This window comes from Mesoplodon mirus (genome assembly GCF_964341445.2).
Source record: "Mesoplodon mirus genome assembly, chromosome: 13".
Taxonomy (NCBI): domain Eukaryota; kingdom Metazoa; phylum Chordata; class Mammalia; order Artiodactyla; family Ziphiidae; genus Mesoplodon; species Mesoplodon mirus.
The window spans coordinates 18,084,453-18,334,726 of NC_138989.1; the positions used below are offsets into that span (position 1 = coordinate 18,084,453).

A 250,274-nucleotide genomic window follows, 5' to 3' on the forward strand; every position below is an offset into this window, starting at 1 on the left:
TTCTGTTGGAAGCAGCCTGACTTGGCTTAGACACCAAGGGAGGAGAGCCACCAAAAGCTCTGACCTGCAGTGGACTGCGACCTGAGCACGAGATGAGCCTTTGCTGTGTCCAGCGACTGGGATTCTCTGGGGTTCCTGCCTTGGCCGTTAGCCACAATGAGCTCCCACTGTCCCCTGTCCCGTGTGAGCAGCTAAGGTGGTTCTGTTGAGCACACCTCTAGCTTTAGAGCTTGTGCAGGGAGAGGTGCCACCCCAAGTCCAAGTCCCACCCTGGGTGGTGGGGTGGAGGAACGGGACAGGTTTTTTTGGTATACAAGTGACCACCCACAACTGGGCCTGCTCTTCCTTACTGGCAAGATCAGGAGGGAAAAGGATGATTCCTGCAGGAGCTGACCTTCTTCCCCTGGTTCTTTCTTTGGTCTCACCTGTCCAGGTGTTTAGCATGGGGCCCAGCATACGGCAGATGCTCAGTCAAGACCGGCCATCATGATGACGAAGCTGCAACCAAGTCTCCTGGCAAGGGCTGAAGAGGCTGTTGCTTTTTGGCACAAGTTTGGAGGTCATCAGGCATTTATAAAGAAAAAGTTTATTTTCATCACAAGAAGCACACAGACTATACACAGTACACACCAACAGAAGTAAAAAAAAAAAAGTGCATTATGCATCTTCTACTGCAAATTCACAGTACAAAAGATACTGCCTTTTAAATATATAATATAAAAAAAACAAGAAGAAAAACAATATAATAAAAAAAAATCATTGATATCATAACGCAACACACTGGAACCCACTGGTGGCTTCTGAAAACCAAAGGGCAGCCCATCTTGTGGAGCTCCTGATGGCGGTCTGTACCTGCATTTTGTTGCAAAGAGCTCAGGACACCAGCAGAGAGGAAAACAGGGGGGCCTAGGTGGTAATAAAAACTCTACTGAACAGGAGTACAGTTGCGTGATGGGGGGAGCAGGGGAGGGGCTGGGCTGCGGTCCAGGGCGAGCCTGGACCGCACCACCCCCCGGCTGGCCAGCAAACCAATCCCGTTCTTTCCTCGCTTACTACGGACCGGGCTGTGGCTGAAACCGTGCCTGCCTTGCCAGCAGAAACCGCCAGTGCCGTTTCTAGCAACACTCCTGGCCTGGCTGCGGGCAGGTGCGAGAAGCCACACAACAGACCAGCACAAGTACGGGGCAGGCAAGCTCCAGCACTAAAACGCCAACCACCACTGACGAGGCAAAGTATCCAATCACAGAAGGCGAGAGCTTAACGGTTGCCCATAAATACACAGTATTTGTAAACTATTATTAAGGCACTCGATTGTAAAACAATAATTACAGTGTCAGGAAGGAGGGAGGGAGGGAGCGGCCATCTCCGTGAGCAGCGCGGCCGACAGAAAGGACAGCAGAGGACCGGGGGTCTGGTTCTAAGACTCCTGCTAAGAGACCGACATAAGCCGGGGCTGCAGCACCCACTGCAAGACAAAGACGAGGTGGTCAAATCCACACCCACCAAGGGCAGCACCGCACGGCGTTGCTCCAGACCGTTCAGGGTGACCTGCTTCATAGCTCTGGTGACACAGTGTGCGTGTACGTGAGGGAGGAGGGATGCACGTGATGCTCTGATTCAAGTGATAGATAGATTCAAATATATATATTTGTGCAGAGTGAACTCATACACATGCGTATTCAACTGCAGAGCAGACAATAAAAAGACCAAGTAGCTGAGCACGGGGGTCCATAAGTACCTTCATTTGGCATGCCGCGTCGGGGAGACACTGGGGGTGCGACAGTAGACGGTGACCCTGCACCACGCTGTCCCAATGTCACAAATCTCCTGCCCGCCTGGCTCCCCTGCCGGAGGTGAAGGGGCGGCCGTCACTGTGCCGGCCGCGTGGGTGCGGGGAAGCCCTGCCGGGTGGCAAGCCAGACCAGGGTTCTGGGAAATGTGTTCTGGCACCAAGCGTTTCCAGCCAACAGACAGCAAGTCGCTCTTCGGACACCTTGGGTGAGGTTACTCACATGCTCTCGACTAAATGACAGCATTTCCTCTCACCGGGGAGCAGGGGCCCCAGGGGAGCAGGGGATCCATCAGCCTCCTGGGATGGCACCTGTGCACAGTGCCGACGTACAGGGTTGTCCTGACGATGTTAATTCTATGGCCTCTTTGGCTCCATCCCAGGCATCCTCTGGGCTTATCCAGGAGGGAAAAGGCTTTAGAAAGGGCTGGAATGTTTTTTAGCTGGAGAGGGTGGGATGGAGCGGAAGGGAGCTGGACAGAGTAACCTGCTCGCCTGATGGACCGGGTGCCTCCACCCAGCAGAGAGCTGTCTGGCAGCCGAGAGGTTGGCACTGGTGCCTGCACTGAGACCAAAGAGGCAGGGGAGACTGGGGGCGAGAACCTTGTTCTCAAGAAGTTCATGGAATGATGCACATTGCTCCAAGGCCCTGAAGTAACTACAAGACAAAGACATGGAAATCGGCAAGGTCAAGTCCCGATCAGAGGGCAGCACGGTTTCCCCTCTCTCTGTGACCACTCCTCCTCTTCGACTCAACAAAACTTGATGAGAAGACCTCCCTGTATCAATGCAAGAAGAAGACCTAGAGGAGTTCACTCTAATTTTGGCATGCCATGTGAGTGAGAGTGCGAGTGAGGGAAAGGTGAGGTGGAAGAGGAAATGCAGCTGAATTCACAGGGTATTGAGCTGATGTAGAAAGTTTTTGTTCTCGCCTAGTTCGACAAAGGCATTCCACGAAGATGGCGGTCACCAAAATCAATGACTTTCACCGCGTAAACCACTGCTGCCTACATTCGGAATTTCCCCCATCTGCTAAGCTTACAGATGAAGCACTGGTCAAGATGTGGCACAGCTTATGGTGTAAGCTTTCTTTTCAGAGACCGGTATGAATCTGTCTTTGCCAAGGTGCCTCCAAGCCTGGTAGGATGCTCTTGTCTTGTTAGTACAACATTTAAAATAGCAATGTGCCACATGTTTGTGCGCCACTGATCTGGGTCTCAGAGAAAAACCTTCACCCTCTTCTCTAGGCTACAGTGTCATCCATCAAGAATGCTTCATTTTGCTCTGATGATGGGCACCTGGGCCCTGGTCTGTTTAGCTACTGATAGACTAGCTCCTGACAACGAACGGTGACTCTGCCAAAAGCCAAAGACCCACCAGTATTCGTAATCCTCCTCCCACCCTTTAACTGGATAAGAAAAACTATGGCTTTCAAAATTAAGGTCTTCAAAAATATGTAACACCCAGGCATGGTTAAAAAACCAACATAAGCCTGGCATCATCAAATCTAAAGGATTATTTTGACACAAAAGTTGATCCACCACATGAAATTTAATTTGGCAAAACACTGAACCTGATATATTTTTTTGAGACTGTGCTCTTGTTGGCTGAGAGAGAGGAGGAAACCCAACTGAGTTTTCCAGAATAAGTGGATAATCACCTTTTAAGCTGATTTCAGTTGACAGTGGTGGAAAACCAATTCCGATAAGGTAAAATAACGTATACTTTAATAAAAAAAAATAAGGCCAGGGAGAAAAAGTTTCCGGAGAGAGGGTTTTTGCAAAAACTCTACCCACTAGTTGAAATACGGACTAGCCTTCTTCCTGAAGAACCTGCCTGGGCTATTCTTGGGGGCCCAGTTCTGACCAACGTAAGATGGCAACTCATTTACCCACGTTTGGAATTTAGCTGGCCCTTGAAGGATTTCTAGTTTCGCTGGCCAGGGCTTGGCAAAGGTTTTCTATAAAGAGCCTGATCGCAAGGTAGCTAGCTTAGGTTTTGCAGGCTACATGGTCTCTGTCGCCTATTTGTTAATTTTTTGATAATCCCTTAAAACTGTAAAAAAAAAAATGTTAGCTCTTGGGGCCGTACACTATGGTTTGCTGACCCCTGAATTAAACGTAACCGACCTCTTCTCTCTCTCCAAAAAATTTTAACATCCTGTCTTGCCGGACAACATCAGAGGACTCCCTCCACTCAAGATCCTTAGAGGGACTACTCCCAGAGCCACTCAGGACCACGTGCTGTCCTGCCCACTGGGAAGAGCCGCAGAGAAACAGGAAGCAGCGTTCTCACCGCAGGAAGGGGCGACTGTAAACATCTGCCAAGGCTTCCACCAGTCCCACTTCTCAGAGAAGCTGCTGCTAAGTTGTTCCTTGAGAGTGACTGAGCGTTCCTCACTGCTGAAATCTCCTTTTCCTCCCCAAACATAAGTACATGTGACCTAATGAACCTGAGTGCTGGGGCTCCTGACGGGGTGACCCACATCTCAGAATCCCCGGCCCCGCCAGACACTACGAACCACAACACGACCGCATTGGGTTCCGCAGCAGATAAGACTCAATGATACTTTGTGGGTCCTTCTCTCCAGATGGGGGACAACTGAAGACTGACCTTTAGCAACAACTGAGGACCCCACACACATTTCCCCCCACCTCACCCCAGGGCTGGCCAGACACACGTCACTCAGCTGTGACAACACGCCAGGACAGGCAAGTCAACTGCTCAGAGGACCTCCACTCACCCTGGAGTTGGTCTGACAACAGCATTCATGCCTTCGTGTCACTTTAACTAGCAGTGTTTGGTGCAGGCACCTTAAAAGTCTTAATACTTTTTGGGGTCCTGACAACCACACAACAAAAAGTTCTCTTTTGGAAAAATCTTTTCTGACACAGCATTTTTCCCTGGAATGAACCTTGGTCATTATTGGAGTTTAAAAATAAAAAGCAGAGCAGGATCAGAGGTAGGACTTCTACTGCCATCCACGAGTTTCCCCAGAAGGGCCTGAATGAGCTAGGACACGTGCCATGGTGGCGATGCCAATGCCACAGCTATTCTTTTGCAGGTTGCGCCGGAGGATTTTTTGTTTTTTGGCTGTGTTGGGTCTTCATTGCTGTGCACGGGCTTCTCTAGTTGTGGCGAGCAGGGGCTGCTCTTCACTGCGGTGTGCGGGCTTCTCATTGTCATGGCTTCTCTTGTTGCAGAGCGTGAGCTCTAGAGCGCAGGCTCGGTAGTTGTGGCGCACAGGCCTAGTTGCTCTGCAGCATGTGGGATCTTCCCGGGCCAGGGCTCGAACCCGTGTTCCCTGCATTGGCAGGTGGATTCTTAACCACTGCACCACCAGGGAAGCCCTGTGCCAGAGGATTTTTGATGTGTGTGCATTGCTGTATAAATGCTCTTCTTAACACCCGAGAAGCACCTGAAACACCTCATTTGGAGTCAGAGTCTACTGGTCAACAGCTGCTGGTTCTCCCAGGCCACAAAACCAATGCTCCCCTTTCTTCTTGTGCTGTATGTTAGGTATTGTTGTTTCTTCTCCCCTTTGCCGCAAGAGGGGAGGAAAAGTAAGGATAACGCCAATTGTTTAAAGGAAATCAAGACAGAAGGGGCGGACCGAAATCCACAGTGAAACTAAAGGAGGGATCACAGAAGTCCAAACGCAGCCAAAGGCGGGTCAGCTTTTGCTCATCCACGAAGGGCTTTTCAAGTTTTCCGGGGCAGATTTCCCTGATGGTTTAGAGGTTGCAGCTGGGTTCCTGGGGGCCACTGGGGGCTCATGCAAGAAGGAAGACTCGCTCAACCTGGCATCCTGGGAGTCAGCCACGGTGGACACGTCGGCCTCACTGGACAGGTCCTCCGTTGAGAGGTTGAGGCTCCCGAGCTTGGCGAGGGAGTGAGAGCGCTTGAGCGGGGACGAGACCGTGAGGCCCGCCAGCCGGAGCCGGGTCTCGATCTCCTGCGTGCGCTGCTTCACCAGCCCGGGCTTCCCGCGGACGCTGTGAATGCTGTCGCTGCTCGAGCTCCGGGTCAGGTTGGAGCTCATGGAGGATGAGGTCGGGGTGTAGCAGATGGTCTTCAGGAAGTCTTTTGAGAAGTGACTGGCGTGGTCTGGGCGGCAGAGGAAGAGTGGGGGGCTCTTCAGTGGGGCTCCTTCTGACGGAGGGGGGCCAGCCTCGGGCTTCTCCTCGCCCTGGGCTTGGCCAGGCAGAGCCAGGTCCTGGTTCTCCTCGGGGATGCTGGCCTCCAGCCTGCTGGTGGGGCCATCCTTGCAGGGGGCCGCCAGGTCGGCCGGCGTGCCCTTCAGCCTTTCTAGTTCTTTGGTGTGCTTGCGGACCAAGCCCGCCTTCTGCAGCTGGATGATGGATTCCTGGTGCTGCATCAAGTAGCTGTTGGCTGTCGGTTTCTCGGCTTCTTTACTGAACAGGAGCCGCAGGTCCTTGGCCGGCTTCGGATCTTTCTTGGGCGGCGCGTCGTCCTTCGCTACTTCCACGTTGGGGGCGTTCTTAACACAGTGAGAATTCTTCAAAAGGAGGGACTTTGGTAGGACTTTGTGAGTGTCTCTGGAAGGTTCCAAAAGGCTGGCTGGTAGATCTGGGGCAGCCCCGGCCCCAGGGCCACTAATGTCTGGCCTCCTCGAGCCTGCTGGTGGTAGGAAGGGGGGAATGTCGGTTGGGCCAGAGGACAGTTTCTCTGAAGCTCGGGACCTGCTGGCCACATGGGCCACGGGGGAAGACGTGAGGTGAGGCAGGAAGGTGGGCTGGGTGCAGATGGCGGGAGCACCGGGGTTCTTGCATCGCTCCCCAAAGGCCTCGGGAATCCCGCTGGCTGCAGGGTACATGCAGTCGGCGCAGGATCTGTAGGAAGGCTTCACTTTGTTAAGGATCCCAAAGATCGCATCATGCTGAAAGGGACAAGAACATCGTGAGGGCGCGACCCAAGCCGAAGCCCGAAAAATACAAGGAGGGCAGGAGGAGGGGCTGGGGCAGGCACTGGGCTGGCAGTGCTCTCACTTCAGCTGGGGCTGGGATAGAACCCTCTCAGAACCCATATGACCGTGACTAATGCAGGTTAGGGATGGGTTAGAGACACTGAATCGAACTTCCCGGAAGCTAGGAGCCCACAGTCCTGGGCAAACCTTCGGCCACCTGGCCAGGAGCAGGGCCTCCAAGGGCCTCCCTTCTCAACTCTGCCTCCGCCACTTGCACCAAATGACCCTTTCCAGCGCTCTGGTGTCGCCTGGAAACCAGAGTGACTTCGCCTCACCCTTTCCCCTCAAGGCCTCGGGAGAATTAGTGAAATAACATTTCTGGCACAGTAACTGTGTCTCCCTTTCAGAAAGGGTCTGGAGTCTGCAGCCTGAAGACAGAACCCTTCCTGTCTGGCACGACAGAGCATGGCTCCAAGGAACCACCATCTAACTGTGCTCTTCACAGAGAGGTGGCAAAGGGCAGAAACGGTTCGGGAGAGACTCTAATACAGACCCAAACACGGGTGCCCACGGCCCCAATGAGGGAGCCAGGCAGAGGTGGGTTTCATACACCAGGGGAAAGCACGTTTGCACCACTTCCCAAGAAACACCCTGCCTCTGGCCACTGGGGGTCTCCGTGAGCTCAACGTGGGCCTCTCCACCCCGCCCTCCTCCTGATGGGCAGGCCAAGCCCTCACTCCCTCACGCGCCCATCGAATGGCACCAGGGCTGCTCTTCTGGGCCGAGACCCAGCTGAGAACCGCAGGAGTGGAGGCAAGAGGGTGACTCTCTTCCCTCGCGAGTTGTTTCGCTGTGAGACTCCTGAGGCGGTTGAAAACCAAGCCTTCTTGGTAAAAGGTTTCTCCCTGCCCCTCTGTCGTTGTCAGGGACTCATACCATCCTGTGTGGCAGCCCGAGGTCCCCGCAAGCTAAGGAGTCAGGGTCCGGTCCAGTCCTGGAGGAGTCAAGGGGAAACCCAGCCCTGGTTCCTGGAGGCTTTCAAGGGGGCATGTGGAGAGCACCTGGTGGGGCAGGTAGGGGGCCGGGTCTCCTGCGGGACCCTATCCTGGTCAGGATTCCTGGGGCGGGTTTCCAGGTCGACCACTGGGGCTTGGTCACCCTTGTGGTGAGGCCCAAACACAGACATTTTCCTGAAGCTTTCACCAAAGTGTCTATATGTTTGTTTCTTCTAAAACCTTTAGAATCTAACCTTCTAAACTGGGGTGAAATCTACCACAGTGGGAGATCTGAGAGGACATTTCAGAGCTCATGGAGAGACAAGGGAGGAGGGAATTCATTCATCCAGCTCCTACTTAGGGAGCGCGCCTGTCCTGTGCCAGGCCTTGCACTGGGCGCAGGGGCTATGAGCAAGACAGTCCCCGCCCTCCGAGAGCCCTGTCTCTGGATGCTCCTAAGCTGTGCATTTCAGTCCCTGTCCCATCCTCTGAGCCACCCCCATCTCAGATGCCTGGCTTCCATCTCACCTCATCAGTCTGCCTGCAGACCACTGCCAGAGGGGCTTTGTCACCAACCACCTAACGCCCTCCCGTGCTTCCCAGCACCCTGGGAGGAAACACGCAGGGCCCTGCCATCATGGCCCGAGGCCCCGCGTGCCCAGCCACCTGTCCAACTGCGCCTCAGCCACTGCCCCTCAACCAGGTCAAGCTTTCCACCCTCAGGGGCCTGGGGCCCAGAAGATTCTCCTCCTGGCTCTCTGTGCAGCCAGCTCCGTCTCATCCCCTCCCCTCCCACCTTACCTGTGTCACCACACCAAGCACCACCTGTATGTTTTACATACAGGTGTTACATCCTTACATGTTTACCTCCCATCTCCCTGTAAGACCACGTGTGTTGAGCTACCTTACAGCTGTACCCCCTCACCAACCTGGCCCCGGAGTTAATAAACACAACTTGAACAAGTGAATGGATGCTTGTCTCTAGGTCCTATTCCCTAGATAATGTCACCCATCCACACTCTGGCCAGAAAAGGAAGGCTGGGTCCTTCGTTTATCTTCTTATCCAGGCTTCTCTCGTGGTCCCCATTCTACGACTCACAGCTACGTCATCCCGGACCAACCGAGGCACCGCTGTCCCAGACAGAGAGGTTTTATATCATCTATCTTGATGGGCACTCGCTCTTTAAGGGAAGATGAGCGGTGAGGGAAATTCGAGAGTAATTACTATTCAGTTTGGAATCTGGGTCCTGATTTGGAGTACGGGAGATTTCACTTCCCAGTTTTGTCTGCATTATAACGTGATGATGGCGAACTCTCTGTACAAGGGGATGCCTCTGTCTGCCTCCCCAGTGCTTCACTAGAGAATCACAGCTGGCCCGGGAGGTGGGTGGTCAGGCCGCGGGAAATGAAGCTTCCTGCCCCTGGGCCAGGGCGAGCCAGCAGCAGAGCGAGGGCAGAACCCAAGACCAGGCTAACAGAGGACGTCCCTCCACGAAACCAGCCTCCACGCGTGGGCCACTTGGAGGAGGAAAAAGGCTGGAGGAATTCTTGATTTTCTGAGCAAGTGCCAGGTTGAGGCAAAAGCCCTGTTGCAAATAACCCACCAAGTATGAGAGCTACAAGGGACTGCTGGAGTTAATTAAGCATTAGAGTTGGAGTTGCAAGACTAGATACTTGATGATGTCGGCTTCTTCAAGGTGGCAATGGTGTTATGGTTAGATTATAAACGGAAGCATTTGGGATGGAAACGACATCTGGGATTTGATTTGTTTCAGGATAATCCAGGGTATGGGAACGCGGATGGGGGTGAGATGAAAGGAAGAAAAGCCATACACTGGTAAAGGCTGAAGCTGGGTGATAAGTTATATGTTTTGTGGGTTTTTTTTTGGCCATGCCTTGTGGCATACGGGATCTTAATTCCCTGACCAGGGATCGAACCTGGGCCCCCTGCAGTGGAAGTGCGGAGTCCTAACCACCGGACCGCCAGGAAATTCCCATAAGTTATACCTTTTATGTTTTACGTAAAAAAAAAAGGAAAAAGACTTTGAAACGCTGCCTCAGATGTGAATGAGGCACCGGGGTGAAGAGGGCATGGGGATGATCACCATTCCCCAGGGGTCCCGGGTCCTCCATCATCCACCATCCCCATTGGCCTGTAGAATCGCGTGGAAAACCACCCACTGAGCTGGCAGAGGCAGCTGTTGGGGGGGCTGCCCCCGGGGCAGAAATGGCGTGCGTGCCGCCACCCCCTCGCGGCCCCAGGCCTACCTCGAAGTCGTCCGGGCAGCTCCTCTTGCTGTTGTTGTTATTTAGGTTTTCCCAGTTCAGCAGGTTATTGAGCTCGGTTACGGGCTGCCCCCACTTCCCTGCTCCCGGGGCCTCCTCCCTTTCCATCTCCTCCACCTGTGGCGATGAGCCACCCCGGGCGTGGGGGCTCCCAAACTCTAGTTTCTTCCTCACTTCCTTCTCACAGAGTCCAGGACCTTCTGGGGGGTGTCCGGCCGGCTTGGATGCCTCTGCCGGCTGAGCGGCTTCTTCCAGCAGAGCATCCCTCTCCAGATCCTCCAGGTGGACCCAGCTGCCTGTCTCGTCTCTGGGGCAGTGCAACAGGGGGTCTGAGAGTCGCCGGAGACAGCAGGGGAGAGCGGGTCCCCCGGGGGCCCCGCTGCCCGGGAACCCAGGCTCGGCGGTGGCATCCGGGCAGGGCGGCTGGGCTTCCGGGGTGCCGTCCAGGGTCTCCGGCAGGAAGTCCCCAGGCCCCGCTGGGTCATCCACAGGCTGCTGGCGCCACAGCTTGTTGTGCCGTTGTTTGCTGGGGGAAGGAAGGCAGAGGAAGGTCAGCAGACGCCAGTGCCCAAGGGTCCTGGGAGGAAGGGTGTGGAGAGCCAGCAAGGGGCAGTCCAAGGCTCGGGTGGACACCAGGGGCTCACCTGGGTAAAGCCTCTCTCGGTTCATTTATCCCCAAGAAATTCGAGAATGACGGAAATAGCCTTAGGACCCTAAGTCATCATGGCTCCCATACGTATGGCATCCCGCACGTATGATCCACGTGGGATCACGTAAACAACTTTGTCATGTGATGAGGATGTTGCAGACATGGGGAGGGGGTCTGGACCTGAAATCCTATCATGGTCCTAGTGTCCCAGCTCTCCTGGTGAACAGGGTCATGCCACGGATGTTCCGTCTCTGTTTCCCCATCTGTCAAATAAGAAACCCAATCCTCTCCTACTTATGTCGTAGGGAAATAACGCGGATCAAAGTAGAGAGTCGATAAAGACTTATACACACGTATAAACACGTAATGCACCTGAATAAAGCTGGGGAGATGCCAGAGAATTGGAAATACTTGTGTAGGTCAGAGAGATTACAGGTCAGTTTTTAAAATAAGTCTTCTAATGCTGTGTTATTACTTTTATGACACATTTTTTAAACATGAGGGTTAAAAAAAAAAAAAGAAGAAAGAGGCTCAGAGTGAAATCAGGCAAATGAGTCACATCCACTAACCTCAGAGGATCACCAACATCCCAGGGTTGTGACGGTTAAGAGGAGAAAGAAGTAAACATAAAAGGACATGCAAACTAAGGGTTTGTTCTTCAATGCGAGGGAGCAACACGGTCATTCATGGCCATCTGCTGTGTGTGCACGTTCCGGGCAAGGCCAAGAGGGCCCTCAGACGGGGCTATAATTCAAGGTCAGTGCTGTGCTGTTGTGAACCTGGCCCGGCAACCCCTGGTTAGCCTGCAAACCCCTGATGGCAGCAAGTGACTGAAGGGCTACCGGAGGCGAGAGCAGGATGTGCCCTTTCCTCCTCCCCACCGTCCCCCTCGGCCCTGCCTGAGCACCTGTCCAGCCGCTCTCTGGTTGACAGTGAAGGAGTCCAGAGATATCCGGAGCTGTTCTCCAGACCCGCCAGTTGCTTCCCCAAACATGGCCAAGAAACTGGTGGACTTAGCCTGTGGCCTCCTCACAACACCGGGCAGAAACCACCCAGGGAGGCCTTGAACAGACTGAACAGAAAAGGAACAGGGGGAAAGTGAGTCCCTAAGTCCAGCGATCCACCTGGGGTCACTGGGGGACCCCTCCATGGGGGCAGGATCACCTTGCATGGGAGCCCCAGAGGCTGACAGACCCGGGCATGCCCTCCAATCCCTGGGCCGCCCACTGGCTGTGTGACATGGGACACCTTAACCTCCAGCGTCAGTTCCTTACTACCCATAAATGGGGGACCCCCTGTCCTCTGCAGACCTTTTTCATGGTGGGGTGGGTGGGTGGAGAATTACAAAGGAGCTATGTCATCACTGACCATGAGCCGGATCTAGCGAAGCAGCTGCATGGTGCTCGTGGAAATTTTACAACGATCCTATCAGGGGGATTAGTTCTTAACTTGGAAGAGGAGACTGAGGCCGGGGGAAGATTGATGAGCTTGCCCTGAGCTACCAGCTCGTCAGCGGTGGGCCCGGGTCTGCCTCTGCAGTCCCTGGAGCTGCCCTGAAGTGAAGCCTGGCACGGGCTTGGCACAGAGCAGGTGCTCAGGAAACGGGGCAGCCCCGGGCCGAGACTCACACCGAGTCCTGCCTTGGATTAGAAGCCGTGACCTGCTCCCTCCAGCTGCAAAACAGCTTTACATGCGTGCCAACACAATAAGCACAGATCCCTCCTGGAAACCACTAATCAAACCCCAAACAATTGTTGTTTTTCTCAAACCAATTCCCCCCAACCCCAAGAGGCAGGATTTTGGCTGTGGAAGCCACTGCTGGGCCAAACGGGAGCACGGCTGGGATGTGGCCGGCAGCCCCGGCCGGCTGGGCGGCAGGGCTTCTGGAGCTCGGCTCTGCCAATTCTTCCCTGCAGACAGGCACCCACCTGGCGTCCAAGATGCCTTCATACTCAGACAGCTGCCTCATAAAGCCCGCGTTGGGCCGTGTGATGCTGCGTTTTTGCTTCACGTAGTTGTAGGCTTTCTCCAGGGGCCAGCCAAATTCCTTCATCGCGTAGGCTATGACCGTGGAAGCAGAGCGACTGACGCCCATTTTGCAATGTACCAGGCACTTGGAGTGGTTCCTCCTGCAGCCGCGGGGGTGGGGGGAGAGGGCAAAAGTTGATACAACTGCATTCTCTCAGGTCTGGCACAATGGATCTTTTTTTTTTTTTTTTCTGCGGTATGTAGGCCTCTCACTGTCGTGGCCTCTCCCGTTGCGGAGCACAGGCTCTGGACGCGCAGGCTCAGCGGCCATGGCTCACGGGCCCAGCCGCTCTGCAGCACGTGGGATCTTCCCGGACCGGGGCACGAACCCGCGTCCCCTGCATCGGCAGGCGGACTCTCAACCACTGCGCCACCAGGGAAGCCCCTGGATCTTTTTTTAAAACACTGAAGTTATCTCATTGCCCAAACCCTCCGAGGTCCTGATGTTTAGGCAGCAGACATCCACACACCCTCAGTAGGAGATAACTTCACTGCAAAATCAATTAGCATACAATGGGAAATCGAGATCAAGCTGGCCTGGCCTGGCCAAGTTTTGCAGAGAGAAAGCTCCCCATTTGGGCGCCTTCCCAGGTGGCTGGGATCTGCCGGGAGACCAGAGCCCCCTGGGCAGGAAGCAACCGGGCAGCGAAAGGGATATTTGCACAAGCTACTCACTCAGCTGCTAGAGCAGATGGAGACAGGGAGCAGGTTACTGTAGAGAAACAGGGTCAGTGAACTGAAAGCCACCGGGCCCCTGACAGAGAGAGTGCCTCGGCAGACAGGAGGGTCAAGGAGCCAGCGTGAGTCCGCAGCACTTGACTTGGCCACCAGAGAAAGAAGGCAAAGGGAACAGATGGGCCGATAGGCTTTTTGTAGGGAGACGGTACCAGCCCAGGAGAGGCTGATACAACAGACACGGCAAGGCCAGGAACACTGTTGCTCTAGCTTTCGCCTGCTCACAAAGGTGAGGGGCACCAGGCTGGGGAGGGCTGCACCTGTGCAAGCTTATTTGTACAGGAGGGAGCAGGCCGGCCAGCCTGCCGATTTACATTAGAAGCAGCACACGTGCTCGGTGAGGGCAGGCTCATTTCCTGTACCCCAGGCTTAAAGTTCATCCTCAAACCTCAGGGGGTTTTTTGGACTGCCAAAGTCTATCCCCCAGGAACCCAGGGGAACTAAGATTTGGTCCTACATCATGGAGCTTTGACTTGGGTGCAAAGCAGAAGAGGTTTCTCTTGATAGCATCTCAAAGAGTTGTCTCTTTCTGGTCCTGACTTCAGTGGACAGAGTGGTTCCACAGGAGAATAAGGTGAGGACAAAAGACACGTGACAGCAGTGACAGGCTCGGGGCAGTGGGGACCCCTGATGGTCCGTCCCATTCTACGTGAACAGGAGTCACACTAACTCAGGTGGAGGTGGGCCACAGCTCAGGGCATCTGCCCGAGTAGATTTCTGAGTAGATTTCTCCAGGGAAGCAGCCCCAAAGGTGCTCTGAGTCACGTACGATCCGCCCCACCCCCTCTCTCCTCTGGCTCTGTGACTCCCCATGCGTAGAGCTCCCAAGAGTGTCCGCTTGGTACAGGGCCCTTGCCTGCAGCCAGTGCTAATGACGAAACAGGGGTCAAATGTCACGGCAGGTGAAAGAGAATGAGCTCATTTGGGGACCCCTGGAGAAGATCAAGGACTCGGCCCTTTCAATGCTTGGGGTCCAGCACTCTAAAACCAGAGGCCCGGACTTCCCTGGTGGCGAAGTGGTTGAGAATCTGCCTGCCAATGCAGGGGACACGGGTTCAAGCCCTGGTCTGGGAAGATCCCACATGCTGCAGAGCAACTGGGCCTGTGAGCCACAGCTACTGAGCCTGCGCGTCTGGAGCCTGTGCTCCACAACAAGAGAGGCCGCGACAGTGAGAGGCCCGTGCACCGCGATGAAGAGTGGCCCCTGCTCGCCACAACTAGAGAAAGCCCTCGCACAGAAACGAAGACCCAACACAGCATAAATAAATAAATAAATAAATAAATAAAACCAGAGGCCCATCAGACATCACAGGCCCCTCCAGCCAGGAGGCAGCTATGTCTGGGGTCACCATTAATGTCTGCCCACCCCGCGGCTGCCGGTCAGCTTCTTCCCCAGCCTGGTTTCTCTGACTTCTCCGCCCACTTACTTTGCTTTGTTTATAAAATGGTACGCCTCGTTCCAGTGGGCGAGGAGGTCTGTGGTCTCTTCATCATAGACTCGGATGTTATGATACGCAAATAAGCCAGGGAAAAAATTATCTATTTCTCTAGTGACGTTTAAAATGTAGTCAACACTGCAATGAGAAAAAAAAAAAAAAGAACAAATAGGAGAATCAGAATGTGGATTGACAAAAACCAAAGTAACAACAAACTGAGCAGAGAAAAAATTAAATACACATTTATAAAGGGTCTGTGTTTTTATGGCAGGACTTCATAGTGGTGGTCTTTGGGTTTTTTGTTTTGGTATCTTCTAAATACCCTCTACATGATGAGAATACATTATATTTATGATAAAAAACAAATATCTGCCTAAAAAACTTATAAAAAGAAAGCTCCGCCCAAAGCATTGCTAAGCAACGTTAATTCTGGAAAGTAATCACACATATTACCTAAATACAGTTTTTAACTCCTTTAAAGTTTCAAAATTCGTAACCATTATGAGTATACAGAGGCTTTAAAAAAAAAAAACAACCGGGCTTCCCTGGTGGCGTAGTGGTTGAGAGTCCACCTGCCGATGCAGGGGACATGGGTTTGTGCCCCGGTCTGGGAAGATCCCACATGCCGCGGCGTGGCAGGGCCCGTGAGCCATGGCCGTTGAGCCTGCACATCTGGAGCCTGTGCTCAACGGGAGAGGCCACAACAGTGAGAGACCCGCGTACCGCAAAAAAACACAAACAAACAAAAAAACCCCAACGTCTCCACTTTTAAGTAGTTAAAAAGCTGAATATATCCATCCATTTTTTATATCCTTGGGAACTGCCTTAACTCCTTTTTGAAACAAGGCAGGCTGTAAATAAATAAATAGTTGGGAGGGTCTGCTAACCCAGCTAACTCAGGTTCTATAGTTCTCTAACCTTAATACTTACATTCCTGGAAGACCAACGTAATTTCAGGAGTTTGAAAACACCTCAAATAGATTTCAAAAGAGCATACTTATAAATGCTTTGGAAAAAAAAGAAAAACCTTTAAAATCATTTATTTATTCCCAGCAAGATAAAGCATACACAGCATCACCCTATACTTTAAGATCCCTTTCTCTTGAAAGAACACATCTTAACTAGTAGTTCTAAAGATATATTTTAAGATTTGTTTAGTCTTGACTTTTAAATGCAGTAATTCAAGAATGCCATCATGTCAGACCCACAGGATGGTGATTTTGTGGCTGTGTTGTTTTTTTAAAAAATGTCCAGACATCTGTTCTTGAAGGTCTAGGTTTAAGCATTTTTTATCCCTGCTGCCGAGTATTTCTCAGATTGAGACAGGCATGTGTTTCTGGCCAACGCTGAGCATTTAGCTGCAAGATTCCCACCAGGCTCAAAAGTACAACCACAGAGAGAACCAGGAGTGGTCCGGGGAGCAGGGCTGCTGACTGGCCCACCGGTAAGTGTGTCCACACTGGGGCTGTCAGCATCTCTGCAGGGCAGGGGGGAGGGGGGCGGCGCGTGGCCGCATCAGCATCCAGGCTGTCCTATACCATTTGAGGGTGATTTAGAATCATTCTCCCTGATACACATATTTCTAAACCCCAGTAAACTCTAAAACCCATGAATTATTCAGGAGGTGGCATTTTGAAGCACATCTGTTTAGCTATGCAAATCAGGCCGGCAGCTGCTTTGGAGATTGGGGTGGGCAATTCGAGGCAGGCAGGCAGGCAGCGCCCGGGCTCGGCTTCGAATGGACGGCTGAGCTGAGTGTTTCTAAGCTGCCTGGAAGGATGAGGGGAGACAAGGGGAGCAGACTCACCCTGAGCCCTGCAGTTCCTCCAGATTGGATGCATTCCATTCAGAGCCCTGGGGGACAGATCACACAAACCCCCGTGAGTGTCACACGTCAGCCTCAGAGCTGCTTACGGGATGTACGGTGTGCGCTAGCCCTGACGTTGATGGGTATCTCATGGGCCCCTGGACTCAGAGGCCGATAAGAAAGCTGACAGAAAGAGGCCGATATCAGAGCAGGTTCCCCGGGAGTTTGTGGCATTGTCAGGGAAAGGGGCTGGTCGAGGAGACCCTGCCCCCTCTCATCACTCCCTTTCCTAAGACTCCAGCAGGGTCCTGTCACCAGAGGCAGTGACCTCCGACCTCCCACGCAGGAGAGGGCGCTTTCACATACCACTGACTAGAGCAGGAATTGGTTTACCTTTTCTGGGAAGTATTTGGTAATATTAAAAAAGTTCCCACCCTCTGACCTAGAAATTCCACTTACAAAAAGCTACCCTAAGGAAACACCCAGAAATCACAGAGATATATGTACAAGGATATTTACGGTTATTTATAATAACAAAACAGCAGAAACCACCCAAAGGTCCGACAAGAAGAAATCATATGATGGAGCCGTTAAAATAAAGCATACTTTTGGAGGATATTTAATGACACAGGGAAATACCACATAATGAAAAAAAAAATTTTAAAGCAGGATACAAAACTATATAATCAAACAGTACAGTTCTTTCTTTTTCTTTTTCTTTCTTTTTTAAGAAGCTGTAAATGCATTAAAAAAAAAAAAAAAACCAGAAGATAGAAAAACAAACATACCAAAGTGTCAACAGTGACTGCCTCTGGATTTGTGAAATTGAGAATGCTTTTAAATTTTCTTTCTTCAACTTATATTTCCTAACTTTCTGTAACATGTTCTAACTTCATACTTTAAAAATGGGATTAAAAAAAAATACAAAACCCCCCATTTCTGAGCAGGCAAAGAACACGGAAGGGAAAAAACAAAGAAAAAAACATCACTTTGGTCTTAGGAAATGCAATCGACACAGAGTCACAAAGAGCAAAAGCACCCTCTTGGTCTCCCTATAAACTTCCTTTCCCAAGAGGGTGGACCACTCTAGATGCAGGGGCTGCAGGGGCCCCAACGGAGCTGGCAGCATGTGGGCACTAGCTGGATTTTCATATTGGAGGGAGAGGCTCAAACATAAAAATTCCTTTAGTATCTCTCATGGAAAAAGTGACATAAAGCACCAAACCACGCTGAAAAAATAACAAAAGCTCTGCTAAGCCTGTGAGCATCCTCTTGCCGTGATCACCACCTAGTGGACAGACGGGCCGAGGTGCCTTCGGTTCTGTGTCCACCAGGGAAAACCATCAACTTCCCAGAGAGGATTACAGCCGGGGCTGCTTTCAAGATTCAGGCTTCAAATCCACACATCTATACACATCTAAATATATATACATTAAACATGTATAGATCTATGTATATAGATCAATATATATATAAATACGCTAAATATATATTTAATACGTTAAATATGTATCATGACATACACATTTGGGGAACTACTGATTACTTCCTACAGGCAGAAAACACAGTCCGTCATGCCTTTGGCAGCAAGTACACGTCCTCAACTTTCCAAGGATGTGATTTCTGCTCTAACGATGGGTACCATTTTTGAGTGCCTACGGAAACTGCACTCAGTGCTTAAAATATGTACTAACTTAATCCTCATACTCATCCCCTGAGGTACAGGATGAGGGAAAGGAGAGGCCAAGAGACTTGCCCCCGGGCACCTGGCTGGTCAGGCTGGGGAGTGGGAACCTGCTGGGTGGGTTGGGTTCCATCGCACCGTGCTGCCTCACTAACTAGTAGCGTGCCTTCCTCTATAACCCCCTGACTGTGAAAACTTGCCAGCCGCCTTCTATGGAGACTTACAGCTTTAAGAAATCTGACTGAGGGGCGGAGTGGAGAGAGTGCTGTGCAGGCCCCGCCAGCCGTGTCAGCAAGGCCTGCTGCTTCCACGGGCTCTGGGAGCAGGGCAGGGGGCAGCTAGGGGACAAGTGGGGGGTGTGGGAGGGAGGCTGCGTTTCAGGCATTGGGTCTGTCTCCTCTGCTGTGTCTCATGTCTCGGGATGAGGAGGCATAATTCTGGGGTTAGGCGCGAGTGTTCCCTTTAGTAACTGGGGTTTTTTTAGTTCGCAGACCATCTGGAGGGGGTTTCTGTTAGTGACCGATGAAGGCGGAGGGTGGTGTGCATCTGAAAACGGTTGCCAGCTGACTACACCAGAGAGCTTTCAAACAACTCCCCGCAGCTCAGCTGGGAGCTGCGGCGCAAACATTTGGCTCTCGAGCAAACCCGTGGGCTGCAGGCCAGAGAAAGGGGTCAAGAGGGGAGTTCCCATAAAAGTCAGGACGGAGGCTCCAGGAACTCAAGTTTCTCCCCCTCTATGACTTGCTGCAAACTCCAAACAAATCAAGGTCTGATTTACGTTTCCCAAACCAGACCCTGCCATGCGCTGTGCCTCTTACGAGATAAAGATGGTCGAAGATGAGGGAGGGCTTGTCCATCTGTCCCAAGATAAGGAGCATCTCGTTGTCTATGAATTCCTTGAATTCTTTCAAGTTACAGTTCATCTGTTTCTCTAATTCATTACGGATCTGCGGAGTGGAAAATATTAGGAAAGGGGGTTTGTTTAAAAACAAAACAAAACAAAACAGTTTCTCCAAAGAAGTAATAAAGTCACAACATGAACTATGACTGTTTTCAAAAAAGTGTTTTGGGGCTTTTTTCAGAGTAAGCACATATGCATTTAGACACGCTGCACACACGCATGGGTGGTAGGAATGCAGGCTACTCGGCCTCAATGTGAATCTGACTAGGGGACGTTTATTATTTGAAAGAAGGCATTTGATTCCCTTGGGAGCTTTTCTACTGAGTTGAAAAAACTTATGCTTTTCCAGTTATCAAATCTATCACCGTGAAAACGTAAAATCAATTTCATCTTGCTTTGGAAGGTATCACGATAGGGTTTATTATGTATTAATTCATAAAAAGATTGTACATGACTTTTTTAAATGGCAATTTCAACTTATTAGATCTACTTAGTTTAAGCTGTTACTACAATTCGTTGCATTCCTTGGACAAAGAGCAACAGAAAAAAGAAAAAAGTAATCGAGAAAAACATTAAAAGGCAGTTTCATCTTGCTTTGGAAGGTATCACAATAGGATTTTTTTACATGCACTAATTAATAAAGAGATTGTATATGGCTTTTTAAAATGGCAACTTCCACCTCTTAGATCTACCCGACTTAGGCTGCGCTAGGGCAACAGGACACAGGGATGCCCATGACCTCCGGCCCACCCAGCAGGGAAGCGCTCTTACTTCCTTGGACGTCACGTTCTCCAGGTCCTGACTCATCATGATGCTCCGGAGTTTGGCTTTGATGAGACGCTCAGTCCTCTCCCCTTCAGTTGGCCTGGAGAGAAATCACATTCAGGAAAGCGCAGAGCCATGGGAAGCCACGGGAAGCCTGCGGTCGGCGTTCACAGAAACCCCAGCTGCTCCCGGGCTACACGGAACACGGCTTGGGCACGTTCTCAGTGAGAAGGGGAGAGGGACAGGGAAGTCGCCCAGGGGCCACCAGAGGGGACGGCAGACCAAGGGGGCAAACAGTGGTTGGGAAGCGGACTCGTCCTGCGGGTCTGGAGAGCCTCAGCCTCTCAGGGCCGGATGCTGGAACCGCCATGCGACATCCCCACGGCCCAGACCCCCCAGACTCTGCTGAGGACATCGCTGTGTCTTCAGGCAGCCCATGGCCCCAGCTGCATCCGGCTCCCGTTACCTCCTTACACGCTTACACAGAACCTGAATCGATGTGTTTCCCTGCAACTTCTACGCATCAGCCTGGTTCTAACCCTGGGGCCACACGGACCACAACAATCCTTCTTGTACGTCAAGCCCCTTCACATGTTCAAAGGCATGTATCCTAGCCAACGCTCTCGTACTTTCTTTGAGGCCTCATACAATGTGGCTCCCGGTCCTCCCCTCATTCGGGGGCCCCCCCTCCGTCCACAGCCCTCCTACGTGTGGTGTCCCCAAGGAACATGCTGCTCTGGGGAGGAGGGTGCTAAGCAGGAGAGGAGGGGAGAGCGGCTCCCTCCTCCTGGAACTAGAGCTGATGGAGCGCGGCCTCAGGCCACGCGGGGCAGCGCTGCCGCCTCAGAGCCGCCCGCCCTCGGCCTGCCTTTGTGCAGGTGTGTTTTGGGACCCAAGGAACCGGATGTCACAGTCATCACGCTCTTATAGGCAGAGGAAGAGAGCCTTTGGAAACCAAGACTTTGGACCTGAGGAGCAGGGACCAGAGCACCGGTACAGGGAAGCTGATGAACGTTATGGAGCTGCTCCCCAGAAATGCATTCACACCCGAATTTGTCTATCATTTTAAAAGGCGATGGGGGGGGGCGGTGGTCAGACCCTTCCCCAGCCAAAGACACCCACGGGCTGCAGGTCAGGAACCCCTGCGTGGGATGCTGGTTCTGGGAGACAATGGGGCTGTGACGTGTTCGGGGGGCAGGCTCGGGGGCGGGGACCGGGGCGGGGATGGAGGCTCCGCACTCGCACTCACTTGTCCGCGAACAGGGCGGGGGAGTCGGGCCTCGTGGACTCCAGGTCCTGCATGGCGTTCCACTCGTTGATGCAGCTCTGCTCGGAGCCAATGCAGCTCTCGTAGTAGGAGGCCCAGAGCAGCGCCACGCCCCCGGGGAAGTAGTTGTGCCTGCGTGCCACCTCGCAGGCCTTGTGGAGGACCTGCAGGGCAGACCTGGGGTGAGGAGGGGAAGAGGGTCAGGCCCGGGAGGCACGAGGGGAGCTGGGCTGGAGTCGCTCTTACATCTGAGATTACGAGGGGGACACATGGCCGCCAGGTACCACTGCGGGTCTCTGGGATACAGGCACCGACCCCAAGAGCAGAGATGGCGCCTGTCCCCATCCCCAACGAGGAAACAACAAAACTTTCCAACTCTCCCAATCAGGCAGGCTCCCAGGTCACTTTACATCCGCTAATGAACTCCCAGGAACTGAGATTCACTGCTGAGGCTGTGGTTACCTTGAATGTGGGAACCGCAATGCAGCCGAGCAGCTGGAAGGAAAGCATCCTCAACGTGCAGCAGAGATAAGTGACTGCATTCCCAGTCGCTTAATTTCTACCTCCCTCCCATCAATGTTATAATAGCTTAGATGCTTAGATTGCGTGAGGAAATGAGAAACTCACAAGAACTAACTGCAGAAGAAGTTGTGGGAGGCAGAGTCGGGCAGGAGAAACAGTCCTGAAAACGTATACATTGGTAACAGCCAATTTACTTATCCTTTTCTGACTTCTTTTTACAAAAAAATGGGCTGAGTATTTCTCAGTGAATGGGGTGACTCAGGTATCAGTGAAGGGTGGACGAGCGAGGCCTTGGATGGAGAAGTTATCAGAGAACCAACGGCTCAACAACAGCATAAAAACCACTGCAACCCACGTCACTTTCCCCAGTGGTCCACATCTGTCCTAGCTCTAGACTGGGGGAGGGAAGAAACTTGAGCTGAATATTTACGAAATTTTATTCTCATTCTGAAGTTTTGAAAAAACCCATGGGCCCGTTTTTTTACTCGCTCGTAGAGAAAGAGATAACAAATTATCCAGGGCCACAAAGGAACATCTGGGACGTCTAGAGAACGATGAGTTCATGATGTCCCCCCAAATGATCCTGAACTGACTGCAGGAACAGAAGACATAAAAACGAAGCAACGATGTTAGCGCGTGGCCCATGGGAGGATCCTGCATCACTCTCACTGTCCTGGAGAAAAGAGTAATTATTTTGAAACACTGGGCAGAATTCTTCTCATCAGAGGCCACCGGCTTTCTCCTAAGTCTTTTCCAGATTATATGAGAGACTGCCGTGTGGAGTCTGCTGTATGAGTGGTCTGTGCAGCCCTCCAAGGATGAGGAGGCTCTAGAATGTGTATCGGGTTCAGAGAAGGTCTGGAAGTTGAACGCAGTCTTCACCCACAGCTACCTCACCCCCCAATGCAGGTGTCCAGGGAGGCCCTACCCTGCCCTGGCCCCTGCCCCCTGCAGTAGGTATCCCACAGCCCGGCACCCACCCCTCAGTATAACATAGGACTCTGCTCTGGGTTTATGGCCACCTCCCTCAACAGACTTTAAACTCCAGGAGGACAGGAATTATGTCCGTTTTATGCCTCCACAGATGCTCAATGCCTAGCAGAGTGCTGTTGCCTTCATGGAGCAAACTGATCACCCTCGGTGTGCCAGGGACAAGGAACCAGTGAATTTATGCTAAAATGACATTTTGTCAGCAGGGACGGTAGAAACATAAAAACAAGGTACCTCCAACAACAAAAAGACCAAACAACCCAATTAAGAGCTGGCCAAAGGGCTTGCATAGACATTTCTTCAAAGAAGATATACAAAATGTATATCTTCTTCTTCCAAGAAGATATACAAAATATACATTTCTTCAAAGAAGATATATAATAAGCACATGAAAAGATGCTCAAGGCTAATTAATTAGGGAAATGCAAACCAAAATCATGAGATATCACTTCATACCCATAAGGATGGCTATTATGAAAAAAAAGCAAAGAATAACAAGTGTTGACTAGAATGTGGAGAAACTGGAACCCCTGTGCATTGCTGGTGGGAATGTAAAATGGTGCAGCTGCTACAGAAAACAGTCTGGTGGTCCCTCAAAAGGTTAGACACAAAATCACCACATGATCTAGAAATTCCAAAAGATCTGAAAGCAGGGACTCAATCAGATACTCTGTCCACCAATGTTCACAGCAGCTCTATTCATAGTCGCCAAAAGGTAGAAATAACCCAAATGTCCATCAGGAGATGAATGGATAAAAGTAGTACCATATAATAAATTTATTGTTCAGTCTTAAAAAGGAATGAAGTATTACAACACGGATGAATCCTGAAAGCATTATGCTAAGTAACAGAAGCCAGATACAAAAGGGCCAATACTGGATGATTCCACTTATATGAGGGACCTAGAATAGGCAAAGTCATAGAGAGAGAGTAGAATAGAGGCTACCAGGGGCTGGGGGAGGGGGCAATAGGGAATTACTGTTTAATAAGTACAGAGTTTCTGTTTGGAATGATGAAAAAGTTCTGGAAATGGATAGTCGTGATGGGTGTACAACATTGTGAATGTACTTAACATCACTGAATTGTGTCCTTAAAATGGTAAATTTTGTTATTGATACATATTTTTTGCCACACACACAAAATAAACATACCTAAATGTGCTTCTAAGTAGGTGCGGTTTTTTTTATTTGTGCTGTCAGCTAGGAAAATATTTCTAAGGAGTTAAAAGTCCCTAAAACCACACTTACCACATGGCCTGGACAGACACGGGCTTGAAGATGTGCATCCTTCCTGCCGTGCTGACGCTGAATCCACTGAGAATGAAAAACAAAGGACAGCGTGGTGAGAAGTCAGACCCTCCGACCACATCCCTGCCAGACGGCGGGGGGGGACAGCCTGTCGTGGACACCCTGAGGACAAGTGTGTCTCACGCTGTCTGATGAGGGACCACAGGCCACAGAGACAAGGGAAAAGCCAAAAGCAAAAAAAAAAAAAAAAAAAAGAGATAGGTTCTTAAATCCGGAAGACTGGCTTTTAACCCAGCAATACAAAGTGAGCCAAAAACTAAAAGCCCAGCAAAGCGTGTGAGGCAACAGCGGCACTGGACACCATCTCGCTTCACCTGCCTGCACTGTCCCACCCCACCCCCTACCACCTGTCCCCCACACTCCATCTGTGTTTTTGCGGCACTGGACACCATCTCGCTTCACCTGCCTGCACTGTCCCACCCCACCCCACCCCCTTCCTCCTGTCCCCCACACTCCATCTGTGTCTTTTATACTTGCATAAAAAATACATTAGTGGAAGACAAAAGTTTAAAAAGGAAAAAGGTAAACCATAAGCCCATGTCGTCAATAAATCTAATTTTTATCTTTCCCTCCCAGTTCTATCTAGAAGGCAACATAACTTTTACTGCTGGAATTCAAGTAGAGATAATTTCCTCTCCTGCTTCTTCCCACTCGTGACAGTACCTGAGTAGTTCCCCCCCAGAATCTGGACGGCCCCCTGGCCCTGGTCTACCTGCCCAGGCCCACCTGGATGAGTCCTCCTCTGCAGCCCCCCAAATGGCACCTGAAACACCGTTGCACCTGTTGCTTGTGTGTCTTCCCTGCAGCCCTCAAAGACTTAGAGCTCCTGCTGCATCATGTTCATCTGTGAACTTGCAGGGACCAGCCCATGGAGGGCACACAGCGAGTGTTCATTTAACAAATCAAGGCAAGTGAATGAATGTCTGTTCACTGCTGTTCTTGAACTTCACACAGCAGCAGATATCCCGTAAATGTTTCTGTTGGTACTTCGTGACCCAACCCCCTTACATCATGTCCCAAATGTACCCTGCCTTGTGTGGCTCATGGGAGGGCAATGTTATTTCTCCTGATGTGGTAAACATGTCACACGTGTGACTGTCGTTAATGATTATCCAACGATGCCCAAACTGACGCGTGTTTCAAAGTCTACAGTGAAAGAAGCCTCCTGAGAGATCTCCTTACCCGTCTCCGTCCAGGTGGATTTTCGTGTCGCTCCACAGTCGGAGAACCATCCCAATGGTACAGCTTTTACTACAGGGGAGGGAAGAGAAGACGCCTAGAGTTAGGGTCCACCTGCCTGCATGTGGTCTTCCCTCGCTGTGTCTCCACCCAGCCTGTCCAGCTCATGGGGGACCCACCACCTGCCCTGCGTCCAGCTGCCTAGGTGTGTATCTGGGAGAAGTTCTAAGACTGTCTGCAAGGACTGCTCACCCCTGAATTCCAGAAGATGTGGGTCTGGGATGGCCAGTGACCCCAGCTTAGAGACAGTCACAGGGAACTCTGACCCCAGCATTCTGGTGTGGCTGCAGCTCCATAAATGCCAGGTCTCAGCTGCGGCTCTCGGGGGCCAGGAGTAACCAGCTGACCACACGCCCACACTGCAGCAGGGCTGAAGCCGCTGATGGCTGGCACACGCCTGGCACAAGGCCACACACAGTCCGGGGGACACAGGCAGGTCGTGGCAGCCACCCCCAGCCTCCTGTCCTGGAGCGACAGGGGAGGGGAGAGTGCCAACACCATGACTGGAGTTCATTTTTGGACCTGTGTTTCTGTACCTTTTGTGCAGCTGCTGTTTTAAAAACTAGTTTAATCTGCTTTTGTTTTGCCCATCCTAACAGTGAAATGATACCTGACCACTTTAGAGCCTGGCGCCGCTGAGAAACACAGAGGAAAAGAAAGGGCTTTATCAGAGGGTCTCCTCGGATCACTATGAAAACTCTTCAGGCATTTGAAAGAGTCTGCTTGTGAGAAACAGCCGTCACTGCCAAGGGCAGCTCAGACATCTCCAGGGATCCTGTGCTGACATCTCTGCTACCGCCTAACAGCCCCCCAGGGAGCACGGTTACACACACACACACACACACACACACACACACGACTGTGCGCACAGGCAGCTCTGGGGTTCAAGGAACCCGCTCTCCCTCCAGAGCTTCGGCAGCCGCGGGGGATCTTTTCCACCCTCTGCTTCTGTATCTGTGGGGAAGGTAGTTTCAAGCCCTTTGGGTCAAAGTGGGCTAAGCCTTTTGTGTTGGGCAAATTCTCTGGTGCCACCCTGCAGTCCTACCCATTCTTTTTTTTTTTTAACATCTTTATTGGAGTATAACTGCTTTACAATGGTGTGTTAGTCTCTGCTGTATAACAAAGTGAATCAGCTGTATGTATACATACATCCCCATATCCCCTCCCTCTTGCGTCTCCCTCCCACCCTCCCTATCCCACCCCTCTAGGTGGTCACAGAGCACCGAGCTGATCTCCCTGTGCGATGCGGCTCCTTCCCACTAGCGATCTGTTTTACATTGGTCCTACCCATTCTTGATGGGTTAATGATATTTCCTTTGTACAGCCGCAAAATAAAATTGACACTGAGACTCAGAGCTCCCAGGGTTACTCAGCTGTGTCGCACTGGGGAGAGGCAAGAAGGGGGCCGCTGGGAGCCCAAGACAGACACGTAGAAAGCCCAGGCCGGAGGGTGCCCTGGGAGGGTGTGGGCAGACCCGGACTCTCGCCCGCTTTCAGCACAGACGACCCACACCAGGGACTGGAAATGAGGAGAGAAGACGGCACAGAGGAGCTACAAGGAGCACAGACTGGGGAGCTGCAGGCCCAGGGCCGGGGCGGGCGGAGACAGAACGGTGCTTAGGAGACCAGGGCAGCATCTGAACTGCCCTCCTCCGTTAAGTGCAGAGATGGGGAAGAGCCTGGTGAGAGCTACACACGGTGGGCAGAAGGCCACGGAAGACTTCCGCTCAGGGTCTCAACCTGGAGTCAAGAGCGTAGACCAGAGACTGGGACACGACTTAACAACTGTGCCAATTCCATCACGTCCCCTTATCTGTTATTGCTGTGAGTCTCCACTAGTCCTGTAGTGAATGACAGTAAGATTTGTACAGTGAAGGAGGGCCTGTGGGTTTATATATATGGGAAGTGGGGACAGGACACGTGGTCAGGGAAACTGGGTCTTTTTAGAGGAAGCACAGCCCTGAAGGATAAAACGGGTGAGTGGGGGTACCTCTAGGGGAAGGAAGCGGTCCCCGGTCCCCGGGGCCGGTGCAGCAGGGACAGAGAAGCCGGCGGGGCCTGCGCGGGGGCTGGAGGTGTAGGAAGGAGACAGGCCTATCCTTTACAGGCTGCAAAACACTAACAAGTGGAGGACGGTGTTCGTGCTCACAGCACCCACGGTGTTCCCGAATCTGAAACAAAATAACCCCAGATGGCCCCTGCAGGGCAGCTGCTCTGATCCCCAGAGGAATCATGTGTAGATGTGACTCCAAGGGAGAACCCATGAGCCCGCTGTGGCTGGCGTCATTCCCACGCTCTCTCCTGACACTGCACTTGGACTCCCTCTCCTTGGGGGGAGTCCTTTTGGGGGCACCTCATCTCTCTCTTTTTTTGAATAAGGAAACAAAATCTCATGGCAGGAATTTAGAAAAACAAATGTATCATGCTCTCAGCAGGCCAAAGGCTTCTGTAAGGACAAGGGCTTTGTTTTCAAGTTGGAGATGGATAAAAGCGCCCAGTTCTTGGCCCCTATGCCTGGGCGCGGGGGACGCTGCATCCGGCCCAACAACAGGAAGGTCCGTGTGGTTCCCGCTCACCCTCTGCAGCCCCTTGACCCATCTCCCCAACACAGAAGACCAGCACTGGCCTTGGAGTTGGCACCTGTGCTCGGGCTGTGCCACAGTCTGGGACAGTGGAGGGGACACTGGCCTGAGCGCAGAGTGTGCAGCAGAGGCGAGAGGACCCAGGGAACGGGGACACGCTGAGAACTGAGGCTGGTGCCCAGGAGGCAGAGGAGGGGCAGGGCGCTTCAGAGAGTGGGTGGGAATGAGCACGTGGGCCTGTGTGTAAAGAACAGTCTCAGGGTGCTCATGTGTCTAACCTTCGTCCATCTAGACTGTGAGCTCCAAGGGAGCAGAGGCCGGTCTCTCCCACCGCTGTAGCCCCTGAGCCTGGCAGGGCACCTGGCAGGACACCTGGCATACTGAAAGTGCGTGCGGACAAGGGCACGCACCGTGACGGTATGAACAGATTGGTGAAGAGGGGGCGCAGAGGACAATGAGTGGGTCTACACCACAGGTCTACAATAAAAACCCAATTCTGAGTCCCAGCTCTGTTCCTAGGATGGCCTTGGTGTAACCACTCCAGCCTCTTGGGCTTCTGACTCCTTGTTTGTAAAACGTGAGTTATAGGACCGCCTACCCCACGGAGCGAGACGCTTATGAAGCATCGGGTTAACTGCTCTGTGCTCTCTGACCAAAGCCACAGAGATGACCTGGATGGGGGCAGCCTCCTATGAGGCCCTGGTGGCTCGGGCTGAGACGATGGGCACATTCTCCAGGGATGCAGCTTTCAGCTCAGGGCCAGAGAGCGCTGCTGGGATGGATGACACACGGTGGGGGAAGTCCTGCCCCCACAGGCCCTAAGAAAGGCCGGCCAGCCATTCCGAGAACAAACATAACCGTAACACCGGTGAACGTCTCTTTGCCTCATGACCAAAAGGATGGAGCCCCGGCCATTTCTGAGGGCACCTGCCTGGGAGCATCCCGACCTGGAGCACGGAGCCCTCTGGTCTCCAAGGGGCTCCTCGGAGCTCACCCCTTAAGGCACGTCCTGACACAGATCCTTCCAGATCCAGACTTCCCCACCAGCCGAGGCCACGGGTGCCAGCTCGGACTCACGTCCCTAAGCGAGCTGCAGAAACTCACTCAGAGCTCCTATGTACTGGGAACGAGGCCATAAAGGAAATGGCTTCCCTTTTAGTTCATTTACTTGTGACAAGCAATGGAGTCCTGGTCACGAGTGTGGAATGAACCCCACACTTCCCCATCACTGGGCCCATCACCCCAGGTTCTGGCGATGGTTCCCTCCCTCGCTGAGCTTACAGGCTCTCTGAGGCCGAGAACCGTGCTTACTGTCGCTTCTCTGTTTTCCCGGGCTGAGTCTATTCCCTCATACACAGGAGAAGGCAAATGAATGGTTTGCTTAATGAACGAGAAAATTAATGAATCATGAATAAAGGGCATCTACTTTAATCCAGTTTTAACAAATTCAGGTTCTGCAATGATCTCACTCGCATTAACTTATCCTAGATGTAAGGAGAGTCGTGCACCTTCATTTCGCACACATAACAGGGTCTATGATACAACTAACTTGGCCTCCAGTTATTGGGAAATTCCAAACCTCTCCTCAAGCCTCTGATCCAGGACCCGTCAACAAGTACTTGGGAATCCACGGGATATTAATACTGCATAAGGCGCTCGATACAACGCCGATCAATCACATACTTCTGTATGGGATGGTCGGCCTGGAGGGCGCCTTCCTGATTTACCTGGCTGGCTCTTGCTTGTCCTGGGGTGTTCGCCACAGCCGTCACCTCCTTCAGGAAGCCCTCCTGGTTAAGGTGCCCTCCTCTAGGGCACCCCTGATAGGACCCAGGGTTAAATCTCTAAGCACACAGTGCAGACCCTGAGCTCTCTGAGAGCAGAGACTGGACCTAGCACAGCACTCGGCACACAAGAGCTAAAACCAGGGGCTCCACCATTCCCAGTGCCTCATCACCCCATCACCTACCATCACCGGCCCCCGTGGATGTGGGACCCTGAAAACCTTCTTCCATAAGCCACTCTTGCCCTCATCACAGAAAGGAGCCGCCGTCCATCAGACTCACCTTTCCTTACTGGAAAAGTCGACTCCCAGTAGGATACTCTCCTCCGTGTCCTGGCGCCCGCTGCTGTCCACCACCACCATGTAGCGGGCCCGCTCAGCCCAGGCGCTCTCCAAGCGCACGGCCTAGACAGGCAGAGATGCTCTTACTGGCCTGCCTTGCCAGATGGTCACCCGCTTCCTTCACCAAGCCAAGACCAAAGACTTTTGTTCCTACCTTTCCCCCGTGAGTTTAGGCATTTAGATGAAAACTCCTACGTCTCATTTATATCCCCAGCATGAGGGATGGTACCTGGCTCAGAGGAGACCCCCAAAGTTTGTTAAAGGGGTTAACACATAAATTCCAGCAAATGATGATTCCAGCTTAGCACAGACTGACCCAGAGACCTGACACCCCCTCTGTCTGAACCTCTGGGTACCGAGGAGCAGAGTGGGCTTTGGCCTTTGAGAACGGTTTGGGAGAACTTGCTCTGGTGTAAGAGCCCCCCCGCCCCAAGCCCCTGCTCGTCAATAAGTCCCTACAAACGTCACAATTAAAAATTAAAACTTGCCACTCGCGTCTCTTCTTACCAGCTTGATTCTATCTTCACAACGCAGAAGGTTGATCATTACTTGAAGGTGTTGAGGCAGGTCCCCTGTTGGACCAATGAAGAAAGTTTAAAAAAGGTCACCCACCGGGGCTTCCCTGGTGGCGCAGTGGTTGAGAGTCCGCCTGCTGATGCAGGGGACACGGGTTCGTGCCCCAGGCCGGGAAGATCCCACGTGCCGTGGAGCGGCTGGGCCCGTGAGCCATGGCCGCTGAGCCTGCGCGTCCAGAGCCTGTGCTCCGCAACGGGAGAGGCCACAACAGTAAGAGGCACGTGTACCACAAAAAAAATAAAATAAAATCTGAAAATGCAGACAAGCCTAGAGGAGAAATGTTATTAAATTCAGGCAAACATGACTTTGCGGTGGGGGTGGGGGGCAGCAGAAACTATAGACACAGCTGCAGACAGGGATTTGCTAAGGGTTGGTCTGAAGGAAAAAGGACTGGGGGTCATTTCCTGCTTTGAACTCCTACATTTTCCATGAGAGAGAGACATGACTTCTACAACCTGGAGGGGAAATGTTTAAGTGACTCCACAGCATGCAGGTATGTGCTGGGTACCCAGAGACATAATTTGATTAAACAGCAATGTCATTTTTTTCTTGCTAAAAATTATGTACTCGCTTTTTTGTACCTCCTTGGTTATTTAAAAGAGGCAGTAATGGGGCTTCCCTGGTGGCGCAGTGGTTGAGAGTCTGCCTGCCGATGCAGGGGACGCGGGTTCGTGCCCCAGTCCGGGAGGATCACACGTGCCGCGGAGAGGCTGGGCCCGTGAGCCATGGCGGCTGAGCCTGCGCGTCCGGAGCCTGTGCTCCGCAACGGGAGAGGCCACAGCAGTGAGAGGCCCGCGTGCCGCAAAAAAAAAAAAAAAAAAAGAGGCAGTAATCCAGAGTCAGCTTTTGAACATCTCTGAGCGGCCCCAGGGTTCCAGGGGTGCCTCTGGGCTATAGGGAGGGGAGGAAAGGTTCTCTGAGGCAGTGAGTCTCCACAGCTACGCAGGATCCACCTCACCAAAGAAGGGCTGTGTGTCCCAGGCACAGGGGCCCCCGTACCTAAGCTTCGTAACTAGCAAGTAGCAAGGTGGTTCTAGTACCACTTTTTTCCTTGCTTATGTATATTTCAAAAAAAAAAGTCTGCATGGGGTTCTTTCTGAAGAAATAGTTCATCTGTAAAGATGCTGATCTAGAAGAAAGTGCAGGGAGTAACTCATAGAAAATCCATATTCATTTCAACTTGTGCAACACCCTGAAGAAACAGAATTATCTTTTAAAAAAAAATTACCCTATAGATCACAATTAGAACCCCAGAGGGATCAATCCATTGGCTGGGTTCCTTTTGCAAAAGCGTCCTTTGAATTTTAGGGGAGGCTGACAAATGCTGTCCAAACGGTACTTCCTGCCTCAGAGAGGAATCAGGTCGTTGGAAACGTGCCCCCTCGTCTGTTCTCTTACAGGATCCCACAGTGGAAGACACCTTACACTGGCACCATGTCCTACGAGGGACGACTTGGAGGTAACGGTCCCTGTTCCCATCTTGTCCCCAACAGCGCCCTCACCTGTCGTGTCACCAGCGTGATCGGGATGGCACACAACCACCATGGCTGGTTCTGGGCCCACCTGGGCCCCCCACCCCCACCCCATGATCCACTCCGAATCGCAGCAGCACACAGACGAAAGCAGAAACCAACCCCTTGACTGATGAGTGGCTCAGTGAAAGGGACGTTTTCCACACAGCGGGACTGTCTGCTGAGATGTGTAATTGCTGACAGAGAAAAATCCCAACACCGGCCTGGTAGCCACACACAGTCTCTGTACGTTCAAGTGTTCAGTAAGCACTTGCAAAAAAAAAAAAGGCAGAGAATGTGAGCCTAAAGTATAGGTCAGCCCTGGAAAGAGTGAGTCTCAGCCTGACTGGACTGGCTGACATGAGCTGAATTACTTGATATGGACAGAGTTAACCCTCCACTGTACTCGGCTCGGCATGGGGGTTCGCTTAGGGGACCGTGGGTCGTCCAGGGGACTTGACGTGAAGTCTAGTCTGTGCCTGCCCCAGGGTCACCTACTGAGCATCTGTGGACAGTGGGCGCCCCCCTGCCTTTTGGAGTTCACCAGCCCTCCTAGACCCTAGGGCAGAAGAGCCAACACACTAGGCTTCCTTCCTACGCTCGTGTACATGCCAGAGATGTGCCAAGCAGCTGGACTTAGGGTTTTTACACGACGGTTTTGCAGTCACTTTCCCCAGGCTCACACACAGTACGAAAATATTCTTTGAATTAGAGGAAGGAGACATTTCATACTTGGGGAACAAAGCTGAGCACTGGCTTTGTTTGTTTACGGGTTATGGTTAAGACACGAAAAACAGTTACACTCTTAACAGGGCAGAACCGTTAGCAAATTCAAGAACGAAGCTTCTGTTTATAGTGGTATTGTACCAGCAGTCACCGTAGCAATAATTACAGCAATGGACGCTGAGCACCTAAGAGAAGCTAAGTCTGTTTACGTGTGTAAATTTTAAATTCCACGACGTCTGAGTTACCAATATTTGATGGCCGTTGTAAAGATTAGGAAACCGAGGCTTAGAAGTTGACTATGAATGTTCTGTACAGTTGTAGAACTGGGATCAGAAGCCAGGTCTGTCTGGCTCCAAAGCAAATATTCTTTCCATGAAACACACTGCCTCCTTGGGCAGGAAGATTGTTTCCTTAGCTTAAAACAGACCTAAATCTTGATTATAAATATCAGTATGTGAAAATATTGACTGAGCCTTCGTGTTTGCTATAAAATGCAAGATAGGAAATTCTAACCTAAGCACTCAGCTCCAAAATGAGGCTGGATGACTTGAGGTGAGACAAACAAGATGATCCAAGTGACAAAAAAAACTGGCCCCAACTGCTAGCTGCTTTGACCTGCCATTGTTCTGAAAGGCAGAGGCCTTTCCAGCTCCTACTCCGACACATGCTGCCCGTCCAAGAAGTCCCTGCAGAGGCTCCCCACCAGCTACAAAGATCCACTTGTATGCAGGTGTTTCCTGAATTCCTCTCTCCAAACTGCCTTCAGGTTCAGAGTCAAGTCACCTAAGAAAACCAGTCTTATTCCTTTGCAGGCATCTCTTATTTGCTTGCCTTTGGACCTCAATTAATACTCAGTTTGATCCCCACTTTATCACTTCTGTCTACTTCCAAAAAACCAAACCCACCATTAAAGAATAAAGACTTCCCACCCCAGTATATGCCCAAGGCTCGTAAAGAAGTTCCCCAAGTGAGAGTTTCCCAAAAGCTCAGAGAAATGACGGACTAGGCATCTAGGACCCCAGGGTGGTTAATTTCAAGGGGGACCACATCTGGCTATAAGGCGTTCTGGTGCATTTGTTAAAAAGTCACACTGTAACTTAAAATCTGCAGTTAACTGATACACTGAGTAGGAAATCTTTATATCCAAACAGAAAGCTGCTGACCTTCTTACGTAGACTCCGTGGTCAAAGGGTCACTGGCTCCCGGTGCCATCTGGAAAACGTGCGTGGCCTGCTCAAGAGCCTCTACCCGCACCTGTCATTACAAACCTGTGCTCCACTATTTCCCTGGCCTCGAAAGCCAGCAAAGTGCTCACCGCCAGTAATGGAGGGTTCCTCTGTTGCCCAGAAAATAAGTCCCAGGGTAAGAGCGTCAATTTAGAGCCATCACCTGCATGCTTGTGGGGATGCTGAAGACTCCGCTGGCCTTGAGGGCTGCTTCCCTGTTGTAAGAAGAGGGCTGCTCCTTTCACCATGAAAAAACTCTCACTTAAGCTGTGGGGGGAAAAACCAGAGCGCAGTTAGGCTGGAATTCACAGAGGAAAATGGGCAGAGACATGCTGCAGAGGAAAAGCTGGAGAGTGGCATGTAACATGCAAATGGGATAAAATAGCTCCTATAGTAATTTCACACCATACTCCCCCCAAACCTTTGCTACAAGCCTGCTGCTGGAGAGTTTATGTGATAAAATAATGCTTCAGCTAAAACACCCAAGGTTCTCCGTGGCCTCCTCCAGAGGTAGGAGTCCCTTCCTGCAGGATGCTGTAAAGGGACCACTCTGTAATACAACATCTTCTAAAAATAGAGACCAACTCTCTGATGAGCAGAGGGTGGTGCCCTTTTAATTTTTCGTACTCTTGCTGTTGATCTTTGCTTCTAACTCTCTGAACTTTTAACAACCTCACTGCTTCTTGGTGTCTTCCCTTTACAGAATACAAGGAAGATGAAATCACACTTTCACTATCTGTTTGCATCTTAAGAAAAGCGGGTAGCTATTGACCAGTTTAATTTAGTCAAGCTTGCTGTGTGGAAAACCTGTAGAAAAATCTCAAGTTGACCCAATGAATTTCTCAGCAGAATGAATCTTTGGTCTTTGTTATTTTAACAAAGCAATAACATTTATATTCAACATATAATTTTAAAAATTACAATAAAAAATTTCACTTTCACGATTTGGCTACCAAAACAAAATCTTTATCTTATGCAGAAATTAAGACTGTATAAACCAATGGACTGTATTAGCTGTTAATTACCACCAATTATTTAAAAATAACATCATCTCTGAAAACTACAAAAATTGTTTTTTTCTGTGGGGGGAGGGTTGTACCACCTATAATTATCTTCTCTTCCAAACTTACTCTGTTGAGCAAATATTAACTTTTATAAATTTTTTAATTTTCAAAGTAATATAAAATATGTACTATACTTTATAATGCAAAAACATTTCATGTTTATTAATTTTGTGAAAGAAGATCACAGTTAAATTATAGGGAACTATACAAATCATTCATTCTCTCTTCAGCAACCAATAAACAATTTGATTCGAAAAAAAAATCTCTAAGTAACAGGAGTGCTATTTTTTTTTAATAGAAAGCAAATCAATTCCTGACAGAAACACAAGGACATTTTCTGTAATATAAAACAGCAAAATCACCACTGCCCCAGACAGCTAATGTAAGTAGTTAAACATTCTCATCCTGGAATAAAAAACTCAGCTAAGTCTAAAATACAACCCTAGGAGCTAAGAAAACTCACCACATGGACTAGCATTTAAGTCAGCAGCTCCTGGAATTGAAAAATGATTATCTTCCATACTATGAAGTCCACAATAAAATCTGCTCATTTTTCTGGTTAAATTCTCACGCTAAAAATCATGACGGCTCAAATACCAAATATGAAGGTTTCAGTTCTGCCCCTCTTATCCGGGTCTTTGAGTTACGGACAACTGGGCTTTATCTCTTTCCTAAAGGCAACACTTTACATATGGACAGCACTTCTTCATCTACCATCACGCATGTACTGCCAAGTCATCGTTTCCACTCTGTGAGTCCCGTATCTGTGCGGCAAGTTTCAAGTGTTGAGGAGCCCAGGACTATAAATAATGGAAGGAAGGAGAAGCACCCTTTCTGTGAGTCTCACTTACCCACGGGAGACAAAAAGCTCTTTAGCATCCATTGGCCAACAGAAAATCCAGGTTGTCTAGTTTTAGCAAATTGCAGACCTACCCAACACTTTTCCACCCCTGAAACTTATCACCCACTCCTTCCTTAAAACCCTACAACTGAGTTTGTTTTCAGAACTATGCTGCTTTAGATAGACACGGATCACTTACTACCTATTCTCATCACTGTCTGAAAGACTCCAAAACGCATGAAACTTCAAACAACAATCAGTTCATCGAAGCAGCTGGGGGAAAAAAATCTTTGCAAGGCATCATCAACCTCTTTTTGTTCATGAGTTTAAAAAAAAAAAAAGGAAAAAAAAAAAATCCATACTGACCAGAAACCTGAGCCCTCTGGAAACAGCCAGCCATTGATGGTGACCTTTGCCTTGGAAATCATGGGCAAAAATTCCCCTTGGTTTCCCTTACATTTCCTTGGGGGGAAAAAAAAAAAAAGGAACAATGCAAAAGCATAGGCTGGTTTTATCCCGTGATCACTTACAAGGCCAGTTGTTCCTCAGTGTTCCTGAGGCCAATACAGAATCACAGCCTCCCAGCTACACGTGAAGTCAGGGGGCTGTGTGGATGGGGGCCCTGGAACACTCTGCTCCTGTCCTCCTCCCGAAATTAGTCACAGGCGTTTACTGTAAAGAGGAGATTTGAAGCTGCGGGGAAGCTCAGAGAACAACACAGCATCCCAAGCCCGTGAGATGGTCCTGCATCTGCAGAGACAGTAAGCAGATACAGCACGAGGAAAACCTCACTGGATGACTCTCGGAGGCGAGAGGCCACAGAGCACGGCAGTCATGGGACTTAGGAAAACGAGACACAGATATTCTTTATGACCCTGTTTCCCGTCTTCTGCTCTGAGCTCACTCTGGGCCCAGAGCCTCCTGCGCCCTGTGGGCGGCTGACGTGAACACTCTCTCCCAGCCAGGGGCCAGGGCTCTGATACGAGAGGCGCAGAACCCGATTCAATTCATCCTTCTCAAGACACCTCGCCGGGGAAGGAAGTCCTTTACGAAATCCATTTCGGGGTTGGGGGTGGGGGGCACTCGTACTTTACTAGGTTCTGGGGAGGAGGAAACAAACTCACAAACCACCCATCCCAACTATGGAGAAATCAGCCTTCTGCCCAAAGATGCTGGTGCCCTGAAGAGAGCGACTAAAGCTCCAGGAGGTCAGACCCAGGCAAACGAAATGGAAAAGTCCTGACGGGGGATTAAGAACCAGCCCCTGCCCTCCCTCCTTCATCCTCACCGCTTTTATCTCCACAATACAGATGTCTCAGACCCCGGTTTTAGGAGATGACACGGGCTCATAATTTCTGCAGGGCACTACAGGCAGACAGGATGCTCCAGAAAACCCCAGCCCTCAGAGCAGCAACAGCCAGTGTCATCCAGAAACCAAGACACGACAGGGGGGCGGGGTGGGTGGGCAGAAATCAGCGGTGGCGATACTTACTAACTTGGGCTGGAAACCTCTGAAGAGCAGAAGTAGGGAGCTGGCTGGCTGGAGGTGCAGACGTCAGTACAACAGAAAAGGTCCGGGACTGCCGTGGTCACATCGTGAACGGAACTGCCCCCAGCCCCTGCCTTTCCCGCCCTCCAGAGAAGGCTGAACGTCTGAAGAAGAGGCTGGATGGGGCCCTCCAGGAAAGCAGAGTCCCCGTCCAGATGGCGTTCCCACCCAGACGGCAAATGGCTCTGGTGGAACTCTCGTCCTTCCCTGATATTTGGGTTTAAAAAGGCCCTTGTCCCTGCACATCCTGATGAAAGAGGGCCATTCACAGGGAGCAAAACAGCTTAAGTTCCTCTAATCACTTTACTCCTACGGCTTCGCAGTGGGCCTCGGGAATGAGCAGCAGGGTGTGTGTATTAGAAACTGCGAGGAAAAACAGCTGGTGGCCCGGTAACCCGCCCCGAGCCATGAGGAACCCATCCTTGTTCAAACCGTCACATATCACCATCCATTCACCCAACAGTGACCGTGGGCAGCGGCCACAGTTAGTTACTGGGTGTTTTCACAAGCACCGTTTCGTTCTGGAAATCCTTCAGTCGTGCTAATCACTCCTGGAGGAGGCAAATCTGGGGTGTGGGGGACGGCATTCCAGGTAGAGGTCGGGAGGTGCTCTGAGAACCTCACACAAGGGGCGCAGGGCAGGCTGCAGTGGGAGGGCAGGTGTGGGTCCCGGAGGGTGTGGGCCAGGACCCCAAAACCCACCCAGCGGGAGCAGCTGGAAATAAAGTAAGCATGCAACCAACGATAGTGCAGGGCAGGATGGGATGAGTCCCCTGCAAAAGGAAACCTGTAGGGCTGGGAAAAGGAACTGTCTAAGTGCTGGGTTCTGGAACATTCTGTGAAGGAAGGGCACTGAGTAGACGTCTGGGAGGGCCTCCTCGGGAAGGCTCTCCCAGCTCCCAAATGATCGATTAATCCTCACACAAGAGGATTAAGTGAAACATACACTACGATTATGCTTATTTTGCAATTGAGGAAACTTCAGCTGCAGGAGCGTAATCTTTACAAGATGGGATGAGACCCACATCTCTCGGGCCCACGCCCACCTTCTTAACCCCTGGAACGCCCTCGCCCCTGCCCGTCCAGAGTGAGAATCAGAGAGGAGACCCTGCAGCCACCTCTGCCCTGCCTGCCCTGCCGGCCAAGCTCAGCATCACCAAGGAGTAAGGACAGGACCCATCCCCAGTCCTTCTTCCCAGCACGTGAATGCATCAGGTGCGGGAAAGATGCAGGGAAACATCCTCAGAAAGAGAAGATTGGGCATCAGCCCCCGGGGGACAAGCAGCAGGGCTGCCACCATCACAGTTATGGGACAGGACACATCATTTGGTCCTTCTGGACTGAATGGGGATCCTGGGGGGCTGGAGGGAGGGGAGCAGCACAGCCATGCTGGTCAAGAAGCTGCTTCTCAGCAAGAGCACCACCACTGCCCGAGCGCCCACCACGTGGCAGAGGCCACATGAGGCTCTCAGCTGTGCCACCCCGTCTAATTCCCAAGCTCTGTGGGGAAGGCCTTCTTTCCTCTCTGACAAATGAAGGAAGCCAGTCCAGCTCCTGAAAGCGTCCTAGGGAGAGCCTGGGCAACCTCATTTTCAACCAAGGCCCTTGGTGACTCTGGTGCACATGGAAGTTCTAAGAAAATACAAGGCACTGGTCTGGGAATCCATATTTCTGGGTTCTAATGCTTGGTCTATTATGGGTATGTTCTGATATTCACTTACAGGGCTCTCTGTTCATTCATTCAAATAGCCAAATATTTGCAGACTAAGGAGAACCATGCTAAGCCAAGCCTTAAGGGATGGGTCTATGTTTGGGCAGTTTGGAAGTGTGCCAGGCCACTTAGAAACATAATTCCTTGAAGAAGGGAAACATCAGGTGTAGAAACATCACACTACAGAATATGATACTAACGCTCCTAATTTCCAACTCTGGCCATACATCGGAAGAACCTATGAAACTTTTAAAACATATTCACATCCAGGCCTAAGGTCAGCCAATTCTAGTTCAGAAGGTCTGTGATGAGTCCTCAGCATCTGCTTTTTAAAAAGTCCCAGAAATTGTCCCGATGCACATCCAGGGCTAAGAACCCCTGAACTTAACAATAACAGAAGACACAGAGGAAACTGGCTCCCCTTGTGGCCTTCATAAGAGTACCTTACACACAGTAGGTACACGATAAATGTTTTTGCTGGTGGAAGATAACACCAATCAAAACGTGTGGTCCTCTCGGAAGATTAACACAATTAGGTGCAATGTAGGGAGGTCACACTAGGTCAAAAAAACAAAATAATACCCTCCTGGGAAGCAGCAAAACAGGTTAGCAGATAATTGCACGTGCTCTTCTTCCACCAATACTTTCAGACTCACAGGTGTTCCTGCCCTTGAAAGGCAGCCCTGCATTACAGTCATCTGAGATGACAATCATAACGAGGGATCAGACGTCTGATAAGCTCTGCTGTTGACAAAGCACTCTGGCTAATGTCAACCTATTTGGTCTTCATGAAGCTCTCCCATGCAGGCAGAGCAGGCATTATTATACTCATTTTATAGATGACGAAACAGGAAGTTATTAACCAGTTATGATTTTAGGATTTCTGATACTACCTCCTGCAAAAAAAAAAACCCCAGAGAAAATGAGCATAAAAGTATAGGCTCAAAAAGGGTAGAAATTAACACAACATTGTAACTCAACTATACTTCAAAAAAAAAGATTCAAATTGGACTGGTTGAAACGAACTGAACTATTGATACTTTTGCATGGATAGAATTAACCCTCGATCGCACTCAGCTCTGCCCAGCGATTACTGAGTAGACTGGTTTGTCCAGTGGACTTGACGATAATTCAAGAAAAAAATGGAATGCATATAAAGTAGTCACTACAGAAAAGGTGGTGCCCGTGAACACTCCCAAGAGGAGGTTCCATTAATTCCATCTAGGTTAAATACTGACTGTGCCTCTATCGTGCCTGGTGAGTGCTAAACCCTGGGGATTCAAAGTGAAACAGAAACGGTTTCTGCCCCGGAGCAACAGCACAGTCCAGTGGGTCAGACAGACGCAGGACAGTACCTGCAATGTAGCGCAGCAGGTCCCATGATGCAGGGATGTATAAGGTGCCATATATGCACACGCACGTGCACACACACACACACACACACTCAGGAGGGATGCCCAGCCCAGCCTGGAGGTCCAGGGAGATCTCCCTGAAACACCACCAAGCTGGGCCTCGAAGGACCTGTAAACAGGGACAAAGAGGGCAAGGAGCAGGAGAACAGGAAGATTCTGCTACACGTGCCCTCCAGTGAACAGGGGACGAGGATCTGGTCTCTGTGGTAAGAGGTTCCACTGAGAATTCATAAATGTCTATTCAGGTTTATACGTCAGTTCCTTATAAGTCTGGTTAGCATGAGTTGGTTTCTCAGAACTTGATCATCCCTGGGTGAACTAATATTCCAGTTTCAGAATGTGCAAAGCTAAGAATCAAACCCTGGGCGAGTGCTTGAGCCAGGAGTTCTCAGCACCCAAAGGCCTAGTAGCCACTCATCGAGGGTTATTTTAAGTAAGTCAACGATACCTCCAATCCGAATGGGGCTTCATAATTTACAGAGAGCTTGCCCCTACATTTCTTCACTTAATTCTTACAATGCCACTTTTCTGATGAAAGAACCAAAACAGAGAAGATAGACGACGTGTCTGCAGTCGTACGGCCCATAAGGGGCCGGACGAGGTTGACAGGCTCCAAGTTCGGGGCTCTTCCTGTAGAATCCCGCGGTCAGACAGCAGGACGGTGTGACCTGCAGCCACAGGAGCAGCAGGTAGAGCTGGATGGATGCAAGTCTACCTTAAAACCTCCTGGCGATGTTTTAGATGGATCCAGAACCCCCTTGCTACCAAAATGAAGTTTGCAAAGATGCAAAGGAGATGGAAGACTTGTACACGGAGTAAGGTAAGCAGCCTGCAGGTGGAGATGGAAAACTCTCTTCACTGTTCTCCCATGGGTGCCTCCCTCATTCTGAAGTCAAGTTCAAAAGTCACAAAGACCCCGGGCTGTGCTGAGGCCTTATTTTTATTTTGTCCTTTACGGGGCATTCAGCAAGGCCTTGTCCCATATGCCATTCTTCGGGGCCTAAGCAAACAACTCACCTGACACACTGATCAGCTAGAGCCCCCAAAAGCTCCCCTCCACACAGGATGCCGACAACAGGGAAACTCCAGCTCTGCAGGGCCTTATACTTAGGGAATGGGGTCACTGGCAAGAAATGCTGGCAGGGCTTGTTACAAATGTCTTTGCTGCTGGGGCATGTATTGTTTGGCTAGAAGGCGTAGGCTTCTCTCAGAGAGAAGGAATGTCCAGAAGTATTTTGGACAGTAAGAGACATTCTCTGCAGCCAGCTACACAGCACTCCTTCCTACCAATGGGTAGGAGCAAGCAGCTGAATATACCAACAAGCTCGCAAAATCGGGACTTCCCCCCCACCCCTCCCGGAAAAGTGAGACAGCAAATAACACACCTTGGATTGGCTTCACAAACCTTGGGACAGCTCCTCGATGGCCCCCAAGAGCCCTCAGGCCCCGTCTGTGGAAGCCGGAGCCGGTGTATCTTCCCGTGAACATCTGGTACACCGGTATCTAAGCCCCCTTCGTGAGCACAGAGGGAGAAAGGCCACATTGTGCAGGAAACGCAATGGCAGCAGAGGCAACCTAGCCAGCCAGAAATAACAGGCACACGAAGGAAATGTTTTTGAAATAACTCAAAAATTCCAAGAACGAATTGTCTCAACTGTCCCCGGTTCTCGGCCCTTTCTTTGGGATGCAGCCCATCCCATATTCATGGGTCGCCAAGTCCTAACCTTTCCAGGGCGCCCTTTCCTTCCCAGTCCCCCAGGCCTGTAAGCCATGCGACGTCCACTCACTGTGTGCCCGGCTCTGTGCTTGGTCCTCAGGGCCCCTGAAGGGCAGGGCTTTCCAAGAGAAAGGACATCTTCTCCACCTGTGCCGTCCAATACGGCAGCCATTGGCCATAGAGGCCTATGTTCTGAACACTTGAAATGCGATGAGTGTGACTGATGAGCTGAATTTGTCATTTTATTTGATTTTAATTAAATTTTAACTAGCCACGTGCGGCTACCAGCTATGATATGGGACAGCACAGCTGTACCGGGAGCTTGCAGCCTAACGAGAGTCAGGGCAGAGAAGAGAGGACCCCATGCCTTAGTTCCCAGCCACTGCTCTTGTTACATTATGCCGCAGCTCCAGAACTTTCAATGATGCAGCATTATCTATAGAACCCAGAGTCCTTGTGCTTGCTTTGTATGGCAGCCAGTTAGCCATGCCATGTCACTAACTAAATTTCAGTCATCCAACACTCTCTGACCTCAGGGAGCTTATAATGCAATCAGCAAAAGTGATTTATAATAAAAAGCTTCCTTGTATCAGCTCTTACACTATTCCTCCCACACTCCATGCGATTTCTGCTCCATCCCCGTCTATGTCATTGTCCTCATCAACTCTTCTACTCTGGGTCTCTAGCACAGCCTCTCTCCTGTTTGCCTCCCCACGTCCCGTCCACCTTCCAACGTTCACGCCTTCTCCAGGAAGCCCTCCCTCACCACCCTAGCTGCAAGCCATGCTCTTCCCTTTCGACACGTTACAGCACCTTCTCTCACGGTGCTGGTGAAGAAACTGAGGCTCAGAGGGTAAGTCACTCATCCAAGGTCATATACTTAGAAAGGGATAGGAACCCAAGGCCCCAAACTATGTTCCTGGACCTATTTACCTACTAACTGGTGGTGATGTTATCTTCATACCAGTATATTTTAACTTCACGATGGGACTCCAGGGCCAGGACACACGTAATTTTTTAAGTCTCCCTCCCTGCCTGACACATAATAGAGTTGATACTCAGAAGTAAATACTCATAAACTGGCCGAGCTGTACCCTTCTCCAGCCTCAAAGCATTTTGTGACTAACTCACCTTGGTCATCTCTGAGCAGCTGTAACAGTGGGTGCTCAACACACACAGGATGAACAGGACAGATAAGACTAACAGATAACAGAGAACCAACCAGTGGTTACCAGTGGGGAGACAGGAGGAGGGAGGGGCAATATAAGGGTAGGGGATCAAGAGGTACAAACTATTATGTTACGCAATAAGCTACAAAGATATACAGTACGACACAGGGAATACAGCCAATAGTTTTTTTTGTTGTTGTTGTTGTTCTTTTTTTTGCATTACGCAGGCCTCTCACTGCTGTGGCCTCTCCCGTTGCGGAGCACAGGCTCCGGACGTGCAGGCTCAGCGGCCATGGCTCACGGGCCCAGCCGATCCGCGGCACGTGGGATCTTCCCGGACCGGGGCACGAACCCGTGTCCCCTGCGTCGGCAGGGGGACTCTCAACCACTGCGCCACCAGGGAAGCCCCAGCCAATAGTTTTTAAAACTATAAATGGAGTATAACCTTTAAAAATTGTGAATCGGGGGCTTCCCTGGTGGCGCAGTGGTTGAGGGTCCACCTGCCGACGCAGGGGACACGGGTTCGTGCCCCGGTCCGGGAAGATCCCACGTGTCGCGGAGCGGCTGGGCCCGTGAGCCATGGCCGCTGGGCCTGCGCGTCTGGAGCCTGTGCTCCGCAACGGGAGAGGCCCAGGTACCGAAAAAAAAAAAAAAAAATCGTGAATCACTATATTGTAACCTGTAACTTATATTATACATCAACTATACTTCAATAAAAAAATAAATTAAAAAGATGCCCTATTACTCAACTAAAACATGTAACCTGGGAAAATAGTTCTCAAGCTTCAATCAGTTATCAGACACCTCTAACTAAGCATTACAACCTCTGGATAAAACAAAAGACTCACTGTATAAATGCAGTTACAGTCAGGTCCTCTTGGCAACCAAGTGTTTCAAACAACACAACTAAGTTCTCCTCATCACTGGAGTCCTGAGAGCCAAGGCTACAACTTCTCAGTCTCTGGACACCCCTCAGATGTGCACTCAGTAAATATAAAACCAATAAGAAACATCTTTGCTGTGTGTCATGCTGGGCATGTCATACATATTAACCTAATATTAACCTAATCCTCAGCATCCACCTATGAGTATTTTATACGGGGAAACTGAAGCTCAGAAACATCAAGTCGCATGTCCAAATTCATGTGGCCAAAAAGTGGAAAAGGCAGGAGAAGACACCAGGAGTCTCACTGGTAAGCATCGAACCTCTGCTGAATTGACACCCATGGGGAAACACAGAGTGAAGAAAGTAAGTCTGCTTCTCTTCCCCAACAATTCAGGCCGAAAACCATCTGGTGGGCAGAGCAAGGCAGGCCTCTGGGTTAGGGAGAGGGTGTGGTGAGCAGCGGAGAGGTGGCTGCAGATAGGGGAGTCGATCAAACAAGTAAACACTTTAGGGACAACGGGAGCACGGTTCCTCACTATCAGAAAAGGGATTACAGGGGCTTCCCTGGTGGCGCAGTGGTTAAGAATCTGCCTGCCAACGCAGGGGACACGGGTTCAGGCCCTGGTCTGGGAATATCCCACATGCTGCGGAGCAACCAAGCCCGTGTGCCATAACTACTGAGCCCACATGCCACAAATACTAAAGCCCGCATGCCTAGAGCCCGTGCTCCACAACAAGAGAAGCCACCGCAATGAGAAGCCCGTGCACCACAACGAAGAGTAGCCTCTGCTCGCCGCAACTAGAGAAAGCCCGCGCGCAGCAACGAAGACCCAACACAGCCAAAAATAAAAATAAATAAAATAAATAAATTTATTTTTAAAAAAAGAAAGAAAAGGGGTTACAAATATGGAGAGAGAAAAAACTAGAATGAACCCAGAGATGTTGGATCAGAATTGAAGGTATTAGCTTGAATTTATGGTTTTCAATATATTTAAATACAGAAAAAAATACAGATGCAAACGTGTGTGTGCATGTGTGCTTGCGTGTGCACGTACCTCCACATATTCCCTAATTCTGCCCACTGAAGGGGCCTGCGGAGAGCAATGCCCCCAACAGTAATAATAAGTACACTTACCTCAGCTTCTTTTTGTTTTCCAGATTAATTTGGTATAATTTTATTTCTTCAAAAGAAAAGTCCTTAATTAATATTGTTTGTTTTTAGAGAGTAGAAAGAGCTTCAAGGAATCTTTATATAGAGTACACGAAAAGAAAACGTAATATTTTCTGCTTTTTTAACTTAGTGGACATTTAGTTCTCAGATATGCCCATGGATCAACTAAAACCCAAATAAATGGAACGTGACAACCTGTATCTACCACTTTCCATGGTCTGCATTCCACTGTCAGATTTCTAGGTCCAGCCCCAGCTCCTAATCTCATCCATCAATTATCCCTTCCAATTATTATTCACAGGGGTTAAAATGCTTCATAAATTCTTTATTAAAAACTTTTTTTGTTGAAGTATAATTGACCTACACCACTGTTAGTTCCAGGTGCACAAGATAGTGATTCACAAAATAATCACCACCTGTCTCGGTTTTGAAATTCCATTCTCTACTAAAAGGAACTAGGTAGGGCTCCTTGGAGAAATGAGGGATTCCAGAGATGGGGGATGGAAAGAACAAGATGAGGTCTGCCATCTGGTGTCAGAAAATAAGGCAGTGCTTAAAGGAAGATGTGGATACGTCAAGGGACAGGGAAGCCAGCTTGAATGAGACCCCACAGGCTAAATGGGGGACAATTTGAACCTTGAAGTCAATACAATTAACAGACTATGAACCGATGCACGAAACAGACAAACAGGAGTCCACACAGATATAAATCAATGGAAAAGTTGAGGGGGCATCAGGTACTGACCTAATTTCAAAGTATTCCCCCCCAAGAAACACTTCTTGATAAAGGGGGAAAAGAATACCTGTGCAGTAAAGAAGCTGGGCAAAGCCACTTGACGACCATGGTGAACATCACCGGTGATGAGACACGTGGTGTTGCACGACCCGAATCTAATTTTGAGGGAACATCAGTCAACCCCAAACTGAGAGACATTCTACAAACTGACGGGCCTCTCCCTTCAAAAGTGTCCAGGTCACGAGAGTCAAAGAAAGACTAAGGAATGTCCCAGACTGAAGGAGAGTCAGGAGACAGGACCACTACATGCAGCAGGCGATCCTGACCTGGATCCTTTACAACAGAGGACACTGTTGGGACAAATGGTGGACCCTGAATGGGGTCTGAGGATGAGAAAAATGTTATTTGTACTATATTTGCAACTTTTATGTACGTTTTTGTTTCTGAATTTTTTTAATTACTTAAAAAAATTTTTTTTAATTCCACTTAACTGGATTTTGGCAAAAACACTCCTTTTAATTCTTCTCTATTGGCCAGTGATTAAAAACTTAAGACCCTCTCACTGGTCATCATCACTGGCAGACGTCCTGACTTCCTGCTTCCCTCTTGGATGCTCTGACCCTCAGCACCTGAGATCTCTCCCTGCCTCAGGACCATTTCCCCTCTGTGTTTCCATAACAGCAGCAGCCTCGCTTCATGCCTAAGGCAGTGGAGGATGATGGGAAGCTCCCCTCTCTGGGTTCCTCTCAGTCTATGGCTGTCCAGATTTCGAGAGCCTCACACACATGGCCCTGGCCCATGTAAGACCTAATTTTAGTGTTTTCCTGCTCTGAGACCACACTTTCGGAAAAGTGGGGGGCCAACCTGCCCGGGCGAGCCTCCCATTGTGACAGGCACGCGAAGTCAGGACGCTGCAGACCTGCAGGATGTGACTCAGCATCCTGTTTTCAACAGTTGGAGTGGCCAGCAGATTTGGCATCAAGCACTGCAGCTGACCTCACCTCTCAAGACAACAAATACCCAGGTTAATTGGTGGGATGGGCCCGTGGCATCAGCTCTCCCTGTGGACCTCAGGGCCAAACCTAAGACGACCTGCGTCTGCCCATCTCACTGGATCTCCTCACGAATACCCATCCGCAGGTATCTACCAGGAACAGTTCTTCAGAGAAACTGACCTGGCGGTATTTTAAGGACACCATGAGTCAAGCAACTGATCTTGTTTCTTTCTTTGCTTTGACTCCCAGGAAGCTCAAAGTCAGATATGTAGCCAAACTCTGGTAACTATACCAACATTATGCCTGAATTCCACATACAAACCTTCTCCTCACTTTGCTTTATTTTCCCCTATGTTCACCATGTTCCACTTTTCCAATTTTAAACCATACTGTTCCCTCTGAATGTCATAAGCTGTTTCAAATCGCTTTCGGGCAGACCTATGGTAGACACAGCACACGTGTTACCTCTGGAGGGTAAGGACTCTTTTTTTATTTAGCATGGAATCCCCAGCATTCAGCACAGAACCCAGTACACATATAGGCACCAAACATGCTGGGTTGGCCAAAAAGTTCGTTCAGATTTTTCCATAACAGCTTATGGAAAACCCGAACGAAGTTTTTGGCCAACCCAATACACTGGCTGGATTGATAAGGCAAATATAACTCTAAATAAAAACCACCTCCGTTACCAGGTTGCTTCATAAGCGACACATCTCCCTCCCACTCCGTGTGGCGGGGCCTGCACAGGGCGCCCGGGCTTGGGGAGTGGGCTCCTGAGGAAGCCCCCTTGCCGTATGGCTCAGCGGCCTCCACCCCAGAAGCGCACAGCCCCTCCCAACTTCCAGCTGCTTCAGACAAGACACGGAACAGTGGGCTTGGACATCTGGGAAGAAGGGACAAGCAATTTCCAGAGGCGGCAGCGGGCCTGGCTCTCTCCGAAGCACACCAACAGTCCCCTCCCTTGTGGGTCCCGATCTGGGGACTCACGCCTTGAGAACTCTCAGCAAGCGTGTGGGAATCACTTCTGCCAGCGCGGGGAGGCCCCCGGCAGGGAGGGCACCAGACGTTTCCTAAGGCGGGGCCTCTGAGGCCTTCTTTGAAACAAAGTCTTTTTAAAAATAGCTTCAAAAGTAGCCATTCAAGGAAAAAAAATTTTTTTAATCTGTATAAATAAATAAATAAAGGCAGACAAGACACGATGCTTCGCCTGGTACCAGGCTCAGTGTAACTTGGAGGGAAACAGGTCAGGCGTTGGCTGTTTTTTCCCTTGGGTTCCACTCAGTTGACTTTTTGGTCTTTGGTCTGGGGGGAACATGGTCAGGAAGGCAGCAGAAAGGACTCTCACTTCCCACCATCTATGAAAATGGGCTGGCAAGGACCAGACACTACACACTGTACAAGACGCCCTCTCAGCCTCATACAAGCCCCCTGAACCGAGGAGGACCCTTCCTGTTTCGGGGAGGGCAGGGGGCTGGCCCGAGGTCACAGTCACACAGGCTGTCAGGGGGTGGGTACAGACGCGACCCAGCAGCCCCACCCCGTCCAGGCACAGCCAACGGCACGATTCTGTAATTTACACAGCGGTCTGGGCATTGCTGATCCTCTCCCCACACAGCGGGGCAGGACGGCCGGGGGGGTGCTCTCATCAGCACGTTGCCTCTGCCGCGGGAGTGGGGACCATCGCCAGGGCTTTCCACACGCCAGAGTGGGAGTCTTGTGGGCCAGACACGTGGTCTTGCCCCCAGCCCCCAGCCCCATCACTCAGCACGCCCTGCAAGTGGCTACTCCTGACTTCGATTAATCCTCTTTGATGAAACCTGTTTTCTTCCTGCAGCCTTCCTCAAAACAGAAAGACTCCCGTGGATATCCTCCTAGTCTTAGGAATTTCCCACTACACTGCCCAGATCCAGGGTATCTGACCACAGCACGACATACGCCAAGGATGAACTCTAAAGGCGGGAGTCCCTTCTGTTGAGACAGCCGCCGCCGTGCGTGTGGCCCTGCTCCGGGGTGAGGCGTGCCTGGCTTGATGCTCACTGAGGGGGAAGTGGGTCTGAGCAGAGGGTCCACTTCCTCTCAGCAGCCACACCAGTTCTCTCCATCTCAGCGTGACTTGGCGAGATGCCCCACACAGGGCTAACCTTGCTCTCAGCCTGAGAAGAAAGGAGAAACTCTGGATGGCCTGTTAGAAAGCTACCGAGAATGGTTAGAAGTGGTAACAAGGTAACACAGAACTAGTGGTCAGAAGTGGTAACAAGGTAACACAGAACTAGACTGGTGGGTGTGAGTGAGGACTCTCCTTCTCGCATTTGGAAGCCATAATCTAATCTCATCTCTTCACTTTACAAAGGAGGCAGTGGGGGCCCAGAGACCTTTAGTGACTGGCCTAAGGTTGCACAGCAGATGACACATCGTGGGACAGAACCTAGGTTTTCTGACTCCCTCTCACAGCTTTGCTCCATTTACCACGAGGGTGATCAGGTACCACGATCACCCAGGAAGAAACTGCTCACATGAACGAGCATTCTTGGTGTGCACACAGGCACCCTGGTGTGCAAACACGCTCCCCTGGTTTGTACACAGGCTCCCCTGGTGTGTACACATGCTCCCCTGGTGTGCAAACACGCCCCCCTAGTGTGCTAAGTGCACAGGAAGAATCAGACCAGGGCTTCCAGGCATTCTTTTTTTTTTTTTTTTTTTGCGGTACGCGGGCCTCTCACTGCTGTGGCCTCTCCCGTTGCGGAACACAGGCTCCGGACACGCAGGCTCAGCGGCCATGGCTCACGGGTCCAGCCGCTCTGCGGCATGTGGGATCTTCCCGGACCGGGGCACGAACCCGTGTCCCCTGCATCGGCAGGCGGACTCTCAACCACTGCGCCACCAGGGAAGCCCCCAGGCATTCTTTTGAAGTCTAAGCACTGGTATTTCAAAAGTTTAATGAAACCTACTAGACTCTGAGCAAAATCCATTTTAAGTTAACCTTAATAACTTTAATTACGTTCCAACAGAATCAAATTAACTCTTCACCTCTGTTCTCACGTGCCCCCATTCTAGGATGAGTTTTCTAACGACAACAAAAAATATTTAACACATACTGAAGGCGAATCCTGATTTTAAAATCAAACGTTCCAACAAACTGCCAGGAAGAATACTGGAGTTAAATCGAAAGGAAGAGCAGAATGGTACAATGGCCCCAGAACGTTACATGTGTGTGCACCTGTGTTTCAGGTGGGGAGTCAACGGGAGGTAGCTGCCTCTAAAGCCACGCGGGTGGGGACAGGAAGGGATGAGCTGAACACAAACCTGCAGGTGCCCTGTGGGGACAGGAGCAGCAAGGAAGGGACACAGGTTTCTGAGTCACAGCGACCTGCATCTAAACCCTGGCCCCGGCCCCTGGGAACTGCAGTTTCCTACAATGAGGCAGGCACCTCGTGGGGGTGACAGAAACCAGACAAGCTGCATCCAGTGCCCAGCCCAGTGCCTGCACCTACAGGCCCCCGCTGAACGGGAGCCACGAGGAGCACCCCTCACCCTCCCCTGCTACCCGTCCAGGCGACTGCATGGGAAGGGGCATCGAGTACAAGTCTCACTCTAGGTCAAGGTCAGGGAGCTCACAGGACAGGGCACACCGCTCACCGTGGGGCCCCTGGGGTTCAGGCCAGAAGGGAGGATGGCAAAGCCACGGGAGGCGGGCTTGCGGAGATGGCTCTCGAATTTGGGGGCTCAGAGCACAGGCTTTGGAGTCAAAGAGACTCGGAGCATGAGGGTCCTGGCTCCATCACTTCCTACTACCTGAAATTAGGCCAGCTACCTCCCTGAGGCTTTGTCTTCTCATCCAGAGAATGGGAACAGAAGTGGTGCTTTCCTTACACAGACGAAATAAAACAACGCCCATGAGGCAACTCACAGAGCAGGGCATGTCTGAAGGGCTCACTTCCACAGCCTCCGTCCCTGGTTGACTTTTCCTCCTCAGCACCTGCTAACACACTTAATGTACCTGTTCATCTTACCTACTGTCTTATCTCCCCCAACAGAATGTCAGCCACAAGGGCAGGGATTTCTGTGCTTTGGTCACTGCTATATTCTCAGCTCCTAGGACAGTGCTTGGCACACAGTACGTGCTCAGTAAAGGTTTGGTGAATGAATGGCTTGTCAGCAGATTAAGACGGGCGTGCTGAGACTGAGCTGGCAGCACCTGTATTGCCAAACTGCAGGGGAAAATCGCAGGAAACACTCCTGTGTCCTTTGCTTCCTGTGTGTTGTCCAAGACCACTCTGAGTTCCTCACCATGAAATAGAACTCGGAAAATTCAGTTTACAAGACCTCGATGGCCCATCCAGTGCACACCAGGCACCGGGAGAGGTGACGGGAGAGGCGGGGAAGGCTCTGTCCTCAGGGTGGGCTCATGGTCAAGTGGGCAGGCGCCCTGGGCAGTGGCTCAAGGCCTCGTGCTCAGAAGGGCTCCGAGCTTGGTTAATGCTCTGCTGTTGCCACCTTGAAATTCTTCATCACTTTTTAAAAAGTGGATCCACAATTTTCATTTTGCACTGGGCTCCACAAATTATACAGCTGATCCTCCTAGCAGAGAACATTTATGTACTTCGGTAAATACTACATAACAAGTCCCAAGTCTCAAGGAAATACTAAGGAGAGATAAACGCCTGTGGGGAAAAAAAGGAAGAGTCAGAAGTGACCACAGGAAGTGATCTGAAGGAGGCAGAGGCGGGGCATTTGTTGAACGTCTATGATGCCGCAGGTTATTTTGCCCATTGGAAAATGAGGCCTGCCCAGGTCATATGACAGCCAGGTGAGGTGGCAGATGACAGAGGTGGAAGCCAAACCCAGGCCTGTCCCTCCCCAAGGCCAAAGCTCATGGAAAAAATGTTTAAGGGTCATTGGAGGTGTTATTGCAGAGGCCAACATGCAACATGGGGTAAACACAAGAGATGCCAAGCCTCCAAGTGTGAAGGAGGAGCGTACGGGTGCTGAGTGGAGAACGTGACGGTCTCTGGCATGTGGGCGACTCCTGCCAGCTCCCTGGGGCTCCTGGCCTCTTCCCACCAGCCAGTGATGCCTTTATATAAGTGATGCCTTTACAGCCTGCCACATCTGTAACACTGAACAGAACCCTACTCGGTTACATGTCTTGTTTTCTCTACATTAGACTGGGGCATCTCAAGAACTCCCACGGACTGAGACTGGTGGGCAGATTCTGAGGTTGCCCAGGATCCCAGGCCTTGGTGCAGGCACCCTGGATGAGCCCCCTGTGCTGAGTGTGCTGGGACCAGGGAACAGGATGGGAGAGCTACTCCCTTCATTAGGTTATACCCTATGGCAAAGGTGATGGGATGGTCCCTCTCCTGATGGCATTCCCTGATGGCATCAGATTCTCCTGTCGGCCTTGAAGCAAGCCACCAGCCATGGAATCTACAGCTGCAAGAGAATGCATTCTGCCAAGAACAAGTGTGAGCCTGGAAGAGGACCCAAGCCACAGATGAGATCCCGGCCCCGGCTAACACCTTGACTGCAGCCACGTGAGACCCCCAGCGGAGGACACAGCTCAACCATATCCGGGTTCCTGGCCCACAGGAGCTGTGAGGGAATAACCGTGTATCGTTCTGGACCACTGAGTCTGGAGTAGCTTGTTACACAGCAGTAGACAGCTGATACAGCGGCCTGCTGCACAAAGCCTGGATGCCGCAAACGCTCGACACCTCTTGCCAGGACTTAAATGGACAGACTCTCAACAGCCACAGTCAAGTCTTGACGAGTAAGAAACCGTCAAGAAAGGCAGAGAGAAACCTCAAAGGGTGGACAGGCCTCGAAGAAGAGGTTGTGAATAAAGATTGGGAAGTGTGATCTGCAGAGCAAAGACACACCAACCACCACGCCATCCTGATGCTGTCGGGGAGGGAGAAAAGCTTATAGGGAGAGCGGGGTCCTCTGGGGGTTTCCAGGTCAAGACCAGAAGGAGGAGAGGGTAGAGGGAACGGCAGAGGTGTGAGGGAGTCCACAGTTCACCGCTGAAACCAGGTAGAACAGGGAAGACAAAGTCCTGCCGCTGTGGCCCAAACGTTTGCTTGGGCAAGTAAGAAAAGGAATGAAAAGAACTCTAATGATCATTTTCACATGCCTGACTTGAAATACTGGATGAAAAACCCCCCCCCAAAAAAACAAAACAGCAAAACACTCACTCCTGATCCACACTCTGGAAACAACACAACCATATTCCCTCCCCACGGCCCTGCCTGGCACACAACCACTTATGCCTCATGCCAGACTGAGGCGACTCCCAGGATGGTGAGGGAGCCAGGAGCTGTGCCAGCAGGCCATAAGCTCACCAATTCCCACAGTCTGAACAGCGCAGCTTCCCAAAGGGGATCGCTGGAGGCCGGCGGCCATCTGCACACGCAGAGAGCAGGGGAGAGGGAGCGAGGGCTGGGTCTACGGCTCTGCGTCACTCAGCTACCCTCTGGACGGGCGCTGAGCAGGTCTCGAGACGTCCGCCAGAAGGCCTTCGGAGAAACCATCCGGATGACAATAAAGATTCTGCAGGGGCTTCCCTGGTGGCGCAGTGGTTGAGAGGCTGCCTGCCAATGCAGGGGACACGGGTTCGTGCCCCGGTCTGGGAAGATCCCACATGCCGCGGAGCAACTGGGCCCGTGAGCCACAACTACTGAGCCTGCGCGTCTGGAGCCTGTGCTCCGCAACAAGAGAGGCCGCGACAGTGAAAGGCCCGCGCACCGCAGTGAAGAATGGCCCCCGCTCGCCGCAACTAGAGAAAGCCCCCGCACAGAAACGAAGACCCAACACAGCCAAAAATAAATAAATAAATAAATAAAAAGCCGTTTCTTTAAAAAAAAAAAAGATTCTGCAGAAGGTGCGCTCCTATTTACATCTTACAGGGATGTCACTGGGTAAAGGACGCGCGGGCTGGTCCAAGTCACAGGGCAGCCACGGGGGTGGCCCTCTCAGCCCCACACAGTGGACGCGGCGTCTGCTGGGGGTGAGAGCCTCTACTTCTGGGCTGTGAACCTAACACTGATAGGGACACCATCCTCTGAAGACCAAACGCAGCCACTGTCCTCCACGCCCATCGTGGACCTGGCCCTGTGCAAGGGGCCCTCCACAGAGTGTTCGCCAACCCTGAAAGGTCATGGCTTTATCCATGTTACGGATGGAAGGACGGAGGCCCACGGAGGCCCAGGAACCCCCAGGCGCACGCTGGCAGCTCTACTAGTACAGAAGCCAGGCTCCGGGCCGGGATCTGCCTGACGCCAAAGCCCACGTCTTTCCTCGACACGTCTTTCTCACACGTGAATGCAATTCGCTGCAGACTCAAAACAAAGTTAATATGTTTAAACTGCTGCAGTGCCATGTGCGGGCAGAGAACTAAGACCCTGTCACTAAGATGGCACCAAGAGTTAGGGACGAGACAAAAACACAGGTACCTGCCAGGGAAGGCAGGTATGGTACCCAGCACGAGAGAAACCAAGAGCCACCTGCCAAGGAGAGGGAAGCCACAGAGGTTTGGGATGGGAGCACGCTGAGCTGGCCACGAGGACTGTGGCCAATTGGAAAGGGAACTGGCTTAGAGAAAGAGCCTGGTCAGGGAGCAGGGGTAGGACTGAAAAACGGCACACTCATTTGACGGAAGGCCAGTGACGAGGGTGAAGGAGGAAAAGAGGGTGGGGACCAGGAGGAAGAAGCACGGGCGCTTCCAGACTGGCGTCCCTCTGACAGTGGGGACGATAAACTGACGCAGAGGGATGGGTTGATGGGTGGCCCCTCAGTGGATCAGGGGAGGCACAAGGACCTGACTGATGGTGCCACCGGGGGGGGGGGGGGACAAGGGAGGAAGAGGGCGGGTGAGACAGAAGAGCCAATCCACGGATTCAGCAATTTACTGGCTACACTGGCTAAGATCACTTCTTGGAGGACCCGAAAGATGAAACTGTCAATTAAGGGTAGACCAAGGGGCAAGGAGAGAGGAATATCCTGCGGGCCCCAGTTTCTCTCCCTCCCCAGCACCCTTCAGAAACCAAATCAGGCCAGATTAACTTCAGGATGAATGTGAAGCAAAGAGAAATCTCCTCTCCCCTAACTCTCCTCCCCAAGACGAGCAACGAATGGGGGACCGACCATTCCACACATTTGTTTTCTCTAGGAGAAGCTTAGAGAGCACAGGCCTGAAAATGCAAATGCACACACAGATGCCAATGAGTTTCAGTCAAAGCTTACACCAGGACAGCAGGACTTCCCTTGTTTGGTTCGGAGGGTTAGAAACCAGGACGGTGTCCACTGCCTAAAACGGGGCGTGGACATCCAGGTGAATGAAGAGGGGAGGAAAGGGGAGCCTGTGAGGATGGGCTCAGAGACCAGGCTCCCCCCCAGCCCAGGTCTCCCAGAGCTCACGATGGCACTGGGGACCCAGTGAGAGCAGCACAGAGGGACTCACGGTGGTCACCAGGGGGATCTGACTTCCTAGGAGGCACCATCACAAGTCAGCGGGGCTCTTGGGTTCTCGCTCTGCTGCGGCCTCTACCCACCTGGGCGAGCTCAGCAAGTTCCCACGCCTGTACGTGCAACACAGCTGCTCAACTGAACCACGAAACTGGTCCCCGGAAAGGTGGTGTCCTATGACAAACTCAGGTGTTGCGGGCAACCGAGGCACCGCTTTGAAGGCAACCTTGGGCCTCGGATTCCTCACCTGCGACCTGGGGGGAACAGCCCACCTCCTGGGGCCATTGTGAGGGTTAAATTTGGCAATGCAGAGAGCTGCCGTCACTTCCCTTTGTACGGTCCTCTCCAGCTCCAAGCTGTGCAGAGGAAGGGGCCTTTTATTGGCCAGCAGCACATACACATTTTCCTATCACTGCTATTTGTAACTTCCTTATTAATGGAAACAATTCAAAACACTATGTTGTCAGTTCAGGAAGGGCAATTAAAAAATGAAAGACCATCTAAGTGAGAGGCTTAAATGCCATCTCTGGGGCAAGAGGCCTGGAAGAAAAGGATCGGCTTGAGGGGGAGAAGAGTCCAGGTCCATGTAAGGGCTGCAGAGGAGCTAGGGGCGCGGGGATGGGGCCCCACGAGGCGGGCAGCAGGCCCTCCACCCTGCTCTCCCTCCCCCACAGTCTCCAGAGCAGACTCCACTCCTCCCCTCCCCGCCTCCACCACTTGGGAATCCAGCTGATTCCAGCCTTGGAGACTCTCAGCAACCCACACCCCCAGTCTGAAGAGCAAACGTGTCACTGCCCCGCTCCTCCCTCCAGCATAACGTGAAAACGAAGACCCACAATTGTAATAAGACAACTATTTCTCTACACACATGAGCTTTAGAAAAAATGGTGCCTCCCTTCCCTCAAACACACAGAAAACTTCAAAGGCAGGCGAAGCAGAGGTCTACCACTTCTGCGGGTGAGTTGGACCAGGACAGCCTGCTCTCCGTAATGAACGGCTGACCCCAGTTTCCGAACACGTATTTCCTTTTCCAATTAATTTTCCTCCTCCTCCCAAGATGAAACAGACATTAAAAAAAAAATCTTTTAAATGCCGTTTAATTCTTTTTTTTTAAATCTAGCTGTTTACTTTTTTACACTCTAGGAGCCAGAGTTTAAGACTAGTTCTTTGGTACAGAAGAATACATTATATAATGAAGTGCTAAATCTTCTGTAAACCAACAAAACACCCAATTTTTGGCAAAGAAAAACAATCGTGCTTTTGGCGTCTACTTGAGAATACAGCAACCGAGGACTACAAGCTTGAGAAACTTCTCAAATGAGTATACGTAAAGATTTCTCACTGGCGCGCGCACACACACACACACACACAAAACACCTTGAATTAATAAACTGAGGGGTTGAATGTCTGTTTCAAATCAGCAATGTACTTACCTCAAAAGGAATACCTTCCCAAAAGCAGGATGGAAAAGTGAGAACATATTAAAATGATTATTTTCTTTAAAGCAGAAGTAAAATCTGGAAGGAAGTTTATAAAGATACTCATCATCACGGTAAAGCCAGGGGGGTGGAATACTGGCAATTATTTTTTTTCTTCTCTAAATGTTACATAATGTTATTAAAGCTGTTTACAGTTAAACGTCTAGATCACTTGTAAAGCTCTCCTTCTGTCTATGTGTTCTGGATCGTTTTTAAAGCACTACTAAAAAGCTGGTGTAGTCTTTCTCGAGGGTCCTCCCTTTTGGAAAGGCACAAGAGTATTTCTTACCTGCTTGGAAGAAAGACTTCGGGACGAAAACACTAAGTCTGCTTACCTGTGGTTTAACTTGCGATCTTCATCGCTGCCAGCCTCCAACTGCAGAGAAAGAAAGAGAATGTCACAGCCCAGATGCCGCTATCGACAAGCCTCAGACACAAGGCTCACATTTTCTGCTCTGGTGTCTGCAAAAGATACAGATGTCCAGGAAACCTGGTTCCTTCCAAAGAGCCGCACCCTCTCCTTACCAATCCTGCTCTGCTGCTCCCCTGAGTAATTTCCGCGGAGGAATTTTCAGGTTTCCCGATGTTTCCCCACATGCCTTCCAAGGCATCGCAGATCGATGCCTGCTAACAGAGCGCTCCTGGCCGGCGCTGCTACTCCACACGCTTGTTCAGCCCTGAGCTCTCCATTTTCCAGGGCTGCTTTGGAGCATATCCTGTTTTTCTGTTTTAAGGGGAGGGGGCAATGTCTTAAGAGGCTGTTTCCTCCCTTCAAGCTAGGCAACAGCTGAGTGATCAACACCATTTTAAGCCACAACACACAAGTTAAAAAATAAATAAATAAAACCACCACTACCACCACCATTCCAGGCAAGTCTTTCTTAATGGAAGGTGGCCAGGATCAGGCTGTCTGTTAGTCCTGAAGCTCTTGGTGGTTCTCAAAAAGGCTTAAAGTTTAATATAAAACTTTCTACGCTATTGGTTTATTTATAGACATGAAAGAAAGGGACATTTAATATTTCCTAAATGTTACAAGGCCAAGAGGGTTAGAGGCTCCAAAAGTAACCACGATTTAAGCCCTGACTGCAACTTTTCTCTTTTTTTTTTTTTTTTCTTTCAAGGAGAAAACTCAAATGAGAAGAAAACACACATCACAACAACTCTGCACCGCTGGGACTTGGCATGTTTTGTATGTTACACAGAGGAGCTCATTGAAGGGGAAAGAGAGAAACCTGGAAAGCAGTGATGGCTGGAAGAGATGCAAGGCTGACTGAGGATAGAAACCAGACAGAAGCCAGCGGTGGTGGGAAAAGGGTTACGGAGATCATGTAGAGAGAGGTTTGGGCAGCAAGGGACACACACCACAGGTGGCAATTTCACCAAGGAATGAGTCCAGCAGAGGGTCCTGGAATCCCTACGCTGTCATAAGATCATGTATGTAACGCACTGGGCAGAGGCAGAGACCATCAGATAGTTCTCACACTCCCTACCCGACAATGAAGGAGAAGTGGAAACATCGGGGACAGCTCTGCTGACCACAGGGCCACCAACTTCGGTGCCGAAGTGAAACATACACAAAGCAACTCACACAACCGCAGGAACAAACTTAGAAGAGACTGCTGGGTCTAACCCAGTGGTTCTCAACTGGGGGCAACTGATCTCAGCAGGGGACGCCAGGCAAGGCTGGAGCTTTTTTTGGGAGGATGCTACTGGCATCTAGTGGGTAGAGGTCAGAGTGCTGCTACACTTCCTCCAACACACAGGACGGGCCCCTGCAACAGACGGCTCACCCAACATCGGCAATGCTGAAGCTGAGCAACCCTGATCCAACCCCACCACCTCAAAGGGACTGGAGATCTGCCCATGAAAATTGTCACCTTGAACGTTTGTCAAAAATCACAACGTAAAGGGCTTCCCTGCTGGCGCAGTGGTTGAGAGACCGCCTGCCGATGCAGGGGACACGGGTTCGTGCCCCGGTCCGGGAAGATCCCACATGCCGCAGAGCGGCTAGGCCCGTGAGCCATGGCCGCTGAGCCTGCGCATCCGGAGCCTGTGCTCCACAACGGGAGAGGCCACAACAGTGAGAGGCCCACGTACCGCACAAAAAATAATAATAATAAAAAAAATAAATCACAACAACAACAACAAAAAAATCACAACGTAAAAAAAAAAAATCAATGTTACAACCCATTCCTGAGAGCTGCTGCTTTACCTATTCTTGGGCTCTCTGCCTGTTCTCACAAAAGAATGAGGAAAGATTAACAGTAAAATGACATAAATGAGATAATTAAAGATTGGGGGGAAAGGGACAAAACTTAAAAAGAGGGAAGCACTGCTTTGCAGGGCGGGCTGTGACTTCCCTTAGTTCCCACGCCATGCAGCAGGACCACGGGCTGGGGAAGGAAAGATATACCCTGAGTGTCTCTGACTTAACGAAGGATGCACATTTTGAGGAGTAAGGAAATGATGGGGGGGCAGGGGGGATACAGACTTCAAAATCATTTAATTCTTGCTCACTCTCTGAGATTCTCAGCATGAAAGGCAACGCAAGGTCAGTTATTCCAGAGAAGAAAGCTACATAGGCCAAAGAACACACGTTAGAGGGAAGCCAGCCCTTTCAGATGAGCTGAGGCCCAGAGAAGGGAAGTAACCTGAGGAAGGTCGGACCAGAGGCAGAGCCGGCCTGGCCCACGTCTCCTGATCCTGTGCACACACGCCTGCCCTCTCTGTTCCTTCTTGCATCTTCGTGCCTCGCCCCACATGGAAAAAAGCCTCACCTTCCAGGGAACATCCCAGCCTCTGCTGGCTCCCTGGGCAACTAATGCTGCTGATTTACTCAAGTTGAATAAACGCTGGTTGAGTTTTATTCTTATTTTGGAGGTCACTGGCATTTGGTGAAAATAAGGCTTTCTATAATAATTTAAAATGTGCCTAGTGGAAACAACCCCAATGTCCAACAAAATGTACATCCATACCATAGAATATTACTCGGCCATAAAAAGGAATGAGGTCCTGACATGTGCTGCAACATGGATGAGCCTTGAAAACATGATGGTGAGTGAAATAAGCCTGACACAAAAGGCCACATAGTGTATGATTCCACTTATACGAAATGCCCAGAATAAGCAAATACACAGAGACAGAAAGTACATTAGTGGTTGCCTAGAGTTGGTTACAGAAGGGCAGGGGTGGTGGGAGGGAGGCTGTGGGTGATGGCTAAGGGGTATGAGGTTTCTTTTGGGGGTGATGAAAATGTTCTGGAATTCGTGGTGATGCTTGTACAACCTTGTGCATATACTAAAAACCACTGAATTGTACACTTAACAATGGTGGGTTTATGGTATGTGAATTCTATCACAGGTAAAAAATGAAATAATAAAATAAAAAATTTTAAATGTGTCTAAAGCAGAAATAGATCAAGTGCAAAGTAACGCAGGGAATGTGGGGTTTAGAATCAGAGACCTAGGCTGAGAGGCTCTTTGCCTAACCTCTTCCTGGAGCTGAACTCTTCACTCGTTTTTGAGAAGGGACCATGAGATTAAGTGCAGAGAAGTACTTTGTAAACTGCAAGACAGCAGTAGTAGAAATGATGTAGGGGAACAGATGTCTCTGTGGGGAGGCCAGAAGCTAATGCAGACTCCTCAGCTGCAGGCTACTGGCCACCGTGCAGAGCAGGGACTGTCAGAATCTTCTGTCTGTAGACAAGATAACTCATTAATGGCTTCTCCTCGAGAGAAAGGGGCTGTGAGGTTCAACACTGCAGCCATTCTGAGAGTGCCAGTCCCAGCAAAACAGGCTGAAGAGCTGCCCCACCAGGAGCTGGTGGGACAGGCAGGGATGTTAGACTGCAAACAGGTCCTCTTCTCTCACAAACACACACAAACCTTTCCATGTTATCAGTCAACGTCCCCCAGGGAGAAGGGGCCTGAATTGCCCAGATGCTGGCGGGGCCACTTCCTGGGCCTGCAGGGCCCCTCCTCCAGCCTCTTCTCCCTTCCCTAAACAGCTCCCTGCCTCCTCCTCCAGCCTGCTGTGTCTGCAGGTCAGCACTCGGTCCGGCCACAGATGTGAGTTTAGACCCAACTGGTTCTCCTGCTCGGAGGCCCGAGGCCCAGACTACCACGGGCCAGCCCAACTGTGCACTCAGAGGACCAATTCCTCAGTAACCCCACAGCAAGGAGCCAGTCCAGGACAGGCTGGGTCACACGCAGACCCACAGAAACACGCACAGCGCAAAGATGCACTTTCACCCCAGAAAGCACCGGTGCAATCCCAGCAACCCCAGAATCGGCCGCAGCCACACAGCCAGATGCACATAAACATGCAGCCCCAAAAGATATCACAGCAAGAAAAACCCAGACTCAGCTGCACACAAAGACATATGACACACAGTCACCCAGCACCCTGAGCTCACTCAGCTACTGTCGGTGACGCCGGCCCCCGAGAGGCACGGCCACTCACACCCAGAGCCAGAACTCCAGTGGCGTGCAGTCGGGGGAAACAATCTCACAATCCACAGGGGCACCCGGCAGCCTCTCCCGCAGCATCACACAGGCACGGTTACCAGGGGACAGGCCAGATTCACGCACAGGGAAAGGCACACACAGGCTGGCATACACATGCATACATTCAGCCGGGCACACAGGGAAAGGGCAGAGACAAGCCACAGGGTCCTGAATCTTAGAACCGGCATCTCAGGCAGTTACCCAATCAGCAGTCCCGGTCCCACGTCCAGTCTCCCGCACAGTCACCCCCGGACAGGGGACAGTGTCACACACTCACGGTCACCCCCCAGACGGGGCTCAAATTCACAGTCACCCGCAGATGGGGGTCACACACACCGTCTCATGCACACTTACCCCCAAACAGGGGTCACACAGTCACCCCCAGACGAGGGTCACACCCGCACACACAGTCTCACTGCAGTCACCCCCAAACAGGGGTCACACCCGCTTACAGCCTCCCGCACAGTCACCCCAGTCCGGCTGCCAAGGCTGGGTCGTCCGGCTGCGGCCCCGCAGGCCGAGGACCCCTTGAAGCTGCCCTGGCGCAGCCCCGGGCGCCCCGCACTCGCGGCCCAGGCCTGGCGCGGCGGCTGCTCGGCCAGGCCGGGGCGCGGGCCCGGGGCTCACCTCGCTGTTGCTGGCGGAGGAGGAGGCGGCGCTGGGCGTGGGCGAGCGCTGCAGGGTCACCAGGGCCATGGCTGCGGCGCGGCGCGCGGGCGCCGCCGAAGCCTCGGACTAGAGCCGCAGCCGCCACCGCCGCCGCCCGGGCCGGGCCCAGGGCGCTCCGGGAGCCGCTCACGGGCGGCCGGGCCGAGCCGGGCCGAGCCGGGCCGGGCCCGCCCCTCCCTGTCGGCGTCTGTCGCCGCCCCCACCCCCCGCCCCCCGCCTCCCGCCTCCCGCCTCCCGCCTCCCGCCTCCCGCGCCGGCGCGCGCCGGGCCTGAGCGCGGGCAGGGGCAGCGGCCGGGGCGGGGCGCGCGTGCGCGGCGCGGAATCCCCCGAGCGGCGGCGGGAGGCCCCGGCTGGCCAGTCACGTCTCCCGCGCGCCCGACGCGCGCGCCTCGGCCGCGCGCCCGGCCCTCCAGCCTGAGAAGCGGGGGCGCGCCCGGTGGCGAGCAAATCCATCCCCCGGAGGCCAGCCCCCTTCGCAGGCGGGAAAACTGAGGCCCGACGTCCGCACGGCCTGGAATGCTCGGGGAGGGGAGGTGCAGCGACCAGGAAATAAACACCTCCTGGTCCCTGCGCCTTGAACCCCGAGGAGCGGTCTGCAGAAATTAATTCGTTCATTCATTCATCCATTTATGAAATATTTATTGAGCACCTACTAAGTGCCAGGCACGGAGTATTCAACCGTGAGCAACATAGATTAGGCCTGCCCTCAGGGATTTGACAGAAGTGAGTCAAATTACTAGGCACTTAAAAAAAATTATTTTGCCAGTCTTTTTATATGAATTCTTTCTATGTGTCCAGAAACCCAGCCAACCCCTTGGGAAGTCAAGAAGGGCTTCTCTGAAAAGGGGGCATTTGCTCAGAGGCCTGACGGATGAGCAGGATTAACGGGTGAAGGGACGGGAGACTGGGGGGTGGGGGGAGCTAAAGGCCCGGAAACTGGAAGGAGATTGTCCATCAGAGGCCCGATCCTAGGGAAGGGAGGAGGGAGAGAGTCAGGGTGCACTCTAGAAAGCTCTGGCTGCCGCTTGGAGAATGGACTGTGGGGCAGAGGGGTGAAGGGAGACCAGGGATGGGCTGCTGCTGTTGTCCTGGGAGGAGGTGACCAGTATGGGGATGGAGAGAGGGACATGGAGTAAGATACTAAAAAGGTGGTACTGGCTTGACTTAGTAATAGCTTCAATTTCATTCAAACCCCCTCCCTCCCCTCTGTCGCCCCACGCAGGTTGCACAAGCATCCGCAAATTTACTGGTCCAGTCCTGCTCCCCATCCGTCTCACTGCCAAACCAGCAACCCAGCAGCCTCCTGGATCCCTCCAGCTGCTTCCCCCAGGTCCAGAGTCTGGGACCTCCTGCATATTCCCTCAGCATCATTCATCTCAAAGGTGGTTCTCTATGGGGTTACTATAGCCCCCACTGAGTGTTATTTGCATATTCCCTCAGCATCATTCATCTCAAAGGTGGTTCTCTATGGGGTTACTATAGCCCCCACTGAGTGTTATTTGCATATTCCCTCAGCATCATTCATCTCAAAGGTGGTTCTCTATGGGGTTACTATAGCCCCCACTGAGTGTTATGGGGGTTTTGTTTTTGTTGTTGTTGTTTTGTTTTGTTTTTTAACCTGTGGGAATATTTTTTAATGTCTTGCAGATGGGGAGAGCTATTGGCGGTTCTGGCGTTTAGAGGGCAGGAGCCAGGAATGCTAAAAACGCTAAAAGTCGTGCAATGCACTGGACAGTGACGCTGCCCCCGCCCAAGGAGAATTGCTTCATTCCCACAAGACACCTGTGTGGGTGAAAACACCGTTCATAGTTATCTGAAGCCAGAACCTAATTCCATTTTACATATCAACACATTTCAGAAATGCAACTACGTTTAAATAGAGGAAAGAATATACTTTGTTTTGTTTGAGAGCTTTGTCCGGAGTGGTTCACCATTTGGGAAAAAGAGTTTATAGAGGGAAACACCACTCCTAATACTGGAGCAGTTGACCCAACAAGCAGGCATCTGTAGCTGTGCTCTTGTAGACAGACCGCCATATTTGTTTAGCACTTATTTTAAAATGTCAAGTGTAAGACAAAATTATGGGCAATATTCAGTTGACTAGTGACTATCTTACTTCTCAACTCTGAACACATTCATTAAAAACAGACACACTTCAACACAACATTGTAAATTGACTATACTTCAATAAAAAAAAAAAAAGATAAACCCAGACACACTACTGAGACTTCCCTGTATCCTGCAGGGGAGTTGTGCCCAAGATTTCACATAATGAAATGGATGTTGTTTCATCATGATGAATTTTCCTTTTATGTTAGGGCATTATAGATTTTGTTTTTTCACATTACATGTGGAGGTGGGCTTTATCATCTATGAATTTGTTGCCAATGAGAAAAGGAATCATCACACACTCGTTGTAAAAGGGGTATGGGATTTTAGGGTCGAGAACCTTAGGCTGGTGGTTCTCAAATGGGAAGGTTTGAGAATTCCCTGGAGTCAATACAGATTTGGAGGCCCCACCCTCCAGAGTTGGCGATTCACTCAGCTTTTAATAATGCCCTAGTGATGCTGATGGGGCTGGTATGGGGACCTCGGTTTGAGAACCGCTCCCTGTACAAATGCCAAGGCCTCCTTACTGGTCTTCCCTCCATACCCTTCCTCTCCTACCCATCGAGAAATCCATACCAAGATCTGATCATCAAAACCGCAATGAGGTACCACCTCGCACCTGTCAGAATGGCCATTATTAAAAAGTCTACAAGGACTTCCCTGGTGGTCCAGTGAGTAATAAGACTCCATGCTCCGAATGCAGGGAGCTGGGGTTCGATCCCTGGTCAGGGAACTAGATCCCGCATGCATGCCGCAACTAAAAAGATCCCACATGCAGCAAAGAAGATCCCATGTGCTGCAACTAAGACCTGGCACAGCCAAAATAAATGAATAAATAAAATAAATATTTAAAAATCTACAAATAACAAATGCTGGAGAGGGTGTGGAGAAAAGGGAACCCTCCTACACTGTCGGTAGGAATGTAAGTTGGTGCAGCCACTGTGGAAAACAGTATGGAGGTTCCTCAGAAAACTAAAAATAGAATTACCATATGATCTAGCAATTCTACTCCTGGGCATATATCCAGACAAAACTCTAATTCAAAAAGATACATGCACCCTTATGTTCATAGCAGCACGATTCATAATAGCCAAGACATGGAAACAACCTAAATGTCCATCGACAGATGAGTGGATAAAGAAGATGTGGTACATATATATGCTGGAATACTACTCAGCCATGAAAAAGAATGAAATAATGCCGTTTGCAGCAACATGGATGCAACTAGAGATTATCATACTAAGTGAAGTAAGTCAGAAAGAGGAAGACAAATACCATATGATATCACTTATGTGTGGAATCTAAAATATGACACAAATGAACCTATCTGCAAAACAGAAACAGAATCACGGACACAGAGAACAGACTGGTGGTTGCCAAGGGGGAGGGGGTTGGGGGAGGGCTGAAGTGGGAGGTTGGGGTTAGCAGATGTAAGCTTTTATATATGGAATGGATAAACAACAAGGTCCTACTGTATAGCACAGGGAACTATATTAAATATCCTATGATAGGGACTTCGCTGGCGGTCCAGTGGTTAAAACTCCGTGCTTCCATTGCAGGGGGCATGGGTTCGATCTCTGGTTGGGAAACTAAGATCCTGCATGCTGCGTGGTGTGGCCAAAAAAACCCCCAATATCCTATGATAAACCATAATGGAAAAGAATATTTTTTTAAAAAAGAATGTATATATATATATATATATATATATATATATATATATGTATATGTATAACTGAATCACTTTGCTGTACAGCAGAAATTAATACAACATTGTAAATCAACTATACTTCAAAAAAAAAAAAAAAAAAGATCTGATCCTGCCACCAAGAAGGCACTAAACCCTAATCCTTCTACCGTGGCCCAGCTTAGCTTTCTACCCACCCCCACTGGTCCAGAGACCATCCCACCCCTTCTCACTTCCTCTTACAGCTGAGGGGCCCTCTTCCTTCCCACACTATCTCTTGCCAGACACCACCTCCAAAAATCTCTCCCTGCCCCCCAGACTGGACTCAGCGTCCTTCCCAGGATTTCATAGCTCTCCCCCCACCTACCCACAGACCCACAGCATGTGTCACTCAACATTGTCACAACTATCTCTCTGACTTATCACATGGTTTCTAAGGAAAACCTCAGGAGCTGGGCTGGGACCAAGATGAGGGCACAAAATATAAGGGGGCAACCAAAACAACAACAACAAGAAACCTCAGTAACCAAGAAAAAGACTATTTTTTAAAGAATCAAAATTTATGCAAAAAAAAATCTTCGATGAAGGAAATGTCAACATTTTAAATGGGGTTGGGTGAATTCCCTGGTGGTCCAGTGGCTGGGACTCCGTGCTTCCACTGCAGGGGGCACGGGTTCGATCCGTGATTGGGAAACTAAGATCCTGAGAGCCATGCAGCAGCGTGGCCAAAAAAGGAAAAGGGATCAGTACCATATTACTGATCTTCCTCGTGCCACAGGCTCCAGCAGGGCACAGCAAGGCATTTTTACTGATCCTGTCTTTATTTGACCCTGTCTTTATTTAAAATTTTGATCATTCTAAACACTTTTGTGAAAACCCTTCTGTGAAAAGGCCTGTGGGCCTGACTTGTGGCCTGTAAGGGGGTGGGGCAGGGAAAAGAGAAGTGAGAGATCCCTGGTCTAGGCTTCAGGAGTGGAGGAGGGGAACCCACTGAAAGAGGCAGCTCCAAAGTTTTCTTGCATCCAGTAGAGCCCTTTCCATTCGGTATCATCATAATTATTTTTTCATCATGATTTATTTAATTATCTTTGACCTTGTAGTCTCAGCTCAGTTTTGCAAGGACTAAAAACAGCAAGTTATGGAGTTATTTGCTGTCTGCTAGGTGGTAGGCAAAGTGATTTGCCAGTGTGTTGGGAACAGGGGTTTATTAACATGTGAATGTCTCCCAGTCTACCTCCAGGGCTACCTCCTCCAGGAAGCCTTCCCTGACCTGAGGCTGGAAGGTAGGTACCCCTTATCTATGCTCCTGCTGCCCCTCTGCTTGTTCCTGGCTTGAGCCTCTTTATTTATTTCTTGTCACATTGTTGTGGTTCTCATTTCATGGCTGAGGAAGTGGATGCACAGAGTGGTTTAGTCACACACCCAAGGTCACATACCTAGGGAGTGGTGAAGCTGGTATTGGGACAGATGTTTTTCTACTTTAGAACTCAAAGACAGAGATTCTTCCAGGATAGCCTAGGACGGGAGAAGGGAAGAGAACTCTGCTGATAGTTCCCTTTTCAGAGCAACTAATTTGCAGTTCAGAGGTAGCAAAGTTCTGATAGACTGAATAATGGATCCCCAAAGATGTCCATATTCCAATGCCTGGCATGTGTGATTTTGCAGATGTGATTAAATTAAGGGTGTTGAGGTGGGGAGATTACCCTGGGTTATCCACGTGGGCCTGATATAAACCCAAGGGTCTTTATAAGAAGGAGGCAGAAGGAGCAGAGTGAGAAGTAGGAGACGTGATGACACAAGAGAGAGGTTGGAGTGATGGGAGGAAGGCCGTGAGCCAAGGGACGCAGGAGGTCTCTAGAAGCAGAAAAAGGCAAAGGAGTGAATTCCTACCTCATCATCTCCAGAAAGAATGCAGACCTGCCATCACCTTGATTTTAGACTTCTGGCCTCTAGAACTATAAGAAAATAAATTCCTGTGGTTTTATGTTGCTGAGTTTCTGGTAATTGGTTGCAGCAGCCATAGAAAATGAATATAAAACCAACCTACACGTATACTGTGTTAAAAAAGAAACAACAGGCTCAAAATGGAGTCACTTGTGCTAAACCCCACATCAGCAAACCAAGACTTAATACTTAACCTAATTGCAGTTACAACCTCCCCCAGGAATGTAGTCTTAACTGGTCAGTCTGGAACTTTCTGGTCAGCACTAATGAGGTAATCTGCCATGTAGCCCCCTTCTGTCCTCCATAAGTAAGTTACCTAAGCCTGAAACAATCCATTCTTTTCCCCCTTCTGCTATGAAAGCCTTCCATTTTGTACAGCTCCTTGGAGCTCCTTTCTACTTGCTAGATGGGATGCTACCAATTCTTTAATCATTCAACAAAGCCAATTAGATCTTTAAAATTTACTCAGTTAAATTTTTGTTATTTAACAACTATAAAAAAATTATTATGATGTCATAATCCAAAATGTTCCAGGCAATTCTTGGACATTGTATCATTTTCACATTCACTCAGTACATTCAACGAGAATTCATGGGGTGCCTACGCTCTGCTGAGCACCAGTCTAGGATTTGGGGTCCAGCAGGGAACACCACAGAGTCACTGTCCTTGGGCGGGGTCCAATCAAGGGGGAGATATAGCCAAACAACTAATAAGTAAATAGACTTACTATAACATATGCTAATATATGCATATAAAGATGAATAACTATAGCATATTCATATACTATATTAATATTTAAATGAATATATGAATATAATTGGGTGGTGGTCAATCAGGTAGGAGATATAGACAAACAAAAAAGTAAATATGGGCTTCCCTGGTGGCGCAGTGGTTGAGAGTCCGTCTGCCAATGCTGGAGACGTGGGTTCGTGCCCCGGTCCGGGAGGATCCCGTGTGCCGCGGAGCAGCTGGGCCCGTGGGCCATGGCTGCTGGGCCTGTGCGTCCGGAGCCTGTGCTCTGCAGCGGGAGAGGCCACAGCGGTGAGAGGCCCGCGTACCGCAAAAAAAAAAAAAAAAAAGTAAATATATTTACTATAACATATGCTAATATATTCATATAATATATGAATATTTAAATATGTCATTTTTAAAATGAATCCCTGTCAGTAAAGTTCTTAGAACATGACATGCACAGATCAGTGTCAAATAAATGAAATATGATGTCAAGTAGTAAAAATCAGTCTGGGGGAGAGGGTGGTGGAAGGGGCTCTTTAGGCAAGTGGTCAGGGAAGCCTCTGGACAAGGTGACATTTGAGCAGAGGAATCACCATGACAACCCCACCAGGGAGGTGTGGCGGTCCTGGGATCTGCCTGGTTCAAACTGGCCTCCTGACTTTGGAGCTGTCAGATGTTTCCTTCTTCTGAGGCTCACTTTCTTGCTCTGTAAAATGGGGATAAGAATGGGACCACTTGGGCTTCCCTGGTGGCGCAGTGGTTGGGAGTCCGCCTGCCGATGCAGGGGACATGGGTTCGTGCCCTGGTCCGGGAGGATCCCACAGGCCGCGGAGCGGCTGGGCCCGTGAGCCATGGCCGCTGAGCCTGCGTGTCCGGAGCCTGTGCTCCGCAACGGGAGAGGCCACAACAGTGAGAGGCCCGCGTACTGTAAAAAAAAAAAAAAAAAAAAAATATATATATATATATATATATATATATATATATATATATGTTACAATATAATGCACTACTGGAGAAAGAGTTTCCTGAAATATTAAGTTGGGGGAAATAAAGTATGTGACCAGTCACCATATGACAGTAGCATCCCAGTTTTGGAAGAAAAATATGAAGAGTTATAAAACTCTACCGAAGAACAGAAAGAAGACATATATGGAGAGATGGAGAGGAGTTTTCTTTCTTTCTTTTGTTTTTTTGGCAGGGGAAGACTTTATAGTAGAATTATCAATCACTCTAAGTTAAATTCAGTGCAATTCCCATGAAAATCCCAACCTGATGTTTTTGGGTGTAAGGGATCTTGCTAAGAGATAACTGAATGAGATGACAATTGTTAAAGACAAGACAACAAGCCCAAAATGGAGTCATTTACACTAAGCCCCACATCACCAAACTGCATTTTAATTACAGTTTTGTGTTTCCCAGAAATGGAATCTTAAATCAGCCAGCCAGGAATCACCTGATCAGCACTAGTTAGGTTATCTGCCTGGTAAATCCCTGCCATCCCCTAAAGAAAAGTGACCTTGCAATATCCAATCTGCTTTTCTGCTCAGTATAACTTCCTTGTTCCTGCTCCCTTCTACTTATACAAGTCTTTCATTTTGTATAGCTCCTGGGAACTCCTTTCTATCTGCTAGATTGGATACTGCCCAATTCACAAATCGTTGACTAAAGCCAACTAGAGCTTTAACGTTTTAGTCAGTTGAGTTTTGTTTTATTACACATTTATATACTGTGCATCATGTCCTCTTCAATCACTATTTCATCTTAATTCCACAATAGGGCAAAGTCTCTTGTTATTTAATTTTTCCAATAGCAAGAAAATGTTATTAGCTTCCCTCCCCCCACCCCCTACCACAAATTCTACATATAAAGTTTCAAAAAGAGACTTGTCTGAGATTCTGGGGACCATGAGGAATGGAGCTCAGGTTGACCTCATGTGTGTTTGACACTAACATGTGCTCTTGGACCTCCTGCCATGTGCCTTCCCGATTGTTCTCTGGTTTCCTTTAGTACCAGCCCAAGACCACACAGGTAGAGAGGGCAAGGTTGGGGTACTAGCTGAGTCTGCCTGCCTGACTCCAGAGTCCCTGGTCTTAATCACTAGTCACCAAAAAGGAAGAGTAGAAAGAAGGAATCTGTCCTACCAGATATTAAAACATGTGACAAAGCTGCAGAAATTAAAACAGCATGAGCACTGGTTTAGAAAGCCACAGACAGATGAATGGAGAGTCCAGGAATAGACCCAAACACACAGGAAAGTTTAGTGAATAATAAAAGCAGGGAAGTATCAGTTGAGAAAATATGAGTGAGTCAACTAACAGTTTTGGTGCCATTGTCTAGTAAGTCAAGCTGGATCCTTAACCCCCTTCTTTCTCCAAAATTAATTCCATATGAATCAAATATTTCAGTGTTAAAAAAAACCCTCAAAAGTTCTAGAAAGTCTGCATGAGTAATTTCTAAAATGGGACAGAGAGGGGAGGGGATGCAAGGTTTCTAAATATGACATTAATTGCAGAAAACATAAAAGGGAAAAACAAAAAGATGAATAGATTTGACTCCAAAAAGGTTTTTGTTTTTTTTTTTTTTTTTTTTTTTTTTTTTTTGCTGTACGCGGGCCTCTCACTGCTGTGGCCTCTCCCGTTGCGGAGCACAGGCTCCGGACACACAGGCTCCGCGGCCATGGCTCGCGGGCCCAGCCGCTCCGCGGCATGTGGGATCTTCCGGGATCGGGGCACGAACCCGTGTCCCCTGCATCGGCAGGCGGACTCTCAACCACTGCGCCACCAGGGAAGCCCCCAAAAAGGTTTTTATTTAATTGAAATATAGTTGATTTACAAGGTTGTGTAACTTTCTGCTGTACAGCAAAGTGATTCAGTTATACATATATATACATTCTTTTTTTAATATTCTTTTCCATTATGGTTTATCACAGAATATTGAATATTGTTTCCTGTGCTAAACAGTAGGACCTTGTTATTTATCCATTCTCTATATAATAGTTTGCATCTGCTAACCCCAAATTTCCAATCCTTCCCTCCCCCACCCCTCTCCCCCTTGGCAGCCACAAATCTGTTCTCTATGTCTGTGAGTCTGTTTCTGTTTCATAGATATGTTCATTTGTGTCGTATTTTAGATTCCACATATAAGTGATAGCATATGGTATTTGTCTCTCTCTTTCTGACTTACTTCGATTAGTAAGATAATCCCTAAGCCCATCCATGTTGCTGCCCAAAAAGTTCTAAAACCCTTGAATGTCAGACAAATTGGGGGAAATCTTTGCAACAAAATGATAATACCCATAAATATAAAGGGAGTTCTTACAAATTAATATGAGAAATAGCCAACATACTTCAAGAGGAAAATGGGCCAAAAATGGGCCTTTATAAAGAAATAAATCTAAAGGTCCATCAATGTATGAAAAGATTTGCAGTCTTATTATCAGGGCTGGAACTAGGCTGAGGCAAGTGGGGATGTGTGCAAAATTTAAGGAGGCTCTCACTCTCAGGATGGTGCAAGTACAGGGTGGGCACCTGAGGGTGCGTGCCTCCTTAAACTTGTCAGTTAATAGAGTCCTTTTGGAGGGCTGTCTGGCAAAATGGATCAATATTTTAAATGTGCAAACTCTTTGGCAAAATGATTCCATTTTTAGGACTCAACCCCAGGGAAATAGACAGGTGTGCCAAGAAATGCATCTAGGATATTTGTAATATCAATAAATGACAGGGACAGTCCCCATAGGGACCGACTTTAAAAATTGTTACATCCAAGAATTTAAAAAAAAATTGTTACATCCGCATACAATGGTAACCTGTGTGAAATGGATACCGTTGTTCTACAGTTGTATGGAAAGGTGTTCAGGACATGCCATATTGGTAACAGAACAGAACGGAAGTCAAAACAGCACGTATAACATGAGCCCATTTTTGTCACCCAGGTATGTTTATGTTAACGTTTGGAGACATTCACCCAAAATGTTAATGGCCCCTGTTTCTTGGTGCGGGGGTTGGTAGCAGGTGATTAGTACTTTCTTCTCTCTACCTTCTGTATTTTATACATTTACAGAGGTTATGATAATGTTAATACTTAGAAAAGTTCTAATAAAGCTAATTTCATCTGAGAATGTATGTGTGGGTGTGTGGGATTAACTGGTTATTCTCTAACTTCACATGGCCCTCCACAGAGTTCTGCCTCCTGCAGAGAATTCTCCCAGCCAAGGATCCTTTTGTCCTGGCCTGAGTGTATTTCAGAGCTGCTAGAAGGCCATGTCATTATCAACCAGCCAGTGGGTCAGAAGAATCTTCAACTCCAACAGCTCCAGCCAAATAAACAGAAATTGCTTCCAAAGGTCCTTTGGGGGCCTTCTGGAACCTCCTATCAGTATGATCAGTGAACTTTGGACTTCAGAGTAGTTTCTCACTGTCCCTGTGATCAACAGACTGAGTAAGCCCTACACCCCTGTGGGACTACGGGCACAACCCTGCCGCTCTTTGGGCCTCACTTTACCCAACTGTAAAATGGGCAGATTCAACCAGCTCAGTGTTTCTCAACCTTTTTTTGTTTGTTTGGCCACGCTGTGTGGCATGTGGGATCTTCCCAGACCAGGGATCAAACCTGTGCTCCCTGCAGTGGAAGCACGGAGTCTTAACCACTGGACCACCAGGGAAGTCCTCCTTTTTTCAAAACAAAAGGAAACTCATGCTCCCTTCTGATAAAGATAAAAATCTCACATGCCTCCTAAGGGGATATCTTCTATTCATTCCAAGAGCCAAGAATATTCTGTGAAACTTTACTTTCTATAGATTGGATCATGGAAACAATGGGTGTCACTCCACTTCATTTTCCAATATTAAATACTGTACTGAATTTGCTTTTTGCACACAGCACAGGACTCTCTGAAGCCAAGGCCTACCTCCGGCTCTGGGGTGTGGGAGTCCTGGGTGCCTGGAACCCTTCTCAACTCTCAGTAAAGCTCTCCAGGGTGGTGGCTGAGTGTTCCACCTCTGGACACAGACTGCCTGGGTGAGGGTTGCCAGATATAACACAGGGTGTCCTGTATTTTTTTTTTTTTTTTTTTTTGCTGTATGCGGGCCTCTCACTGTTGTGGCCTCTCTCGCTGCGGAGCACAGGCTCCGGACGCGCAGGCTCAGCGGCCACGGCTCACGGGCCCAGCTGCTCCGCGGCATGTGGGATCTTCCCAGACTGGGGCACGAACCCGTGTCCCCTGCATCGGCAGGCGGACTCTCAACCACTGCGCCACCAGGGAAGCCCTGTCCTGTATTTTTATTTGCTAGATCTGGGAACCCTAACCTGGCTTCAAATTTGGGCTTGTGAGCCATATTATTATGGGCAAGTTCTCTCTTTTTCTCTTTCTCTCTCTCCTTCTCTCCCCCTCCCCCCTTCCTCCCTCCCTTCCTTCCTTCCTTCCCTTCTTCTTTCCTTCTCCTTTCTCCCTCTCCCCCCCACCACTCTTTTTTTCTAATTTTGTCAATCCATTCATCTTAATCTTAAATATGCAGCTTGATGACTTTTCACATAGGCATACACTTCTGTTACCACTACCCAGATTAAGGGACATATTTCTAACATCCCAGAAAATGTCCTTGTGCCCCAGAGGTAATCATTCTTCCCATATCCTTTATCACATGAGATAGTTTCACCTTTCCTTGGATTTCACATCTATAGAAGCACACAGTATGGGCTCTTCCCTGCCTGGCTTCTTCCACTCAGTGTAGTGATTGTGAGATTCACCCAGTTGTTGTGTATAGCAGTATTTAATTTTTGCTTGGCTGTATAATATTCCATGGCATGAACTGTCTGAAAACACAGTTTGGTTATGCATTCTGATAGGCATTTTGGTTAATTCCACTTTGGGACTATGAATGTTCTTGTACAAGCCTTTTGGTTGGCGGATGTCTTTACTTCTCTTGGGTATGTACATAAAAGTAGGGTTGCTGGGTTATAGGATGGACATATTTTTAGCTATAGTGGATACTGGGAGCAAGTTTTTAAATTTCAACTAGGAAGAGAGAGTTAATAATAACGACACCTACTATTAGGGCTGCTGCCAAATTAAATGAGATAATCCAGGTAAAGTATTTAGAACTGGCACACTGAAATTCACAAAACACAAATCATTGCTAGAATGGGAATGAGAATAAAGTTATCTGGCTAGCTCTTGTTAACTTTTAAATGTTCCCATAATGAATTAGAGGCACAAGGAATTTCCCTAAGGTTGTGGGATATAAAAGTGACACATGACTATTGTAAAAAAAAAATTCAAATGAAATGGAAGCATATAAATAAAAGGTGGAGTTCACCCCATCTTTTTTATTATTAGAGAAAAGAGTATGCACTAGTATTTTGCATGCATTTTCTTATATCATCTGCACATTTTTATTTGATAATGCCGAAGGTAAGGGGTTACAGGCTGGACCTTCAAAGCTGACCCAAAGGATGCTTCACCCAGGGCTGGTTGGTCCCTCTCTCTGGGCCTCAGTCTCTCCATCCATACGGTGAGGAGCCTGATGCTCTCTGAGCTCTAATAATCACTGCTCCAGGTCTAGCTCTGGCAGAGGAGGGACCTGGCGTCCAGCCATTCGTGTCTCTGGGATACAGGAGAAAGAGCGACACATCTTTACAGCCCAAACAGGCATCGCCTGGAATCTCTCCTTGGCCTCATCCACCCAGCATCCCAGAATGGCATTAGGCTGGCTGGCTGGCCCTAGGAGCCCCTGTCCTATACCTCTGGCCTCACCTCAGGGGCTGCCAGGCTGACCACCCCCACTGTGCAGACTCCCCTCCCCCAGGGTAGCAGCAGGAAGAGGGAAGAAAGAGGATCGTCTCCAGCTGGCCCGGGAGACAAACCTTGTGCCCATCAGCCCTCCAAGAACCCCCATCCATCCTCCCTCCCTCCCCAAAGGCCTGTCCACAGGGACTTAGGATCAGCCAGAAAAGCCAGGCAACTTTTCAGGGACCGGAGCGAGGGGAGGTGAGGTCTCCCAGCCTGGTCCAGGTCCAGCCCCTGAGAGCAGCGTGGTGCCCAGCCCCACCCCTTGCTGTGCCCTGTCCGTAACTTCAGACTTTGACCCTGAGCTCCAGTCCCAGCTGAGGACAGGACGCCCCAGCCTCAGGAGCCTCCCTTTAGGAGATAGGACCCTGCACGCGTAGCAGCTGCCCCTTTTCTCCAGAAATTTGGCACGCCAGGTGAGCGGGGGCAGGGGTGGTGGCGCAGCAGATCTGAGTGTCCTCCCAGTGTCGACAGAGAAGGTCCACGTTAGAGCCTGATGGAAGTGACAACCTTGCAGGGACCACAGGTAAGTGCCTTTACCTCTCCAAGCCTCAGTTTCCTCATATGGAAGATAAGGGTCATAACTCACCTCTTCCAGGGTTAATCTGAGTATGAAAAGAGGTGATGACTATAGGGGCTTAGCACACAACTGGCACATAGCAAGTACTCAATAAACGGTCATTGTTATTGTTTGGGGGGCTGGGAGCTGGGAGCTTGTAGCCTGGTTTTCCAGCGTTTACAGAATCTGTTCCATTTTAAAGATAAACTCTGAAGCTTCACAGGAGTTAGCCACACGGAGCTGATTACATGCATTCAAATACCTCACCCGTAACTTGTTGATTTTTTTTTAAAAAAAGCAAGTCTTTCCTATTTTTTGCACATGTAGCCATCAAAGGCATGAGCTGCTTCAAGGTTCGTTCTAGGGACAAGGGAACTTATAAGCAAACAAATACAAGACTGAAAAGTAAGCGGAAGGTGTCAGCTGCCAATTTCTTGCCGGCCGCCAATTTCTTGCCGGCCGCCTAAAGAGCTCTATGGCGCAGCACAGAAAAGCTCAGATAGAACTGGGTCCAGATCCGAATGCTGTCCCACACTGGCTGTGTGACTTTGGGGGAGTGACTTCCTCTCCCTGAACCTCAGTCCTGCGTCCATAGAACTTCTTAGAGCAGTTGAGAGGATAAAGTAAGAGGATGTCTGTGCTGCATCTATGTGTCTGGCAAGTGGCAGACGGCCAAAATTCCCTTCCTACTCCACAAATACATAGACATTACAATTACACACACACACACACACAAGCACACGTAATAACTTCAGCTGTTTGCATCTTCCTGAATGCACACTCCACGCACGCTTGTTTGAAGTAATGGCATAAAGCAGAAAACTGCAACACTAATAAAAACGTCAGCAACAACAAGCAGATGGTTGAATGATAACAGAGCTGTGTGCAGACGAGTCCAGGAGTTCATTACCCACATGCATGAATGATTTTACCCGAGGCTGGGTCTGTCAGATCCTACAGTCTGACTGCCAATTCTGATAAGAACCTTATGCATTTATATTCCACTTAAATGTACGCACACACACATGGTTGCTACAATCAGTATCAAATCTGATTCATTTATTTAACTAAGATAATTGACTTAGGACACACATTTTCCCTTTTCAATTCTATGCCTACCACCAACACAATAAAATTCCTGTACTCGTTGTATTTCGTGTTTTTTTTCAACGCAGGACTCGGAAGCCTTGACTGTTTTTCTTCGCCTGCTTGACCTGATGGTTTTTCAAATAGTGGGATTAGCACGGGGTGTAAGCACACAGCCTTGAGAGTCAGGCCGGCCTGGGCTCTGCTTCTCACCAGCTGGTGCCTAAGCCTCAGTTGCCTCATTTGTAAAATGGGCATAAGGACAACCCTGAGGGTTAGAAGATTAAAGTAGATAATGCATGTCAATTTCTTTTTATTTATTTATTTATTTATTTATTTATTTATTTATTTATTTATTTATTTATTCTTGGCTGCAGTGGGTCTTCATTGCTGTGCGTGGGCTTTCTCTAGTTGCGGTGAGCGGGGGCTACTCTTTGTTGTGGTGCACGGGCTTCCCATTGTGATGGCTTCTCTTGTTGCGGAGTACGGGCTGGCTCTAGGCACGAGGGCTTCAGTAGTTGTGGCACACAGGCTCAGTAGTTGTGGTGCATGGGCTTAGCTGCTCTGTGGCATGTGGGATCTTCCCAAACCAGGGCTCAAACCCATGTCCCCTGCATTGGCAGGCAGATTCCTAACCACTGTGCTGCCAGGAGAGTCCCACATGTCAAGTTCTTAGCACAATGAGTAACACATACTAGAAGTTGAAAAGCTAGCAGCTGCTACTGTAATCTCCCCACTGCCAGGTCTTTTCTTTCACAGAGATTTTTAAACCCCAAGACTCTACAAATTTTTTGATCACAAACATGTGACTTTGACTGAGTGGCTCTCCTTCTGTGAACCTCAGTTTCCCCTTCTGCACGATGCCATCTTGCTTATCTTTAGAATTTTAGACATTGGAGAAACTGAGCCCTATGCTGTTACCTGTCCCTCTTTGTCTTGGCCAGTTGGTTCTAGAAGTTCCTCTGGGTCCCCCCCTCATGATCTTCTCTTGGGCATGTGCCACCATTTCTAACCAGAGGCTTTGCCACAGCCTTGTTATTGGAGATGTGCCATGTGATGGCTTCGGTCTGAAGTCTCCTTCTCCCTGCTCGGAAACCTCTCGCTCAGTCAAATGAAGTGACTTACCCAGGGTCACACGGCTGGCGTGTGCCAGAGCCAGGCTGTCTAACCCCCAGCCTGGGCTGCCACTGCCACCTCTCCAAGCCACACCGCCTCCTGGGTTCATTATGGGGAATTTGGAAAATACAGGAAAACCCTCCACTCCTGCCTTCTTACTGTCAATGTCAAAGTGGTCAAGGGCTTCCCTGGTGGCGCAGTGGTTGAGAGCCCGCCTGCCGACGCAGGGCACGCATCGGTCCGGGAGGATCCCATGTGCCGCGGAGCGGCTGGACGCATGAGCCATGGCCGCTGAGCCTGTGTGTCTGGAGCCTGTGCTCCGCAACGGGAGAGGCCACAACAGTGAGAGGCCTGCGTACTACCAAAAAAAAAAAAAAAAAAAAAAAAAAAAAGTGGTCAAATCTCCAGAGGATATGCAGAGACAGAAAGCCCAGAGAAGGGAAGTAACTTGGCCAAGGTCACACAGCAAGCCGGCAGTGAAGCCAGGTCTGCCTCTCCCTCCTTCCTCTCCCCTCCTCCACAGCCAGTGTTTTTCCCATTGTTATTTTCAAGGTGCTAGGGAACAGAAGCAGGCCACCACAGACTGAGGCCAGGCCCTGTACCAGGAATCTTGACCAGGCGAGTCATTGAATCTTCAGGCTGACCCCATGAGATGGGGTTAACCCTATTCCACAGCTGAGGAGATTGCATCTCCTGAGGCAAAGGATGGGGGAGGAGGCGAGGGGTCTCTGAAAGGGTCCCCCTGCAACTAAGCCCAGGCTCGAGTCTGGAAGCAGAATCACCCAGAGCAACGAAGCTTTTCCATTTTTTGGTTTTATCTCCAACTTGGCTGCTGAAACCCCAACAGAGTCCAGTTCTTGTGGGCTGGAGCCATTTTCCCCTTTACAAAACTAGGACATATTGAGAATGTCCTGCCGTTCAGGGCCATGGACTGCAGTTGCCAGGAGGCGAGATCTGTGGGAGGAGAGCTGTGAGCAGAGAGGAGGGAAAGTTGAATTTGGCCCTTCCGGGCACAAAAAGTCCCCTTGTTCTGCCTTAGCAGGAGCCTGCAGAATATTTCCCTGCTGTGCAGGCCCAAGCAGCTTCAAGGTCAAAAGCTGGTAGGTCTTCTAAACTTCTGAGGACCCAGCCAGCCAAGCACCCCAAGGCAGGCCTGGAGGGGATGTGCTGAAGATCTGAGTTCTGAGGCCAGACATTGCATCTGACTTGCTCACAGCTGCATCCACTAGCTGCCAGCTTAGCACACACTAGGTGTGCAGTGTGTATCAAGTTTACCTGAATTAAAATTAAATCCTGGCAGCACCATTTACTGGCTGTGTGACTTCAGGTAAGTTACTTCACCTCTCTGAGCCTTCATTTCCTCATCTGTAGAATGGGGCCAATAACACCAACCCCTACTTTCTAAGAATGTGGGACACTTAGATGAAATGACGCTTGGGAAGCGCTTAGTGCAGGGGCTGGCACACAGTAGGTGCTCCGCAAATGTCAGGAAGTCACTTCTTCTGCACTAGACACTGTGTTAAGCTTTTTACATTTGCCATCTTGTGGAAAACTCCCATCTACTCTCCGGGGCATGAGTTATTTTTCTCATTTTCCAGAAAAAGAATTTGAGGTTTGAGAAGCATCTTGGCCAAAGTCATGGCCAGCAGGGAGCAGAGTTGAGATCTGAGATTTGAAGCCCACTGTCCTAACCATTAGACTAACCAGACTACAGCTGGCCAGGCACTCTGCTGGGCCCTTTTTTTTTTCCCAGCCTGGGGACAGGGTATTCGAGGAGAGTCCCCAGAGAAAGCTGCCTCACTTACTGGCTGTGTGAACTTAGGCAAGTTGCTTTGCCTCTCTGTGCCTCAGTTTTCCCATGTGTAAGGGCCACTGAGGGAATCGAGTATAAAAAGGGCTGGGCGGTGTCTGGCATCTTCTAAGCCGTCAGTGGATGGTAGCGATGGTGGTGGTGGCACGCCTCAACCCTGACTTCCCGCAGGCTGGCACGATGCGTGTGGTAGTGATCGGAGCGGGCGTCATCGGGCTGTCCACCGCCCTCTGCATCCATGAGCGCTACCACTCCGTCCTGCAGTCGCTGGATGTGAAGGTCTACGCAGAACGCTTCACTCCGCTCACCAACACTGATGTGGCTGCCGGCCTCTGGCAGCCCTACCTCTCCGAGCCCAGCAACCCACAGGAGGCGTGAGTGAGGGTCCCAGAGGGTGGCCTGGGGCCAGAGGGGCTGAGTCTGCAGAGAGGATGTTCCCTCTCAGGGTTCCGGTCACCAATTACAACCCTTTGTGGAGGCTCTGGCCTGACATACTATAAAGACAATACGCATAAATATCGTCCCTGCTGTGGGCCAGACAGATGCTATACTTGATCGTGGCCGAAAGGCTAAGAAGCCATGTGTGCCAGACAGATGGAGGCTTTGTCTCCATCCCTCACCTAAACCGGGTGGCTGTGGATGCTCAATGCATCTGTCCATCAGGAACGCCTCTAAGTGGGTAGATGGACGTTCAAGTTTAGCAAAGTGGCAGAGGTCACTGTGTCAGTTTAGAAACCACCAGCTGCTTCAACAAAGGAACCCTCAAATGAGTAACAGCTCAAACACAAGTTTCATTCTCATGCCCATAAATTCCAAAACCAGTATTCCTGATCAGTAGGTGGCAATTCAGGGGCCCAGGCTCCTTCTATCTCATGGCTCTGCCATCCTCCTTGTGGCTTCTGATGTTCCCATGGGCCAGTGCCTGTAGAAGGAGCACAGCATGAGGACCACCTGGAAGGAGACGTTAGGGTCAGTTGGCAAGAACGCAGCCACATGGTCACACCTATCTGCAAGGCAGTCTAGGAAATGTTGTTGAGCTGTGTGCCCGGCGGGGAGAGAAAGTGTTCAGAAGCAGTAAGTGATGCCTGCCACTGGCATTCACAGTGGGGGGTGCCCAGAGTGAGCCTGAACCACGGGGCTCACAGTCCCCCAAGCAGTCAAAGCTTTCATTTAAACTCGCAGCTACGTGATCCCAAGCCAGAGGTAGGCTCCAAATAGTTATGATGGAGCATCCTTTTTTTTTTTTAATTTGAAGTATAGTTGATTTACAATGTTGTGTTAATTGCTGCTGTACAGCGAAGTGATTCAGTTATACATATATATATATATATATATATATATATATATATATATATATACTTTTTTATATTCTTTTCCATTATGGTTTATCACAGGATATTGAATATAGTTCTCTGTGCTATACAGTAGGACCTTGCTGTTTATCCATTCCGTATACAATAGCTTACATCTGCCATCCCCCAGCCTTTCACTCCATCCCTCCCCCAACCAACCCCCTCCCCCTTGGCAACCACAAGACTGTTCTCTATGTTGATGGAGCATCCTTTGTTACCCCTCTCCTCTATCCTATTAATGGGAAAATAGTAGAAAGTTTGGGGAGGGGGAAGACCTGTAGCATTTGGGGCACTGCAGAGTAAACGTGGGATTTCTGGATTTGGACACATCCCACCAACCTGACCACAGCCCCATGCAAGCCAACCCTTGGAGCTTTCATTAGGTGACTGAGATCTGGGGGATCCTTCTAGGCACTGGAACCAGCAGACCTTCAACTATCTCCTGAGCCACATCGGTTCTCCCAACGCTGCAGACATGGGCCTGGCCCCAATCTCAGGCTACAACCTCTTCCGTGAAGCCGTTCCGGTGAGTGAGAAGTCCCTGACCATAAACCATAGGGCAGAGCCTTGATCAGAGACCAGAGTGTGGCAGCGGGTGGGGGTGGGGGGTGGTACTTTGAGCCTCTTAGGCAAAGACTCCTGTGTTCAAAACAGGTTTACTTTCATTTCTATTTTTGCTTTCAAAATCATTTTCATTTTCAACTTTGTTATTAAATTGGCAGAGACCAAAGAATCTTCTGATGAACCAGGGAAACTAGCCCTTCTTGAGTGGTATGGGTGAAATACAGACACATCCTGGAGTGGGAGGCACTTGACGCTGAAGCCAAAAGGTTTCCTGCTCCCCTGGAGGTTCCAGGACTTTCCATCAAGATGGACTAAAACACTCACCCTGGCACAGACTTCTAAAGTACTTACTATGTGCCAGGCCCTGTCCTAACCACTTTATAACTAATGGCTCATTAAATTTTCATCATAACCAGGAAGTAAGTGCTATCATTGTCCTCCTTTTGCAGATGAGAAACTAGAGGCTCCGAGAATTGGGGTAACTTACTTGAACTCACAAAGCTTTAAGTGGCAAAGCTCGAATTTGAACCCAGCTCGAATGAAAGGCAAAGCCATGGGGGATGTTCTCAGGTTGTTTGGAGGGGGTGGTCTGGCTGGGTGCCCAGAATCCCATGCCAGTTCTCCCATTGAGTGTTTATTCAATGTCTAGCACTGTGTTAAGGCATTACTTTCATTATCTGTTACCTTCCAAGAGTGATTATTAACTCCATTATACAGATAAGAAAACTGAGTCTCAGAGAATTCAAAGTGGTCAGTGGTGAGGCCAAAATCTCCCCCCAGGTTGTCTGACCCTCCACTCTGCTACTTCCCACTCTCATCCTTTGATGAACTTCACTATCGCCCCTTTTTTTCTCCTCTGTTTATGCCCCTTACCCTATCACTCATCCTCAGCCTTATTCTTTTTTTTTTTTTTTTTTTGTGGTACGCGGGCCTCTCACTGTTGTGGCCTCTCCCGTTGCGGAGCACAGGCTCCGGACGCGCAGGCTCAGCGGCAATGGCTCACGGGCCTAGCCACTCCACAGCATGTGGGATCTTCCTGGACCGGGGCACGAACCCGTGTCCCCTGCATCGGCAGGCAGACTCTCAACCACTGCGCCACCAGGGAAGCCCACTCAGCCTTATTCTTACCCTTCATATAGCATCATGGTTAAGAACATGGACTCTGAAGCCAAACTGTGTGGGTTCGAATCTCAGCTCCACCACTTATTAGCTGTGTGACCTTAGACAAGTTACTTAACCTCTCTGAGCCTCAATGGGCCCATCTGCAAAATGGAACTAAAAATAGTATCTACCTCAACGGGTTGTTGTAAAGATTATTGGATTGGTATGAGTAAAATGCTTGGAACAGCGCCTTACACACAGAAAACATTATATAAGTTTTTGTTATTATCATTCTTATTGATGTTCATCCATCCCTGTGCCGCCTTCTCTTCTTCTAAAGGACCCTTACTGGAAGGATGTAGTTCTGGGATTTCGGAAGCTGACTCCGAGAGAGCTGGACATGTTTCCCGATTACAGGTAAGGTTACTGCCATGGGTGAAGGAGCTGAGGCCCCACAGTTCAGATAGACTTGTCCAAAAGATGGAGGCACCACATTTCCTGTTCCATCCCTGGTCTAGAGCCCCATACTCGGGTCTCCCGGTGCTCTGTCCAGCTCTTTCAGAGAGCCCACCCACCCAAACTGCACCTTAGACTAGGGAGGCAGGGGATATGGAATCATAGATCTCAAGCCCAGAAGTTCCAGAACACTATCCTATTTTGTAGATGAGGAAACTGAGCTTCAGAGAGGCCAAGTCCCTTCCCCAGGTCACACAGCCAAGTGACCAGAATGGGATTCCAACCCAGTCCAAACCCCTCTATTCTTTTCGCTATAGCCTGATGCCTCTCTGGTCCTCTCTTCACCTCACCCCATGTCTAAACCCTCTCTACAGATGCACATTCATCTCCACTTGCACACCCCAATGTCAGGAATGGCTTTGTCTGATAGAAAATATTCCCTTGCTTAGAGCTGAAAACCACTTCCTCCTTGAATGTCACCCAGTGGTCCTTGCTCCACCCTTTGGGGGCCCAAAGAATGTGACAGCTTCCACCTCCATATGATAGCTTTCAAATATAGCTGTGATTCTGATCCTTTATTCTCACCTTTTGCCTACTGTGACTCTAGCTATGGCTGGTTCAACACAAGCCTGATTCTGGAGGGAAGGAAGTATCTGCAGTGGCTGACGGAAAGGTGAGATTTTCAACTTCACTTTGAGGAAAGCACTTCCCAGGGACCAGGGCTGTAGTGGATGATTGTTCATGGGATTTGTCTTTGTATTGACCAACCCCAAATGTTGATGAAAACCTTTAGGTTTGGTGGGAGCTATCCTTGTTCCTGACCACCTCTGTGCACTAAGACAGTGGCTTCCACACCTTGTTGGAGCCACCTGGAAAGCTTCTTACATGTGATACAGTATTTATTATCAGCCTTACTAAAATCTGTGATGGCTGTGTAATAGCTTTAAATAGATTCTCTTAAGTTTTCCAGATATATTTACATCATCTACAAAACATAAGTTGTTTTTTTTAATTAAAAAAAATTTTATCAATTAATTTATTTATTGGCTGCATTGGGTCTTCCTTGCTGCGCGCGGGCTTTCTCTAGCTGCGGTGAGCAGGGACTACTCTTCATTGCGGTGCACAGGCTTCTCATTGTAGCGGCTTCTCTTGTTGCAGAGCACTGGCTCTAGGCACGTAGGCTTCAGTAGCTGTGGCATGCAGGCTCAGTAGTTGTGGCTCACGGGCTCTAGAGTGCAGGCTCAGTAGTTGTGGCACATGGGCTTAGTTGTTCTGCAGCATGTGGGATCTTCCCGGACCAGGGCTCGAACCCATGTCCCCTGCATTGGCAGGAGGATTCTTAACCACTGCACCACCAGGGAAGTCGGTTTTTATTTTTACACCTCATTTTTTTTTCTTGTCTAATTGCTGTACCTCTAGAATAACACTAACTAATACAGATGATAGAGGATGTCCCTGTCTTGTTCCTTATGTTGATAGGAATCTTGCAGTGTTCTAAATTGGCAAACATTAGCTTGAGAGATACAATTTGTATTCATATTCACATACATTCATATTAAGGAAGATTCCATATATTTCCTACATATTATTATTTTATTAAGATTTTTAAAAAACTGGAATGGATGGTGGCTTTTATCAAATGACTTGGGGAGGTTTTTAAAAATATAGATTTCAGGACCTCACTTTATACCCACTGAATCAGATTCTCTGGAGTGGGGCTCAGAAATTTGTATTGTAAGAAGTTCCCTGAGTGATTGTAATTATCAGCCAGGTTTGGAAACCATTGTATTAAAACATGGTTATGTCTCCTAACCTTGGGACACTTATGACTCTTATCCAGCCCCTTCCAGGAAAGAATGCTCCCAGATTTTCTATCTTGAGGAAACCATGTGGATAAAATAACCCTGATATTATGCTTTAACTTGCATGTGGTTTACTTCCTATTCTTTTAATGTTTCTACTATATTTCTAATAGTGACATACATTTTTTTCTCTGTGAAATTTAGGGAGGGGTGGGTGTCCCCAGCCCACCTCCTTCCTCATGCTCTGCTTCAGATAAGGAAGCAATTCGGCTTTGGCCCAACCCTGCCCCTCCTCCACCCTGCATCTCATTCCCTTTGATAATACAAAGCAGGGTGGTGGTAGTGAGAGGCCTGGGTTTGAGTCCTAATCCCATCATAGACTCACTGTATGACTTTCAGCAAGGCCCTTCTCCCATCTTCATCTGTCCAGCATGGGGCTTGGACCATCTCAGGTTTCCCAAGGGACATTTCGTGGACCACTAGTCCGTCAAGGTGCTCGTGAACTGGACTACACAGCCATATTCTCAAGAAGCATCCTGTGGGACTAACATCCACAAGAGGTTCTTTGGGAAATGTCCCCCATGCCATCCTCTTGGAGGGATGGGACAGAGAACTGAATACTGGATTTTTTTTATGTGTTTGATCATCCCAGGTTAACCGAGAGAGGAGTGAAATTCCTCCTAAGGAAGGTGGAGTCTTTTGAGGAGGTGAGCTGCTGGGCTGGAAGGGGCTGGATGTGGGAGAGAGGAGAAGAGGGGAGGCCTTTGCTTCCTGTTGCAGGGTTGGGGGGCCCCTTCTCAGGCTCCTAGCATCCCTTTGAGGTCTGTCCCAGATTCTAGGTCTATTTTTAATCCCAGAAGGACTCAGGCATTCTGCCTTGATGTTGGTGTCAGAAGCAAAGGGACAGTGGGATCATGGTGGCCATTAGGGGCTATATCTCTATCTGAGCCTCAGTGAGTATTAGGGCCAGAGAGCTGGCTGCTTCTTCTCAATATCAGCTGTACCACACCCCCAAGTTCTGGATGCTTGGTTGCTTCTTACCAACATCTGGGATGATGTTCCTACAAAGTCAAGGCCCTCCACTGACCTACCTCCAGAGTGACACCACCATCAATAATAATGACAGTAGCACCTACCATCAGCAGGTACTGGCTATGTACCAGGAGCTTTGCTGTATGACCTCACTTAATCTCAGTACCCAGAATAGTGCTTGGCACATGGAAGACTCTTGTACTTGCAGCCACTAACGTGTACGAGCATCTGCTGTAGGTCAAGCCCTGAGGGGCACTTGGAATACATACTTGACTTAGACACAGTTCTCAATCCCAAGGGGCTCACAGCCCAGTGTGGCAAACACCGGCTCATGAAAAACAGCAGTGTGACCCAGGACTGACCTGTGAGGGGAGTCACTGGGGCTGGGCTGGGAGTTTGGGTGCCCATGATGCTACATCCTTGAGCTGTGGAGCTTCCCATACAATGCACGGAGCTGGGGCTTCCAATGTGCCTTCCTCAGATGTCTTGGCAGAGCAGAAGACAAGAGAATGAAACAGAAAGGAGTCAGAAGGAGGGAGAAGACTATCTCTGTGTCCTTTCTGACTTCTTCTAGAAGGTTCCAAGAAGGTTTCCCCCTTCCATAGTATTCTTCTCCCAACACTTCTATAGGCAGAGTCATACTGGAGCCTCACAGCACACTATGAACAGATGTTACCAGCCCCATTTTATAGCTAAGGAATCTGATCTGAAACTTGAGGAGGTGATGGGACATTTCTGAGGCCACACAGTAGGTAAATGGCAGAGCAGAATTTGGAGGCAGGTCCATGGGTTCCTCGCTGAGTCCCCTCCTGGCTGTTCCACAGGGAGCAGAGAGTTGCAGGCTGGGAGGATGCAAGGGATACTAAGGTCCTCATCCCCTCCCATCCCACCTGCCCTGTTGGTTGCTACCAGGTGGCAAGAGGAGGCGCTGATGTGATTATCAACTGTACTGGGGTATGGGCTGGGGCTTTGCAACCAGATCCCCTGCTGCAGCCAGGCCGGGGGCAGATCATTAAGGTGAGTCTGAAGGTGAGGGATGAGCTTTTTTTGACAGAAAGATTGTTTCTGCTTCTTTATTTCATCTCCAAAGATAGAGGCTGAATGGGGGACATCTGTTAGAGGAACCCCCCAGTGTTCAGGGAATTTGAATGTTAAAGAAACAAGAAGAACCAACACGACCCTCCCAAACATACTCTTTCTTGGGCAAGGTTCTTCTTAATAGTAAAGCGTGTGTGTGTGTGTGTGTGTGTGTCCATATGTGGAAGCTGCATATGCCTGCCATAATAAAAAGAGCAAACATTTATGGAATGCCTACTAAGTGCCAGACACAGACCCAAGTACTTCACTGTGCTAATTAATTTGATCCTTGCTGCAACCCTTTGAGATGGGTACTATCACATCACCATTGCCATCTTACAGATGGGGAAACTGAGGCATGGAGGAATTAAGTAACTTGCACAAGTTCACATCACAGTAAGTGATGGAACTGGGATTAGAACAGGTAACCTGGTTTAAGAGCCCAGGTGTGTAAGCATTGTTCCACACCAGCTCTGTGTATGTGTGCATGTGCCTGAGGCATGCCTATTTGTGGGTGTGTGTGTATGTGTGTGCCCATGTGAGTACTGGAGCATATTCATAGGTATGTGTGTTCCCGAGGTGGGCTAATGTATACGTGCATTTACACGTGTTGGGCTTTTCTGTGGATGAGAATGTGTGATGCTTCAGGGACTGGGGTAGCTCTCGATCAGGGCAGCTCTTCCTACAAAAGCAAGCAGTCTGGTGCAGACTTGGGACAGAGGGGTCATTGAGGGCTAAGGAATGACTTTGCTGCTGTTGTCAGAACATCTGGTCATAGAGGGGAGCAGGCGATGGCAGCCCACTGATTTAACTCTTCTGATGAGACTTCTCTGTCTTCAATCAACAGGTGGATGCCCCATGGATGAAGCACTTCATTCTTTCCCATGACCCAGAGAGAGGCATCTATAAGTCCCCATACATCATCCCAGGGTAAAAATCTGATATTGTAGGTCAGAAGAGGGAGCACCCTCCTGCTCTTTTTATGCCCCCGCTGCCTGCTCCAGGGCTCTTTCTTAAGTCTTTTCAGGTTTTTTCCTCCAATGCTTTTAAGTGAGGTTGAGCCGTTAAACCTCTGGGAAGGCAGGACTCAGCCTTAACTGCCACATCGCGCGGCTTGTGCGATCCCCGACCAGGGATCGAACCCAGCCCCTCGGTAGTGAAAGTGCAGAGTCCTAACCACTGGACCACCAGGGAATTCCCCTGGGCTCCTGGCTTCTATCTTGAACATAATCTGGGATGACAGTAGTGGTGATGCTGGAGACAAAGGTAGTGGATGTGATGGCAGTGACACCAGCATTGTGAACGGCAATAATGGTGGTGGTGATGGGGTTGATGATGATAATAATGTGGATAGAGGAATGGTGGTAGTGGAGATAGTACTGTTACAGAAGAGGAGATCAGTGTTGATGGTGGTGGTGAGTGGGAGTTGGGGGTGGCAGTTGGTGCTGATGAGGATGACACTTATCAATGGTGACTTTTAATAATATGGCAGAGATGACAGGCTCAAAGGCCATGTTAATGTTGTGACTGTGCTGACTGCCTCAGTGGCGATGTTAGGGGTGTGGCGGAGATGATGGTATCCATGGCAATGCTAATGGTGGTGGTGGAAATGGTGAATGGGACTGATGGTGATATATTAATGGTAGCAAAGAAGGCAGTAGTGAAGATGATGTTGTTGATGGAGATGACAATGTTTTTCCCAGATTTATTGAGATATAACTGACATATAACATTGTGTACATTTAAAATGTACAACACGATGATTTGATATACGTATATATTGTGAAATGATTATCACAATAAGGTTAGTTAACGCATCCATCAACACATAACTATAGTTTTTTTGTGGATGTGGTGAGAACATTAAAGATCTACTCTCTTAGCAACTTTCAAGTACATAATACAGTATTGTTAACTGTCATTACTATGCTGTACATTAGAAGGGACAACAATGATGATAGTGATGTTAATGGTGATGGTGGAGGTGGTGGTGTTTGATGGTAATGACAATGGCAATTGCAGTGATTATTTTTTTGAATTTTATTTTTTTTATACAGCAGATTCTTCTTAGTTATCTATTTTATACATATTAGTGTATGTATGTCAATCCCAATCTCCCAGTTGATCACCCCCACCACCACCCATGCTTTCCCCCCTTGGTGTCCGTACATTTGTTCTCTATATCTGTGTCTCTATTTCTGCCTTGCAAACCAGTTCATCTGTAGCATTTTTCTATATTTCACATGTATGCATTAATATATGGTATTTGTTTTTCTCTTTCTGACTTACTTCACTCTATATGACCGTCTCTAGGTCCATCCACATCTCTACAAATGACCCAATTTTGTTCCTTTTTATGGCTGAGTAATATTCCATTGTATATATGTGACACATCTTCTTTATCCATTCATCTGTCAATGGGCACTTAGGTTGCTTCCATAACCTGGCTATAGTAAATAGTGCTGCAATGAACACTGGGGTGCATGTGTCTTTTTGAATTATGGTTTTCTCTGGGTATATGCCCAGTAGTGGGATTGCTGGGTCATATGGTAATTCTATGTTTAGTTTTTTAAGGAACCTCCATACTGTTCTCCATAGTGGCTGTATCAATTTACATTCCCACCAACAGTCAAGAGGGTTCCCTTTTCTCCACACCCTCTCCAGCATTTGTTGTTTGTACATTTTCTGATGATGCCCATTCTAACCAGTGTGAGGTGATACCTCATTGTAGTTTTGATTTGCATTTCTCTAATAATTAGTGATGTTGAGCAGCTTTTCATGTGCCTCTTGCCCATCTGTATGTCCTCTTTGGAGAAATGTCTATATAGGTCTTCTGCCCATTTTCTGATTGGGTTGTTTGTTTTTTTAATATTGAGCTGCATGAGCCGTTTATATATTTTGGAGATTAATCCTTTGTCCGTTGATTTGTTTGCAAATATTTTCTCCCATTCTGAGGGTTGTCTTTTCGTCTTGTTTACACTTTCCTTTGCGGTTTATAGTTTGCTTTTGCTTAAAAGCAAAAGCTTTTAAGTTTCATGAGGTCCCATTTGTTTATTTTTGTTTCTATTTCCATTATTCTAGCAGGTGGGTCAAAAAAGATCTTGCTGTGATTTATGTCAAAGAGTGTTCTTCCTATGTTTTCCTCTGAGTTTTATAGTGTCCAATCTTACATTTAGGTGTTTAATCCATTTTGAGTTTATTTTTGTGTATGGTGTTAGGGAGTGTTCTAATTTCATTCTTTTACCTGTAGCTGTCCAGTTTTCCCAGCACCACTTACTGAAGAGACTGTCTTTTCTCCACTGTATATCCTTGCCTACTTTGTCAGAGCTTAGTTGACCATAGGTGCATGGCTTTATCTCAGGGTTTTCTATCCTGCTCCATTGATCTATACTTCTGTTTTTGTGCCAGTACCATATTGTCTTGATGACTGTAGCTTTGTAGTATAGTCTGAAGTCAGGGAGTCTGATTCCTCCAGCTCCATTATTTTCCCTCAAGACTGCTTTGGCAATTCGGGGTCTTTTGTGTCTCCATAAAAATTTTAAGATTTTTTGTTCTAGTTCTGTAAAAAATGCCATTGGTAATTTGATAGGGATTGCACTGAATCTGTAGATTGCTTTGGGTAGTATAGTCATTTTCACAATATTGATTCTTGCAATCCAAGAAGATGGTATATCTCTCCATCTGTTTGTGTCATCTTTGATTTCTTTCATCAGTGTCTTATAGTTTTCTGAATACAGGTCTTTTACCTCCTTATGTAGGTTTATTCCTAGGTATTTTATTCTTTTTGATGGTATTATTAGCAGAGATTATAATGTTTTTTTAAGTTTATTTAATATTTTAATTTTTTTGGAGTATAGTTGATTTACAATATTGTGTTAGTTTCAGGTATATAGCAAAGTGATTCATCTATACATATACATATGTTCATTCTTTTTTAGATTCTTTTCTTATATAGATTATTGCAGACTATTGAGTAGTCTGCAATAAACTATTGCTACACAATAGGTTATACATCCCTGTGCTACACAGTAGGTCCTTGTTAGTTATCTATCTTATATATAGTAGTGTGTGTGTGTTCATCCCAAGCTCTTGATTATCACTCCCCGCTATGTTTCCCTTTGGTAACCATAAATCTGTTTTTGATACCTGTGGGATGATAATGTTGAAGTTGATTTAGGCAAACATGGTGGTAAGGGTGAGCATGGCAATGACCCTCCCCCCGTTATCTCAAAGATTTCGTTTTCCTTCATCCTTGACCCTGCCCACTTTTATCAAGGATCCAGGCAGTGACTCTTGGAGGCATCTTCCAGCTGGGGAACTGGAGTGAGACAAACAATATCCAGGACCACAACACCATTTGGGAAGGCTGCTGCAGACTGGAGCCCACACTGAAGGTAAGGTGGGGAGAGATATCAGTGCCCTAGACCAGGATCCTAGCAGTTTGATGATCATAAGGACACTTGAAGATGGGAAGATATCATGACTGGGATAACTGGACAAAATAATTTCAACAAGGGACTCTGGATTATACCTGAATTTGACAATGTACAGGGAAGTCCTGCTGTGGGTTGATGAAACCTATCTGGTCATGGCTAAGAGTTGCTCTCTCTTGAGGTGACATCCCTTAAAAACCTTAGTCTGTCTTCACAAGGAGCAGATGTATTTGTTGCAGAAATCTCAGTTTTCACAATTGCCTGCTAGTGGTGATAACAATAGTGATGGTCATGAAGACAAGGATGCAAGTAGTGGTTGGTGTTGAGGGTGATGAAAACGCTGAGAGTGGTGATAATGATAGTGATGAGGCGATATTATGGTGGTGGTTGGTGGGGACGGTGACTGATAAAGATGGGATAGTTGATAGAACTGGTGGTGAGATGGTAGTAGGATAGTAATGATGTTGGTGGCCAATAAAGGTGGTGATGATCTTAGTGGTAATTAACAACAGTGACTATGATGGTGGTGGTGGTGGTGATGGTAATGAAGTTCCAAAAGTTAACTCTCTATCACCTAAAAATGGCATCAGAAAAAAAAAAAATCCAGAGATGAATTACAACAATTTTCTTTCCAGGATGCAAAAATTGTTAGTGAATGCACTGGCTTCCGGCCAGTACGCCCCCAGGTTCGACTAGAAAGAGAACAGCTTCATGTTGGATCTTCAAACACAGAGGTATGCTCTCCTGGCAAGGAAAGCAATGCCATCCCCCAACTCCTTAGAAGTCTCTGGCATTTTGAGGGGAACAGTCATGCTGACCTCAGGTGGGGGCAGTGGTGGCTAATATCCCCTCCTCTATAAATGGGGAAACTGAGGCTCAGTGATGGTAAAGGGCCTGCTCAAGTTTACATAGAGGGCAGTGCCTCAATTTGCTAGAGCCTGTGGTCGAATAGAAGGAAAAGGGGACTTTATTGAGCATCTACTTTGTGTCCACGACAAGAATGACCTAACTGAATCTCCCCTACAGCTCTTTGGGATAGGGACTGTTCACCCCATGCTTCAGATGAGCAAACTGGGGTTCCCAGAAGTGGAAGTCAACTTGCCTACATCAGACCAGTGGTGAGGGGCAAGGCTGGGATGTGGTTTGAATCTGAGTCCAGAGCCATTTCCCACATGTCCACGTTGTGGCTGCTCCATCATCTCTCTGGGTTCCCCTCTCGTGTCCTCTCTCATGGGCTAGGAATTGGCCTTATTGAAAAGGGAGGGGTTGTCCTGGGCTGAAGGAATCTAGGTCACCCTTCCTCCTTCATTCTGATCCTTTGGAGGTGGGGTGTATAGAGGAGTTTTGTGTATGTGTCATGTGTCCATAGAGTATTGTGTGTCTGTCTGTAGAGAGGTCATATGTGTGTGTGTGTGTGTATGCGTGTGTGTGTGTGTATAGCAGTGGGGTTGGGGGGAGAGTCACAGATAGAGTTGAACTCCCTGCTGATGGTTTTAGCTTTGAAAAAGACCCCTGGCGTCTTGCCTCTCTCCAGGGTCCATCCATACAGCGCCCCTTCTTTTCTTTGGTGGGTAGAAGAGTCTACCTATTAACATCCTGTCTGGAGCAGGATGGGAAAAAGGAAAGTGATTTAGGGAACTTCAAATAATTTGCTGTGGTGGGGGGAATCTCAGACCTCAAGTTCCAGGTGATTCTACTTTTTCTGTGTTGAGTGCTTAAAGCAGGTCTGCCTCCTAAACAGAAGAGGAGTCTAGGGTGTTGACCTCCAACTCCCCAAACACTCCCCCTGACTACCCTTCCAGGGGTTCCCACATCCCACCAGGGATGGTACCAAGAGGAGCTCTGGTACCACCAGGCTTACCTAGGATACTTCAGGAAGCTCCTGAATCTTCTAGGGACCTTCTCTCTTGCCTCTCCCAGGTCATCCACAACTATGGCCACGGAGGCTATGGGCTCACCATCCACTGGGGCTGTGCCCTGGAGGTGGCCAAGATCTTTGGGAAAATCCTGGAAGAAAGGAATTTGCTGAGGATGCCACCATCCCACCTCTGAAGATGCCAGTGACCTCCGCCTCCCCCACAAAAACTCCCTGCTCCCCTCAGCCAACTAATCATCGCACTGTTAACCCCCAACTCTACCTGACTCCTTTTTGCAAGAAGCACAAGGTGAGAGGAAACCACAAGGTCAATTCCTGAAGGAGAGTCCTGCGCCCTCTGATGGCTGAGGTCTCTCCACCCTCTCCAGGCCTGACATTAAGAACAGCTGGAGGCTGTTATCCCATGAGTCCTCAGAGGAAGGAAAACTCAGAATATCCAAGTGGCGAAGGAGCTCTGAGTGAGGGAGGCTGTGAGGGAGCCCCGAGTGAGGGAGATCTGGGTGATGGAGGCGGTTGCAACCTTGGTTCTCTAAGGCCACAGAATGCACTTGAGGTAACTTTTATCAGATTTCACTGCAGGAATTTATACATAGAACTGGGGTATGGAGAAGGCAGAAGAGGAGAGCCACTGAACTAGAAACATGTGATGCCTGTTCCACATCCAGGACTCCTAATGGCTTCAGCTGCCCACTAGTGGCCCCACGGGCACTATGTAACCCTTGAGGAGGACCCCTTGGGGGTCATCCCCAAAGGAGCCCCTCTACAGATAACTAAATTCACCAAGCAGATTGAACGTGTCCCTTACCTTCTGGCTAGCACGCTCTGGGATAGCAAACAGGTTTCCAGATGTTTTTCAGAGCTTTGAATGAGCCCAGATGGCACCTTAGCATCTTCATCCCTAATTATCTGCCTCAGCCTCTGAGGTGAATTTTTATCCCTCCGGGGCTTTGGTAAAAACCAGAGCCTAGTATTCCTCATGCATGTGGGAACAGTGACACCCTATGTGCTGTGAAGAGGTCTTGTTGGCCCATGCCGTCTATATCCATGTCATTGCACCTGATGGGCTCTTCATGGAGCATCTGCCATGAAGATTTTGCCTGGCCCTAAGCTAAGCAGAGGGTATAAGAGCCAAGATCTTAGAATTCCTGCCCTAATCATAATAACAACAATTATTATTTTTATTATAGTTATAATTTTTTGCATTCTAACTGGCTACCAGTGCTCAACTCTTACAAACATTACTCATTTATTCCTTACAACCTACCCCCACCACCCCCATGAAGTATCTATTATTCCCATTTCATAGGTGAGAAGACCAAGGCACAGAGAGGCAATACAAGGTCAGCAGCTGGGAAGGGGTAGAATGGAGATTCAGGGCCAGAAATTATGTGATTCCAGTGCCTCACTTTCAACCACCATGAAACAATGAATCCCAGGTTGGGGGGAAATATATAGTTATGAAGGAATTGGTTGGCCTCCTCCCCAACTACTTCTGCAAACACACTGTAAAGGAACCAGGTCTCTCCTCCTCACAGCCACATTTGGGCCAAGATCAGGGGACTCTCACCAGACTGGAGTCAGGGACACTTCTGGTGCTTGGAGTGGAACACCATTTTTTTTTTTTTTTTTTGTGGTACGCGGGCCTCTCACCGCTGTGGCCTCTCCCGTTGCGGGGCACAGGCTCCGGACGCGCAGGCTCAGCGGTCATGGCTCACAGGCCCAGCCGCTCCGCGGCATGTGGGATCCTCCCGGATGGGGGCACGAACCCGCGACCCCTGCATCAGCAGGCGGACTCTCAACCACTGCGCCACCAGAGAAGCCCTGGAACACCTTTTTTTTTTTTTTTTTTTTTTGTTGCGGTACACGGGCCTCTCACTGTCGTGGCCTCTCCCATTGCGGAGCACAGGCTCCGGACGCGCAGGCTCAGCGGCCATGGCTCATGGGCCCAGCCGCTCCGCGGCATGTGGGATCTTCCTGGACCGGGGCACGAACCCATGTCCCCTGCATTGGCAAGCAGACTCTCAACCACTGCGCCACCAGGGAACCCCTGGAACACCATTTTTGACTAAAGTGATTGCCCATCCTAAAATTCCCCAGGGAAAGCGACCCCTACCGGTCGAGGTTAATTGTCAGCAGGAACACTCCAGGGCACAGAACACAGTGAACTCACAAAAAAACATGGCCAGGAAAGTCTCTATTCAGACCCAAAGTGACCCTCCTTTTTGTAAATGGTAAAGACCTCTTTGCAATGTGGTTTCCTCTTGATTCCATTCCAAAATTCAGAATAGAAGGAGCATGGGGAAATTCTGCAATCCACATGGCGCTGTAGGACATTTGCCTTGATGTCTTCATTTTTCTTCACTTAACAGTCCTGCTCCTTCCCCAGTGGTGATCTACAACCATATTTACAATGAATTATTGGCCGCTTGCTGAGTTTATAAAAGTTTTATCTTTTCTCATTGAATTGTCTTGGAACTTTGGTCAAAAACCAACTGACCATAAATGTATGGGTTTATTTTTAGACTCTCATCTCTATTCTATTCATCTGTATATCTATCCTTATGCCAGGACCACATTGTCTTTTTTTTTTAATACATCTTTATTAGAGTATAATTACTTTACAATGTTGTGTTAGTTTCTGCTGTACAAGGACCACACTGTCTTGATTACTTGTAGCTTTGTAGTTAAGTTTTAAAATCAGGAAGTGTGAGTCCTCCAACTTTACTCTTCAAGATATTTTTGGGCTACTCTGGGTCCTTTTAGTTCCATATGCATTTTATGATCAGCTTGCCGATTTCTGCCCAAAAAAGCCAGCTGGGAATTCAACAGGGATTGTGTTGAATTTATAAGGTTAATTTTGGGAGTACTGATTGACACCTTAACAATTTTAAGTCTTCTGATCCATGGTCATGAAATGTTTCTCCATTTATTCAGATCTCTGATTTCTTTCAGTAATGTTTTGTAGTTTGCAAAAGTCTTGCACTCCTTTTGTTAAATTCATTCCTAAGCGTTTTATCCTTTTTGATGCTATTGCGGGTGGAACTGTGTCCTTACTGATGAATCTGGGAAGCGCTCTGTTCTCTGGCATGGTGGGGGTAGGGGTATTTGAAGTGGTTCATCATCAAAATATTCTTGATTAATTTAGAATGATTATACGTGATGTATCCAGATGTTCAAATGTCAAGGAACCAGAATATAGTAAAGTACCAACGGTGACTAAATCCGGCTGTAACCACTGAATCTTTGAAGAGCTGGAAGGTGCTTCAGAATGTTCTAGAGCTTTGGGATTGGCATCCTGTGTGCCTCCCACAATACTCTGCATTCCTCCTTTAGCGCCCATATCAATCTGTGTCTCACCCATCTACGTTCTCCCCACTACGCTGTGAGTGCATGAAGATAAGGACCATGTCTCAATTCTTTTTCGCATCCTCAGTGTTAAATTTCATGCTGATACATGGTGGATACTCCATGTATACTGACCACATGCCATGACATGACCCAAAATACAGTTATAATGAACAGACTCCAAAGTTTACCTATGTGCTGCTGTGGGTTCTAGGCATATCATTAATTGTCTGTGCCACCAGTAGTTGTCATGGCCAAAGCTGCCATGTTCGTGCCTCTTGATCCCACCTCTTCCTGACCCAACTGACTGGACCAGGATTGGAACCAACACTGAACTGGGCCAATCAGCTTTCTCTCCTGAGACTTTAGAAGTGGGACACCGAACAGCTGAGTCACATGTGTTTGCAGAGCCAAGCCCCGGTGAGCCCGAGCCACATGCATAGTCAGGCATATGCAGCAGCCATGAGGGGTCGGTAGGAAGTCAGTCTGCAGAGAGGGACAGAAACCAGGGCCACGGACCCAGAGAGAGGGCTGCCTCAGGCCCTGGTGGCTCTCCAGGTCCCTGTTCCATTTATTTCAGCGAACTTTCTAACCTTTCAGAGACTGCAAACTGGTCACCCATCAACCAAATCTGGCCTACAGATGAATTTTATTGGAGCCACACATTTAAAAATTTAGACAATCCAACATAATAAAATTAAAAAAAATTGACCTAACATACTAAAATTTGGAGATTTCACATAAGAATCCAGATTCCTATCTTGAAAATCAGGCGATTCTACGATACAACAAAATCAACTGGAGCTGAGTAGTAGCCGCCCCCTATGTCCCATACTCTGCCACAACCTTCCCCTCTTCCTGTCATTCCTTACACTTCCGTTTCCCGCATTTATAGTCCCCAGGAAATTAACTACTGTTCCCAGTCTTATATTAAAGCTGTATTGCTTGATTTGAATTAATCTGAGTACAATTTCTATTCCTTGCAACTAAAACAGCCTTGATGAGAACTCTGTCAAGGTTTCTCTCAACTATCTCCCATCCCACCACTATTGTCTTCCTTCTACCAGAATCTCAATTTTGTGTTCAAGAGGCTGTGGGTATCCCTTGATCCTGTGGGAGATAGGCCGTTCCTTCCCCAGCCCTAGGGGAGGGCTCATGCTGGGATGGGCATGCGACCCAGGTTTGACCAATGCAAAGCAATGGTAAATCTGCTGCGGGATTTCCCTTTCCAACCAAAAACAACAGACCCTTTAGAAAGAAAACCTTTTGTGACTGCTCCTTCACCATTCTAACATCTTTGAAAAAAACTTGATGCCTGGCACTTTGGCAGCTATTTTGTGACCATGAGGTTTCACACACAGGGTCAACGGGCAACATGCAGAGGACGGTAGAGAGGAAAGGCAAAAAGAAGCTGGGTCCTTGATGACATTGTTCAGCTGCTGAACCTTCCCTGGAGCTCTCTGACTCTGGGCTTGTTGTCAAATGAACAATTAATATTCTAATGGGTTAAACTACTATTGGTAGGTTTTACTGTTGCTTGCAGCTCAAAGTTATCCCAGTCCTTTGATGTTTACTGTAGTAACCAAGGGATGATCTTATCCTTCAAGCCTCTCTGTTGCTTAACATTATTTAAAAATAATGCATATCCATATTCATTTCAAAGTCCATCTCTAAGATACTCTTTTATCTCACTGCCAACACATCCCATTTATGTATTCCTGAGCATACTTGAAGGGAAAGAAAGAAACCATATAACCCTGGCTACACTGAACATCTTTTGCCATTTTCTAAAATCTTTCCTAACACTGAGAGAAACAGATGACATTTCCAGTAATGAAAAGAGGAGCTTCTGGCCAGTTCAAAATTAGATACAAAGGTCTTCAGCTAAAGGTCTCACGCATTTCAGAGGTTTGGGCAACTTTTGTGGCAGCTCTTGTATCATTCAATTATATCAATTTTATAAAAGGGCAGGCAATTTAGAAGGCCAAGAGTTTTCACCTTTCATTTTCTCAACAAGAGAAAACCCACAACTACAAGCCCCTGGAAAACATCTCTGCCACCAAGCCCTCCTTCCCCACCACAGCCCCCAGATCCTCCAGGTTATTTGAGGGTGAAGCGAGTGGACTTGCTCATCCGGCAGTGTCTGGCCAGCTGGAAGGCAAAAAAAGACAAGCATAGGTTCTTAGTTACCCAGGAGAGCTCAGCAGACCAGAAATAATTAAAGCTTTAGCCACTCATGGTCCAGGGAAATGTGGGTGTCAGAGAAAGGAAGCTCTGCCAAGCTGCCCCCACTGACTGCCTGGGCCTAGAGGGCTGCAGTACATATATTCAGGGATGTGGGATGATTTGCAGTCGATCTAGGACCTGGGCCTAAAGAAGTCACCCACTGTGACCTCCACACCATTAGAAGGAAGTGTTGCTTCCAACAGACTCAAAGTTGGCCGCCAACTGTGCACCTTTTCCCCCTTGCTGGAAAGACTGTCATATTAAAGCAGATGAAAGCATTAAGCTTACCCTACATGGATAAAGTTGGCAACACCGTTAAGCTGAACCATCACTAGGACATTGTGACAAACGAACAAACTTCAACCCTTGCAACGTCCATCACCAACATGTTTTAATAAAGGTGAACGTACACATTTGGCTTCCTCGGAATGTTCACTTCAAGCAGATATCTCCAAGCAGACGGTCAGTCTTCTCTGGCCTTTGATGGGATCTGGCATCTTCGTCTCTCCTTCCCTAGGTTCCTGCCTTCATGACGGGGAAAAGGCTTGTGGAAACCAAATCCTGGAGGTGGATGTTGTCTGCTGAGACACAGCATCAGCCCTTCCTCTGGAGGCCAACCCCCAAATCCAGTTGACCTCCCTTCTCTTTCGTGGAAAATGTACATGTTTCACACATCTGGGCCCTCCCATTCCTCCCTACCCATGGCATCCATGCCGTGGGGTCCATCGCTGGAACCCCAGGAGCTGCCTCTATGGAAAGACCAAGCCACCCCTTGACAGCAGGGACGGCAGAGAATCCAGGGAGGAAGAATTCCTGGTCCCCTGGCCCGCACGGGAGCAGGTGGCTGGGGGGAGCATCTTTCTGTTTCTCGGTCCATTTGGCCACCCACCGCACTCAAACTCCAAAGCACTGAAACCTGACTTAACTGTTTTCTTGCCCCAAGAGTCACCAATCAGCCTGACCAACGAGGGGGCCAGAAAAGAAGCCCCCGGAGTGACTTTTGCTGCTTCCAAAGGGGAGGCCCCTGCTTTGGTCGTGGGCTTGGTTCTCACCTCCCTTTTGCCTCCATCCCCAATTCCTGGGGGTAATAGCTTTCTGAGGCTGTCATCTAGTGCAAGCCTAGCTGTCCCCATGGCCACATTTGGATCCCCTGGAGCCAGGGACAGCAACTCCAAGAGGGGGCCAGGTGGAGGCATGCGGCTCAAGTTCAAATGCATGTCCATCGGCCAGAGTCTCCGCTACTCAGCCCTGGGAAGGCAAAGTGAGGAGCCCCTTCCCTGGGAGCATTTCTCAGACTCAAGAAAAAGCTGCTCAGGCCACACCCAGGTCACCTGCAATTTCAAAGAAGAAAACCTGGGGCTGGGGATGCAGGAGAAACCTAAGAACAGGTCCAGTGGGTGAGTGGCAGGTCTCACAGGGGTCCCGGCCTGGAGTGTATCTACAAAGATCTTTCGGTTGTTGTTCACCGAGGCTGTGACCGGCTGACTCTGGATGGTGTCCAGCTGGCTACCGGCGTCACCAGGCACTGCTGAGGTGGCAGTTTTCCCATGCAGATCCACAGGTTATTAACAAACCTCCACACACACATACGGAGAACCCCCCAGAGCAAATGCCTCCCCATCCCCGGACGGATCTTGATAAATATGAGCAAACAGTCAAGACACAAAACCTCGTTGGTCCAGGTGGCACCCTTGGGTGAGTTCTTGATGTGGGCAGTGACGATCGGTGCCCCAGCCGGGCTCCAGCAGCTCCCCGCTCTCTACAGCCTCAAAAACCAGCTCAGCCCCCCATCGGTCACTACTCCTGAGAGCCCGAGTTCGACCTAGCGACACCTGTGCCGTGCGTCCCTCGGCCGACCATCTCCTGGCCCCACTCCCGATGGCTGGACTCCTGCAGTCCACGGCCTTTGGTCTCAATGGGCAAAAAGCAGGAGGCCAGGGCAGCCAGGAGGCAGCAGCCACTGTAAACCGCCAGCGTCAGGTACACGGACGATTCCAGCATCACCTGGGGGGAGGGAGATGCACGCCGGTGAGAGCATCCCTTCTGACGCACAGGCACCACCAACCATACAGATAATATTGAGAACGCCAGGCCCTCTTATAAGCCCTCTTTATCACTGGACTCCCATGGAGTCCTCACGACAGTTTTATCAGGTATGTCCTCCACCCCCATTTTACAGAGGGAAAAACTGAGGCTCAAAGAGGATTAAGCAGCATACCCAAGTTCATACAAAGACTAAGGATGGGGCTGAGATTTGAAGCCAGACCCCATCAGGCTCAAGAGTGTATTTATTCTCTCCCACAGAAGCATGTCTGCTGACTTCCTAGCTTTACGTCCCAGGGCACATCACGCAGCAGAGCTAAACCTCGTTTCCTCATCTGCCGAACGGGCAGAAGAGCAGTAGCCATCTCCCAATGAGAAGATGCCTCACTTGACACCATGCAGGCACATGGCAAGCTGTCAACCAGTGCTAGTTCATAGTGATGTACAATGGCCAAACACAACGGTACCGGGACAGAATGACTTGGCTAAAACACGTGTTGGAATTCTATTTACACGAAATATCCAGAAGAGGTAAAATTCATCCAGACAGAATGCAGACCAGTGGTTCCCAGGGGCTGGAGGAGGGGGAGCTGGGGAGTGACTGCTTAATGGATACGGAGGCTTATTTTGGGGAGAGGAAAATGTTTTGAAACTAGATAGAGATGGCGGTTGCCCATCATTGTGAATGTGCTACATGCCACTGAATTGTTCCCTACGTTTTTAAAAATTTTTATATATTTATTTGGCTGCGCTGCGCAGCTTGCGGGATCTTAGTTCCCCGAGCAGCGTTTGAACCTGGGCCTCAGCATTGGAAGCGCGGAGTCCTAACCACTGGACAGCCAAGGAATGCCCCGAATCATTCACCACCAGGGAATTCCCTGAATTAAAATAGTTAATTTTATGTTAGGTGACTTTTACCTCAATCTTTAAAAAGTGATAAAAACAGGAAAAAATGAATTGGATATTAAAAAAGCAAAAGGATTCCCAAACAAGCTCCCCGCAAAAGAAGAGAAATGCTTCAAGACACAAAGAGCTGCAAAATTCTGCAACGACACCAAATCATCCAACTCAGAAACCAGGGACTGGGACATCTGTTTCCCACTAAGGCATGGTGGCCTGTTTATTCTCGTCCAAGTTGTTTTCGGCCAAATCACTGGAAAGACCTGAGTTTGATTCCCAGCTCCTCTACTTCACAGCTGTGCGACCTTGGACAAGTCCCTTGACCCTTCTGAGCCTCAGTTTTCTCAACTGCAAGCAATACTTCTTCTTCGTAGGATGGGCTGCTAGGATGAGATCAGGTAACGCACACCAAGGGCAGTGCATTGGCTCAGGGTACAGTAACAGCCTGCCACGCAATGGCTTTTGTCACACCCACCCCCTCTGTATTTGGGGTGACACCTACCTGAGCAATGAACGGGGTGATGAGCGCGCCCACCCTTGCCATGCCGCTGCAGGTGCCCAGGCCCAGAGCTCGGGTCGCCGTGGGGTAGACCTGAAACACAGCCGCCAAAATGGCCGCACTGAGAAAATGCAGGCCCCTCCCTCCTCTCTGGCTCGGGAATGATGGGAATTCCGCCACCCCACACCCTGCCCCCGGGGGCAGGTGGGCCTGAATTAGGGTCAGTCCCTCAGGGGTTAGCGATACCAAGAAGGGGTGGGAGGGCAGGGTGGGGAGTCTCAGGAAACTCAACCGATGAGGAGGGCAAGAGGCCAAGCTGGGGGTGGGAACCTAGGAAGGGGGTCCTCCCTGCCCTGGGTGGTTATATCCAAATGAATAAATACTAAATTCCTTTTTTTTTTTTCCTTTCTATCATGGAGAATTTCAAGCACAGGCTAAAGTAGAATGGTGTAATCAACCCTCTAGGACCAAGCCTAGAGGACCTGTGTTAGTTTCAATCATACTCTCACTTCCTTCCTCTCCTAAATTACACTAAGCCAAATCCTAGAGGTGGTATAATGTCATCCACTAGATATTTCTGTATATGCTGCTTTGAAGAATTTTTCCTCTTAGAAAAAGACTGCAGACATTTCCCATGTCCATATTTGGTCTTCTCCAGTAGCATAATTTTTATTGGCTGCACAGGATTCTATCATTAGGATCAATCATCATTTATTGAACCAAGTCTTCATTGTTAGGAATAGCCAGCTGGATTAGTTTAAGCCAGGAGTCAGCAAACTTTGTCTTAAAGGGCCAGAGTAAATAATTTGGGCTCTGTGGACGGGCAACTACTCAGCCCTGCCCCTGTAACACAAAAGCAGTTGTAGACAACAACAGCACGTGAAGGGCTGTGGCGTGTTCCAGTAAAGCTTTATTAATGAACACTGACATTTAAATTTCATATAATTTTCACATGTCAAGAAATAGCCTTTTGATTTTGCTTTCAACCGTTTAAAAACATAAAAACCATTCTTAGCTCTTGGGCTATCCAGACACAGGCAGCAGGTTGGATATGGCCCGTGGGGTCGTAGTTTGCTGAGCCCTGGTATTTGCCCCTGTAGACCTTGGGCCTCCCAGTCCCTGCAGGGCAGGCAGCCTTCCCCTGGTACTCTTCTGGGAGGCTCCAGCAATCAATCCACAAGCCTTTGTTGAGGGGACACTAGGCCAGATGAGAGTCACAGAGTAGGAGACCCAGGCCCTGCCCATAGGGAGCCTTAGTAGGAGTCTCCCTGGGGGACAGGCAAGGTGGCATGACTAAAAATCAGAGAGGCGCACAGACACTGAGGGCAAAATGAAGTTGGGGGGTGGATCCTGGAGGGCTTCCTGGAGGAGGCAGCATTGGAGCTGGGCCTGGAAGGTGGGGTGGAGGGAGCAGGGCTCAGGATGATGACTCAAAGTGAGGGCTCTGGAGTGCTGTGTAGACCTGAGGGACAATCTAGATGGCTTCTTCCCCTGGCACAGCACCTGGTACATACTATCCCCTGCCTCCCTTTGAACCTATCTAAAATAAGGTGAGATAAAATAAATACAAAACAAGTAACCCATAATCCCTGAGTGTGGGAAAATGGACACTCTGAGACGCTGTCCCATGGAGTGTAAGTTCAGGCAACATTTTAGAGGTTGATTTTTTTTTTCAATCTTTCTCAATGTTTGTAATGTTTATTATAGGCTTTAATTCAGAAATTCCACATCTTATTTATTCTAAAGAAACCACACATGTGCACAAGGATAGGTAAAGCTGTTTACCTCCACACTATAATAGTGAAAAGTTGGAAAATGATTCAAATATCCATTGGTAGGAGAATTGTTACAAAATTATGATTTGCTCATACTATACTATATAATATAGTATAGTATGTAATATATATGATATAGTATAATAAAGTATATTATATAATATAAAGTATATATATTCTATAACAAAGTATAGTATATAATATTGATATATAGCATATATATTATATAGTATAGTAAAGGATTGTACATAATAATATAGTATATAGATTACCATATAGTACAGTACAGGACAGTATAGTATAACAGCTATTAAAAAGAACAAAGCAGGTCCATATGTCCTGTGTTCCTTGTCTTCCATCTTCCCCTCCAGAACCTCTCTCTACCCCTCCCCACCTCATTCTCTGCCCTGGGGGCTGGCCACTGTGGACCACCAAGGGCTCCTAGGCTCTCTGCCTTCCAGTTGGGTTCAATCAATGGGAAGCCCCAGTGGGAGATGGGCGGGAGGTGGGAGAGAGAGGCCAGGGTATTTATTCTCCTGTTCCTTCCGGTCTAGGTTGCCTAAGGGCACATGTGTCCCTCAACTAAAGGTCACAGCTTTTCTCTGCACAGCTCCCTCCTGGGACCCTGTACCACCCTGTCTCCTCACCCCACAGGCCTTAGGTGGTAGCTGTGTCCCCAGCCACCTCCACCTCATTGTGAGCTCTGGGCGCTGCTCCATCACTTTTTGGTTTCCCTAAGCCCCATCCTACACCACTGTAATCCGTCCTTTATTAAACTCATCTCAGTTGCTCAGTTACCCAATTTGATACATGCACTAACATAAATTAGGAAAAAATGTGGAAGAATATACACTGAACCATTCAAGAAGGTGGTCTCTAGGAAAGCAGAATGTGAGGCCCTTTAGTTTGGGGGTTTTATACAGTTCTGTAACATTTGGAACTTGTACACTGACCATAAGCTTTTATAAGCAGAAAACAATGACTGAACGAAAGCCTGAAATAATGAAGGCCTTCACAGCCGCCACTCAGACTCAAGGACAAATTTCACTCAGAGGAGCCCAGGCCGGGTGTTTCCGGAGAAAATACCCGCCCCCTCCCCACCCCAGCTGCTCCCAGGCATCCCCCCTACCTCAGGTGTGTAAACATAGGCTGCTTGGAAGCCTCCAGAAATAAACGCTCTTGCAATGAAGAGTAACAGAGTGAGCATATTTCTAGGAAGAGAGAAAAAAAGCAGATGCGCAAGTATTTTTTCTGACAGTTTCTTTCAGCAAAGTTTTGTCTGCCCAGGTAGAATTTACACCCTAGAAACTCGCAAAGCCCACCTCACCCAACACACCATCAGTCAGGCATGCAGACACACGCATCCCCGTGGTCTCTCGGAAGACCTGCTTTTATAAGTTCATCATTCTCCAAAGTTCCAGGCTGAGATGGTGGTGCCCAGGGTAGGGCATGGCTGGGGTGAAGTGATGTAAATAATCCAAAGTCCAGATAGGACCTAGTGGGGGCAGGAATTGAGCCAGGAACCAGCTGAACCAGGGAAAGGAAACTTCTCTTCAGTATTATGAGGATAATCCTGATCCCCAGACCTCTGTTCCATTGTTCCCATAATGTCTTTGAATATCAACATTTCCAGATCGAAGCTACATCTCCAGACCTTTCACAGATCTCTCATCTGTGGTTCGGTCTGGGGCCTCTTGGAGATCAACACATGCCAGTTCCATATTTTGAGCCTCTTGATAGATGGAAAAAATGGAGAAATGCCAGAAGGGGATTATAAAACAAGACCTTGAAATATTGCCATGGAACAAATGAACACTTTTAACCCATATATGAATTAAACAGCTATATGCATGATCTTACTGGGACATGATGTCAAAAGTCTACATGTAATGGTGTCGGAGCAAAATTTGTACCAAAGTGCCCTCCTACCCCCACTCCCATTAGAGGCCCCCACTTTGAGCCCGATCTGTTGTCCAGTTATGAAGCAGCCAAGAGCCTCAGGCTTAGTGAGGGGCTGGGGGGGATCCTTCAGGTACCCCAGGGGGTGTAATCCACAGCCTGCAGACACAAAGACCTGACCACGAGCTGAGAAGTAAGCCTGCTGGCCAGAGAGGTGAGTTCACGACCCACCTTCCAACACAGATAAACAGCAGGAGGCTGCAGAGGGAGAAGATGACGAAGCACAGGGCCATGGTCTTCTTGCGGCCCAGGCGGTCGATAATCCAGAGAGTCACAAGGACACCTGCAAGGGAGCAGGGGAGCCATGGGAGGCAGGATCTGACGTGAGCCCCAATAACCCCACCTCCTGGTACCACATCCTGTGTAATCCCCTCCTCTTGAGAGTGGGCTGGACCTCATGACTCACTTCTAATGACTAGAATATGGCAGAAGTGATGGGATGTCACTTCTATTTTTTTTTTTGAGTCAAAAAATTTTATATCGGGAATTCCCTGGCAGTCCAGTGGTTAGAATTCTGTGCTTTCACTGCTGAGGGCCCGGGTTCGATCCCTGGTTGGTGAACAAAGATCCCATAAGCCACGTGGCATGGCCAAAAAAAAAAAAAGTTTTTATATCAATATTTATGACAAAAAGACAACAGTGTAAAAGCAATCACTTAAAATTATACTTTCCATAAATGTCATTAATGTAACTAGATGCTGACAAACTGCTTAAAATGCCTTGAGGGACTTCCCTGGTGGTGCAGTGGTTAAGAGTCCGCCCACCAATGCAGGGGACACGGGTTCAAGCCCTGGTCCGGGAAGATCCCACATGCTGCGGAGCAACTAAGCCCATGCGCCACAACTACTAAGCGTGTGCTCTAGAGCCTGTTGGCCACAACTACTGAGCCCGTGCGCTGCAACTACTGAAGCCCACGTGCCTAGAGCCCATGGTTCACAACAAGAGAAGCCACCACAACGAGAAGCACGCACACCGCAACAAAGAGTAGCCCCCGCTCACCACACCTAGAGAAAGCCCACGTGCAGCAACAAAGACCCAACAAAGCCAAAATAAATAAATAAATAAATTTATTAAAAAAAGAAAAAAATGCATTGAGTTATATGTCTACTGCAAAGTATATCCATGAATCTTAGTCAGTGATTAGGATTATAGCTTTTTTTTTTTTTTTTTTTTTTTTTTGTGGTACGCGGGCCTCTCACTGTTGTGGCCTCTCCTGTTGCAGAGCACAGGCTCCGGATGCGCAGGCTCAGCGGCCATGGCTCACGGGCCCAGCCACTCCGCGGCATGTGGGATCTTCCCAGACCGGGGCACGAACCCGTGTCCCCTGCATCGGCAGGCGGACTCTCAACCACTGCGCCACCAGGGAAGCCCAGGATTATAGCTTTTTAAAATCAATTTATGCCAGTCTTAAAGACATATATCCATATGTCACTAGGGAGGTCACTTCTGAGATAAGCTTATGCAAGACTGACGTCTGTCTTGCTGGCATTTGCCCTCTCCCTGGCTCTTCTCATGAACTTGCCTTGATGGAGAAGGCCACCTGGCAAGAAACTGAAGGTGGTCCCTGGCCAACAGGCAGTGGGGAACAACTGGGGGAGTGAGCATGAAGCAGACCCTGCCTCAGCTGAGCTTTCAGATGAGACCACAGACCCTGGGCCAACACCTCCATTGCAGCCTTGTGAGATACACTGAAGCAGAGGACCCAGGGAAGCCCAGGCTCCTGACCCACAGAAACTGTAATAAATGTGTTGTGTTAAGCCACTAAATTTTGGAATAATTTGTTACACAGCAATGGATAACTAATACAGGCACCAAGGGGAGCCTGAATAGTGGCATGCACTGAAACTAGGCAGCAGACACCTGGGCTGGGGGTCAGAAACACGTAGGTTCTAAGGCCTCATCTTGCCTCTAACTTGTCATGTGGTCTTAGGTTAGTCCCTTGCCTTCTCTGAACCTCAATGTTCCTTTTTTTTTTTTTTTTTTTGGCCATGCCCGGCAGGATGTGGGATCTTAGTTCCCCAACCAGGAATCAAACCCATGCCCCCTGCAGTGGAAGCATGGAGTCCTAACCACTGGACCACCAGGGAATTCCCTGAACATCAATTTCTTCATTGGAGAAGTAGGACTAAATAAAAATAACATTCTCTACCTCAGCAGAGGTGGTATAGCATATTGCTTGATAATACTAATAATATAATAATAAAATCTGGGCCAAGCACTTTTACATCTATTATCTTGCTCAATCATCAAAACAAACCTCTAAACTATAATGGAAGAGAATAAAGAAAAGAATATAGACATACACGCATATATATATATGAATAACCAAATCACTTTGCTGTATACTTGAAACTAACACAATATTGTAAATCAATTAGACTTTAGTTTAAAAATAAAACCCTCTACAAAGCATGCTAATAGCCCATTTCCCACTTTTATTCAATCAATACATTAAGTACCTACTGTGTGTCAGGAGCTGTCCTAGGAGCTTGGGATATGTCAGTGAACAAAACAACAAAACAATACATGTAATAATAGGGAAGAAGAATCTGAGTTTCAGAAAGGTAAAATCATAGAGATGGTAAATGCTTGAAGTCCCGAAAATGGCAGCTGGCAATGCTGGGTTTAACTCCAGAGGCTTTAATGTTACCTGCTAAGCTATATGGGAAAGATAGACAATGTAGTATAGGAGTGGACTCTGGGCTCTGGGGTGGGAACACAGGTCTTAGCTCTGCCAGCTGTAGGACACTCAGTGTCTTAGTTGGGTTTTCCCAGAAGCAGACCCCAGGACAAGGGTCCGAGTGCAAGGTGTTTACTTGGGAGGTCATCCAAGGAAGCACCAGTAGGAGAGTGGAGAAGTGAAACGGGGAAGGGACGCAACTAATAAGGGTGCATATCAAGCAAGTTACCACCATGGGAAATTGCTGCTGGATTCCACTGGAGGGCTCTGGGAGTCAGTGTGGAATGCGCACCTTAGAATTCTACCTGATAGGCGAGGAAATTGGAGTATTTATACACTGGTTGAAGGCTGTTCCCAGGTGTTAACTCCCTGGCACCTGCAGCCACCTTTCTTGCTTTTAGACACTGAGGCTTTCAATTCCTCCTGAGATACCCCTCAGGCACAGAGATGCAGAAATTGGCAGCTGCAATTGGCAGAAACCATTTTTGCTACACCTCTCCAATCCTCAGTTTCTTCAGATGTAAAATGGGAATGATACTACTTCACAAGATTAAATGAGACCATATCTGTAAAATATTTAGCACAGTGCCTGATATATATACAGTAAGCAATCAGTAAGTATCAGATATTATTACTGTTGTAATAATACTATTTTTTTTAAAGGAAAAAGATAGATCACCTTTCCTTTATGTGCAGGTTTGGATTTTTAACACCCCACCAATCTTTTCCAGTGTGACTGGTGTTGGGGAACAATTCCCCACGGGTCTCTTGTATTTCTGCACAGCTTGTGAGCAGAGGCACTAGCTGCCCTTTGGTTCCAGGCTAGCATTTCAAGGTTGTTTGTATAGCCAACAGCCTTGGAAGACAGAGATACTGCCTCCTTCTAGAGCAAGGGGAAGATCTGTTTACTGCCCAATGTAATAAAGATGATGTCTCTCTCCAAGGCAAAGGCTGAGCAGGTTTCCGGCAGCCCATTATAAAAGATTTGGGTTCCCGAAGTGTGAAATGCTCGAGCTGTGCTGCAAATCCATTGCACGTGTAAGATTTGCCTGGACCCGTCCTCATCATCCCCATGGGACTTGGGGGCAAGAGAAGCCAGCACTAACATACTACTCAGGCTGCCTGCTGTGCCGTGAGTAATAGTCTTTTGCCTCTGACCCAGGGGTCTTGTGTCTTCTGCCCGCGTGTGTGTGAGGCTGGGCAGCTTAACTTGTTAGCCTTCAAATAGAGTAAAATGTCAGCCTCTTCACAGTTCTTGCCAACTTGTAGCTAAGGGTTGAAAACAAATCCCCAGCTTCCCTTAGAAATGGGATTTGCTTCCAGGCGGCACCAGGTAAAGCCGCATTCCCAGGATGCCCTGCCCCAGCCCACGTGACACAGGTCCCTCACCTGGGAACTCAGACAGGGTGGTCCACAGCAGGTCCATGTAATCCTCCTCACTCAGGTACTCACAGGCCAGGCTGCATTTTGCCTCTACCGCCTTCTTCCGGCTGGAGACTGGGAGGTGGAGAGAGAGAAAAAGAGCAAGAGGCATGCGCAGTCTTGGGTCGCAGCCTCCTGCTCTCCACACCTCCTTCCCTGGATATGATTTGGTTGGGATGCCAGGGAAGGAGCATGGGCTCAGGACTCAGACAGACTCAGGTGTGAATCCCAACCAGCAGAGTTGGAGCTTCATCTCTTTAAGCCCCAGGTTCCTCATAATCCTGGGGCTAATAAACCCTGGGGCAAGGTGGTTGAGACACTGAAAGCAGGTTGTGCATATGAATGTGCTTAGCCCAGAAATGGCACATACTAGGTGCTTTTGTGGCAGACAGACTCTAGGGTGGCCCCAACGACCCCCCCCCATATTATCTGGCCCCCGTTACTTCCTTGATCCCACCTTCTCTCTCCCTCGCTCTGCTCATACTACTCCAGCCACACTGGTCTCCTTGCTGTCCCTTCAACACACAAGGCACATTCCTGCCTCAGGACCTTTGCACTGGCTGCTCTCGTCCTCCATTGCACCTTACATATCCCCATGACTAATTTCCTCACCGCTTTCGAGTCTTTCTTTAAATCTCACCTTCTCACTGAAGCCAGCCTGACCGCCCCACTTCAAACTCTGACTTGCCCACGGCCCCTTACTCTGCTCCGCACTCCTGACCTCCCTTACCTTGCTGTATCTTCTCCCCCCATATCATTCGTTAGGAAACAAAGACTTTGAAATGGGCAAAATGTCCTGTCTTGTGAACCCTTATAGGTTATCTCAGCTTTCATGATCTTTAAGCTCTTTTACAACTTCACATTATAGAATACCAGTGCAAATGATTCCTGTCCATAAAAATGCAAGTGGTGTCTGGTGGTGATGCAATTGATTATTGCCTTATGCACACTGCCAATTTTTGCCTCTAAGTGTAAATCCATTTCAGCTTTTCTGATTGCCTATATACATGTGTATTTTGAATTCTCCTTTGAACCAACTGTAACCTCTTACTGGTGTTAGCAGACAATTCCCCATGGGTCTCTCATGGTCTCTGCCTGTTTTATAAGCAGAGGCACTGACTGCCTTTGTTCTGGACTATCTTTTCAAGGATTTTAGTTTAGCAAACAGCCTTGAAAGATAGAGAGGATCTCCCTTTGGTGCAAAGGGCAGGTTTACTTATGGCCTTCAAAGATAGAGCATCTTTCTGCAGAACAAAGAGCTGGCAGGTTTATCATCTGGTATAAAAGATCTGGGTGCCCTAAGTTCAGGGTTCCTCTCATAACACAATCCACTGCTCCTTCCCTATCACTTTCCCACCCAGGTGTAAGAGTGAGCTTTTAACACGGGGTGGCAAACGACCGCCTGCAGGTCAGATCTGGTCCCCTGCCTGTTTCTGCCTGGCCAGCAGGCTAAGAATGGTTTTTACATTTTTTTAATGATTTTTTTTTTTTTTTTTTTTTTTTTTTTGCGGTACGCAGGCCTCTCACTGTTGTGGCCTCTCCTGTTGCGAAGCACAGGCTCCGGACACGCAGGCCCAGTGGCCATGGCTCACGGGCCTAGCCGCTCCACGGCATGTGGGATCTTCCCGGACCAGGGCACGAACCCGTGTCCCCTGCATCGGCAGGCGGACTCTCAACCACTGCGCCACCAGGGAAGCCCTTTAATGATTTTTAAAATCAAAAGAAGAATAACATTTCATGACATAAAAATGATACGAAAATCAAAAGAAGAATAACATTTCATGACATAAAAATGATACGAAATTCAAATTTGTGGTTGTAAAAAAGATTTCCTCGGTGGGTGGGAAGTCCCTGGCGGTCCAGTGGTTAGGACTCCGCGCTCTCACTGCCGAGGGCCGGGGTTTGATCCCTGGCAGGGGAACTAAGATCCCACAAGCCGTGCTGCGTGGCCAAAATTTAAAAAAAAAAGGTTTCCTTGGAACACAAGCAAGGCTTGCTTGTTTACATATTATCCATCGCTGCTTTTCTGCTACAATGGCAGAGCCGTTTGGCCCACAGAGCCTAAAATATTTACTATCTGGCTGTTTATAGAAAAACTCTGCCAACCCTTCCTCTATAACATCCCAATGGATCCCCTGCTTTGCTTAAGCAGGTCCACTGTTACGGTGAAACCAAGCAGGAGGCTGTGGGGCAAATCCTGGGTACGAATCCTTTCCATGTCCCCCGTTTCTCGCTTGTAGGAAATAGGCTTCATTCAAGCCTCCTAGACCTTCCCTGAGTTCCAAAGGGCAGGTTCAAACAGTTGCTAATCAGGGAAGGGAGGGGATGCAGAGAAAGGGGCAGAGCTGTCAAGAAACAATAGTGCAGCCTTGGGGCAGAGTCCTGGTTCCTCCTCAAGGAATATACATAACAGTATCTTTGAGTTCTTCTGCAGGAACTAAGGCCCTCACCCAGGCTGAGGATGGTAACTTCAGACTGAGCACAAGATTCCTGGAACATCACCCTGTTTCCTCACCACCAACCAATCAGAAGAAAGTCACATACCCTGCGGCCGTCCCCCCCACCAAATTCTGCCTCTAAAAACTTCTCTCCCCGCCAAACCATCGGGGAGTTCAGGGTTTTTGAGCACAAGTCACCCATCCTCCTTGCTCAGCCCTGCCATAAACCTTTCTCTGCTCCAAACTACGACGGTTTCAGTTTGTTTGGCCTCACTGTGTGTCAGGCACACGGACTTGTGTTCGGCCACAGAGGCAAAGGATTTAGGCTCAATCAATACCAAACCCCGAATTTATAATTGAACTGCTTCTCAAGGCGGTTAAGGCTCTCCCACACCTCCCAGCGAGATGTGATTCCGCTGTATTATTAAATCCTTATACCAATAAACAAAACTATTAACTCAGATTACAGAGGCTTCATATGAAAAAGATAATTGGACAAATCCTGCAAACAGGCAAGAACTTGATCCCTTTATCCCCCATCCCGGGTTCAATGCTAGGAATCTAATATTCCCTTAAAGACAGATTGGTTTGAAGTCCAGACATCTGTATATAGACTTTGCTCTTTATTCATTCCTTTTGTCCAGTGCTTCCCACCTCCAGCTCTACAACAGAATCACCTAGGGAGCTTTTCAAACCCACTCATGCCTGGGCCCTACCCCCAAGGCCGCTGATTAAATTGGTCTGGGCATTGTTTAAATGGCACTGCCTTTGTTGAAAAGCTCCCCCAGGTGATTCTGTTGTGTGGCCAGGATCGAGCTCCAACCTGATTCTCAGACTTGATGCACACGCAGAGGATGGCTACACAGGGTCACAGCCATAAAACTCAGAGCTGTACCTCATGGACCTCTTTAGGGGACATAAGATGTGATTCTGCTCTAATGTCAGGTCTACCATGACAAGAAGGTCCAGGTTTCTACAGAGCGTCTTGGAAACCACAACCCAGCTGTTTCGTGCTCAGATTTTGCAGAAACTTTCTCCCTGGAGTTTGTGCAAGGCCAGGCCCTGTGAGGGCAGAAGCTGGGCTGGGGTGTGTGTGTATGACCTCGTGTGTTGGAAGTGGGGAGGGGCGGAAGGGGACAGGGTTCACTGCTAAAGGGCTGTTGATACTCACTGCTGCAGACATCTCCTGCCTGGAAGAGCTCAGTGGTGAGCAGGACTAATCCATAGTAAGAGAATGCATTGGAAAACCTGCCAGGAAGGAAGCAAGAAAGGTAAGGAAATGATGGGAGAAATGCAGGCCCCCATTCCCTAACCCCTCTGGAAGGACTTGCAGCTTTAGCAGCAGAGACTAGGCTTTGGGCTCAGGCCACACTGGGCCTTTGCGGGGCTTTCCTGGACTGCTTGAGCAGGAAGATGGCGGGTACATAGCAAAATGATGCAATAAAGGGAAGTGATCCTGTGTCCTTTGAAAGATCAAGAACTGAATTCTATCACAGATAAAGCTACCTCCAAGGCTGTTCAGTCAACTGGCAAAAGGAGGGGGAAAAAATGGGGGAAGCAAAATTTGGTAGAAAACAGTCATTTTGACAGATGCCAACAGATGTCAGGGCTTCTGGGTTGAGTTGAATAGGGAGGGGGAGGGAGATATATTTAATAATACAGGTAGCCCCTAGTTTTTCAAAAGTTTACTTTACTGCACTTCACTTTTATGAAAGACCTACATTAGTACCTGGTTTTGCTCGCCAGAAGAAATCCGAAGAGGATTTTCACTTTTACGAAAAAAGGGAAAAGCGAAAATAGCATCCAGCACTTATTTTATAGAGGCAGCACTTGCCCCAAGCAGCGAGAGTAGCGCCACCAAGCTCCTTTCCCGGGAACTACACTCGGTACCTCAGCATCAAGCTGCCATTAGCTTTTTTTTTTTTTTTCAATTTATTTTATTGAAGTATAACTGATTTACAATGTTGTGTTAATTTCAGCTGTACAGAAAAGTGATTCAGTTATACCTATATATACATTCATTTTCAGATTCAAGCTGCCATTAGCTTTGAACTGTGTCTATGAGCATCTGTGCTTTACCTCCATTTATTTTGTTTCTTTTATTAGCAAGACATGTCCTCAGGTAATTACTTCTCTTTATGCCACTTCAGCTTAGGAAAGCTTTCATTGGAACACTCTACTTTTGAATAGCAGGGGGGAAACTGTATGCAGAACTGGGCTCCAGCTTTGCCCCCGCATTCCTGAGAGCTAAATCAACTCACCAAGCATTTATTAAACACCTGCTGTGTGCCCAGTCAAATGCGGAATCTGCAGACTTGATGAGCATTTCAGATCAGAATGACGCAGTTAACTAATTCCCGACTGTCCTTGGAACCAGAATAGTCAAGTCTGTAGGGCCGGAATATTCTCATCTTTGGTACAGTTATGTGGGAGCTCAGTCACAGTCAGAAGCCGATGATTACTTTCCTTGAGTTACAACATATGCTCGCAAATGTGATTTCTATAGTATTCTAAAGTTAGTCTCTAATTAATTGCTTAGTATTTAAGTAGTGTCAGCCCAACAGAATCACATGCACTCAAAGATAGATACTCTCAATTCTGTTTCCCCACCTTTTAAAATATCCTGCCAGCTCCACACTTGTACTGGGCACACAGCAGGTGTTTAATAAAGGCTTGGTGAGTTGATCCAGCTCTCAGGAATGTGGGGGGCAGAGCTGGAGCCCCGTGCTTTGTATTATCAAAGCTTTCCCCTCCTCTTCCCTGCAGTTGACCTCTGAGGACACTCCCCTGCTAATCAGCACCTCTGCTCAAAGGTGAATAGGAAAAGTGAGAACTGTTGAAAACAGGACACATAGCCTCAACCGGGGTAATTTCGTGCACCGTTAATGCTGTAGAAATTACAGCCTTAATGGTAGAAAGAATTGAAAGAAGGGCTGAAATTTGACTAGCTGTGGACTATAAGTTAATTACTCACTACAAATGCCCCCCAGCCAATGCCAAGGTTGTTATTTAAGAAAAAGTGGAACAAGAACTGAAAGTTCGGGCCTCCCTGGTGGCGCAGTGGTTGAGAGTCCGCCTGCCGATGCAGGGGATACGGGTTCGTGCCCCGGTCTGGGAGGATCCCATATGCCGCGGAGCGGCTGGGCCCGTGAGCCATGGCCGCTGGGCCTGAGCGTCCGGAGCCTGTGCTCCACAGCGGGAAAGGCCACAACAGTGAGAGGCCCGCGTACCGCAAAAAAAAAAAAAAAAAAAAAAAGAACTGAAAGTTCTAAGAATGCCCATGTCGACCAAATCAGTGGCTCCCAAGATATTGGCCCTGTGCTGCTGATGGTACCCAAGGCAATATGAATGGAGAGGGGGATGGAAACAGCAAAAGTTTTTGTGAAAAGAAAAGATTCCTTTAAGTTTCCTTTCAATTCTTTAATTGTATCTCAGTCTTACTTACAGGCTAACGAGTCCCTAACACCTCCCCTCTCTGTCTTTTTTATTTTTTTTGTAATTTAAGGCAAATTTTAACAGATTTATAGAAGTCGTATATACAAAATACATTTAAACTAACCCCCGTAGCTATACAATACACTTTTTACACTGCATCATGTATCTCTTAATCTGGAACACGGCATCCGTAAACCGAGGCCTGTTCCCCACTGTCGGTGCCATTATGGGGGCGGGTGTGGAGCTGCAGCGACACCCCAGGGGCGGTGCCAGTGACCCGGCACTCGGCTGTTGCCCCTGAATTTCCTTTCTGAGTGTAGACACCCCAGAAGAGCTCAGAGCTCCGTTTCTGCAGCAGCCGCCGCCGCTGCCTCTGATCGCCCCTGCAGCCCTGCCCCCTCTGCGGGGTCCCCCATGTGCTACAGGGGCCACAGCACAGCACAGCAGAGGACGTGGCAGAGAGGAGGGGGCCGAGCACACAGCACTGAACTTCCTGGCTGCAGTGGTGTCAACAGAGAGTAACGTGCCTGCCCGTTTTAGCTGGTTCGATTGGAGTGAAGGGAAAGACACTTGGAATGTTCTTCCATTTGCATAACAGGTCAAAAGGTAACGCTTTAAGATCCTAGAGATGGGCAGACTCAATAGAGATTTATTTTAAATTTCTCGATAAACAGGCTTGTTGGAGAATCTAACAGTTAAGATGATGGGGAGAAAGGTTCACAGGCTGCCCATGAGCCCTCCTGGGATGGGCCTCGTCCCTGGCTTCCACAGACTCCGCAGCGAGAGCTCTGGCCACCTGTTCGCAGGTGAACCTGGAAAAGGTGCCCGGGCTCATCCAGAAAGCTTGGGTGAGGAGGGAAGCCATGGAGAACTGGCTTTGTTAGCCCGACTGTCAGATAAAGGCTGGTTCCATGTTTGTGATCTGAGTTCCAGAGTGTCCTAGGTGACAGTGCTCTCTGCCCACCGTGGGCACCGACCTTTTTCATTTATTTATTTATTTTTTAATTTTTTGCCTTATAACAAATTTAATCAGTTATACATATACATATGTTTCCATATCCCCTCCCTTTTGCGGGCACCGACCTTTTTTGAGGGCAGCTTGACAGGCGGTGGTGGGGAGACCTCCAGCGTTACCCCGAGGCTGCGGGAGGCTTCCGGGGGGAAGGAGGGGGTGGGCCCCCAGGGCAGAGGGTTCACCTGCACGGACACGTGGCGGCTCCGTGAGATGCCTTAAAGCGCCCAGGCTGCCACGGCAGCACACCGGGCCTGTCACCACTCAGGGTGGGCGCGCATCACAAAATGGGGCCTCCCGGAACCCCATTCTCAGTTCCTTCCCGACTGGAGAAATTCTGAAGTCAGCTGAAAAGCTGAGCCCCTGGACCAGCACCAGGAAGCACCAGAACCCAGAGCTGAGGGCCTGTTTCCCACGACTCACAAGGGTCATGCTCTCAGCTGCCCCTATATTGGACTTCCCTCGGCCGGACTCTGGGCCAGCCTCACCAGGTGGGATGCACGGTCCACGCCTCCCCGGTCACCAGAGCGGTCTGGCTCTGCAAGCTGCCGGGAAATTCGGTCCCGCGGGAAACCTCCACCTTGACTGTGAATAGCTGGGGTTATGTTCATTTGGGGGAATTAATCAGCTTCTGAAAGCACAAAATAAAGTGGATTCAGTGTTAATAAAAAGGCGCCTGAGTGACAAGCCTGGAACAGACGGACCAGGATGACTGGGACCCCGTGCGGCTCAGCCCTGTCTACACTCCGCTGGCTGTGCAATCAGAGTGCCGGCCGCTTGCCCGCCCAGGAGGAAACTCGGGCTGGTCCAGGAACACCCAGTAGCTGCTCTAGTGTTTCACTGTGGTTTGTGTTACACACACACACACACAAAAGAAAACCACCAGAATAAAAACACTACCTTCATAACCAGATCAGAAGCGGAGAACCCAATTTCCAGGGGGAGCCAGGTGTGCGCTTCTCTGTGAAGCGAGCCACAGGGCCGCGTTTACAGCAACAGATACAAAGTCTTTGGGTCCCTGTAATAACCTCACAGTGACGTGCCAAGGTCATTGCTGGATTGGAGGAGGACGAGGGAGTCACCACAGGTCAGGACGGGACACAAAAGCAGTTCCCTCCTGTTCTCAGCTCCTCCACACCCTAACTGCCGGCTTCCGGGGAGGGCCCTGCTGCCTACCAGTACTGTGTTTTGGGGCAGGAATCTCATGGTCTATTTCTGAGTTCCACCCTATTTCCTACCCCTTGCTATACTCAGACGCCGATTCCCAGGAACATCCATCCTGCCAGGATGTCTGAGAACTCACTCAGGCCGGCAACATCGCGCTCCTTCCTGCTGTGACCTGGGGCGGGAGCCTCGCGTAGGAAGTTCCCACGTTGAGTAGCGCTCCACTCTCCTAGGGGCTCACGACCACCGTCAGGGTCAGCAGAACCCCTGCAGGTGTGCGGTCCACACCGAGGAGCCGCTCTGGGTATGAAGCATCCCATGTCATCCAGCGAGAGGCAGGCATTGGGGGTGCTTCGGGCAGGTAGCAACCTGTTGTGCTTTTTTTTTTTTTTTTGCAGTACGCGGGCCTCTCACTGTTGTGGCCTCTCCCGTTGCGGAGCATAGGCTCTGGATGCGCAGGCTTAGCGGTCATGGCTCTCAGGCCCAGCCACTCCGCGGCATTTGGGATCTTCCCGGACCGGGGCACGAACTCGCGTCCCCTGCATCGGCAGGCGGACTCCCAACCACTGCGCCACCAGGGAAGCCTAACCTGTTGTGTTTTGAAGTAAGTTTTCACCTGAAGAGATGCCAACATGGTGTGGAAACCAAAGCCACCTATTTCGATATGCCATCCTGAGCACCAGTGGACACCCAGCCTCTAAGTTCTAGCGGGTTCTGGAAGGTGAGATCTGGCAGGAGGGCAAGGGCCCACACGAGCAGCTGGGCCTTGCGTGACCTGAAGTCCTCCTCCAGCAGAAGGTAGGAACCAGACACCGACAGTAGGACTGAGGAGGTGGAGTGGCCCTTCCACGCCCCACGGGCTCCACTCCACCCGCGGCGAGTCTCACCACTTCCCTGAACTCAGCGCGTACCACGTGCCACCTGCCGTTAAGGGCCATTGACACAGCAAGTGCCGGCCTCTGAGCCACCTTAACCAAGCAGCTCCTTCCTCTTGGGATCCGCCACCACCCTCTTCAGGGCCCAGGAGGTGCTTCACAAATGCTGTCAGTAAAAGCAGCCCCTGCTCGGTGGAGGGCTGAGCTCTCAGCCCTCCCAGCTGCAGGCCCAGCACCAACCTTGGCACCAGGGCCTGTGCCTGGAATGCCGAGTCCGTGAAATGCAGGAATATCACATGCAAGGCCTACCTCTGCCTAGGGCTGTCAGGCAGACTTTAAAAGGGCTTTTGTCTTCTTCAAACAGAGCTCCCTAAATTTCCAGGCATCACTGAAGAATGAGATTGCTGAGTACATTTGATGTACCTTATGGAGAAGGTGGCGTCAAAAGGCCCGAACGGACCACCCGACACACAGTCGAAAGCTTAGCGGGAACTTCTGCTCTTCACTTAAACCACAACAGAAAACCCAGCATCACTTTCTTCCTGAGGCAGGTCGCAGGTCACAGTGAGGGGAGGATTCGGGGGACATTACTTGTGGACCACAACTCCAGCAGCCTGGAGGGAGTCCTCCATGGTCCTCTGCTTCATGGCTCCTGAACCCGGCTGCACAGCAACCACCCAGGAAACCAAGAGTGCATCCATGTGATGCCTGTACTGCACGGCCTCTGAGTGGCTCAGCCCAGGGCTTTGCAAAGCCCCTCAGGTGATCAGACTGCAGCGCCAGAGCTGAGCATCATGATCTAGTCCAACTTTTACAAATGGGGAAACTGGAACCCAAAGAGCTTGGCCCTCAGCCACGTGGATAATGATGAGTGCACGTTTCTCTGGGGTGAAAGTGCGCTTCTGCCTTCACCACTGTGGGCAGTTTAGGGACCCACACGTGGACACACACGCCTACTCGGGCAGTGGCCACTGGACAATACACATGTGCCTTTTCTACATGAGAATCCTGAGCTCCATGAGCTCTGTCGACTGGGAATCATTCACACTTTGCGTCAGTGGTTTCTTCGTTTTGTGACGGGGAGAGTCACCACGGGGCTGCATAGAAAGAGTTCCCACCCTTCCCTTCCCTTGGGCTTCCTCCAGCCTCCGGTCTCTGGACATGTCCACGTCCATCACCAGGTCCTCTCCTCGGGCTCCCAGGTCTCAGGGCAGCAGGATCCCTCCCTCACACACACACATGTCTTTACATGTATTTGCCGCTGTTCCTTGTCCTGAAGTCGTGTTCCAGAGGCATCCACTCAGCACAGTGTTGGTGACAGCGCTCCTGTGTCCCACGTGGAAATAAAAACTGTGATCGACAAGTAATGAACCTTCAAGGAACATTAGGGTTTGAGTTATTCAACTGCTCTGAATTTTGGGGACTGAAAAATTAATGTTGGCTTCGAATGCTGAGTTGATATTTTCTATTAAGCAAAGGAAAACTAAGGATTTATCTTAATAAACATCCAGAAACTGAAGGTGGTCAGATAATCAAACCAGCCCCTCCTGCCAATGCTAAAATGCTGTGCAAAGTGTAAGCGGTGAGCAATTCACCCCGACTGCTCTCATCCTAACGGTGCCTTTACTCATAATACCAAGTTAGTGTCTGTTCCCAGGATGCCCAAGTTAGCCAGTCATAACTAGTAATCTTGTTTCAAGATTATTTCCTGATCTTGGAGTTGAAATAAACTGACTCATTTTTATCAAAGAAGTAAAAAAATTGCAAGAATAAGGATTCTAGAGATCTCTATAAATTACAAAGCTACAACCCAATATCTTTGAAACAATTTCTCTACAAACTGAAGGGTTAAAAAATATTTCAGTAAAAAAACGTACATGTGTCCTTATGTGAGGAAAATATCTTAGTTTGAGGAAGTTTATTGTTACACTTTTGTAATAATAGATGAGGCACAACTATCTCCTGCTTCTCTAACATCTCAATAAAAAAAAAAGACAATAATCGAGGGTAACAGTGAAATTAAAATAAAATAGAAAAGCCTAAGGTTTTGGAGAGAAAAGCGACTATAATCTATGTGTAGAAAGGCTGTAAACGGTCTCAGTTGACCTTTCAAAGAGCCATCTTCTTCTCGGATGCCGACCAATCACGGAATTGAGGGCCGGGAGCCTTGCAGGACTAAGTCGTCCACTCAGCTCGCTGTGAAGAGAGGGGAGCTCGGCCGCAGTGGGGAGAGCGGGTCAGTTCTTGGCCGGGCAGGGCCCACCCCCTCGGGCTGTCCCCACTGCTTCCCAGTCCGCTTGGCTTCCCTGTCTATACCAACTCGCTTTTGCCTCTGAAAGCAAACCAGCAACCTCGTCAGAAGGTTTAAAGGACAAACGGCGCTTGCCAACCGCGCTGACCCCAACTCGCCAGCAAGCCTCAGGCACCTCCACCCGCTACGCTGACCGCGAGGGCCGCCACCGCCGCCTCCTCCGCCAGGGCCACGGGGAGTGTTTCCAGGCTGGTGAGGAAGCGCGTGGGTCCCAACACACGTGTGAGGCCTGGAGCCCGGCGGGCGAGGAGCGCTCTTGCCCCAGGACAGGGTCCTCTGAGCAGTGACAGCGGGGTCTCGGGCCGCCCTGACAGCCCATTGAGAATGTTCTTTTTCCTTTAAACCTCGGTCATCAGCCCCGATCCCGGGGCACATCCTTTCAGTTTATGAAGAGCCATAGGAAGCAGTACAAAAACAGCAGCTTTTCTCCAACCAAAAAAGAGAGCCGAACCCCCAGCAAACATCCACAGGAAGCTTTGAGCTCCCAGAGAGACAGGATTTCATATTGTCTCCTCATTAAAACCCTGTGATAACAAGGCTGACTCAGAAGCAGTTTTTTTCCTCCCTTGCCTTCTGGGTCAGCATCTGCCACAAGATCCCTGTTTATCTGCTGGGTGAAGGCGAGCGAGCCACTCACCAGGGACACAGGACCGGGAACAGTGTGGCCTGGGGATGGGGCCCAGGGACGGTTACTAAACCACAGGAACATTCTGGTGTCACTGACAGAGGAAGCTTTTTTCTCTTTTAAATGCTAGGCAGAGTCCTCAACACGCCAGACACTCTTGAGTAGAGTAATACACAGCGGGGACCAGTTTGGAATGCAATGTATTTTTAAACACAGTGAAAGACACCTGGACAGAGTAACCGGACAAGTTAACTGCGTGCAAGATTGACCAGCTCGCGTCAACATTCACAGCCTCTGCAGTTTCACTCACAGGAGATCACGTCCGACAGTTTTCCTGCGACATGTGTATGTTAGTAGAAGCGAGAGACCTTGATGAGAACCTCGATTCTCGGCCGGCCACCGGAAGGCAGCACGGAGCCGGGCGGTGTTAACGAAGGCTCTGCTGGCAATGCCGCCAGCTCTGGAAAGCCCCTGAGCGGAAAGGAGCTCTCCGCTTCCTCCAAAGAAGGAAAGGCTCCCTGCAGCGGACTGCAGGTGTCTCTCGGAAACAACTCCTCTGCAAGGCCAGTTGGTTTAAGTCTTTGCCGAGGGGCGGGCAAGGGGCGGAGAGGGTGGGCACAGAGGCAGCAGGCACTGCCCTGTGCCGAGGGGAGGGGGCCGTTCACGGCAGCGTCCGTGTGCACACCTTCCACCCCGTGTCCTGTCGTGTCGTGGGGTGATCTGACAGGGTGGGAAGAAAGCGCAGGTTGTGGGGACATTAAGTCCACACCGCCAGCTCTCACTCCCACCCTCTCATCTAACAGCCGGGACCAACTGGCACGAGAGACTTAAAAGGCAACACGCTCCCCTGGGGAGGTGGCGGGGACAGCCCGCGATTCACCTCCTTTCACCTCCAAAAACCTCCACCAGGCAATGCTCCTCAGCAAGCACTCACGAATTAGAGAGAAAAGCCATCTGCAAAGACGTCGGGTTTTGTGTTTCTGTCATTAAAGACAGAGCATGCGTGCACAACACACACGCAGTCCTCAATTACATTGTGTCAGAGAAGGAAAATAGTTGCTGTAAAAAGAAAGGAATCTGTGTTATTAGGCATTACACATGAATACCAAAGAGATCGCTGGGGTTTTCAGTAGTTTCACTAGTCCCCAGGATTCAGTAGCTAACATCAAAGTGTCACGTCCTTTGGCCTAGGGCGCAGCCATGTGGTGGGCCTCACAGCATCCCTGAGCCAGGTGTTGAGGGCACGGATTCGGGAAACCCGCTCCGGGACACCGGGGAGATCTGGCCTGTGGCCGGCCAGGCTGCTCAAGGCCCACAGGAGTGAGGGGCATCCTCTTTCATTGCAACATAATGTTCTTTCAGGTTCTCTTGCAGGATGGTGTCCTTCACAGCGTGAAACACGACGCGGATGTTCTCCGTGTCTATGGCAGTGGTGAGGCGGATTGCTGCGATTCCATCTCTTCTGGTTGAAATACTGGACCAGGTAGCACTGGACGTCCTCCAGCCTGTGGGGGTTGCCCTTGAAGTCTGGGAAGTGCTGCTTCTTCTTTCTTTTTTTTTTTTAATATAAATTTATTTATTTTATTTATTTATTTTTGGCTGCATTGCATCTTCAGTTGCTGTGCGTGGGCTTTCGCTAGTTGCGGCGAGCGGGGGCTACTCTTCGTTGCAGTGTGCGGGCTTCATCATCCCGGTGGCGTCTCTTGTTGCGGAGCACGGGCTCTAGGCGCGGGGGCTTCAGTAGTTGTGGCATGCGGGCTCAGCAGTTGTGGCTCCTGGGCTCTAGAGCGCAGGCTCACGTTGTGGCGCTCGGGCTTAGTTGCTCCGCCGCATGTGGGATCTCCCCGGACCGGGGCTCGAACCCGTGTCCCCTGCATTGGCAGATTGGCAGACAGATTCTTAACCACTGTGCCACCAGGGAATCCCTGGGAAGTGCTTCTTGATGCTGATGGTCTTCACTTTGTCCACCAGGAGGTCCATCTTGTTGAGGGGCAGGACGATGGAGACGTTGAAGAAGAGCTTGTTGTTAACGATGGTCTCAAAGGTGTTCATGGGCTCCACCAGGCGGTTGGTGCACCTGTCCTCCATGAGGACCTGGTCGTACTCACTGGACGAGACCATGAACAGGATCAAGGTGATCCCATCAAAGCACTGGAACCACTTCTGGTGCTGAGACCACTGGCCACCCACATCCACCATCTTGAAAGGGATTTTTTTTAATGACAAAGTCATGCTCCACGATGCCCTTGGTGGACTTCCTTGCCAGCAGGATGTCCTGCTTGCTAGGGAAAGTAATTCAGCTGGCCAATCCGATCCAAGTTATCCAGGAAGTACTTCACTGATTGACCCAGCTGAAACTCCCTCCACCGGCTGAAAGCTTCCCTGATGCCAGAATCCCTCCAGAGCGCGGTCAGAGCAGGTACGTAACAGCTGAAAGGTGGCAGACTCCACGGGCAGCCCTGCTTTGTTCTCAAAGGCCATAAGGAACATCCCCTGCTTCTCATTTTCAGAATACTGCCAAGGAACACCAAGCCTGTCTCGTGCATCAACCAGAACCCTTGAGCCCTTGAGGATGTTGTTGAAGATGGTGTCGCGGAACTCCAGAAGCACACACTCTGGTCGAACTCGCGGCCGTGGATGATGCGCATGTGCTTGAAGAAGGTGGACTTGCCGCTCTGGCGGGTCCCAGCAGCGGGATCCTGACGAGGCGCCGCATGGCGCGCAGCTCGTGGTCCAGCCCCGCGTAGATGTCCCGGCTGCGCCTGCGCTGCCGCGCCTTGCGCTCCGCATCGCCGGCGGCGTCGGCCTCGGGCGGCAGCAGGTAACGGCTGAGGGTCCGCACCGCACCGGACATGGCTGCTGAGGCCATGGACCCCGCGGCGGGCGAGGCGGCAGCCGGCCGCTCCCTCAGGCCGCGTCCGCTGCCGCCGTCCCGAGGTCCCTCTGTCTGGCTCTTAAATACAGTGGTTCTGTCCCCTGGAAAACCATCAATCTAGCTACTGTTTTGTTTTTTTTTTTTTGTCTGTGTTGGGTCTTCGTTGCTGTGCGCGAGCTTTCTCTAGTTGCGGCGAGCGGGAGCTACTCTTCCTTGCGTTGTGCGGGCTTCTCATTGCGGTGGCTTCTCTTGTTGCGGAGCACGGGCTCTAGGTGCACGGGCTTCAGTAGTTGTGGCACGCGGGCTCAGTAGTTGTGGCTCACGGGCTTAGTTGCTCCGCAGCATGTGGGATCTTCCTGGACCAGGGATCGAACCCATGTCCCCTGCACTGGCAGGCGGATTCTTAACCACTGCTCCCTCAGGAAAGTCGCAATCTAGCTACTTTTTACTGTATGGTCACTTCTCGGTATCCGTGCGGAATGGGTTCCAGCACCCCCTGTGGATACCAAAATCCTTGGATGCTCAAGTCCCTCATATAAAATGGCATAGTATTTGCATATAACCTACACAATCCTCCCATATAGTTTAAATCACCTCTAGATTACTTATAATACCGAATACAGTGTAAGTGCTATGTGAATAGTTGCTGGTGCACAGCAAATTCAAGTTTTGCTTTTGAGAACTTCCTGGAATTTTTTTTTTTTCCATCTGTGGTTTGGTTGAAGCCGTGAACATGGAACCCGAGGCTAGTGAGGGCCACTTTTTTATCTTTAAAAGTGACTTCTGGGGGAGGGATGGACTGCGAGTTTGGGGTTAGTACACGCAAATTATGACATATAGAATAGATGGACAACCAGGTCCTACTGTGTAATACAGGGAACTATATTCAATGTCCTGGGATAAACCATAATGGAAAAGAATATGAAAAAGAATGTATATATATGTATAACTGAGTCACTTTGCTGTATGGCAGAAATTAACACAACATTGTAAATCAACTATACTTCAGTAAGAATTAATTAATTAAAGCGACTTCTGTCTATGGCCTGCAATTAAAGTTTTTCCTTAAAGCAGGTATACAGAGTTTCCTTTTTTTTTTTTTTTTTTTTCAGAGTTTCCTTTTAAAAGACATTTATCTGAGAAAAAGTGAGTCAAATTTTTAAAAAGGCTAAGAAAAGAATAGTATAGAAAATAATTTTTAAAAGGCTAAGAAAATAAAAATAACAGGATAACACAGAAGTCAGGAAAGTGATGCTCAGTTTTGCAAATGTTGCTCAAGATGGAAGAGTTCTCTGTCCTCCAAGTTAAAACCCAAAACAGGGCGCAGAGGAGGGGGACCCGAGAATCAACAAACAGCTCTTACCATATAAACCACAGCAGCAAGGTTGTCCATCTAAAATGGGGTGTGAAGAGGTCCCTCATTTTTCCTCGGTCTTCCTGTTTCAAGACAAAGAATACCATTTACTCTCCTCCCCTGCAATGTGCGGGCACAGGTTGGTAGCCTGAGACCAGTGGACACCCGAGGCTGGGAGGGAGGTTTCTGGTGGGCAGGACACTCAGGTTCCAAGAACCTGGGACTCATATCCACGGCACTCAGCCCCGCAGCCCAGGGAGGCCTCCAGCCAGGACTCAGCGATGTCCAGAGGTGGAGACATTCCACACCCCACCCCAACCTGGAATCCTGGAGCCGGGAAGCAGGCTCCTCAGGCTTGGCCCCTCTGAGGCCTCTCTGGCGATCCCATGGACCAAGGAGCAAACCAGTCCAAGATGCCTCCTGCCATTTCACACCCTCCCCACCCAAAGCCAGCTCTAGGTCAAGGTGACAGAAATTAATGTGCTGAAAATCAATTCACCAAAAGCCAACTTGCCAAAAGACCAATTAGCTAAATGACTCACTTGCCAATTTTATATAATTTACTAATTTATCAAATTTTTGCTTTACAATGTTCTATTTTAAAACATATTCTGGGGGGGGGGGAGGGATAAATCGGGAGATTGGGATTGACATATACACACTACTATATATAAAATAGATAACTAATAAGAACCTACTATATAGCACAGGGAACTCTATTCAATACTCTGTAATGGCCTATATGGGAAAAGAATCTAAAAAATAGTATATATATGTATATGTATAACTGATTCAGTTTGCTGTACACCTGAAACTAACACAACATTGTAAATCCATTATACTCCAATAAAAATTTTTTTAAAAAGCATCAACAAGAAAAATAATTTAACAAATATATTCATAGAATCTATATTCTATGGATTATCTTCTTAGATTTATTTAATGAACATATTATTCTTAGCAGTTTGAGAAGTGCTCACTTATTTAAACATGCTAAAAGTTTTTTTAAAAAAGCTTATGGATTATAGGTGGTTTAATCTACCCATGAATATTGTCTTTGTGAATAAAAATATTTTGTAATATATTCTTGAATAAAAAGACAATACTCATTAATATGCTTATTGAATATATTTGAGCATGTTTATATTTATTGACTATATTTTAGAATAGATTCATTCATTAATATACTTAAGAATGAATTCATTAATATAGTTATTGAGGAATATATTATATGTATTAATATAAACACAGGAAAAATATATTCCTATGTGTTAATATATGTATTAGTATATACATAGGAAAAATCTATCCCTATTTACTAAATATATTCAAAAAGAATAATCCTTAAAACACGTTTTTGGTAAACTGATGCATTGGCAAGAAAAATTGGCTTTTGGAGAATTGGTCTGCTTTCTGGAAAATCCTTCTCTTCTCTTTTTGGTGATGGGAGATTCACCACCTTCTTGGAGCCTTCCTGGACCTGAGAGAACTCTCTCTCTGGGCCTGGCTGCTCCTGGCTGCATCAGCTATGCACCTGCCCCAGTGACCTCCATAAAAAAAAAAAAAAAAAAACAAAACAGGCCCCGCCACTGGGCACCCTGGAACACAGAGAGGCCCCTGCAGCAGCAGCTCCTTTCCAAAGAGAAGCCCACAACTGGAGCATCCAGCCTTGCCACTGTCACTTTGCAACACACATTTGAAATCACTGTATGCTTTCTCCATCCAGAGCATCTTCCCACAGGAGGGATGGGGGAGAATGCAGTCCCTCCCCGAAGGCTACTAAGTGAGCCTCCTGCACCCCAGACTCTCTGGGATGCCCCCTACCCCAACCCTGTGCTTCCCAAAGCAAAGTTGGGGTATGTCTCCTGGTTTCTATGTTGTCAGACCCTGCCTAGCACTTCCTCTCAATCTGGTGAAATTCCATTCAGTTCTTTTTGCCTAATATAGAAACAATCAGAAAAATGATATTATTTTTTAAAAAATAGGGCCTCCCCAGTGGCGCAGTGGTTAAGAATCCTCCTGCCAATGCAGGAGACATGGGTTCAAGCCCTGGTCTGGGAAGATCCCACATGCTGTGGAGCAACTAAGCCCGTGCGCCACAACTACTGAGCCTGCATGCCACAACTACGGAAGCCTGCAGGCCTAGAGCCTGTGCTCCGCAGCAAGAGAAGCCACCGCAATGAGAAGCCCGCGCATCACAACGAAGAGTAGCCTCCGCTCGCCACAAATAGAGAAAGCCCGCTGCAGCAACAAAGACTCAATGCAGCCATAAATAAATAAATAAATAAATGTATAAATAATAATAATAATTTCCTTGTAGGGTCTGTTGTTTGCTTAAGGGTATTTGTGATGTTTCTCTAAGCCACGTGCTTGATTCTTGAGGGCAGGGACTGCAGCCTTTAATCTGGCTCCCTTCTCCCCACTTGCACCTGCAGTAAGTGCTCATCAATTTGTAGTGTGGTGGATTCCCTGATGGTGTTGCCTGGGGAATGATGCACCATCTATTAAGGATGTCTACACAGGGGCGGTTTGGTGTCTTGGATCTAAGTCTATCGTGGCAATTTCTAATGTGATTTTATTGTCAAGCCTTTGCCGATCAATCACATATGCTAATCAGACTTCATGGGTGCTGAAAGATGAAACTGAGGCAGGAGTAGTTACGGGACCCATTATGGGACATTATATTACATTTCTCTAATCACTTCTCCAGGTGGTACTTTTAGGACTTGGCAGTGAAAATACACAGACTGACGTTGCCAAATTCCCTTTGCAGATCCTGCCCACTGCACCCCTCACCCACTCACATACACATGCTCCCAGCACGTGCAGCAACATGCACAGTCAGTCCGCCAGGCACTGACCTGTCTGGAAATGATGAGTTTCCCCAGAGGCATGGGGGCTCCGTTTTCTGTGGCTATCCTCTTTAAGGTGGCGATGGCCTTTTCCTGGTTTCCGGACAGCACATCATACCTTGCGCTCTCTGGCAGCCACTATGAGGACAGGAGACCGAGATGTGGCCAGTTAGGGCAGAACAGAATGCTCGGTCACAGCCATACACTCTCATGTGTGTGTGGAGTCTTTAAGGCCGGAGGCTCTGGGGCCAGAAGCTTGGCTTCAAATCCTGGCACTGCCATTGATTATAATAGCTCTGTGACCTTGAGCAATAACTTGACCTCTCTGTGCCTCCATTTCCTCATCCATAAAATGGGGATAATAATAGATCCTCCCTCTTAGGGTTGTTGAGAGGATTAAATGGGATAATCCAAACAAAGTGCTTAGCATAGTGCCCGGAATGGGTTAATATATCTGTTCCTGTTGCCGTTGCTATTACTGTAATTTGGTGCTGCTGAGTTGCAGGTGACAGCTGAACTAAATTAGGACTGCCACCAAAAAAGAAAAACAGTCCACCACTCTCACCATCATCATCATTATCCCTATCTCTCAAGAAACTACACCTCACCTGTGTTTAGCATCGTCTTGCAAACTCAGTCTAAGAGACAGAAAGAAATCAGAAAGACCTTTAGGCCTACTAGAGTCCCAACCCCAAGTGACTAGATAGAGATCTCTCCATAAAACAAAGCCAACAGCAATCTGTGAAATGAGAGAGTATGAGACTTGGAGTCAGAAGATTTGGTTCAAATGAGTTCTGTTGTTTATTTGCTGTGTGTCTTTTGACAAGTCAGTCAACCTTTCTGGTTCTCAGTTTCCTCATCAGTAAAATGAGAATATATCAGAGATTGCTAGCATCCAGTAAAATTCATGCTTCCCTTTCCATAGCATAGAGTTGTCCTTGGATATGGCTGCCCAGCCAGAAACTATATTTCCTAGCACCTCTTGCATCTAGGCATGGCCATGTGACATGCTTTCACCAATGGCACGAGAGCAGAATAGTCCTGGCCAAGTTATTTAAGTATACATCTCTACCTGCCCTTCTTCAGTCTACATGTAGAAGATTCCAAAGCCCTAGACAATGGCAGAGCTACAAGCTGGAAGGAACCCTGGGCCCAGAATCACACCTGTCAAATAGAAGCACCCATTCTGCACTGTTCTGTGAATGGGAAGTAAACTCCTATTGTGTTAAGTTACTGAATGTGTAGGCTTTATTTGTTACAGCAGCTGGTATCATCCTAACTAGTATAGGGGTTCATCATAGTCCTACCTCCTGTGGTTATTGGGAGGAATAAATATGGTAATGCATATAAAGAGCCTGGCATAGGGCCTGCTACACTGTTATGCTAAGTAATTATTAATACCTATTGTCATTACCAGTAATTATTATGTTATTTATCATAGATGAGACCTACCTCCCTACAGGCTTATTTTGGGGCCCACTGGCTGTAAAGCATTTCATGGATGTGGTCTTCACAGGAAATGATAAACGTGTGGTCTGATCTCGCTGTGTGTGGGGGGTAGTTTATGCAGAGATGAGACAGTGGGATCATTTGAGCCCCTGGACCCAGCCATGCCTGAAGCCAGATATTTAATATTCTATCATATGTCTCTTTCACTCAAGCCAGTTTGAACTGGGTTTTGTCACTTGCAACTTAAGAATCCCAACTACTCCAAACACATTCACCTTAAGTGTAGCTCTTGTAGTGCAGGGAGAGGGAGCAAGGTATCCCCCATCCCCTTGATATCTCCCTCAAGAATATCCCAGCAGTGTCTGCCTGGAGGAAACCCAACACCCCATACTGGGCCCACCCCAGGCCCTGTTCCTTTGTCTCATTTCCTGATTAAAAGAAATAACCTTAAAAGTGGCTTTGGTACCCTCCTCCACACCCTCCCCACCAAAATATAATGAATGGCAGGAGACCAAGTAACAAAGGCTGAGATGTCTTAAAGGATACCTACAAAACACAGAACAGCAAAGAGGAGGAGTGGGACAGCCGAGAGGATGAGCAGCCAACGCCAGCCCAGGCTGGGCATCACAAACACAGCCAGGACAACCTCGAACACTGTCCCGATGGCCCAGAACACCTGGCATGGGAGAATGGGGGTCAGTAATGGGGCAGCATTGGTCAACACAGTGAGCAATTTCAGGATCATTGTAGACAACATTATCCATGCTGGTAAGGGGGTCCTTGGGGGTCAGGAAAGTCAGAATGGCCATCACTTTTCCTGTGGTTCATATGGTTGGGCCAGGGCCTCCATGTTATCTATCTCCTGAGACTACCATCCACACTGTATGATATTTGCATGGTGCCCACTGGAGTGTGCAATGTGGCAGCTCTGGTTAAGGAGATCAATATGATCAATATTGTGTGAGGCCAGTAGAGTAGTGGACACATTGGTTTTTGTCTACTCACATCCATTTCCTTTGCCCAATAGTGCCCCGGTATCCTTTATCAGAATTGTCTCTCCCCCGTGGGGCTGAATATCTTCTGTCTGTTTCTCTGAATCACATTCCATCCTTTTCCACCTTGCTCTTTGTATGGACTGCATTCACAGTCCCCCTGTCCTCTGGCTTCACATTGGGTGCAGCCAATGGGGAGCCACACAGGAGATGGGGAGGAAAGAGGGATTCGGGTGCTTATTCCTCTGGCTCCTTCTCTGCAGGGTGGTCATCGGCTGGCTGCATCCCTTAGCTGAAGGTCACAGCTCCTTTCCAAGAGCCTTTGCCATACAACTCTCTCTTTCGCGCTCTCTCTCTCTCTCTCTGGGCTGCTAATTACTCTCTCCCTTTGCCCCTTCAGGGATCTTATAAATAGTCCCTTTATGAAACCCTCTTCAGCCAAAGCAATCTTGAGGGAAAAAAATGGAGCTGGAGGAATCAGACTCCCTGACTTCAGACTATACTACAAAGCTAAAGTCATCAAGACAATATGGTACTGGCACAAAAACAGAAATATAGATCAATGGAACAGTATAGAAAACCCTGAGATAAAGCCATGCACCTGTGGTTAACTAATCTCTGACAAAGGAGGCAAGGATATACAATGGAGAAAAGAGAGTCTCTTCAGTAAGTGGTGCTGGGAAAACTGGACAGCTACATGTAAAAGAATGAAATTAGAACACTCCCTAACACCATATACAAAAATAAACTCAAAATGGATTGAACACCTAAATGTAAGACTGGACACTATAAAACTCTTAGAGGAAAACATAGGAAGAACACTCTTTGATGTAAATCACAGCAAGGTCTTTTTTGACCCACCTCCTAGAATAATGGAAATAAAAACAAAAATAAACAAATGGGACCTCATGAAACTTAAAAGCTTTTGCTTTTAAGCAAACTATAAACCGCAAAGGAAAGTATAAACAAGACGAAAAGACAACCCTCAGAATGGGAGAAAATATTTGCAAACAAATCAATGGACAAAGGATTAATCTCCAAAATATATAAACAGCTCATGCAGCTCAATATTAAAAAAACAACCAACCAAATCAGAAAATGGGCAGAAGACCTAAATAGACATTTCTCCAAAGAAGACCTACAGATGGGCAAGAGGCACATGAAAAGCTGTTCAACATCACTAATTATTAGAGAAATGCAAATCAAAACTACAATGAGGTATCACCTCACACTGGTTAGAATGGGCATCATCAGAAAATGTACAAACAACAAATGCTGGAGAGGGTGTGGAGAAAAGGGAACCCTCTTGACTGTTGGTGGGAATGTAAATTGATACAGCCACTATGGAGAACAGTATGGAGGTTCCTTAAAAATCTAAACATAGAATTACCATATGACCCAGCAATCCCACTACTGGGCATATACCCAGAGAAAACCATAATTCAAAAAGACACATGCACCCCAATGTTCATTGCAGCACTATTTACAATAGCCAGGTCATGGAAGCAACCTAAATGCCCATCGACAGATGAATGGATAAAGAAGATGTGTCACATATATACAATGGAATATTACTCAGCCATAAAAAGGAACAAAATTGGGTCATTTGTAGAGACGTGGATGGACCTAGAGACTGTCATATAGAGTGAAGTAAGTCAGAAAGAGAAAAACAAATATCATATATTAACGCATACATGTGAAATATAGAAAAATGCTACAGATGAACCGGTTTGCGAGGCAGAAATAGAGACACAGATATAGAGAACAAATGTACGGACACCAAGCGGGGAAAGCTGGGGTGGTGGTGGGGGGATGAATTGGGAGACTGGGATTGACATATATACACTAATATGTGTAAAATAGATAACTAATAAGAACCTGCTGTATAAATAATAAAATTAAATTAAAAAAAAAAAAAGAACAGAAACCCTCTTCAAATTATCCTAATGTGAGTATGTTGTTTCCTGCTGCAACCTTGAGTCTACAACCATTGTCCATTCCAAAACATCGTCCTTCATCTTCTCCATCTGGGAGCCCCCAAGAGCCTTCCTAAATCCCCTTTCGATTAAAGTAACCACAGTCCATTTCAATTGCTGACAACCAGTGGGACAGTCAAAATGGCTAACAATTTATAGCACTGGCCAATCAGAGTGGACACCATACAATATTGGCAAATCGGAATGAACCCTGGTCACACACCCCTTCAACCCTCACCAGACTTTAGTTGCTGCATCATGGGAAGCTCTAGGGAGTCCTTAGAAAGGACAGGGTGTCAGGCAATGAGGGCCAGTCAGGGCTCAGGATCAGCTGGCAGATGCATTTCAATATTTAAACTGGTTCATCCATACCAGTGTGGACCAGCTGACTACCACCCTGATTGGTCAGGGGTAGACACAGTCAGGATGGTTAAGTTGGGCTGTGGGGTCAGTGTGATCAATATTGTCATGTAATCATGGTGATTAGGGACAGTCGTGACTGTGGACCTCAGTGTCCAGCAGGGACAAATAATACTGCCACTGCATGGAGGAGGGCTGTTGGGCAGCTATGTATTTGCCCTGAGATCTTCCAGATCATGGTTGGAAAATGGGTCACAGGACCCTGGCAGAGGGAGGGCTTGAGAGGGACTGGATGGTCCAAGAGAGCTTTAAGGCAGCCTACTGACCACAGACGTGGCCATGAATAGCAATCTCACACAAGACACGAGTCAGTCTGGTTGGGGGGGCAGGAGTTTAGTCCACTCAAGCTACAATGTTCAGCACCAACTTTCAGATAAAAGTCATTTCTAGTTCAGGAAGGACATACTGCCTGCCTGCTACCATTTTTTTTCAGGGGTGGTAGATTGAATTTCTTGTCAATGGAAGAATTTATCCATATTGCAAAACAACCATGTTGAAATCAACATAAATGATCCATTTAAATCCTTGCATAATGGATCTGTTATATTTTTCTTAAACCCCTTTTCCTTGTCCTATGGCTCAAGACACCTGGGAGTCTCCTGCTCAGAGACTGAGTAATATCCAGGATCCCAGACCATCCTCCTTACCTCAATCAGCAAAATACACTTAGCTCTGGCTTTCATGGGAAGGAACTCAGCATACAGCGTCACCCTGGGAATGCAAAAGACAGAAAGGGCATTAAGGTCGGGACCAAGTGGGAAGATTGCTATGGTTTTCTGAATTTCTCGGCCAACTTTCCTCCAAGGGTGGTCTGTGGACCACTTACATCAGGATTTCTGGGGATGATGGCTAAATATGCAGATCCCCAGGGTCCATACCAGACCTTCAGAAACAGACTCTCAGGGGTGGGGTCCTGGCATCAGCATTTTTAACCAACTCCCCCCACCACCACCCCATATGATTCTCAAATTTAGTACCTACTATCATTGAGTGCTCCCCAAAACCCAGTAAATGTAGGTGAAAAAAGAGTGGTGGGATGATGGGCAACTTCAATCTAGAACCATTCCTTCGATTTTCCCTATCACTCAAGTCCTGAATAGTCTTGGAGTAGAGGCCTTTCATATGGCAGGATGCCCCTCATCCCAGGTCCTTCTGATGTCGCCTTGTGACTAGACTCAGCCCATGTCTTCTTGGCAAGAACCTCACAGAAATGATGCTGAACTCTTCCCAGTGCCCCACACTGGGGACATGATGTCAAGTAGTCCCATCATTGGTGATATTAACTTTCATCACCAGGTCAAGTTTTCTGATAGATATTTCCATCCTAAAGTTATCAATTTTCCATTAAGAAGTACTTTATGGGGAACATTCAGAGATTATGTCAATATCCTGCTCCCCACAGAACCTCTACTCACCAGCTTTAGCATTCCATCTTTTGACTATTTCTGCCTGAACCAACCACCACTATGATGACAAATTGTATTTATTATTTCCATAACTCCTTCTACATTTATTGGTTGACATTCTACTGTAAGGAAGAGCTTTCTTTTCTCCTGTCTCATCTATCTATCTACCTACCCACCTATCCATTCATCAGTATGGACTTGTGGATTCCTGTTTTATTCAATGGGTTGTAATCCATTACTGCCTTTATTATTTTGATGCTCAGACTGTCCCAGATCTGGTCAGTGGAAGCCCTTTCAAGCTGATACCTATGTCTTTTAGACATGTCTCCATCATTCCTTGAGCTCTTTCTTACTTTCTTGTACAAAAAGATGTCCAGGCTCATCTAGTACTTTCTTTGCCCCAACCATGGGGTCAGCCATTTTTCTAAGAAGTCCTGGTTCCTTTTGGCAGAAGATGGTGTTTAGAAACCAAGATCTGGGCTTCCCTGGTGGCTCAGTGGTTGAGAATCCGCCTGCCGATGCAGGGGACGCGGGTACGTGCCCCGGTCCAGGAGGATCCCACATGTTGTGGAGCGGCTGGGCCCGTGAGCCATGGTCGCTGAGCCTGCGCGTCCGGAGCCTGTGCTCCGCAACGGGAGAGGCCACAGCAGTGAGAGGCCAGTGTAGCGCAAAAAAAAACCCAAAGAACAAAAAACCCCCCCAAGATCTGAGTGCTCAGTGTGCTCATTGCTATGGGGGTTTCCATTGCTTCTGAGCCCTCACAGTGGACACAGCTAAGAGATCTATCATCTATCTATCTATCATCTATTCATCCATCCTTTCTCTGGGTGTCTCTATTTCTCTCTCTCTCTCTCTCTTCCCACATGCACACCATACATCTATATCTATTTCCATATCTATCTGTGTATATGTATTTTTAAAAGCCATGAGTTCATACTGATACTTTCAGTACCAGTCCAACGCTTTAGGATTCTTTCTAACCTTTAAATTTCTATTTTTGTAATTTTCTTTTCCAACATTGAGAATTCTGTGTCTCATTATTCTCAAAATATTTCCCATCTGCTCAATCAATTCACTTGTTTACTCAATGTAACCAATGTCACAACCATATTGGCTGCCTCCTCCATCTACCTCCACATCCTCCTCCCCTCCCTTTCACTTGCTCAGCTAATGGGCATGCTGGGAAGAAAAGGAATCTTCTAAACTACTCCCCATGCTCCCTTCCACTGTGCTGGGAAGATAAGCCCTTCTCTTTCCCCTCATCTCCCACCTAAGCCAGACAACCGAGCTGCTAGATGACCTCGTGTTACTTACTCTCCTGGCTCCTCATAAGGGAGGAGAGGTAGAGGGAGGCTTATTTCCATTAACCCTTTTGAGGCAGATGGTGCATCTAGATCTCCTGGGATCCCTTTACTAGATCATGGGGCCCACCTACCAGATGCTGCTTCTAACGGCTCATACCTGCAACCCTCTCTTAGGATTGCTTTTGAGTAATTGGAGTTGCCTCACCGCAGAGATATCTGGGAGTTATGCCCTTTCTCTCCAGGGCAGGCTGAAGACTAGTGCTGGGTACCAAAGGCTCATTGCCTGCCTCAAGGTGGGACAGACCCTATGAGACAATGAATACTCCAGAGCTCCCTATGGGATCAAGCTGAGTCTAGATGTCACCTGAAACCATATCCTTGCTTAATTTCTTCCCTTCACCTTTCTTGCCTCTTTCACTCTTTTACAGGCTCCTCCTGAGAGCATTCCCTGAATAAATTACCTGTACAAAAATCTCTGCCTCAGTCTGCTTCTATGAAACCCAACCCATGACACCTTTCCCTGCAAAGCATCTATCTTTTTATTTTTTATTTTTTTTATTTTTTTTATTTTTTTTTTGCGGTACGCGGGCCTCTCACTGTTGTGGCCTCTCCCGTCGCGGAGCACAGGCTCCGGATGCACAGGCTCAGCGGCCATGGCTCACGGGCCCAGCCACTCCGCGGCATATGGGATCCTCCCAGACGGGGGCACGAACCCGTATCCCCTGCATCGGCAGGCGGACTCTCAACCACTGCGCCACCAGGGAGGCCCGCATCTATCTTTTTAAATGTTGGCTTCAGCAATACCGTTAAGATTTAGAAATAGTTCTATCACTGGTAAAAGTCTTTCTTAGGGTTATGATAAAAGATGCCTCTGTCCAGAGAAGGAAGAATTCTCAGGAGCCTCAGAGGGATAGCTAGAGCTTTAGTAGTTCAGATATACTCTATGTAGAGAAAAGCATGGAGAAAAAGTCAATGTCATTTAGTCTTACTTCACAGTTCGTTTTAGTAAATCCTCTCTCTCTGTTTTGGTGTTCTGTCTCTCTCTTTCTCTTTCTCTTTTCTTCATCTCTCTGTCTCTCTGTTTGAACCCCTATCTGAGATCATATTCAAGAATTTTGAACCCTATTTTTATTGACTTTATAAATAGTATTTCCATGCCATTTTAAATCCTCTTACACACATATATTCTATCATATTCATGAACCATATTTTCCTTAATAATAGCTACCTTTTATTGAGGATCTACTATGTGCCCAAACATTCTTCTAGATATTTTACATGAATTATCTCACTCAATAAATGCTGCAAGTCAATGGGGTAGGTAATTATAATTCCCATTGTGTGTGTCTATCTTTAATCCCTATTTTCATCTTTATATCTGTGTCAGATAAGTTGTTATTTGACCAGGATCACGTAGCTAGTAAGCTGGTCAGTAGAAGAGCCAAAATTTTAACCTAGGTCTGTCTATATTATGCAGCCCATCACTCGCTTCCCTATTTGGGTGGTTTCACAATTATAAACAATACTTCAATAAGCATCCTTCGTCTTAAATCTTTGTTTGCATGTGGTTTCCTTAGGGTAGATTCCTGTAAAAGAATTTGAGTCAAAGGGTACACATTTTAAGGCTTTTGATATACATCATCAAAGTGGTTCCTAAAAAGTTGCTCCAATACATAGTCCTACAAGTGCCTCTCTCAACAAAAACCACGAGGAATTTCATTCACTCAGCTCTGAGAATGGAGACCAATTGCAGTGGTTGTAAAAGATTACAGTGATTACCATGAATGACTTTGAAATTTTATTCTATTCTCCAAATGGTGTGCTTATATTATTTTAAAAACATCAATACTGATAATAAAATAAGAAGCATGTTTACATTTTCCCCACCAAATTAAAATCAAATTACTAACCATGAAAAAAATGTGCAGTAGCATATTCTAAGGGCAAAGCTAATCCTGTCCTTAGACGTCAAGGATTTGTTTTTATAATGAACTTACAACATGCAGTCTTTTTTTCTTTTTTAGGCACAGAATTAGTACATGAATGCATTCTCATTGTAAATAATTTAGCAATATGCAAGAATACAGAGTTTATGATGAATTTTCCTCTTCCTCCTTACCCCTGCTTCCATTCCCCTTCCCCAAAGCCATGACTAATAGCAGTTTGCTTTGCAACCTTCCAGCCCCTTTTCTATGTAAATGAATATATAAATTTAAAACTGAATAGACATTTTTCCAAAGAAGACATAACGGATGGCAACAGGTGCACGAAAAGATGTTCAACATCACAAATCATCAGGGAAATGCAAATCAAAACCACAATGAGGGCTTCCCTGGTGGCACAGTGGTTGAGAGTCTGCCTGCCGATGCAGGGGACACGGGTTCGTGCCCCGGTCCGGGAAGATCCCACATGCCGCGGAGCAGCTGGGCCCGTGGGCCATGGCTGCTGAGCCTGCACGTCCGGAGCCTGTGCTCCACAGCGGGAGAGGCCACAACAGTGAGAGGCCCGTGTACGGCAAAAACAAACAAAAAAAACCCCACAATGAGCTATCACCTCACACCTGTCAGAATGGCTATCATCAAAAAGACAACAAATAACAAGCGTTGGCAAGGATGTAGGAAAAGAGAACCCTCGTGCACTGTTAGTAGGAATGTAAATTGGTGCAGCCACTATGGAAAACAGTATGGAGGTGCCTCAAAAAATTAAAAATAGAACTACCATATGCCAGCAGTTCCACTCCTGGGTATTCATCTGAAGAAAATGAAAACACTAATTCGAAAAGACATGTACACCCCTATGTTCATTGCAGCTTTACAGTAGCCAAGATGTGGAAGCAACCTAAGTGTCCATCAACAGATAAATGGATAAAGAAGATGTGGCATTTATATCAATACATACACAGTAGAATATCAACCACAAAAAAGAATGAAATCTTGCCATTTGCGACAACATGGATGAACCTAGAGGATATTATTATGCTAAGAGAAATAAGTCAGACAGAGAAAGACAAATGCTGTATGATTTCACTCACATGTGGAATCTAAAAACCAAAACAAATGAACAAATATAACAAGACAGAAACAGAGTCACAGATACAGTACAGAGAATAGACAGTGGTTCCTGGGGCCGTGGGGAGGGGAGGCGAGCAGAGAATTAGGTGAAGGACGTGAAGAGGCACAAACTCAAGCTGCAAATAAATGAGTCACAGGTATGAAATGTACAGTATGGGGAATATATGCTGGAATTAATTATATAATAATAACAGTAATAATAAATTTAAACAACATAGTATCTTTCTCTTTTTTTCCCTTCCCCTCCCTCCCTTCCCCTCCCTCCCTCCCTCCTTCCCTCCCTCCCTCCCTCCCTTCCTTCCTTCCTTCCTTCTTCTCACACATGCAGCATACTGCCAGCGCTCCACCCATACAAATGCCCCGATTCTTACCACTTCTGGCTATACCAGTCCAACTTCCAATTGCCAGCACTCACACCTCTTCCCTGAGTGCTTTCTCTGGTCATTAAAGCTTACTTTGCCAACCCATGTGGCAGACCAGAAGTGCCAAGGAATTTAAACTTCCCAGGAGCAGCTCTTAACAAATGACAGTTGCCTCATCCCTCGAACGGGGCAATTTGGAGAATGTGTTGCAGTGTTTCCCAGAGGAAACTCCTTGCTTTTGAATTTCTGTGTCAGGATCTGCTCCTGATAAGACAGTCTGGAAATCTTTCCATAGTAATCTATGTAGAGCTACCAGATTATTTTTTAATAGCCGTGACCCTATTAATTAATACTTAGATCGTTTTCAATTTCTTATTTTTGCAACCTATGCCACAAGGAACATCTTTTCCTGTCATTGTTGCACCCCACATTTGGCCATTATTTATAGCAGTTCATGATGAGAAAGAGTAGCTTGAGCTTCACCCAAAGTATGGGGATTATTACAATCACATTGAAAAGCTGAAGAATAAGCAATGAAATTAGCAATGCCAAGAAGCAGCTGATACGGGCACAAATAATTCCCCACTGCAAATAATCGCATTTACAGCACTTGGCAGTTAGAGATTTGCCATTTGGATCACATGCCTGGGAAGGAAATGACCTGTGATCTCCGTCTGGCATTTCTGCTTGGTCTTTGCGGGAAAGAGCAGCGCCAAGGACAGACTTGTGAGCAAGCTTATTCTAGACACCAATCTGAAGCAACTTCTGAGACAGGCCTCAAGGCAGAACAGGTGGGCAGCTACCTGGGGTATTCATCTTTAAGAGCGGCTAAAACACTCACTCGTAGGATGCCAGGTAGGGCAGGCTTCCACCTCAAAGGTAAGTGGCATTTCTGCTGAAATACACAGCACCCTCTACTGGAAATAATAAACTATCTGCCCTGGTGCCAACCTGTGTCTTGTATATTTTTTTGAGGCAGTATGTGCAGTTAGAGGTGATTATTATTTTTTGGTGCTGATTTGCATTTTCTAAAACAAAAATGTATTGTCTGTAATGATAAAGTTACATTTAACTCTTTTGCTTGGATTAAAGTCTCTTCCTTCGTGTGGGAATGTAAATTGGTACAGCCACTGTGGAGAACAGCATGGAGGTTCCTTAAAAAACTAAAAATAGAGGTACCCTGTGGTCCTTCAATCACACTCCTGGACATATACCCAGAGAAAACCATAATCCAAAAAGATACATACACCCCAATGTTCATTGCAGCACTATTTACAATAGCCAGGTCATGGAAGCAACCTAAACGTCCACCGACAGAGGAATGGATAAAGATGTGGTATATTTATACAATAGAATATTACTCAGTCATAAAAAAGAATGAAACAATGCCACTTACAGCAGCATGGATGGACCTAGAGATGATCATACTAAGTGAAGTGAGTCAGACAGAGAAAGACAAATATCATATGATATCGCTTATATGTGGCATTTAAAACAAAGGCGCAGGGCTTCCCTGGTGGTGCAGTGGTTGAGAGTCCGCCTGCCGATGCAGGGAACATGGGTTCGTGGCCCGGTCCAGGAAGATCCCACATGCCGTGGAGCGGCTGGGCCCGTGAGCCATGGCCGCTGAGCCTGCGCGTCCGGAGCCTGTGCTCCGCAACGGGAGAGGCCACAACAGTGAGAGGCCCGCGTACCGCAAAAATAAATAAATAAATAAAATTTATCAAGTCAAAAAATAGTCAACTTGGGGCTTCCCTGGTGGCGCAGTTGTTGAGTCCACCTGCCGATGCGGGGGACGCGGGCCCGTGAGCCATGGCCGCTGAGCCTGCGCGTCCGGAGCCTGTGCTCCGCAACAGGAGAGGCCACAACGGTGAGAAGCCCGCATACCGCCAAAAAAAAAAAAAAAAAAAAAGGTGCAAATGAACTTATATACGAAACAAAAACAGACTGCGACATAGAAAAGAAACTTATGGTTACCAAAGGGGAAGGCAGGTGAGAGGCTTGTGGAGCAGGGGTGAGTCAGCTGTGGCCATAGTAACCTAGCCAGTCCCTATCCAACTCACCAGCAGACAAAAGACACAAGAGTAAAAGCCCTGCAGAGACCAGAACAAGCAAATGGCCAAACTGCAGTATCATGAGTTAAATAAGTTGTTACCATTTTAAGCCACAAGTGTTGGGGTGGTTTGTTACAAAGCAAAAGGTAACTCTACATTCCACTTAAAAACCATCTGACCTTAAGCAAATCCCTCAGGATCTCTGAGCCTTAGTTTTCTGAGTTGTAAAATGGGGACAGTAGGGTTGTCCAATGGACAAGAAGAGGTAGTGTGAAGGGAGAGCTTAGCATGGGCCCCGCACCCGGCAAGCACTCCACTGACATTATTATCACCATCACTACTGTTATTGTTGTCACCAAAGACCAGTGTGAACACCTACTTTGAGGGAAGAGAGAAAAGAAAGAAGAAATAAAGGGAGAGGAGGAGTCAGAAAGGCAAAAATTAGGGCAGAGGGATGGGTTCCTTATTAACAATATAATTTCTATATGAATTGGTGGATGTTAGCTAAACTTACTGTGTCAATCATTTGCAAGATATATGTCATTACACTGTACACCTTAAACTTATACAGTGCTGGGCTTCCCTGGTGGCGCAGTGGTTGAGAGTCCGCCTGCCGATGCAGGGGACACAGGTTCGTGCCCCAGTCTGGGAAGATCCCACATGCCGCGGAGCGGCTGGGCCCGTGAGCCACGGCCGCTGAGCCTGCGCGTCCGGAGCCTGTGCTCTGCAACGGGAGAGGCCACAACAGTGAGAGGCCCACGTACCACACAAAAAAAACAAAAAACAGAAAACTTATACAGCGCTGTATGTCAATTCCATCTCAATAAAACTGAAAGAAAAACATTTTTTCAATTTAAAAATTTTAATAATATAATTTGTATTTATACTAAAAATTTGAGTACATTATAAGGACTTCTGATTGTTGAGCTTTTAACAATTATATAGCAAAATCTTATTCACTTGGTTTTGTGAGGTGGCACAATTGGGTAAAAGTCCCTCTGAATGAATGGAAACTCTTAGTTACATTTAATTACACAAAAATATCTTTGACTAAATGTTTCCAAATAATGAACTTAGGGGAGCCATTTTTATAACTAGATAAGAGCTTTGCATAATTAAGACATGATTATTTTTATGTAAATAGCTGGCGTGAAAGTGCTGGGGAACCAGTGAGTCTCTTGGGTGGCTAAATATCTCTTCTGTAATTTTTTTGGGGGGGGCCTCGCCACCCGGTATGCGGGATCTTAGTTCCCCAACCAGGGATCAAACCCGTGCCCCCTGCAATGGAAGTGCTGGGTCTTAACCACTGGCCCACCAGGGAAGTCCCTCTTCTGTAATTTTGTTCGTGGTTTTTATTTGCCCTCCTTTTACTAACCGTGTGACCTTACACATGTTACTGCTTTAAAGCCTCAGTTTTCTTACCTGTAAAATGGAGGTAATCATATCTACGTCTTAAGGTTTTGTGGGTTTAAAATGGTCATGTGCCTGGAATGCAGTAATAGCTCAATAAACAGACAGAAGGGCTATAGCAGCATTAAGTAAATGAACAGCTAAATGGGGAGGCATGACATTTGGGGTGTGGGGGAAGGGAGCAGGTAGGCAAGCTCAGAACCCTCACGACATCAGGTAAGGGGGTAAAGGCCCTTCCAGCTGCTCTGTGTCCTTAATTTTATTTCCCTGGTGTCCTGTACTCTCTGCTTGAAGATCTCTTCCCTTCACAGTTTTAGGGGATGTTTTTTTTTCTCTCCTCTAGTTATTCTACCACTGGAATCCCATCTTACAGTCTTCCAGAGGTTCCTCAAAATTTCTGTTCTGCTGATAGCACCTTTTTCTTGCTTTCCAGCACTCTTCAAGATTTATCTCTTATACGTTTTATGTCATTTCCAGAAAATGTGGAAGAAGAGGACGTAGAAAAGAGCGTTTCTCACGGCACCATCTTGAAAAAGAATCACTGTGGACATTCTGAATCCCTGGTTCCTTTCCCTTTCGTCATATGGAAAGAAAATCCAGGGGGCTGTTTGGAGGCTGTTCTGTTGTCATCTCCCCGAACATCCCTGGGAAAGGAATTTAATGTGTACCTCTGTGATCTCATTCCTTCCAGCATGAGGGGAAAATGGTTCCCTAGTCAATGAATGGCTCATGAATGAATGGGACAGTGGCTATAACTACAGGAATTTGTGGAGTCAGGCCAGAAGTGGAGCACACTGGCCACAAGCCCTGCCAGCCCAGATTAATGGGCTTGGCTTAATGGCCTCTGCTTTAAGCTCCAGTGGTTTTTAAGCTCATCCCAGATCCAGGAGTCCATGTCAAATGCACCGCCCTGGAAGATCAATAATGAAAAAGGGAGGGAAGGACGGAGTTGAACTGAGAGCCTCTAAGTGGCAGACAGTCTGGATTTGTCCCTGTGCTAAGTCCATATTCTCACATCTCCTTTCCTCCATATTTGTTGTTTCCATAATTATACACCGAGTCCATCGTCCATCTCACTGATGCCTGAGCCTCTTACCAAAGCCTTCAGCAGACGAGCTGCGTGCTGACATTTTTTGAGTGTCTGCTAGCCACTGTCCTGGGCACTTCACATGCGTTGCCATTTAACATTCTAAGTGACCCATGGGGTAGGTATGTTATTATCCCCATTTTAGAGATGAGAAAACTGAGGTGTAGAAAGGCTTAATGACTTGCCTAAGGATGCACAGCTATTATGTGACAGGGCCAGGGTAGCCTGGTTTTGGAGCCCATGATCCAAGCACCCTGCTTCAGTATTAGCATTCTCCTTTGAGATCACCTCTCCCAGCCTCCCCAAACCGTGACACTCCAGAGGCTCAAGAAGTTAATCACTGAGCTGTTGACCCTCAGAGGGCAGGGGCTGCAGTGGTGCATCACCCCAATCTTCACCCACCAGAGCCCATCTTGCCGTTTCTGCTGCCAAAAAGCCAGTCTGACAGCAACAGAGACCAACATGGAGCCCTCAGGATGGAACCATCCCATGTCACTTGGTGGCAAGTTTCTTACATTGGCCATCTTCCATTTGGGAAGAAGCAGTGATTCATCTTGACCGGAAATGGCACATATTCTGGGTATTGGTTTGCCTTTCCTGCCCACAGGGTCTCAGGCAGCATTAGTATCTGAGGGCTTTCCAAGGATGTGACCTGTTGACACAGGATCCCCTAGTGCATGGGACCAAGGGAGCCGATGTATAACAAAGGAGATGCAGCAGTGGGTATATGACCATGGAATCCACTGGTCCTTTCACATAACATGCCACCCTGAAGCTGCTGGCCTGAGTGATGGAGCAGCCTTTTGTAGGTGCCGTAGAGGTGTCCGCTTGGAGATGATACCCTGTGAGGATGGGGCACTATCTTCTAGGACACAATATACCCTTAAATCAATGATTATTACATGGTGCTGTGTAGAAAGAAGACATGGTTCTGGAAATCTAAGAGTCGAAGTAGAAGCGGCCTTCATTGCCACCATTCCCAGTGACCCACCTGGGGGGATGTGAGCTTCCTCCATTCTGCATCTTCTAGGCTCTGTGGGTCTAGAGGTCCTGGCTCCCAGAGAGAATATGCTTCCACCAGGGTACGCAGCAAGAATCCCAATAACTTTAAGCAACAGCTATCACCTAGTAACTTTGGGTTCCTTGTGTCAAGAAACGAGTAGCCATCAAAGAGAGTCATCATTCTGTCCCAGGAATTGGCCCCAAGCATCAGGAGGTGGTAGGATTACTGTTATCTACTTGGTACCTAGGTGATACACAGGACATCTCTTGGTAATCCCCTGCCCAATCTTGGTGTTAAATGGACAAGCAGCAGTCGTGACCTGAGAAGGGACCTCATCTAGATCAGCAGAAGTACTAGCCAAAGGTGAGGAGAATCTAGAATGGGTGGCAGAGGGCAGAGAATAATAGACATCAGTTGTAGTCATGAGGCCAGCAGCCATAGCAGGGACTGTAGGTTGTCTCACTAGCCATCCTTTTATAAGTCTTTTCAGGGAAAAGACCAACCAGAATCCTGGAGGAGCTGTTCCCAGATGGGGTGAACTTACTATACGATGCAAGCACATCCAAAGGGTCCAGGGAGTGGACTGTAGTGGATGCTGTGATGCATCGCCTGGATTCCCCCTTCAGGGCTGAGGCATACGGTCCCTCTAGAATGACCAGGAGTACTGCCTGCTAAGAGCTCAGAACTGAGGCCCTTGCAGGAATTGCCTTGGACAAACACAGCTGACTTCCCCAAGGTCATGTTCCCTCCTTGCGGACAGCCCACATCCAAGGTGGCTGATACAAAGGCCCAGCCCCCATGCCTCAATTTGGAACAACCCTAAAAAGCCATCCCAGCTTCCGAACCCCTACAGGATTGGCTGAGGCCCCTATCAGCTGTTACAATCGCATTGCCACTCAGCTTCTCCCTCTGCCCGTCCCCGTTTTTCTCACTCCCTTACAGGTGTTGATCCTGGTCCCCTCTTCCACACAAATCTCTATCTCAGTCTGTTTCCCAGGATGCCAGCCTGTAACAGGGACCGTGCCTGTATGGCTCACTGCTGTACCCCCAGGACGTAGCACTGTCCCACGTCATAGCAGGAGCCCAAGAAATATTGGCTGAATGAATGAATAAACTAGAAAGGAACCACCTGGTCCTTGTGCAAAATTTTCCTCAATTATTGCAGTAGGGTTCCTTGCCTCCAACCTGTCCAACCCACCACTGTCAGATTAATACTTTTAAAGTACCTCTCCTGCTCAAGAACTTTCAGTGGCTCCCCACTGTCTATAGACAATCCCTTTGGCCTGGGATTCAAGACCTTTAATAAGCTTGCCCTGGTCTACCTGTCCCATCTCAGTTTTCAATTCTCATGTATCTCAGCCTAACAAGCTACCTGAACTGGACCATTAGCCTTCCTCAGACTCAGCTACAGCTTCCTCTTTTCATGAAATTCCCTTCCTATGAGATACCCTACATCTTCCCCAGTCTCCTCTGGGTCTTTCCAAATCCTTTTAATCCTTCATAGCAGGGCAGTAAAATGCAACGGTTAGAGCCCAGGCTCTGGAGTTAGAGGGAGTGGGTTCAGATTCCAACTCTGCCTCTTGTAGCTGTGTCACCTGGGGCAAGTTACTTTACCTCTCTGTGCCTCAGTTTCTTTATCTGTAAAATGGGGTTAATAATAGAATCTACCTCATAGGGAAATTTGGGGGATTAAATGAGACAATCTGGACAAACTGTTTAGAATAGCACCTGCTCCTTAATAAACACTAAATATTGGCTATTAATCATCATCCTTGAGAGTGGGGTCAACACACTTTTTTTTTTTTTGGCCACACTGCCGCTTTCAGGATCTTAGTTCCCCGACTAGGGATGGAACCCAGGCCCTCGGCAGTGAAAGTGCAGAGTCCTAACCACTGGACCGCCAGAGGATTCCTAAACACACTTTTTCTATGAAGGGCTGAATAGTAAATATGTCAGGTTTGCAGGCCATATAGTCTCTACTGAGACAACTCAACTCTGTTGCCGTAGCATGAAAACAGGTGTAGATAATACATAAATGTATGGTGCGGCTGTGTTCCAATAAAACTTTATTTAGAGACCCAGTCAGCAGGTCAGATTCGGCCCACCTGCCACCACCTGCCAACCTCTGCTTCAGGATTCCCCAGTCTCCCAGGAGACAGTGACTTCTTCCTACAATCTGACTACTCTCAGCATCTTAACAACAGCAACAACAAAATAACACATAACTTAACAGATAATTAGCCCCATCCCCTGCCTCCTGGTTAGGTTAGAAGAGGGTAAGAGGCAGCATGCAGCGTAGTTAAGGGCACAGATGTTACAGGCGGACAGACTCAGGTTCTTAGTTCCACCTGCAGCCTGTGTGACTTGGGCAAATGATTTCACCCGCTGAGACTCAGTTTTCTCAGCTGTAAAGTGGAGACTGCACTAATTCAACACGCCCCCCCAACATCTTCTGGGGCTGCTGTGCTGTGTCAAAGAGAAACGTCCAATCAATGCTAGCTCTATTATCTTTATTATCATTTCACATCTACGACCTTCCAGCTACCGTGTTGCTTTTGCTGTTGGTAATCATTATAATACTGACAATGACACTATTCTCTGGCTCCATCGGAGCCCCTGGATACCAGAAGCCCTAGTGTATGTACCATCTTTGCATCCTCTGAGGCCATGAACATAGTTGACTGGCTGCCTGGCTGGGTGGCCAGAGCTGGGTCTTTACTTACGACTGGGGGACCCCTCCGATCCCGAAGCCCACCAGGCCCCGGAGCACCAGGATCCAGCTGTACACGGGCGCGAAAGCACTGAGGATGCCATAGTACAGGGTCCAGAGCACACTGATCTTCAGCCCCTGTGGAGAAGGAAGACACAGAGCTTCTCAGCATCTCCAGGTCACGTCCCCTGCACATGTTCAAAGTCACCAATAGGGTCATGGTAAAGGGTGATCCACACAGCCAAGGGGATGCCCGGGGTGCTTTGTGTGGGTGGCACCCACCCTGAGGGGGTGTGGGGGAAAACTGTGGGTCATTCTTGGTTGTCCCAATGATTGGCATTTAACAGATACATCCCAGAGATGTTAGATGTCTCACAGCGCGTGAGACCTAATAAAGACTTATCCTGTGTCCTGCACCAGCTTGAATCAAACTTCCCACCTGACCATCGTGCAGCTGAAAACTGTTTATGGTCATCAGCGCCTAGATCTCCACTCTAGTTAACATATAAACAGGATTTTGGAAGGTGGGTCAAGTATTTTTTCAGGAATGAAACTTCTAGGTAAATCAAAGGAGGATACACTTTGCTTTATCCAGAATTTTACAAAATGGTTCAGGGCTTCCCTGGTGGCGCAGTGGTTGAGAGTCCGCCTGCCGATGCAGGGGATACGGGTTCGTGCCCCGGTCCGGGAGGATCCCACATGCCGCGGAGCGGCTGGGCCCGTGAGCCATGGCCGCTGAGCCTGCGCGTCCGGAGCCTGTGCTCCGCAACGGGAGAGGCCACAACAGTGAGAGGCCCGCATACCGCAAAAAAAAAAAAAAAAAGGTTCATCATTTCAGAAAACCGTGTTGCCAATGGCAACGCTGCGTGTGATAGTTGAGTGACTGAGGGAACACTTCAGCATCTGTCTGCATTCATAGGGCTTCTATGTGTATCTATGAATAGATTGATCTGAATCTTATTTCAAAACGTCAGATATAAAGAAAAAGCATTGACAAGATTCCATTAAATCCAAACTTATTTATAATTGGGGCAAATAGTAACTACTTCCTCTTAGGATCTAGGCAGAGTTGTGTGTGAATATTTGCATATTGCAAGTAAATTTATTAATTACCTCCTTTAAAATTTTTCTCTCTTGTGTCATAGAGCATTATAACTGACTTCTTTTTTATTATTTTTATTTAATTTTTTTTGGCCGCGCCGCGAGGCTTGCGGGATCTTAGTTCTCTGGCCAAGGATTGAACCCCAGCCTCTGGCAGTGAAAGCATGAAGTCCCAACCACTGGACCACCAGGGAAGTCCCTGACTTCTTTTTTAAAACTGTGTAAGTGGCTGGGTTATTTTATCTTTGAAATTATTTCTGGATTATTAGGGGCACTATTAAAAATTTTATAATTTTTTTAAATAAAGGGGACACTGTAGGGAATTCCCTGGCAGTCCAGTGGTTAGGACCCAGTGCTTTCACTGCCATGCCCCGCGTTTGATCCCTGGTCAGGGAACTAAGATCCTGCAAGCCGCATGGTGCAGCCAAAAAAAAAGACATTGTATTTGATGGGGTTGAAAACCACCTAGGAACACAATACTGCAGAACAAACCTGGTACATATTCCTGGAGTGTCCGTTACCCTTAGAGACTGAGAAAAGATTAAGGGTGAATGTAATTTAAAATAGAGTTTTTATAACACAACCAACACCAAATGTATTATGGAGTAGAATGCAAGCTTAACATGAAGCTTAGACCTGCCACATGAGGTCCGAGCAGACCTCCCTCTGCAGCACTCGTCCTACATCTGTAGGATTGAGTTCACCCTTCTGCCATACCCCCATGCTTCAGGGAGGAAGTGTGAGACATACTCATTTTAGCTTTAAAATGAAAATGAATTAAAGGGGACTAGAGAGGGAACTTGGAGGTCTACCAGATGATTTCAGGTCTTTTGGAAAACGATTTTAGGTGGAGGAGAGAATGTTTTAAATAACTTTGCATCACCTTGCAAGCAGGCGATCTCCTTTTCCTCTTAACCTTCACTTGTCTGATTACGCCCAAGAGGAAGTATCCATGTGGTGCTGGTCTGTCTGTTTTTTCTAAATTAATTAATTAATTAATTGATTTTTGGCTACATTGGGTCTTCGTTGCTGCCCACCGGCTTTCTCTAGTTGCGGCGAGCAGGGGCTACTCTTCGCTGTGGTGCGCGGGCTTCTCACTGCGGTGGCTTCTCTTCTGCAGAGCAAGGGCTCTATTCGCGCAGGCTTCAGTAGTTGTGGCTCAGGGGCTTAGTTGCTCCGCACCATGTGGGATCTTCCCGGACCAGAGCTTGAACCTGTGTTCCCTGCATTGGCAGGTGGATTCTTAACCACTGAGCCACCAGGGAAGTCCCTACTGGTCTGTCTTTAACACCTTTTTAAACATCTGCTAATCTCTCACTTAAACAGAGAGGGCAGTGGGGCAACCATACCAGCTAGAATTTTTTTTTAATTTATTTATTTATTTTGGGCTGTGTTGGGTCTTCGTTGCTGCGTGCGGGCTTTCTCTAGTTGACGCGAGCAGGGGCTACTCTTCGTTGCGGTGCGCGGGCTTCTTATTGCGGTGGCTTCTCTTATGTGCGGAGCACGGGCTCTAGGTTTCAGTAGTTGTGGTACAAGGGCTCAGTAGTTGTGGCTCGCGGGCTCTAGAGCACAGGCTCAGTAGTTGTGGCTCAGGGGCTTAGTTGCTCCGCACCATGTGGGATCTTCCCGGACCAGAGCTTGAACCCGTGTCCCCTGCATTGGCAGGCAGATTCTTAACCACTGCGCCACCAGGGAAGTCCCCCAGCTAGAATTTTATAACATTGTTTTCTTTGTATTTCGTTTTGCAGATACTTCCTATTTAGTGCAATTGCTATTGATTCCCCATTTAAGACTCTCTATCAAGTTTCCTTTTCAAAAAATATGCATTTAAGGATTTTAAAAAATGTTGGTATAAAGAAAGATATTAAGTATATAAGAGAACAGGTGGAGCAGGAATTATTCAAGTCCAGGAAAACCTGGATCTATTGTAATAATGAATAACAATAATAATTAATAAATAATAAAGCAACCTTTCTGTTCCCCTAAACCCAGTGCTATGATATTGGTACCTGCCACACATATACTTGGTTCCTTTCTTTTGGCTTAAGCTAACTTAATAGGGATTTTCTTCCTTGGAACCCAACGAGCCTTGAATCAGTAACAAGACATCAGTAGCAGCAGAGAAAATAAAAGAACAGAAGGAAAACAGCAGGAGAAGAGGAGAGGGGAGAGAGGAGGGCACCCAGAGTGGCACATGGCAGCTAAGCCTCTCTCACGGGGCTGCCTGGCAACTGTGCTATCCCAGTGAGGTCACTGGGTGCCCCCATGCCAGGCAGCAAAGACAAGCAGGCTGATCTATCCTGTCAGGTCATAGCAGAGTGCAGCTGGCTCTGCATTTGCCCGCCTATGCCAGGGCTTTCCAGCTGCCCAGAAAATGAGGACTCAGCAACCATTTGGAAGTACTGTTATAGCTATTGCAAAGGCACCGGCAGTACCAACAAGCCCCATCTAAGCACTGCTTGGGGACTCTGCAGAAATGTCCTTTGGGCTTCTCATTAACTACAGTTGTCATTCTACCTAACATCTGTTCTGCCTTTTAGATTGTTACCCCTCCCTCCCTTCCTCCCTGCCTCCCTTCCTGTCTTCCTTCCATATTTATTAAGCGTCCTCTGTATACCAGGCTCTAGAGATAGATGGATAGATATTATACATTCATTAATTTGCTGATTCAGTTATTCATTCAACAGTAAGCATGTATTGAGTGACTGCAGTATGCCAGACACTTAGAGATACTGATATATATTATTCATTCATTCAGCACACAGGTATCGAACACCTGCTGTGTGCCCAGCACCAGAGGTACTGAAATGTATCATTCATTCATTCACTCATTTGTTCACTCTACATGTATTGAGCACCTGTTGTGTGCCTGGCAGTTGAGGTCCTAATATACATTATTCATTCATTCATCCATTTGCTCTGCACATATTGATAGCCTACTGTTTGCTAAGCACTTGGCTTTGTCCTGGGCTAGGGCAGGCCACATGACAACCAGAGTCTCTGACTTCATGGAACTTTCATTTGCATTTCTTAAATCGCAGCCCATCATTACACTGGATCCTCACAGTGGCCTGTGGAAAGACGTTATGTTCATGTCCACTTTATAAATCAGCACGTTGAGGGCCGACGGAGTTGAGTGATTTGTTCAGGATCAGCAGAGTCAAAACTGGAGCCAGGGGCTTCCCTGGTGGCGCAGTGGTTGAGAGTCCGCCTGCCGATGCAGGGGACACGGGTTCGTGCCCCGGTCTGGGAAGATCCCACATGCCGCGGAGAGGCTAGGCCCGTGAGCCTTGGCCGTTGAGCCTGAGCTCCGCAACGGGAGAGGCCACAACAGTGAGAGGCCCACGTACCGCAAAAAAAAAAAAAAAAAAAAAAAAGAAGGGTTCCACCGAGTCCTAACCCCATATGTGATTCTCCTGCAAAGTCACGCAGCAGACGCCCTCACAGAAACCTCCCAGCTGAGCCAAGGCAGATCAAGGAGCTAAGAGGAGGTTCTCCGAGCTTGCCAAGGCTCGCCAGCTGTCTGGCTCGCCTGCTGGTCCTGGAGGAGTTCTGGGGAAGCTTTATAATTAGAGCCGGATCCATCCTCCATGAGGTTGGGCCAGAATTCCATGCTGGGGAGAAGGAGGCTCTACAATCTGGTGGCACTTTCTCTCTCTCTCTCCGGTCACGCCAGCTTTGTGTTGGGTGTGGTATTTAGCAAGCTGCTCAGGAGAGCTGGAGGAACCCTCTGCAGGCGGGGTGGATGAATGTTCAGCTAATCAACTGAATTCCAGGGAATCGTTCAGTGATGTCTCCCAGCAGCCAAGGTCAAGGTGAAGGATGTGAACTCTGGAGCCAGAGGCACCTGCATTTTAACACTGGCCTTGCCATTTATTGGCACCGTGAGCTTGGCGAGTAGGAAGGATAATGGAAATTGAAGAAACATTTCCTCTGTGTCAAGAGCTTTCTGTCACAAGGGTCATTTACTCCCCGTAACAGCCCTATGGGGAAGACTATTATTATACCATTTACAGATGAGGAAACCGAGGCACAGACGGATTGAGCGCCAAGGGGATGGGGGTGGGCACCACCAGCATCTTCTACGTTCTGAAATGCACATCCTTGGGCCCCACTAGGCATGTGTGATTTCAAGAGTCCATAGCCTCAGAGCAACGTCTTCTCTTTGCCCTTCAATGTATCTCTGAATTAATTAGACCCCCACCAAATGCTCAGTCAGCGCACGTTTTGCTACTCTGTCAATGCCATCACAAAGATAACCCAGAGGACACGAGCTTAGGAGAAGTTGCCTTACTGTTTTCCTGCCATACTGGTCTGAGATGTTTCCCCAGAGGGTAGAACTGGACATCATGCCGACAAAGACCACCTGTGTGGGCAAAGACAGTTTCTGTTAGATAATGACACGGAGCATTGTGGAGAAAGGGAACACCAAATTGAACGTGTGACGTCACACTCCTGTAATAACAATGAAGCAAGCTTTACTGAGATCGTGTTAAGATGCAAATACTAGTCTACATGCTTCATGTTACTGTTTAAGCCTCACAACAATCCTAGGGGGCGGGTGCTATTATTATCCCCATTTCACAGATGAGGAAACAGAGACTCAGAGAGGGGAGGTCACATGGCCAGGGTCACACAAGTGTAAGTGATGCAGCCCGGCCTGGAATCAGGCTGCATGGCTGCAGAGCTAGTATTTTACCAATTTCTCACCAAACCCAAGAAATGTTTCATGGCTAAAAAAATGTTAAAGGTTGCAAGGTAGAATTTGGAGGATATGAAAACAGGAGACAGGAAGTTAGGATGGGAGTTGTAAGCCATTAGCAAGAGACAGCAACCATGGAGTGCTCACTGTGTGCTGGGCAAAGTCCTTGTTCCATTGTTAACCCTTGATCAGAGCAGATGAGTTATAAATGCTCCTACCCATTTTATAGATGGGTAGCTTGAGGCTTAGAAGTTTTAAGAAACCTGCTCTTATCCCAGGGAGGAGAGGGTAGAGACAGGTCTTAAACCCAAGCAGGCCGACTAGAGCACTCTTCACTGCTCTGTCCTTTCCGGAGCATTCACCAAGTGTCAGACACCACACTGAATGCTTTTTACATATGTCTTACCTAATTCTCACAGCAGCCCTAAGGAGGGGGTACTATTATTATCCCCAGTTTACATATAAGGCCACTGAGGCCCAGAGACGGGAATGGCACTGCTTAGTGTGGTCTGAACCCAAAAGCATTCCTCCAGGCATGGTCTAGAGCAGCGGGCTCCAAACCGGCTACACAGAGGTGTTCCAAGGGAGAAGCAGATTTGGATAGTTTTAAAGGAATTTATTTCCAAGTCCTCAACTTCCATAGAGATTCTTTCCTGAGAACAGGTTAGGGGTCTCACCAGTTCCCTCCTCCCTTTCTCAACCACCCCTCCCCCACTTCTCCCTACCACATCCTCCCAATGCACCTCACAGCACATTGCTTTGAGGTTAAACCCTCCAGGATGCTTCCAGAAGGACACCAATGACACAGTTACAAATCCTTTCGCAAGTCATCTTGATTCCAATTCCATTTTATTATTTTTAACAAAATTGCAGGAGAGCCTAATCAAGCTGTCAGCAGATTAGATCACTAAAAATAATTTTTCATAAACGACTGCTGTGGGCTTCCCTGGTGGTGCAGTGGTTGGGAGTCCGCCTGCCGATGCAGGAGACATGGGTTCGTGCCCCGGTCCAGGAAGATCCCGCATGCGCGGAGCGGCTGGGCCCGTGAGCCATGGCCGCTGAGCCTGCACGTCCGGAGCCTGTGCTCCGCAACAGGAGAGGCCACAACAGTGAGAGGCCCGCATACCGCAAAAAAAAAAAAAACCAAAAAACGACTGCTGTGTGCTCTTCAGCATGAAACATGGAAGTTGTTGAAAAACATCAAGTGGCATTAGTTCATTGAGTTATTACAGAACTCCTTCAGTTCCCTCCCCACAAAGTTTTTATATGTGAACAAAGCCTTTCATATTTGTATCCATTCAATAAATATGAAAAGTAGGAGTAGCACAGTGGCTGAACCCTGTCTCATTTTAGCAATAAGTAACGATTCAAGAATGCATGACATAATTGGGAAACACTCCGTAGCCCTCATGAAGAGGTGTGTTCCTGATAAAGTGACTTATGTTTAGCAATTATTTATCAAAATTAATTATATCTTGTTTTGATCTGCTGTTTATTACTAAAAATTATCATGATAACTTACTGCTGGAGAAAAATTTTAATACTCAGAGTCTTATGATCTCAGAAAATTAAAAACAATAACTTAAAATGTCACAAAAACTATGATAGGGTGACAAATGAAGTACTTTCAAGCATAATAAAACATTACATTAAGATAAAATTATATGGAGAAATGGAATGAAAATACCAGTTCAAGAAGAAAACAAGACAATGCAAAATTTCCAAATTCTTCTGAAGAGCTTATTCATGGTATTTTTACACAGGTGATGGTGGGTAGCAGATAAATATTTCAATTCCATTGGACACATTAAAAAGAGTGATATGGGACTCCCCTGGTGGCGCAGTGGTTAAGAATCTGCCAGCCAGTGCAGGGGACATGGGTTTGAGCCCTGGTCTGGGAAGATCCCACATGATGCCAAACAGCTAAGCTCGTGTGCTACTGAGCCTGTGCTCTAGAGCCCCTGAGCCACAACTACTGAAACCTGCGCCTAGAGCCATGCTCCGCAACAAGAGAAGCCACTGCAATGAGAAGCCCACACACCACAACAATGAGTAGCCCCCGCTCGCCGCAACTAGAAAAAGCCCACGCGCAGCAACAGAGACCTGACGCAGCCAAAAATAAATAAATAGATAAATAAATAAATAAAATTTAAAAAAATAAAAAATGAAAAGAGTGATATGAAAATTTTATTTGAACTTTTAATATTTCAATACTCCAGAAATTATATAAGCTGCAACTATAATTTTAAAGTTATAACGTCAATTTAAAAACTTGTGAGACTCCTGGGGGCTGCATCGTTTTTACACAATTCTTTTCTAGATTAGCGAGAGCCAAAGTGTTTGATGATTACTGTCTTGGGGTAAGTGTGGCCTTAGTCATGTGCTAAATGATATCCTTACATCCCGAGAGTCAAGCATCCCTGTAAACACCCGTTTTCCCCCATTCTCACTTTCCCAAGGGAGACGTAGGCACCGCAGAGTACTGGTTATGTATCACAGTAATTACGGTAATCTCACACGGTATTGCCTGTGACAGCAACGATGGTCAGTCTCATCCTTCTTATGTACTTTATGCAGCTGAAGCAGCTCCTGCAGTGCCCTAACTTTTCTGCAGAAAACTTGGCCATGGAGCTTCACTGCTTTACTAGCCCATGAGTCCAAACCTGATACCATAGGAAAGTGATCCAGGGCAGTAAGCTGGGGTCAGGGGCTCTGAGTCTGCCTGGCCTTGATTTCAATCCTGCCTCTGCCTCTGATAGGCTGTGTGAGTTTGGGCAAGTCATCGCACCTGGCTGAGACTTAGTGTCCTTATCTGTAGAAATGGAAGGAGTAATAACAGCACCGCTTTCATAGGTTGAGAGGGTTAAAGAGGTAAAGCATGGAAAACCCCTAGCACAGATGCTGGCATATAAGTGCTCGTTGATAAATGGTGGCTGTTAGGAACCAATGACAAGGGATCAAAAAGGCCTCGCATCACAAAAACACAGACCTGTGATTATTCCTTAGGAGGTATTAGTGAGAATGAGGAATATAAGAAAGAAGTATCATTTACCCGACCTCTACGATGTGCTAGGCACTCTAGGGATTTTGTTGACCATCCGAAGTCAAACAGGCGTTATCACCCCCATTTTGCAGATGATGAAATAGAGCCGAAAGTGTCTCATTCAAGGTCACACATCTCAAGGTAACTAAACCACAAAAATCCAGATGTATGTGCTTATGAAGTTCCTTATTGCCTTGTTGCCAAAGGCCAAAGGCACTCAGGCCATTCTAGAACAGTTGTCCATAGAAAAACAGCATTCTGGGAGGCATTCCTAGTCAGCAATGACTCTGCCACTAGCTAGGCTGTGTGACCTTTTGTGAGTGACTTAACCTCTCTGCACTCATCTTCCTCAGCTCATAATAGTACCTACCTCATAGCGTTGTGTGAATTAAAAAGCACAATGTATATTGCACATATATTGTATACAGTGTATATAAAGCCATTTGCATTGTAAATGCTCAATAAACATTAGCTTTTGTGGGTATCATTATTTTTATCCTCTTATCCAGCCTGGCCATTCCCCTCCCTTTTAGAAGATTGCCGTTGAACTATCTCTTGACAAAAATTAAGCGTCTGACACATGCTCCTCCAAGCCTTAGTTCCAGGGAGCAGCAGCTCTTATGATTTATTGAACATGTACTATGTCGCTTCCAATCCTCAAGTCACCCTCATGTGGGAGGAACTGGCATCTCCTTTTTGGAAGAGTGAGGCTTATAAGGTTTAAGTAATATGATCAGGGGCGCTCCAGCTTCCTAGCAATTGAGCAGGATATCTGGGGCCCCCACGTAGTTGGAACCCCCAGGAGAGGTTAGAGTTGGCTGCAAAGCTGCCAGGACACATGAGATGGAGAAGGGAGGAGGAATCTGAGGTAATGGTGTTTCCATTCAGGGTTTAAGTCTTTTCTGCTGAGTCCTTGGCAGCAGAAGGAGGAGGGGGACATCCTACAGAACCCCCCGCCCCGGGGGACCAGAAATGTGCACAACAGGAAAGAGCTGCTGGGCTGCCTACCGAGGTCAGCAATGCCACCTGCCAGCTGGGCAGCCGCCACTCGCAGTGTAGCTGCGGCGCAAGGATGCTCAGGATCATCATCTCCATGGCGTCCGCCATCTGCAGGGAGCAAGCAAACATCATGAGGCCAGGATGCTGCCCGGGCCGGGGATGGCTGGCCCCTCACCAAGTCCACGACCCCAAGCAAGTGTGTACAAAAATCCCTCTTCTACCTTCTGCTGAGTGCCCTATCATACATCAAAACACACTGAAAGTTGGGACTTCCCTGGAGGTCCAGTGGTTAAGACTCCACCCTCCCAATGCAGGGGGCACGGGTGTGACCGGGGCGGGGAAGTAAGATCCTGGATGCCGATCCGGCATGCCGCTGCAGAGCGGTCAAAAATACAATAGATAAATTAAATTTAAAAAACACACTGAAAGCTCCAGTAGTTAAAACAGTGTGGTGCCACGCAGGAATTGACAACTAGACATTCAACATTCTTTGTGTGTGTGTGTTCTCCCGTGTTTGAAAAAACTTAGGGGCACTCCCCGAATGAAGTGGTAAAATATCATATTTCGAAAATCAGAAGAACATTTTTATAGAGGTAGAGAGACAATGACCTTTTTCTCTTATAGCTCAATTAAAAACTAGTTTCTCTTTGGTTATTGTTCATGTAGAATTGTCAGTATAGTTAATGAGTGACCTTTTAACATTATTAAAACATACTAGGAAGCCCTGGTAATTAAATATAGTGGTTCCTTTACTGGATTAAACAGACAGAGCAATGGCACCGAAATGAGAGTCAAGAAGCAAACCCATGTAGCCGTGGGAATGTGGTGGATGATAAAGGCGGCTCTGCAAATTCGTGGGAAAAATGATGTGGGGAAATTGATGACTGTTTGGAAAACTACGTAGTTAAATCTCAGTCTTGCACTAGTCACAAAAATCAATTTCAATTGTATTAACGGTCTAGATGCATTATTTGCTTTAGGTAGATTAAGGGAGTTTGATGAGGGATCATGAGCCCCTTAAAACGAAGGCACATTTTGATCTGTGCATGTTTTTCTAAGGTGAGCCTCACAGATGACATCAGAATCTTATAGAAGCCCTGAGCCTCAAAGGGTTGAGAACCACTTAATTAACCAGAAGCTTCAACTTCTCCTTGAGGGCAATTGTCAACCACACCTAACCTCCGCAGCCCCCAACCCCCAGACCTTCATTATCACCCAGGGTCACTCAACCCAAACTCTGCTGATTCAAGCAAAGGCTCTTTGTGGAAGGAGCTGTGTCCTTCCGTGTAGATCATGGAAAGCCAGTTGAGCAGCACAGGTGTTCCTTGGAAACTGAAGGTGAGGTCACTGTCTCCAGGGATACTTGCCCAAGCCAAGCCGGTGAGAACAGAGAGCTTCCATTGAAATTTTCCAAAACCAATGGCTTCCACCGCATCTTCCACCATGAAAGTATCTGGGAAGGAGAAGGGGGAGGTGGAGGAAGGAGTCAGTGCATCTTGCAGTTGTCCTAGTGTGTGGGGCCTGGGTGGGGGTGGGGGGGTCCCTGGCCAAGCTCTTTAAAGGCAGTGCATGCTGCTTCTAGAACTTATCCTAGAAAAACCTTCCAGCAAGCATGAAGGTATATCTTGCTGCAAAGTCCAATGCAACATTGTTTCTACAAAAGGAAAAATTGGACAACCCAGAATGTCTATCAACAGAAAATTGGTTAAATTATTTTACATATTATATTTAAATGTTTATATATCTACATTATGAAATCCAACCCATCTGTTTAAAAATGGGCAGATATAGAAAGATGCATACATTATATTGTTAATTTTAAGAAAACAAAGCAAGATGGACCACGGAAAGCAAGATTAAGTGGCCACAGACTGTCGACAGGGTTATCTGTCAACGTTCACCTTTTTATACATTTTGATCATGTCTGAATGCTTTCTAAATAAACACATATTATTTGTACTCAGAAAAAAATAAGGATATAATTTAGAAGCTCATAAGTGTTTTGAGAAAGACGAAAAGACTAAATACGATGTGGTGTGCTGGATTGGTTCCTGTAACAGCACTGCTGGGAAAACTGGCGAAATCTGAATGAAGTCTGGAGTTTCCTGGATAGTATTGCACCGGTGTTAATTTCCTAGTTTTGACAAGTGTGCCATGGTTAAGTAAGATGTTAACTTTAGGGGAAGCTGCATGAAGAGTATATGAAAAAATAACAACCAGACAAAAAAGATTTTGAGAAAGAAAAAAAGAGTATATGAGAACTCTCTGTGCTATCTTTGCAACTTTTCTGTAAATTTAAAATAATCCAGGGACTTCCCTGACAGTCCAGTGGTTAAGACTCTGCGCTCCCAATGCAGGGGGCACAGGTTCAATCCCTGGTCGGGGAACTAAGGTCCCACATTCTGCACAGCAAGGCCAAAAAAAAAAAAAAAAAAGCCCCAAATAAAAAGTTAACTAAAAAATAAAAATACTAAAGGAGCATGCTGGGTGGCCTTCCTGTGGGGCCTCTGAGGATCTCATCAGCCTCTGCTGGGAGTTGTCATCTTATTAGAATTTCAATCATGGGCCCCTTATAGCAATCATAATTTTCTTTAGAAGTAGGAGCTGGTGTTTATCACACCAGCAGAGTCTGGTTTCCTTCAGTAAAAATACTGAGGAGAAAGCAGAGTGAGTCCTATAACATCATCAATAATAAGAACAGTAATAGCAATAATATAATGGTGTATTTATTGAGGGCTCCCTGTGGGTCAGGCACTGCCGTCACAACTATACTAGTTAAGGCTCAGTCTTAGCCCCATTTTACAGAGGAGGACATGAACTTGCTCACTGTTAACGTAGCTGGCACAGTGAAGATCTGGGAATTGAGCCCAGATCAGCCTGAGCCTGAAGCCACTGCTTGTAACCTCTGCCTCTCCTTCCTCCCCAGTCATTGCCTCCTTAGATCTGCCAACAACAGGCCTTGGGCTCAAGCCATTAATCCTCTCTCCTGTTGGGAATCTCTTTCAGGAATGCATAGAATGTTTTCATCCATCAGCATCATCAGGTGGTGAGGGGAGACCAGGTCCCCTAGCACGGCTTCAAGTCTCTTGTTTGACCATCTGTATTCAGAAAGAGCACAGGGTCATGGGTAGGAATGTGGGCTCTGAGGCCAGACTTTCTGGGTGTAAATCCAGCTTGGCTAAGTTCTAGCCGTGTGACCCTGGGCAAGATACTTAACCTTCTGTACTTCCGTGTCCTCTCCTGGAAAATGGGAAACATAATCGTAATACTTCCAGTTGGAACTGTTGTGAAGATGAAATGCGTAATATGTGTAAAGTGCTTGGAACAGTGCCTGGCACAGAGTAAATCCTCAGCCTGTGTCTGCTGCTCTAATCACTACTGTCATCTTCACAATCACCATTGCCACCATCATCATTACATTATCATCAGCACCATCATCATCTCTAGCATCATCATCATCATCATCATCACGATCTCATCATCACCATCATCACCACCACCACCTCCACCACCCTCATCATCACCATCACCATCACCATCTCATCATCATCATCATCATCTCTATCACCATCATCATCATCATCATCTCTATCACCATCATCATCATCATCATCATCATCATTGTGGTTGCCATCCTCAGCCAAGTGTCAGTCAATGTTGTTCACTGTCAGGGATTATGATATAACCTTGCCTGCTGAAGAAAGCCATGTAGGTCCAGCCCCACACTTCCAGTGTCACCCCTGGCCTCCAGGCCCTCCTACCTGCCCCTTCACAAGATCCCTCTGAGCATACCACCTGGAGAGGCAACCCTGGTGCCTCAGAGCCCCTGACTGTAGCCTGGGCCGATGCCCCAACTGCAGGGTCCCCTCACCGTCGGTGGGATTGGCAAACTCCTTAGGCACAGCTGCCCCATCATCCAGCTCGACAGCCTCTAGGCCTGCACGGACCCCTTCAATCTGGACCTCATGCTCTCCCGAAGCCGTGTCGTCCTCTGACCTTGCACTCTCGCCTGTGCGACGGAATTTCACCACCCTAGAGGACAGAGCAAATCTGGTCATGATGGCTAGAACTCCTCCTCAATGGCCTTGCAGTATAGCTGTTGTGTCCAAGACAGGTGACAAGCTTTCTCTTATGGTCTAAAGAGTTGAATGGGTGGAGGAGAGGTGGGGGTGGGCATTTCTGTTGAGTTGGACTGTGGGGAGGGTGACAACTTTAAGGGCTGCCTAGTACAGTTGGACAGGTTGGGCACTGCACAACTCCAGGGGGAGTCCTGTTCACATGGTAAGTTATGTGAATGAGGATATCCTTGCACTAGACCTAAAAACTGGTCGGAAGTACATGTGTTTCAGAATTTACGTTCCTCTATCTATATCTAATGGAAGTAACAATTTGGTCACCTAAGGGTTACACTATGCCCACCAAAAGTTGCCCACACAGTGTTTTTTTTTTTTAATTTAAAGTGGATGCCAATGTTTTAAAATTAGGAGAATTCACATAAAAATCCAGATTCCCATCTCTTTCAAAAGTAGAGGGCTTCCCTGGTGGTGCAGTGGTTGAGAGTCTGCCTGCTGGTGCGGGGGACACGGGTTCGGGCCCTGGTCTGGGGGGATCCCACGTGCTGCGGAGCAACTGGGCCTGTGAGCCACGGCTGCTGGGCCTGCGCGTCTGGAGCCTGTGCTCCGCAGCAGGAGAGGCCGCGATGGTGAGGGGCCCGCGCGCCGCGATGAAGAGTGGCCCCCGCTTGCCACAACTGGAGAGGGCCCTCACACAGAAACGAAGACCCAACACAGCAAAAGTAAATAAATGAATTAATAAACTCCTACCCCCCCCCCCAAAAAAAAAGTAGAATATCTGGCCGTCTGGGGCACACATTCTAATAAGGGACCAACATGGCCTGACCAGGGCAGTGTATCCCCTGTAGATGGGACACACGATGCACAGGTGACCACAGTCTCGTCCTCCCCAAATAACCTCCAGCCCTGACAGTCTCCTGCCACTTATCTTTTTTTTTTGCGGTACGCAGGCCTCTCACTGTTGTGGCCTCTCCTGTTGTGGAGCACAGGCTCTGGATGCACAGGCTCAGCAGCCATGGCTCACGGGCCCAGCCGCTCCGCGGCATGTGGGATCTTCCCGGACCGGGGCACAAACCCGCGTCCCCTGCATCGGCAGGCGGACTCTCAACCACTGCGCCACCAGGGAAGCCCATCCTGCCACTTATCTTTACACTTGCTCTGTGTTCCACTCGGCACTTTGTCCCCTTTGTCTGGCCCTGTAGGCATCTGAGTTTGAGACCCCATGGACTCCACTCTCAACACAATACATTCCTTCACACTGTGCTACTTCTTGTTACTCTGGGAAACGCCTTGACTTCTCTGAGCAGCAACTTCTTAATCTGGGCTCAGAGGCAAAAATACATGTCTCCTCCAACTTCCTCACCCCCAAACACAAAACACCTGCTCTCTGCCAGCCCTGTGGTGGGTTTCAGGGTGGCAGCAGTAACAGGAGAGATGAGTCCCTACCCTCCCAGGAGAGAGTCATATGGAATGAGTAATGCCCATTTCCCCCAGAGCTTTGAAACAAGGAGTCTGCGATGACATGGGCGTGAAGGGCGGAGGGCTGAGGAGGGCAAACCTGGGCCACGTTTTTAAAAGGTAAAAATGGAGAAATTTCTAAGTAAAAAATATTGCTATCAACATCATCATCAATTAATTATTGCATTATTCCATACATTTCACCAAGAATAACTGGTACTCTGGCATAGAAAGGGTAAATCTTCAGATTCCAGAAGCCTGGGGAACATTCCCTGCTTGTGAATTTGGAGAAAAGACAGATGAAATCACGGCAATTTTGTAAATACCCGAAACTCCATTTGATGGCAAGGCTGGGCTTGGAAAGCTCCAGCTGTCAATCTCATCTTGGGTTGGAAATATGCAGGAGGGCGTAGAGCACAGGGTTTGCAGGCGGATCGGCTGGGATTGAAGCTTGGAGCAAACACTCCATCCCATCCACCACCACCACTGCACTCTCCACCACGCCCACCACCGTCTAGCAGCATCTGTGCCTCGTTCTAGGTGTTGCTTTCCATGCACTCGTTCTGCACGACAGCGCTATGAGGTTGGTGTTATTATCACCATTTTACAGACAAGAAAACTGAGGCCCCAGAAGTCACAGGACTTACCCCTGGTCACAGAGCTAAAAAGGCATGGAGCCAGGGTTCACCCCCAGGTCTGTCTGATCAAAACCTTGTGTTTCTGGCCAAAGACAGGATACCATTCAAACCCTTCCATTACTCCCCATTTACTCCATTCCCCCCATCCAAAATCTTTTTTTTTTAATTCTTATTTATGTATTTATTTATTTTACAACTTTATTGGAGTATAATTGCTTCACAATGGTGTATTAGTTTCTGCTTTATAACAAAGTGAATCAGTTATACATATACATCTGTTCCCATATCCCTTCCCTCTTGCGTCTCCCTCCCTCCCACCCTCCCTATCCCACCCCCCCAGGCGGTCAGAAAGCACCGAGCTGATCTCCCTGTGTTAGGCTGCTTCCCACTAGCTATCTACCTTACGTTTGGTAGTGTATATATGTCCATGTCTCTCTCTCACTTTGTCACAGCTTACCCTTCCCCCTCCCCATATCCTCAAGTCCATCTTTTATTTTGAAATATTTAAAGAATATAAGACTGAATAGATAACAATGAGAGAAATGTCTTTGATTCTGCTGTCCAGCTTAAAGACTAGACACTACTAGTAGGTTGAACCATATGAAGTTGTCAACACTTGACTATAATTCAGTTGAAGCCACCATGTCTCTTTTCCAGTCTCCATCTCTCACATTTTCATCATTAATACTCTTCCTTGATCAGTGCTCTTCACAGGCATCGTTATTTGACTTCACCCTCACAATAACCCTGAGAGGTGGTGACCATTACCATCCCCACAGCATAAGATATATCTATAGTCACTCTGAGCCTCAGTTTACCTTGCTATAAATTAGGTGTAATAGTTTTGTCATAGGTCAAATTCCTTAGAAGCAGAGCCTAAAATGGGATTCTCTTTTTTTCAGCTGTCGTAAAATACACATAACATTAAATTCAACATTGTAACCCTGTTTAAGTGTAGAGTTCTGTGGCATTAAATACATTTACAATATTGTGCAACCATCACCACTGTCCATTTCCAGAACTTTTTCATCTTCCCAAACTGAAACTCTGTACCCACTAAACACTGACTTCCAATCCCCTTTCCCCACCAGCCCCTGGCAAGCTCCATTCTACTTTTTGCCTCTATGAATCTGACTACTCTAGGGACCCCACATAAGTGGAATCATACAGTAGTTGTCCTTACGTGATTGGCTTATTTCACTTAGCATAACACCTTCAAGGTTCATTCATGTTGTTACATGTGTCAGAATTTCCATCATTTTTAAAGGCTGGATAATGTTCCATTGTATGAAATGGGATCCACAGGGAGCTCTGGAGTGTGAATTGTGCCATGGAGATTGTCCCACCTAGAGGTCTGGGGGCTGGGCTCCAATCAGTCAATCACTGGTCATGCCACCCCAGGGATGGAAGGCATAACTTCCCAGGTATCCCCAGGTGAAGTGACTCCCCTCAGTCAAGGGAAACCCTCCAGAGGTGACTGCAGCTGTGAGCTGTGAGCGCCCATGACTGGCAGCAGCTGGGGGATGATCAATCTGGTAAAGGGAATCTGGGACAGGCACCAAGGGTATCTGCTACAAATAATAGCCCTCCAACCATACAGCTATTTATTGAGCACTTACTAAATGCTAAGAGCTATGCCTTTTACATTATCTCCTGTTAGTTACCCTGATGATCAACCTATGAATTAGTTAATGTTATTATCCCCATTGTACAGATGAGAAAACAAATGCTCAGAGAGGTTAAGACACTTGCCTGAGGTCACACAGCTTGAAAGAACTGAGGCTTCAGCCTGGATGTCTTTGGTGTTAGAGCCCTGGGTCCTAATCACTAAGCACCAGCGCCTCTCTCGAGCATTCACCTGTGTCTGGGGAATGAATGTGAAGCCCGAACTCAGCTGCCCTGTGTGGGTGGGCTTGCCAGAGAGTGGATAACGATGTGACCTGGAGCAGGAATTGAAAGGCACAGCTCGATTCCAGCCTGGCTGACAGCTAGCTCTTCAGGTTGTCACATTTGTGCAGGGGTTCTTGAGCTGGATGGAGCCTCAAAATCCCTGTGGGGTTGGTCACAACACAGAAGTTGGGGCCCCACTCCAAGAGGGTCTGACTCAGAAAGTCTCGGTTGGAGACTGAGATTTTGCATTTCCAGCACGTTCCCAGGTGGTGCTGCTCTGGCTGATGCAACGACTGAATTAGCGCATTAGAGGCAGGCAAACAATTCTGCCCACTCCACCTTCCCCACCCCTAGTGCTGAGGGGCGGAGGCTCCTACTCTGTTGGCTGAGCTGGGTGCCTGCAGCTTACCCTCCTCACCCGAGAGGCCCAGAACCCCTGTGGCACAGGACTCAGACAAACATCCCTGCAGTCCAGAGCTGGGGCTTCCTTTGCAGCTGGAAGGCAGGTGTCACCTGGGAGCAAAGGCCAGGAGACAGACTGCCTTAGGCTTAGATATCTGGCATGAAGTTGGAATCTGGGGCTTCATTTAAGCAACACTTTTACAGCAAGAGCACCATTTTATTCACAGTATGTATTGTGTTGGCCAAAAAGTTCATTCGGGCTTTTCGTAAAATATGGAAAAACCCGAACGAAGTTTTTGGCCACCCCAAAATTTATTTGGGGGTAGCTTTGAGGGATGCAGATGGGGATTATGGGGGATGCTCTGAAGCCAGTGCCTACAATTGAGTCTCAAATCCCCCAAGCCATACTGATGTGTAGCACTTGCCAATATCTGTGGGGTAAATACTCCCACTGTGACCAATTTTAAGCTCTCAATGGTTAAATAACAGGCTCTGGGATGTTCTGAATATTTAACAATCTGCTCACTAGAGCTTCTGTGAGCAGCCTCCAGCATAACTACTGTAAAAAGTCCTCAAATCACTGTCACAAGCTACAACACAGATGAACCTTGAAACACGATGCTGAGTGAAAGAAGCCAGACACAGAGAGTCACACATGTATGATTCCATTTATGTGAAGCAACTTCATAGAGACAGAAAGCAGATCAGTGGTTGCCAGGGGCTGGGGAAAGAGGGGTGGGGAGTGACTGCCTAATGGGTACAGAATTTCCTTTTGGGGTGATGAAAATGTTCTGGAATTAGATAGAGGTGAAGGTTGTACAACACTGTGAATGTACGTCCATGTTCACAGCAGCACTATTCACGATAGCCCAAAGGTGAAAACAACCCAGGTGTCCATCAGTGGATGGGTGGACAAGCGAAATACAGTCTATACATAAAATGGAATATTATGCAGTTTCAAAAAGGAAGGGAAAGGGGAATTCCCTGGTGGTCCAGTGGTTAGGTCTCCGTGCTTTCACTGTCAAGGGCCCAGGTTCAATCCCTCGTGAGGGAACTGAGATCCCACAAGCTGCACAGCCAAAAAACAAAGAAAAAACAGAAACAAAAAAGGAAGGAAATTCTGACACGTGCTATAATATGGATAAACCTTGAAGACATTATGCTAAGTGAAATATGCCAGTCCCCAAAAGACAAATACTGCATGATTCCACTTACATAAGATACTTAGAGTAGTCAAATTCAGAGACAGAAAGTAGAATGGTGGTTATCAGGGGCTGGGAGAGGAAGGAATGGGGACTTAGTGTTTAATAGGTACAGAGTTTCAGTTTGGGAAGATGAAAACTTTCCGGAGATGGATGGTAGTGATGGTTGCACAACAATGTGAAGCACTTAATGCCACAAAACTGTACTCTTAAAAATGGTTAAAATGGTAAATTTTATCTTATGTGTATTTTGCCATTCCCCCTCCCCCCAAAAGCCCCAAACCCTCAAGCCTTAGCACTGCCGTGGATATTATTACTTCTTAGTGAAATAAGTCTGACAGAGAAAGACAAATACTGTATGTTATCACTTATATGTGGAATCTAAAAGATGAAACAAACGAGTGAATGTAACAAAAAAGAAACAGACCTATGGATATAGAGAACAAACAAGTGGTTACCAGTGGGGAGAGGGAAGGGGGTAGGGACAAGACAGGGGTATGGGATTGAGATATAAACTACTATGTATAAAATAGATAAGCAACAGGATATATTATACAGCACAGGGAATACAGCCAATATTTTATAATAATATAAATGGAGTCTAATCTTTAAAAGTTGTGAATCACTATGTTGTACACCTGAAACCAACATATTGTAAATCAACTATACCTCAATAAAAAATTTTATGTATATATCCACATGTATTTTGTAATTTTTATATATAATTACATATGTATATAGTTATAAATTTATATATATTTATACATTATTTTATACATTTATAGATCAATATATAATGTTTCTAAATATATTTGTAAATATAAATAAATATGTATTTAAATATAATACATGTGGATGTATATATTACTACATAGATATTCCTGCACATTGTGAGAAAAGCTGCAAATAAAACGAACCTGATGCAGTGAGAGGCTAGCAGGGGAGGGGATGACATTTCAACTCTGCAAGCCACCAAGGTGTGGTGCGAAGTGGGTTCCAGGGAGGGAACAACAAAGGAGTAGGACACCCTGTCCCCAGGAAGCAACCTCCCAAATCAAAAACATAAACAGTCCCCCAAGGTATTTGTAGAAGATAGAAATGTAGAGAATTACTAAGTGCAGTAAGGAAATGAACATTTATGTGCATTATCAATGCCTTTTCAGGGGTGAGGGGAAGGCCCATGGCTCGCCCTTGACTCTGCAGGTAACGTCACAGAAGGAGATGGCTATGTGGCCTGACACTCTCCCTCTCATCACATCCTCTCCTCCAGGACCGTCCAAGGCTCTGTGCTTCCTTCTGTGACTAATAGCGACCACTGCAACCTTTTGGGAAGGTAATCTGTGTTATCTTTCAAATTTTTCAGTGCTTTGAGCTCCCACCCAGAATGCGTTCTGCTGGCAGTTCATTGTGGGGACAGGCACAGTAGGCAACGATTTCCCCTACAAATAATGGCAGATATGGATTGTTAGCTTGCGTGTGTCAAGTCTAGTGTTTGCACTGTGCATCGATTATCTTATTTATTCCCACTTTCATTGTCTCCTTTTTACAGATGAGGACACTCAAGCACAGAGGGGCTGGGAGCTTGCCCAAGGTCACATAGTAAGTGTCTAGGCTTTGGTAAAGCCATCGGATTTCAGTGTCCCTGCTCCCAGCCACTCTGCTGTATTCTCTTCTGGTGCTAGCACACTCTTTGCAGCTTTGCTGTGGTGATACCAAACCAGAAACAATCTTCAGGAAAGGAGTAATTAGACAGATGATGGCACATCCACTAAAGAAAATGTTAAAAAAAATTTATTTATATTGATCTGTACCACATCAGCCGAAGGTGGCAACAACTTAAGTGGTCATCAGTGGACGAATGGAGAAACAAAGTGTGGTCTATCCATACAAGGGAATATTATTCAGTCTTAAAAAGGATGGAAATTCTGACCCGTGCTACAACATGGATGTACTTTGAAGACATAGTGCTAAGTGAAATAAGGCCAACACGAAAGGACAATTATTGTACGAGTCCACCTATCTGAGAGGGCCTAGAATAGCAAATTCACAGAGAGAGAAAGTACAACAGTGGTCACCAGGTGATGGGGGTGGTGCGGAGGGGAATGGGGAGTTAGTGTTTAACGGGTACAGAGTTTCAGCTGCGAAAGATAAGAAAATTCTGGAGATAGATGGCGGGAAAGGTAACACAACATTATGAATGTAATTCATACTGCTAACTGTACAATTTAAATTATTGAAATGGTAAATTTTATTGTGTATATTTTAACGCAATAAACACACACACAATAAACACACACACACGTTGGTTGCAAGAACCAACAGGAAAAGATTGCTGGGGCTCATTTTTTTTTTTTTTTTTTTTTGGCTGCACCAGGCAGCTTGCGGGATCTTAGTTCCTCAGCCGGATATCAAACCTGGGCTTCCGGCAGTGAGAGTGCTGAGTCCTAATCACTGGACCACCAAGGAATTCCCGCTGGGGCTCCTTATTAAATGTGCTAGACTATGGTCCCGCGATCTAGGTCCTCGGTACTAAGACTTAAGTGTGGTCTCGAACCAGAGGCCCCAGCCTCCCCTAGGGACGTGGTAGAAATGCTGAGTCTCGGGCCCTGACCCAGATCTACTGAATCAGCATCTGCATTCTAACCAGGTCCCTAGTGAATTTGTGTGCATGTTCAAGTGGGCTCAAGAATATTTTTGCTTCTACAGTCGAACATTCTGGAAGGATACTTAAGAAGCCTAAGACTGGTTGCTTCTGGGAAGGAGGATTGGATGGGAATGGGGAGTTTTAAGGAAAAGAAAAATTTTTTTTAACTTTTCATTTTGGATCCCGCTGCAATATGTAAAAATTTTAACCTGCACATCTATTAGTGAAATAATCAATATAAATCACAATAGCGACTATTCACAGAGCTCTTGTTGGTCTTGTAACATCAGCTAAGCATGTTACAGACTCGTTCGGCTGTGAAATGGGATGAGGACAGGCTTGCAGGACCGCGGTGAAGATGAACTGAGATTGATGAACAGGAAACTGAGGGGCATGGTGTCAATATTGTCTTTCCTCCAACCCAGCTTGGTTCAAGTCACCTTTCTGCCTTGAGCGTGGAGTACACTGACCTTTGTGAAATTCGACTTTGAGAAAATGGCTTAGCTCCCTGGAGTTTTAAACCGGGATGTGTTCACATTCCTTCTCTGGCAATTCACTAGAAGCCAGGGCCCTTTATTTATTAGAACTTGTTTTAAGATGATGTAAAGAGAGACCTCTGACATTAAATTATACTCAGAAAGCCAGACTACATTTTGAATCGGCTGGGTTCCTGAAAGCAGTTATCAGCTACATGAGCCGATTTCCCAAGGGAAAAAAAAAAGTAATATGACAGAAAAAGAAAATAGCAGTGGCATATGTTAAATATATGAGGGCTTTGAAACAAGCTGGCTAATTTCTTGGCATTTGTTGTGTATATATAGCATATAATTTACCAAAATAGCAGGGAACATTTGCTTTACATAATTTTGCTGTTGAAAGAAGATAAGAGCTTGAGGAAATAGCTGTCAACCCAAAGATCTCTCTTGTACCATCATGTAATTCACCTCCGTACCTTAAATTAGGGTCTGAGACTTGATTAGGGTAAAGACTTGATTTCTTTTCATCTCAGCTTCTGGATATTTATCCCCTGAGTTCGTGAATCTATCAGACTGAAAAGGAAGCTTGTACCTGTGTGTGACTATTACAGGGTAGCATTTAATGTCTGAAGAGAGGGGGATTGTCATAGAAAGAAGAGCCCAACTCTGCAAACAGACTGATTTGGGTGTGAATCCCCTGCCCACCCCATTCAGTAGCTATGAGGTTAGGTTAGGTTACTTTACTTCTCCGGGTCTCAGTTTCCTACTGGTAGAAGGGAAATGGTAATTCCTATCTCACGGGGTTGCCATGGAGACTAAAGGAGTTGAACATCTCAAAGAGCCTGGCTCCATCATCCTTCAGTATTCTAATAAGTTTATTGAGTGCTGACTATGTGCTGAAGGCTGGGATACAATAGGAGATAAAATACACCTGCCCTCCTGAAGTAGATGCCCTAGCTGGGAAGACGGTTAATGTACTAGTAAACAAGAAATCGTTATACATTTGCAAATGAATGAATCTTGAGAGGGAAACAGACAGGGTGCCAAGATAGAGAATGATTGGAGGGAAGAGTAGTCAGGATAGACTTCCCTGAGGTCTGAGGACCAGGAGAGTCCCACACAGACAGGGGAGGAGGAGAGAGAACAGCCAGTGCAAAGACCCAGAGGTAGGACCAAGGAGTAGAGGTCAGAGAAACAGGCTGAATTATAGAGAGCTCTGGAGACCACAGGGAGGATTTTTCATGTTATCCTAAGACCAATGGGATGCCATTGAAAGGTTTCAAGTAGGGGTGACACAGTGGAAGATGATCAGAGTTGATTTAGGGAAGATCATTCAGGCACATTTTTCTACAAGAGGAGGAATAGATTGGGGAGACTGTTTTAAAATATAAGTTAAAAAAATTTTTTGTGTGTGTCACACTTTTATTTATTTATTGGCCCCGCAGCATGTGGGATCTTAGTTCCCTGACCAGTGATCGAACCCGTGCCCCCTGAATTGGAGCGCACAGTCTTAACCACTGCACTGCCAGGGAAGTCCCTAAAATACAGGTTTTATTATTATTTAGGTGCGGCAAGGCAAACAGATCAGGAGACAACTGCCTTTGAAAAGACTAGACTCTGTTATACTCACAGATTCCAAGAAGAGGGGGTACACCACACCTGGGAAGCCAAATGGGAAAGCACCAGGGTCAATAACAAGGCAAGAGTGAGGGGAAAATGTGGGCAAGTCTTTACTGTGGTTTCCACAGGAAGGAAAAGGTGACGCAGGGTCACCAGGCTGAGGATTGGCTAGCCTGAGTAACTTCTCCAGGCTCTGAGCGTAGGGACTGTCTCCAGTTGTCTGGTATTTGGCTCTGGAGTGATTAGGGCAGGTGGATTAATGGCTCTGGATTGCTTGGTTTGCACTCGAAAAGTACACTGGTAGGTGAGTTATTTATTAATTAACCCTGAGAGGGGAGTGCCTTCCAGGACCTTTGAGGCCCTAAGATGTCCAAACATCAGAACATAGAAAATAAAAAAGCATGATTAACACACAAAGATGGGGAGAGAAAGCAGGGAGACCGTGTGGTCAGCTGAGTGAGAAGTGATGGTGGCTTGGACCAGGGGGTACAGCAGGGTGGGTGGGCAGTGGGGTGCTGGAGCTTTTATTATTCACCTCCCCACCCTGACCCCCCACTCTTCCAATCAGTGGAGGAAAACAGTCACACAGGGAGGCCCATCTGCAAAGCTAACCAGCAAAGGGCCGAGTTATAACAAGTGTCCTCAGGTTTGGGGAACTCAGTCAACAAAACTGACGACCAGCACCCCTGAGCTCCGTCCCAGGTACTCAGCTACATCACACTGGGACTTCTTTGGAATCTGAAACCTACTGACAAATGGGGTTAGATGCTGTGGACCTGGAGCAGAGAAACTGCCAGGGTCACTGACAAATGGACTTGCTTTGTCTCCTTCAGTATAAGACCTGGGGACTCGCTGATCTGATTTGGTTAGAGTCTTCTCAGGGGCTGAACCTCTGTCTTCCAATATTTGAACTTCTGGCATGTGACAGAAGGTGCTTGTTCAAGTTGGACCCTGAGGATAGAGCTTGAACTGCTGGATATAAAGAGGGAAACAGATTTCAACAAAATATAAGGAGGCTTCTCAGGTAGAGAAGTCCAGAGATGAAAAAGGCTGCTTTAGATGGTAGTGGGCTCCCCTTCATGAAAGGTCTAGGAAAGGCAGGTGTCCACGTGTATGGTCTCAGGAGTAATGATGTTTAATATGTAGCCCTCAGCATGCCAAGGGCAAGCCTAAATGCTATATATACTTATATACAGTAAATATATAGATAGCATATATATTTTTTTGAGTTTTTGTGGCATTATATTTAGTCATCTTGGCTGGTTTAATCACATTGTTGTTTATTTTTTGGCTGCCGCCGCATGGCATGTGGGACCTCAGTTCCCCGACCAGGGATCGAACCCACGCCACCTCCATTGGAAGCATGGAGTCATAACCACTGGACCGACAGGGAAATCCCTAGCATATGTATGTCTTATATAATCTCTTCAGCAACCCTAGGAGGGAGGTGTTATTAATATCCCCAGTTTATAGACAAGTAAACTGAGGCTCTGGCCCAAGTTCCCTAGAGTGTATATAGTATCCTAGGTTCCTGGCCTGAGTAGCTCCAGAACCCATGATCTTAACCAGAAGCAGATGCTTCTCTGAGGCCAGGAGTACCCCCTAGGGAACCAATTACAATGCCGATTCCTGGCCATTCTCCAGACCTAAAGCTTTTGCATCTCTGTGAGCAGGGCCCAGGAATCTGAATTTTAATAAGATGTTGATGATGGCCACAGATGTTTAGAAGCCACTACTTGGATCCCCTCTTGCGTGGAATTGAGAATATGAGGTATAAGGGGTTGGAGTGATGACTTTTAAGGTTCTTTCCATTCCTGAATGTCTAGAAGTCTATAATTAATGGAATATATAGTTCTCTGTGGATTTTATTTTTTTGTATTTTCCTGCCACCCCCCATTGACCTGAATAGCATTGAGCTTGTTCCCTGGATAATGGACCAATAGCTTATATTCTAGACAAAAGGCAATGAACACAAATAAATAGTTAAAATTTGTTAAGCCCTCACCACGTGCTGGGAGCTCCACTAAGTATTTTACGAGCCTTATGCCCTGTGAGGTTGACGCTATTACTATCCCCACTTTACAGATGATGAAACTGAGGCCCAGAGAAGAAAAGTAACTTGCCCAAGGTTACCTTCCAAGTCAGCAGGAAAGTCAGAATTCAAATCCAGGTCTACTTGAGCAGAGAGGCCACACACTTAATCATTCTGTGATGTGGCCTCAGTGGGGGGGATGGGTAACTTCTAATTGGGGGCACTGAAAGCCTGGGGGACAACTTTCCAGGCAGTTTTTCTTTGCAACTTATTTACTCACTCCTTCATTCAACAAGCAGTGGTTCTCAAGGGGCAGCCATTCAGTCTCCCAGGAGACACTGGCAATGTCTGGAGACAGTTTTGATTGTCACAACTTGGAGGGGCAGTTGGTGGTTGTGACATCCTGTGGGTAGAGGCCAGGGATGCTGCTAAACATCCTATAATGTCTAGGACAGCCCCTCATGACAAAGTGTCATCTGGTCTAAAATGTGAATAGCGTTGAGGTTAAAAACCCCATGTGTAAGAAAGAGATGCTCTTAATAATGACACCAGGGGCTTCCCTGGTGGCGCAGTGGTTGAGAGTCCGCCTGCCGATGCAGGGGACACGGGTTCGTGCCCCGGTCCAGGAAGATCCCACATGCCGTGGAGCGGCTGGGTGCTGAGCCTGCGTGTCCGGAGCCTGTGCTCCGCAATGGGAGAGGCCACAACAGTGAGAGGCCCGCGTACCGCAAAAAAAAAAAAAAAAAAAAAATAATGACACCAGAATAATCACCATAAGCCAGATGGTACCAGGCACATCCATCTAGAGAGCTTAGGATCACAGTCTTTTAAAGCCAAAAATGGGGACTTCCCTGGTGGTCCAATGGGTAAGACTCCATGCTCCCAATGCAGGGGGCCTGGGTTTGATCCCTGGTCGAGGAACTAGATCCTGCATGCATGCCACAACTAAGAAATCAGCATGCCTCAACGAAGATCCCATGTGCTGCAACTAAGACCAGGTGCAGCCAAAATAAAATAAAATAAATATTTTTTTAAAAAGCCAAAAATGCCCTTGAAGGTGGCCCAGGCACCCTCTTATGTCTCAGGGAAGTTCAATGAATTGCCCAAGATCACATAATGATTCACATTCAGATCTATTATTCTTTTAGACAGCCCAGAGAAGAGCTTGTCTGGGCTGTAAAGCCACTGTCAGGGTCAGTAGGCCCTTGAACAACCCTCTCTAAGGCCTAAGACCACCTAAGCAATGGCCTCTTTGCAAGGAGATTTTATTTCTTTGGCCTCCAGACTGTTCCTCTTAAGTCACTGAAACACATATTCCCTAGAGGTGAAGCTGGCTGGCATGTGTTTGAAACGGTGGGGTGTGAGCAGCTTTGAGCCTGCGAGTTGTTTTTTAGTTTTTTTAAAATTGAAGTATAGATGATTTACAATGTTGTGTTAGTTTCTGGTGTACAGCAAAGTGATTCAGTTATACATATATATACATATTCTTTTTCATATTTTTTCCATTACGGTTTATTACAGGACATTGAATATAGTTCCCTGTGCTATACAGTAGGACATTGTTTATCTATTTCATATACAGTAGTGTGTATCTGCTAATCCCAAACTCCTAATTTATGCCTCCCCCACTCCCTTTCCCCTTTGGTAACCATAAGTTTGTTTTCTATGTCTCTGAGTCTGTTTTTGTTTTGCAAATAAGTTCATTTCTATCATATTTTAGATTCCACATATAAGTGATATTATATGGTATTTGTCTTTCTCCTTCTGACTTACTTTGCTTAGTATGATAATCTCTAGGTCCATCCACGTTGCTGCAAATGGCATTATTTCATTCCTTTTTAATGCCTGAGTAATATTCCAATTTGTATATATACACCACATCTTCTTTATCCATTTGTCTATTGATGGACACTTAAGTCGTTTCCATGTCTTGGCTATTGTAAATAGTGCTGCTATGAACATTGGGGTGCATGTATCTTTTCGAATTATGGTTTTCTCTGTGTATATGCCCAGGAGTGGGATTGAAGGATCATATGGTAACTCTATTTTTAGTTTTTTAAGGAACCGCCATATTGTTCTCCATAGTGGTTGCACCAATGTATAGTCCTACCAACAATGTAGGAGGGTCCCCTTTTCTCCACACCCTCTCCAGCATTTGTTATTTGTAGACTTTTTGATGATGGCCATTCTGACCGTGTGAAGTGATACCTCACTGTAGTTTTTTTGTTTTGTTTTGTTTTGTTTTAAGAAACTTAGTATTATCTTTATCTTTATTTATTTATTTATTTTGCTGCTCAGCATGTGGGATCTTAGTTCCCTGACCACGGATCGAACCCACGCCCCCTGTATTGGAAGCTCGGAGTCTTAACCACTGGACTGCCAGGGAAGTCCCCTCATTGTAGTTTTGATTTGCATTTCTCTACTAATTAGCGATGCTGAGCATCTTTTCATGTGCCTATTGGCCATCTGTATGTCTTCTTTGGAGGAATGTCTGTTTAGGTCTTCTGCCCATATTTGGATTGGGTTGTTTGGTTTTTTGTTACTGAGTTGTATGGAGCTTGAGTTTTTAAAAGCCTGTGGTGGGTTAACCTTGAGGATTCCTAGGCTATTACAATAACTCCCTACTTTTTGCCTGAGGTGGGTGACAATGAAACTCCCATCTCTCCTCCTTGGCCAGGAATCCTTTCCTTTTGCCCCGATGAGCCTCAGGGGGATGGGAGCCAACATGAAGTCCCACATGTGCCTTAGCCGCCTACTCTGGTCCTGTCTCTGTGCAGCAGTATCCTCATTTAGAGGAAACAAAACCTGCTTCCAGTTCCTTCCCTAGAGCCAAGAATGAATCCTTATGGGCACAAAGAACTTGCCTGGGACAATTTCAAGAATGTAGTCATATAATCAGTAAGTCAAACTGCATTCTCTCAACCTCCCTGATTTAATGGAAGGGGATAGGGAAGCAGAATGGCAAACAGGATGAAACAAGGTTATGTGTGATCTTTCCATGGGGACTCAGTGCTTTAGCTGCTAAAACTTAATAATGGTGGCCCCCACTGTCAAGGAGAATGATTAAGCTGATGGACAGATTTTTCTGATTTTTTTCATTCATACAGTTTTTATTTAGTCCTTTGGCCTGGTCTATACTGAAATCCAGTATCAGATGGAATCTAGGCAATGCCCCACCTTCTTGGGATACATTAGACCCCCGCCATGTGTGAAGCTTTCATACTAGTAAGTAAAGACAGACATTAAACAATAAGTAAGCAAATTACATGGTATGTTAGTAGGTGATACGTGCTATAAAAAAAGAAAAAGCCAGTCTGTATATCTTCTTTAGAGAAATGTCTATTTAGGTCTTCTGCCCATTTTTGGATTGGGTTGTTTGTTTTTTTGCTATTGAGCTGCATGAGTTGGTTATAAATTTTGGAGATTAATCCGATGAATGGATAAAGAAGATGTGGCACATATATACAATGGACTATTACTCAGCCATAAAAAGAAACGAAATTGAGCTATTTGTAATGAGGTGAATAGACCTAGAGTCTGTCATACAGAGTGAAGTCAGTCAGAAAGAGAAAGACAAATACCGTATGCTAACACATATATATGGAATTCAAGAAAAAAAAATGTCATGAAGAACCTAGGGATAAAACAGGAATAAAGACACAGACCTACTTGAGAATGGACTTGAGGATATGGGGAGGGGGAGGGTAAGCTGTGACAAAGCGAGAGAGAGACATGGACGTATATACACTACCAAACGTAAGGTAGATAGCTAGTGGGAAGCAGTCGCATAGCACAGGGAGATCAGCTCGGTGCTTTGTGACCGCGTGGAGGGGTGGGATAGGGAGGGTGGGAGGGAGGGAGACGCAAGAGGGAAGAGATATGGGAACAGATGTATATGTATGACTGATTCACTTTGTTATAAAGCAGAAACTAATAAAAAAATAAAAGAAAATAAAAAAAGAAAAAGAGCTTCCCTGGTGGCGCAGTGGTTGAGAGTCCGCCTGCCGATGCAGGGGACACGGGTTCGTGCCCTGGTCTGGGAAGATCCCACATGCCGCGGAGCGGCTGAGCCCGTGAGCCATGGCCGTTGAGCCTGCGCATCCAGAGCCTGTGCTCCACAACGGGAGAGGCCACAACAGTGAGAGGCCCGCATACCGCAAAAAAAAAAAAAGAAAAAGAAAAAAAAGAAAAAGCTGAACACGGTCTGGAAGATGGAGGAAACGGGCTGCAATTTTTTTCAATTATGGTAAAATACACATAAGATAAAATTTATCATTTTAACCATTTTTTAAAAGAGTACAGTTCAGTGGTATTAACTATATTCACAATGTTGTACAACAATTACCACTGTCCATCCACTGAACTCTTTTCATCTTGTAAAACTGAAACTCTGTACCCGCTACACAGATCCCCCTACTCCACTTCCCCAGCCTCTGGCAACTGCCATTCTACTTTATGTCTCTATGAATTTGATTACTTTAGGAACCTCATATAGTGGAATCATACACCAGTTGTCCTTTGGTGTCTGGCTTATTTCACTTAGCATAATGTCCTCAAGGTTTATCCATGTTGTAGCATGTGTCAGCATTTCCCTCCTTTTTAAGACTAAACAATATTCCACTGTATGGATAGACCACATTTGTTTATCCACTCATCCATGAAGGGACACTTGGGTTGCTTCCACCTTTTGGCTATTGCAAATAATGCTGCTATGACACTGGCTGTACAAATATCTCCTCAGTACTCTGCTTTCAATTCTTTTGTGGGCATATACCCAGAAGTGGAATTGCTGGGTCATATGGTAATTCTATTTTTAATTTTTTGAGGAACCACCGTACTGTTTTCCATGGAGCCTGCACCATTTGTGACTCTCGCCAACAGTCAGTGTGTAAGAGTTCCAATTTCTCCACATCCTCACCAACGCTTGTTATTTTTATTTATTTTTGGTAGTTGCCATCCTAATGGCTGTGAGAGAGGGCTGCAAATTTTAAGGAGGTGGTCAGGGTAGGCTTTGGTGAGATGGTGGCATTTGAGACTTGACAAAGGTGAAGCAGATACTTTGCAGAAGAGCTTTCTAGGCAGAGAGAACAGTGGGTCCTGGGGCAGAAGCCTACCTGGTGTGTTTGAGGCAAAACAAGGAGACAGAATGGCTGCATGAGGGGGTGGGAGAGCAGAAGAGACAAGGTCAGATGGGAGCCCTAGAGGGTTTTGAACAGAGGAGGGATGTGACCTGACTTTTAAAGAATCCCTCTGGTGCTGTGTTGAGAATGGGCTGTAGGGAGACAAGGGCAGGAGCAGGAAGACCAGAAAGATGACCACTGGAATCAACCCAGGTGAGAGATGATGGGGACTTGAACCAAGGACTGGCAGTAGAGGTGGAGAGAAGTGGTAGGAGTTTAGATGTAGCTCAAAGGCAGGACCAATAGAATCTCCCGATGGATTGAAGTGAAATATGAGGGACAGAGGGGTCAAAATTGACTCCAAAGGGATGGACAGAGTTACCGTCAACTGGTATGGGTGAGGCTGAAAGAGGAGCAGAGTGCAGGAAAGATCAGGCGTGCAAGTTTGGACATGTGCTTCCAAGAGCTAGCATTAGGACATTTCTTAGTATTCTGAAAAGGAGACCATGGCTTCTAGGTACTCTGCTACCTGAACAAGCTGGAGGATAAGGGAAACAAGTCCAGAGTCGGGAAGACAAATAACACCAGCACCGCTCGTTGAGCCCTTACATAGAGCCAGCCACTGGACTGGGAGCTTCCCAGTGGTGACCTCCCTCATTCTCACAAGAGCCCTGCCATGCAGGCCACGCAGATACCGCCATTATCCCAACTTTACCGATGAGCACCCAACCTTGGGGAGATGAAGTCATTAGTCCAAGGCCACCCAGACGGTAAGTGGCAGAGCCAGGGTTTGAACCCAGATCTGCCTGACTCAAGAGTCCACACTTTTACCCCTGCTGCTGCTGAAGCCCAGGAGATGTCAGAAGATTCATGGAGGCGATGGACTTAAGCTCAGTCTTGAAAGACGGGGGGTTGGTAAGAAAGGAGAGAGAGTGGATTGAGCAAACACAGGATGAAGTTCCAATTTCTTGTCCTTACTACAGGGCCCTGTGTGGCCGGGTCCCTGCCATCCTCTGCATCCTTCCCTCACGCCACTTGCTCATGAAGCTCCGGTGGCCTGATTTTGAGCTTTTCCCCCACACAATTCCCTCTATTTGAAATGCTCCAACCTATCTCTTTTTCTGGCTGACTCCTACATATGTCTGGGGGTTCAGCTCCAATGTCACCTCCTCAAGGAAGCCTTCTCTGATCCTCCCCTCCGCCGTCTAGAACGACTCTTGTTGCATCATGCACTTGTCCTTTGTAGCCCTTAAAACAATTCTCATAATTATTGTGCAATTGTGTGTTCAACATCCGCTTCTCCCATCGAACCAGTGCTGTCCAATAGAACCTTCTGCAGTTCTGGAAATGTTTTGGACCCATGCTGTCACAATGTAACTACAGCAGCCACTAGCTACATGTAGCTACTGAGCACCTGAAACGTGGCTAAGGCAACTAAGGAACGGATTTTTCAAACATCACCTATTTTACTTATAAGTCAAATTTTATATTGTGTATTATACATGAAAATTATTTCACATACTAATTACATAATTTAAATTTAAATAGCCACATGTGGCTAGTGGCTGCTGTATTGGACATTGAAGCTCTAGACTGTGAGCTCCTTGAGGGCAAAGACCATGTATCTTATTTGGTTGTAGAATCCCTTGACCTAGGATGGTACCCAGGAAAATCACTGAATGAATGAATGAATGAAAGAAAGAACGAATGAATCAATCAATGTAGTCTGCATAACTTGCTTTCAAGAAATCATCCTAGAAAGGAGAGACCCAGGAAAATCTGACTTGCATAAGATCTCACAGTAAGGCAGAACTAGATATAAAATCTCAGCTTTCTGAATCTCCTATACATGGTGCTGTGCCTGAGTGGACAGCAGGTGAAGGGCAGAGGCTGTCTGTGGTCTCAAATGACCCATCCTAGAGCTGTGTGCAGGTGCCTCTACCTGCAGGAAAGGACTATTTCTTAGACACCCTCATCCCTCTTCCCCCTCCCCTGACCCTGTAAACTACTTAGCAGCTTATAATCTATTAACACTTGGCCTCCTGTGGGACTGAGCCTGTTCCAAGGTCCACTCTGGCCCACCCTCTACAAGGCACTCTGATTTTTTAAAAATCCATATTGCTCTCAGGCAGTCTGTTGCCAGCAATCTGTGAATAATATATATAGGGTGTGATTTAAAAAACACCTATGTTGTGGTGTGTAACCCACTCAGATTCACATGGCTGTTCCTTTTCTTTTATTCTTTTTTATAAATGGAGGTTAACATATTTCAGGGCTAATTTTGACATCATTCAAATGTACTTTGGGGCTTGCAGATTACATTTTGGGGGAGTCCAGCATAAGGAGTCTACAGACTTTGTTTTTATAAATTCTTTTTCAGATGTCAGAATAATAATAGTTCATGTGTGTGACTTCTTTGTATCTGCCAGGCATTAGCACAGATTATCTCATTTGATCTTCCCCATAACCCTCTGAATCAAGTACTATTATGATTCCCATTTTATGGCTAAGGAAACTGAGTCTCAGAAAGGTTAAGTCACTTGCTCGAAGTCACACAGCCAGGAAGTGGCACAGTCAGGATTTGAAGCCAAGTCTGTCTTCTCAAGAGTCAGTGCTCTTAACCAGCACACAATCTGGCCTCTCTAATAGATATTATATGTATTTATGTGTATAAAAATCAGAAAAATAATCAAGAAACTTAACACTGGGGTTTGGGAAGAGAGAGACTTACTTTTAGTTTTGTGCTTCTTTTTGAACCTTATTTTCCCTATCTATATATTATATTAGTACATTATATTATATATTAGTATAAAAACTAAATTAATTTAAAGCTTAAGTAAAAACCTCTTATTAATTTTACTTTTTTAAATTAAGGAAGGAATTGTCATTCTAGTGTCATGTCTATATATTAGATTAAATACACATGAATCTTTGAATAATTTGCAAAGTTCACATGCTCTGACAGCATTTGAAAATTTATCCTAGTAAAACTGCAGTTCCAATATGTATTCTTATTCTGAGTACCAAATTTCATATTTTAGTTTCTGAATTATTTTTTATTTAGAGATAATAGGTTCGTTTTTAAACATGATATTTATTTTCAATGAACGTGGTATGTTTTCCTTGAGATATCTGCACTCAGATATGTACATTTTTATGTATTCATAGATGGGCTTTGGATATTATAACTGAGTGTCCTTTAGCATTTGTGAAATAATGCTGTGTTACATAAGATATGCTATTTGAGGATCAATTAATAAAAGCTTAAAAGTAAAAATTTAATTAATTAAAAATATTAATGAAAATTAATTTTATACTGATTAAGAAGCAGACACTACAATACCCTTCAGTACTTATAGCTTCAGAGAGCTGTATCAGTCACGCTAAAAGTCACTTGGGAGAATTCCTCAGTGGCTTAGAGAGAAAAAAACATTTAAGTCAAGAATATACACACATACTAACAACAATGTATCCTTTCCAACAATTCCAAGTGGTGTCTAGTTTTACCATCCAAATGGCTAGTACTTCTAAAAATTAAAACAAACCCCTCATTAGTGTTCTTTTTAATGACCCATCTCATACTCTTGGAATTTGCTTAACAAATCACCATCAGCTTGTGGTAGGAGAAATTTGTAAGCCCCTTTACAAGCTTCCTCTACTTGCCACTGCTTGATTGTATTCCCCCAAGATTTTCAGAGCAAATTTGGCATCCCTGAAAAATTCCAATCCTCTAAGCAGTGTACTCCTGAGTTCCCAAGGATAGCCGTTGACAGTGAGTCTCACTCTAGCTAGCTGTTACAAAAGCCGTTCATTCAGAAGAAGGCAAGAGGTTTCAGCAACGATGCACAGCCCTCTCATTCACACACTTCATAAACAACAAGACTTTGCTGAAGCCTCCTCTCTAGGAAGGAATCCCAGCTTTTTAGAAACCAGTTTGCAACATCAGTATCATTCCCTTCTAAAAGACCTTGCAGGAAAATTAGGAATTTCACAGCATAGGAGAAGGACTGGAAAGGACCGATGTCATTGCATAGACTCATCAATTCAGTCCGCATTTCAAAACAGCAGCTAATGCTTTCTTAAAACACAGACCTCAAAATCCCTTTAGGATGGAGAGCCATTATAAGGGGAAACATAACATGGGTAGGTCCCCATAAGATTCCGACGGATCTGAAAAATCGAACTGAGTCAGAGATACAGATGCTGAGCTGATGGGGTAGGAAAATGGCTTGTCTCCTCCAGGCCTAATTCTCTCCTCTGAAACAGTTCCCTTTAAATTCAGGAAGCCACGCTGAGACGCCCCTCTGCAGGTTTTCCTTTTTTAAAGGAAAACCTGTCTGCGTCTCACTCGCCCCCAGGATACTCACGGCAGCTGCCTTAGCTGGAATAAGTCCTCCTCCATGTCCGCGCTGCGCCAGGACGAGCCCTTTTCATGGCCCTTACATGGTGGTGGTGGATGACGAGGGCTCGGGGGCTTCAGCACTAGGGCTCTGGACCGCGCCGCTTCCTCCCTCGGTGGCAGCTGTTCCGGGGAGGGAGCCGCCAGGGACCAGCCCAAGAGACAAAGCCGCCGCCGCCAGGAGACCGCGGCGACAGTAGGCGGAGAGGAGGAGGTGGAGGGCAGAGCTAGCTGCGCGGGGAGAGGGGGCGGGGAGAGCCCTTCTGGTTAGCAGAATTTACAGGCTGTCTGTGGCTGGTGGTGTTTTACTGGGATGCCTGTGGGGCACACCAGCCTGTGAAATGGCTGTCTAGGTACCAATGAGCACTCTTTGCTTGACGACGCCTCTCTAAATGTTTATTTGTAGGGATTCATTAAGGTTGTTACTGGTATAATATTCTTGCAACTCAGGCTGCTATAACAAATGCAGAGAATGAAAAAATTTTATACGTACTCATGCATTGAAGCATTGTTTACTGAGCACCTACTGTGTGCCAGGCACTGTAAGAGTCACCGGGCATATGACAGAGAACAAGTTAGAAATGACATTGTCATCACAGAGCTGAGGTCTTTTATTTTATTTTACATATTTATTTATTTTGGCTGCGCCGGATCTTAGTTGCAGCATACAGACTTCTTAGTTGTGGCATGCGGACTCTTAGTTACGGCATGCATGCGGGATCTACTTCCCTGACCAGGGATGGAATCCAGGCCCCCAGCATTGGAAGCACGGAGTCTTAACCACTGGACCGCCAGGGAAGTCCCACAGAGCTGAGGTCTTGTGAAATGAATCAAGAAAAAAAATGTACGTTGAGTAGGAGAAAGCTACTCATTCGTTCATTCAACAAGCATTAGTGAGTGATTTCTACAGTTCTGGGGAATCAAAGATTAATAAAACCAAATCCCTGCCTTCAAAATCCTCTTCATCTTGTTTAATGGCTCTCCCATCCCCCTTCCACTAGAATGTCTGCCCCCCCCTTTAGCATTTAAGCTCCACAAAGGAGCTTGATGTACCCCAAAGGCCTGGAACAATAAAATTTATTTACGGACACTGAAATTGGAATTTTATATTCCTAGCTACAGTCAACCCCAGGGCTTTGCATTTTGAGCACTCAATAAATGATTGGTAAACTGAAAACAAATGTCTTTCATTCAAGTGAGGAGATTCAGTATCTATTTTAAGCCATAGAGAGTAGGGATAATAATTTATATCAGGGTTGGCAAGTTGGAGGTCTATTGGTAATGGATCCAACTCACCCTGGTTTGCTCAGGACTTGAGTTATAGCACTGAAAGTTCCATGTCCTGGAAAGTGCTGGGCCCCAAGCAAACCTTGACAGTTGGTTACTCAACTCCATACAAACCGTAAGCCGGATTCAACAGAGATGCCTAAAAGGTTTTGAATACTTTTAAGTGCAAGATTTCAAACTATACAACTCTTAGATCAAACTATAAGACTCATAGGAATAAGTCTTTATGACTTGGAATTAGGCAGTGGTTTCATAGACATGACATCAAAAAGCATAAGGGACAAAAGAAAAAACAAAAAACAGATATATTGGACCATATCCAAGTTAAATGCTTTTATGCTGCAAATGATACCATTGAGAAAGTGAAAAGACAACCCACCAAATGAGAGAAATATTTGAAAATCATATAACTAATAAGAGATTTACATTCAAAATATGTAAAGAACTCTTACAACTCAGTAAAAGACAAATAACCCAATTTAAACTTGGGCAAAGGATATGAATAGACATTTCTTCAAAGAAGATACATAAATAGCCCATATGCCCTTGAAAAGAAAAAGTGTAACAACACCGCAATCAAGATATAGAATGTTTCCATCACCCCAAAAGTTCATCTCTGGCTCCAGACAGCCACTAAGCTGCTTTTATTACTATAGATTAATTTGCATTTTCTAGAATTTATATAAACAGAAGCATAAAGTACATATTCTTTGGTGTCTCAACTTATTTCACTCAGCATGGCTTTGAGATTCATAAGTGTTACTGTGTTGTTTTAGTAGTGCATCCTTATCACTGAGTAATATTCTATTGTATGGATATGCCACATTTTATTTACCTATTCATCAATTAATGACCATTTTGGATTTTCCAAATGTGGAGTTATTATGAATGAAGTAGCTGTGAACATTCATGTACAAGTCTTTGTGTAGATTTTCATTTTCATTTCTCTTGGATAAATAAATATGGAAGAGTGAAATGGCTGGGTCATTGAGGTAAGATTATGTTTATCTTTATAGGAAACTGCCAGCTTTCCGAAGTGTATGTATTATTTTACATTCCCATCAGTTATGTATGAGAATTCCAGTTGCTCCAAATCCTCACTAACACACAGTATTGATAGTTTCTTTAACTGTCACCATTCTAATAGGTGTATAGTGGTATGGCATTGTGGTGTTAATTTTTGTTTCTCTCATGACAAATTATGTTGACCATATTTTCATGTGCCTATCGGCCATTTATATCTCTTTTTTGTTCAGTGTCTGTCCAAATTTCTTGACAGTTTGAGGGGAATTGTGTGTCCTCTTACTAAATTGTAAGAGTTCTTTACACGTTATGGATACAGGTCTTTGTTAGATATATGTATTATAGATTTTTCTGAAATTTGTGGCATACTTTTTCATTTTCTTAACAGTATCTTTCAAAGAGGAAAAATTTAAATTTTGATAAGATTGAGGTTATCAGATTGTTTTTCTTTTATGATTTGTGCTTTTTGTGACATAAGAAATCTTTGTTTACCCCAAGGTTGCAAAGATTTTTCTCCTATGAAAAAACTCCTCAGAGAGTTTTATCGTTTTCGCTTTTACACTTAGGTCTATGATCCATTTCCAGTAAATTTGTGTGTTTCATAGCATTCATTCACAATAGTATGCCCTCTATATTTTTAGGTGTCCTTCCCTTTCTCTAGATCTCTATGGGTTATTTGGCCACGGAGGAATAGTGTATCTTGCAAAAAGGTTTGAGCAGAAAGACAGGAGACAGGGCTTGCATTCAAGCATTGTGACCTTAGACTGGTCTCTCCACCTGTATGTGGCTCAGTGTTCTCATCTGTAAAGTGGCAGTAATCATACATTACCCTGCCTGCTGTCCAAGAGTGTGGTGAGAATGGAAGGAGATGCTACAGACGCCAGCGCTTAGAACTGGTCCACTTCCAGAGAACATGTGGGGTGCTACAACTCTCATCATTTCCAAATGATCTCTATTCCTCTGTCTCAGTGTTCTACCAAGTATAGAGCGTTTACTTCTGAGTGTAATGGAGATGACTTTAGGTGATACATGGGATAAACATTTAGCCTACTTAAATGATCAAATACAGATACTTATTTTTATGTATATTAGAAAAATATGTTTTTTCCAAATGTGAAAAGTCTAAAACCAAAAGAAATTTAAAAATATTTATGTGATATAGATAAAAAAACTAAACTAAACTAATTAAACAAATTGGGAGATTAGGATGGACATATATACACTACCATGTGTAAAATAGATAGCTAGTGGGAAACTGCTATAAAGCACAGGAAGCTCAGCTCGGTGCTCTGTGATGACCTAGATGGGTGGGATGGGGGCAATGTGAGGGAGGTCCAAGAGGGAGGGGATATATGTATACATATAGCTGATTTACTTCATTGTACAGCAGAAACTAACACAACATTGTAAAGCAATTATACACCAATAAAAAAATAAAATGAAAAAAAATAAAGTGACTTCTGCAGACAAAAAGAAAATTAAATTAAATAGTAAAGGTGACATCTGGATATGGCCAAAAAAATTTAGGATGCTATCCAAATAGCTGAAGCTTGTCAAAATGCAGATTTATGGGCATCACACTGATACATTCTGATCCATTTGCCTGGGATGGAGCCAGGAACCTACACTTTTAACCAGGAAGTCAGGGGATTTTTGAGCTAAGTGGTGTAAGGCCCACATTTTGAGGAACATTGCTCCTAGTGTCTTAGTTATCTATAGCTGCATAACAAATTACGCCAAAACTTAGCATCTTTGAAAAATATTAACAATTATTATCTTGCACAGTTTCTGTAGGTCGGGAATCCAAAAGCAGGTTACCTGGGTGGTTGTAGCTCAGGGTCTCTCATGAGGGTGCAGTCAGATATCAGCCAGGGCTGCAGTCTCATATGAAGACTCGAATGAGACAGGAAGGTCCACTTTCAAGATGGCGGACTCACATGGCTGGTAAGTTGGTGATGACTGTTGGCAGGAGGCCTCAGTTCTCTGACAAGTAGACCTCTCCATGAGAAGATCCTCTCCTGAGCATCTTCACAGCTAACATGGTCAGTGGCTTCTCCCAAAGTAAGTGGACCAAGAGAAAGCAAAGTTGATGTGAGAATGTCTTTTATGACCTGGCCTTGAAATTTACATACTGTCCTTATCACAATAATCTTTTGGTTACACATGTCAGCCTTATTTGATGTGGGATACGAATCCAGGATATAAGGGGGTCTTTGGGGCATATCTTGGAGGCTGGCTACTACACTCAGCTTCCCTTCTGTATTGTTCGCCATGTTTGAAACGCTCAGAAAAGACAGTAGAGAAAAAACACAAGAGTCTCTGCCAGGAAATGGGGTGACTAGTTTAATTGATGGCAGAAGTTAATTCTGTTATCAATTAACTCTTCTGGGCCTCAGTTTCCTCACTGAGTCAGATAAGCTGGCCTCTCATAGCCTCTTCAGTTAAGGTCCTTCCTGATTAGAAAAAGAAATAATTGTGACTTTTTTTTTTTTTTTTTTGCGGTACGTGGGCCTCTCACTGTTGTGGCCTCTCCTGTTGTGGAGCACAGGCTCCGGACGCACAGGCTCAGCGGCCATGGCTCACGGGCCCAGCCTATCCGCAACATGTGGGATCCTCCCAGACCAGGGCATGAACCCGTGTCCCCTGCAGCGGCAGGCGGACTCCCAACCACTGCGCCACCAGGGAAGCCCCTAATTGTGACTTTTAAGATGTTATGATCAGATGTTCTGGGAAGCAATGGGCTAAAGTTTTACAGGGCTTCTGTCTGAACAGGAGGAAGTGACTTTTAAGCTAATGCCATTCTTACTGGAAAATAAAAAAGGAATCCAGTCACTGTTTGACAACATAAAAAGTAACATCAAATCGGAGGAGACATGCAAAAAAACATATCCAAGTTCTTGGAAACTTGCATGGGCTTGCTGATTTAAGAAAATGAATATATGTGAAATATGAACTGATCAACCATATAAATTAGGTAATAATTCCCACAATTACTTATTGCAAATCAATTATTTTTATAAAGGATTTATAGTGAAGAGCTCCCAAGAAGGCTTAAATGTGGGTTTATTGTGAGGATCTGAGAGGTAAAGAAAGTTTAAAAGCTGATTTTAGGATCTCTGGAGATTGGAGATCAATCAGAAAAGGAGGGTTTGAGTTACAAAAGGCTGCAACAATTCAGAACTACTGCATAAAGAAAGATAGACTTATATAGTCATCTCTTAAAAATGTTTCTAATTATGAAAGAAATAAATGATCATGGTAGAAACTCAGATAACATAGAAAAGCATTCAGAAGAAAATAAAACTTACTACTAATCTACCACAAAGAGATAACCAGAGTTACCATTTTGGGGATATAGTTTTCCAGCCATTTTTTGATGCAGGGACACATACATAGATGTCTTCTGACAAATTTGGAATCATATTTATCCTATTAGGTGGCCTGCTTTTTCACTTTTCATGAGCTTCTAATGAGTATTTTTTACCAGAAGGAATATCAATTTTGATGCTGTCTTTCCCCTGTGTTTTGATGATGCTTTTCAAGTTTAAAATTTTAAATTATTTTTTGAATAATAATGCATACACATGGCACACAATTCTCAAAGGACAAAAGGTGGCCTCAGTCACACAGTTCCCTTACCAGAGGCCAGCAGTGTCCCCAGTTTCTTAATTAACTCTATAGTTATAAACACTTAATCTTATTCTCACACACATAATAGCATTCTCTTCCATTGCCCTGCACCTTACTGTTTTCCCGTAAAAACACATCTTAGAATCTCCCTTATTAGTACACAAGAGCTGGTGCATTATTTTCATAGCACATAGTACTCCACTATACGGGATTACTATAATTTTTCTAGGTATTTAGATGCTTCTAGTCTTTTATTATTAGCAACAATGCTGCAATAAATATCTTTATTCTTATGTGTGTGTGATAAATATGTAGGTCACAGAGTATGCAGATTTGTCATTTTTGTAAATAGTCCAAATTGCCCAGGGTGAAGATGGCACCCATTTACTCTCCCACAGGGATGCCCAAGAGTGTCTGTCTCCCCATATACTTACCATCACTGTGTATTGTATTTTTCATGCTTTGTCAATCTGATGGGTGGAAAAAAATGTTTTCTGATTGGAGTTTTAATTTGCATTTCTTTCATTACCAAGTAATGTGGAGCATCTTTTCAAAGGTGTAAATACCAGTTATGCTTCCTTCCTAACTACCCCAGCTGGAGTCAAGGCCATGTGCCCAAGTGGGTAGTTGAAACCAACACAATGTGGAGTGCTGATCACAGTGTGGGGTAGTAATGGTCCCATCTTGATGGACTCAAGTCTGAGGCAGAAGTGTCCAGCCTAAGACACAGACCTTAGATCCACACAGATCTGCCTGACATCCTGTCTGGTCACAAACCAGTTGTGTGACCTTGGCCAAGTCATTTTACTTCTCTGGGCTTTCCTCTTCTGTGGAGATTTTTTTTTAATACATTATGCTTTATGCACATGTAACACAACTTTCTAGCAAGTCATCTTTATTTAAACTTGATTATTTGTTTTTATTTTTGGTGGTGTTGGGTCTTCGTTGCTGTGCATGGGCTTTCTCTAGTTGTGGCGAGCGGGGGCTACTCTTTGTTGCGGCGAGCAGGGGCTACTCTTTGTTGCAGTGCACAGGCCTCTCATTGCGGTGGCTTCTCTTGTTGCGGAGCACAGGGTATAGGCACGCAGGCTTCAGTAGTTGTGGCACACGGGCTTAGTTGTTCCGCAGCATGTGGGATCTTCCCGGACCAGGGCTCGAACCCGTGTTCCCTGCATTGGCAGGCAGATTCTCAACCACTGCACCACCAGGGAAGCCCCTGAAGTGGAGATTTTAATAGAACCTACTTGGTGGGGTTGTTAGGAGGATGAAATAGGACAGTGCACGTAGGTACTTAGCACAGGGATCTAGCCGCCAGCAAGTGTTTGGCAAGCGGTTTCAATTATTATGTTTACAGCAAGGAAAGTGTGAAACCCAGTGTATGAGTCAGGATTCTCCATATTTCTCAATTTTAATTTTTAGTAGTATAAGTATAGTTCGGTATAATCCACTTAAACAAAACTCTCTATAAGCGTATAAAGGGGTCCTGAGACCAGAAACTCTGAGAACCACTGAGCTAGAACTTTGATTTTTTACTAAAGCAGTTGCAACTATTTGCTCTGGAGTTGGGGGAAGTGATTAAAAGGGAGGGCAAATCCTCTCTGGCTCCAGTGCTGTCCAGTGTGGTAGCTGCTGGCCACTTGTGGCTATAGAGTACATGCAAAAAAGCTGGTTCAAATTGAGAGGTACTTAGTACAAAAGAAGAATGTAAATTATCTCATTAATAATTTTTCCATATAAATGACAATATTTTGGACACACTGGGTTAAGTAAAAGATATTGATAAAATTAATTTTATCTGTTGTTTTTCACTTTAATGTGGCTACTAGAAAATTTAAAATGTTTACTTCCATATATTTCTATTGGACACTGCTATTCTGGAGACACACAGACTTGCCTGCCAATCTTGTTTCCACCACTTACAAGCTGTGCCAAAGACATTTTATCTAAATTTCTTGTATTTACTGGGATGTAAAAACTGTGAAGATTGAATATGAATAATGCATGTGACGTACTTACGATGCATTTAAGTAAACAATAAGTTTGGTGGCTGTTATTATTAAAGGTCTCGGTTTCTCTATAGGTGTCGTCAGAGATGGGCCACATGCTCATTAAAAGCCCTTCCTCTGCGATCCATTTCCACTCCGACGACAATTATAACTAACGGTGGCCAAGTCGTGATCCCGTTTTCAGGCGGGGGTCGCCCTCTTTACACCGAAAAATAAAAATGACCCAGGGTCCCTTCTGCAAATGGGATATGTGTAACTATGAACAGGGCCCGAGCAAAACTTGAAAACCAAGCGGCCCCGGGCCGCACGGCCTCCCTAGTAACCGACGCCGACGCCCTTGACTAAGGGGGAAAAGGAAAAACAAGGCGGTGGTCCTTCGACCCCAGTCCTCCGGCGAGAACCACTTCCGTTTCTTCCGGGAGCCCGTCCTTCGGTCTACCCTCCCCGGAGGAGCTGGGACTTTGGCCGCGGGTTCCGCCGTCTCGGGAGCCCCCGGAGCCCTGGGTCCGGCCGCGGAGATCGCGGCGGGGGTGGCGGCAGGCCTCCCGCGCAGCCGCGATGCTGAGCTCCCGGGCTAAGGCGGCGATGACCGCGGCCGACAGGACCATCCAGCGCTTCCTGCGGACCGGGGCGGCCGTCAGGTGAGCTTTGGGGGGCGGGACGGCCGGGGAGGCCGGGACCAGGGGGACCAGGGTACCCAGGCTGGCCTGTGGCTGCCCTTTCACGCCCTAGTAAGGGTCCCCAGGGGCCGGAGTGAGCATTCCGGAGGTTTCTGCGTCCCGAAGTGTTGGAGGCCCAGGCCTTGGGGCGGGAAGGGCGACGGGCCTCCAGGGCCTCCAGGCAACGGCGATTCTGTCGGCACTCCCCAATTGTGCTGGCGCTCCCAGTTTTATCAGTGCCCCCTCCACCCCCCTCCTCCGCCTGCCAGTGCCTCCTCTAATCCTGTCATTGTCCCCAGAATTTCCAGGGAGCCTCAGCCTTGTCAATGGCCCCCTCGGAGCTCTCAGCGCCTCGCAGGCCTTACCGGACCCCTTCATCCTTTCAAGATACCCCCAATCCTTCTGGGCTCCCTAGTCATGTCAGTTCCTGGCCTGCTAGGGTTCCCCAACCTGTCAAGCTCCCCAGTCCTGCCATGGTTCTCACAACCCTGTAAAGTGTCCCGGGCTTGCTAGCGCCCCCCACCCGCACTTTGTCAGTACCTGTCTTCCTGTCACACCCCGCCACACACTTTTGCCAGGGATCCCTTAGTCTGTATGGGTCCCTAATCTAATTAGTGGCTCCTTATCTTGCAAGGGCACCTAAACCAATCAGGACCCCTTAACCTGTTAAGGCTCCCAGTCCTGTTAAGATCCCACATTCCTGCTAGGACCCCCAATAGTATGGGCTCTCAACCCTGTCAGGGTCCCTATGTCCCTTCTCTTATCCACCCTCCCTCGGGCTCCAGGCTTCAGAGCTGAGCAGTCCCTCCCCCCAAGCCCCCTTCCTGACCCTAAATGACTGAGACCCATTGCTCAGGTCAGCTTCCTCCCTCTGGAACTGGAGCAGTCTAAAGAGCTTATCATCCCAGGGTTGGAAGTCCTCAGTGGCGATCCTGTCCAGTGCCCCCGTTCTGTAGTTGGGACACGGGCCTTGCAGTGGCCATGCCTGTGGTCCTACAGCTGAGCTGACAGCAGAGCTGCGGGGAGAAGCCAGATCTTTTCATTCCCAGGCCCCACTACTCTCCTCGTGTTGTGGGGTTTCCAGAGTTCACTTGGCCCTGGGTTTTTTATCCATGCCCTACTTAGGACCTAGGCAGGCCCTCTCTCCCATCCTTTTGACATTCTGTCCTTCAATTTCCCCATGAGCTTTCTGGTTTGAAGCACAGACTTGGCAGCCCAACAGACATGAGTTCAGATCCACGTGGCCTCACGTGAATATACCTATTGTGTAAAAATCAGCACAATGTTGCATTAAGAAACTTCAAGAATAACTTTCATGAATGAAGCTGAGATTATAATACTTGATAATTGCAGCAGCTAACATTTGTTAGGCTCTTACTATGCACCCCATTCATTAGCACTTATTCAATCTTTACATTAATTCTGTAAGGTAGGTCTCACAATTGTCCCCATTGTACAGATGAGGAAGCTGAGGCTTAGAAGGTGCAGTGACGCCATAGGGAATAGCAGAACAAGAACTGAACCAGATTATGGAATTCCACTTTCTTAACCAAGTTCTGTGCACATTCTACCGACACTGTCTTGGGAGAACAAAGATTTATTTGAAATTCAGTCATCAGTTGTGTATCACATCAGCCATGACATTGGAAAAATGTTGGTTGTTGTAGACAGAGTTACTGGTATTACCAGTGGCTCTTCCCTGAGTTAATGTTGACTGAGTTGAGGTCAAAACAATATTCACGTGATCCATATATTGGGATAAGAATATTTAAGCATACACACAAACATATATGTAGCTAACACATATATACAGGTATATATTGCACAGGTATATGTAGGTACATATATTGGTTGCCTTATTTAGTGGAAATACATAACTGTGTATGAAGACAGTGTTTTAAGTTACTGGTGAAATTTCTTTATTTGTAGTAAAAGAATAACTTCAGTATTCGAGTCACGCCTCAAATGAAGAAATCTGTAATTTAATAAATATTTAGAAGATCTTTTATACTATTGTATGCCTCTCCCCCACCCCATTTAATAACCTAAAAGATAAATCCATTTCTATATTTCTCCAGGTCCCAATCATTCAATAAGTATCATCGAGAACCTACTATGTGATCTAAATACTTGGAAACACTTGGGATATGTTAGTGTGTAAAACAAAGATCCCTGCCCGTGGGGACTTTGCCTTTCATTTGCGGGAGACCGAAAATAAACGTGGTGAATAAGTGAAAGTTAGGTTGAAAGGTGGTGAGCTCTGTGGTAAAAAGAAAAAGTAGAACTGGGTAAAAGGGCCACGAGCACAGGTTCTAGTAGTTTGTTAGAAGTAAAGGATGGTGGGGGGGGAGTGAGCCCAGCAGTGGGACCTGAGGGAACAGCATCTGAGGCAGAGGGAGCAGCAGTGCAGAGGGAGCAGCAGTGCAGAGGCCCTGGGGTGGGAGCTTGGCTGTGGCCAGGGTGGCGGCCAATATGGCAGCAGAATGAGAGGCAGAGCAGGAGGAAAGCCCTGGCCGGTGCGGCCCTGGGGAGGTTGTGCTCTGACTTAGGTTTTAGATCCTAATGTCTAAATGTGCTGATTTTCAAGACATAATCCTATACTGTATATTACTTTAATCTGAAAGCTAGGTATTTGGCAGGCCAGTGGGTTATTTTGATGAAATGTTATTTCTGTGTACCTGTACCTGTATATACACATATTGCATGTGTGATGAGGAAAGACAGTAAACTTATTTTCTTTTTTAGATATAAACTCATGAAGAACTGGGGTGTTATAGGTGGAATTGCCGCTGCGCTAGCAGCAGGAATATATGTTATATGGGGTCCCATTACAGAAAGAAAGAAGCGTAGAAAAGGTAAGAATGAAACCTTTGGATCATGGTCTAGAGACTGGACCCAAACTCTTATTGTTTAAAAACAGTACAAAAAGGGGAGGACATTTTTGGTTCTCTTGTATCTTCAATTTTGTCAATAGTACTTTCTTTTAAACAGAAGTTAATTTTAATGACTCATTATTTTATACCCCATAATAAAAAGATTTATATTTCACCCCCACTACGGTCATGAGTGTGAGACATGCTTCGTAATGAAAAATTTCAAATGGCTTAATTGTCTGAGTGTTCTCATTGCTATGGCCATTGTGTTTTTCAGTTGTACAGCTGCCTAGTTGTGTGACGCCTTTGTGCTTTCACTGAATATAGCTGCTAGTCACTAGTAAATGTTTCAAGTTCGTTTCTTCACTAACACAAAAATCTATTTCCTTATTTTTAAAAATGCTCCCCTTTGGCAATGTTGCTCTACTTATATTGATTAAAATTCAGCCAAAATAAATAAATACGTAAAAGGGACAGGTGTAGCAAAATGTTGATCACTGTTAAATCTGGGGATGGTTTTAAGTGGGGTTCATTAGATATCTACTCTTCTTTTGTGCATGTTTGAGAACTCTCATAATAAAAAGGTTGTTTTGTTTGTTTTTGTTTTTTACTTTCAGCAGAAGAGGGAAGTATGTCAGGTTTTGTTGATCTCTTTGCAGAAGGATTGATCAGAATGGCAGGAGTGGTGTCTTTCCCACTGATTATAAGAACAAAATCATTGTCCTGGGGAACAAGAACAGAACAATTGTTTTCTTCTGTTGTGAGAAACATTGCTTTCTTAACAAAGAAGAGAGAGAGTGTGAGGGAGAGAAAGAGAGAGAGAGGTTACTAAGTGTTTCTGAACATTGAATGGAAGCCAGGCTGTGCCAGACACTCTGGTGCATTTCAGTAGTCACACGCGGCCTGGACTTGTCCTTCTGTGGCTTACGGTCTCCTGAAGGAGCAGTGGTAGGACTGGGCCTCGGCTAGGACAGGATGCCTGGCCCCGTGCTCTCTGTGGATGAGGACTTTCTGAGGTAGGGGTTTTCAATCTAAGGCCACGGTGCAGGAATTCTGGGTCCCAAATGGGAGAAGACAAAGGAGATGGTCCAATGCAATGCACTGTTCTCTTGTTCCCCCCACTTTTTTAGGGCTTGTGCCTGGCCTTGTCAACCTGGGGAACACCTGCTTCATGAACTCCCTGCTGCAAGGCCTGTCTGCCTGCCCCACCTTCATCAAGTGGCTGGAAGAGTTCACCACCCAGTACACCAGGGGTCAGGAGGAGTCCCCCCAACACCAGCGCTTGTCCTTGACACTGTTGCATCTCTTGAAAGGTACCTACCTGGAAATGAAAGGGCGTGCTGTGCATTTTCAAAGCAGCAGCCCAGATGGCAGGCAAAAGGTTAATAACCTTTATGTAGAAAAAGATCATACCTATCATTATGATAAAAGCACTAAGGGCCCAATAGATAGAGACAGGTATTTTTTTTTTAACAAAGCTGTAATCATTTATTTTAAAACTTGTCAGTTTAGTAACAGCTTTTTAGGGAAGGAGAAAAGTCCACTTCCATTTAAGCATTTTGACTGTAAGAAGTAGTACTCTGGTTTCACAAACATCAAAGTTTAAAAACAAAAAGTGTCTTAGCCTAGGAAATAAGGTAATTCACAAAAGAAGTAATTGTATTGAGATAGATTGTATTGAGATAGATTCAGAATGCATCTAACAAACAAAATAAGCAATTTGACCATCATCAAAGAAATATAAATAACATAATAGTGAGGTACCATTTTTTGGCCTGTCAGCAAAGATTGGAAAATCCACAGCCGTTGAGTGACACGTTCATAAATGCTGGTGGGGGTGTAACTTGGGGCAGCCTTTCTGGAAAACAGTGGAACTGGCACAGTAATAGCTTGCAAAATGTTCAGTACCATTTGACCAAGTCATTGGTGGACCATGATTTACACTAGCCTGCAGTGGAGTTCTCAGGGCAAACAAGTGTGGGAATGGCCCAATACTGGCCCCGAGCTTGGAGAGTCACAGTGTACATGGGCTAGGTAAAGGTTTTTGGAAGCCACCAATCTAACTTCATTTTGAAACCACTTTTTTTGACTGTAGAGCTGGGTTTCCTCCTGTAGCATCTGGACAGCCCCACACGCAGATACCAAAATCTGCAGATGCTCAAGTCCCTTATATGAAATGGTGTAGTGTTTGTGTATAACCTGTGTACATCTTCCCATAAGCTTTAAATCATCTCTATGCTACTTATAATACCTGATACAATGGAAATGCTATGTCAGTAGTTGCCGGTGCCTGGCAAATTCAAGTTTTGCTTTGGGGAACTTTTTGGAATTTGTTTTCCTTAGTATTTTCTTTTTTGGGGGCTGCACTGTGCAGCGGGATCTTAGTTCCCTGACTAGGGATTGAACCTGGGCCCCTGGCAGTGGAAGCGTGGAATCTTAACCACTGGACCACCAGGGAATTCCCTTCCTGAGTATTTTCAATCCTTGGTTGAATCTGAGGATGCTGAACCAGTGGGTATGGACGGCCGACTATATGTGCAAAGATCTCCAGCACCTAGTGGTGTTGGGGGGAAAAAGGAAAGAATATGGTTATCCAGCAGTAGAATGATTAAGCAGTCAATGGAATGTTGCATAGCCATTAAGAATCATCTTTATGAAATGTTTCTGTTTTGTTTTTAATTTGGGAAAGGGCATAGGCTATCCTATTAAGTTTGAAAGAGTGGGGTACGAAATATGGTATAATTTTACTTCAGCCAAAGCAAAAATTTCCACAGATAAAGGCTGGACAGAAAAAGCCAAAATGTTAGCCGTGGCTATTTTGGCATGGTGCAGGTGACAGTTTAAAAACATGAAAAAAAAAAAAACTTTCAATAGTAAGTGTGTATTACTCACATAGTCAGAAAAAATTGATTTTAAAAACACTCAGCTAGATATTGCTTCAATGAGGTATGATCTCAGCTTGACACAGAAACCTTTATGAAAAGTAAGTTCTGCTCTTCTGTATAAGAGGCAACTTGGAAAAAAAAAGAGGCAACTTGAAAATAATTTCTTTTACTGCCCTGTTAAAAAAAAACATACCATCCCAAAGACTGTGTGAAGAACTGACATGTCCACATAGGTGTCATAATGTAGGGTTAGGTGTTGTCCTCCCATTATATCTTTCCTTCTCTGCTTCTGCTTCTCAGTGTCTTTTATTTTGGTTTTTAGAAATAGTTTTTCATTATATAAGTAATTCATGAGTAAATTCTTCTTGTTAAAAAATTAAAGCATTACAGATAAGGCTAAAATTCTCTTTATCACTACCCCAGTCCCGCTCCCTTCCTTCCTTCCCAAAAGTAAAAATAAGTGTAACCTTCCAGACCATTTTCTATGTTTCTAAGAACCCACAGAAATGATATATTGTTTTGTTTGTTTTTTCATGACCAAATAACGTGACATGTATTAGAAAAATGGCCATTTCATTTCATTACTTGTAGCTCTACCTCATTCACCGTTTTTTTTTTTTCTTTTTGTGAGTTTACTGGTCTCATATATTTTGTCTTCTGTGAACTTCCAGCTCATATCCTTTGCCCATTTTTTTTTTTTTTTTTTGCAGTACGCGGGCCCCTCACTGCTGTGGCCTCTCCCATCGCAGAGCACAGGCTCCAGATGCGCAGGCTCAGCGGCCATGGCTCACGGGCCCAGCCCCTCCGCGGCATGTGGGATCTTCCCGGACCGGGGCACGAACCCGCGTCCCCTGCATCGGCAGGCGGACTCCCAACCACTGCCCCACCAGGGAAGCCCCTCCTTTGCCCATTTAAAAAAATTGAGGTGAAGGGGCTTCCCTGGTGGCGCAGTGGTTAAGAATCTGCCTGCCAATGCGGGGGACACGGGTTTGAGCCCTGGTCCAGGAAGATCCCACATGCCGCAGAGCAACTAAGCCTGTGCACCACAACTACTGAAGCCCACACGCCTAGAGCCCGTGCTCCACAACAAGAGAAGCCACTGCGATGAGAAGCCTGCGCACCGCAACTAAGAGTAGCCCCCGCTCACCACAACTAGAGAAAGCCCGTGCGCAGAAACGAAGGCCACGTGCAGCAAAAAATTATTTATTTATTTATTTATTTATTTAAAATTTGAGGTAAAATATTCATAATGTAAAATTTACCACCATAACCATTTTCAAGTAAACAGTTCTGTAGTATTAAGTGTATTCACATTGTTGTGCAACCATGACCACTATTCATCTCCAGAAAGTTTGCGCCTTCCCATATTGCAACTCTGTATCCGTTAAACAATAACTTCCCATTTTCCACTGCCCCCAGACCCTGGTAACTACTATTCTCTTTTCTGTCTCTGTGAGTTTGACTATGTACCATATTTAAGTGGAATCATACAATATTTGTCCTTTTATGTCTGGTTTATTTCACTTAGCATATGTCCTTGAGGTTCATCCACATTGTAGCATATGTCAGAATTTCATTCCTTTTTAAGGCCGAATGTGAGTAATATTCCGCTGTGTGTGTATATGTATGTGTATACACACTACATTTTGTTTATCTATTTATAGGTCAGTGGAAGTTTGGGTTGTTTCCGCCTTTTGGCCATTGTGAATAATGCTGCTGTGGAGACTGGTGTACAGATATCTGTTCAAGCCTGTGCTTTTAATTTTGGGGGGTATAGACCCAGAAGTGGAATTGCTGGATCAAATGGTAATTCTGTTTACTATTTTGAGGAATCACCATACTGCTTTGCATAGCAGCTTTGGCATTTTACATTCCCACCAGCAGTGCACAAATGTTCCAGTTCTCCACATCCTCACCAGCACTTGTTATTGTCTGTCTTTTTGATGGGTGTGAAAGTGCTATCTCATTGTGGTCTTGATTTGCATTTCCCTAATCATAGGTTATGTTGAGCATCTTTTCATGTGTTTATTGGCCATTTCTAGGGGTTTTTTGTGTTTTTTTATGAAACATCTATTCAGATCTTTTGTCCATTTTTTAATTTGGTTTTCTGTATTTTTGTTGTTATTGAGTTTTAGGAGTTCCTTATATATTTTGGATCTCAAGCCCTTATTGAACATGTGATTTACAAACGTCACACGCCTTTACAGCTGCATAGCATCCATAATCGCAAGATATCCTGGTTTACTTAGCCATTTGCTTCTGGTGCCTTGTCTACATAAACAGGCTGCAGTGAACATCCTTGTACATGCCCATCGTGCACATAGGCACCTCTTTCCCTGGGGTAGATCCTGAGAAAGTCATACTGCTGGATTGTAAGATATGAAAATTAGTAGACGTTGCCACATTGCCACACAGCATTGTAGGCAAAATTGGGCTGAAGGGGACATTCAGATTTTCCTTGGGAGGGTAAAAGCTAACAGAAGGGCTGCCTGGGAATGTAGGAAGAAGAAGGAAGGAACAGTACCTCTCCTGACGGCTCTCCTTCATACTGGAGGGTAAAGGTCTGACCTCAGGGTTTATTTGCACTGATAACTGGCTACTGGCTGCCAACGCCGCTGCTTCTCCACCACAGGTCACCACCCGCGGCACCAGCCACGTTCTGACAGGGTTGGCGTTGGCAGTGTTCAGACCCTCCAGAGTCAGAGTCTGAAGTATTCAGAGCTATCTCTCAAGTTCACTGACTGCAAATCAAGGAGGAGAAACAGGCTGGCTTAGTTTATCTGGAGAATCACTGAACTCCCAGAAACTGCATTGAGAGGGCAGGCTCCTGTATTTTTATCTCCTCTGCACTCGCAGTACTGGCCCAGTGTGATATACTGGTCCATAATAATATGCTATGGCATGGGGGATGGTCAGGATCAGGAATCAACAAACTATGGCCCTTGGGCCAAATTTGGCCTACCGCTTGTTTTTTTTTTTTTTTTTAATAACTATTTATTTATTTATTTTTGGCTGCATTGGATCTTTGTTGCTGTGCGTGGGCTTTCTATAGTTGCAGCGAGCAGGGGCTACTGTTCGTTGCGGTGCGCAGGCTTCTCTTGTTGTGGAGCACGGGCTCTAGGTGTGCGGACTTCAGTAGTTGTGGCGCACGGGCTTAGCTGCTCCACGGCATGTGGGATCTTCCCGGACCAGGGCTCGAACCCATGTCCCCTGCTTTGGCAGGCGGATTCTTAACCACTGCGCCACCAGGGAAGACCCACCGCCTGTTTTTGTGAATAAAGTTTTATTGAAACACAGCCATGGCCGTTTGTTTACATATTATCTATGTAATATGTAATATGACATATTATTTATGTAATGTGTCATATTACGTATTATTTATCTGTCATTTATGGCTGCTTTTTGTGCTACATGGGCAGAGATGAGTAGTTGCTACAGACACCTGCAAAGCCTAAAATGTTTACTAGCTGACCCCTTACAGAAAAAGTTTGCCAACCCCCATCTAGATGTAATTGTAATATAAATTCATAAGCCCATCAGACTTTTATTTTTGTCTATGAGGCTTGATTCTACCTTGATTGAAAAGTAAACCACTCAGAAGGCCGTTTCAGGCTGCCTCATAGAGCTTGATGCTTTGCGGTGATAATCAGAAACTCAAAGGCAAACAAATCCAAGAGAAGGCCTTATGGCCACAGGAGAGTCCTGTAGAGAGGGGTTAGGGCAGTGAGTGTAGGGTTGGACCAGATGGTTGTTTAAAGGCCCTCCTGTCCCTCAGAGTTGTGAGTTAAAATCATTTTATTCACTACAAATCTTGCAACAGTAAATTTATATTGATGATAGTAATTCAGATATCTGAAAGTCAATTACTTTATTTAAATGGTGCAGCCTCATGAAAAATTACATTCTTTCGACAAACACGAAGTGTCTACTAGTGTACTAAGCATTGGGTAAGGCTACAAGGAAGAATAATGAAAGAGATAGAATTCCAAGGTGAATTTTACAGTCCTTACAAAGTAGCTTTGACACGTTGTGCTGTGCAGCTTTTCTGGTTAGTTGTTGTGCTGGTTCACTTAATAACTGTGCTACCTTTTTTGTTCCCAGCTTTATCCTGCCAAGAAGTCACTGATGAAGAGGTCTTGGATGCAAGCTGCTTGTTGGACGTCTTAAGAATGTACAGATGGCAGATCTCTTCGTTTGAAGAGCAGGTGAACACAACATTCAAAGCAGGTTTCCTTGGAGAATCTTTCCCACTAATGAGGTGGGGCCTGAGCCCCAGAAACAGCTGCATTGCTGCAGCGGGAAGAATAAACGCCAGCATTGACCTTGCAGTTGTCTGACCTGCGTGGACATTTCTGTGACATTTTAGACAGCCTTAGTGTCCCAAGACCAGATTGTGAACTTTATTCCTGCTCTCGCAATCAGGGGAGAGGGAAGGTTCACAGGATAGGGCATGAGCACACAGCTGCCAAAGAGGGAAAATCTCTTTAGTTCCTGAGTGACTTTGCATTTCAGTGGACAGTGGGGACATCTGGGGCCTATTAGAGAGAAGCAGGTGGCTTTACCTTAGAGGCTCAGAGGTTTGGGTGAGACTCTTTTTTAGACTATACCTTCATTAAAAAAAAATATATATATATATATATATATATATATATATATCAGTCTTCGGAGGCTGGCTTAAAGTGGCCGCAAACCTTGAGCAGCTGTCATATGCAGTCCCAGGGCCTTCCTTCAGCCACTCCCGCCCCCCTTTTCCACGACTACAGCTTCCTTGTCTTCTTTGGTACTGGCCACCCTCCTCCTCTTCCCCAGAGGACGAGGCTGAGGCTGAGAGAGTGAAGCTCTAGGGACCAAAAATTTCGCTTCCGTTGGTGTACACTTCCGGCGGTCCGTCCCCGCCACCACATTTCCAGGCTGGCCCTGGCCAGCGTTGGGTTGGCTGCTTCTGCCTCCCCCAGGTAGCCCCTGGACCAGAGCCCCTGGGCTCCCAAAACTGTGGGGCTGAAGCAGGAGGCATGTAAAAACGGAGAAGTGAGGCGGGAAGGCTTCCTCTCTCCCCTCTTCTTTAGAGATGATCTCTGTTTCCACTTTCATCTGAAGCCATGTATGTGTTACTTCTTAAACACGATGTTGAGAGTATCCTATACTTTCTTACAGTGCTTCTCGATTAATGCATTATGTGTTGAAATATTTTTCCATTTAGGGAACACTTTTAAAATCCTCCTCTGGTAACTGGAATTATTTAGCTACATTTTACATTTCTCTAAGCTGAGACAGTGACTGAGATTTAGTCCTTAAAAACATCAGATACCTGTCGGCTGAAAAAAAATGTACAAACTCAAAGTTGAGAATTAGGTTTTATTTGACAGACGTCCTGAGGACCTAAGCCCGGGAGGCAGCCTCTCAGATGGCTCTGAGGGACTGCTCCCAAGAGGTAAGGGGGGAGCAGGATATATCAAGTGTTTGCAAAAACAACAAAAACAAAAACAGGTAGTCAGAACATCAAAAGATTACTGTTAATTAAAGAAAAAACAGACATGTCAAGTTAATGAATTTAGCATTTTTTCTGTGTAAGGGAAGATGCAAGGGTCTGAGTTCATTGAAATCATTCCTTCGAGATGCCCCTTAGCTGTCTAGGGCCGGTATCCTGCTTTTCTCCATCTTGAATCCCCTCAGAGGACACAGTAGGGGGCGGCTGCAGGAGCTGATGGCTTGGTGGCCAGCAACGTCCTTTGTTTACTGATAGGACAGGCGACATTCTTTGCCCACATTCCTTTTCTAAGTCCTGCTCTTCTGTCAAGGACCCACTTAAGTCCCAGTTCCTCCTGGGGAGTATTTCCAGTGTCTGACACTGAGCCGCAGAGTGCCGTAGTATGCGTGGGAAGGAGAAAGCATGTCTGTCTCTGGTTCTGTTCTTCTTTGAAGGTATCCAGAGCATCTAGCATGGGGCCTTGTCCACACCTTCACTGTTAATGATCTGGTCATCCAACCACTTTTCAGTGTCTAAAGCTAGAGCTGTGGGGTGCTTTGGGCCAGGTATGTGAATTATCTGATTGAGTCCTCACCACAGCCCTGTAAGGAGTTACTGTTACTATCCCCATTTTACAGATGAGAACACTGAGGTTCAGAGCAGTCAAGTGACTTGCCCAAAGCCACACAGCTATTTGAGTGGCAGAGCCAGAATTCAAGCCAGTCTGGCACTAAAGTGGCTGCTCTTCAGCTCTTCTGCAATACTGTTCCTTTTCTCAAGGCCAAGTAGTCACATGGCTGATGGTGACAGAATAAGTTTTGGATCCGACCCCATCCTGTCTTGGGATTTTTCTCTGTGGTGAACCCTTGCTCATGCTTCATGGGCTGGCCCAGATGCTTGGTCTGTCAAGGCTCCCCGAGCCTTGCAGGAAGAGATGATCCTCCCTCAGCTCCATGTCCAGGGCTCACTGGTCCTAACAGGGCCATAGCATTGCACTGCTAGATAGTAGCAAGGCTGCCATGTCTGCCCCTGGGTGGTGAGTCCCTGAGGGCAGGAGCCTTGCTTTCTTACCTTTGAGTCTCCATCGCTCTCTCGCCAATTGCTGGTCATAGCCTCAGAGTGGATTCATGTATACATGCAACAAATGCTTACTGATGCCGGCCTCGGGGAGGGCCTGCTGAGGGCACTGTGGTAGCAGCAAGTGTGACTTGCAGGGGCCCTGTGCTCAAGGAGCTCGCGGTGTAGTGAGGGTGGGGCTGCAGACCATCCACAGGTAACCTTAACGTGTGCTGAGAAGGTGATGTGAGAAAGTGTGGGGAGGGCGGGCGGTGAGAGGAAAGCGGCAGGGGGACTCCTTTAGCGGGGGCGGCTTCTCTAGAGACCTGAGGTTTCAGCTGAGACCTGGAGTCTAAAGAGGAGTGAGGCCCGGGGTGCTGTGGGCGCAGTGTGCCAGCCGGAGGAGCAGAGCCGGGGCAAAAGCCTCGAGCAGCTGCGGGGACACAGAGTTGAGAAGGGCAGGAAGGGCAGGGCAAGCAGTGGAGGAGCGGGGCCTGCGGGGACACAGAGTTGAGAAAGGCAGGAAGGGCAGGGCAAGCAGCGGAGGAGCGGGGCCTGCGGGGACCGCAGGGCCTGGGAGGCCGAGGGCCAGAGCTGGGCTTCTGCTCTGCGCGCAGGGGGAGCCACTCGGAGCTTTGGCCCGACCTAATGTGAACAGGACCTCGCCGGCCTCTGTGTACAGGGTGGGTGCAGGGGGGCAGGACGGGAGCAGAGAGGAAAGCTGGGCAGCCGTGCAGACACCAAGGCCGGGGAGGGTCCGGCTTAGGCTGGGGCTGAGGCAGGGCAGATGGAGAGACCTCAGGGATTCAGTGGGTGGTTTGGAGGGAGAGCCTGCGGGGCCGCTGCTGAATGGCCGGGGTGAGGTTAGGTCAGGGAGGGCTGGTGACGGAGGGTTCCCTGAGGAGCCCTCAAGGATGAGAGAGAGGCGGCCGCGTGAAGACCTGGGCGCGGGACAGACCCAGGCCTGAGGTGGGAGCCGGCTTGGCGCATTCAGGGAGCAAGAGAAGGCCAGGGGCTGGGGCGGGGAGAGGGTTCTAGGGCCGGGGCATGTCAGGGCTGGCCAGCTAAGAAGGGAGCCGTTCACTGCAGCAGTGGAGGCCATCGGGAGGTTGAAAGCAGAAGAGAAAAGTCATTTGCCTTTAGAAACAGATGGCTCTGGTGACTGTGGACGGAGCCAAGGGTGGCAGCCCAGTGAGTATCAGCCGCGTCAGAGCTCAGGGGGGATGGGCTGCCCATCCCAGGAGAGTCGGGGTGGCTTTGGCTTTTGGGGAGAGGGGCGTTTGAGTTGATCCTTAAAAAATAGTCCCCTGCCACATGAGGCAGCCATTCTGCTTCTGGGTGTACGTCCGAAAGAGCTGAAAGCAGGGACTCAGATATTTTGTGTAGCCCTGTTCACAGCAACATCATTCACGACAGCTGAAAGGCGGAAGCAGCTCACCTGCCCATCGATGGCTGATGGATAAACAAGATGTGATAGGTGTGCGTAGTGGAGTATTACTCAGCCTTTAAAAGGAAGGAAATTCTGTGCTACATCATAGATGAATCGGCATATTGTGCTAAGTGAAACAAGTAAGTCACAAAAGGACAGATACTGTATGATTCCACTTACCTGAGGATAAGCGGAATTCATAGACAACAGAGTAGAACAGTGGGTGCCAAGGGGTGCGGGGGATTGGGGAGTTAGTGTTTAGTGGGCGTGGAGTTTCCATTTAGGAAGATGAAAAAAGTTCTGAAGATGGACGGTGGTGATGGTAGCACAGCAGTGTGAATGTGCTTAATGCCAATGAGCTGTACACTTAAAAAGCTTAAATTGGATGAGTGTTTTACCACAATGAAAGCAAAACAGTAGTCAGGTAGAGAGGTCAGAGCCATCTCAGTACAGCTAAAACAGGCTCAGAGGGCTTCCCTGGTGGCGCGGTGGTTGAGAGTCCGCCTGCCGATGCAGGGGACACGGGTTCGTGCCCTGGTCCGGGAAGATCCCACATGCCACAGAGCAGCTGGGCCCGTGAGCCATGGCCGCTGAGCCTGCGCATCCTGAGCCTGTGCTCCGCAACGGGAGGGGCCACAGCAGTGAGAGGCCCGTGTACAGCAAAAAAAAAAAAAAAAAAAAAAAAAAAAACCAGGCTCAGAGATGGCTCAGATCAGCGTGAAGCCTGCACACCCAGCATTCATCCCTTCTCTCTCCCCTTGGGCCTCTCAGTTGAGGGCCTTTACTCGTGAAAATGTCTAGGATGTAACCATTTCCATTTAACGCACTGGGCCTTGAGAAGGTGGAAAGCAAATTCTGCCCACCTTAGCCATAGGGGGTCTTGCTGGTGGTCCACACGGGTGGTTCTGACGTTGCCGCGGCCTCTTCGGGCCACTCTGAAGAATGCTTTGCCCTTTGACAGGACGCTCATGAGTTATTCCATGTCATTACCTCGTCTTTGGAGGATGAGCGGGACCACCAGCCCCGGGTCACACATCTGTTTGATGTGCATTCCCTAGAGGTAAACCATTAACACTCTCAATAAAATGAACGCGGTCTGTGCATATTGAACAGGTACAGGGAATACAAATGTAATTTTCGTGTAACTTTAAACTCAAAAGTAAGGTTCGATAAAAACCCAGTAGTGGGAGTGAGGCTGGGGGAGGGTCTTAAACGTCACACTTGCCAGTTGGTGACTTTGGTTAGGGATGTCAAGCTCTTAAAAACGATTCCTTGCTGCACTTTGTGTTGGGCTTGAGATGAAAGAATGTATTTTCCCCCCCTATTTACTACAGGAGAACAAGGAGCCACAGGAATGCTAAATGAATCTTATTTCTCTGGCACATTATAAATGTTAGGGAGTTGATAAAAGTTAATTAGTAAAAGGGGGGGAATATTCTGAAGAGGCAGTATGTTCAATTGCATTTGGTGAAGGAACAGGTACAGTAACCAACCAGAGAGCATAACTAAGGCCCCTTTTAGGAAGCTTGGTTTAAAGTTGATTTTTAGGGACTTCCCTGGTGGTCCAGTGGTTAAGCCTCCGTGCTTCTAAGGCAGAGGGCTCGGGTTCGATCCCTGGTCGGGGAGCTAAGATCCCACGTGCCGAGCGGCATGGCCTAAAAGTAAAGAAATATATAAATAAATAAAGTTGATTTTGAACTGTGCAGTCAGCACAGAAACTTGTGAGATTTAGGAGTGGGGTGAGGGTGGGTGATCAGAGAGATTGCAGTAGAGTTTTCAGCCTCTCTCTTTTTCGTCCCCTACAGCAGCAGTCAGAAATGACTCCCAGACAGATCACCTGCCACACCAGAGGTAACCATTTTCTGTTGAACTGTAATACGTGAGATGTGTACTTTTTAGAAATGACAATAATTTGCTTTATGTTTTCTAAAAATAATGTTTTTTCTGGTGACACCCATGCTGACTTGGAGTGTATGTACTTGAAAGGAACTTGTGTTTTGGGAACAGTTTTAAACTGTCCCCCTGGTGAACATCTTGAATTGTTCCATCACACCCGAGCCCTGCTCAGTTTCCTCTGAACAGACTTATTTCTCCCTCAAACTAGGGTTTTTCTTTTCCTTCTTGAATTGGTCCTCTGGTGAACTTAATAAGCTGAAACTGCCGTGTCCTCAGCATTTACACTTTGGCCAACTATTCCTGCAAATGATCCCTTCCTCCTTAGAAGGAAATTATTGTTTTCTTAGCACTTAAAAAAAAATGACGTATCAATTCCTTTGCACGCTGGTAGTAATGAGAACAGTTCTCTTTTGGGTCCATACCGTGTGCCAGGCACTGTAATATCTCATTTAAGCCTCCCAACAGCTCTGTGAAGTTGGCAGTATGGAGGATCGTGGGGTCATAATTATCCCCATTTCCAGCAAACTGAGGCTTACAAGGATGAAGTCTCTGGCTCTGGTCACATGGCTAATAAGCAAAGCCAGGACCCAGCCCAGGCTGGCCTGACTTGGAGCCCGTGGTTCCAACTAGCACACCACGCTGCTGTGTTTATTCCGCTAGCCCCCGTCCTATCCCCCCCAAAGCTCGTGTTTCTCAGAACTTGCTTATTCTGATGATTTCAGAAGTTTATCTCACTTTTATGGAATGTTCACCAGTGGTATCATTCTTTGACATCTCAAACATTTGAAGCAAATGTTTGTAAAAAGACATTATCAAACACAAATTTCTTTTTTAAATGTGACTGTACCTATTATATAGAAACCACATTTAAGGACCTGTGTAAATTCTCCTGTGAAGGGAACTGGTTGTCTTTTTGATGGATTTCAATAAGGGAAGCTCTTTCAGTTTCCTTTTCAGGAACTTTTTTGTTTTTTTTTTTCTAAAGAAGGTGTGTCTACCACATACTAAGAAGGGGGGTGAATTTTGAGGTTGGTGCCAGAGGGCTAGAGGTGGCCTATCCAAAGGTGTTCTGTATTCCAGGGTCACCTCATCCCACATCCAGCCACTGGAAGTCCCAGCATCCTTTTCATGGAAGACTTACTAGTAACATGGTCTGCAAACACTGTGAGCACCAGGTAAATACAATACCAATACTTGATATCTTCTGGCAAGGTTTTATTTAAGTTAAGATTCATGAAGGATCCAGAGCATGAGGATTGACATTGGTGTCTGGCTTCTGTGATTTTTCTGGGGTCTGTAGGCTTGGTGGACCGACTGCCCACCCTTGGTCAGTGCTGACATATCAGTTGATTCTCAGATGGCATCTTCTGTACCAAGAGCAGCAGACCCATTGTGATTGGCAGGGTTTTGAGTCCTAAGGTTGGGTCTATACCCACGGTGAACACAACAGATTCTAGGGCTGGTTTTTTTTGGGGTGGGGGTGGTTTGCTTTTGAGAGTTTAAATTTTTATATGCAAAATTTTGAGCATGATGCAAAAATAGAGAATTGTACAACTGGCACCTCAGTGAGTTTTAGAATATTTTTCATCACCCACCCCTTGCTCCCACACACACAAAAAAACCACCCCTGTACCCATTAGCAGTCATTTCTCATTTCTCCCCACACCCTGTCAGCCCTAGGAAACCACTAATCTACTTTCTGTCTCTATATAATTTGTCTATTCTGGACGTTTCATATAAATGGAATCATATAATATATGGTGCTTTGAGACTAGCTTCTTTCACTCAGCATAATGTTTTCAGGGTTCTTCCACATGTTGTATCATGTATCAGTACTTCATTCCTGTTTATTACAAAATAATATTCCATTGCGTGGATAGGCCACATTTTGTTTATCCATTCATCAGCTGATGGACATTTGGGTTGTTTCCACTTTTGCCTTGTTTCAAATCTTAAGAAACAAATATTTGGTGTTTCGTAATTAAGTATGACGTTATCTTTGAGTTTTCATATTCTCCTTTTATCACACTGAGAAAGTTCTTTTCTATTCCTAGTTTGCTGAGAGTTTTTATCATGACTAATAATTGGATTTTGTCTTGCTTTTTCTACATATATTGAGAGGATCTTTTTTTTCTTTTATTCTGTTAATATGGTGAATTACAGTGATTGATTTTTCTAATGTTAAACTACCTTTGTGTTTCTGGGATAAATTTCATTTTATTGTGATGTCATTCTTTTTATATATTACTAGATTTGGTTTGCTAACATTTTCTGAAGGCTATTCGTGTTTTATGTTTATGATTTTCTTGTAATGTCTTTCGCAGGTTTTATTATAAGGGTTATGCTAGCCTCATAAAATAAGCTGGGAAGTATTCCTGCCTCTATTTCCTCAAGGTCTTTGGGTAATATTGGTATTGCTTTTTCCTTTAGTGTTTGCTAGAATTTGTTTCTTTTTCTTTCTTTAGTTCTATTTTTGCTGAATTTCTTTTGAGACTTTGCTATTAGGCACATACACATGAATTAATTATGATGAGTTGACTCTTATTGTCGTGATAAAATGCCCCTCTTTATCTCTAGTAAGACTCCTTGTCTGGAAGTCTGTTTTGTCTGTTTAGTTTCCATCTAACTAGTGTTTCTATGGTATGTCTCTTTCTGTGCTCTTATTTTTGACCTATCTTTTGTCTTTGTCTTTATTTATTTATTTATTTATTTATTTATTTATTTATTTATTTTTGCGGCACACGGGCCTGTCACTGTTGTGGCCTCTCCCATTGCGGAGCACAGGCTCCGGACGCGCAGGCTCAGCGTCCATGGCTCATGGGCCCAGCCGCTCCACGGCATGTGGGATCTTCCCAGACCGGGGCATGAACCCGTATCCCCTGCATCGGCAGGCGGACTCTCAACCACTGCGCCACCAGGGAAGCCCTGTCCTTGTATTTAAAGTGTGGCTTTTGTAGACAGCATATAATCGGGTCTTGCCTTTTTATCCAGCTTCCTATCTGCCTTTTAATCGGTGTGTTTAGTTCATTTACATTTAACGTAGGTATTTATAGGGTGAATTTAGGTCTGCTGTTTTATCGTTTGTTTTCTACTTGTCTCATATAGTTTTTGTTTCTCTGTTCCTCCATTCCTCCCTTCTTTTGGGTTAATTGAATACTTTTTAGTATTCCATTGTAATTCCTCTGTTAGCTTTTTAGCTACACTTTTTTTACATTTGTGTGTGTGTGATTACATCATGCAGTGTTAACTTATCACAGTTTATTTAGAGTTAATATCATATTCCTTTGTGTAAAATGTAGGAACATTATGAAAGTATAGTTCTGTTACCCCATCTTTTGTGCTTTGTCATATATACTATTTACATCTACATACATTGTAAACCCCACAACACTGTCATAAAAATTTTTACTCTAAACAGTTATATGTGTTTAAAAGAAATTAAAAGAAAAAAATTTCACATTTACCATTTTCAGTATTCCTCAGTGCTTTCTGTAGATCCAGGTCCATTTCATGTTTTTTTCCCTTCAGTCTAAAAATATTCCTTTAACATTTCTTGCAGGTCTGTTGACAAATTCACTTAGATTTCATTTATATAAAAATGTTTTTGTTTTGCCCTTCTTTTTGAAGACTGGTTTGGCTGTGTATAGAATTTTGGATTGACAGTGTTGCTGTTGTTTTGGTTTGGTTACATTTATGCTTTTCACCAACTTTGAACTTTTTTTTGGCCACTATTTTTTTCAAAAAAATGTATGCCCCATTCTCGACTTGTTAGTCCATTTGATATTGTCCCACAGGTCACTGAGGCTTGGTTCTTTTTTCTTCAGTCTTTCTCCTCCATGTCATTCAATTTAGATAATTTCTATTGACCTATCTTCAGATTTACTGACTGTCTTTCCCATCTTCAATCTCTGTTTGCTTGCCCAGTGAATTTTTCATTTTAGTTATTGTTCCTTTTAATTATATATTTCTTTTGGTCCTCTATAATTTCCATTTCTCTGCTGAGATTCTCTATTTGTCCTGCGCTAGATCTAAATAACTCTCTCTTCCTTTATGTCCTTGAGCATATTTATAATACTCCTTTAGGGTCCTTGTGCTAATTTCACCATCCAGGTCATCACCTCCTCTTCCCTACACAACATGGGTCACACTTTCTTCTTTTTGTGTACTGTATGTCTAGTAATTTTTAAATATTGACACTGTAGTAGAGACTCTGGATTCTGGTATTTCTCTCTGAGAAATAATGAATTCTGTTCTAGCAGGTGGTTGCCTTGGCTGAGCTCAAACTCCAAACCCCCTCTCTCCAACACTGGGCGGCAGAATCTCTGCTCAGTTTTCTCAGCCTCCAGCCGCAGCTTCTTGCTGAGTCCCTGGAGTCTCTTCCGCGTCTGTGTGCTTTAGGGATCAGCCATGGGATCAGGCAGGGCTTATACACAGATTTTAGGGCCTATCCTCTCTTGGCTCCTCTCTTTCTGGGATTTCCTCCAGCCTCTGTACCAGCCCTGAACTCTGTCTCCTGATACCTTAATTCTGTAAGGCTGCTGCTTATTCCCACCCAACACTGAACTGCATGGATTAGGGGGTACCCTTAGGCAAAAAAGCCACACAATGCAAATCTCACCCATGGAGGTCCTGTTTCTCCAAGAATTGACTTATCCATTTCTGCCTGCTTTTGGTAGCCCTCCAGTTGTTCAAATTGTTTTGTTTTGTTTTGGTCCAGATTTTACAATTGTTATGTCAAGGAGAGTTAGTCTAGCCAACCTACTATGCCATAATTGAAAGCAGGAACTCTTTTTTTTAAAAATAAATTTATTTATTTATGTATTTATTTTTGGCTGTTTTGGGTCTTCATTGCTGCGCGCGGGCTTTCTCTAGTTGTGGCGAGCGGGGGCTACTCTTCGTTGCGGTGCGCGGTCTCCTCATTGCGGTGGCTTCTCTTGTTGTGGAGCACGGGCTCTAGAGCGCAGGCTTAGTAGATGTGGCACATGGGCTTAGTTACTCCACAGCCTGTGGGATCTTCCTGGACCAGGGCTCGAACCTGTGTCCCCTGCATTGGCAGATTCTTAACCACTGCACCACCAGGGAAGTCCAAAAGCAGGAACTCTTAACCCTGTTTTATCATTTGTTGTTTTGGGGCTTTTTTTGCAGTTAATAATATAACATGCACATCTTTCCATATAATCATGTATAGTTCTACTACACTATTTTTAATATACTATTCCATTCTATAATATATGGACATGATATAATTTATTTAATCATTCCCTAGAATTTTCACCCATTTACATTTTGCTGTCATAAATGATGCTGTGATAACCACATCCTTGTAGTTATGTATCCATGGTTATTTCCTTAGGATAAAAATCCCCGGGCTTCCCTGGTGGCGCAGTGGTTGAGAGTCCGCCTGCTAATGCAGGGGACACGGGTTCGTGCCCCGGTCTGGGAAGGTCCCACATGCCGCGGAGTGGCTGGGCCCGTGAGCCATGGCCGCTGGGCCTGCGCGTCCGGAGCCTATGCCCCGCAACGGGAGAGGCCACAACAGTGAGAGGCCCACGTACCACAAAAAAAAAAAAAAAAAAAAAAAAAAATCCCCAAATTGCTGGGTCAGGTATGCTATTGTATAGTTTTTCCAAGATATCCTTTAGTATTATTGTAGTTCTTATGTTTACAAGGTTGTTCTTAATAGAATTTGCTTCTAGGTAAGTACATTGTTTGACTGTTACTCTTGGGCATGTAAATATTAAACTGTTTTATAGGCATATATCTTCCCATCTATAAAGCTTTGAATTGAACCTAAGTTCTTTCTGGTTTTTCTGCAATATGTGTTTCAGAGTCCCGTTCGATTTGATACCTTTGATAGCCTTTCACTAAGTATTCCAGCTGCCACATGGGTATGTACTGATCTGTGGTTTACTTGGGGTCTGTTTTGGAGACATTTGAATCTGAAAGGGCTTTGAGACATTTCGTGTAGCTCAGCTCCTACACATGACTCAGACACATGGTTGGTTGAACCCATCTTAGTTTTAATCTGTGGTACCATGGCCTGTCTTGGGGGAAGAAGGTGGGCATTTTCTGTCTTGCTGCAGAAATTTTGGCTTTTTTGAACACACACACACACACACACACACACACACACACATTAATCTCAAATTCAAAGCTATCTACAGGAACATGGAAGCCCATAATTTTCTGCAGTGTTATGTCCTCATACTCTTGAATCCATCCATAAGGGCAAATCCAGGATGCTCTGGGCTCCCCATTTGTTCAGGAAACACCCAGTTGTGTCTGTGAAGCTTCGCTGCCTGCCTAAGCAGAATAAAGCTCCGGCCTTCACACTGTTAACAGTTTCAGTCCAGCCCTCCTTGAACTGTAATCATGAATGTTCTTCTTGTGCTGTAGGGTAATCCACTGACCCTGGACCACTGCCTTCACCACTTCATCTCGTCGGAATCCGTGCGGGATGTCGTATGTGACAACTGTACGAAGGTATGGCTTTAACCCCAAGTGCCATTTCCTGAGCCGGCCCACGTGTCCTGATACAGCGCTTCCCACACTGTCGGCCCTGAGCTCTGCCGACTACCCCCAGAGGCTCTCTGCAGCCACAGCCACATCCATCTAAGTTGCTGAGGAAATTGGCAGCCCATGGACCAAACCTTTTTCCCAGATGAGTTTGGTTTCATCCACAAAATGTTTAAAGAAAAAAATGTGAATGCCACGCTTTGAGGTGGGACAGGCCCGCTCCAATTCACTGCAGTTCCCTCCGCACCGGCCTCAGCTGCCTCAGCTGAGCGACCTGCCCGACTCCCCCAAGCAATTAAACATCACCCTCTGAATTAAGAGGAACTGTGGGGGCCAGAAATTTTGAAGACACAGAACGAAACAGATAACACACTAGTGTCAGTTTCAGTGCGGCCTCTTTACTTCTTTTGCCTCCATGGTCACCATTAGTTAATGACTAAAAGAGTGAAGACAACTCACAGATAATTGGGCAGCTGAGTTCCTTCAGCAGGTGGACGTCAAGTGCCCAGTGAATGCACTTGTAACGCCAGCCTGACCCGCAGCTGTCCCTAGGGGTCCTGTTTCAAGAATTTCTGCAGAGGGACTTCCCTAGCGGTCCAGTGGTTAGGACTCTGCGCTTTCATTGCCGAGGGCACGGGTTCGATCGCTGGTCGGGGAACTAAGATCCTGAAAGCTGCGCAACACTGCCAAAAAAAAAAAAACCCCAAAAGAATTGCTGCAGAGAGATGTTTCCTTTATTTCAGATTGAAGCGAAAGGGACGCTGAATGGGGAGAAGGTGGAACACCAGAGGACCACATTTGTCAAACAGTTAAAACTAGGGAAGGTGAGCCCATGCCGCATGCCTGGCCGGCTCTGCTCCCGAGGGCCCCCAGGTCCCGCTCCCGACCCGCGGCTCTCTCCGTCTCTCCCACCCGCAGCTCCCCCAGTGTCTGTGCATCCACCTCCAGCGGCTGAGCTGGTCCAGCCATGGCACACCCCTGAAGCGGCACGAGCATGTGCAGTTCAATGAGTTCCTGATGATGGACATCTACAAGTATCACCTCCTCGGACACAGACCTGGTCACCGCAGCCCCGAGCTGCATGAGAAGGCTGGGCCTGCGTTGGAGCTGCAGGACGGGCCGGCAGCCCCCAAGCCAGGTGCCTGCCCAAGGGGCCAACGCAGCTGGAATTTGCGGGTTCCTTGTGCCACAAGGGCCAGGCTCACCCGATGGCTGCTTAAATTCTTGAGAACAGCAGGATTGGGGGTGGGGGAGGAAAGGTTTTGTAAAAGAGGTTTAAATGATATAGTCATGAGATGTCTAGTTTTTAAAAACTCTCTGACAAATGAAAAACTATAGGCAGGAAAGCAAAAGGTTGCTTTCCGGTCTTCTGACTAAACAACAATTGGCTCAACTCATTCCAGTGAATTCCTTCTCTTTTCTTCTCCCCAGTACAGTCACCTCGTTTAGACAGGAACTGTGGGGAGGAATGTCCTGGCTGAAGATCCCTGAACATCTTATTTGGGTTGATACTTCTTTACTGAATTGCTTTTTGTCTGATCCCATTACCATCCTCCCTTGAAGCTAATTATTGAATCGGGTCCCAGTGAAGCCAGGCAGGCTATTATCACTCTGTCTCCCAGAGGCTGATTGGTCCAGGGGCAAACAGCAGACGGGGGATCTGGTACTGGAATGAAGTGTCGGGACAGTTTTTTGTTCTTTGTTTTTAATTTTTATTTATTTATTTGTTTTTGGCTGTGTTGGGTCTTCGTTTCTGTGCGAGGGCTTTCTCTAGTTGCGGCGAGTGGGGGCCACCCTTCATCGCGGTGCGCGGGCCTCTCACTGTTGCAGCCTCTCTTGTTGCGGAGCACAGGCTCCAGACGCACAGGCTCAGTAGTTGAGGCTCACGGGCCTAGTTGCTCCGTGGCCTGTGGGATCTTCCCAGACCAGGGCTCGAACCCGTGTCCGCTGCATTGGCAGGCAGATTCTTAACCACTGCGCCACCAGGGAAGCCCCGTCGGGAGAGTTTTGTAAAGGTGTTACGTGTAATATGTTCATTTCTTTGTAAATGAGGAAAACTCACCGACTTTCAAGGCTCCAGGCCTGAACTCACCACCCGTGTGCCAGGACTGTCCTCCCTGCACCCCAGACTTTCCCCACTTAACACCCCTTCCTATCATTATTCTTTCCTACATCCATTTGCGTGGCCTGGCAGGACATCATTCACGGGAGACCGAGCTTTGTCCTTTCTCAGAAGATCAATAGTTTAACATTGGGAGCAGCTGGGGTGGGAAGAGGGCCCAGTTTTAAATCAAGGACCTCCTTGCCCTGGCTTCCTCTTCTCCCTGGCAGGGGTGCAGCTCTTTGGCAAACAGGGCTGGGAATCTCAAAGACTCACAGAGTTGTCAAAGTGAGCAGGAGGCTAGGAGCTGGGTACATTTTTCCTGTTTGGGATTAAAACAGGCAGAGATGAAAAGGAAGTTCTATGAATCAGCATAGTACAAAATCAACTATCTGTTTTTCCTCTGTAGCCTTACTGGGGAGTTAAATTTTAAGCTAATCCAAACCGTGTCTTGTTTACCCAAAGGTGCTGCTCACTTTCATTGCCTTCGGCCTTTTTCTCTTGCAGTTCGGAATCACCCGGGTGGCCCCAAAACACAGATTTTCATGAACGGCGCCTGCTCCCCGTCTTTCTTGCCCACGCTGCCAACCCCGATGCCCTTCCCCCTCCCAGCTGTTCCTGACTACAGGTGAGCCACTTTTTAGACGCATATGCCTCACTGACTGATGGCTTTAAAAATAAGAATTATAAAGTCCATAAAATGTAAATGTTATGTGTATGTGTGTATCCATGTACATATGTATGAAAGTATGTACATAGAATATAAAGAAATTTAAAAAATTTTGGGGACACCACCTAAAGATAGATCACCAGTTAAATCTTTTTCTTCTACTTTGTAAAGTTATGTGTGTGCATGTGTGTGTGTGTGTGTGCATATACTACACAACATACATACACTCACAGAATGGACAGTTTACCAGGCCAGTAAATACAGGTCTCTATTTCAGTGGTTGCATAGTATTCAGTTGTGTAGCTGTACCCTTGTGTCAGTCCCCTATTGTTGAACATCTAGGATTTTTTACTCTTTGCTTTTGCCTCTAAACCTTCCTTGTATTTGTAAACCACTGGCATCTGTTCCTACCGTTCAGCTCCTCCACATACCTCTTCCAGCTGGTGGCAGTTGTTGTCCACCACGGAGACATGCACTCGGGCCACTTCGTGACCTACCGACGGTCCCCGCCTTCGGCCAAGAACCCTCTCTCCACCAGCAACCAGTGGCTGTGGATTTCTGACGACACCGTCCGCAAGGCCAGCCTGCAGGAGGTGCTGTCCTCCAGCGCCTACCTGCTGTTTTACGAGCGTGTTCTTTCCAAGATGCAGCACCAGAGTCAGGAGTGCAAGTCTGAAGAATGATCCTGCCCTGGCCCCGAAGCTAGAGCTGATGGCTCCGTCCAAGCTGTGTGTGTGTATGTGTGCGTGTGTGCTGTGCTGTGTACGTGCAAGCAGCCCCACTAGAGTCCTGCAGCCTTCTGGTGTGTTCTAAGAGCAGGCTCCACGCAGGAGCTGGTGGCCCCGATTCAAACGAGGTCAGGCTCCCCGCACAGCTCTGCCCGCGCGCACCAGGGCAGCGGGGCCGGGCTAGGAAAACAGTCAATTGTGTCTAGAGCGTGTCTTGTCACTCACCTGATCCAGGTAATTAAAAGAAACCAGACTCCAGAAGCCACCTTTTTTAGATTCTGATACATTAGGTGTTCTCAGAGGGGAGTTAACTTTGTCTGATCCTCCAACGTTTCAGCACAGATCTTTTATTTTTAATAAGCAGTCCCATAAAAATGGTTGAATTAGTGAAATTATTAAAGGCAACAACTTCGAAGAAAAAGTGCCTTTTACCCTCAGTTGCTTTCGTAGCATGTCCCTTCTGGAAAATACACCTCATCTGGGAATCATGTCAACAACTTTTGAAAAGCTCTGTACCTTCCAGTTACCGAATGGAGAGCAACAGAACAGTTAAAAGACGCCTGATGCACACCCGCCTTCCCTTTTTTATGTCTTTTTCTAACCTTTCGATTCTTTCTATGTAGTAAAAGCTCATTTGCCAAATCTGCCCCTCGGGGAAATTCTTTCTCTACTCTGTCAGTTACAAGTGACCAGCTTTCTCTTTGCTGTTGTCTTTTGTATCCTGGACTCCGAGGTGTGATTATCGCGTATTATAAAACTGTGTGAACAGCCAGAACTCGGTGGCCTGTGTGCCACACCTACGACTCCTCCGCTCTGTAGAAAACGCCTTTCTCACACAAGGACCCCATGGTGGACAGCTATTCTATTTATTTATTGCCCATGAAGAGCTCCTGAGGCTTACGGGTGGAGCCGGGGGCTGTGTCAGAAAGACAATCCTGGCCTCCATTTGAGAGCTGGATTCTGAAAGAAGGGCACTGACCTTGGGGCTGCCGCCGCTCTGGACCTCAGTTTCCTCATCGGTAAAGTGATGAGTTAGATTCCATGACTATCCAAGTCCAGCCCTTCCCACAAAAAAACTTTTTGAAAAAAAAAACTTTTTGAACATAAAATTATGGCTGATATCTAGTACTGTCATTCTGTTCTAGGTCCATATTCTAAATGTATTCGTTTCCAGTAGCCTCTTACAAAAGGCCTCTCTTGGGCATCCTCCCCTCTCTTCAGGTAAGTCTAATGAAGGCAGCCCAGGGCCGAAGGAATTTTGATGACACAGGGGTATCTATGTTTTAGCTAGGCTCTTTTATTTAAAATAAAAAACAAATGCAGACTGACTCTTCAGAGATAAGATTTGGAATCAGACACGTCCAAAAGGTCACCTGAGGTCAGGCTGAGGACTGTGCTTCCCCTGGTGGAGACCAGCTGGCAGACACTTGCAGACAAGGCCTTGGTGTCAGCTGAAAGTGCTAGAGACCCAGGTGATCCCCATTCCCCCAGGCCCAGCGTGCATCCTGAGGACTCGGAACTCTCGCTATTGACAGAACGGACTGTGAAGTTCTCCAGGCCACACACCTCAGGGAGAAAGGAGCCACACAAAGCTTCTGGTCTGTTCATGGCAGACGTCCCTTCCTGACTTCTTACAGACCCTGGCTTTGACGGTGAAAGGCAAGTCCCCGTGGTACCCGCGTCTGGGGGAAACAGATGCTCAATCACGTGACCTTAACCTGCCTGGCAAAGTTGTAGCTTTGAGCAACTGCTGCTCTGCCGCTGCTTACGCTTTGCAATCTGCCATTAAAGAGAGATGCCGGGCATGAACGGGGCTCATCGTTTTAGCGTTCAGTTGTAAGCAGATCTTTGGTCGGAGGGATTGAGCCACAGTTGTAAATGTGAATGATCTCCGTGCAAAGTCTCTTCCCCTGACTTAAAGGCGACTTTCTCATTTTTTGTAAATCATTAGGCATTAAGTAGCAGCCAAATACTCTTACTTCTAGGTTTAAGTTATTTACAAAGTCGCTTCTTTTTCCAAAAACCTAAGTTAAACTCGTAGTTTATGCCATAATAACTGCTGATTTATGTTTTTGCTAAAGGTACCTTTTGTATCTGCTGTGCATTATAGCAATAAAAGAATCATTTTGTTAGGAAAAAAATCAACTGGTATTCTTTCATAATTCACCGACTCGATACAAACATCCTCTTTCTGAGTTCAGCATTGTATGTAAGAAGCCCTGCGCTTGGGTTAAACCTTTTCCATGTTCCCTGTTGGTAAAGGAAATGCCAGCTCCCTCTCGGAGTAGAGAAGGAAGGAGCTAACAGAAGTACTAGCTGTTAAAAACGTTTTTACTTTGTAATAGGCAGGATTTTCCGAAATGTCAGGTTGACCCGGGGAGCCAGAATCTTCTTTCGGACGGGGAGACTGTGGTACCAGTGAGTGTTGGTCGGGTGGTTCATCATAAGTAAGCTTCCGTGGGCCAGCTGGAGCCTGACCACCCCCAGCCTCCGGGAGGGGTGCTTCCCCCGGGAATCCTTATGCCGGAAGAAGAAGTCTCTGCAAGCCCCAAAGGAGACAGAGGCGATGGGGCTCCCAGGAGCCAGTTCTCTCTCATCATCTCTGTGCTCGCCAATGTGGTCACGGCCGTCTTTGTACCTGCAGTGAGAAAACAAGCAGAGTTCACAGAACAGCCCTCTGTGGAAACATGCCCACACCCAGAGCCCTCGTTTGCCTGCAGGGAAACAGTGCCACGAGCACAGGTTTCTGCAGGGGCTGGAGGGCTGTATCTGGTCCACAGATGAGGCAAGCCTTTCACTTTGTTATCAGCCCTCTTTGATCACACGCTTTAAAACCAATAGGGAATTCCCTGGCGGTCCAATGGTTAGGACTCTGCGCTTCCACTGCAGGGGGCCCAGGTTTGATCCCTGGTCAGGAAACTAAGATCCCACAAGCCATGTGGCATGGCCAGGAAAAAACAAACAAAGCACACCAACAGAGGCCAAACACGAGTCTTAAAGAGTTCTCCTGCAGGGCTCGTATGTGTAAACCTTCATCACGTAAGACGGTTTCTCCCTACACTTAGAATAAAACCCATATTCCTCGCGCAGTCTGGCCCCTGCCGGCCTCTGAGGTCATCACTGCTTTCCAGCACCACCAGCGGGATTTCCACTCGAGACGCTCCAAGCTCCCTCTGCTCTCCCTCCAGGTGCCTGTGTGGCTCCCACTCTCTCTCGGTTTAGTTATCAGCTCGGACGTCACCCCTCCGTGAACCCTCCTCTAACCATCTTCCCTTAAACCCAAAGTTCTCAACCAGGATGACTCTGCCCCTCAGGGGGCACTAGGCGATGTCTGGAGACATTCTGGTTGCTCTGACCAAAGGGACCCCTGAAAAAAAAATGCAGTCTAAAAGCTGAGAATTATGTTTCATTCCGCGGACAAAACTGAGGACTTAAGCCCAGGAGGCAGCCTCTCAGCCAGCTCTGGGGGGCTGCTCCGAAGAGGTAAGGGGGGAACCAACAAAACATGGTCGTTAGAACATCAAAAGATTACTGATAATTAAAAGAAAACCAGGGCTTCCCTGGTGGCGCAGTGGTTGCGGGTCTGCCTGCTAATGCGGGGGACGCGGGTTCGGGCCCTGGTCTGGGGGGATCCCGCGTGCCGCGGAGCGGCTGGGCCCGTGAGCCACAACTGCTGAGCCTGCGCGTCTGGAGCCTGTGCTCCGCAACGGGAGAGTCCGCGATGGTGGGGGGCCCGCGCACCGCGATGAAGAGTGGCCCCTGCTTGCCGCAACTGGAGAGGGCCCTCACACAGAAACGAAGACCCAACACAGCAAAAATAAATAAATAAATAAACTCCTACCCCCCCCCAACATCTTCTTTAAAAAAAAAAAAAAAAGAAAACCAGACATCTCGAGCTAATGAATTTAGTGCTTTTCTGTGTATGGGACAGTCTGGGCTCACTGAAATCATTCCTTTGAGATGCACCTCAGCTCTCTGGAGCCAGTATCCTGTTCTTTCCCATCCTGAGTCCCCTCAGGGGGCACCACTGGTGGTGGCTGCAGGGGCTGAGGGCTTGGCAATGGGTATGTCTCCATCCTGAGTTCCCTCAGGGCTACAGTGGCTTGATGGCCAGCATCCTTTGTTGGATGATATGGCAGGCAACATTTTTCATTCACAGGGTGGTTCTGGCATCTGGTGGGTGGAGGCTAGGGATGCTGCCCAACAGCCTGCAATGCACAGGTCAGCCCCAGAAAGAGGATTATCTGGCCCAAAGCATAAAGAGTGCTGCTGTTGAGAAACCCAGACTCCTTCCTCCCAGCCCTCCTTAGATCAGCCTGTTTAATTTTCTACGAGACACTTATCAATGACTGAAGTTATCTTGTTCACCTGTTCATCAGTTTGCGGCCTCTCACTCCCGCCATGGTGAGAGCTCCATGAAGACTAATTGCTTGTGTTCCACTGCTACTCCCCTAACTACACTGAAGAATTATTTGTTGTACAAATGAGTAAAGTACGGTGGAATCCTAAACTCTTCTTTTTGGAAGAGACAGGTTTATAAAATTCAGTCCACTGTCCTAAACAGGAAAAGGTAAAAACAGTTAGGGTGTCACCTGTTGACAAGCACGAAGTTGAAGGTCTGCCCAGTCACTACAGAAATGCGATCCCGGATGCGCTCTAGGACAGGGAGCCAGGGTTTTGGAGACAGAGTAAGGCCTGAAAAGGTGTAGGTCAGCCCAGCGTCACCATATGTCGCCTGCTTCCTTGGGACATTGTGCCACTTCCCAAACACCTGGACCCTGGTCAGCGCACCTGTGCAGGGGAAACATGGCAGCGCCTCAGACAATCCACCCTCACTCCCTGAGTATTCAGAAAAGGAAGTAAAACAGGAATAACATCTAATACCCAGACCGGGGACCCCCTCCTCAAAAATCACCGTGGTTCGCCCAAAACGTTCATGTGAGGACAGTGATTCTTGTCCGACACTTGGAGAAACACAGCCCTAGTCCAAGTTTTTTATAAAAACACCCTAACCTAATTGCTCACTAGAACCGTAATATAGAGGCTGAAATTGGAGCAACATGAAGTTAGGTTACACGCTAACACGGTGATTTTGCCAACTGTGGGGACAAAGGGCATCGATGGAAGATGGTGCTGATGCAGCTCAGGATGGAGGCTGGGTCTCCCGTGGGCATTTCTACGTCTCCCTGTCCCTGTGCTCTGCCACCTTGCAGCGGTTCTCAGTGTGTGGTCCCCGGATCAGTAGCACCCAGAAACTCTAGACACTAGACTGCAGGGGCAGGGCAAGCAATGGTGCTCTCACAAGCAACAAAGTCCTCCAGGTGATGCTGAGAACCTCGTGCATAGGAATTACCTGGTAATTTACCATCTCTCCGCTCTCAGCGGACAGGAGATCCCTGCTATTAAGTCTGTATCCCAAGCATCCAGCAAGTTGCTTGGCCCAGAGGTGCCCGAAATATGTGTTGAGTCAATTAACAAACTCATCCGTAATTAATGGCTCCTGGGTTGAGATTTCCCTAAACACGGACCACTAGTTTTATCCAACAAGCCTTACACACACACCCCACCGTTCCCTGCTTACCTGTAAAATATTCCACTTCTTTCTCCAACTCTTGGAAAATCTCATCTGCTTCGGCTTTGCCAAACAGGACTGTGTAATCGCAGTCCAGGCCCTCGGCTCCAATGTGCCTCCAGCTGAGGCCTGCCGAGTGGACTCCATTCTCCGGGGCTGCTCTCCTGGGCTTTTTCCTGCTGGTCCCCTCCTCTTCTGCCAACCCTGCTGGGCCTCCTCCCGTCTGCTCTGGCCCCCTCTTTCCCATAAGGCTCCTGACAGCCCCCTTCACCAGGAATCTGTCCATCTAGTCTCCACAAAGCAAACACCTGGTAGCCAGTGGCCAGGCCAAGAGAGAGAGAGATTGCCCAGGCTCTGTCCCAATTGCCAAAATCCACTCTGCAAAGTGGTCTCACAGTGGCATTCCTCCAGTTTTTAAGTTTCCATTTTAAAGTTTAACACCATGTCCTATGAAGGAAGTAAGAGGAGGTTAAAGCTGGAAGGATCCCTCCCACACCTGGGTAGGTATTAGAATCAGCTGCCTAGCTTGCAAAACCCACGTGTCCCTGCCCTCCACCCGCAAACATCCGAATTTTTAAAGAAACACCCACCCCCCGGAATTCGCACGCCAATGGCAAACTTGGAAACTGCAACCCAAACCCTCACTTTACATATGGGGAAACTGACACACTGAGAAGGGGAGAGGTTTGCTCAAAGTCACCCAGAAAAGCATGTCTCTCTCTCTCACTTCCACCCTGCAAAGGACAGGCTGGGGGTGGGGGCTAGATAACTGGCCGGCCTCCCACGCAAGTATTAAAACAGGTAAGTATTGCGATCCTTACACGGACAAGATCCTGAATCTAAATGTAACAACGGTTAAACGTGGTCATACACCAGCACGCCGAATTCTGATAGAAAATAAGAATTGTAACACGTGCGGGGGGTGGGCGGTGCCGAGGGTTCTCTTTAAAATCTCAGCTCCCGCGAAGCTCCGCTTCTCCCAGACACTCTAGAAAGGTCCTGCGGGAAAGAGGAAACACTTACTCCCTCCACAGAACTGCTTCCGGGTAGATTTCAGCCGCGAACTGGAGAAAATCCAGGCAAATCTGCAAAACAAAGCGGTGGGCGGTCTCCGGACGCCACCTGCTGGCCCTCCGGGCGCGTTGCAAGCACCGCCGTATTTCTGGGTAACGTTATTTGTTCCGCAGCAGTGCAGGGTCCCCGGTTGTTTGGGAGCTGTTGTTCGGTATCATCTCTCCCTTGGGATTAATTTCGTTTCCTGACAGGGAGTTGGGCCAACCAGCATATTGTCGCAGATAGGAGCACGAATTCTGCAATCAGACCCCGTAACTTCCATTTCTGTCTCCTCAACTGTAGCTGTGTGGCTCCTACAGGTCACTTAACCCTTCTGAGCTTGAACTGCCTTCTCTAAACAGTGGGGACTACAAACCTATGCCATGAGAACACCATGAGGAGTAAATGAGAGGATGTGTGAGAAGGACTTCTGTGCTTCAAACAAATGTCAGCTTTTATTATCACCAATTTTTTTTACTCTCTCTCTTGGCCAATGGAATGAAAAGAGGTTGGGGCCTTTGTTTTGAATCTTCTTAGCGTCCAGCTCTGCAAATTTTGACAAAGGTAAACAGTTGTGTGACCACACCACAATCAAGATCTAGAATTCCATCATCCCATAAAATTCCCCCAAGTCTCCTAGTTATCAACTTGCCCCCTTACCCAGCCCCTGGCAACCACTGATGTGTTTTCTGTCCCTAGAGTTTTACCTTTTCCAGAATTTCTTGTAAATGAAATGATACAATACATAGGCTTTGTGTCTGGCTTCTTTCACTTAGCCTAACGCCTTTAAGATGTATCCATGTTGTTTGTATCAGTTTATTCCTTTTTATTGCTGAGTAAGCTGCCCTTGTACTCACGCCCTACAGTTTGTCCACCCACTTGCCACTTGAGGGGCATTTGGGTTGTTTCCAGTTAGGGGAAAATACAAATAAGGTCACTATATCTATTCATGTACAAGCTCTCATGTGAATACAGATTCCAATTTCACTTGGGTAAATACGTAGGAGTGGGATCGCAGGGGCACATGGTAAGAGTATGTGTCACTTTATACAAAGCTGCCAAACTTTTTCAAAGTGGCTTTTATGTTCTTATTTTAAAAATAATTTTAAATTATGAGCATCTCTTCTTCTTACACATCAAGCTCCTTGTCCTAGGCGCTGGAACACAACGGTAACAAGGATCAAGTCCCTGCCCTCACCCAGGTTACATGTTGGAGATGGAGACAGAAATAAACAAGGAGAGAATAAATAAGATTATTTTATTTTATCTTGGCCACACCACAAGGCATGCGGGATCTTAGTTCCCTGACCAGGGATCAAACCCGCGTGCCCTGCAGTGGAAACGCAGAGTCTTAAGCACTGGACCTCCAGGGAAGTCCCAATAAGATCATCTTAGATAGTACAGAAGCTATAAATAGAGTGACCTGCTAGAAAGTGGGGCAGGAGGAGAAGGCCCTTCAGAGGCAGGGTCTCGAGCTGAGACCTGAGGTTTTCCAGGCAGGGGGACAGTGCGTGCAAGGTGTCAGACCACACAAAGGACAGCTGGGTATGCCTGGTGACTGTGCTGAGAACCAGACTCATCATGTCACAGCAGCTGGGCTTCCGTGAGAGGGCGAAGCAGCCTTGCCAACTGGTAAGAAGCAGGGATTTTTTTTTTTAAACCATTTTTAAAAGTTGAAGTATAGTTAATTTACAATGTTGTGTTAGTTTCAGGTGTACCGCAAAGTGATTCAGTTATACATATATTCTTTTTTCAGATTATTTTCCATTATAGGTTCCATTGAATATAGTTCCCTGTGCTATACAGTAAATCCTTGTTGTTTATCTATTTCATATATAGTACTGTGTATATGTTAATCCCAAACTCCTAATTTATCTCTGCCACATCCCCTCTGGTAACCATAAATTTGTTTTCTATGTCTGTGTGTCTATTTCTGTTTTGTAAATACGTTTATTTCTATCATGTTTTTAGATTCCACATATAAGTGATATCATGATATTTGTCTTTCTCTGACTTCACTCAGTATGATAATCTCTAGGTCCATCCATGTTGTTGCAAATGGCATTATTCGTTCTTTGTTACGGCTAATATTCCATTGTGTGTATATACCATAGCTTCTTTATCCATTTATCTGTCAATGGACGTTTAGGTTGCTTCCATGTCTTGGCTATTGTAAATAGTGCTGCTATGAACATTGGGGTGCATATACCTTTTCGAATTAGAGTTTTTTCCCTATATATGCCCAGGAGTGGGATTGTTGGATCATATGATAACTCTATTTTTAGTTTCTTTAGGGAACCTCCATACTGGTCTCCATAGTGGCTGCACCAATTTACATTCCCACCAACAGTGTAGGAGGGGTCCTTTTTCTCCACACCATCTCCAGCATTTACTACTTGTAGACACTTTAATGATGGCCATTCTGACTGGTGTGAGGTGATACCTCATTGTAGTTTTAATTTGCATTTCTCTAATAATTAGAGATGTTGAGCATCTTTTCCTGTGCCTGTTAACCATCTGTATGTATGTAGAAGCAAGGATTTATTCCAAACATATTTGGAAACTATAGGATTTTAACCTGGGGATTATTATGGTGTAATTTACATTTTAAAAAGATGATTAGGTAGGAAAAGAGAAGACCCGCTGGGACTGTAGTTAGTAGACCAGAGATTGAGAGCAGCATTTGAATTTGGGCTTTATTATGGAGATAGACCCAAGAGGACCTGTCCCCAGTTTGGATGTGGGGAGGGAGGGAGAGGGGAAGAATCCCAGGTGTATGGGGATGTCTTTCAGAGGATGACTAGTTTGGAGTTTAACCTTTATGACCTCTGTTAAAGTCTCCCTCAAACCTTACAGATTAGGCCTCTAGGCCTTAGTTTGTCGTCAGTAAAACAGGTTGTGAAAATTGGACAACTAAAAGCAAAACAATTACTATTTTAAAGCTAATTTCACTCCCACAAAAAACCCTACGGGGCGGGTACTTTTAAGTTCTTTCACCGGCTGAGAGGTGGAGGGACTTGCCCAAGGCAGAGGTATGATGGGTGAGAATAATGAATGAAAGAGTAAACATCTGAGTGAACCGACCTAAGGAACCCCGCCCGCTCTAAAGACCTTTCGGAGCCCCACTTCTCCCCAGGGACCTTGCCCAGCGGCCCCTCCCACACATGCGCACTAGGCCCTCCACTGCCCCCTCGCCCACCACCCGCCCCGGTCGGAGCATGCGCGGGTTGCTTGGCGCCAATTGCTGACCGCCGCAGCTAGCGCCAAACTCGCGGGTCCCCGGGCAGCGCGCGTTCGCTCCCTCCTCGGCTCCAGGATGATTGGCCAGAAGACCCTCTACTCCTTCTTCTCCCCGAGCCCCGCCAGGAAGCGACGTGCCTGCAGCTCCGAGCCGGCCGAGCAGTGGAACGGCGTGGCGGCGGTAGCTGAGAGCGGGGATGCGGCGGTAAGGCGCGGCGGGGACCGCTTGTGGGGCCGGGGGTCAGGGGGAAGGGAGGGTGAGGAGGGCGAAGAGGGCGAAGAGGGCGAGGAGGGCGGCGGACCCCGCGCGACCGAGGGTTTGAAGGAACATGGGGCTGAATGGGTAAACTGGGGCCTTCACGTGTTCAAAATAGCCGCCTTGGCGCCCCATCGGCGGCCATGCTGAGGGGTCAGCCAATGGAGGCGAACCTCGGGGCCCACGGCGCCAATCAGAGGCGAGGGGTCCGGCCCACCCTCCAATCAGAGGAGGGAGGGGGTGGGTCCTGGATGGGAGGGTTTTTGCCGCGAAAAGACCGCGTGGGGACGCTAGTGGCGGGACCCGCGGGGCGGGGCCCTGGGTGCTGGGCCCCTTCTCCGCGAACCCGTAGCGAGGCGCTGCGGGCCTTGCTCACAGACCTTTTCCTGCCCTGTTTTGGAACCAAACTCGAAATCTGGGGCGCCTGTTAGTGCAGGACTGGGATCAGCCCTGGGTTTCCAGAGTCTGGTTTTGTACGGAGCTACCGAGCGGGGCTGAAACCCCAAGAATGGGTGTCCTCTACCCTGGGCTGTTAGGTTGGGGACGGAAGCTGCTGGCTCCCGGGAGAGGCCCGCTGCAGCTCGTGACCCGTTTCTGCGGGGACCACTTGCAGGCCAGCCCCGCCAAGAAGATCCGGGCCGGGCAGGAGGAGCCTGGCACGCCGCCCTCGTCGCCACTGAGCCCCGAGCAGTTGGTCCGCATCCAGAGGAACAAAGCCGCCGCGCTGCTCAGACTCGCAGCGCGCAATGTGCCTGTAGGTTTTGGTGAGAGTTGGAAGAAGCACCTCAGCGGGGAGTTCGGGAAACCATATTTTATTAAGGTAAAGTTGGAGACTGCGGGCACTTGTAAATATAGCAGGCCAAGCCCACGTTTATAGGATATTGCTTTCGTGAGCTCCTACTTTCCCTCCTTCAACATGCAGCCATGATGTTTTGAATCTGCCCAGTTTAAGATTTTTAAAAGACTATGAGGTGATATCATAGCTTCTTTTAACCCGTTTGTTTAGTCTGCTCCCTAGGAAAGAGTGGCCTGGTAAAACCACAAACCCGACTGAATGAAACCTGCCCTTTAAACAAAAGAGGGAGGGGTTGGCAGCTGCAGGAAATCAAGGCTGCCAGGCCAATCAACTTTGACCCAGCCCAGAGAAAGGGGAAGGGAATTAGAATGTCGGGAGGGGAACTGTTTTGATTTTTACGCAGAATTTGGATATAAAACTTGGCAAAGAGCTAGCTAAGAGCTCTTCCAGTAGCTTGCATTAGAAGCTTTCTTATTGAATTCTTATGCTTTCCAGTGAGAATCTGATTGTAAATCTAGTTTATCTTTCCATCAGCTTATGGGATTTGTTGCAGAAGAAAGAAAACATTACACTGTTTACCCACCCCCGCAGCAAGTCTTCACATGGACCCAAATGTGTGACATAAGAGATGTAAGTACAAGTTGTGGATGAATTTTACTAAAAGGGGAGTAGGACTCAAATGGTAGTTTTTAATTAGGGACACTGGAGTTAAGCCACTGTCCATAATTCAGTAATAAATAAAATACTGAAATTGTGAGGTTTGGCGGGCTGTATTTTAGCCTATACGTACCCTGTTTAACTTTTACTGTGTGCCGTTCATATAGCAAAAAAAAAGTATGTACGTAAACCGTGGGTCTGTATGCTCTCACTTGTATTTTATTTTATCCTTAAACCGACCCCATGCCCGTCAGAGGTAAAATGTGGTGGTGAGCAAACTGAGGCACGAAGCAGTTAAGTCTTTTTCAAGTGGTTGTCAGCAGTCCCACCTTGACTTGCAGCTCAGTGTTCTTTCTGTCTGACCACACCATCCTTTACAGTTGATGCTTTCAAACTCTTGACCCCTGGCCTGAACACATCTGTTAACACATTTCTTTGCTTTGGTTCAATGTATACAATGGCTGCTCGCTGTCAGAAGCTTGTTTGTGGCTTCCCACGGTGCAAACTATGAAAGCTGAGGGTGAATATGGCCACCTCCTGCTTCCCAGCCTCACCTCCACCTTCCATTCTCCTCCTTTGGAGCTGGACAGGGCGGTGACCCTCTCCTCACTTCTGTCTTTTGAAAACCAACTAGATGCATCTCTGGCACCTCCCGGAAGGAGGCCTGTCCCCCACTCTATTTGTGATGTGGGTTTCCTTTGTGATGTGGGTTTTTAGTATCTGCTTGCATTGGAGGTGTTCCATTTTTTTGTTCTCCTTTTGCCTTACTGATTTTGTAAGCTGAGGGTAGGAATCCCGTAATTTAATAAGTACCTGTTAAATCAAAGAGAAGTGAAATTGTTGAAGAAGCCATCGTGATAAGGCTGACACTCCTAATATTTAGCAGACTTCACAATTTTCATTTCAGAGCAAGCACTTCGAACGTACCTCCTTATTTATAAAGTTAAAAAAACAAGTCCTATTAAATTCAGTACTAGTTTGCCCCTTGTTTGAAGTATATCCTGTTTTGAGTACCAATGAGCAATATTGTAAAGAAAGACTAAGAAAAGTGCATGAGACTTCTGAGGATCAGATGGCCCAGTGGGGCTTCTTTGCCAATGAGCATGTGGAGGGTCGGGGATGTCACCTGGCTCCTCTGAGGTCCTTATCCAGGACCAGAACCGGAAAGCTTCCCCGCTCGGACAGGTTGCTTCATGTTGGAGAATATGCCAGGGGCAGTGTGAGTACCATCCGGAGGAACGGAGAGGCCCATGAAAGCGGCCCAATTGTGGGAACGTCTGAAGCTGGATTTTGAAGGATAAAGTGTATGTTGGCTACGGAAGGAGAGTCTTAAGAAGGAACACGGCAGAAATGTGGGAATGAAGAGAGGTGGGTGGGCGGGCACTCGATCAAAAGGCCTAGGAGTATTTTCACACCACTGACGGTGACAGTGACCTCATTCTCCTCTGGTTCCATCCCTTAAGAGGACACAGGCAGACCTTGTTTTATTGTGCTTTGCGGATCCTGCGATTTTTACAAATCGAAGGTTTGTGGCAACCTTTCATTGTCGAATGATGGTTAGCATTTTTTAGCAATAAAGTACTTTCTAATTAAGATTCGTACTTTTGGGCTTCCCTGGTGGTGCAGTGGTTGAGAGTCCGCCTGCCGATGCAGGGGACACGGGTTCGTGCCCTGGTCCGGGAAGATCCCACATGCCACGGAGCGGCTGGGCCCGTGAGCCATGGCCGCTGAGCCTGCGCGTCCGGAGCCTGTGCTCCGCAATGGGAGAGGCCACAACAGTGAGAGGCCCGCGTACTGCAAAAAAATAAAAATAAAAAATAATAAGATACGTACATTTTTTTGACATGCAGTTGCACACTTAATAGACTACCATATCGTGTATGTACTAGGAAACCAAAAAATTTACGTCACTTGTTTTATTATGATGTGTGCTTAGTGAGACAGTCTGGAGCTGAACCCACGGTATCTCCGCAGCGTACCCGTCCAGGGGAACAGGCTCTTTCATATGCTGCTGCTGGGCAACTGGAGTTTCTTCAGCTCGTGGAAAAGCAATTTGGCATATGTCGATGAAAATTTTAAATACACTTATACTGTGACCACCAACTCCACTCTTCTGAATCTATTCCATAGAAATGAAAGCAGCAGTCTGTAAAGATACATGTAGTAGGATGTTTACTGCATTATTTTTTTAAGGGAAAAAACTGGGAAACCAGCTGACTGCCCATCAACAACTGAGCTCTGTTGACTTAAAGGAGGCCTGCAGTGTATGATGTGAGAAACACAAAAATGTAGGGTGATGAGTACAGTGATCCTCATTATATATCAATAGGTGATTATAAATGGTTGAATCAGGACGGGGTAGGGATGACTGGGAGATCTTGATGTTTCTGGATGGTCGTACTTGTGACAAGGGCGTATTTCCTTTTGTAATTTGAAAACTGAAGGGGATGAAAGCAAAGTTGACCCCAGCTTGTTTCAGACACGTGGGTCAGAGAAGGGAGGGGGCGCTGCAGCAGGTGACTGAGGGAAGGATAACTGGGTGATGCAGAGTGATGGTGCCAAGTCACCTGCTCCCTTCGGGGGGCTCTTAGTTGGGCCGGGAGGGGGGCCTGCCCTTGTCCTCATAGTGCCCCTCTGTATAAGTTATCAGCCAGCCAGGTGTCCGTTCAGACTGCCTGTACTATAGTGTTTGATCCTCACCATCTGGTGTTCACAGGTGAAGGTTGTCATCCTGGGACAGGATCCATATCACGGACCCAATCAAGCTCATGGGCTCTGCTTTAGTGTTCAAAGGCCCGTGCCACCCCCGCCCAGGTACGCAGGCTTTACAGGTGGCTCAGCTCCAATCGTGATCACTCAAATTACAGGTGCACCTGTTTGTGGGACCGTCACTAGCCTTTGGAGCAGGATTTCTCAGTTTCTGCACTACTGACATGTGGGGCTGGGTCTTTGTGGTCGGGGGGCTGCTGTGTGCGTGGTAAGATGTTTAGCAGCACCCCTGGCCTCGAGGTGCCAGCAGCATGCCCCCCCCATTTGTGACAATGAAAAATGTCTTCAGACGTTTCCAGCAGTCCCTTGTGGGGCCACATCACCCCTGGTTAAGAACCCCTGCTTTGGAGGATTTTACATATCATTTACAAATATAATGAACATTAAAGGTATAAACTAAATCCATCACTTGGGAGTGGGGTGGTAACTCCTGGGCTAATTTGCTTAGGTTTTCCAAAGTTCTCTTCCTTAAACCCAAGCACTGACCGAAGTAAAGGCGTTTGGCAGGTGTGCCTGTCTAAAGGAAAGGCAGTGTTTCCCATGAGTCAGTGCAGTGCGTCCTGTTGTCCGCCCCGAGGGCTGGCTTTGCAGACTAACCCGCGTGTGTGCTGGAGGGTCCTGAACTTTCCGAATTGTGCTTAAGATTCTGTTTTTTGTTTGTTTTTTTTTTCTTCTGGCTTGCTTTCAGTTTGGAAAACATTTATAAAGAACTGTCTACAGACATAGATGGTTTTGTTCATCCTGGTCATGGAGATTTATCCGGATGGGCCAGGCAAGGTAAACCAGCCGCTGCTCGATGTGTTTTGGATGGATTTCAACTGTCTTTTCTGTCTGGCTTGCTTATATTTTTAAAAGATACCCGTGAAGAACCAGAGAGCTCTAATAAAATGGCTAAGTTTATGTAAGTCAAAGAATGTATCTCACCACCCCCTGATATCCAGGGAGAGGAGATGGTCTGGAGGTTGAATCCATTGCCAGTGGCCAGTGATTTAATCAATCATGCTTCTGTAATGAAGCCTCCATAAAACCCCTAAAGGATGACATTTGGAGAGCTTCTGGGTTGGTGCATGTGTGGAGATTGGAGAGAGAGGCAAGCTGAGAGAGGGCATGGAAGCCACGTGCCCTTTCCCTCTGTCTGGCCCTTTGCACCTCTTCATCTGACTTGACTGCATCCTTTAATATCCTTTGTAATAAACCAGTAATCTAGTGGGAAAAAAATGTATCTCGCTTTTATCCTGCAGCCAGTGTTTTTCATGTTTTAATCATAGCACGAAAGGGAAAAGTTGGTTCCTCATCATTCATATTTTACATTGAGCCACTCAACTTCGACCATTCAGAAGGTGGCCACAAGTTTTCTTATTTCGACACACGGGTTATGTTGTGTGTGTTTAATACCTATCTGTGGGACGTCTTTCTCCTTTTTTAACAAACTATAATCAGGATAAGGAAAGAATATCTACTCTTCCCTTGCAGTGAGATTTTTGTTTCAGTGAAACGTCTTGGCCTCCTTGTGTTACTTTCCAGGGTTATTTCCTATCAGTTAGGGTATATATTTTTAAACAATTCTTTCTGATGATGGATATAATGCATGGTCACTGTTGCAAACTCAGAAGTTCAGTCTTGAAAGTGCAGAGGTGAAAATGAATCTCGCACAGAGGCACCAGCTGGTCATGTCCTAATGCCTTCTCCACCACCTGATTTCAGGTGGCTGCACCAGCTTGCATCTCGGGGTGGTTTCATCATGCGTTGAGCCCATTATTGGGTGTTTAGGCCAACTCGTTTCAGCCTCCCCCTTTTTTTTTCTTTTAATTTTATTGAAGTATAGTTGATTTACAATGTTAATTTCTGCTGTACAGCAAAGTGATTCCGTTATACATATACATATTTGTTTTCATATTCTTTTTCATTATGGTTTATCACAGGATATTGAAGAGTTCCCTGTGCTATACATCCTATATACAATAGTTTGCATCTGTTAACCCCAAACTTCCAGTCCATCCCTCCCTCATCCCCCCCCACCCCAGGACAAGCACAAGTCCGTTCTCTCTTATCTGTGAGTCAGTTTCTGTTTCGTAGATATGCTCATTTGTGTCGAATTTTAGATTCCACGTTTCAGCTTCCCTTGAACCTGCTTCTTCGCTGTGTGCTCGTAGGTGTTCTCCTGCTCAACGCCGTCCTCACCGTCCGGGCGCATCAGGCCAATTCCCATAAAGAGAGAGGTTGGGAGCAGTTCACCGATGCTGTTGTGTCCTGGCTCAATCAGAACTCGAACGGCCTTGTCTTCCTGCTCTGGGGCTCTTATGCTCAGAAGAAAGGCAGTGCCATTGATAGGGTATGTTTTGGGGTTGGTTTTTTTTTTAAACAGGTTAGAGAATTGTAGGAATCCCTTTATGTCATCCTAGAAAATCCATATCCTAAAATGAAGCTTATTTTCCCTTAAAACTGTGATAATTAGGATTAGGTTTCCCATCGAAAATTGAACAGAATTCAGGGACTTCCCTGGCGGCCCAGGGGTTAAGACTCCGTGCTCCCAGTGCAGGGGCACAGGTTCCATCCCTGGTCAGGGAACTAAGATCCTGCATACCACACAGCGCGGCCAAAAAAAAGAAAGAAAGAAAATTGAACAGAACTCAGACGAAATGATTAGTTGTGTATGAGGAGAGCAGCTGGCCAGCTTCTGCTTAGATGCAGTTGGTAAAACTGGCATAAAGTTGCTGCGTACACAGAAAGATACACAGTTCCCCAGGTTCCATTCATGTAACAAACGATGCAGTAAATGATGAGCAAGGTAAGTCTCTTGCTTTCAACAAGTTGGAGGGTATATGGAAACATGAAGAGTTCCACTTAATCGCAAATGTAACCTCCCCCCATGACAACACCATCAGCGATGATTATTAAACCTGGGCCCTGGTTGCTGGTCCCTGACCCCAACCCAGCTCTTCAGTCTCTGCCCGCCCCACCGCATCCTCCCCGACCCACCTGCGTATACTTGGTTGCTAAAATTAAAAACTAGAAGTCATCCTTGAATGCCCTCCCTCATCCCCTTAAACCCAGTCCTAAAACCATCCTAATCCTGCCTCCCCTCTGTGCTGAGCACTGGCATTTCTCTCTGGGATGCCTGTGACTGGACTGGAGGGGATGCTGGTATGAAGGCGACTGGCGAGGGGAGGAGGGGGCGTGGGGCTGGGAGGGAGGGAGACGGCAAGGAGGAGTGTTTAGCTTGGGCTCCTGGGAGGCACTGAATTGGGCGGTGAGGGTGGGGGGAGAAATCACAGCATAAACACGTCATAAGCGAGGTAAAGGGATGAACCAAGGCAACATGGCAGTAGCTTATTGCGTATCAGAGACGTGCAAACAGGTGTCAGGAGCAAGTCCAGCACTTTTCACACGGCATCTCTCCTGACCTCGACAAAGGCTACTGGGGGTGGAAGGGATACGCTGACCCCGCTTTGTACTCGGGCTCAGGGAGGCGAGGTCACTTGCCCACTTGCGGTGAATGGAGCTTCGGACTCTGATCCGAGCAGCCAGCTCACCTGGGTGGGGAGGCCTGCCCAGCCCACGGGCGAGGGTGGCAGGGTTCCAAGCCAGCCATCAGCTCTAGAGACTTGACTCACATGTCAGTTATCTCCTCCATTTTCTCTTAAGTGGAGTTCTACTTTTATTTCGTAATTTAGGCCTTTTTTCCTTTTTAAGGTAGTAGATTCACATGGTTAGAAACTAAAGGATATCGAGGCCTCCCCTCCTAGTCCCCATCCGTTCCGATTCTTCTTGGCCTGGGGTAGGCACTGGGCTTTACTGTCTGATGTCTCTGTCCAGTGTCTTTATACACCTGGATGCAAGCAGCAAGGGGGCGTGTAGATCAGATGGAAGAGCTGCTTTCTCTGTAAAGGTTCTGTATGAATGAACAGGATGTTTTCAGGTGTTTTTCTTTTCGGGAAGGGAATAGTAGGAATAAAACCTGGCATGAATGAACTAACTGCTAAGATCTGATTATCTCGGTAGTGAAGTGTGTGTGGGAGTGATTTCCAGTCTGTGTCTTAGGTTTGTGGTCAGAAGCGCCCTTACTCAGTATATCTATAATCTTAATAATGGTTCAGTTTGAAAGTAAACAGTTGTTAAAGTAGCTTGACCATTAAAAACCCGACTTCCCTGACGGTCCAGCGGTTGGGACTCTGCGCTTCCATTGCAGAGGGCCTGGGTTCGACCTCTGGTTGGGGAACTAGGATTGTGCATGCTGCATGGCGCAACCAAAAAAAAAAAAAAAAAACTAGTAGATTGACCATTAAAAACCAAGTTGCACATCTCTAACCCGGGGTGTCTCCTGAGCACTAGATCTGTATATTCAGCTGCTTCCTTACTAGGGACCTGGAAGCACATCAAATGCAACATTTACCAATTCTCCTTTCCTCGTCCATCCCTCACTAAACTTGGGCCTCTGGATGCCCAAGGATAAAAAGGACCCTGTCTACCCAGTTGCCCAACCAGAAATCGCATATCATTCTTGACCCCTCCCTTTCTTTCCCCCTCTCCTTCCCCCTCTCCACCCTTTGTATCTATCCCCACCTCCTGCATCCAGTCATATACATACTTTCTTCTCTCAGCACCCCCCCCCACCTCCCCAACTTAGCCTCAGGTCAGCCCCATCTCATCTTGCCCAGAGCAGAGCGTTCAGATGCCTTCTCCTTGGAAGGCCTTGACCTGGGCTCATGAGCTGGGGTCTGGGCACGGCCCCGGCCTGCCTCTCACCCTCTGTGAACTCCAGGCTCCCTGAACCACCTGGACTCCCTGCCCCCCACTCCCCTGCCTGCCTTTGAACGTCCTGCTTCCTCTGTCCAGCATGTAGAGGTCTCTTCCTTCCCTGGAGGCTGGCTGACTGGTCCTTTATAATGCACACAGCTCACGTGTTCAGGGGCTTGCCCCATATGCTGTACCCTGTGCTGAGCACCCGGCCTGCATCCCTTCCCGGGATGCTCTGCATGCACAACCCATCTTTTGTTCTTCACGGGATCTTCCTGAGCTGGCTCTGCTGTTAACTTCCAGTCCACAGGTGAAAAGTGACCTGTGGCCTAGGGAGGGTCAGCGACTTCCCCGGGGCTGTGCCACTGCTGAGTGACAGGGCCAGGACCTGAAGGAACCCAGGTTCCATGCCCTGACCCACACTGGGCTGCCTGGGTTCACTGATGGCCCCTCCTCAACCCTCCTTGGAAGCAGGCGTATCTTTTTTTTTTTTTTTTTTTTTGCAGTACGCGGGCCTCTCACTGTTGTGGTCTCTCCCGTTGCTGAGCACAGGCTCCGGACGCGCAGGCTCAGCGGCCATGGTTCACGGGCCCAGCCGCTCCGCGGCATGTGGTATCCTCCTGGACCAGGGCACGAACCCGTGTCCCCCGCATCGGCAGGGAGACTCCCAACCACTGTGCCACCAGGGAAGCCCGGCAGGGGTATCTTGAAAGACAATTATTTGTTGGGTGATTTTTTTTTTTGGCTGCATTGGGTCTTCATTGCTGCACGCGGGTTTTCTCTAGTTGTGGCGCATGGGGTCTAGAGTGCAGGCTCAGTAGTTGTGGTGCTTGGGCTTAGCTGCTCCATGGCATGTGGGATCTTCCCGGACCAGGGCTCAAACCCGTGTCCCCTGCATTGGCAGATTCTTAACCACTGCACCACCAGGGAAGCCCTGTGGGTGATTTTTATTTAAATACAGGAAAGAATAAAGAAGAAAACAAAAATGGTCCAGAATCTTCCTGCTAGGTTAACTACAGTTGACATTTTAAAAAATTTTAAGTATTCTATTTTGGTGGTGAGATAATGCAAACAGCATAGAAAGGTACAATCTTTCACCTAAAGGAACTATTATAAATAGTGTCTTGGGTCTTATCCCCCCACCAAATAATTTTTTTTAATTTAATGCATTTATCACTTTTTCTTGCTTTTTTTTTTTCCACTTGACATATTTTAGAGGTCTTCCTGTGTCAGCATATGTGGCTTGATCTTGTTCTTCTAGTAGCTATGTGGTGTTGCGTTGCCAGAACTTTAGGAAAATGTTTGTAATCTGTTGCATAACCCTGGATTTATAGTAGGTTTTACCTGATAGGAGCCATGCACCTCCTCATGCCTGCATCTTTATGGAGATGTGTACATCATGGCGTCCTTTACCAAATACAGTCTCAGCAGTGGGAGACCTAGCAGTCCCACTGCTGAGTGGGACTTCTCGGTCATAGGACAAGGGCCACCTACGAGTCCTGTCGAGAGTGCCCAGTGGAGGGCAGAGATGGTTGCTCTGCATCCTTAGAGCCTAGCCCAGGTAGTGGCTCTACCAACCAATGGAGGATGAACGCACGGACCTGTGTGGATGCTGCAAGTAAACCAACACCGTGAGGAAAGCGGGCGAATTTAGAGCAGTCACAGGGGAGCGGCAGAGCTGACAGAAGGCGCCACAGCCAGAGTGGTTTTTTTAAAAGTCCTGAGAGTGTCCCCACAATCTCACTCCCCGTCTCCTCCTCTTTCAGAAGCGGCACCACGTGCTGCAGACCGCGCATCCCTCGCCGTTTTCGGTGTACAGGGGGTTCTTCGGATGCAGGCATTTCTCTAAAACCAACGAGCTGCTGCAGAAGTCCGGCAAAGAGCCCATCAACTGGAAGGATCTGTGACCTTGACCCTTGGGGGTCAGGGGTCTTTGAGTGGTTTTCTAGAAGCTGTGATTGAAGTATCTGTCATTTACAAAGTCAAAGTCAAAAAACAATTTCCCTCCTAATTCTTCAGCACCCTGCACAAGGGCACACATTTTCCGCAGAGCAGCAGTGAGCCAGGTAGCCTGGGAGCAGCTTTACCCAGCCAGAAACACAAAAATCACCCTGGGACCTCTGGCCTGGAATATGCTGTCTATGGGTCAAGGTTCTTGGAAGGGAGATGAGGTCAAATACTCTGGACTTTGTTCCCCTTTGTTATTACTTTCATGGTCAAAGCAGGGAGGAGATAAGCAACTTTTTGGTACAGCCAGCTGCTACTTGCTTTTACCTGGCAGGTTAGACTTTAGGTTTTGTGGTGTTGGGTGTTTTTATTTGGAAGGGCCCCCTTTCCTTACCCAGCCTGGCATTCCAGTATTGGTCAGGTACACTGGCCCGTGATCTTTCACGGAGCCCTCAGGAAGCCTGAGGGTTTTGCAAGTTCCCAGAAATTAGGGATCGAGTTCCTGACTGTAGTACTGGCGAAAATTGCTAAGGAACCATCCTTGGTGTGAACTTTCACTTCTGGAGGCTGGGGAAAGTGAACTGGGTCTAGTCTATGCAATTAGTTATATGATTCTTTGGGTGTTTCTAGGAATAAGCTGTGGAGGTTGAACAGGAAGGAGGAGAAAAGTTTTTGTTGGTTTTTTTTTAAGAGGAAAGAAATGCTTTTTTCCTAGCTGCATCTCGTGGGGTTTGAGCCAGCTTACACTGCCAATGTTTTTTCGTGTGTGGGGGGTAGGGGTGCGTTTAGACTGAAATCACTTTGGGATTTTTTTTCAGCAACACTGGTGAATTTTGCTTTCTTAAGAAAGATACTTAACGCAGATGTATATATATATATATATATTTTAATCCTTTTTTTAAGAGGCAGTCTTTATTAGGTGCGTACCTCCATCCCAGATGCCGTTAGAGCGCTGTTTTGCTGTTAGCTGGGTTAAAGGGTTAACCCTGCGAGAGTTTGGTAATAAAAGATTGTTGAAGTTTCGCTCGGTGCCTGCTCCTTCTGGGCCCAGGTGCCTGGTCCTTCTGGGCCCTGGGCGGACGCCCTTTAGGCGGCTCTTGGCTTGGGGCGGCCCGTGGTCGCCATGACAACCAATGTGGGCCGGAAGGGCCGCCTCCGTGCCGCCCTTCCTCTTTCCCCCCTCCCCCCGCCCCTCCGCTCCGATGGAGCCGCCTACCCCTGCGCCAGGCCTCGGTAAGCCCTGGGCCGGGTTCCCGGGAGGGGTGCGAGCAGGAGTCGGCGAGGCGGGGCGCTCCGAGCTCGGCCCCAGCCGAGCCTGGCGCAGCATCCCGGGCGCTGTGGAGCGGGTATGGGGGCTGAACGGCGTCAGGGTCTGCTGGGACCCTAAAGGAGCCACTTCGGACTGGAAAAAGCATTTCTCCACGGATCTTGGCATGCTCACCATGGCTGCGTGTCCTGCCAAGCCCTGCGACAGTGCGAGGGCAGCTTCCCCCCACCCTCCCTCAGCTAGCTTTCCAGACTCTTCTCTGGGCTTGAGGTGTGAGGCCAAGGCACTGGGAAGACCCCCTGATGGTGGCCCACTGACTGGCAGCACTTGGCTCCAGTAGCTGGGGTGGAACATCCAGAGGAAAGGTCGGTGTCCCCCTGCTGTCTGATGAAGGGAGCAAAAGAATAAAGAAGTCTTGGGGCTTCCCTGGTGGCGCAGTGGTTGAGAGCCCCTCTGCTGATGTAGGGGACGCGGGTTCGTGCCCCGGTCCGGGGGGATCCCACATGCTGCGGAGCGGCTGGGCCCGTGAGCCATGGCCGCTGAGCCTGTGCGTCCGGAGCCTGTGCTCCGCAACGTGAGAGGCCCGCGTACCGCAAAAAAAAAAAAAAAAAGAATAAAGAAGTCTTGGGAACGCGGGTGCTCGTGTTTAAGTGGGCGAGAAGGACCGCATCCAGTGAGAACGTCCAGTCTAACACGCTTCTTGGGAGGGCAGGGATTTGGAAACTTGCTTGAGAAGATTGCTTCCCCTCTGGGCCTGAGTTTTCTCATGTCTGAAAAGAAGGGTTTATGATCCCACATTGTGCAAAATCAGCACGAAGATGCATTTGCAGTTTTCCCTCTGGTAACTTTGGGGTCTTCCCCTAAGCATTCCAACGGATTCCCTTTATCCAAAGAAGAAGTGAGAGAATAATGTTTATCAGTGAGGTTTTAACACCGATCTCCTAATGCAGTGCTGTGAGTAGGGAGGAAGCAGAGAGCTCTGAGGTACCACAAATAATTAAAAAGCAAACTAATTTTTTAAGAAAGATTGAACCTTGGAAGTGTAGTGACACTTTAAACAGAACACAGAGCAGCATCTTAAATGGTCTGTGACCACCCCTGCCCCCGAAAAAGAAATGCAAATTCGATCACTGATTTTTTAGAAACAAGGTTAATTTTGATGAACTTTTAGCTGTGTAGTTGTAACTTTTTTTCACGTGTTTTCAGATTTGCTATGATTATAGCACTGGGTCACTGGGTATGCAAAGATGTGTAAAAGGTGTTAAGTTCAGCTGAGTAAATGAAGATCTAATTGGCATCATTAAAAGATTCATGAGTCAAGCAGCATCTCATCTAGCAGAGACATACTCTGAGGGGTTGTACAAAGTGGAAGGCATTTGTAGAAGGGAGGGTGGGACAAGGAAATCATCGAAAAAAATGAAAGTGCATTGGAGGAAAGTCAGTTCAAGTGACAGTGGCTTCTCACTGGGGTTTGTGATTGACACTTTGGGGTAACTGACCAGAGTCAGTCACCAGAGGGCATAAGAGCTCCCTCTCCAGGCCCTCCCAACTCCAGTTTTAGTTGAGGTTTCCTTTTATTAATTTTCAGTTACCGCCTTTTGATCAAGATCTTCCTCCAAAATCATCGCTGATCCAGAGACAGGCTTTCCAAATTCAGCCTTCGCTCCTCGGTGCCAGGAAAGACCTTTTCTGGGTGTCATGTCCCACACTGGAGGGAAAGTGCACCGACCAGAAACTGCCTGAGGCCACATTTGAGTAACAAGAGACTGGTAGGGAGAACTCGCAGGCGTTTCTTATCCCAAGTCTGTCTTTTGTCAAGGTTGTAAGTGTTGGAAATCACCGCGAAGCGCTGAGCTAGCATCACCTCGGTAAGCACGTCATTTTCACGAAGTTCCAACAAACAGGAGGTGGAAAACGTAACAAGTATGCAGAGCAGAATTGAAAACAACATAACAAAACCATCTGTACACAGAACCATAAAGACGGTTCTAAACCAAAACCTTCACATACAAAGATGTAGCCAGGAGGTGTGCAGAAGGCTTCTGCATAAGTGACAGTACCTATGGACCCGTTCATTGTTACAGAGGCATTAGCATCATTCCACCAAGGCTCATATACTGTATTATTATATATTGAAAGGGTGTCTAAATACATGGGTATGTCGGTGAGCTTACAAATGGCCTGATTACATTGGCTGCCCCACAGAGTTTCTTATATAGATACTCGAGAGACCGCATTTTCCCGTCCCAGGGTTGGGTTAGATTGAAGCAAAGAACAAGGTTAGGTGGGCTTAGTACCCTCACTTTATAAAACGGGCCCTTGGCACAATTTAAACACACAGTGGCATTTGGGATTTATTGAAATTACTTCTAGGGTGGAGCCAGGCCAAGTGGCAGTTGAATGAAGTCCAGCTGCAGGTGTTCAAGGGTCTCAGGGCTCCAGGAGCAAGAGTAGTTTTAACAGGATTATGGACCTGGCAGATCAGAATCGTTGGTAGCCTGTTTTTGCAGTTTTGTAGACGTCTCCCCACCAATGGTGATTCATAATTTGAGTCATCTTAAATGTACTATGGTGGATGAAGGAACGTAAACACAAACAAAAAACAAAAAAAGGGATTTGCCAGGGTTCCAGGAAGAACCAGGCTGCCGTCTTGGGTTTCCAAAAGCTCTGACCATTCATTTAGTTTACAGCCATTGTTTACCCACCTTAATTTCTCTTGATTCAGGAGCAGACCATTGCCATTTTACAAGGACATCAGGATGGCAGAAGTCTGGCAGTGAGGGATGATTTTTTGCAGAAGCAGAATGGATTGCATCCACATGTGTTACAATCTTTATAGATTCTGTGCTGTTGCCTTTGCATGAGAGTCATCCAGGACATTTCCCTGATACTCAGGTTCAGTCCTTTTAGTGTGAGTCTTAATTTTGATGACAGCAATTTCAGAAAGTAAGAGAATAGCAGTAAGAAGATTGTTTACTTGTTGCCCATTTTCTATTGGGGTCCCAGAGGATTTCATACAACATTTTAAGATAATAACTAGAACTACAAGTGATAATCATTGTACCAGGTCCTATCAGATTTCTAGGAATTTCACACAATTTCTGGAACACTTACATACCTATACAAATACAACATTAAAAAAGCTTAGTGGGGACTTCCCTGGTGGTCCAGCAGTTAAGACTCTGCACTCCCAATGCAGGGGGCCCGGGTTTGATCCCTGGTCAGGGAACTAGATCCCGCATGCCACAACTAAGAGCCTGCATGCCGCCAACTAAAGATCCCGCACGCCACGACGAAGATCCCACACGTGGCAATGAAGATCCCTAATGCCGCAATTGACACCTGGCGCAGCCAAATAAATAAGTATTTTTTTAAAAAAAGGTTTAGGGCTTCCCTGGTGGCACAGTGGTTGAGAGTCCACCTGCCGATGCAGGGGACACGGGTTCGTGCCCCGGTCCGGGAGGATCCCACATGCCGTGGAGCGGCTGGGCCCGTGAGCCATGGCCGCTGAGCCTGCGCGTCCAGAGCCTGTGCTCCGCGGTGGGAGAGGCCACAACAGTGAGAGGCCCGCGTACCGCAAAAAAAAAAAAAAAAAAAAAAAAAGGTTTAGTACTATTTCTTGTTTGACAGTGCTTCTCATGTAATTTAACATATCAAATAAGCCTAATTAGTTTAACAAATATTTTGGTAAGTTCAGGGGCCCTGTGGGAAAATCCCAAAGTTTCTTCCAGGTCAAAAAGACTTCATTTAGAATTTGATTTGGGGAAGCTTGTTAAAAATGTGAAAAAAAAAAAAAAAGGTTTAAAAACACTGCCTAGATAGGATCACAGGTTACTGTGAAACATTACTTAGTTATCTATTTAACCAAAGTGACAAAAATAATTTAACAGGCAAATATAGAAGGTTATACAGGTGTTAGCAAAACTTTAGCTCTTTTAATTTTAAGAAGACTCAGTTCTCCTGAGTAACCAAGGACCTGATGACAAAGAGCACAGGAGATCACTGTGATAAAACACAAAATCTTTGCTTTCTAGGCAAATTACTCTTAAAGAAAAAGCTTTTACAATCTTTTATCAGGAGCAGATCAACAATCCCAGAAAACTTGTTCTTTCAGCAGATTAAAGAAAATTAAGCTTTAATTTTACATAATATTGAAGCCTATTTCCAGAACCCTTCTGGTAGCAATCCAAATTTTAAACCACTTGACTACAGAAGGTAGATTTGTCCTTCATAAGCAGAAGTTCTAGTTTAGACAAAATTACTCTCACTTCCCTTAACAAAAATGCATCTTTATTCTTCATGCCTTTTCTTACCCAAAACACATCCTTTCCTTGCATACAGAGTTGTTTCCCTTATTATTTGTAGTAGTTTCAATAACATATGTTAGAATTTTTAGCCTGAGAGATCTTTAATTTCTAGTGAAAACTAAGAAGCAAGTAATTATGAACTGTCTTTAATATTAGCATTCTGTGGCTTGGCAAATTTATAAATACTTTTAATAGTTTATAGAAACATGCTTTTTGGTGTGGCTTAAAACATGTTTACTAATAGATCCACTTAATTTCTCTGCAGTGGGAATTCAAAAGCAGATAAACCTATGATCAGTAATTAATATTAAATATTTTATCTTACTAGGGAATGATCCATATATTCAATAAGTTTCCATCATTTAATTTAACTTAGCAAAATTCTAAAGTTTCAGGTTGCCAGAAAGATTTGGGAAACTTATTTGAAAAGTTCACCTAAAAAACCTTTTATCTTACATTTATTTAATTTACTTGCCCTTAGCAGTTATGTTTAGATTACTTATGAAAATTTCATCATACCGAGTTATTTTTCTTGTTGACAAATTTGTAAGCCTAGGTAGAATAAAAGAATTATATTTAATGCTAAACTCTAAAGACATGCCTGTTTTATTGAAGCCAACAAACTTAAACTAGCTTTTATTTACTGAAGATTATCCCAGATCACATGAGGCATTTGGGTTAGTTTCTATTTTTCTGAGAATTTAGAATGCCCAGTCTTTAAAAGTGCTTGACCTTCCAACCAACTAAATAGAGCTCTTTTACAAAATAATTTTAGCAATACCATCCAGAAGTAGAAAAGTATCTCACATTTAATATCTATATCTATTTATCTCTCTATATATCGATACCTTTATATACATGTACACAAATATATAAACAGATGCAAACAGATTTTATAAGTTTTCCTTTTGTGCAGGACAGTTCTATATCTAATGTCCTGATCTATTACAATAGGGCAGGTTTGGGGATTGGCAAAAATGATTGACAGACCCCTCTGCTTATTGTTGGACTGTTTCTTTCTCTCTGGGTGCACAGTTCATTTTAACTTAGGGGAGGAGCCTAAAAAAATTACATCAGGCTCTGAATATCAGCTTCCAATTTTCTGATCACAAAGTTATTGAATCCTTTCAAACATCTTGTCAAGTTTTAGCCAGGGCAAACAATAAATACTACTGGCAGCGTGAACAACCCCTTGAATAGTATTTGTAGCTTCCCCTTGGCTGTTAAAGGGAATAACAAACACAGCAGTTTACCAGAAAATCCCTCAGCGTCCAGTCAACTTTGGGAGGGGCCCATATGGGGCATTTAGGTTGATGTTGAATTTGCATAAAGTTTTAAGGACAACCACTTTCCCACTGTCCCGGGTGATTACAATGGAGACTTCAAGTTCCCTGCCAGTGTTTTTTCTTTTTAATATTTATTTATTTGTATATTTATTTATTTGGCTGCCCCGGATCTTAGTTGGGGTACTCGGGATCTTTGTTGCGGCATGCGGGATCTAGTTCCCTGACCAGGGAAGTGAACCTGGGCCCCCTGCATTGGGAGCTCGGAGTCTTAACCACTGGACCACCAGGGAAGTCCCTGGGCCAGTGTTTTGATAATGAACTGCTAAGAGGGTGAAAAGGGGAAGGCCTAGGTGTTGTTTTAGATACCTTTTGCATCTTTAATTTTTTTTAATTATTCTTTTGCAATGAATCTTCCAATTAAACTATTTTGGAATCCTGAAGCATTTTGGTAGCTTCCGCATACCATTTAAAATAGGTATCCCATCTGTTTGTTCAACTTGGGATCCCTTTCTCTCTAGCGTATTTCTTTTCTTTTTCTTTTTTTTTTTACCTAGCGTATTTCTTAAATGAACAATCTTGTCTGACTGGAACATTCCCCAGGATGGCCATTGTAATTCTATGTAGTCTTTATTAAGACTTTGCCATTTTTGTAGATATCTACAGCTTCTTGGACCACAGTTCTTAGACAAAATAAGCAGGTGTGTTGGAAGGTGGTGAGCTCACCTCTTTGGATATAAAGGATCTGTTTCTTTTAGCTAAGTCTTTGGGTTTCTTAGAGCCTCACTAATAATCTGGGGAGTAGGGAAAGGGTTTAACCTCCAGGCCCCAAAGAATGAGGACTGTGGGTTGATTCCAAACAAATGAGCTGCAGCTGCTACCAGTAGTTCCCAAGGTGGAATCTGGGGGAGGATTCCAAATAAATGGGAAATTGTAGACTAAACGGTTAGCAGTTCCCAAAGTGGAATCCAGAACGGAGTTTAAGGGCTGGGATTTTTCCATCTGGGAAATTGTGGTCTTAAAGGCTAGGGACTCAGCTTCAGGTAGAACTATCTGCCAGCTCAAGCTGACCTGCCCTGTAAAGGAAAGCCAATTGGGTTGGGAGCTTGAACGCAAAGAGGGTGGAGCCCAAACAGAGGGGAACTTACCAATGGCCCTCGCAAACGGCAAGAAAGACAGTGAACTCAAACCATTTCTCATTGTCCCCGAATGTCATCAGGAGTTTGCTTTGGATCCCCTCACTGCCACCAATCTGTTAAAAAACAAATTTCAACTGAGTAAATTTGAAGATCTAATTGGCTTTATTAAATGATTCACAAATCAGGCAGCATCTCATCTACCAAGCAGAGAGATACTTCAGTTGTACAAAACGGCAGGTTTTTATAGAAAGGAGGGTGGGACAAGGAAATCATCAACAAGAGAAAAGTGAAAGTTCATTGGAGGAAAGTAAGAGTTCGGGTGATAGCAGCTTCTCATTGGCTGAGCTGTGGCCATTTCCATTGGCTGGGCTTGTTACTGGGCGGGAAGAAACTCTTCCTCCTGCTGGAGTAGTAAAGTAGTTGTATTTGGGAGTGCTAGGTGTGTGTCTTCTGGTTGGGATCTGTAATTGATGTCTTCCTGTTTGGGGTAATTGATGAGGAATGGGAGGGTGTGAGAGCTCCTTCTACAGGCCTTCCAATTTCAGTTGAGGTTTCCTCTTACTAATTTTCACAGGCAGTCTTGGCTTTGTAGGGCAGGGATCAGCATACTTTTTCTATGAACAGTCATCCCGTCTCTGGGAAATTCAACTCTTCATTTACACGTATAAAATGTAAATGAATGGTGTGGCTGTGTTCCAATAAAGCTTTACGGACACTGCAATTGGCATTTAATATGATTTGTGAGTGTCACAATCTTTTGATTTTTTTTATAAAGCATTTAACAAATGTAAAAACCAGTCTTAGCCCGGGAGCCATAGGAAAACAGGCAACACGGGCTGTAGATTGTGGCTCCCTGCTCTAGTGCTTCCACTCAGGTGGCAGCAGTGATGGGGCCCGTGTGTTGCGTCCTCCCACTGCCTGGCCAGTTCCACGTGGCTTGCTGTGGGAGCCCGTGAGTGCCCAGCCAACAAATGATTCCCTTCTCAGGCAAGGAGAGTAGTACCTATCTGCTGAGGGCTTTTGGAAACACGCGACACTCAGTTATGCAAAATGTTGTTCCGGGAACCCCAAGTTATAAATTAATCGTGTGAAAGCTACTATCTTGTTTGTGACTTAAGTCCAGCGGGGCAAGGTTTTTTTTAACTGTAGCATGTTGTGGGTATGCTTTCATTATTAGACAATACATTCTCTCCCTCTTAAAATTCCTCTTCGGCTTCAGTTTGCTCCTGGTATAAAAAGTCTTAAGAGTTTTGGGTTGGAGAAACAAAGTTTTTGGCGTCTGTGTGTGTGATAGTGGCTTTTCATCCTTGTCAAAGCTTCAAGGCGTACAAGAAAGAACTGGTGGGGGCCCTGGGCTACTTGAAGGAGGGTCCTGGTAAATGACCTTGTTTGATCTCAGTGGGAACCAGTTTTTAAATTTCACAAGTATGTTTGGAAATGCCGATATTCGTGAGAGGGCATGCCGAGAGATCAATACATTGCTCCTCAATTGTGCACTTCCTGTGTCCTTGTGTCCCTCTCAGTGGTATTTGGGGTGATGAAGGGGGGATCTGGCTTCTAGAAAATGCTATGCCATAAACAGAGTGTCCAGGAAGAACTGAGCCACAGAAAGAGTTCTTTCTCTGTGTGTGTGGAACAGGAGGGGGAAGTGTTTCTAGTCTTTTGAGCATAAGGAATTTCATTACAAAAAATAGTAAGTGCCTGTTATGAGGAAGCCACCATGCTAGAAGTTCAGTGCCCACCATTTCATTTAATTTTCTCAACCCTATGGTGAAGTAATTAGATGAAGAAACAGGCTTGGCCATTTGCCCAAAGCCACAGGTGACAGAGCAAGGATTCAAACTCAAGTCAACCTGATTTCAAAGCCCAGGAGCCTTTACCACTCCTGACACTCTGCCCAGGTCACAAGTATTTGGAGTCATCGGGGAGGGGTTTTCAGTGGAGTGTTAAGGAAATTTCCCTGAGTCACAGATGGCTCTCCCCGGAGACATAGGAGACCATGTCTGTATTTTGAGAGATGCTTCTTCCAAAGGATTGTATGAGCTACTCTAGAGTGAAGTAGGCTTGATAAAGAATCTAAGCACCGTCATCGGCCGAGTCCCCGAGCTGCATTATTTCATCCCCAGCTCCTATAAAACACATGTGCTACTCTCCCAGGCTCCCGCTGTGATACCCAGGCTCCAAGAGGCCACGGCAGCAGGTGAGGAATATGCTTCCTGCTTGCAAGTCCAA

General features: G+C 47.2%; 6 protein-coding genes and 1 pseudogene across 14 annotated transcripts; 3 read left to right on the top strand and 4 right to left on the bottom strand.

Annotated features, from left to right (window-relative positions):
- Positions 1-567: 567 nt before the first annotated feature.
- On the bottom strand, positions 568-62,531 carry SSH1 (slingshot protein phosphatase 1). Of its 2 annotated transcripts, none has more exons than XM_082640826.1 (15): positions 62,398-62,531; positions 57,601-57,641; positions 34,237-34,340; positions 30,542-30,606; positions 29,976-30,097; positions 25,271-25,339; positions 24,029-24,094; positions 21,252-21,446; positions 20,009-20,102; positions 19,155-19,283; positions 16,653-16,699; positions 14,837-14,983; positions 12,575-12,775; positions 9,980-10,523; positions 568-6,689 (listed from the first exon to the last, which is right to left on the bottom strand). In XM_082640826.1, the coding sequence occupies exons 1-15, from the start codon at positions 62,464-62,466 to the stop codon at positions 5,463-5,465; spliced, it is 3,120 nt and encodes a 1,039-aa protein (XP_082496952.1). In that variant the 5' UTR covers positions 62,467-62,531; the 3' UTR covers positions 568-5,462. The 2 variants fall into 2 exon arrangements, with proteins under 2 accessions (XP_082496952.1, XP_082496951.1); XM_082640825.1 differs by lacking the exon at positions 62,398-62,531 and adding an exon at positions 57,791-58,405.
- Positions 62,532-76,044: 13,513 nt separating this feature from the next.
- Positions 76,045-95,584, top strand: DAO (D-amino acid oxidase). The gene is made up of 11 exons (XM_082640029.1): positions 76,045-76,222; positions 80,439-80,641; positions 82,031-82,145; positions 83,625-83,701; positions 84,348-84,413; positions 86,195-86,249; positions 87,487-87,591; positions 88,499-88,581; positions 91,928-92,045; positions 92,720-92,818; positions 94,005-95,584. The coding sequence occupies exons 1-11, from the start codon at positions 76,193-76,195 to the stop codon at positions 94,134-94,136; spliced, it is 1,083 nt and encodes a 360-aa protein (XP_082496155.1). The 5' UTR covers positions 76,045-76,192; the 3' UTR covers positions 94,137-95,584.
- Positions 95,585-99,204: 3,620 nt separating this feature from the next.
- SVOP (SV2 related protein) lies at positions 99,205-184,974 on the bottom strand. 4 transcript variants are annotated; one of them, XR_014295670.1, is made up of 17 exons: positions 184,762-184,974; positions 162,711-162,871; positions 160,207-160,292; positions 158,849-158,947; positions 154,390-154,461; positions 149,008-149,132; positions 135,235-135,298; positions 131,750-131,875; positions 129,760-129,888; positions 126,908-126,981; positions 114,419-114,495; positions 110,777-110,884; positions 106,879-106,990; positions 105,878-105,959; positions 102,977-103,066; positions 99,942-101,535; positions 99,205-99,456 (listed from the first exon to the last, which is right to left on the bottom strand). XR_014295670.1 is itself a non-coding variant. In XM_082640027.1 (16 exons), the coding sequence occupies exons 1-16, from the start codon at positions 184,794-184,796 to the stop codon at positions 101,329-101,331; spliced, it is 1,647 nt and encodes a 548-aa protein (XP_082496153.1). In that variant the 5' UTR covers positions 184,797-184,974; the 3' UTR covers positions 99,676-101,328. The 4 variants fall into 4 exon arrangements, 2 of the variants coding, with proteins under 2 accessions (XP_082496153.1, XP_082496154.1); XM_082640027.1 differs by lacking the exon at positions 99,205-99,456 and having other exon boundaries at positions 99,676-101,535; XM_082640028.1 differs by lacking the exons at positions 99,205-99,456; positions 99,942-101,535 and adding an exon at positions 102,572-102,857.
- Positions 123,982-126,003, bottom strand: LOC309814332 (guanine nucleotide-binding protein subunit alpha-12-like; annotated as a pseudogene). The gene has a single exon. The product of its transcript is annotated as a guanine nucleotide-binding protein subunit alpha-12-like (transcript).
- Positions 184,975-193,191: 8,217 nt separating the features above from the next.
- On the top strand, positions 193,192-221,293 carry USP30 (ubiquitin specific peptidase 30). Of its 2 annotated transcripts, none has more exons than XM_082640279.1 (13): positions 193,192-193,380; positions 196,144-196,253; positions 197,402-197,584; positions 203,258-203,361; positions 208,070-208,168; positions 208,917-208,959; positions 210,085-210,179; positions 214,833-214,892; positions 215,401-215,487; positions 216,264-216,344; positions 216,439-216,658; positions 218,129-218,249; positions 218,710-221,293. In XM_082640279.1, exons 1-13 carry the CDS (start codon positions 193,298-193,300, stop codon positions 218,972-218,974), a joined length of 1,551 nt encoding a protein of 516 aa, XP_082496405.1. In that variant the 5' UTR covers positions 193,192-193,297; the 3' UTR covers positions 218,975-221,293. The 2 variants fall into 2 exon arrangements, with proteins under 2 accessions (XP_082496405.1, XP_082496404.1); XM_082640278.1 differs by having other exon boundaries at positions 208,914-208,959; positions 218,710-221,290.
- A 39-nt stretch (positions 221,294-221,332) lies between these two features.
- Positions 221,333-225,605, bottom strand: ALKBH2 (alkB homolog 2, alpha-ketoglutarate dependent dioxygenase). Of its 2 annotated transcripts, XM_082640281.1 has the most exons (4): positions 225,413-225,605; positions 224,601-225,038; positions 223,612-223,810; positions 221,333-221,657 (listed from the first exon to the last, which is right to left on the bottom strand). In XM_082640281.1, exons 2-4 carry the CDS (start codon positions 224,875-224,877, stop codon positions 221,351-221,353), a joined length of 783 nt encoding a protein of 260 aa, XP_082496407.1. In that variant the 5' UTR covers positions 224,878-225,038; positions 225,413-225,605; the 3' UTR covers positions 221,333-221,350. The 2 variants fall into 2 exon arrangements, with proteins under 2 accessions (XP_082496407.1, XP_082496406.1); XM_082640280.1 differs by having other exon boundaries at positions 224,601-225,605.
- A 3,275-nt stretch (positions 225,606-228,880) lies between these two features.
- Positions 228,881-241,069, top strand: UNG (uracil DNA glycosylase). Of its 2 annotated transcripts, XM_082641250.1 has the most exons (7): positions 228,881-229,089; positions 229,754-229,960; positions 230,471-230,566; positions 233,310-233,407; positions 234,051-234,139; positions 235,516-235,694; positions 239,866-241,069. In XM_082641250.1, exons 1-7 carry the CDS (start codon positions 228,961-228,963, stop codon positions 240,004-240,006), a joined length of 939 nt encoding a protein of 312 aa, XP_082497376.1. In that variant the 5' UTR covers positions 228,881-228,960; the 3' UTR covers positions 240,007-241,069. The 2 variants fall into 2 exon arrangements, with proteins under 2 accessions (XP_082497376.1, XP_082497377.1); XM_082641251.1 differs by lacking the exons at positions 233,310-233,407; positions 234,051-234,139.
- The last annotated feature ends 9,205 nt before the right edge of the window (positions 241,070-250,274 follow it).

Excerpts from the sequence above, each read along its gene's own strand:
- DAO (XM_082640029.1), top strand. The coding sequence starts at position 76,193 with ATGGAAGTGACAACCTTGCAGGGACCACAG. Across the intron at positions 76,223-80,438 it reads CAACCTTGCAGGGACCACAG|GCTGGCACGATGCGTGTGGT; the intron begins GTAAGTGCCTTT and ends GACTTCCCGCAG. Across the intron at positions 80,642-82,030 it reads CCCAGCAACCCACAGGAGGC|GCACTGGAACCAGCAGACCT; the intron begins GTGAGTGAGGGT and ends GGATCCTTCTAG.
- USP30 (XM_082640278.1), top strand. The coding sequence starts at position 193,298 with ATGCTGAGCTCCCGGGCTAAGGCGGCGATGACCGCGGCCGACAGGACC. Across the intron at positions 203,362-208,069 it reads TCTCTTCGTTTGAAGAGCAG|GACGCTCATGAGTTATTCCA; the intron begins GTGAACACAACA and ends GCCCTTTGACAG. Across the intron at positions 216,659-218,128 it reads GCCGGCAGCCCCCAAGCCAG|TTCGGAATCACCCGGGTGGC; the intron begins GTGCCTGCCCAA and ends TTTCTCTTGCAG.
- UNG (XM_082641250.1), top strand. The coding sequence starts at position 228,961 with ATGATTGGCCAGAAGACCCTCTACTCCTTCTTCTCCCCGAGCCCCGCC. Across the intron at positions 229,090-229,753 it reads CTGAGAGCGGGGATGCGGCG|GCCAGCCCCGCCAAGAAGAT; the intron begins GTAAGGCGCGGC and ends GACCACTTGCAG. Across the intron at positions 229,961-230,470 it reads GGAAACCATATTTTATTAAG|CTTATGGGATTTGTTGCAGA; the intron begins GTAAAGTTGGAG and ends TCTTTCCATCAG.
- ALKBH2 (XM_082640281.1), bottom strand. The coding sequence starts at position 224,877 with ATGGACAGATTCCTGGTGAAGGGGGCTGTCAGGAGCCTTATGGGAAAG. Across the intron at positions 223,811-224,600 it reads AGAAGTGGAATATTTTACAG|GTGCGCTGACCAGGGTCCAG; the intron begins GTAAGCAGGGAA and ends TCCCCTGCACAG. Across the intron at positions 221,658-223,611 it reads AACTTCGTGCTTGTCAACAG|GTACAAAGACGGCCGTGACC; the intron begins GTGACACCCTAA and ends TTCTCACTGCAG.
- SSH1 (XM_082640825.1), bottom strand. The coding sequence starts at position 57,862 with ATGTGGGGAAACATCGGGAAACCTGAAAATTCCTCCGCGGAAATTACT. Across the intron at positions 30,607-34,236 it reads GCATCCCCACAAGCATGCAG|GGGACCTGCCTCAACACCTT; the intron begins GTGATGGCTCTA and ends TTGGTCCAACAG. Across the intron at positions 10,524-12,574 it reads GAAGGCATCTTGGACGCCAG|CAAACAACGGCACAACAAGC; the intron begins GTGGGTGCCTGT and ends TCCTTCCCCCAG.
- SVOP (XM_082640027.1), bottom strand. The coding sequence starts at position 184,796 with ATGGAGGAGGACTTATTCCAGCTAAGGCAGCTGCC. Across the intron at positions 126,982-129,759 it reads AACTCATCATTTCCAGACAG|GAAGACCGAGGAAAAATGAG; the intron begins GTCAGTGCCTGG and ends GTCTTGAAACAG. Across the intron at positions 105,960-106,878 it reads CTGTTTATCTGTGTTGGAAG|AAATATGCTCACTCTGTTAC; the intron begins GTGGGTCGTGAA and ends CTCTCTTCCTAG.